Source organism: Perna viridis, chromosome 3 (genome assembly GCF_037379345.1).
Source record: "Perna viridis isolate PV_CMFRI_1.1 ecotype Kerala chromosome 3, ASM3737934v1, whole genome shotgun sequence".
Lineage (NCBI taxonomy): Eukaryota > Metazoa > Mollusca > Bivalvia > Mytilida > Mytilidae > Perna > Perna viridis.
This window is the reverse complement of record NC_142447.1, coordinates 13,661,594-13,949,951: the sequence shown is the minus strand read 5'-3', so window position 1 is coordinate 13,949,951 and position 288,358 is coordinate 13,661,594. Positions and strand designations below refer to the sequence as shown.

Genomic DNA, 288,358 nt, shown 5'->3' with positions numbered 1-288,358 from the left:
GATCTTCATCGACGGCTTATTGTTATGTGGTCTATTTGGTTTTCAGTGTCTCCAGATGGTGAAATCCAGGTGGTTTTATGACAAGATTTATGTGGAAACCAAGTACCGCCAATTACTAGACTGTTTATAGCGCAAAAGTCAGCAAACATCTCCGTTCTCATTCATTTGCCCTATTCCATGTGGTCCTATCTCCCTTTCTCTACCTCCTCTGTCATCACCTACTTTGGCATTCAGATCTCCTAAGATGATAAGGATGTCTCTTTTATGAACGGCATCAACAACTGATTGTAATATGTTGTAGAAGTCATTTTTATCATCTTCGTCTGCGGTGTTTGTTGGTGCATACACCTGTATAAATGTTGTTTTCTGGAATCGAGTGTCAAATCTAGCTGATATCACTCTTGCAGATATTGGATTCCACTCCAAAAGCGATTTCTTGGCTTTCTTTCTAAGCATAAATCCCACGCCTTTGTCATGTATGTCGTCTTCATTTGGATTTCCTGAGAATATGACCGTATGACCTGAAGATAGTGTTGTCATTCCAGCTGTATTCCATCTTACTTCGCTGAGTCCTAGAATTTCGATATTGTATCTATCCATTTCGTTCGCAATTTGCAAGCTTTTGCCACTTTGATACATTGTTCTAACATTCCAAGTGCCTATGGTTGTTGGTTGTTTTGGTGAGAACAACTTCATCGGCTTTCGCGTCATTTGCTGTCCTCGATGTTTGGTTTGGTCCTCTTTCTCTAGTCGTTGACGAGTCCGAGGAATGACTTTTACTGTAATCGTTTCTGTAACCATTTGTATCCACTAGTGGGGGGTTGGCCCTCTAGCTTCAGCTTTATTTTAGTGTGGTGGTCAGCAAGTCCCTCACATGCTTTTGTATCAGAGTTTGCTCTCCTAGATAGGTTCCCTACCATGGGTGACTACTCCTTTCTAGCCGGGTTTTACATCAGAGTTTCCTCTCCTAGACAGGTTCCCTTCCAAAGGTTTGATCCCAGTCTGACCATCGTTTTCTGTCTGGGTTGTCTCCCGTAGCCTTTGACTCAACAGTCCATCACACGGCAGCGATCTATTTAACCCATAGGTGGGGCAAGGTTGGTGAGAGCCAGGGCATGTTCCATGCGCCGGTGGGCCTGCACTCTGCACCTCTAGGGTCCTTGTTACTCCGAGATCCCCTTCATGTTAGCCTTGAGTACTAGACCCAAGTTACCGTGTGTTACCTCGGGGAGGCAAATTGAAGGAGTCTTGGTAGTGTAGAGGCTATGTACTGGCAGAGGAAGGCTTCTGCTTACGCTGCTCCCCTTTTCTTCTACAAGTAGACTAGCCAGCGTCAGTAGCGATCTAGAGACGTTCGATCACTACTGCACTAGACGCATATCACTACAAAGGACACAAGGACAGTAGGGTCGACAAATTTTTATTGCCACTGGAAATAGGGAGAGGTTGGTAGGATCGGGCAATTTAGCGGAGCCCTATGGTTCCCACTCCTAGACAATACGACAAGCTTAGCGCTGCTGCAGGCCTATTCTTTTAACACCCGGACCTGCACGGGGCCTCTGTGGGCAAAGCGCCCTAGACCCCGGCTAGGGTTCTGCGCACTATTTAGTCGCTGTTTACGACAGGGCCCTTTGCAGGTCCGGGTGTTAAAAGAATAGGCCTGTATGAGCGCTAAGCTTGTAAAAGGCGACTAAATAGTGCTCAGAAACCTAGCCGGGGGCTAGGCGCTCTGCCCACAGAGCAACTGGGATGTGAGCCCCAGGTGGTGGAATGGGGTACCCCTGGCGTGTTACATGCTGGGGTTGTCAGGCTATAATACGGAAAACCTGACCGCAAACCATAGTGGTGCACCGTGTTGGGAAAGATGCCACGATCCTTGCACGTTAAAGAACCCTGCTGTTGTATTCGATAGGAGTAGGAACCTTTGCGCCCCGTCACAGGCGGCTAAATTGCCCGACCTTACCCACCCCCCTTTTTCCAGTGGCAATCAAAATTTGTCGACCCTCTAATCCTTGTGACCCTTCCTTTTTTTCATTTCATGTTCATTTTATCATCCATTTCATGTTCATTGTCTGAATATAGCTGAAATATTGCTGCTCGGACGTTAAACCCCAACAAACAAACGACAGGCTTAGCGCTGCTGCAGGCCTATTCTTTTGTAAATGAGTAAATGGTCGACATTGCTGATTAGTAGATTTGATAGACAACGATATGACAAAATGCGTCATTTGCAAGTTATAATATCAAGAAATTATATATTATGACAGTAAATTCACAATAGAGAAAAAAAAATCGAAGTTCTCACTATAAATTGTTGTATATTTTTTCTGTGTATTACGCCAATAAGATAGGAACATTTTTATTTAACTGAAAAGACGCTATTTAAGATATAAAGTTAACTTTTTCCATTTTTCTATAAATACTAAAGTTAAACATTTAAATTTGCCTCGAAGTTCAAAAGTAAAATTTGACGAAGTACTACAATACAAACTGTACGAACAGTAAAATTCTCGGGCAATTGAATGAGTATTTCATATGAGAGCATTTGACTTTCGACAACGATGTCCAACTCCATTGTGGCATGAAACTGACAAGTGCTAAATGATCTACCATTGCTGCTCTGGAACGTACCAATTTACAAAATCTGGCATTCGTGATGAGAAGGTTACTATAGTCAAGGTCGAAAGCTAATTTAACAACATAATTTGACCAATGACTGATTGCTTTAAAGACAGACGAATATTGACATAATATGCTTTAACACATGTTTTAAAGATTTTACAGGATATGTAATACAAGTGAATTATAGACAAAAACGTATTTAGTTAGATAAAATGCACCAATGATAAAATTTGTGAATGCCGAATGCTTATAAAACGCTATCATATGGGTCAAAGACCAAAAAGTTTAAAATCAAAACATTTTACAGGCATGACAGTTTACTTTTTTAGGCTAGAACACTTAAACTGCGGTTATGTGGTTGATATTGTTTTCAGTTGATTAATTATTCTACTTAAGTATTGCCTTTTTACTCTATTTAGCAATGTTTACATAATTAGCATAAATTAAATTTATAATATAAACACTTTTAATGCATATTTGTTTTTCTTGAAATTGGTCATCATAAAGTAGTTTATGATGCTAATGGTCATATGACAATATATAGACTTGTTAGTCGCTTTGAAACATTTTGTAGAATGAATCGCACCCGGGGATTTGTAAATATTCGACTCTCAAATGGTCCATATACAAGTATAGCTGTTTGACCCGAAGTATCATGAACAATTAGCTATATCATATTTTTTCAAATGAAGACCATCTAAATTTATAATATTTTTACAATATGACATGAAATTCTGAATTCAAAGGGGAAATTGTCCATATAACTTGCTATGAAACTTTACCGTATTTTTACAGATGAAGGAGAAGCGAAGGTCGACATCATTCGAATCTTACAGTTGCCACAGAAAGACAATATTAAAACGAGAAATGAAAGTAACGAAGACGATCCTTAGCATGATAGGTAACATTTGATATTGTCACGCATGTAATTCAATATAATAGTAAGTTAAGGTGGTCATTTTGATTACATTTACAAAAAAACAAAACAAAAAACAAAACAGAACAAAAAAAAAAAACAATGACGGTCAACGGTTTTCTATTTATATAGAATTATTTCCTCGACAGAATGTACCAGTCTAATTAAAACTATATCAATCACCTGTTCAATGCAGTCACGGCATGTAGGATCTAACAACAATCTATTCTACTTTCTGTTCAAATGACCTTTTCGCCCCGTGCAGGTTCGGGTGAGAAAAGAATAGGCCTGCAACAGCGCTAAGCTTGTCGTATAAGGCGACAAAACAGTGCTCAGAAACCTAGCCGGGGGCTAGGCGCTCTTCCCACAGAGCAACTCGGATGTGTGCCCAAGGTGGTAGAATGGGGTACCCCTGGCGTGTTACATGCTGGGGTTGTCAGGCTATAAAACGGAAAACCTGACCGCAAACCATAGTGGTGCACCATGTTGGGAAAGATGCCACGTTCATCAATTTCATGTTCATCGTCTGAATATAGCTGAAATATTGCTGCTCGGACGTTAAACCCCAACAAACAAACTCACACGTTAAAGAACCCTGCTGTGGTATTCGATAGGAGTAGGAACCTTTGCGCTCCGCCACAGGAGGCTAAATTCCCCAACCTTACCCATCCCTCCCCTTTTTCTATTGTTTTTGTTTTGTTTGTTTGTTGGGGTTTAACGTCCGAGCAGCAAAATTTTAGCTATATTCAGACGATGAACATATTGGTGATAAAATGAACATGAAATGATGATGAAATGAAAAAGGGGTGGGACACAAAATGGGGTCGACAAATTTTGATTACTATGGTTTGCGGTCAGGTTTTACGTATTATAGCCTGACGACCCCAGCATGTAACACGCCAGGGGTACCCCATTCCACCACCTGGGGCACACATCCCAGTTGCTCTGTGGGCAGAGCGCCTTAGCCCACGGCTAGGGTTCTGAGGGCTATTTAGTTGCCTTTTACGACAAGCTTAGCGCTGCTGCAGGCCTATTCTTTTAACACCCGGACCTGCACGGGGTTGAAAAATTATAGGTTTTAATGCTATTATATTTAGATAATAGTCTTGAACTGATTGTCTCAAAAAGATCTTCCGAATTTTTCAGGATCCACATTGAATTAATACCACTACGAGAGTAACAAGTGTTGCGGTAGGACTGCTGACCTTCTTTGACAGTTGTGAGTATAGAAGTTAAAAGTTTTGAAAGTGGTTTGCTGTGGAACATTTGTATGTATGAATTCTTGTGGAGTTTCGGAATCCAGTACATAGACGGTAAATCACAATCATCGTCCTTGATAGAGAGACAAAAACATAAGGAAACATTTACATTTACAGGAAAATTATATTTTGGAGCTTTTATAATTACACGAAATCATATGTTTTCAAAATAATACAAAAACCGTACTCTTTTTTTTATATGAAATCCTATTGAAAATATTAATACGCAGCAAATAATTTTATTTCATCGTTTTTCATAAATTGATTAAATAGTAAAAATTATATGTTTTTCATCGAGGTTCTAAACATATTAGAATATATAATCAAGAAGTTTTTCAGCTGTTTTCAAAACAGCAGAAAACAAATTGCAATTTCTTCTGAGGGGATATGCACTACGTTGAATTTCTTTGCTTTATTGTTGCATTGTTTTTGTCAAAAATTTTATGTTACCGAGTTTTTACGTATTCTCCGTTTGAAACAAGGATGGCGTACATATAAGTTTGGTGTTTTACAAATTCACGTAGATAGTAGTACACGTTCCTCGCACGTTAAAGAACCCTGCTGTGGTATTCGATAGGAGTAGGAACCTTTGCGCTCCGCCACAGGAGGCTAAATTGCCCGACCTTACCCATCTTCCCTTTTTCTAGTGGCAATCAAAATTTGTCGACCCTGTTGTCCTTGTGACCCATCCTTTTTTTTTATCATTTCATGCTCATTTTATCATCCATTTCATGTTCATTGTCTGAATATAGCTGAAATATTGCTGCTCGGACGTTAAACCCCAACAAACAAAGATAGTAGTACAAGGGACTTTTTCACTCTATGCAGCACTTATATTACAGTTTTCATACATGCAAATGTAATCATTGAACCTACTCTGCAAATACAAAACTGATTGTATAGTAAACCATTTCATTTGACTTATCCCGATTTTTTGAGACATCTAAAACAGCTGTATGTTTTGAATAATCGTGGAAGCTGTTTTGTACAGTACACGATTATTGATAAGGCGTAAATTGAACAATCTTCATCAAATGTGTATAATTAATTTGATATCAAAGGCTTTTAGCCGTAAACAAACAAAGAAGTAATATCCTCCAAATTTTCTATCGCCTGTTTTACTGTGAGGTCAAAACTAGGCCAATCGACTTAAAGAAAAAGAAAAACAAAATACACTTGGTACGAAAATAGTTGCTTAATTTTTACCAGACAATTTCCCGATCAACTGAATATTGTTTTGAGTGTTATTGCTATGTTTGTTCGGCATCAATTAACTTAAATGTTAGTTATACAGAAAGTTTGTTTCGTCGTTCAAATAAAAAATAACTGCCTCTAAGTTATACCATTGAAATAAAAATACCATTAGTCAGTTTTTTTTTTAAACTTAACGTATTTTTTCCGAACAGGGCATCGTTTCACAAAGCTTATGTAAGACTTACGTGCGCCTAACATCCATTAACTTTGTCATGGATTTGCGTGTACATACGTCTTAAGAGTGCTTTGAGACACGATACCCAGAACATTAGATTTTTCTTGTTAGATATTAAATCTTTTGATGTATCTTACCTTATACTAATTTTTATCATTTTTTTCTATTCTACAGGAGCGTTCGCTTTAGCCTGGTCACCGTATGCCATGCACTGTGTCGTATCAATGCTCGGACTAACGAAGGGAATGTCACCGTTTGTGGCTACTATCCCTGCACTTATTGCTAAATCTTCTGTGATTTATCATCCTTTGATTTATGTCTGTAAAAATCGACCTTTGAAAAGTGTCATTTTCAAGACATTTTTGTGTAGATATACACGGAAACGATGCTCTCGTGGTGCATTTGTGTCTCTTCCACTCAAAGAAGTTAACGGCTCAAATAAAAAAGGAAATAAAAGTACTATGACGATTACAATGGACGAAGATGCAGATTTCTCCCAGTTAGCATTTAGTAATACTCTTCAACATTGTTGTGAAATTTCTGAACGTAAAAAATCGGCGTCGAGCTTATGAATCAATATATCATTTGTCGTTATTGGTAATTCATTCGCAATGCCAATTTGTGAAATATCTGATATAACAATACAAGCAGAAAAGGGTCGAAGTTGCTGTAGATATTACACGATTTTTTCATTCACATCGCGGTCACATTCTGAAGCGAAAAAAAATCTTAAACAAGTTAAAGACGGGAGTATGGTAGTGCTGCATGATCGTGAAAGAATGTTAGTGATTGTGAACAACAAACAATATTTCATTGTTTCCAAAATTTCAGGAAACAAATTTATCAAGACAATCTATAAAATGATTAATATTTGGAAAAGATTGGAAATTTTTCGTCATTTTTATAAATAAACCATTTTCAGAAATGCGCATGGAACACTTGTCTGCGGTCGATGTTTGTTTGTTTGTTGGGGTTTAACGTCCGAGCAGCAATATTTCAGCTATATTCAGACAATGAACATGAAATGGATGATAAAATGAACATGAAATGAAAAAAAGAAAGGATGGGTCACAAGGATAATAGGGTCGACAAATTTCGATTGCCCCTGGAAAAAGGGGGGATGGGTAAGGTCGGGCAATTAAGCCTCCTGTGGCGGAGCGCAAAGGTTCCTACTCCTATCGAATACCACAGCAGGGTTCTTTAACGTGCGAGGAACGTGGCATCTTTCCCAACACGGTGCACCACTATGGTTTGCGGTCAGGTTTTCCGTATTATAGCCTGACAACCCCAGCATGTAACACGCCAGGGGTACCCCATTCCACCACCTGGGGCACACATCCCAGTTGCTCTGTGGGCAGAGCGCCTAGCCCCCGGCTAGGTTTCTGAGCACTATTTAGTCGCCTTATACGACAAGCTTAGCGCTGCTGCAAGCCTATTCTTTTAACACCCGGACCTGCACGGGGCGAACAAGTTAGTGATGAACAGGAAATGAACGGATGGTTGCTACATTGTATATATTTGTATTATGTATAACGTGAACCATTGTTTATTCGCATATCGTTTTAGAATAAAGGTACAATTGCAAACTGCACTGCATTTAATTGATTGATATTCATAAGAGTCTTTTCATAGTATGCTATACTAGAAAAAGTGTAAATGTATCTTTGAGAACCATTAATAGGTGTTAATATACGATGTTGATCCTAACAGAACATTATACATGAAATTCTATAACACTGTTTAGGAGCTGCATTTAAGTAACATGTGCCTTGAATATTGTAAAATTCAAAAAAGTCAACAAAAAAAAAACAAAAACAAAAAAAGACATAACTCCTACAAAATTTCAATGATCGAAATTTCCAGGTAGTATCCAAATATGGTGTGCTTGTTTCATGAAGTTTCATTAAATTCTATACCAAGACTCAGTCATCCCAAAATTCCGGATCATCTTCAAAATCATCTCCATCACCACAACAGTCATCGTCTTCCAAATCTCAACAGAAGAATGTCCAACCCCCAAAAAAGTTGGGGAATTTCCGTGTGGAGGACTTGGAGAAATCCAAGTCTAGGCGACAGATTGTGTCGCCTGTGGTGTCGGACTCGGATTCCGAGTCTGACATGGAAACAACAGATCATGGACTTTTGTCCAGGTGAAAACTGGCTGGGTCCCGACCTTGATCAGATTGACCAAACAGATCCTGTTGCCATGAAAAAATACAAGGAGCAGCGCGCTCAGTCAATTCGAATTGATCTTAATGGTGGCACTCGTACTAGAAGGTCATCGAGTCGTGGTCGCGGATCCAAGTCAGAGAAAATATCCCCCATTCGTCACCCATAAAACTGGCCAAATTACTTCAATGGAATTGTCGAGGTTTAAAGGCTAATATTTTGGAATTAACTCTTCTTGTTCAGTCTATTTTACCAGTTGCATTATGTCTCCAGGAGACTCATTTAAAAGAAACGGATCAAATTTCCGTAAAAGGATATACAATGTATAGTACATTTGCTGAGGCAAATGAACGAGCTGCTGGTGGATCTACCATTTTTATTAGGGACAGAGTAATACATAGTTCAGTTCCTTTAACTACCGATCTACAAGCAGTGGCCGTTCGGTTATCCCTTGATAAAACCATAACCGTTTGTTCCATTTACATTCCCCCAAATTCAATTTTGTGCAGAAATCAATTAGTTGATTTGGTTAAACAGTTGCCCAAACCATTTATTATTTTTGGTGACTTTAATGCTCATTATCCTTTATGGGGAAGTAATCATACGAATGATAAAGGTAAAAAAGTTGAGGAGCTCCTTCAGCAAGAAGACTTGTGCATATTTAATGACGGATCTTCAACGTTCCTTCATTCAGGCAATGGATCGTATTCTATTGATTTAAGCATTTGTGATCCTCTCGTACTTTCAGAGTTTACATGGCGAGTTCATGATGACTTGTGCGGGAGTGATCATTTTCTAATTATTTTGGAGCATTTATCCTCCAAAACGGAGGAACGTCAACCTCGTTTTAAACTTGAGAAAGCAGATTGGGCTTCATTTGAAGCCCACTGTCTTGAAGAATTACGATTAGAAGCGATGAAGGATGTTGAGGATCCCATTTTATTATTTAATGAAAGACTGACATCAGTTGCTAATAAAACAATACCTAAAACCTCGACAAATCCAAAAAGGCCTAGTAAACCATGGTTTACTGATGAGTGCGACAAAGCGATCGAAGAACGCAACAAGGCACATCGCCGGTTTGACAAAACTCCTACACCAGCAAATCTGTCAAACTTCCGAATATTTCGAGCAAAAGCTCGACGTACATGTAAACAAGCCAGACGAACCTCTTGGAAAAATTGTTTCTAGTATTAAATCTCACACTCCCCTCAATAAAGTATGGAATTTTATTAGAAAAGTAAAAGGAAAAAATTCGAATTCTTCAGTGAAACACCTCAAAATTGGTAATACCACTCTAACCACCGAAAAAGATATCGCCAATAAGCTAGCTGAAACATTCGCTAAACATTCATCCTCAACTAACTACAAACCGGATTTTCAAAAAATTTAATCATCTGCAGAAAAGACAAAATTAAACTTCAAGTCAAGTAATGCTGAATCCTACAACTCTCAATTTTCTATAGAGGAACTAAAATCGTCACTGGCTAAAGCCCACGATACACTAGTGGGCTAGATAATATTCACTATCAACTTTTGAAACATCTTCCTGATCCATCTCTACATACACCTCTTGCGTTAATGAACGAGATATGGACTTCTGGTAACGTTCCGTCCATCTGGAAAACGGCTTCAGTAGTCCCTATTCCAAAACCAGAAAAAGATCATACGGATCCTTCAAATTATCGCCCGATCGCATTGACAAGCTGCGTCTGCAAGACAATGGAACGAATGGTCAATGATCGCCTTGTGTGGTTCCTTGAGAAGCACAACTTACTCACTAATATTCAGTGTGGTTTTAGGCAAGGCAGAAGTACTCTTGACCATTTAGTCCGGTTTGAAACGCTCATCAGAAATGCATTTGCTAAAAATGAACATGTTTTGTCGGTCTTTTTCGATTTAGAAAAAGTCTATGACACGACGTGGAAATACGGTATTTTAAAAGATATATTTGATATGGTGTTGAAAGGAAGACTTCCTCTGTTCTTGTCTAATTTTTTGTCAGATCGTCATTTTAATGTGAGGGTAAATTCGACTTTTTCTGAGAAGGAACAGGAAATGGGAGTTCCTCAGGGAAGTATTCTTTCCGTCACTCTCTTCAGTATTTAAATTAATAGTTTAGCCCAAGTTTTGAAGGACAATATTGACGGTTCCTTGTATGTAGACGACTTTTTGATCTGCTACAGGGGACAAAATATGAGTAATATTGAAAGGCAGTTACAACTTTGCCTCAAAAGAATGGGCTTTGGAGAATGGGTTTAAGTTTTCTACATCTAAAACTGTTGGTATGCATTTTTGTCGAAAGCGAAAGCTGCATCCGGACCCAGATCTCTTTCTTTATGGAAATAAAATCAAAATAGTAGAAGAAACAAAATTTCTTGGATTACTTTTTGATAGTAAACTTTCTTTTCTTCCCCATATCAAATTACTTAAATCTAGGTGTCTTAAGGCACTAGATATTTTAAAAATGGTGTCCAGTACCGATTGGGGTGCTGATACTTCAATTTTATTAAATTTATATAGATCTTTGGTTAGGTCTAAACTTGATTATGGATCTATTGTTTATGGTTCCGCCAAAAAATCTTACCTTAAAATTTTAGACGCTGTTCACCACCAGGGGTTGCGACTTTGCCTTGGTGCCTTCAGAACCTCTCCTATTGAGAGCCTTTATGCCGAGGCAAATGAACCATCCCTTGGAGACAGACGTTTGAAATTAGGTCTTCAATATGTAAGTAAACTTATAGCCTACCCAGATAGCCCTGCCTACGACTGTGTCATTAATCCTATTTATGTCGACATTTATCTAAAACATGAAAGCAAAACCCCTCCTTTTGGAATTCGAATAAAACCTCATTTGGAAGCAATTCATCTGGAGACCATTGCAGTGACACCTGTTGATACTTCGAAATGCCCTCCATGGGAGCTTCCACATCCTTCTATCTTTTTTGATCTGCGTGAATATAAAAAGTCCGATACCAATCCTTTATTTTTACAACAAAAATTTTCTGAAATTAAAGCAAATTATCCGGATTTTTCGACGGTGTATACAGATGGCTCAAAAGATGGCGATAGCGTTGCATGTGCTGCTGTCCATGGTGACAGAACTGTAACTGAACGGTTGCCATCGAGCGCTTCCATATTCACAGCTGAAGCTCGAGCCATATTGTTAGCACTTAAATTGATTACTCAATCTAATCTGTCACAGTTTATTATTTGTTCTGACTCTTTGAGCTGTTTTTCGGCAATTAAGAATCACAAACTGAAAAACACTCTTATTTTACAAATTTTGTATTTTATTCATCGACTTCGGGAATTTGATAAAGAGATTGTTTTTCTCTGGGTACCCAGTCATGTTGGTATTCAGGGGAATTCAGTTGTAGACAGGGTTGCCAAAAAGGCATTAAATGAAATAATAAAGGACGTTAGTTTGCCATATTCCGATTTTAAACCTTTAATAAGGAAATATATTTTAAAGATGTGGCAGGACCGATGGGACGGTCTTGAACACAACAAACTCAATTCCATAAAACCCGATCTAGGCGTTCATCAATCCGGGTGGGGCAATCGCAAAGAGCAAGTGGTCATGACTAGATGCCGCATTGGACATTCTAGATTTACACATGGCCATTTGCTTGTTGGTGATCTTCCACCTGAGTGTATCCCATGTGATTGCCCTTTCTCTATCAAACATGTTCTTCTAGATTGTGTGGATTTTGCCAACACCAGGCAAAATTATTTTGACTGCGCCAATATGTTTGATTTGTTCATCGATTTCTTGCGGGACATCGGTTTATTTAATAAAATCTAAATTGGATACCTTCCTTAGTTTTTCAATATTTTAAATGTTTTATCGAATATATGTTTCTATAAGTATTTTATGTCTTAGGTTCACCTTTTATGTACCTTTTTATATGTAAATAGCTGCTTGTTTTAATTTCATTATTTTATGAAGAGACTTTGATCTTGCTTTTAATATTTCCATTTCATTCAATGTTCTTGCCGTGATATGGCTCTAGTCGCCGAAACGGCATTAAAAGATAACAATCAATCAATCAATCAATATACCAAGCGCTTTAGGAGAAATTGTGTTTACAAACATATCCTTTGAATAATGTAGAAACAGTTGACTGATCAGTTTGCGCCCCGTGCAGGTCCGGGTGTTATAAGAATAGGCCTGCAGTAGCGCTAAGCTTGTCGTAAAAGGCGACTAAATAGTGCTCAGAACACTAGCCGGGGGCTAGGGCGCTTTGCCCACAGAGCAAATGGGATGTGTGCCCCAGGTGGTTGAATGGGGTACCCCTGGCGCGTTACATGCTGGGGTTGTCATGCTATAATACGGAAAACCTGACCGCAAACCATAGTGGTGCACCGTGTTGGGAAAGATGCCACGTTCCTCGCACGTTAAAGAACCCTGTGGTATTCTCCCGGAGTTGGAATCATATGGCTCCGCTACAGGCTAAATTGCCCGACCCTACCCACCTCTCCCTATTTGCAGTGGCAATCAAAATTTGTCAACACATTGTCCTTGTGTCCCATCCCTTTTTCATTTCATCATTTCATGTTCATTTTATCATCAATTTCATGTTCATCGTCAGAATATAGCTGCAATATTGCTGCTCGGACGTTAAACCCCATCAAACAAACAAACAAAAATCAGTTTGCCCTTTTATTCCAATACTCCATCCATCTTGCCATCTGGAAGAAGGAGTACATTATGCAGTGGGTCATACTTTGGATGATTTTGCATTGATATGGATTATTTTATGACCATTTGGGTGCTTTGAAGAATTTTTGTACAGTACAATGTCTCTATGGGATGGTTGTTTTGTTGTGGTTCCAGGTATAATAACAGAAACGTCTGAAGAAGTTGGTAAATTATATCTATGCATGTCTTTTGTTGTATCCGTATGCGAAACTAATTTTATGCAGTCATCTGATTCCTTGCTCTTTTCCATTACCTTAACAGCGCTTTTAAAAATGTCAATGAATGGATTACAATCATGTAGCATATCCTGGAGAGATTGAAATACCTTAATATTCAGACTTTTAGTCCAGTTTATTCTATTTGCAAGTTCATTGTCAGTGTCGTGGATATAAATTTGTCAACTGGAAATAAATGCCCTATTCTGTGATTCACGGAGCCTGAGATTCGGAAGACATAAGGACCTCTTCCGGGTAGGATATCCTCATGAGACAGAGTTTTTAACACTTGTGGTGGATCTTTGATTAAAGGTAAAGTTATTTTTCCTTGCAAGCAACATGTTGAGAACTTGGAAGTCACATGTAGACAACCGACATGGGTTTCATGTTTAAACATCCTGGCATCGCAATGTGAACATTCATATTGTAATTTTCCAATGTTACTATATTCAGGCAGAACTGTATTTTCATTGTAATAATCACTCAAAGAACCTAAAGCTTTACACAAATGTGTTTTTCTTCTTTTAGGTGCTGCTTGTAATGATTGTTCAAGGTTTCTTTTACTTGATTTCTCTTTTCTTTCTCGTAGAACTTGTTCCTTAGATTTGCGTTTTGTTCTTGGCATGTTACTGGAAGAGAAAAAGAAAAAATGCATGCATGTCAGTGGTATTTTTTTAGTAATTAGTATGTACAATTATTGACATATGTATTGTATGTAATCTGTAATATAAAAAAAACAATGAAATATAGGTCATAATGACCCCAATTGTTTGTTGGGGTTTAACATCCGAGCAGCAATATTTCAGCTATATTCAGACGATGAACATGAAATTGATGACAAAATGAACATGAAATGAAATGATGAAATGAAAAAGGGGTAGGACACAAGGACAATGGGGGTCGACAAATGTTGATCGCCACTGGAAATTGGGAGAGGTGGGTAGGGCCGGGCAATTTAGCTTCCTGTTGCGGAGCCCTATGGTTCCTACTCCGGGAGAATACCACAGTAGGGTTCTTTAACGTGCGAGTAACTTGGCATTTTTCCCAACACGGTGCACCACTACGGTTTGCGGTCAGATTTTCCGTATTATAGCCTGACAATCCCAGCATGTAACACGCCAGGGGTACCCCATTCCATCACCTGGGGCACACATCCCAGTTGCTCTGTGGGCAGATCGACCTAGCGCCCGGCTAGGGTTCTGAGCACTATTTAGTCGCCTTTTACGACAAGCTTAGCGCTGCTGCAGGCACGGGGACACACACAATATCTAAAATAACCTCAACAAATTTGGACATTTCCAATAAGCTGATTCAGGGGAGATGATTGTTACTGGGAATTTGACAATAGCTTACGTGAGGCGTCGGCACAGAAGAGCTAAAAAAGAAAGAAAAAAAAGAATATTCATCTGTTGTAGACAGAGCTTTCCATTCAGTATTTAAACCATACAAATAACTTCTTACAATCAGTTACCGTAGGAGTTGTGTAATGTACACGTAGGGGGTCGATTCACAAGAAATGGCATAAGCGAACTTTTACAATTATGTCTACTAACGTCGTTTAAAGAAATACTAAATACTACTTTTAACGAGATTAAACGACAAAATGTAACGCATTGAGCATTGTTTGTTAGTTTGTTGGGGTTTCACGTCCGAGCAGCAATATTTCAGCTATATTCAGACGATGAACATGAAATTGATGATGAAATGAACATGAAATGATGAAAGAAAAACGGATGGGACACAAGGACAATGGGGTCAACAAATTTTGATTGCCACTGGAAATAGGGAGAGGTGGGTAGGGTCGGGCAATTTAGCCTCCTGTGGCGGAGCCCTATGGATACTACTCCGGGAGAATACCACAGTAGCGTTCTTTAACGTGCGAGGAACGTGGCATCTTTCCCAACACGGTGCACCACTACGGTTTGCGGTCAGATTTTCCGTATTATAGCCTGACATTCCCAGCAGTACCCCATTCCACCACCTGGGGCACACATCTCAGTTGCTCTGTGGGCAGAGCGCCCTAGCCCCCGACTAGGGTTCTGAGCACTATTTAGTCGGTTTTTACGACAAGCTTAGCGCTGCTGCAGGCCTATTCTTTTAACACCCGGACCTGCACGGGGCCGCATTTAGCATTAGATTCTCAACCATCCCAAAACCTCTATTTATCATAACCAAAAATGTCAAGAGGATTTTGTTTTATTTTGAGACATATTGGTGATCCGATTCTTTAATTTATTTTGATCTTGTCAGGAAATATATTTTTATGAATCCAAAAATAATTCGTTAGACGTACCTAAATAGACTTAAGTCGGAAATAATTATCATCAAATAATTCTTTATAATTTCTTTACATAACTCTTGTTAGATAACGGTTTCATAACATTCATGATTTAAGAGGTGTATATTTAGCACATTTAACATTCTGTGTGCTCTACATTAACGAAGATACATTTATAAAACAACAGTCAATTACGACGCGATATGACATACAATGCAATCTAATAAGAGTATATTTCAGGACAAATAAGACGAAATAAAAACAAAAGCAATGTAATACTCCGAATGTGTAAACAACACTCTGAAAGAAAAATATCCGACAAGAAATAGTACGCATATTGACACAGTAACCCTCATCCTACATGTTTGTTTGTTTGTTTGTTTGTTTGTTGGGGTTTAACGTCCGAGCAGCAATATTTCAGCTATATTCAGACAATGAACATGAAATGATGAAATGAAAAAGGGATGGGACACAAGGGCAATGGGGTCGACAAATTTTAATTCCACTGGAAATAGGGAGAGGTGGGTAGGGTCGGGCAATTTTGCCTCCTGTGGCGGAACCCTAAGGTTCCTACTCTGGGAGAATACCACAGTACATCCTACATATGTGCTGCAACATATCTATTATACAATGTTGTAGTCATAAGACATTTAAATATTTTACTAACAGCAAACAATGAAAAAAATTAAGATTGAGTGATTATTTGGGTTTGACGCCCGAGCAGCAATATTTCAGCTATGAACATTAAGTGGATGATAAAATGAACATGAAATGATGATGAAATGAAAAGGTATGGGACACAAGGACAGTGGGGTCGACAAATTTTGATTGCCACTTAAAATAGGGAGAGGTGGGTAAGGTCGGGCAATTTAGCTTCCTGTGGCGGAGCCCTGTGGTTCCTACTCCAGGAGAATACCACAGTAGGGTTCTTTAACGTGCGAGGAACGTGGCATCTTTCCCAACACGGTGCACCACTATGGTTTGCAGTCAGGTTTTCCGTATTATAGCCCGATAACCCCAGCATGTAACACGCCAGGGGTACCCCATTCCACCACCTGGGGCACACATCCCAGTTGCTCTGTGGGCAGAGCGCCCTAGCTCCCGGCTAGGGTTCTGAGCACTATTTAATCGCCTTTTACGACAAGCTTAGCGCTGCTGCAGGCCTGCACGGGGCTACAAGAGTTTGCATAAAATGCAGATATAAAAAAGTAATCAATGGAACCAAGATTTTAGCGGAAATCAAAAGAATGTAATCCAGGGACAAAGACCAGACATGGAAAACAGACATACACAACAAAGAACATAAAGTAACTAAAATCAAACATACACAGTAATAAAAGTAAATGAGCAACTCAATAAAAATTCAACAGGGAAACCAATTCGTCGATTACACACTTAGAAATCTATAGAACAAATCAACTAAGGGTTTCACGAAGAACATAAATATTTATTTTTGTTGAAATAAAACGAAAAAAGTATTGACAGTTACTTGCAGATTACTAGAATACTAGTTTGAGTAAATGCAAATACTTTGTTACCTGTCTACACCAAACAATTTTTTGACTTATTTTAAAAAGGTAGACCTAGGGTAAGGGACACAACTCTTATAAATCATTGGAACGTTCATATTCAGCATTTGACACCAATCTTAGGTAAGCATCAAATTGACTATGACTGATTTCATTCTGTTTTAAATGAAAGCTTGATATTCTTTGGTGATATTGAATACAACACAAATATATCACAGATTTCAAGAATTATTTATCTTACCATAAGGTCTACCTCCTCAATGGGCGTTCTATTTATCAAAATTGAATAATAAACATTTAAACTGATATATTAAAACTTCAAAAACCGCCTGGTTAAGACATGCTTTCTGGGTACCGTTTAGACAGATTTCGTTGTACGTCTTTAATCAATTGCAATCTATAATAACGTATTCTTTCATTTAACTCGCTTTGTAAATAGATCAAGATTTCTGATAACTGTCATTAAATTATGCTGTACCTTTAGTAGGCAATTATTTCAGGTTATTTTTAGGTCAGGCTAATTGTTAAACAGTTCATATAATGGTCGCATAAAATTCAAATGACTTCATATTAACAATCGTAAAAGTACAAATTTAATTGCTGAATTAATTATGTTATATTGAGCGATTATACATAAACTATTAAGATATAATGGTTTTTTATTCCTGGGGCTCCGGGTGTCAAAAGAATAGGCCTGCAGCAGCGCTAAGCTTGTCGTAAAAGAAAACGGGGAGGGAAGGGCAAGGTCTGGCAATTTAGCCTCCTGTGGCGGAGGTTCCTCCTCCTATCGAGTACCACAGCAGGGTTCTTTAACGTGCAAGGAACGTGGCCTATTTCCCTACACGGTGCACCACTATGGTTTGCGGTTAGGCTTTTCATATTCTAGCCGGACAACCCCAGCATGTTACACGCCAGGGGTACCCCATTCCAGTTGCCCTGTGGGCAGAGCGCCCTAGCCCCCGGCTAGGGTTCTGAGCACTATTTAGTCGCCTTTTACGACAAGCTATTCTTTTAACACCCGGATCTGTACGGGGATACTGTTGAACGAAATAAGCACTTAACTGAACATGTACTACTCATACCAGTTAATGCATACTAAATAATTAAGTAAAAACATGTTAAAATAGTTATAAAACTCAATTTCAGTTAAATCTGTATTTTCTGAAAATGAGGAGATTTAGCCGTTGTCAAAGCATTGATTCTACAAGGCGACCAAATAAAATAGCTTTGTAAACACCATTGTATATTTTTACCCCTAAACGAATCAATCAATTTCAATTTCTGACGGACCTTTGCAGTGTTGACCGTACATTGACACAAACAGAATGTTATACAAGATGTCTGGGAATGTTGATGACGTTGCATTATGTTACTAAACGTTTCAGTTTTGTTTAATAAATAACGCGATTCAAGAATTATGTAACATCCTGTTTTGAATGATACTCTTGATTTTTTTGTCTTCCTTTTTTGTTTGCCGACGAGACAATCTTGAGTGTTTATCAGTGTGCAACCCTAATAGCATGAATAAGGAATTTTCATGGAACAGCGGATGGAGTGTCAATAAAGAATAATGTTTGATTAGAAAGAGGAAGGACGGAAGAAAATTATTTTAGAAGATGATGCAACGAACACTTTTCAAATGTTAGCTTGTTTGTTTGTTTGTTTGTTGAGGTTCAACGTCCGAGCAGCAATATTTCAGCTATATTCAAACGATGAACATGAAATGGATGATAAAAATTTTGATTGCCACTGGAAAAAGGGGGGATGGGTAAGGCCGGGCAATTTAGCCTCCTGTGGCGGAGCGCAAAGGTTTCTACTCCTATCGAATACCACAGCAGTGTTCTTTAACGTGCGAGGAATGTGGCATCTTTCCCAACACGGTGCACCACTATGGTTTGCGGTCAGGTTTCCGTATTATAGCCAGACAACCCCAGCATGTAACACACCAGGGGTACCCCATTCCACCATATGGGGCAGAGTGTCTAGCCCCCGGCTAGATTTCTGAGCACGTTTTAATCGCCTTATACGACAAGCTTAGCGCTGCTGCTGGCCTATTCTGTAACACCCGGACCTGCACGGGGCAATTGTTCGACCTTACCCATCCCCCTTTTTCTAGTGGCAATCAAAATTTGTCGACCCCATTGTCCTTGTGTCCCATCCCTTTTTCATTTTATCATCATTTTATGTTCATTTGATCATCCTTTTCACGTTCATCGTCTGAATATAGCTGAAATATTGCTGCTGGGACGTTAAACCCCAACAAACAAACATATTTTTAGAAAGATCATTTGTAACATATACCCAGCAAATTCTTTGGTGTCTGTTTTCCATGTGTGGTCTTTGTCACTCGGATTACATTCTATTAATTTCCGCTATAATCTTGGTTCCCTTAATTACTCTTGCATTACAAACTAAAACTAATTGTTTCTCCGGTTTAACCTGGAAATCTTGTCTTGTTTTGGTTCAAAACCTGCAGGTTCAAGATGTTGCCCACATCAACATGATTAACGTGATGGTCAATAAATAGTATACTCAGTCTGACCCCCCGTGCAGGTCCGGGTGTTAAAAGAATAGGCCTGCAGCAGCGCTAAGCTGGTCGTATAAGGCGACTAAATAGTGCTCAGAAACCTAGCCGGGGGCTAGGCGCTCTGCCCACAGAGCAACTGGGATGTGTGCCCCAGGTGGTGGAATGGGGTACCCCTGGCGTGTTGCATGCTGGGGCTGTCAGGCCATAATACGGAAAACCTGACCGCAAACCACAGTGGTGCACCGTGTTGGGAAAGATGCCACGTTCCTCGCACGTTATAGAACCCTGCTGTGGTATTCGATAGGAGTAGGAACCTTTGCACTCCGCCACAGGAGGCTAAATTGCCTAATCTTACCCATCCCCCCTTTTTCCTGTGGCAATCAAAATTTGTCGACCCTGTTGTCCTTGTGACCCATCCTTTTTCTTTTCATTTTATGTTCATTTTATTATCCATTTCATATTCATCGTCTGAATATAGCAGAAATATTGCTGCTCGGACGTTAAACCCCAACAAACAACAAACAAACTCAGTCTGACAGAGTCAGATATTTTTTAGCTGACAAAAAATGCTTATGTCGGTAAAAGAAAGTGATATTATATGTCAATTTCAACGACATTAAGAAAGTGGAATACTATGTTTTAAGCAATTTGATATCCAACTTAACTCAACACACTTTAGTTAGAGGTAAGCGCGTGATTCTGGTTTACTTTTGAAATTGAAATCTTGGATCTCAAACAAGTATAATCAATACTATTAAAATTTCAACATCGAGATAGCTTAAGATGTGGTTTCTCGTTACAGTTAGTTGGATTGGCATTATATGAGTTATTTGTTCTAAACAATCTAGGCTTCCAGCATATACCAAGGGACTAGATCATCAATATATAAACCACTGAAATGGCTCAGAGATATTGTTCAGTTCAGTAGCTTAAATGATTGATTGATTGATTGTTGGGGTTTAACGTCCGAGCAGCAATATTTCAGCTATATTCAGACGATGAACATGAAATGGATGACAAATGAACATGGAAAAATGAAATTAAAAAAAAAGGATGGGGCACAAGCATAATAGGGTCGAAAAATTTTCATTGCCACAAGATGAAAGGGAGGAATGGGCAGGATCGGGCATTTTAGCCTCCTGTGGCGGAACGCAAAGGTTTCTACTCCTATCGAATACCACAACAGGCTTCTATAACGTGCGAGCAGCAATATTTCAGCTATATTCAGAGGATGAACATGAATGATGATGAAATGAAAAAGGGATGGGACACAAGGACAACGGGGTCGCCATATTTTTGATTGCCACTGGAAATAGGGAGATATGAATCATACTAAAAAATTCAAATTTAAAAAGAATAGGCAATATTTCAGCTATATTCAGACGATGAACATGAAAGGAATGATGAAATGAAAACTAGAGGCTCAAGAGAGCCTGAATCGCTCACCTGGTTGACCATTTGCTTATTTGAAAAAACTTGAGGAACGAGACAGGCTAAGTTAAAATCAACTAAAATTATTCATAGCATATTCATGACCTGAATCAGAATTTTGTTCAAGGCAACTATTTTGATTTTTTTTTCAAAAACCTGTCTTGTGTTTGTTTGTTTATTTTTGGGGTTTAACGTCCGAGCAGCAATATTTCAGCTATATTCAGACGATGAACATGAAATTGATGATCACATGAAAAAGGGATGTTTGTTTGTTTGTTGTTTGTTTGTTGGGGTTTAACGTCCGAGCAGCAATATTTCAGCTATATTCAGACAATGAACATGAAATGGATGATAAAATGAACATGAAATGAAAAAAAAAGGATGGGTCACAAGGACAATGGGGCCGACAAATTTTGATTGCCGCTGGAAATAGGGAGAGGTGGGTAGGGTCGGAGGGCTCCGGCACAGGAGGCTAAATTGTCCGACCCTACCCACCTCTCCCTATTTCCAGCGGCAATCAAAATTTGTCGACACCGTTATCCTTGTGTCCAATCCCTTTTTCATTTCATCATTATTTCATGTTCATTTTTCATCAATTTCATCGTCTGGATATAGCTGAAATATTGCTGCCCGGACGTTAAACCCCAACAAACAAACTAACACATCCCAGTTGCGCCTTTTACGACAATCTTAGCGCTGCTGCAGGCCTATTATTTTAACACCCGGACCTGCACGGGGCACCTGTCTTGTGACCCTAAGTTCCATTTTCAGTATAAGCAGCCATATCCCCGGATTGAAAATTACAAGTCATTTTGAGCACAATGAACTATTATGCTTATTTTCATTCAATGATCTTAAATGGTTTTAGAGAAGATTTTCAAAACATTTTTATTGCCACTAGAAAAGGGGAGAGATGGGTAAGGTCAGGCAATTTAGACCCCTCTGGCGGAGCGCAAAGGTACCTACTCCTATCGAATACCACAGCAGGGTTCTTTAACGTGCGAGGAACGTGGCATCTTTCCCAACACGGTGCACCACTATGGTTTGTGGTGAGGTTTTCCGTATTATAGCCTGACAACCCCGGCATGTTACAAGCCAGGGGTACCCCATTCCACCACCTGAGGCACACAACCCAGTTGCTCTGTGGGCAGAGCGCCTGGCCCCCGGCTAGGTTTCTGAGGATTATATAGTCGCCTTTAACGACAAGCTTAGCGTTGCTTAAGGCCCCTTCTTTTAATACCCGGACCTGCACGGGGCGACCCGAATCGGTACCTTCAGATTCAACAAACTGAATCGGCAATTTGGTTTACAGTCGCATGCAAAGATGTAAATTTCCTATGAACTACATAAATTGGTCATATTAGAAAAAGAAAGAAACTGTAGACTAAATATACATCACTTAAGTGACATTTACTATCCTAGGAGCTTGTCAAGAAAACAATAAACTTATCCCAGGATGATGAAGGCACATTTTCTAAATACGCAAAACATTAAAACGGCTAGACGTTAGTCAAGCTTTTAAGTATCAATCCCATATGTGCCGCAATTCAAACGTTCGATAATTTGTCAGGATATTTAACCTCTGTAGGGCTAATTTTTTTGAAAAACGGCAAATTTGCACTTGATAAGACTCGACATGATGGATTTCCAATTTCGAATTTTCAAACTTTCAGGATTTAGTCACTGACCAGGCTCGCATCATAGGAGAGGATACATAAATCTTCTACTAAGCACGCATTATAGACGTTGGTACATAAATCATTTACATTGTACACAAACGTAAGTGTTTAAAAACTGGTTATTTAGCATGACTCCAGAATCAGTACAGTTAGTAAAACAACTACATAGATATTGTGTCTATGATATACACGTTATGCAGTAAAATCCTCTATGATTAAACAAATATTAAAAATAAATTAAATAGCATTTTAGCTTAAGTAAATTGATAAACTTTTGATATATTTGTAAATTCAGCTGAAAGAAAGAAATATTTATAATATTGGATAATACATAATATGTGACAAGAGACTAACTAGGTCTGAATTCTTGTACTTGCTTAATTGTCTTGCTAACAGTTTACTGACACTTTATAGAGATTGGTAAAATGTATTAATTGCTTTAGATAATAGTTTTCATTGCTTAAAGATAAATAAATTAAAACCGTATTGGACAGAAAAGATAGTAATTTTGAGTAAACGTAATCTTTCACAACCAAACGTCTCATATACTAAGGCGTTATGAATATTCATCTTTGGTAATTAAATAAAAGTAAGATTTCCTTGGTAAATAAAGACAGGCCTAACAGCGCGTGATACTGGGTTTTTCGAGAGCTCAGCCCAGCATGCGTACATTGTATCACTGTGAATGTTTTGGACAATAAAGCGTAAAACTTAAAAATCTTTATTTACCAGGTGCCCCGTGCAGGTCCGGATGTTAAAAGAATAGGCCTGCAGCAGTGCTAAGCTTGTCGTAAAAGGCAACTAAATAGTGCTCAGGCCCCGTTTAGGTCCGGGTGTCAAAAGAATAGACCTGCAGCAGCGCTAAGCTTGTCGTAAAAGGCGACTAAATAGTGCTCAGAACCCTAACTGGCTACGCCGCTCTGCCCACAGAGCAACTGGAATGGGGTACCCCTGGCGTGTTACATGCTGGGGTTGTTAGGCTATAATACGGAAAACCTGACCGCAAACCATAGTGGTGCACCGTGTTAGGAAAGATGCCACGTTCCTTGCACGTTAAAGAACCCTACTGTGGTATTCTCCGGGGTTAGGAACCATGGGGCCCCGCCACAGGAGGCTAAATTGCCCGACCCTACCCACCTCTCCCTATTTCCATTGGCAATAAAATTTGTCGACCCCATTGTCCTTGTGTCCCATCCCTTTTTCATTTCATTATCATTTCCATGTTCGCCGTCTGAAGTTAAACCCAAACAAACATAAATAGTGCTCAGAAACCTAGCCGGGGACTGGGCGCTCTGCCCAGAGCAACTTGGATGTGTGCCCCAGGTGGTGGAATGGGGTACCCCTGGCGTGTTACATGCTGGGGTTGTTAGGCTATAATACGGAAAACCTGACCGCAAACCATAGTAATGCACCGTGTTGGGAAAGATGTCACGTTCCTCCCACGTTAAAGAACCTTGTTGTGGTATTCGATAGGAGTAGGAACCTTTGCGCTTCCCCACAGGAGGTTAAATTGCCCGACCTTACCCAACCCTCCCTTTTTCTAGTGGCAATGAAAATTTTTCGACCCTATTATCCTCGTGTCCCATTCCTTTTTTTCATGTTCATTTTATCATCCAATTCATGTTCATCGTCTGAAATATTACTACTTGGACGTTAAATCCCAACAATCAATCAATCGTATTTACCAGGTACAATGTACGTGAACAATTTGATACTTGATTTCTAACTTTTATAATTAGAATTTTAGAAGTAAAGTTTTTAGTTGAAGTTCGTTTAAAGCAAGTAAGTAAATAATTAAATTCTTATTTATTAGAATAAATAAACGAAAAAAGTACATTCATCTGTGGCAACATCCATTCGGCTCCTGCGTATGGACTGTTCATATCACAGCTCATACGTTATGCCAGAGCTTGCCGAAACCACGGAGACTTTTTGTATCGCGCTAGAACAAGTAGGCTTCTGGAACAAGGTTATGTTGCTACAAGATTGAAGTCATCACTACAGAAGTTTTATGGTCGTCATCATGAGCTCGTGGATCTTTGTGATGTATCCATCAGCACCATGAAAACTGATTTATTCAACGGGTCATAATTTTCCTTTCCTCGTTTGTCTACCCCGGACTTGACTTTTTATGAGCAACTCGGCGGGTGTTTCTAGAAAAGCAGAGGAGGCTTACCCTACCGATGCACCTTGTCCATGCTCCCAGTTTTTAGTGGCGTCCGAGTTGCTCATTTGCTTTTGTTACTTTGTTTGTTTGTTTGTTTGTTGGGGTTTAACGTCCGAGCAGCAATATTTCAGCTATATTCAGACAATGAACATGAAATGGATGACAAAATGAACATGAAATGAAAAAAAAGGATGGGTCACAAGGATAATAGGGTCGACAAATTTTGATTGCCATTGGAAAAAGGGGCATGGGTAAGGTCGGGCAATTTAGCCTCCTGTGGCGGAGCGCAAAGGTTCCTACTCCTATCGAATACCACAGCAGGGTTCTTTAACGTGCGAGGAACGTGGCATCGTTCCCAACACGGTGCACCACTATGGTTTGCGGTCAGGTTTTCCGTATTATAGCCTGACAACCCCAGCATGTAACACGCCAGGGGTACCCCATTCCACCAGCTGGGGCACACATCCCAGTTGCTCTGTGGGCAGAGCGCCTAGCCCCCGGCTAGGTTTCTGAGCACAATTTAGTCGCCTCTTACGACAAGCTTAGCGCTGCTGCAAGCCTATTCTTTTATCACCCGGACCTGCACGGGGGTTGTTACTTTGTATATATGATTGTAGTTACTTTATGTTATTTGTTGTGTATGTCTGTGTCTGTTTTCCCTGGATTACATTCTTTTGATTACCGCTATAACCTTGGTTCCCTTGATTACTCTTTGAATAAATATAAATAAAAGTATAAATATTACCTTAAATTATAATAAAAATATATTTTGATCACAGTGTCCGTTTTGGACAATAAAGCGTGAAACTTAATAACCTTTATTTACCAGGCCAGCCTCGAAAGCACACGATGACACAAAACAAAAACTACATGTATGCCAGACTAAACAAGAAATCACCACCACTCCACCAAGACTACATTGAGCGAGCTTTTCCCAAACCAAAACAAATTACATTCGAAAAGTGTCTTTCATATAAAAACATGTCGGACGGGGAAGGCAGTCGACATTTTACGTTTGTTTGTTGGGGTTTAACGTCCGAGCAGCAATATTTCAGCTATATTCAGACGATGAACATGAAATGAGAAAGGGATGGGACACAAGGACAATGCGGTCGACAAATTTTGATTGCCACTGGAAATAGGGAGAGGTGGGTAGGGTCGGGCAATTTAGCCTCCTGTGGCGGAGCCCTATGGTTCCTACTCCGGGAGAATACCACAGTAGGGTTCTTTAACGTGCGAGGAATCCATAAAATATATTAACCGCTTAGTGCTGCACTTATACCTGATGTGTAAACCTATTTCACGGATCGGCTTGACGGCTAAATGATCGATCGGAAGCTGATCGATGACTGATCGCAATTACAGTTGCTCTGATCGGTCAGGTAACATTATTGACGATGAACTAAAATCAAACAATCCATTAACCAAGCTCAGTCACGTGATTTCTTTTCATCAATTACATTATATTTGCACACATCCCAGTTGTTCGTGCCCCAGGTGGTGGAATGGGGTAGCCCTGGCGTGTTACATGCTGGGGTTGTCAGCCTCTAATACGGAAAACCTGACCGCAAACCATAGTGGTGCACTGTGTTGGGAAAGATACCACGTTCCTTGCACGTTAAAGAACCCTGCTGTGGTATTCGATAGGAGTAGGAACCTTTGCGCTCCGCCACAGGAGGCTAAATTGCCCGACCTTACCCATCTCCCCTTTTTCCAGTGGCAATCAAAATTTGTCGACCCTATTGTCCTTGTGACCCATCCTTTCTTTTTTTCATTTCATGTTCATTTTATCATCCATTTCATCTTCATTGTCTGAATATAGCTGAAATATTGCTGCTCGGACGTTAAACCCCAACAAACAAAGTTGCTCTGTGGGCAAAGCGCCCTAGCCCCCGGCTAGGGTTCTGAGCACTATTTAGTCGCCTTTTACGACAAGCTTAACGCTGCTACAGGCCTATTCTTTTAACACCCGGACCTGCACGGGGCGATTAACCTTAATACAATATAGAAACATTAATTTGGAAGATAAACATTCCTCAAATCAACTTACTGACCCGTCATTGCGATATTATACCATGAAATAAGCGAAATTGATGGTAAGCATTTCATTTTCCATATTTAGCACAATTTTTAATATTATTATGGACTTCTGCACCGATGATCACTGAAAAGCAAACTTTGTTTTGAATAGTTTATTATTTCATCAAACAGGAAAGATAAAACAAATGAAATCTCATATTTACTTTTTAAATGATGCAACGTTGTTGCAAGTTATAAATATGAAACTATTAACTTACATACTGTTTGTTGTAGCGAAGAAAATTAATGGTATGTCAATGCATGACGCCCTTTTCAAACCTAGAATTGATTCTGACTACTGGGGCATAAAATTCAAGGTTACCGTGACCATCCTATTTGGTTCACGTAATATATATACATGATCAATCTATGTTCTTGAAGTCTTGAATGAAAAAGAGACGTCAAGACTTATGAATTGATATCTAGAACATTTCAATATTCAAAATAGATGTCAAATACCAATTTAACAATCCTATTATTTTTGAAATATAAGTGTTGTACAGGGTTCCAGGAGTAACTTCTCATCAGCAGAATTAGAATCAAATACATTGGAAGACTAATTGTATATAAGAAATTGTTTAAACTAAAACCATTTAAATAGGAAGCGAAATGCATCACCAACAACATTTTACCATTAGTAATTCAAGGAATAAATCTTTTGCCTTTTCTTTTAAGCATTTTGATATTTGTTATAAAATTGATAATGAATCGGGATGTTTTTAAAAGTGATTGAATAATTTAAGGAGGTAGACCTAGGGTAAGAGACATCACTCATGAAGTCCGTGATGTGTTTGTATTACATTCAATTTCACTAAATAATTTTAAGCTTTCATTTATTGAATGAAATCAGACCACGTTACTTTGATGCTTACATGAGATATATGAAAAGTGCTGGATGCAAACGTTCCCATGATTTGTATGAGTTGTGCCCCTTACACTAAGTCTACCTCCTTAAATTATTAGGTGCCCCGTGCCGGTCCGGGTGTTAAAAGAATAGGCCTGCAGCAGCGCCAAGCTTGTCGTAAAAGGCGACGAAATAGTGCTCAGAACCCTAACCGGGGGCTAGGTCGCTTTGCCCATAGAGTAATTGGGATGTGTGCCCCAGGTGAGTCCTTGTGTCCCATCCCTTTTTCATTTCATCATCATTTCATGTGCATCGTCTGAATATAGCTGAAATATTGCTGCTTAGACGTTAAACCCCAACAAACAAATAAATTATTAGGACACATTGAATTATTATGATTGATTGATTGCCACGTTCCTCGCACTTTAAAGAACCATACTGTGGTATTCTCCTGGAGTAGAAACCATAGGGCTCCGCCACAGACGGCTAAATTACCCGACTCCACCCACCTCTCCCAATTTCCAGTGGCAATCAAAATTTGTCGTCCCCATTATCCTTGTGTCCAATCCCATTTTTCATGTTCATTGCTTGAATACAGCTGAAACATTGCTGCTCGAGCGTTAAACCCCAACAAACAAATGAATTCCCCGACCCTACCTAATCTTCCCTTTTTCATGTGGAATTTAAACCCTATTGTCGACCCTATTATCCTTGTGTCTTATCCATTTTAAGTTCATCGCCTGAATATAGCTGAAACATTGCTGCTCGGGCGTTAAACCCAAACAATCAATCTATCATGGTAAACTGTAACGTACGTATGGTATATAATTATGCTAAGTACAAACAAAAATAACTCTGACGCTGTTTTTTTATAAAGCGATCTGAACACGGCAGATAAAGATTATATAGATTGTTGATGATGTCAATACAAGTACCTGATGCCCTGTGCAGGTCCGGGTGTCAAAAGAATAGGCCTGCAACACCACTAAACTTATCGTAAAAGGCGACTACATAGTGCTCAGAATCCTAGCAGGGGGCTAGGCGCTCTGTCCACAGAGCAACTGGGATGTGTGCCACAGGAGGCTAAATTTCCCGATCCTACCCACCTATCTCTATTTCCAGTGGCAATCAAAATTTGTCGACCCCATTGTCCTTGTATCCCATCCTTTTTTTTTCCATTTCATCATCATTTCATGTGCCCCGTGCAGGTCCGGGTGTGATAAGAATAGGTCTGCAGCAGCGTTAAGCTTGTCGTAAAAGGCGACTAAATAGTGCTCAGAACCCTAGCCGGGGGCTAGGGCGCTCTGCCCACAGCAACTGAGATGTGTGCCACAGGTGGTTGAATGGGGCATCCGTGGCGTGTTGCATGCTGGGGTTGTCAGGCTATAATACGGAAAACCTGACCACAAACTATAGTGGTGCACCGTGTTGGGAAAGATGCCCCACGTTCCTCGCACGTTAAAAAACCCTACTGTGGTATTCTCCCAGGGTGGGAACCATGGGGCTCCGCCACAGGAGGCTGAATTGCCCGACCCTACCCACCTCTCCCTGTTTCCAGTGGCAATCAAAATTTCTCGACCCCATTGTCCTTGTTTCCCATCCCTTTTTCATTATCATCAATTTCATGTTCATCGTCTGTTTGTTTTGTTTGTTTGTTGGGGTTTAACGTCCGAGCAGCAATATTTCAGCTATATTCAGACAATGAACATGAAATGGATGATAAAATGAACATGAAATGAAAATAAGGATGGGTCAAAAGGATAATAGGGTCGACAAATTTTGATTGCCACTGGAAAAAGGGGGATGGGTAAGGTCGGGCAATTTAGCCTCCTGTGGCGGAGCGCAAAGGTTCCTACTCCTATCGAATACCACAGCAGGGTTCTTTAACGTGGAGGAACGTGCCATCTTTCCCAACACGGTGCACCACTATGGTTTGCGGTCAGGTTTTCCGTATTATAGCCTGACAACCCCAGCAAGTAACACGCCAGGGGTACCCCATTCCACCACCTGCGGCACACATCCCAGTTGCTCTGTGGGCAGAGCGCCTAGCCCTCGGCTAGGTTTCTGAGAACTATTTAGTTGCCTTTTACGACAAGCTTAGCGCTGCTGCAGGCCTATTCTTTTAACACCCGGACCTGCACGGGGCTGTTCAACGTCTGAATATAGCTGAAACTGCTGCTCGGACGTTAAACCCCAACAAACAATTACCTGATTGATTGATTGTTGTTTGTTAATGCCGTTTCGGCGACCAGGACCATACCACGGCAAGAGGTAATACCACATTTTTTGTATGAGATATAGTAACACTATGTCATTTTAAAATGTTTATGTTATTACAAAAGTTTCATATTGTAAGGCAATATTAATAGACTTATGCCCCATACATGCCTGATAATATAATAAAGAAAATGGCCAAGAGATTCTACCAGTAATTAGTTTTTCTGATTAGAGATTGTGACAATGGGAATGCTATATCGTGAATATGGGAAATTTTTAACCTTCAAAAGTTTCAAATGCATATTGTACACACCCTAAAATACTGGTTTTTTTTCCTTTCTAATGAAGCAAATAACTGCAATTATTGCTTGCGCTGGCGGTATTTCGATTTTTCCCGCAAACTTTTCTTCATCATAAGATTTATGAGTAATTAACTTCTGAGAACGAAACCAACACAAACGTTTTGAAGAGTTAAAAACTGTTCTAGTTTATTACTTAAATTGCTTCAACATCAAAAAGTTGTTTGCAATAAAGATGCAAAAATAAAGAAACGAACTGTTATTACACATTTAAATGGAACGTTTGTTTTGTTTGTTGGGGTTTAACGTCCGAGCAGCAATATTTCAGCTATATTCAGACGATGAACATAAAATTGATGACAAAATGAACATGAAATGAAAAAGGTATGGGACACAAGGACGATGAGGTCGACAAATTTTGATTGCCACTGGAAATAGGGAGAGGTGGGTAGGGTCGGGCAATTTAGCCTCCTGTGGAGGAACCTATGGTTCCTACTCCGGGAGAATACCACAGTAGGGATCTGTAACGTGTGAAGAACGTGGCATCTTTCCCAACACGGTGCACCACTATGGTTTGCGGTCAGGTTTTCCGTATTATAGCCTGACAACCCCAGCATGCAACACGCCAGGCGTACTCCATTCCACCATCTGGGGCACACATCCCAGATGCTCTGTGGGCAAAGCGCCCTAGCTCCCGACTAGGGTTCTGAGCACTATTTAATCGCCTTTTATGACAAGCTTAGCGCTGCTGCAGGCATATTCTTTTAACACCCGGAAATGCACGCGGCGTTTCTAATTATGGTTGATAATTGATTGATTTTGGAGTTTAATGCCCGATCAGCAATGTTTCAGCTATTTTCAGGCGATGAACATGAAATGGATTGATTGTTGGCGTGTAATGTCCGAGCAGCAATATTTCACCTATATTCAGGCGATGAACATGAGGTGGATGGTAAATGAACATGAAATGATGATGAAATGAAAAATGGGATGGGACACAAAGATAATGGGGTCGACAAATTTTGATTGCCACTGGTAATAGGGAGAGGTGGGTAGGGTCGGGCAATTTAGCCTACTGCGGCAGAGCGCAAAGGTTCCCACTCCTCTCGAATACCACAGCAGGGTTCTTTAACTTGCGAGGAACGTGGCATCTTTCCCAACACGGATCACCACTATGGTTTGCGGTCAGATGTCAGATTTTCCGTATTAAAGCCTGACAACCTCAGCATGTAACACACCAGGGGTATCCCATTGCACCACCTGTGGCACACATCCCAGTTGCTCTGTGTGCAGAGCGCCGTAGCCCCCAGCTAGGGTTTTGAGCACTATTTAGTCGCCTTTTACGACAACCTTAGCGCTGCTGCAGGCCTATTCTTTTAACATCCGTACCTGCTCGGGGCCATATTTGGCGGAAGCTACTTTGGCATTTTGAAAGAGATCGCTAAAATGCGCCAAAACTACATTGATATCTTAGCAAAATTTCCCGCTTATAGTATAATCATCATTACTTTTGCACAGTTTGGAATCGGACATAAAATAGCCATGTCTGATATCGTTTAACAGTGAGTTCTGGGAAAATTGGTTCATAACTTCGCACATTCTTCTAATGAAATGGACAATAATGTTAAATGATTTCAGGACATAGAATTTACTACAAAAATAATATTACTATACAATTCAGAAATGAAGCACATTTTTTACAGCCCCGTGCAGGTCCGGGTGTCAAAAGAATAGGCCTACAGCAGCGCTAAGCTTGTCGTAAAAGGCGACTAAATTGTGCTCAGAAACCTAGCCGAGGGCTAGGCGCTCTGCCCACAGAGCAACTGGGATGTGTGCCCCAGGTGGTGGAATGGGGTACCCCTGGCATGTTACATGCTGGGGTTGTCAGGCTATAATACGGAAAACCTGACCGCAAACCATAGTGGTGCACCGTGTTGGGAAAGATGCCACGTTCCTCGCACGGTAAAGAACCCTGCTGTGGTATTCGATAGGAGTAGGAACCTTTGCGCTCCGCCACAGGAGGCTAAATTGCCCGACCTTACCCACCCCCCCTTTTTCTAGTGGCAATCAAAATTTGTCGACCCTGTTGTCCTTGTGACCCATTCTTTTTTTTTATCATTTCATGTTCATTTTATCATCCATTTCATGTTCATTGTCTGAATATAGCTGAAATATTGCTGCTCGGACGTTAAACCCCAACAAACAAACAAACATTTTTTACACGTGTATAGCACTATCTGTGATTGATAGTTTTCTATTCAACAATTTTCTTTGAATTTACATAAAAATTATGTGGTTGGTTTTACACTGACATTTCCTTCCAAGGTTACTGAAAAAAATGTTTTGAATAATCAAAAGTAAAACAGTGTCCGTAAAGCAATGGCAACATTTTTTTAGTTCTTTGTAAATGGCACTAACCCTGTATCACATATAATGAAATTCATTGGCCACGGGATACGTTGAATCGGCAGACATGTGCTCTTGACAGTCGATAAATATATATATATATATAATTAATTTGTTTGAAATTGTTAACCAATTTACTTAATGGTGCTTCCAAATCATTACAATTCGATTAATGTAATAAATAGTTTTGATGTATACTTTACTGAATATTGATATAGTGTTACAGTATGGATGAAGATATTAAAATACATTATTACTTAGATATTAAAATACATTATTACTTATATTTGAAAACATGCCCCGTGCAGGTCCGTGTGTTAAAAGAATAAGCCTGCAGCAGCGCTAAGCATGTCGTAAAATGCGACAAAAATAGTGCTCAGAACCCTAGCCCTCACAGAGCAACTGGGATGTGTGCCCCAGGTGGTGGAATGGGGTACCCCTGTCGTGTTACATGCTGGTGTTGTCAGGCTATAATACGGAAAACCTTACCGCAAACCATAGTGGTGCACCGTGTTGAGAAAGATGCCACGTTCCTTGCACGTTAAAGAACCCTGCTGTGGTATTCGATAAGAGTAGGAACCTTTGTGCTCCGCCACAGGAGGCTAAATTGCCCGACCTTACCCATCCCCCCTTTTTCCAGTGGCAATCAAAATTTGTCTACCCTATTATCCTTGTGACCCATCCTTTTTTTTTCATTTCATGTTCATTTTATCATCCATTTCATGTTTATTGTCTGAATATAGCTGAAATATTACTGCTCGGACGTTAAACCCTAACAAACAAACAAACAATATTTGAAAACAACAATATAAGAGCAATGTCGAAAATATCTTAGCTGTATATTACATGGTTAAGCACAATTCTTCGTGTAGTGAAAACGAAAAATGATTTATTTATTTATATTTGCATCATCTTTACTAATATTGCAGGTAAGTTGTACTGAAATGTTTGGTCGTTTGCAGTGCACACAGAGTACAAATTTAGTTTCAGTACGATCTTAGTAACTGTGTCATAAAATTTCCCATCAGGTATGGGTAATTGTTTGTTCTTGAAAGGAATATCATATTATTTTCTTTGATGAATGCTTTACTAGGTTATCTTCGACTTCATCCGATACAATTGCATGAAATTGTATTATTGAATGCGTAAATTGGGAATACTTAACATTATCGTTAAATTACTTTCGTTTCAAGTATGACGTTCTAATTACAGTAAATACATTATCAAAATTGATTAATTGATTGTATTATGGCCTGATGACCCCAGCATATAGCATGCCAGGGGTTCCCAATTCCACCACCTGGGCCATACAACTCAGTTGTTCTAGATCTGTGGGGCCCCGTGCGGGTCCGGATGTTAAAAGAATAGGCCTGCAGCAGCGCTAAGCTCGTCGTGAAAGGCGATTAAATTGTGCTCAGAACCCTAGCCGGGGGCTAGGGCGCTTTGCCCACAGAGCAACTGGGATGTATGCCCCGGGTGGTGGAATGGGATACCCCTGGCGTGTTACATGCTGGGGTTGTCAGGCTATAATACGGAAAACCTGACCGCAAACCATAGTGCTGCACCGTGTTGGGAAAGATGCCACGTTCCTCGCACGTTAAAGGACCCTACTGTAGTATTCTCCCGGAGTAGGAACCATAGGTTCCTTCACAGGAGGCTAAATTGCCCGACCCCACCCACCTCTCCCTATTTCCAGTGGCAATTAAGATTTGTCGACCCCATTGTCCTTGTGTCCCATCCCTTTTTCTTTTCATCATCATTTCATGATCAATTTCATGTTGACCGTCTGAATATAGCTGAAATATTGCTGCTCGGACGTTAAACCCCATCAAACAAAAACAAATGAGCAACTCGGACTCCACTAAAAACTGGGAGCATGGAAAAGCTGCACCGGTAGGGTTGATTGATTGTTGGGGTTTAACACCCGAGCAGCAAAGTAAGCGTCGTCTATTTAAACTATCCCTATTATCAAAATATTGTAGCCCGTGCAGGTCCGGGTGTTAAAAGAATAGGCCTGCAGCAGCGCTATGCTTGTCGTAAAAGGCGACTAAATAGTGCTCAGAAACCTAGCCGGGGGCTAGGCGCTCTGCCCACAGAGCAACTGGGATGTGTGCCCCAGGTGGTGGAATCGTTTTGTTTGTTGGGGTTTAACGTCCTAGCAGCAATATTTCAGCTATATTCAGACAATGAACATGAAATGGATGATAAAATGAACATGAAATGAAAAAAAAAGGATGGGTCACAAGGATAATAGGGTCGACAAATTTTGATTGCCACTGGAAAAATGGGGGATGGGTAAGGTCGGGCAATTTAGCCTCCTGTGGCGGCGCGCAAATGTTTCTACTCCTATCGAATACCACAGCAGGGTTCTTTAACGTGCGAGGAACGTGGCATTTTTCTCAACACGGGGCACCACTATGGTTTGCGGTTAGGTTTTCCGTATTATAGCCTGATAACCCCAGCATGTAACACGCCAGGGGTACCCCATTCCACCACCTGGGGCACACATCCCAGTTGCTCTGTTGGCAGAGCGCCTAGCCCCCGGCTAGGTTTCTGAGCACTATTTAGTCGCCTTATACGACAAGCTTAGCGCTGCTGCAGGCCTATTCTTTTAACACCCGGACCTGCCCGGGGCGTTTGTCAAAAATTTGTCAATTTTTTTTTCATTTCATGTTCATATTATCATCAATTTCATGTTCATTGTCTGAATATTGCTGAAATATTGCTGCTCGGACGTTAAATCCCAATAAACAAATCAAACTATTGTAGATTTAGCTTATTTTGCAGTTATTTCTTCTTCATTTGTCTTAGACAGGCGAATGGGATGTATACCAAAGTTCAAAATACATCATGACATTATTTTAACTATAATCATTTCTTTTTGATTAAACATTTGAATAAAGTAAAAATAGGATTTTAACAATCTACTTCAGGATTTGAGTTGTTAACTGAAATTCTATTTCATATTAAATAAACTAACGAAATGGCAGAAAATCGAATGACAAAATTCGATTGATGTAAAATTACATCTCACATTTTGAAACAGGATATTTATTATATCTTCAGATTTAACGACTTGTGTCTCAGTCATAGAAAGTAGTATCACTGGAAGGAACTTTAGTCACGCTAACGGTTACAGTGGAACCTGTCTAAACCAAACCTTGAATAAAATAATGATTTGTCCAAATAAGATTTCTTTTTCTGTCCCGTTATATCATTGATAATACACTTTGAACCACTTTGAATAGGGTCGACAAAGTTCGATTGCCACTAGAAAAAGGCAGGGATGGGTAAGATCAGGCAATTTAGCCTCCTGTGGCGGAGCGCAAAGGTTCCTACTTCTATCGAGTACAACAGCAGAGTTCTTTAACGTGCGAGGAACGTGACATCTTTCCCAACACTATGCACCACTATGGTTTGCGGTCAGGTTTTCCCTATTATAGCCTGACAACCCCAGCATGTAACATGCCATGGGTACCCCATTCCACCACCTGGGGCACACAACCCAGATCCTAGGATATAGAGTTTTCCTTGCACATGTCTAGGTGATATTAATTTAAAGTAAAAGCAGATTGCATGCGTTTAATAGAAACTATGTAATGAAAAGTTTCATTAAAAGCATCCGAGGTCTTTTCTTTTTCTCAAGTCTAGCATTTAAATGATCTGGCCTTGTTTCATAAAAAGAAATTCAATTGAAAATTTCCGCAAATACTCAAGTGATATGATTTGACGGAAGAGTTGGCGTAAATTTTGAGGAAAAATTCAATTTGAGATTACAGTATGCTTCCTTGGTTAACTTGAGTAAACTCTGAGTAAAGCTTACAACCTTGAAATAATATGGCTTTAAACATATTCTAAAATGACCGATCTGGCTTTTTCATAAAACAACTATTTTCAGGACTTGTGCATACGACCAATACACAGCTAGTAGCATTTTCATGAAAAAAATTAGAATATAAGTTTGCCATTGAGATGTGTTCCAACGTAGTGTATATACAAAATAGAATTTAACAAATAAGAAATGCGTTACATTCTGATGTTAAAAAAAAATCAGAACACTGTCAATAGTCGCATACCCTTTCATAGTATGTTTCTTTGTAATTTCGTAACATTAAATCTAATATAAACCGATGAACCTTTTTGATATGCTTCCCCATTTACATGTCAAGGTTTTTTTGTTTTTTTACATTAGAATCTCCTGCACCAATTAAAAAGCTGAATATCCGTCCGTTCATCATACATTGGAAGCGCACTTATTTGCCATTCCCTAACAGACTTTAAGAAAATGTTATTGTCATACTCTAGCGAACAAGTCTGAAAATCAACGACGACTGGCTTATATATCTGAAAATAATATTTTAGATGGGATACCCAAAACATTGATTTTTAATTTCCTTCGGAAAAAATCATACATTTAACTGAGAAATATACAAACATATTGCATACCTACCCTACAATAAGAAGCGCAATTTGAGTTATCTATAATTGGAAATTGGCATATATGAACCCACGTGCCCCGTGCAGATCCGGGTGTTAAATAGGCCTGCAGCAGCGCTAAGCTTGTCGTAAAAGGCGACTAAATAGTGCTCAGAACCCAAGCCGGGGGCTAGGGCGCTGTGCCCACAGAGCGACTGGTTTGTGTGCTTCAGGTGGTGGAATGGGGTACCCCTGGCGTGTTACATGCTGGGGTTGTCAGGCTATAATACGGAAAACCTGACCGCAAACTATAGTGGTGCACCGTGTTGGGAAAGATGCCACGTTCCTCGCACGTGGAAATTTTGATTGCCACTGGAAAAAAAGGGGGGGCAATTTACCCTCCTGTGGCGGAGTGCAAAGGTTCCTACTCCTATCGAATACCACAGCAGGGTTCTTTAACGTGCGAGGAACGTGGCATCTTTCCCAACACGGTGCACCACTATGGTTTGCGGTCAGGTTTTCCGTATTGTAGCCTGACAACCCCAGCATGCAATACGCCAGGGGTACCCCATTCCACCACCTGGGACACACATCTCAGTTGCTCTGTGGGCAGAGCGCCTAGCCCCCGGCTAGGTTTCTAAGCACTATTTAGTCGCCTTATACGACAAGCTTAGCGCTGCTGCAAGCCTATTCTTTTAACACCCGGTCCTGCACAGGGGTGAATGAAAGAGGTCAAATTGTTGAAATAGAAATGTCATTTACGATATTTTTATGTAGGCACTGAAAATTCCATAATTATTGATTGATTGATTGTTGTTGGGATTTCACGTCCGAGCAGCAATATTTCAGCTATATTTAGACGATGAACATAAAATAAAACAAAAAGGATGGGACACAAGGACAATAGGGTCGACAAATTTTGTTTGTGTGTTTGTTTGTTGGGGTTTAACGTCCAAGCAGCAATATTTCAGCTATATTCAGACAAAGAACATGAAATTGATGATAAAATGAACATGACATGATGATGAAATCAAAAAGGGATGGGACACAAGTACAATGGGGTCGACAAATTTTGATTACCACTTGAAATATGGAGAGGTGGGGAGGGTCGGGCAATTAATACCACAGTAGGGTTCTTTAACGTGCGAGGAAGTGGCATCTTTCCCAACACGGCGCACAACTATGGTTTGCGGTCAGGTTTTCCGTATTATAGCCTGACAACCCCAGCTTGTAACACGCCAGGGGTACCCCATTCCACCACCTAGGGTACACATCTCAGTTGCTTTGTGAGCGCCCTAGCCCCCGGATAGGGTTCTGAGCACTATTTAGTCGCCTTTTATGACAAGCTTAGCGCTGCTGCAGGCCTATTCTTTTAAAACACGGACCTGCATGGGGCGCTGCTCGGGCATTAAACCCCAACAAACAAACAAAAAAGTATGTTGCATATAACGTCCCCGCTGTTTTTCAATTTACTACGTATTTTTCTTGTTCATCAAGTTGTCTATGTGTCGTTTTATTGCTTTTTAGTTTGATTTTGAAGAATCTATCTCTTTTCTAATAGAAAATTATTAGTTTTGTTGTCGGGATCTTTCAGCGCAAAATTAAATGCATGTCTGTACGTATTTACTACATTGAATTAAGGTTATACACTTTGTTGCGTTTCGCCATATCTGTTATTTTTTGTCCCATTATTACATAAATCTTGACTTCAGTTTGTTTGTTTGTTGGGGTTTAACGTCCGAGCAGCAATATTTCAGCTATATTCAGAAAATGAACATGAAATGATGATGAAATGACAAAAAAAGGATGGGACACAAGGATAATATTTGTTTGTTTGTTTGTTGGAGTTTAACGTCCGAGCAGCAATATTTCAGCTATATTCAGACGATGAACATGAAATTGATGATAAAATGAACATGAAATGATGATGAAATGAAAAAGGGATAGGACACAAGGACAATTGGGTCGACAAATTTTGATTGCCACTGGAAATAGGGAGAGGTGGGTAGGGTCGGGCAGTATAGCCTCCTATGGCGGAGCCCTATGGTTCCTACTCCGGGAGAATATCTTAGTAGGGTTCTTTAACGTGCAATGAACGTGGCATCTTCCCAAACACGATGCACCACTATGGTTTGCGGTCAGATTTTCCGTATTATAGCCAGACAACCCCAGCAAGTAACACGCCAGGGGTACCCCATTCCACCACCTGCGGCACACATCCCAGTTGCTCTGTGGGCAGAGCGCCTAGCCCTCGGCTAGGTTTCTGAGCACTATTTAGTTGCCTTTTACGACAAGCTTAGCGCTGCTGCAGGCCTATTCTTTTAACACCCGGACCTGCACGGGGCTGTTCAACGTCTGAATATAGCTAAAACTGCTGCTCGGACGTTAAACCCCAACAAACAATTACCTGATTGATTGATTGTTGTTTGTTAATGCCGTTTCGGCAACCAGGACCATACCACGGCAAGAGGTAATACCACAATTTTTGTATGAGATATAGTAACACTATGTCATTTAAAATGTTTATGTTATTACAAAAGTTTCATATTGTAAGGCAATATTAATAGACTTATGCCCCATACATGCCTGATAATATAATAAAGAAAATGGCCAAGAGATTCTACCAGTAATTAGTTTTTCTGATTAGAGATTGTGACAATGGGAATGCTATATCGTGAATATGGGAAATTTTTAACCTTCAAAAGTTTCAAATGCATATTGTACACACCCTAAAATACTGGTTTTTTTTCCTTTCTAATGAAGCAAATAACTGCAATTATTGCTTGCGCTGGCGGTATTTCGATTTTTCCCGCAAACTTTTCTTCATCATAAGATTTATGAGTAATTAACTTCTGAGAACGAAACCAACACAAACGTTTTGAAGAGTTAAAAACTGTTCTAGTTTATTACTTAAATTGCTTCAACATCAAAAAGTTGTTTGCAATAAAGATGCAAAAATAAAGAAACGAACTGTTATTACACATTTAAATGGAACGTTTGTTTTGTTTGTTGGGGTTTAACGTCCGAGCAGCAATATTTCAGCTATATTCAGACGATGAACATAAAATTGATGACAAAATGAACATGAAATGAAAAAGGTATGGGACACAAGGACGATGAGGTCGACAAATTTTGATTGCCACTGGAAATAGGGAGAGGTGGGTAGGGTCGGGCAATTTAGCCTCCTGTGGAGGAACCTATGGTTCCTACTCCGGGAGAATACCACAGTAGGGATCTGTAACGTGTGAAGAACGTGGCATCTTTCCCAACACGGTGCACCACTATGGTTTGCGGTCAGGTTTTCCGTATTATAGCCTGACAACCCCAGCATGCAACACGCCAGGCGTACTCCATTCCACCATCTGGGGCACACATCCCAGATGCTCTGTGGGCAAAGCGCCCTAGCTCCCGACTAGGGTTCTGAGCACTATTTAATCGCCTTTTATGACAAGCTTAGCGCTGCTGCAGGCATATTCTTTTAACACCCGGAAATGCACGCGGCGTTTCTAATTATGGTTGATAATTGATTGATTTTGGAGTTTAATGCCCGATCAGCAATGTTTCAGCTATTTTCAGGCGATGAACATGAAATGGATTGATTGTTGGCGTGTAATGTCCGAGCAGCAATATTTCACCTATATTCAGGCGATGAACATGAGGTGGATGGTAAATGAACATGAAATGATGATGAAATGAAAAATGGGATGGGACACAAAGATAATGGGGTCGACAAATTTTGATTGCCACTGGTAATAGGGAGAGGTGGGTAGGGTCGGGCAATTTAGCCTACTGCGGCAGAGCGCAAAGGTTCCCACTCCTCTCGAATACCACAGCAGGGTTCTTTAACTTGCGAGGAACGTGGCATCTTTCCCAACACGGATCACCACTATGGTTTGCGGTCAGATGTCAGATCTTCCGTATTATAGCCTGACAACCTCAGCATGTAACACACCAGGGGTACCCCATTGCACCACCTGTGGCACACATCCCAGTTGCTCTGTGTGCAGAGCGCCGTAGCCCCCAGCTAGGGTTTTGAGCACTATTTAGTCGCCTTTTACGACAACCTTAGCGCTGCTGCAGGCCTATTCTTTTAACATCCGTACCTGCTCGGGGCCATATTTGGCGGAAGCTACTTTGGCATTTTGAAAGAGATCGCTAAAATGCGCCAAAACTACATTGATATCTTAGCAAAATTTCCCGCTTATAGTATAATCATCATTACTTTTGCACAGTTTGGAATCGGACATAAAATAGCCATGTCTGATATCGTTTAACAGTGAGTTCTGGGAAAATTGGTTCATAACTTCGCACATTCTTCTAATGAAATGGACAATAATGTTAAATGATTTCAGGACATAGAATTTACTACAAAAATAATATTACTATACAATTCAGAAATGAAGCACATTTTTTACAGCCCCGTGCAGGTCCGGGTGTCAAAAGAATAGGCCTACAGCAGCGCTAAGCTTGTCGTAAAAGGCGACTAAATTGTGCTCAGAAACCTAGCCGAGGGCTAGGCGCTCTGCCCACAGAGCAACTGGGATGTGTGCCCCAGGTGGTGGAATGGGGTACCCCTGGCATGTTACATGCTGGGGTTGTCAGGCTATAATACGGAAAACCTGACCGCAAACCATAGTGGTGCACCGTGTTGGGAAAGATGCCACGTTCCTCGCACGGTAAAGAACCCTGCTGTGGTATTCGATAGGAGTAGGAACCTTTGCGCTCCGCCACAGGAGGCTAAATTGCCCGACCTTACCCACCCCCCCTTTTTCTAGTGGCAATCAAAATTTGTCGACCCTGTTGTCCTTGTGACCCATTCTTTTTTTTTATCATTTCATGTTCATTTTATCATCCATTTCATGTTCATTGTCTGAATATAGCTGAAATATTGCTGCTCGGACGTTAAACCCCAACAAACAAACAAACATTTTTTACACGTGTATAGCACTATCTGTGATTGATAGTTTTCTATTCAACAATTTTCTTTGAATTTACATAAAAATTATGTGGTTGGTTTTACACTGACATTTCCTTCCAAGGTTACTGAAAAAAATGTTTTGAATAATCAAAAGTAAAACAGTGTCCGTAAAGCAATGGCAACATTTTTTTAGTTCTTTGTAAATGGCACTAACCCTGTATCACATATAATGAAATTCATTGGCCACGGGATACGTTGAATCGGCAGACATGTGCTCTTGACAGTCGATAAATATATATATATATATAATTAATTTGTTTGAAATTGTTAACCAATTTACTTAATGGTGCTTCCAAATCATTACAATTCGATTAATGTAATAAATAGTTTTGATGTATACTTTACTGAATATTGATATAGTGTTACAGTATGGATGAAGATATTAAAATACATTATTACTTAGATATTAAAATACATTATTACTTATATTTGAAAACATGCCCCGTGCAGGTCCGTGTGTTAAAAGAATAAGCCTGCAGCAGCGCTAAGCATGTCGTAAAATGCGACAAAAATAGTGCTCAGAACCCTAGCCCCCACAGAGCAACTGGGATGTGTGCCCCAGGTGGTGGAATGGGGTACCCCTGTCGTGTTACATGCTGGTGTTGTCAGGCTATAATACGGAAAACCTTACCGCAAACCATAGTGGTGCACCGTGTTGAGAAAGATGCCACGTTCCTTGCACGTTAAAGAACCCTGCTGTGGTATTCGATAAGAGTAGGAACCTTTGTGCTCCGCCACAGGAGGCTAAATTGCCCGACCTTACCCATCCCCCCTTTTTCCAGTGGCAATCAAAATTTGTCTACCCTATTATCCTTGTGACCCATCCTTTTTTTTTCATTTCATGTTCATTTTATCATCCATTTCATGTTTATTGTCTGAATATAGCTGAAATATTACTGCTCGGACGTTAAACCCTAACAAACAAACAAACAATATTTGAAAACAACAATATAAGAGCAATGTCGAAAATATCTTAGCTGTATATTACATGGTTAAGCACAATTCTTCGTGTAGTGAAAACGAAAAATGATTTATTTATTTATATTTGCATCATCTTTACTAATATTGCAGGTAAGTTGTACTGAAATGTTTGGTCGTTTGCAGTGCACACAGAGTACAAATTTAGTTTCAGTACGATCTTAGTAACTGTGTCATAAAATTTCCCATCAGGTATGGGTAATTGTTTGTTCTTGAAAGGAATATCATATTATTTTCTTTGATGAATGCTTTACTAGGTTATCTTCGACTTCATCCGATACAATTGCATGAAATTGTATTATTGAATGCGTAAATTGGGAATACTTAACATTATCGTTAAATTACTTTCGTTTCAAGTATGACGTTCTAATTACAGTAAATACATTATCAAAATTGATTAATTGATTGTATTATGGCCTGATGACCCCAGCATATAGCATGCCAGGGGTTCCCAATTCCACCACCTGGGCCATACAACTCAGTTGTTCTAGATCTGTGGGGCCCCGTGCGGGTCCGGATGTTAAAAGAATAGGCCTGCAGCAGCGCTAAGCTCGTCGTGAAAGGCGATTAAATTGTGCTCAGAACCCTAGCCGGGGGCTAGGGCGCTTTGCCCACAGAGCAACTGGGATGTATGCCCCGGGTGGTGGAATGGGATACCCCTGGCGTGTTACATGCTGGGGTTGTCAGGCTATAATACGGAAAACCTGACCGCAAACCATAGTGCTGCACCGTGTTGGGAAAGATGCCACGTTCCTCGCACGTTAAAGGACCCTACTGTAGTATTCTCCCGGAGTAGGAACCATAGGTTCCTTCACAGGAGGCTAAATTGCCCGACCCCACCCACCTCTCCCTATTTCCAGTGGCAATTAAGATTTGTCGACCCCATTGTCCTTGTGTCCCATCCCTTTTTCTTTTCATCATCATTTCATGATCAATTTCATGTTGACCGTCTGAATATAGCTGAAATATTGCTGCTCGGACGTTAAACCCCATCAAACAAAAACAAATGAGCAACTCGGACTCCACTAAAAACTGGGAGCATGGAAAAGCTGCACCGGTAGGGTTGATTGATTGTTGGGGTTTAACACCCGAGCAGCAAAGTAAGCGTCGTCTATTTAAACTATCCCTATTATCAAAATATTGTAGCCCGTGCAGGTCCGGGTGTTAAAAGAATAGGCCTGCAGCAGCGCTATGCTTGTCGTAAAAGGCGACTAAATAGTGCTCAGAAACCTAGCCGGGGGCTAGGCGCTCTGCCCACAGAGCAACTGGGATGTGTGCCCCAGGTGGTGGAATCGTTTTGTTTGTTGGGGTTTAACGTCCTAGCAGCAATATTTCAGCTATATTCAGACAATGAACATGAAATGGATGATAAAATGAACATGAAATGAAAAAAAAAGGATGGGTCACAAGGATAATAGGGTCGACAAATTTTGATTGCCACTGGAAAAATGGGGGATGGGTAAGGTCGGGCAATTTAGCCTCCTGTGGCGGCGCGCAAATGTTTCTACTCCTATCGAATACCACAGCAGGGTTCTTTAACGTGCGAGGAACGTGGCATTTTTCTCAACACGGGGCACCACTATGGTTTGCGGTTAGGTTTTCCGTATTATAGCCTGATAACCCCAGCATGTAACACGCCAGGGGTACCCCATTCCACCACCTGGGGCACACATCCCAGTTGCTCTGTTGGCAGAGCGCCTAGCCCCCGGCTAGGTTTCTGAGCACTATTTAGTCGCCTTATACGACAAGCTTAGCGCTGCTGCAGGCCTATTCTTTTAACACCCGGACCTGCCCGGGGCGTTTGTCAAAAATTTGTCAATTTTTTTTTCATTTCATGTTCATATTATCATCAATTTCATGTTCATTGTCTGAATATTGCTGAAATATTGCTGCTCGGACGTTAAATCCCAATAAACAAATCAAACTATTGTAGATTTAGCTTATTTTGCAGTTATTTCTTCTTCATTTGTCTTAGACAGGCGAATGGGATGTATACCAAAGTTCAAAATACATCATGACATTATTTTAACTATAATCATTTCTTTTTGATTAAACATTTGAATAAAGTAAAAATAGGATTTTAACAATCTACTTCAGGATTTGAGTTGTTAACTGAAATTCTATTTCATATTAAATAAACTAACGAAATGGCAGAAAATCGAATGACAAAATTCGATTGATGTAAAATTACATCTCACATTTTGAAACAGGATATTTATTATATCTTCAGATTTAACGACTTGTGTCTCAGTCATAGAAAGTAGTATCACTGGAAGGAACTTTAGTCACGCTAACGGTTACAGTGGAACCTGTCTAAACCAAACCTTGAATAAAATAATGATTTGTCCAAATAAGATTTCTTTTTCTGTCCCGTTATATCATTGATAATACACTTTGAACCACTTTGAATAGGGTCGACAAAGTTCGATTGCCACTAGAAAAAGGCAGGGATGGGTAAGATCAGGCAATTTAGCCTCCTGTGGCGGAGCGCAAAGGTTCCTACTTCTATCGAGTACAACAGCAGAGTTCTTTAACGTGCGAGGAACGTGACATCTTTCCCAACACTATGCACCACTATGGTTTGCGGTCAGGTTTTCCCTATTATAGCCTGACAACCCCAGCATGTAACATGCCATGGGTACCCCATTCCACCACCTGGGGCACACAACCCAGATCCTAGGATATAGAGTTTTCCTTGCACATGTCTAGGTGATATTAATTTAAAGTAAAAGCAGATTGCATGCGTTTAATAGAAACTATGTAATGAAAAGTTTCATTAAAAGCATCCGAGGTCTTTTCTTTTTCTCAAGTCTAGCATTTAAATGATCTGGCCTTGTTTCATAAAAAGAAATTCAATTGAAAATTTCCGCAAATACTCAAGTGATATGATTTGACGGAAGAGTTGGCGTAAATTTTGAGGAAAAATTCAATTTGAGATTACAGTATGCTTCCTTGGTTAACTTGAGTAAACTCTGAGTAAAGCTTACAACCTTGAAATAATATGGCTTTAAACATATTCTAAAATGACCGATCTGGCTTTTTCATAAAACAACTATTTTCAGGACTTGTGCATACGACCAATACACAGCTAGTAGCATTTTCATGAAAAAAATTAGAATATAAGTTTGCCATTGAGATGTGTTCCAACGTAGTGTATATACAAAATAGAATTTAACAAATAAGAAATGCGTTACATTCTGATGTTAAAAAAAAATCAGAACACTGTCAATAGTCGCATACCCTTTCATAGTATGTTTCTTTGTAATTTCGTAACATTAAATCTAATATAAACCGATGAACCTTTTTGATATGCTTCCCCATTTACATGTCAAGGTTTTTTTGTTTTTTTACATTAGAATCTCCTGCACCAATTAAAAAGCTGAATATCCGTCCGTTCATCATACATTGGAAGCGCACTTATTTGCCATTCCCTAACAGACTTTAAGAAAATGTTATTGTCATACTCTAGCGAACAAGTCTGAAAATCAACGACGACTGGCTTATATATCTGAAAATAATATTTTAGATGGGATACCCAAAACATTGATTTTTAATTTCCTTCGGAAAAAATCATACATTTAACTGAGAAATATACAAACATATTGCATACCTACCCTACAATAAGAAGCGCAATGTGAGTTATCTATAATTGGAAATTGGCATATATGAACCCACGTGCCCCGTGCAGATCCGGGTGTTAAAAGAATAGGCCTGCAGCAGCGCTAAGCTTGTCGTAAAAGGCGACTAAATAGTGCTCAGAACCCAAGCCGGGGGCTAGGGCGCTGTGCCCACAGAGCGACTGGTTTGTGTGCTTCAGATGGTGGAATGGGGTACCCCTGGTGTGTTACATGCTGGGGTTGTCAGGCTATAATACGGAAAACATGACCGCAAACCATAGTGGTGCACCGTGTTGGGAAAGATGCCACGTTCCTCGCACGTGGAAATTTTGATTGCCACTGGAAAAAAAGGGGGGGCAATTTACCCTCCTGTGGCGGAGTGCAAAGGTTCCTACTCCTATCGAATACCACAGCAGGGTTCTTTAACGTGCGAGGAACGTGGCATCTTTCCCAACACGGTGCACCACTATGGTTTGCGGTCAGGTTTTCCGTATTGTAGCCTGACAACCCCAGCATGCAATACGCCAGGGGTACCCCATTCCACCACCTGGGACACACATCTCAGTTGCTCTGTGGGCAGAGCGCCTAGCCCCCGGCTAGGTTTCTAAGCACTATTTAGTCGCCTTATACGACAAGCTTAGCGCTGCTGCAAGCCTATTCTTTTAACACCCGGTCCTGCACAGGGGTGAATGAAAGAGGTCAAATTGTTGAAATAGAAATGTCATTTACGATATTTTTATGTAGGCACTGAAAATTCCATAATTATTGATTGATTGATTGTTGTTGGGATTTCACGTCCGAGCAGCAATATTTCAGCTATATTTAGACGATGAACATAAAATAAAACAAAAAGGATGGGACACAAGGACAATAGGGTCGACAAATTTTGTTTGTGTGTTTGTTTGTTGGGGTTTAACGTCCAAGCAGCAATATTTCAGCTATATTCAGACAAAGAACATGAAATTGATGATAAAATGAACATGACATGATGATGAAATCAAAAAGGGATGGGACACAAGTACAATGGGGTCGACAAATTTTGATTACCACTTGAAATATGGAGAGGTGGGGAGGGTCGGGCAATTAATACCACAGTAGGGTTCTTTAACGTGCGAGGAAGTGGCATCTTTCCCAACACGGCGCACAACTATGGTTTGCGGTCAGGTTTTCCGTATTATAGCCTGACAACCCCAGCTTGTAACACGCCAGGGGTACCCCATTCCACCACCTAGGGTACACATCTCAGTTGCTTTGTGAGCGCCCTAGCCCCCGGATAGGGTTCTGAGCACTATTTAGTCGCCTTTTATGACAAGCTTAGCGCTGCTGCAGGCCTATTCTTTTAAAACACGGACCTGCATGGGGCGCTGCTCGGGCATTAAACCCCAACAAACAAACAAAAAAGTATGTTGCATATAACGTCCCCGCTGTTTTTCAATTTACTACGTATTTTTCTTGTTCATCAAGTTGTCTATGTGTCGTTTTATTGCTTTTTAGTTTGATTTTGAAGAATCTATCTCTTTTCTAATAGAAAATTATTAGTTTTGTTGTCGGGATCTTTCAGCGCAAAATTAAATGCATGTCTGTACGTATTTACTACATTGAATTAAGGTTATACACTTTGTTGCGTTTCGCCATATCTGTTATTTTTTGTCCCATTATTACATAAATCTTGACTTCAGTTTGTTTGTTTGTTGGGGTTTAACGTCCGAGCAGCAATATTTCAGCTATATTCAGAAAATGAACATGAAATGATGATGAAATGACAAAAAAAGGATGGGACACAAGGATAATATTTGTTTGTTTGTTTGTTGGAGTTTAACGTCCGAGCAGCAATATTTCAGCTATATTCAGACGATGAACATGAAATTGATGATAAAATGAACATGAAATGATGATGAAATGAAAAAGGGATAGGACACAAGGACAATTGGGTCGACAAATTTTGATTGCCACTGGAAATAGGGAGAGGTGGGTAGGGTCGGGCAGTATAGCCTCCTGTGGCGGAGCCCTATGGTTCCTACTCCGGGAGAATATCTTAGTAGGGTTCTTTAACGTGCGATGAACGTGGCATCTTCCCAAACACGATGCACCACTATGGTTTGCGGTCAGATTTTCCGTATTATAGCCAGACAACCCCAGCATGTAACACGCCAGGGGTACCCCATTCCACTACCTTGGGCACACATCCCAGTTGCTCTGTGGGCAGAGCGCCCTAGACCCCAGCTAGGGTTCTGAGCACTATTTAGTCGCCTTTTACGACAAGCTTAGCGCTGCTGCAGGCGTATTCTTTTAACATCCGGACCTGCACAGGGCCATATCACGGCAAGAACATTTAATGTAATGAAAATATTAAAATCAAGATCGAAGTCTCTTTATAAAATCATGACATTAAAACAAAATGCCATTTACATATAAAAAGGTACGTAAAAGGTAAATCTAAGACATAAAATACACTAAGAAACATTACTATGATAAAACATTTAAAATATTGAAAAATCAAGGAAGGTATCAATTTTAGATCTTATTAAATAAACCGATGTCCCGTAAGAAATCGATAATATTTTTAGATGAAACGGTGTTGAACAGATCAAGTATATTGTCGCAGTCAAAATAATTTTGCCTGGTGTTGGCAAAGTCCACACAATCTAGAAGAACATGTTTGATAGAGAAAGGGCAATCACATGGGATACACTCAGGTAGAGGATAACCAACAAGCAAATGGCCATGTGTAGATCTAGAATGTCCAATGCGCTTGCTCTTTGCGATTGCCCGATCCGGATTGATGAACGCCTAGATCGGGTTTTACGGAATAGATTTTGTTGTGTTCATGACCGTCCCATCGGTCCTCCCACATCTTAAAAACAAATTTCCTTACCAAAGTTTTAGAATCGGTGTAAGGCAAACTGACGTCCTTTATTATTTCATTTAATGCCTTCTTGGCAACCCTGTCTACAAGTGAATTCCCCTGAATACCAACATGACTGGGTATCCAGAGAAAAACAATCTCTTTATCGTTTTGTTTGTTGGGGTTTAACGTCCGAGCAGCAATATTTCAGCTATATACAGACAATGAACATGAAATGGATGATAAAATGAACATGAAATGAAAAAAAAGGATGGGTCACAAGGATAATAGGGTCGACAAATTTTGATTGCCACTGGAAAAAGGGGGATGGGTAAGGTCGGGCAATTTAGCCTCCTGTGGCGGAGCGCAAAGGTTCCTACTCCTATCGAATACCACAGCAGGATTCTTTAACGTTTGTTTGTTGGGGTTTAACGTCCGAGAAGCAATATTTCAGCTATATTCAGACAATGAACATGAAATGGATGATAAAATGAACATGAAATGAAAAAAAGGATGGGTCACAAGGACAATAGGGTCGACAAATTTTGATTGCCACTGGAAAAAGGGGGATGGGTAAGGTCGGGCAATTTAGCCTCCTGTGGCGGAGCGCAAAGGTTCCTACTCCTATCGAATACCACAGCAGGGTTCTTTAACGTGCGAGGAACGTGGAATCTTTCCCAACACGGTGCACCACTATGGTTTGCGGTCAGGTTTTCCGTATTATAGCCTGACAACCCCAGCATGTAACACGCCAGGGGTACCCCATTCCACCATCTGGGACACACATCCCAGTTGCTCTGTGGGCAAAGCGCCCTAGCCCCTGGCTAGGGTTCTGAGCACTATTTAGTCGCCTTTTACAAGCTTAGCGCTGCTGCAGGGCTATTCTTTTAACACCCGGACATGCACGGGGCCTGGGATTTGTGCCCCAGGTGGTGGAATGCGGTACTCCTGGCGTATGACATACTGGGGTTGTCAGGCTATAATACGGAAAACCTGACCGCAAACCATAGTGGTGCACCGTGTTGGGAAAGATGCCACGTTCCTCGCACATTAAAGAAAACTGCTGTGGTATTCTCCCGGAGTAGGAACCATAGGGCTCCTCCACAGGAGGCTAAATTACCCGACCCTACCCACCTCTCCCTATTTCCAATGGCAATCAAAATTTGTCGACCCTGTTGTCCTTGTGTCCCATCCCTTTTTCATTTCATGTTCATTTTATCATCAATTTCATGTTCATCGTCTGAATATAGCTGAAATATTGCTGCTCGGAGGTTAAACCCCAACAAACAGGTTCATCGTCTGAATATAGCTGAAATATTGCTGCTCGGAGGTTAAATCCCAACAAACAAACAAACAGGTTCATCGTCTAAATATAGCTGAAATATTGCTGCACGGACGTTAAACCCCAACAAACAAACAAACATGTTCATCGTCCGAATATAGCTGAAATGTTGCTGCTCGGACGAGCAAACAAACAAACCTAGTTGGTGAATGGGTTTGTTTTTGTTGGTTTGTGATTTCAGCTATTCATTACCAACACGTTTCTACAATTGGTACGCTGCTGTTGCCTTCAGTGAATGGTTTGATCTAAATCCTCTAGATCTGATTCTCTATATATCCTGTTAAAAGTTTGCAAAAATATGTGTGAAAAACGGTTAAAAAGTAGGGAAGTATCAATAAAGCTTTAAATAGTACATTTTTTCATCGCCTTTTTATATATTCTATTATTTATAGCATATATGGCCTTGTTTAAAATTCTTACCGTTTTTATGATACAAATACCTCCACAAGATATGACGTGTTTTCATTTTAACAATATTCATCATATTTTTATATAGACTAATGATGTATCCTTCGGATTTTTTCTTGTTTGATAAGCATGAACCTCTTTTTGTTGAATTTTTTGTTTAACCTGGTTTTACTGTTCTTGAATCTTCACTAGTCTTGCTAGTCGTAACTCTAAATTTTGTTTCAAAAACGTCTGTCACTCGTTTGATATAACGTTGGAAGATCATTATCACATGCGTTGTAAATCCATCGAAGTATAATGGCGCTTTGTTTATAGTGTTGTTAACCTTGGGCCACAAGATACAATCTTTAGTTTATCGGCACCAAGCTAATGTTCGGTGCCATTGTTCGTACCTTACATACCAGACAATTTTTCACCTGAAAAGTGACATTTTCTGTCCTTGTGGATTAAGAAAACAATAAACTTACTACTCGGTGTGAAACATTCTTTCAAAATATAGGGAATATATAAGAACGACTAGACAAATAATGAAGTATGCTTGTAAATTACAAGCCGTCTATCTGAAGACACATATTTTAATAGCGTCTGCAGTTCATTAAGTGTAAAAAGAACGAACAGAACTTCTCTTTATTTACTTTTCTCATATTAGACAGATTGTCAGAATACCCAAGATAATAGATTGCGTTCAAACTTTAGAAAAGGAAAACATATTTTCTCTGACAATTGCATTGATGGGACAGTGTCCTCTGTAATTCAATAGTGTAACATGTAACGTCTATCTTTTCCGGTGTACCTATTTTGTTTCAGTGGTTGCAATTTATAAGAATTAATAAATGAGTGGGGACACTATTCAGATGCATTTGATCACATGCAAATACTATTAAAAAGAGCAGGTTACCAATATTTACTAGGCTTTCTGTTTCTTTGTCTTGTTCACTTCGTGAAGACGGTTGGAGCAGTCTTAGTTTATATCTAGGATCTTTTGCTGGGTAGTTAGTGTTGGTATATAGATACGATATATTTGTTGTGTTTTATTGTGTTTTATTTTTTATTTTTTATTTATTTATTTTTTTTTATTTTTTTATTTTTATTTTTTATTTTTTTTTTTTTTTTTTTGGGGGGGGGTATTTTCCGCAACATGTTTTGTTTAGTTGTTTTAGCTGTGTAAAGTACTTTATCGGTTCGTGGTTTACAAAGCAGTTTTATGTTTCATTAAATTTGATACAATTAATGAACTTAATGGATCAGAAAAAATATAGTGAATAACTTGAAATTGGGCACACGGATTTTCTTTTCTACATCGTCCCGTGTAGTCCGGATGCCAAAGGAATAAGATGGCAGGAGCGCTGGGCTTGTCGTAAAAGGTGACTAAATAACACCAAGAACCCTGGCTAGGGCATATGTCACTCCGCCCACAGAGGAACTAGGTTATGTGCCATAGGTTTTTAAATGCGGTACCCCTGGCATGCTCAATTCTAAGGATGTCAGATCATACCACGAAAAACCAGACCGCAAACCATACTCTGGTGCACCGTGTTGGGGAAAAATGCCACGTTCTTCAAATGTTGAAGAGTCCCGTGCAGCTCCGGATGTTAGAAGAATAGACCTGCAGCAGCGCTAAGCTTGTAAAAGGCGACTAAATAGTGCTCAGAACCCTAGCCGGGGGCTAGGGCGCTCTGCCCACAGAGCAACTGGGATGTGTGCCCCAGGTGGTGAAATGGGGTACCCCTGGCGTGCTACATGCTGGGGTTGTCAGTCTATAATGCGGAAAACCTGACTGCAAACCACAGTGGTGCACAAAACAAACAAAATCGCACGTCGAAGAACCCTGCTGTGGTAATCGATAGGAGTAGGAACCTTTGCGCTGAATTGCCCGACCTTACCCATCCCTCCCTTTTATCTTGTGGCAATCAAAGTTTGTCGACCCTATTAGCCTTGTGTCCCATCCCATCATTATCATTTCATGTTCATTGCCTGAATATAGCTGAATATTTACTCTTTGTACCGTATGCTTATTACAGATTTCGTCAATTTCCGTTTTTTTGTTTTTTTTTTTTTATTAAAGTCGTAAATTAAATAAGGGAGAGCGAGTGAGTAAAGTTGTGTAAGCCGATCAAAATCAGTTCTTTTGACCCAAAGAGCTCCGTTTAGTTATGTTTCAATTCACAATGCTTACATATCGATCCAAATGGCAGTATAAAGTAAACGTTGCTATATTACACTTGTTTAAAGGTTACAAAAAACATACATTCTTAATTAAATATGTCTATGCATGTAATATTTTCTTAAATAAAATTAATGACGATAAATTCCGAAATTTCTTAATGTCAAGTGGCGATTTAAATGTCAAAGGAACGTGTAGAGAGAGAAAACATGTCTATGTGTCATTAACAGTAGATGCTTTGATGTTATTTATTTTTTTCTCATTCCGTACTTTTCGGTTGCAGAATGCACATTTTATATTAGTACAATGAATATGGCGAATATGTCAGACAACAACCCCACCGGGATGAAACATGTCAGCTGTTCATGCTGTTTGTGTTTTACAAAGGAGCTGTATTTGTGTATGCACTTGGGTAATGTCAGTTTTCAATACGACACATGACTTTCATGTGTAATAAATGATTTCAAGAAACTATTTATGCTTCCGGGGCATCTGAAGTAACCCCTCTTTAGAGGACCAAGCTCAAGCTAGAGAACAATAAGCCAGATCATGCTAACGAACAAGAAGAAAGCGCGGGAAAACTTCAATATACCTAAAAACCATGAAACATAACAAACCCACAACGGACTGTGTCATTCACATGTATCATTTGACTATACTATTTTAATACACGTACTTCAAATGCATTTCAAATTGTTTCGTTGAAATTGAGATGAAAAACTTTTAAAATAAAACTTTGAATGCAATTTCTAGACTGACTGGATCTAAAGGCGACAAAATGTCGAGTCTACTAATAACTATTTTTGAATGTTTTATATGCCATGTAAAAACAGATTGAAAACTTGAACTCATTTGTTATTTAGCTTTTCCTAGATAGGCGTTAGAATGTTTGTTTGTTTGTTGGGGTTTAACGTCCGAGCAGCAATATTTCAGCTATATTCAGACAATGAACATGAAATTGATGATAAAATGAACATGAAATTATGAAATGAAAAAGGGATGGGACACAAGGACAATGGGGTCGACAAATTGTGATTGCCCCTGGAAATAGGGAGAGATGGGTAGGGTCGGGCAATTTAGCCTCCTGTGGCGGAGTCCTATGGTTCCTACTCCGGGAGAATACCATCGTAGGGTTCTTTAACGTGCGATGAACGTGGCATTTTTCCCAACACGGTGCACCACTATGGTTTGCGGTCAGGTTTTCCGTATTATAGCCTGCCAACCCCAGCATGCATATAACACGCCAGGGGTACCCCATTCAACCACCTGGGGCACACATCCCAGTTGCTCTTTGGGCAAAGCGCCCCAGCCCCCGGCTAGGGTTCTGAGCACTATTTAGTCGCCTTTTACGACAAGCTTAGCGCTTCTGCAGGCCTATTCTTTTAACACCCGGACCTGCACGGGGCGATAGGCGTTAGAAAGTAGTTTTCATACTGATATAATTTATTTTGGACACTGGGTTTGTGTCTTCATTCGTAGATCTGAGATTGATAACTCCGTTAACTTTTATTTTATAATACAAATCAGTTACACAAAGAAAGAATGATGTTGAAAATAATCAATTCCACTTCTATATAGATACAAAAATAAACTCCACCCCCTTTTTGTCAAAACACACTAACAAAAAACATATAAACGGGGGAAAGTTGAAAAAAATAAACGAAATAAAAACAAATAATCATCCGTCACTGTTAAATTTTACTCCTCAAAAAGCATTTCTATAAACATTTAATTCATGACTAGAATGAGAAAAAATAACGTGTGTGTTGGGTGGGTCCCGATTTTGGGGTTTCGATTTATATGCACATCCTAGAAATTGGGCGGTTAACTCCCCAAAAATATTGAAAACTCAGCTCTTAATTTGCCACAAAAGCTTAAAGCCACTTCAAAAGGGGTCCCCTGAGTAACATAAACTGACAAATTTTAAACGAGACTTCTTCAGACTGTTCATACATGGATCCTAGAAATTTAGAGGTGAACTAACCGTTAGTGAGACTACCTAACCCCAAATGGCATAATAGTTCACCATCAAATTTTCAGGGTGTGCATACGAACCGTTCTCCCAAACATGGAATTCAAATTTGGCAAAAAAGGTCAAATAGGGGACCCCTCTTCAAGGTGTCATAAGAAATTTCCTACGGCGAAGCTTTTACAGGCCATTCAGGGTTAGTTAGTCATCATACCGGTTAGTTCACCACTAAATTTCCAGGGTGTGCATATGAACCGTTCTCCCACAAATATTTCAAAAGTTTTCAATCTCAGTTTCAATGTAGCATTAGTATTACGTACATAAACACAATAGTGTCATAAATTTTTATTACGAAATAATCCAATGATGCATAAATAATATAAAATAAAAAGTCCGTCGTGGGTTTGTTGTGTTGTATGGTTTTTAGATATTGGAGTTTCCCCGCGCTTTGTATTGTTCGCTAGCTTGATCGGGTTCATTGTTCGCCAGCTTGAGCTTGGTTTTTATAGTTGTTCGTGTTGTCGGTGCTTTTTTTCCTTAATTATATAATTATAATTCGTTGTGGTGTGCTACTGTATGACTTTTTGGTGCGCCGTTTTTGTCTTGTCAATGCCCCGAGCTGGCCCGGGTGTCAAAAGAATAGGCCTGCAGCATCACGAAGCTTGTCGTAAAATAGTGCTCAGAACCCTGGCCGGGGTAACGTTGCTGTATATTAAAGCTTTTTTTAAAGGTATTTTGACAACGAATATATAACAACTTGAGTAGCGGAGAAATATTTTCAGTTCATCTGTTTTGATCATGCTATTTTTTAATATTGTCTCTGTTGTAAGGACAATTATACCTTAAAACGAACTCGTGACAATTAATCCTCACCGATCGCAGCATGATACGACTTTGGCCAGTTGAACTTTGTTCACTAGATGTTTATGTTTGTATGTTTGTTGGTCCCCGAGCAGGTCCGGGTGTTAAAAGAATAGGCCTGCAGCAGCGCTAAGCTTGTCGTATAAGGCGACTAAATAGTGCTCAGAAACCTAGCCGGGGGCTAGGCGCTCTGCCCACAGAGCAACTGGGATGTGTGCCCCAGGTGGTGGAATGGGGTACCCCTGGCGTGTTACATGCTGGAGTTGTCAGGCTATAATACGGAAAACCTGACCGCAAACCATAGTGGTGCACCGTGTTGGGAAAGATGCTACGTTCCTCGCACGTTAAAGAACCCTGCTGGGGTATTCGATAGGAGTAGGAACCTTTGCGCTCCGCCACAGGAGGCTAAATTGCCCGACCTTACCCACCCCCCTTTTTCCAATGGCAATCAAAATTTGTCGACCCTATTATCCTTGTGACCCATCCTTTTTTTTACATTTCATGTTCATTTTATCATCCATTTCATATTCATTGTCTGAAAATAGCTGAAATATTGCTGCTCGGACGTTAAACCCCAACAAACAAACAAACAAACATGTATGTTTGTTGGGGTTTAACGTCCGAGCAGCAATATTTCAGCTATATTCAGGCGATGAACATGAAATGATGATGAAATGAAAAATGGGATGGGACACAAGGACAATGGGATCGACAAATTTTGATTGCCACTGGAAATAGGGAGAGGTGGGTAGGGTCGGGCAATTTAGCCTCCTGTGGCGGAGCCCTATGGTTCCTACTCCGGGAGAATACCACAGAAGGGTTCTTTAACGTGCGAGGAACGTGGCATCTTTCCCAACACAGTGCACAACTATGGTTTGCAGTCAGGTTTTCCGTATTATAGCCGCCCCGTGCAGGTCCGGTTGTTAAAAGAATAGGCCTGCAGCAGCGCTAAGCTTGTCGTATAAGGCGACTAAATAGTGCTCAGAAACCTAGCCGGGGGCTAGGCGCTCTGCCCACAGAGCAACTGGGATGTGTGCCCCAGGTGGTGGAATGGGGTACCCCTGGCGTGTTGCATGCTGGGGTTGTCAGGCTATAATACGGAAAACTGACCGCAAACCATAGTGGTGCACCGTGTTGGGAAAGATGCCACGTTCCTCGCACGTTAAAGAACCCTGCTGTGGTATTCGATAGGAGTAGGAACCTTTGGGCTCCACAACAGAAGGCTAAATTGCCCAACCTTACCCACCCACCCCCTTTTTCCACTGGCAATCAAAATTTCTCGACCCTATTGTCCTTGTGACCCATCCTTTTTTTTTTTCATTTCATGTTCATTTTATCATCCATTTCATGTTCATCGTCTGAATATAGCTGAAATATTGCTGCTCGGACGTTAAACCCCAACAAACAAACATCCGTATTATAGCCTGACAACCCCAGCATGTAACATACCAGGGGTACCCCATTCCACCATCTGGGGCACACAAGCCAAGCCTATTCATTTAACACCCGGACCTGCACGGGGCTTCTATATTGTCATACATGTACTCTTTTTAGAGACAACATCGTCTTAATAAAAAGCCCCGTGCAGGTCTGGGTGTTAAATGAATAGGCCTGCAGCAGCGCTAAGCTTGTCGTAAAAGGCGACTAAATAGTGCTCAGAACCTTAGCCGGAGGCTAGGGCGCTCTTCCCATAGAGCGACTGGGTTGTGTGCCCCAGGTGGTGGAACGGGGTACCCCTGGCGTGTTACAGGCTGGGGTTGTCAGGCTATAATACGGAAAACCTGACCGCAAACCATAGTGGTGCACCGTGTTGGGAAAGATGCCACGTTCCTCGCACATTTAATAACCCTACTGTGGTATACTCCCGGAGTAGAAACCATAGGGCTCGGCCACAAGAGGCTAAATTGCCCGACTCTACCCACCTCTCCCTATTTCCAGTGTCAATCAAAATCTGTCGACCCCATTGTCCTTGTGTCCCATCCCTTTTTCATTTCATCATCATTATTTCATGTTCATTTCATCATCAATTTCATGTTCATCATCTGAATATAGCTGAAATATTGCTGCTCGGACGTTAAACCCTAACAAACAATCTTAATATAATGGTGAACAATTGTTGACAGCAAAATAAGATTAACGCTATGCCTCTTTGATGACAGTGTAAAGGTGTCAAAAGCGGGACATATGTACCCATAGTGTTCAAAAGAGTAATCAAGGGAACCAAGGTTATAGCGGTAATCAAAAGAATGCAATCCAGGAACAAAGACCAGACATGGAAAACAGACATACACAACAAAAAACAAATTTATGGGAAAAGTTTACGCCTACAAATGTAGCGGTGTACTGTATCACAATATATTCGTAATGTGAAATTCACAAAATGCACATAGACATTAACTAAGGAAAATTTGAGCGCCACAAAAATTAATTTGATTAAGATGGAGAATCGAACAAAAAGAAATGTATCACGTACTAGGATTACTATCACTCGTTTCGAAGTATTGGTTTTAATCTTGACGTTTGTGGCATAAGCGAGACAACTAAATTCATTTGTGACGCAATGGGTGTATGCAATACTCCATTTCGGAAGCTATCATCTTTGTATGTCTAGTTTTAGGTAGTACAATACAGTTAGGTCATTTCTGAAAGTTTGGTTTCATTTTGTTGAAATAAAGCTGTTTTGAGGCAGTCCGCACAGAAATTTCTAGTGTTTTGTCATAATAAAGTGTATACTTTTGAAATCCTTGGTGTGTGGAGGTTCAAGTCATTTATAAATAATTTAGTGATAATTCTTTTAAAATACAGTAGCCATGGTAACATACTGAAAAAAATTACTGAGTTTTAGTACAACTCAGGGGTGCCTTTCCAAAACTAACAGCCAATTATTATGTTTTATAAAATATCAGGCACTTAAACACATAGACACACTTAGACAACCCCAGCATGTAACACGTCAGGGGTACCCCATTCCACAACCTGGGGCACACATCCCAGTTGATCAGTGGGCAAAGCGCCCTAGCCCCCGGCTAGGGTTCTGAGCACTATTTAGTCGCCTTTTACGACAAGCTTAGTGCTGTTGTAGGCCTATTCTTTTAACACCCGGACCTGCACGGGGCAATCAAGAATAGAAGAAGTAAGGTGGGGACACCTATATTATGCATGTATTATCTCATAGGCTAGTTTTATGCTAAGTGGAATCGATACTAAAATACCTCATAATCAAATGGAAAGACACCGCCCCATTGCATCATGTGACAAAGATGCAAAGTCCCATAACTCCCGTAAAATTTGACGAAAAATTCAGTATGGCGATGCAGTATCATCAACCATGTATTTTGCCTAACATCCCTATACATTTTGGTCAGTCTAGCAGTCTCCAAAGTTGTCCACAAGGGCCATAAGAGCTAAAAATCTACATAAACAAAACTTGCAATAAATATTTTATAGAATTATATCCCTAGAGATGATGTAGGGATTTTTTAACCGTCGACAAACATGACCGCTGTCACTAAACTGATTGAAGGGGGTGGGAAGACCAGGTTTTTTGCTAATATCTCCAAAACATTTTTTTTTTCGTCTTGTTACTTCAAAGAATTACAGATTCTTACCAAATTTTGACTTGTTTCATAGGGTATTGGATAAAGCCCCAGGTGGTGGAATGGGTACCCCTGGCGTGTTACATGCTGGGGTTGTCAGGCTATAATACGGAAAACCTGACCGCAAACCATAGTGGTGCACCGTGTTGGGAAAGATGCCACGTTCCTCGCACGTTAAAGAACCCTGCTGTGGTATTCGATAGGGGTAGGAACCTTTGGGCTCCGCCACAGGAGGCTAAATTGCCCGACCTTACCCATGCCCCTTTTTCCAATGGCAATCAAAATTAGTCGACCCCACTGTCCTTGTGTCCCATCCCATTTTCATTTCATCATCATTTCATTATCATTTTATCATCCACTTGATGTTTATCGCATGAATATAGCTGAAATTTCTCTCTGGAAATAAAAAAAATGTTTGTCTGGACGAAAATATCCTCAGTCTGTCTGTCACTACGGACATAAGAAAAATGCATACATTAATATTCTCCAAACATGAAATTGAAGTTATCATTTTTATTTTCTTCTTTGAGAAAGCGATATGTAGTAAATGAACACAGGCATCTTTATCATTACCACCCCTCCATGTAAATACAGAAATTGTTCGTTATAAAAATTAGTTTCGATTAAAAAAAAAAAAAAAAAAACTTTCCTCGATATTTGTCTCTCCTTGTTTCCATAATATTATCGCAATTGTCCTACGGAGAACAACTCCATATCCCCATGAATTATTCTGAATGTTACTCTCGAATAGTTGTTAAGCCTGTCCAAAACGTCTGGTAATCCGAAGTCTTATATTCATATAAGTTCATATTTGTTATCGTTTTTTTAATATATTGACAGAGAAATTTCAGTACTTTGGTTAAAACCAACAGTTTGCAGTGGTGGGTGGGGCGGATGCAGGGGTATACACCCCTCCTTTTTATAGGAAAATCGACAAAAAAAATGGTTAATAATGTCCAAGCACCCCCTTTCCTAAAAAACCGCCGCTGGCACCCCTCCTTTTCAAAGTGCCAGAATCCGTCGTTAGTTTGAGTCTGTCCACTTAGTTTGTACTTAAGAATTGATTAAATGTTTCATTTTTGACCGGCGTGTTGCATATGTAAAGCGTTGACCTTAGCTAATTTTCAAGGTGGTGCGCTAGCGCTTCATGTCCAAAATGTGCGACCGGTCAACGCTTTTACATGCCGAAAAAACACCAAAAAGAAACATTCGATTCTTATAATTCCATTGAATTGTTACTCTTCTTTCATTTCTACTACGTTTCAGATGAATCTAGAAAATATATGTAGGAAATACACAGTGGTCTACTTATAAAAAGTGTGGGCTTGGCCTATATAAATACAATGTAGTTCGAAGATTAGTTTCATGGACTCATGAAACATCACTTGTAAAGCCGAATATTCAATGAGATTAGCGTATTTTAATGAAATGTTTAACGTAATTATGCAAAAATACATGACACCATACAACGAGGGATGTCTCTTGTTATGAAATGATAAAACCCTACTGGTATATCATGAAAACTGGTATTCAATGGGCATGCTTTCTGATAAAAAGAAGTTTCGATTATTTCGTAAGGATCAAAGTATGGTTTAATATGATGCACTGAATACGACAAGTACAATTAATCTTTAATGAAAATTTACATGATGTATACAAACACATGATGTTACAGAATTAATATCATAAGTACTTAAAATTAATATATATATAAGTCTAAAGGATTGTACTAGCACACTCAGTTTCTGAATCACTTGAAAAATCGAATCTGCAGTTGTCGGGATAAGTAAATCTCTTCTGTCTGTCACTATCAACTTTGGTAATGCGTCCATTTTTTTCTAAAATCTTCAGGCATTTTTTTCTCCAAACATGAATTGTTTCGTGAAGAATGAAATCATGAACACTATTGATAGGTACATTCGTCTTTCCTTTAAACCTCTCGAAGATTGTGACTGCCACATCTGCATCAACTTGACCATTTTTTAAATTCAATTTCTGGTCTTTTTTTAGAATGTTATAATCTGAAAGACTAAACTTGTCTTTACTTTGGGTTCCGTTGTTCATTGCTTCCTTCATAGCTTCAAAACCTTTTTTATGGTTCGAAGCAAAAATCAAGTGATACAAAGGTACGTTTCCTTTATTGCACATTTCAAACGACAAACTAAATCTAGCACCAGCTTTTTCTTTCAATACATCTTCAAATAAGTTAGCAACGTTCTGAATGTTCTCATCAGAGTAGCTTTTCAGTTTATCCATAACATCTTGATGCCTTAACCCAAAAAGCTCCTCCACTCCATTTTTTACTTTATCTTGAGATTTAAACCTGTTGAAAAACTGTGACATCAAAGTAATGTACACTTCCTTATTGTTTCCAACAAATAATTTGACTGTGTCCAGTGGTATCTGGGTGAATCCGTATGGGTCAAGACATGATGCCATACAGCGATTTGGAGTAATACTAGGAGGTTTTACAACCTGAAAACTTGCGTTAAATAGTTCGCAACCAACAGGAATTTTATCGTCCAAACTGACCAGAGTCATTTGTTTAGTATCGGACCAAAATATGGCTACTGGTATTCCATATTTATCAAATATGGCCGCGGCATTTCGCACTAGTTTTTCAAAATTGTTCCTTTTTTTCTCAACGAGATAAAGTTTAATTGTGCTACACCTAAATTGTTTCCTTATTTCATCTTCTGCTTTTTCTCTTAGTTCAGTAATTGGAACTGAAGGATCGAATTTTAATTGCAGTTTCTTTTTTAAAATATGAAAATCAATAGCTGCTCTCAAGGAAATTAATGAAGATCCATATCTTTCTCTTTCAATCGGCCATTCGTCTTCCTCCCCGTATCGCCCGGGTCCGGAAAATCCATCAAACACTACGGTCTCATACCCAGAATTCTGTGTTTTAGCTATAAATGCATCTATGTGTTGTTTCCAAATGAATCTTTTTACAAGTCCATGTGGAGTGTCTTTCTTGAAAAAATCAACTTCCTGGGTCGCCATTCCTGAAAAATAATGAACTTTATTTTGACTACGATGTATATGATTTCAAAACTTTTAGTGAAATTTTATCAAGTATTTAAGGTGAACTGCGATGGACAAGATTCTTCAGTAGAAATTCAGTTCAAAAGGGTGTCAAAAAAATATTCCACAAAATCACGAAAATAAAGAGCTTATTGTTAATATACACAACTCATATTATTCCTTACTACATACCATGCTAGACAGCACCCATTTCATTTTCGGGGACGGGAACTTTGTATTCTTATGGGGAAAAAAATGTTTTGGAACTTTCCAAATTTTAGAAAAAAGTGATCCGCTATGAAAAACCATAATCTCCTTACCTGGAAAATCGAATGATTGCTGCTTTACGTACGTGTTTTATTATGTTCAATAGTTAAAGAGGTATTGCGATAACACCATGACGCATAGACGTCTGGACCTGTGTCATCGTTATATATTTGTTGGCACATATCAAGTATAGCTTAACAAAAAAATATCACGGTGTAGGTTACGAATTTTGTAGACATTACTCAGGCCGATTCTGCATTAGCAAAGTTAGGTCTGTTTTGATTTAATTCCATATTATAATCTAAGGGATAAATTTTAGATACACAAGTTTGTACCTAAAGGGAAATTTGTGGTAAAAATTAGCGAGCCGAATTTTGTAGGAGAGTTAGGATGAAACTTAAATTTTTGCCATATTCCGTACTAATTATATTTTTTACAATAAACACTTACCAAAATAAGGTTGCGTTATGTTGCATCCAGTGTATATGAATAATATATAGTTGGCGAATTCGAGTTATTATATAAACTAAGTAATACATGTTTAGACATGTTTGTATCGATAATTAGATATAGCCTAAGAATTTATTAATAGTTCTGGGAAATCCCAGTAATATTGAGTTGTTAAAATTAAATACATGTACTTAAAGTAAATTCAAAATTACATTTCAAGAACAAAGGTATATTAAGGTTCATCATCACTTTCCGACAAACATGGCCTCAATTTCACCACTAATGTCCGTCTGACTACAGACAAGCCTGTGTATCTAGAAGAATAAGGCATAGCATCCCCTAGACATGAGGAAGATGCATTCATTTTATGTAACAGTTTATCAAAAACAGGTCTGACTTTTGCTGTTTTAATTTTATCAATTCTGCAGAGAGTCCTAAAATGAACTGTGTTTTGATGTTTTGAGCTGCTCCCTGTGTATTTAAGGTAAACTCAATTCACAGTCAGGGGCTGATCCAGGATTTTAGATTAGGTGGGTGCGCACAGTTAAAACATTATTTGAGGTTAATTTTTTTAAATATTCTTCTAGAGTGGGTGCAATGTAGATATCTTTTGTCGTAAAATTAGCGAGAAATTAATTTAAAAGTTTCAATCTGTAACATAACAGCCTAAATCTACCCCTGACAAAACATGCTTTCCAAATTTTAACGGTGGCGCACGCCTGAATCCTCCCCTGACAGTGACTTGCTGGTCAATAGGAGGACAGTAGCCACCTATACGCAATAGGTGGATTTAAACTAGTGTGTAACTTAGTGGACCATATCGGGTAAATCTCATGTGTTTATTTTTTGATTTTTGATTTTTTTTGCACTCTATGCATAATTGAAAAAAATTAACCCTGCAAAAGTCAGATCAGTTATTTATATAATTTTACATGTAACTTTTTCATATCTAGGGGATGCTATGTTTTAAAAATTTTCTAAATACAATGATGCGTCTGTAGTCAGATGGGAATTAGTGTTGAAATAGGGATCATATGTGTCGAAAGATAATGATGAACCTTAAAGCAGATCTATGTTGAACATAGTTATTTTTCAGCAGTTTATGCTATAATAATCATTTATTACATTACATGTACTTTAATGGAAATACGTAAACTACAATGTAGTTTTCTTAACTTGCTTATAGTTACATATACATGTACATGTGTATTGAAAAGGCTTGTGTGCTACCAAATATTTGTAGTGACGGAGTTGCAATCCTATGTGTTGGTCTTTTTAAAAATTATACCTATTTATAAAACACGCATACTGCAGAGCGGTCGGCCACTACGCATTGAAAGAAAAATAACAATATAAAAAAAAACGATATTTCATTCTTTCGTCTGGCTTTAATATGAACTAGAAATGCAAACAACATCCATTTATCAATTAATATTAAATCTTACATTCTATAACAAAATATTACAGTTATCCAACACTTTACATTTATTTTGGTGTTTACAAAGTTTTTCATAGAAGGCAATCATGTTTTGTCAAGCGCCCCGGTGTCCCTGTTAAAGTGAGATTAATTTGCAATTATTTAATTTGTTTAGTTTATGTATTTATTTATGTATTTATTTATTTATTTTATTTATTTATTTATTTATTTATTTATTTGCTTTTAGCTTTAAAAATGTTCGTATTACCCGCATGTATTTAGTTACAGTATATCACATATTTAGGTAAATATACGTTGTATATATTTTTGTATATATTAATTATAATTAATAATTGTTTAAATCCTATGGTTTATCATTTACCCCTGTGATATATATCGTGTATTATATCACATCCCTACTCGAAATACACTAGAAATGTAGTTCAAAATGTCCAAAAACGACCCGGAGCGGGTGGCAGTTGGAGTGATATATAGGTGACCTGTAATATTCAGTATGTAAAATTTTCTGCCGAATTCATAAACACTTACCGTAAATGAGTTGCTTCCAGTGTATTTATACAAACTAGCAGGGCTACACGTATATATATATAGGTAATATGTATCTATTATTAGAAATATAACGCAATCAATCTAAAGATATCTAACGCGCGTAATAATTTATTTATAGCTCTGGGAATTCCCATAATTTAGGAAGATTTTCTAGAAATTGATTTTTGGAAATTGGAAATTCCTAATGAAGCGATAAAAGGCATTTTTCAAAAAATCGTATTGTTTTCACAACGTCATAAGTACATTTAAACGGTAAAAAACAACATTGTCTTGAACATCACACTTTATCTATGAATATCTTAGGGCAAAATACACATCAGTCGATGGATCACGAAGCGAAAACCAAGACTTTGTAGGAAGTGTCCTACATGTATGATAACATGCTTTCCACAAGGGGTATACGATTTGTCGGGAAAAAGCTACTATAAAACCATTTCCATAGAGCGATACGGAGATTGTTATACTTTTGTAATATTTGCACATCTGTTCCATAATATCGAGCATTTTGAGGTAGAGAAGTGTATTTGTTTTTAATTCTTCTCAGTCTAATTAAAATTATAGCCCCCCACAAACACCTCCCCCCCCCCCGATTTTTATTTATTTTCCCGAAGGAAAATATGCGAACATAATTTGTTTTAAAAAAAAAACGCAAGGTATAATTTTAATTAGACTGCCTTGCCAACATAAAAAAATACGCAACGTCTAATTTTAAAAAGACTGATTCTTTCTTTTTTCTCGAACAAAAAAAAAAAAAACAAACAAAAACGCAGAATCTTTCGTCTGGCACAATACCAATGAAAATTTCAAACATAAAATATGCCCTTGACAATTTATGCAACAAAAATAGGACAATCCAATTATAAATTTGCTTATGTTCTCCCTCACTACGTTCGTCCGGACATAAATCATTTCCATTTTATAAGGGCAAGTAAAAAGACTAATATAGGAGGAGAGGCACACCAAAGCAATTTATTTAAAAAGAAAAATCAAAGCTGCAAGTTTGTCAGTGGCGACCATCATCCTGTCATGTCGTAGTAGTCTAGAAAATATAAATTGTATGAACATCATTAGAATTGATTCATACAAATTAACTTACAAAACAACATTATTAAATAAACTTGTCGGACCGGTTTGGTGTGAACTCGATAACTTTAAATGATACAAACAGACATTAAATACCCAAACTATAACCGAATTACTCATAATACTCCGCCCGCATACCCAATAAAACAAAAGGAAATATAATCATGTTCTTCCTCACTACGTTCGTCCGAACATAAATCATTTCCATTTTATAAGGGCAAGTTAAAAGACTAATATAGGAGGAGAGGCACGCCAAAGCAATTCGACAATACAAAGGCACCCTACAATAAACAGAGCTGAACAAAAATAATTCAAAAATTTAAACTTTTTGAAATCGATAACCGATTATCTAAACTGTCCTTAATATACCCGTCTTTTGATAAATCAGACTTCCATCTACCATGAGTTTTTAATAATCTCTCAGATATTCAATTCTGGGCTGCTTGAGTAACACCTCCACTTCGTAAACTATGCAAACCAAATTTTTTAGTGTCAATTCCGATTTTCGACAAAGCCTCTAACATAATTTCCCTCGCTCTAGTATAAGATATAGGCTTATTAATTCTACTCAAAACGTACAGATTTTTTGACTTGAGGAAAGTAATTGGTCTGACAATAAACGTATCTTAATTCGTTGTAATATTTGCAACTTCCATATATTTCTCGAGCATGTTCACTGGACATAATTTAGTGTTAGTTCTTGCTATTGCAACTTTGTTCCCTTGTCTATAAACATCAGTTTTACTACTTTCAATCTGAATTTCAATATGTGAATCCAACATTTGTAAGTTTGAAGTTTTAAGGTTAGAAATTTCGTTGAAACGTAAAAAACCAGCATAACCAATCAACATCAAAGCACAAATTCTCAGGTCAGGAAGTCTTTGTAAATCACCAAAATGATCAACCAGTCTTTGCAAAATGTCTGGAGTTATAGGATCTTTTTTATTACTTGGTCTGCATAAAATACGCAAACCTCCTTCTAAAACTAAAGTCAAAAATTTATCGTCAAAAACAGAATTATATAAATTAAAATTATGTTCCCATTTGATAGCGTAAAAAGCAGTCTGAAAAACTGAAGCGGATACTTCTTGTTGAATCAGGTACGACAAATACACTGCTATAGTTGTTACGTTCGCTGGTAAAGGGCAAAGTTGATGACCTTGACACCAATTCGAAAATTTCTTAAATGCATAATTATAAGATTTAATAGTATTTTTGCTTTTGCTAGACTGTACAATTTCAGGGAGTTTTTCTGCGAGACTAAGTAGGTCAGAATTATCAAAGGACTTTAAATCTTTCCAGTGAGAAAATTGTAACTTTTTCTGTAATGAGATTAAAAATAAACAAATTCAAAGATATGTAAAAACGAAATTTAACATGGATTTATAAACATATACACAAAAAATATATATACATATATATGAATACACAAGCATATAAAATATATTATGAATATCAGCACATGTCGTGAAATATTTTCACTCCCATAACAGGACTGATTTCTATACCCAAAACAGGTTTTGTTATTGATATTGTCATCGCAAACCCATCACAGGTCTAAATCGTTTACCTATCACAGGTCTAAATTGTTTAACCATCACAGGTCTTAATCATTTGCCCATCACAGGTCTTAATCATTTGCCCATCACAGGTTTAATATCATTCTGACTACTAAATGACAAAGTAAAACTAACACATTAAATGTAAGCGGCTCTGATAAGAAAATGCTATTCAAGTCCGATCCTTTCTGAAAAAATCCCGTAGGTTTCTCGTACTCATAAAACTGCTTAACGAAATCTTTAAATTTAGAACTTTTATGAGACCAAATTAAAGGCCAAAAACATGCTGAAGTCCATTTTGGTATAACCATTGTACCTTGACCTTTACATACTTGTAAATGTTTAATACACCTGGTTACTAGTTTAACAGGTGGGACAATCCAATTATTAAACTCTGACCAATCAAAAGCAAAGGCATCTACGCCTTTCGTTCCAGGACACCAATGAGGCGAAAAGATATTGGATAACTTTTTATTGTTAACGTCAGCAAATAAATCACAAGTAAGGGGTCCCCATAATTTATTGAAGAAATCAAAATATAGATCTGAAACGGACCAATCATCGTAATCAAAAATTTCACTGTAAAAATCAGCTAACGTGTTCTCGGATCTCGGAATCCATTCTACTTCTAAAGAAATCTTATGATGAATACAAATATTAAAAATATCAATCGCTATGTCTTGTAATTCACCCTTCATGCTGCCAGCTTTAATAATTTTGACTACATTTTGATTGTCTGTATAAATCTTAACTAAACGATTATTCAAACTATGAATTAAAGACAATATTGTAATATGCACCGCTTTTAACTCTCGAAAAGTTGAACTTTTAGAACCTTCTTCAGAAGACCACATTTTATGAACGATTTTCCTGGTAGTTTCTACCGTATAACCAGCGCAAGCAAAGCCACTTGTATCTGTATAAATAATTCTTTCAGGCAAACGTATTTTATCAGTCATGCACTTTTTAGGCAAAGCGTCACAATTTTCTAACCAGAAATCAATTTCTATCTGCGCATTTGGAGTTGAATAAATTTTTTCTTCCCAGTTATTACTAGATGCGATTATCATCATCATATTTCTGCTCATAATTCTACAAATGTTACCTAAACTAGGCATAAAAGAAATAATTTTGCCTGTGATTTTAGCTAAACGCCTAGGAGTTGAAGTGTGCTTTTTCAAAGCTAAAATATCTTCCTTAAAACGAATGATCTTGTCAACAGTAATTTCTAAAGTACATTTATTCAGGTTCGATACAAAACCTAACCAAGATAAACATTTAGTAGGCTGCCAGACACTTTTTTCCTCATTAACGAAGAATCCAGCCGCTTTGAGATCATGCTTTGAAGTAAAAGATAAATTCTCGCATGCCTTTTGATCAGCTTCTATTCCCAAACCATCATCGAGGTAAAGAACAACCCGTAAACCTTGTGAACGCCAATACTTAACCAATGGTCGTAACACCTTAGAAAAAACGTGGTACAGTAGAAAGGCCAAAGGGCAAGACAGAAAAACAAAAATACCTTATAATGTCTTGAAATTTCCATGAAAATCCGAGAAAAGATTGATGATCCTTATGAATGGTAATGTGATGATATGCACTAGAAATATCGAATTTAATCATCAATCCATCTTCATAAATATATTGTAATGCTTCAGTTACTCCTTAAAATTGAAATTTTCGCTTATCTAAATACTGATTAACCCATCGTAAATCCAAAATAAGGCGTCCTTTACCTGATTGATTAACTGACACCGATAAAGGATTAACGATAAATGGAATTTCACCTTGACACTCGATTACCGCGCCAGTTTTTAAAAGTTTATTGATAGCTTGCTCTACAAATAAAGAGTGTTTATAAGCGGAAGCACTGTTATTCAAATTAGCAGGTAAAGGATTTGTAAATAACGGTAAAAGATAACCACTTGAGATGACGTTTAAAACAAATTGATTAGCTTGTAAAGTATCTTTCCAAAAACAAATAATGGTCGTTCAGACTGCCCACATAAAAAGTTTTTTTTAAAGATGAATCAGTATTATTTTCAAAATCATAATATTTTTTATTAAAGTAACTAGGTAAATTATACTTAACTGATTCAGTGCTGCTGCTTTCCTGCTGGGAACTTTGACGATTTTCTAGGACAGTGTCCAACTGCGTTGCAATAAAAACATCTGGTGTCTCCTTTCTTGTCACCGTAATATTCTGACTGTGAGTAGACGTTCTTGCCTGAAGTGGCAGTTGTGCTCCTGTTAGATACTTGTCCTGAATATGTTGTGCTAGACCTACGAAAAAGATCAGACTGAGAGTGAAAGGGTACTTGATCTTTAAGCGATTCATTGCGGAAATATGGGGTGTTAGCCTGGCGTGCCTGACTTACTGCCTTTTCCTTCCTTTTTATCTTGGCCCTATATTCTGCCTGTTTCAACCGTGTAGCATCCTCCGAGTTATCAGTAAGAGGATCATCGACATATTCCTCTACTACATCCCATCCGTATTTGTCAGCAATGCTAATAATCTTATTTCTTTCCTTCAGTGCTTTCTCTGAGTCACCTAAGATATTCGAAGCTGAATTTATCGAACCGCGCTCTAATAAGGACTTACACTTCTCAATCTCCTCAAGACGTGCCGAATTAAAATCATGCTGTCTTCCGTTTCCTTCAAACTTAAATTTAGCAGCCGGTGGAAACAGACGTTCGGAATTCTCGGACTTTTACATGACTTTTTAACTAAAATCAGACTTCCGAACGGTATTTTGTGAAAAACCATGCTGTCACATTGGAGGGGTCGTTTGAATTTGAGTTTCGTGTACTCACATATGGACATATATTCCACCAAAAGGTAAGTGACACATTAAGGTGAATACAAATGAACCTGAAAATCGTAGTTTGAGACAATTCCAAACCTTCTACAAAAAACACAAGACAAATTAAAATTTTCTCCATTGTGTTTTTTTAACAGCAGCTTGCTTATGAACTTCGGCATATTTGTCGCTAGTAATTTGTTATATTTGAATTTTGTTTTCATTTTAAGCGTTACAATATGTTTTTATTACAATTTTTGGCGATATTTTTTGTTTTTATGTTTTTAAAGTCAATATTTGGATTGTCAAAACAAACGAACATTAATGATATGCATTCAATGTTTACAGAACCGCCATGAGCAATTCATAATCGTTGTGAGTATGTGTGTCTGTCTCCTCTATCATATAATCGTTTTTTCATGAATAGTGTAAGTCTTTAATTTACAGTCTTGTCATTTTTTCAAGCCTTAATGAGTATAGTTCATTTAAACGAGACGGACACACAGTAACCTTGCAAAAGCCGTACACCATGAGCAAATACATGTTCAACATGAAAAGATTTATGTTGAGGGATGATTTTCATTTAAATGAAATAGGTTACGTTACAAACTTGTTGAAAATAATGCCCAACTAGACAAAAAGAATTATACTGATTATGACATACCATGTGTAGCAAAGCAACTTGTTATTTTTAAAAATACAATTGCATCTATATTTTTCCAGAAATCAAGTTATGTTCTTGAACATCAAGTGGGACAGCAGAAAAATGTGTGGATATTTTAAAACTTGATTTGATGTGACCACACATGAACAATATGTACATCATACTACATGTATATCACAAAAGTAAGTACCATGAAGTAATCTATATTACATGTATGCACTTTGTGTTTTATCAAGGAACTACTTATGTGCTTAAGTATATTAATTCCAACTGAATTTTAAAAAATTTTTTTTTAAATCTTTTATTTATTTTTCAGTAATCAGAATTTTACAATTCTCTCACAACCACCTTCTGACTGGGGTGTTAGGTGATATATCAGAAAAAAATTATCCAATACTACACAATACATTACAGATTACAGTTCAATTAATGGTACAATGTAAATAATTACAATAATAATCATTGAAAAGAAGACCATACAAGCATAGACACACACACACACACACACACACACACACACACACACACACGCACAGTTTCCCTTTGAATGCACATACAAAGTAAATTCACGACAATAAGTGATTTATACATATAGTTCACAAAGCTTTATGTTAAATCATAATCGATTCTTGTAATTTATATCAGTCTTTGTCACTTCTGTTTTCTAAACAGTAAATGATGTTTCTTTCGTTGTATTGTCTGTTAATCACAATTCAACAGTTTGACACACATTTCAATTCGTTATTCCATTTTCTTGCTAATATTTCCACCTAAAATTGTACAAAGTTTTGCTTGTTGATATATGGAAAAATAGAAATACTAAGGGCACACTCCAAAATAGAAAATCCTATGCTTTAAATGAACTAAAATATACATGTACAACCTGCAGGTTAAATTATCTCCCTTTCAAGTCTCTAACATAAACTATGTTGCAGTAAGATTTTAAATTGTAAAAACCTTGTGTTGGATTATCTCACATGAAAGTCCTACAATAATTTATACACATCTACATTGATGTTCAACATTCCTAAAAAAAACTTCAATTATCGCTTTTAATATGAGTTGCACATTTTGACATAAAATACCCTTATGTTGGATTATCTCCCTTTGAAGTCCTCAAAAAAGTTCACTATCATTCATGCAATTCTACATTGATGCCCAATCTTCCTATAAATTTTCAATAAATTCCATGGATCAGGTTAGGATGAGTTTTGCTTAAATGAAATGTGTACAGATGGACAAACTTTGTTTTTGGTGGGTATAAAAATATATTTGAGTGAAGCTTACCTGCATAATCGATTGACTTAAATAGCATGCACAGTTGTTGCTACTGGTAAAGGGATAAATAAATACATTTAAAGAAAAAGCCAATATCTTGTTTCAAGAAAATATATAATACAAATGTAAAGTTGTGCATTTGAATATTGAATGTAAATACAAATATTAGATGAGACATCCACATCACACAGATGTACATAATTAAGCGGCATTACACAATCTATAAGTCAAAGTAAATATCAAACAACAATATTTTATATTTACAAATTTGTTAAAATTAATTGGATTGTACATGTAGGTGTTCAACATCTGGATTGCCAAAACCGAGGAACATAACCGCATAATCACATACATAGATTCCATTCAAGCAATCAAGTCCAAGTTAAAACTAGAGGCCATTTTTAACAAGTGCTCACTGTTAGGTCTTTCACAACTTGCCAAGATACACCACTTCAGCTAAATTCAAACTCGATAGCTTGGTGGAGCTCCAAGTAAGTACATGATGATATTCAGTGACAGTTTAGTAATGATAAACATTGCTAATATATTTTTTGTAAAATTAAATTGGTTGTAAATTCTTTCCAGGGACATGTATTACGGAAAGGCTATATATGAAAATGCACTATTGGACATAAGTATATGCAAATGAAGTGGAAATGCTATTATGGAGGGTGACTGGAACTTTTTCTAGAGGATTTTAAAGGATAAACTAAAATGCTGACTTATCATTAACAATAGTTTGGTGAGTTTTTTTGTTTGTTGGGGTTTAACGTCCGAGCAGCAATATTTCAGCTATATTCAGACAATGAACATGAAATGGATGATAAAATGAACATGAAATGAAAAAAAAGGATGGGTCACAAGGACAATAGGGTCGACAAATTTTGATTGCCACTGGAAAAAAGGGGGATGGGTAAGGTCGGGCAATTTAGCCTCCTGTGGCGGAGCGCAAAGGTTCCTACTCCTATCGAATACCACAGCAGGGTTCTTTACCGTGCGAGGAACGTGGCATCTTTCCCAACACGGTGCACCACTATGGTTTGCGGTCAGGTTTTCCGTATTATAGCCTGACAACCCCAGCATGTAACACGCCAGGGGTACCCCATTCCACCACCTGGGGCACACATCCCAGTTGCTCTGTAGGCAGAGCGCCCTAGCCCCCGGCTAGGGTTCTGAGCACTATTTAGTCGCCTTTTACGACAAGCTTAGCGCTGCTGCAGAGCTATTCTTTTAACACCCGGACCTGCACGGGGCAGTTTGGTGAGTCATCATACTATAGAATGATTATATCAAATATGTAATGTACCTCTCTGTACTTACATTGTACTGCTTAAAGTATTTTATTTCTTTGGTGATTTTAGTTGCATCATGTAAGCATACTACATATTTCACTGTTACCTGCAAATTTAAGAGAGAGAAAAAAAAACATTAAGAGCTATTAATTTGTAATCCACATTTGCAAATTAATGAATGTTGTTATAGTATTTATTTCAAATTAAGCAGAGAAAAACCCTTCCAAAGCACATTACAACATTTGTTAAAGGTTCATTTACATAACAAATAACACTTGAATTATAAGTTAAAATAAACAGCACATGAATACATACATACATACGCATGTAATTTCACAAAATTTGAAATGATTTACAAGTAAGATAAATTTGTTAATGTTTGCCATGTACTTTTTGTACAAGTTTTTAATGTTAAGTATACAAAACTATTGATACTTGCAAGTTTCTTGTGTACACTTGCAGATTCAGAAATATCATTGGTGGTCTTCTGTATGGTTAGTGTATACTGGATACTTTCTCCTTATTAGCGTCGGGGGTAACTTTGTTGAAAATCAAAGAAACATCATTAACATTAGAATCAGAATATGATTACCACTTATATTGAAAATTTACATTATTTTAACAAAAAATCAAACAATATTTCCAATATTATGTCTCCATCATTATATTACATTACAAGTAAATAATAAAAAACACATACTTAAAATATATAAACAAATGACATATATAATGCAACCAGTAAATAAATTTAAGGAACCTTTAAATGTATGTAAAAATCATGTTCCATTTGGTGTCTTCAAAGATAACTTGAAATTTAAAAAATAGAAATATTATTACTTAAATAAATTCAATAATTGTTTGCCATCTTCCATAACAGAAAAAAATAATTGTTGGTAAAGTTTATTTCAATAATGATAAGATTTTTTGAAATATTTTGAAATTTACAAAAAATATCAATACTGAACAATGAAATTGTTAGCATTTATAGTTTTCAAAAATTGGAAAGTAGCAAAAACATCTTTCAAATTCATAAATTGCGTTTTATTCTTGAATAACAGAACTTATGCTCAAGAGTCTTAAATTTATAGGCTTTTGAAAGTTCATTAATAATTGTTGAAAATATAAAATCTATGAAAATATTTGTAACAAAAATTACAAAAGTTAAAAATTATGCATCATATAGATTGATAACTAGGCTAAATCAAAATTGCTATAGAAGTGCTTTATTTGTTATCAAATGTTTTATATTTTTCTTCAAATTCTAACATCAAAAGGATATACCAAATATTAGTTCATGTTTTCTACCTACAATAAGGGTGACACAAAAATGGAATTAAAGAAACACAATACTTGTCATAAAACAACTGACTTATATAACGTCTCTCAAAAAGCACAATGTAAATTTTATGATACTCAACTGGCTTCTAAGGTAATAAATAGTCCTGTTATTTTTTTGTTCCACCTTTTCATTATCTCTTTTTTTCCAACAGTCATCTTAATACACAATAAATTCAATTTACAACATCATATGAAATGTCATCAAAATATTATTTCACAAACAAGATATGCATTTAAAAACAGTAACTGTTCTAAGTTGTATATAAAGCACAACTTTCAAATAACATGCATATTGAACACAAATAATAACTGGTATATTTGCAGCAAAATATATATTGTAAGCATACATTGTTTGCATGCTAATTTCTAACATTACTTGCCAAATATAACATTTACTATAATTATAAATTTACAGGCCATGTATGCTACATCTTTTTGACTATTGAAAGTTTCATTGGTTCTCTTTGTTCTAAAATTTCATCAATACTTCCATTACTATAATTTGATACAGACGAATCAGTTTTTGCTCTTTTTAATGATAACAGTTTAGAATTGTTGTTACTATATTGAAAGACAGTAGGGTCCCTGTTGTCACCACACATACTTCTTTGGTGTGAAAACCAGGCTTCCACAATGTCTTGATTTAGTTTCTAGAGAGTAATGTAAGGTTTATCTACATATAATAATTGAAAACTTTCACTTGTTACGTAGCTACACAGTGCAACAAATAACGAAATGGTTAAAATGACATCATCAAAGGTTTGCCAGGATATAAAGTGTTTATTTATTTCACGCCCCGTGCAGGTCCGGGTGTTAAAAGAATAGGCCTGCAGCAGCGCTAAGCTTGTCGTATAAGGCGACTAAATGGTGCTCAGAAACCTAGCCGGGGACTAGGCGCTCTGCCCACAGAGCAACTGGGATGTGTGCCCCAGGTGGTGGAATGGGGTACCCCTGGCGTGTTACATGCTGGGGTTGTCAGGCTATAATACGGAAAACCTGACCGCAAACCATAGTGGTGCACCGTGTTGGGAAAGATGCCACGTTCCTCGCACGTTAAAGAACCCTGCTGTGGTATTCGATAGGAGTAGGAACCTTTGCGCTCCGCCACAGGAGGCTAAATTGCCCGACCTTACCCATCCCCCTTTTTCCAGTGGCAATCAAAATTTGTCGACCCTATTATCCTTGTGTCCCATCCTTTTTTATTCATTTCATGTTCATTTTATCATGCATTTCATGTTCATTGTCTGAATATAGCTGAAATATTGCTGCTCGGACGTTAAACCCCAACAAACAAACAAACAAACAAACATTTATTTCACTAGGTAAATGAAATTGTGCTTTCAATTGATTATTCCAATTACTAAACCAATTTTTTATATCATTCAACTCTCTTAATCTATTATCATTACCGTCTTTAATAGGTTGTTCACTATTTAAAATCTCAAAAAGTTTAATACATTTAATTATATAAATTTGTGTTGATGTTGTAGCATTATGGAGGGGGGTGGAGGGGGTGGCGAAATGGAGGCGAAGTGAGTGGACGGACGAGTTAGAGCTCCGTCAATATGTTTTATATATCAGACTTTTTTGGTTAGATATCTATTATCTTATAACATCATGTGCTTTTGTTATCAATATGAATATCAAATGAGACATTTTTGTGGATTTATTCTATGGCACGTAAGAGAAAAAGGAAATCAAAAAGTACTCAGACCCCAACCGATAGCAATATGGCGGCCCCCATACCGAATGTAAACATTAGTTCACCCGAGCTATCTCAAGTCATTGCGAATGCAAATGAGTCTATTTACGGTGTTAGAAGTACCAATCCAACCATGTTTCATCCCTCCATTCAACAACAGCAACATAGCACACCTATAAGCAATTTTTCTACTACACCCATGTTCAACATGACTCAACATCTGCCAGGCCCAAGTGTACCAAATTTGCCTATACATAACTCTCTTCAAGTTCCACAACCTACTCATCAGCAACCCATATCTACATGTGATAGTTCCACACTACAAACAATTCTAGAAACCATAAACTTCATGAATACAAGGTTGAATAAACTTGATAAGCTAGATGAACTTATTGCCAGAGTGTCAGCTATGGAATCACATTTTACCAAAATAAACTGTGAAATAAAAGATATAAAGCATGATTTAAAACAGCAATCAGATAGATTAACTAATGAGGAATTCCACTATAATTTAGTTGAAAACAGGGTGTCTGGCTTAGAAACTGAAAGAGATAAACTTGTGTTTGAAAATGGTATGCTACAGGAAAAACTTCTTGAAATGCAGGCTCACTCGATGAAATATAACCTCATTTTTAATGGCATTGAGGAGTCCCGAGATCCTGAAAATGAAAATGCAGAAGAGGTTGTTAAAAACTTTATACATACTGAACTTGGTATTGACAATGCTCAAAATATTGAATTCTGTAATGTTCATAGGCTTAGACAAAGGGTTGACAGAAAGCCCAGGAACATTATTGCCAAGTTTGCTAAGTATAGTGACCATGAACGGGTAAGGTCAGCTGCCATTGATAAACTCAAAGGGAGAAGGGGCGTTGCAGTTTTCCAACAATACCCCACTGAAATAAGCAACAGGAGAAAAGAACTTATCCCGAAAATGATTGAGCTTAAGCAGCAGGGTAATCGTAATGTACGACTAGTATTGGATAAACTGTACGTTGGGAACCAGTTATTCAACAACCCCCTTAATGAACAGGCATTTCCTATGGACAATCAACGTCCATCTACTAGTAGACAACCTACTATACCTCCTCCAACTCAAGTGTCCAGGGAACCACCTCCGCAATTCTTTGGTAAGCCCGGAAACCAACGTGGTGACTTTTGCATCCCCCCCTCCCGCTGGGGGTAGCTAGGAACTCGCTAACAGGAGTCGAACTGTGAACGTTGGTAGTGATGTGTTAAAAAACATACACGTATCGTGTTTAAATGTCTGTGGGATCAAGTCCAAATTGTTGTGTCCAGAATTTTGTAATTTAATAAAGACAAATGACATTTTAATTTTTGTAGAAACAAAAACTGATAGTTATGATGATATTGAAGGCAATTTGCCAAAAGGTTATTTATGTTTTTCAAAATATAGGTCGAAATTTGTAAAGAAATCAGGTGGAATTGTAATTGTTTATCGAGAAGGGCTAAAAGATTTTTTAAAATTTCATATTACAAATTGTGATTTTGTTCAGTGGGTGGAAATCCAATCAGAAATTTTGAGTAGTGACAAAAATTTATTATTGGGTGGAATTTATATACCTCCTGAAAATACTAAGTATGCTTCTAATGGAGCATTTACAGATATAGAAAATGAAATGTTGGTGTTAAACAGTAAAACAGATTGTAATGTCTGTCTTGTTGGTGATTTTAATGCTAAAACTAAGCTTCTGAATGATGTGGTTATACCAGAAGACTCTCTCTTTGAAATATTAGATGAAATTGTAGATGATGATGACCTATTGTCTTATGTATATGATTATCAGGTGTTAGTACAAAATAATATTCCTTTACAAAGGTATTCTACAGATCAGTCAGCTCCAAATAATTTTGGGTATAAATTGATTGAGTTTTGTAAAAGAAATAATTTGTATATAGGTAATGGTAGATTACCAGGAAATGACTACCAAGTCGGTATTAAAACTTGTAAAAATGTTTCATTAATTGACTATGTATTATTGTCTTCGCATTGTTTTGAATTGTTCAGTTTATTTAATGTGAATGACTTTGATCCGTTATTTTCTGACGTACATAATTGTATTACGTTTTGTCTCAATGCTTCAGTGCGCACAGTTACTATAAATCCCACGCCTCCACCTTATAACTCACCTACGCATGTCCCTAGATGGGTGAGTAATAAGGAGAACCGGTTTATTGAATCGATTAATAATGACGTCACATGTCTGAGTTACAAACAAAATTGGAAGAAATTCGGTCACAGGGTCAAGGTGAAGTGTCTGTTGATAGTTTAAACGAAGTTGTCCGTCAAATTGCTGCTTTGTTTAAAAAATCGGCATTGTCTTCATTTGGCAAACCAAAGCGCCGTAGTACCGAAAAAGAAAATCATAAAGTTTGGTTCGATAAAAAGTGTGCCGAATCACGTGCAAAATTTCATAAGGCACGGAATCGGTATAGTTTTATTAAGAATAGAGAAAACCGGGAGGCTCTTAAAAATGCGAGTAAACAGTACAAATCGCAAATGAATACGAGTTACAAAAATTATCAGCACAGATTCGAACAAGATTTACGTCTAACCTCCAAGAAAGATTCAAAAAAACTTTGGAAAATTTTGAATCGAGTAAGAAAAGGAGGAACAAATGCTCATAATAAAATCACTATTGAGCAATTGTACGAATACTTTAAATCGTTAAATAAAAATGACGATGATACGGAGTTTGATCCTGATGCTGATAGTTTTAATGTTGATGAAGATGTGATTGCCATTTTGGATTGTCCTATTACTGAAGATGAAATCAAGTTGGCAATTAAATCTTTAAAAAATGGTAAAGCGTCAGGTGACGATGAAATTGTCAATGAATTTCTAAAAAGTTCTATTGCCAATATGTTGCCAATATATGTAAAATTGTTCAATATTGTTTTAGATACGGGCTTGATACCTGATACTTGGTTGTCTGGAATTATTAAACCCATATACAAAAACAAAGGTGATCGGGATGATTTAGATAATTATAGAGCAATTTGTCTTGCATCCAACTTGGGTAAAGTGTTTACCTCTGTGATAAACACTAGACTCAATAAGATGTCTGATGAATTTCGACTTATATCTGACTCTCAAGGTGGTTTCAGGAAAGGTTATAGTGCACAGGACAATATATTTATTCTTCACTCCCTCATTTCTCTATATCTTTCATCAGGTAAAAAATTGTACTGTGCTTTCATTGATTTCAGGAAAGCTTTTGACACAGTTTGGAGAGTTGGATTATTTCAAAAATTATTAAAAAATAATATTAGTGGGAAAGTGTTTAATGTCATTTTGAACATGTACACTAATATTAAATCATGTGTTAAAATGGGAGAACTTACAACAGAATATTTCCCATGTGAAATAGGGGTCCGTCAAGGGGAAAAACTCTCTCCATTTCTGTTTGCCTTGTATCTAAACGATCTGGAAGAGTTTTTTACCGAAAACTCTATTTCAAGTTTACAATATCTAGATACAAAAAGTTTAGAAAATATAGGATTTTATATTAAATTGTTTATACTTCTATATGCAGATGACACTGTAATTTTTGCGGATACACCTGAGGAATTACAAACTGCTTTAGATGTATTTGAACAATATTGTGCAACTTGGAAGCTGACTGTGAACGTTTCAAAAACAAAAATTATAATTTTTTTCTAAGCGGAAATCTACTAGAAGGGTACATTTTAATATTTTTGAGCAGAATATAGAAATATGTGATTCGTATACATATCTGGGTCTTATATTCAATTATAATGGTAATTTTTTTAAGTCCAGAAACAAACTCGTAGAGCAGGCACAAAAAGCTCTTTATGCTCTTTATTACAAGGTAAATAACATAAGTATTCCCATAGATTTGCAATTGAAATTATTTGACTCATTAGTAGCCCCTATTTTAACCTATTCTTCAGAAATATGGGGCTTTGAAAATAAGTCAAATATAGAAAAAATTCAACTTCAATTTTGCAAGAAAATCCTAAATCTCCGTTCATCTACTCCAAATTTTATGGTGTATGGAGAGTTAGGACGATATCCTATTGAAATCAGCATCAAGCTTAAAATGATATGTTTCTGGTTTAAACTTGTAAATAACACAGATAAATTATCTGGTAAATTGTATAATCTTATGTTCAATATGTATGAAAACGGTGATCGATCTTTCAAATGGATATGTTACATAAAATCAATTTTTGATGATATTGGATATAGTGAAATTTGGAATATACAAGGGAATGTTAATATCAATTTTCTTAAACTTCTTGTGAAACAGATCTTGCAAGACCAGTTCATACAGAAATGGTATTCTGATATTGATGTTTCGTCCAGAGGAAATTTTTATTCGAAGTTTAAAATTGAGTTTCGTCTCGAGCCATACTTACTGAGACTCAAAAAATATCACAGAACAGTTATATGTAAACTTCGAACATGCAATATAAAATTTCCTATGGAAACAGGAAGATGGTACGGAACACCACAACATGAACGGGTCTGCACTTTATGTCGAACAGGTCTGGGGGATGAGTTTCATTATGTTGCAATGAATTAGTGTATTTTGTTTTTTGTGTATTTAAAAATATTGTCTGTTGTCTACTCATTTCGTTTCCATTGTAAACTGTATATATATATTCGCTCCTGTTCCGTAGCATGAACTACGGCTGAGTGTTTTTTCTAAATAAAAGTAAAAGTAAAGTAAAATTATTTTCATTTTGGCTCATTTCTTCTGCCACTGTTTGACTTAAGGCACGTACAGCATAATTAACCCTCATTTTTGAAAAATTATTCAAAAAAACACAATCAGCAGACAGTTTAGTAACTGGTATTTGGCGTTTTGTATTACGTTTATATGCTGATACAACATGATCTCATATTAATTCCTTACCAAATAAACACAAACACCTAGTATTAAATTCACCATGCCCACTTGAATGAAGGTTATTGCGTAATTTTTTTATCAAATGTGGTGGGTCAGACAAAAAATATAAAGGACCATTTGTATATGGATTAATTCTATAAAAAGCATTTTCGAGATATTCTGGATTTGTTTTAATATTTGTAGTGATAAATTTTCTATTTTCAGATGCACCATCACAAATAGAGACTAAAGTTGTGAAGCCAAACATATGTAATAATTCAACACCTTCCCAAAAGGAATGATTAACTTCGATGCTGTTCAAATTTCTAACTGGAATGAAAGCTGCTGGGAAGCTGAAGTTAGAAAATACAGACTTGAAAAAAAAACTGAAGTATATTGGTTGCAACTACTTCATCAGTACAAGAAGAAAAATTCAAATCCGTAAATCCTATTAATTCATTTGATTCAGCTGTCCAAACTAAACCCTCATTGATTTTAATTTCATCAAAAATAAGTGCACCAACCTTGCTCTGATTTGAATAATTATTTTGAGTGAAAATATTTGACATTTTTTCTATGTTTTCCAATAACCAACCTGAGTTTTGTTTGTCAAATTGTCTATAACTTCTTAAAAGACGACCAGAAGGTAATTTTAAAAAAACCTGAATTAATTGATTATATGAAGTTTCTGATTTATAGTTAGCTAAACAAAATTTTAAAACCATTGGATGCCATCTCATCCTTTTTGAGGGTGTTAAAAGTGCCTTTGCTTGGTCAGCTATAAGAAGTTTGATAAAAACATCTGACTCTTTACCAGTATGTACAAGTATGTGTTTTTTAAGATCTTCTTGTTTTTTAAATGGGTTTTCCACACAATGTTCCCAGTGGCACTTGTAACATTTATCTGATGGAACCACATAACTCTGATTTTGAGAAATAATATGTTGAGTAAAAATATGTTGCTGTAAGTTATTTACGGTTTCAAAATGACTTTTATTACAATTAGTCCAGTAACAAATTGGATCAGTTAATTTTCTATTAATTTCCGAAAATGAACTATTTAAAGATGAAAATATTATTCTTAAATCACTATCATCATTTTCAGATATTTCTGAAGATTCATCAAATTTAGCCTGTAATGAATTATAGTTCTTTTCTTGTTCTTTGAATTGTTTCTTTAATTCAATCAATTCTTCACTTGACTTTTGTTTTGTTCTAAATTTGTACTTTGATTTATTAGCATTATCATTGTTTGTACTTTATTTTTCAGTTTCCTGCGGCAGTGGTACAAATAGATTTTTAACTCACAGCAACCTATACAAATAGATGGAGACATAATAGATATACATTGCTGGCAGTTCATATTTTTAAAACCTCTGGCTTCTCTAAAATGCCCATTGGTTTATCATATTTTATAAAACACTATTAACAATATCGTTTGCAACAATATCTTCAAATTTTTCATAAGTAATGCCTGTACATATACACATTTGATTAATTTTTTCTAAAAATGATTTAAATTCATTTATTGACAAAATAAGTTGGGGCAATTCTAACCAATCAACATTACAACATTTACCATTTACTCTTATAGACCATTTGAAGTCAGAATTAATTTTAACATTAACTAGATTATTTCCCTGAGTGTCATCTGTTAGTTTCCATAGATGTATAACATCTTCTTGTAATTTAAAATTCCATGACTGAAAATAGCTTTCAACAGATAAACAATAATATTTCAAAGCCTCAAAATTGAAATTATTAAATGGCTTGGAACTACTACAAAATTTAGATGCTTTCTCAAAAATAGTAGACACATTACATTCTCTGTTTATTACTTGTATTAACAAATTTGAATTTAAATGACAAAAAGCTTTAAGCATGTCCATGTACAAGCAAAATCGACATTTAAGAAGATTAATTTAATTTGTCACATATTTAATTAAATCATTATTAAGGCTATATTCTATGTCATCTGATTTGAAAATAATAGAAACTAATTCTTTAAGTTGCTGAATATTAATATTATCTAAATTAAAACCACTAACTCTGAATAAGGAAAATAAAACAAGTTCAGTTTCTGCCATTGGAGAGTTATTTGATAAATTGGAAAGGAATAATTTGTGTGATGATTTTATTTTTTCTTTAGAAGTAACATCTCCATTCTCTAAAATAGACAGAATTTCTTGAAATGAATGACCTTGCCTTCCAAGTTTATCGAAAAAGTCTCTATTGCATTGTGGTGGATCAAAATGTTCTTTTTTTTGCAGTAATGGTTTCATTTCATTAGTAAACCATTCATTTAAAGTGTCATATTTGCTGCCATTTGTTGCTATAAGCATACCACTTTTACATATTTTTATTGGAACACTAAGACTAATATATTGGGGGATACAACAAAAAAGTAATAAGTTCTCCAGATCTGGAAATGTCTTTATCTTTTGACAAAAAAGATTTTTCTTTCCGCTTGGCATGGTAAACTAAAACATTTTTTTTTTTGTTTTAAATGAAAAACAACATTGCTACATAGTGTAAGATACTAAGATTTGCTGCAAATATAACATGTATAGGTAAACATGCATATTCTTAAAATTATAATTAATTCTTAAGCACTAATAATTCAAAGCATAAATAAATGTCAGACAATTGATATAGACAATAAAGTAATTGGTTATTGATCATCATTATTTACAATGATAAGATCACCATTTAAAATGTCAGGTAAAATTCTGTAGTGATACATTGTATTGCCATGTTTTTTGTATTTTAAATCAAAACATGTTTCATTGGTTCTTTCTTCTGTGTCAGAATCTTGTGGGCTAGTAGTGTCCGCACTTAAACCAACAACTTTTCCCTTCAAAAATGAAGTTCTTTTTTTGTACTTCCATTTATGCTTTATTTCTTTTCCAACTAACAGATGAGGGTTTTTTTTCAAATTTTCATAAGAATAGTCTATTTTTGTTTTTTTTTTTTAAAGTTGTAACATTTTCTGAATGTGTATGTGAAATTATGCTACTGACAAAATTTGTTTCTGATATAGTTTCAAATTGTTTTGTGGATTTTTGTTGTGATTTGTTTGTATGTTTTTCATGCTCTTTTTTTTTTTTTTTTTTTTATGTAGTACTATTTTGATTCGATTGAATTTCTTTTGTACATTTAATTTTGACTGCTGATCTAGTTGCTGAACTACTGAAAGTTCAATTTTTTGTCTTGAATGCAAATGTCTTTCTACTAAACGTGATAAGATAAAAATTCTTTCAGCCTTTGAAGTAACCATAAAACTTTTTAAGTGTCTTGTTGCATTGTGAAATTTGTTTCTCAGTATTGGACATAAGCTTAATTGTTTACTTGCTAATTTCACAGAGTTTTTTCTATGTGTTTTTATAGATGTTTCATCCAGTAATTTCATTGTACATGCGACCAAATAGAAAAAGAATGATATTAATTTGTCTGAAATAACTAATTGGTGGGTAGGTGCTCCACTTTTCAATTTTCCATTGATTTCATCCCTACCCATTTCATTCATCAATGCTAATATGTTTGTTTTGTTAAATAACACTTTTTGTTCATGGTCACCAAAATGTTCTGGAAGGTACAAATTATTTTTTGACATATGTACTATTTCTTTCCTAGTTTTAAGCACAACCCAACCAAAATAATATTTGTAATGGTGTTGTTCTTGTTGTGTAAGTGTTGAAAATTGTGGAATACGTACATTTTCTATATTGATTTCTGGTACTTCTACTGATGATTTTTGTTTGATAGGCCATTTATTAACATTCCAAAAGTGTGCACTAATTGATAAAACCAAGAAATAACAATCTCTGCTGCTGATAGGAAGGTTGTCAAATTCAATCAGGGGAATTTTATTGGTACTGATTGGTGGTATTGCAGGTGCATGTAGTGGTAACAATGTAGAAATTTTGTTTTTACCAAAATATTGATGATCTGCAGATGTACTAGGAGAATTATCTAAATTTTGGTTTTCTATTTTCAAACTCTGCATGGACTGTATAAATTTTTCATGAAGCTTGATATTTGTTTGTAAATAACTAAAATTCTTTTCTATGTATGCATATATGTTTTGACTTTCATTTTTATGCATTTTATTAGCTTCTGAAATGATAGCATCCATAAGTTCTTTCAGAAATATAATAAAATTATTTACATCAGATTTAAGGGGTTCTGAATAAATGTTGGACAAAACAGTTGAAACCCCATTAATTCTAGTGTTCCTTTCAAAACTTAAAAAAGATACAAAGTTTTCAAAGCTGACATGAGAAAATGTTCTATCCCATATTTTGATATGCTGATGAAGGTCTTTATTTTCTTCGTCTTCATCAATAATTTCTTTTAGATGACTACTTGTACTTGTATTACATTTACTTTGGTCCATATTCATATCTGAAAGGTTTCATTAGAATTATTGAATAAAATTTAGATTTTGTGTTTTTGATTCTTAAAATTAAATTTAAAAAATGTAATGCAGTGAATCATCACTAAAACAAAATCCTTCTATACTGATGTACATGTATTCATTTTTTTAAGCGCAAATTAAAAACGTATAAAAAAAATTGGTATGTAGTAATATAAGCAAACATACAGAGTATACAGGTATTCACATTATCAAATCTTTGCTTTAGATCTAAGGCTTCACTGTATTTTAATGATGAAATAGATAGCACTAGCTAGAACCCCCAGTATCCATAGTGCTTGGATGAACTGGTTAGTGACCCATACCCATATGCACTAAGTGCACATCATACAGTTATGTTACGATGCTAGCTAGCATACTGCATAGGATGTTTAAGAGTCAGAGGGTACATATACCACATGCATACCAAGGAGTGTATGTTAGTTATTAATGCAAATAGAGTGTTAGAAAGTTGACATATTTATCTGTTATTCATACTTATTTCATATGGCATAATAAAACAAATATTGACCTTTGTCAATGACCCAGGTCAGTATTCATTGTGAAAGTTAGTGTGATGAAATGTGTTAGGTTTAAGCTTGGGTAGTGAAATAGAATTAATATATGATTTTCATAGTTCTATTACAATTTATATAATTCTTAGATACTCAATATTATCTTTATTTACTCTCAGGTGAACCATGTATGTATCATATGGGACAACTGTTTAGCAAAAAGCATGAATTGTCCAATTATTGTTATTAGAGCTTTACTTATTTTATCTTTGAAATTATGATTTGTATTAGATGTAAATCAAATTTAAAATGTCTCCTTGATTCAATTTTTGTATTCTTTAAAAAATTGCCTCTTGATAAATGTATATTTTGTGAAATTATGATCTTTATGTAATTATTTTTTTGCATTGTATTTAAATTATTATTTATATTAAATAAAATACCAAAAATAAATTTTATGTTTCATTTTTCAGTTTTATAATTTTTATACTTTTGTTGTGATATCCCATAAAAAAAAAACTGGAATTTAAAAATGCAATTCATGTGAAATTTATTAGTAAGATAATTGATTACTTACATAGCTGGCACAGTGGAGTAGAGTTGTAATAAGTAAAATCTTGAAAGTATATTGGTTAACGCTCATTTTCAGATATATGACATCCTCTGTAAAAGCCGAATTATATATTTGAAAAAACACTTAATTTATATGACATAAAATTCCAAGACTTAGTTCGAAGTTTACCCGGAAGTCAAGAAATTGTTCAAACCTAACAACTTTTAATGTGGTTTCATACCTAGTCCTGCTATGGTAACCAGATCTAAACAAATCAGATTGCTTTGTACTATATTGTAAATTGTTTCTCCTAAGACATACTTCATTAATATAATTATTGTAGTTTGACAAATTTCCACCATTAAATATAAAAAAATACATTCAAATTTTGATGTTTTTGTGTTTTTAGGTCCAAAATTGGGGGTTGCTAAGGAATGATCTTGCTATGGTTACGGTGAAAACATTTTTCATTTCTTTTATATTCTTGTTTTTCCATTAAATCCTACATATTGCAAGTCAATTTAGTTCAAATGTCTGACATGGATAAATCACCCACTGCATGATTCTTAGGTGGACTGCTACTTAATTACATTAAAAATGATGCAAAACATTTGTTGTGGTACTGTTTTTGTTGTTGTGGTCTTTGTCGGTAGACACATTGATAACTTGAGTATTAGTATATTGGGGGAAACTAAAGTACATTGTTTCAAACCATAAAAATACAACTGTTATTAAATGATGGTGTTAAGGTCCAAACTGGGTTTAAAGATGGGATGAAAATCATGTATTTACAAGTAATATCATTTACTTACATAACTCAAATATAAGCATATTGAATTTGTTACAAAATGCTCTTTCAAATGGAGCATAGAGGTTAAAATATTTTTTTTTCATTTAAAAACGATGCTAGGGAAGCAATACCAAAAAGCTTTCTAAAGTTTAATTTCAAAACTCAACTTATTTATCTTCACGATTTTGTTCTAATTACAAATTAAAATGGAACCTGCGTATTTCATACAAATAGGTACTATCCATAAGCGTCATAATGATTAAAAATATATAAATTTTTATCTTTAGCCTTAATTGTTTCATATTTTTCTTATACATTACGAAATCTAATGTGTGTTTGATATTTTAATAAGATGTACATGTATGCTAGGACTAATAAAAGAACAGATATCCCATTGATTTAAAGAACAATTGATGTTCATTGATGATGGTAATAAATATGGAAGAAGTACTTTTATTATTCATATGAATGCGTCCGTGAGGGCATGGTACATTAATATAGTAAACATATAACATCACATTACATAGAATTATAAACATAGCAAAGAATTGATCTAATTTACCACACAGTATGATATAATATGAAAATGTGAGCTCCAAGGATCGAATTGTAACAAGTGACGACGCTTTATACATAAAATCGGAAATTTGACCACTTCAAAAACATTAATATTATATACGAATTCGTTGGATGAGATGACCACCTCTGTAATTTCTGGTTAGGGGCTCCAAGACCTGGAATGCCACTCTTATATCCTATACAGATTAGTTAGCTATCAGGTAAACAATATGCAAAAGGGCACAAAGGGACGGTGCTCTATGGCAACTTCCAGATATAATAACTTATATATAAAACATTTAACTTAAAGTTCCTAAACGGAATTGAAATTGAAGAATCCCCTTAGAATTATGGTAACGTTTACTTACTATGTACGCAATTTGAGCAGCTTTGACATGTCACAAATGTAAATGGTAAATGAAAAGAAAAGGTGATGAAATTTAATTTTATATACATGTTTGCTCATAAACCTGTAACATTAGGTGAAAAGCATGAAAAGCGTGCAGGAATTTATGGACACAATCCGTCTACAAATGAATGGCCAACACGTGGCATTGTGTATAATTTAAGCACATGGCTAATTTAAATATTCGGAAACCGAATGAAACAGCATTACTTTGTATATTTTCGGATTATTTCATTGAACTCCGAGTGTATTCCGAACGGAGAAAAATCACCATTTTCTTGCAGCATATTTTCCTCTTTCCTTCCCCTTTCCCTATGATATCCCCTGAATTTAGTAGTTTTGACGGAAGCTTTCACTTGCTTGTTTGACAATCCAATTCTTAGCTCTATTTCATCAAAGATATCCTTCTTGTGTTTATCCAGCATAGTGTCCATCCTTGTGGTGAATAAGCTTAAGGCGTCAGCAGGAGAAAACCCATCATTCGAAGCAACAGGCCTCTGACTTTCATGTTCATCTTCTTGGCGCGAACCTTCCAAAACTATATAAATAAACTTGTCGGACTGGTTTGGTGTGAACTCGATAACTTTAAATGATACAAACAGACCTTAAATACCCAAACTATAACCGAATTACTCATAATACTCCGCCCGCATACCCAATAAAACAAAAGGAAATATAATTCTGATCACATTTGTTTCATCGATAATATTTTTCCCAAACGAGGCATGTGTATACATGCCAAACAAAATATATTGTGTAAGTAACAAACTACGATTAGTATGATGTTACATGGTGCCCATTTTCAGGTCAATTTAATTAAGGTATCTTTCTAAAGATGCTAAACATCTTCTAATTTTGCATTAAGAGTTCGTTTCGTTATCGTACACATTAATGTCACAATAAAATGAAGAGTGTAATATACAGGGCAATTAGAGGGTAAGCTCTCGAACAAATCAGTTGTATAGAAATTGTCTTGCATGTAATTTGGATTTTATAAAGATATGGATTTTGATAACCTGTATGTATTCTAGTGACTACTAAAGATGTAAACCTATACTGAATTGAAAATATCACTCATACAATAATTTACCATGTGTTTGTTCTTTTGTTTTTGTTTTTTTTTTCCTGATGCATTTCAACATATTACTTCTATTTTACCTATATGTCTATCTACCTTTCCACATATTTTTTTTTCTATTCTACTAAGCATTAATATACGTACAACGAACGTATTAGAGCATATGCTAATTCAATGTGCAAATATTTTGTCATATGGTAGGAAACGGATTAACATAAATCAAGTATGATACTGTAAAGTTGTATTTTAGCATTATTTTCTTATTTCTGTACTTTAAAAAATGATTTCTCGTGTTGAGCCTCAGTATTGTTAGCAGGTCATCATCTAGGTTGACTTTTGCTATAAGGTCTCTGATTGGTCGAATTCATATTTCTATAACTTTTCTTCTTTTTCACTTGCATGAGTTTTTGGAGAGACATAAATCATAATGAAATTGATATTGAATTTAGTCTTGTATTTCGGACAGAGTCCTGCTTATCAGTTTATAGTTAAATTGCACATATTATATATTAGGTTAATTGTATTTTTGTACCTTTGAGGTTCCTGAGTTTTCATATTTTCCCATTTTCAAAACATGTATTTTATGAACGAAAGCACACAGTATGAAAGTGTTGACTGAAAGTGGATATTAACCACTGGAGGAATAAATCCTTCAGTTGCTTCGTCTGTTCAGAGTTTTCTAATTTCATGGAAAGGAATTTTCATTTTAGTCTCGATTTAATTACCTATTGAATAGCGCTTGCCCCTGTATTTATTATTGGTAATTCTATTTTCAGGTTGATACTACATGACACCAAAGGGAATAAGATAATTCATGAGCCCTTAGTAACTTATATTTTGGTAGGCTTCATTTGTTTCGTTTTATTTCTTTAATTTCTATTGTTTAGTTCTGTATTCTAGTCCAGAGTTGTTGCCATAAATTGGTAAATCAGGCGCGTAACTGAGGCCAAATTGAAGTGTAGGCAAAATTACTGGTAGGGGATCCAGGGCCTCTCCTGGATGTATTTTGTCTCAAAAAAAATGGCAAAATTAAGTGCAGGCAAAAGCTTTTTTGCCCAACGGCAGTAACGAGCCTGTAAATAGTTATTATTATTGACTGGACATGAAGCCCCGTGCAGGTCCGGGTGTTAAAAGAATAGGCCTGCAGCAGCGCTAAGCTTGTCGTAAAAGGCGACTAAATAGTGCTCAGAACCCTAGCCGGGGGCTAGGGCGCTTTGCTCACTGAGCAACTGGGATGTGTGCCCCAGGTGGTGGAATTGGGTACCCCCTGGCGTGTTACATGCTGGGGTTGTCAGGCTATAATACGGAAAACCTGACCGCAAACCATAGTGGTGCACCGTGTTGGTAAAGATGCCACGTTCCTCGCACGTTAAAGAATCCTACTGTGGTATTCTCCCGGAGTAGGAACCATAGGGCTCCGCCACAGGAGGCTAAATTTCCCGACCCTACCCACCTCCCCCTATTTCCAGTGGCAATCAAAATTTGTCGACCCCATTGTCCTTGTGTCCCATCCCTTTTTCATTTCATCATCATTTCATGTTCATTTTATCATCCATTTCATGTTCATCCGTCTGAATATAGCTGAAATATTGCTGCTTGGACGTTAAACCCCAACAAACAAAAAAACTGGACATGAAATATCAATCTAGAAAGTATACATTTAAGGCAATTTATATATATGTAACCATGAATAAGTTACAGGGTTTGACATTAACTTTAATTTTTAACTAGGTAGCCAGCACGACTGTTTGATAGATAAATTAGGTAGTCCTCAAAATAATTATGTGGTCCTGTCCTTTGGACCAATGAAATTTTAAGAATAAATTTAAGTAGCCCAAAGGACTACCAATTAAAATTTCAAGATAGTCCTCTCTCAGCAATCAATTTAGTCTAGTGAAATGGTCGCATTGGCGACTTAAATAACGTTTTTGCGACTGAAAACAATATTAAAGTCGCCAATTGGCGACTTGAAATAATATTGACTGGCGACCGAAAAATCCGGAAAAAATCATGTCCGAGCCTATATTTTTCGTATGTTACTCATTTGTCACCAGTACGTTTGAAAGTAACGAGATTTTGAAAACTATTTCAAGCATGTCATCGATTGTTTCTAATTCCCCGTAATGGCGGAGAAAGTAAAACAAACACTTTTGACAAGTTTTTTAACGAACAAGGACACCAGACAACATGTACAACTAAAACCAAAAACCACGCATTTTATGTTTATCTTTCATGTTTTCATAGGATATTTTCATTTTTTGTTTATATTCAAAATGCGAGGTTTTATCATTGGACGCTATTTTGCGGGAGTAACGTTCCGGCGAATTGACCTGCGGGATGTTTTTGTCTAGAAATAACGTAATATCAAATAAAAATATTTTAGAATGATTGAAGTACAAAGTTAAAAGACGTGGCTGTACAATAAATATCTTACCAGATGCAGAAATTCCATTAAAAACATCCAAATTTGCTTTTAAATCAGCACATGTAAGATTCCATAAACAGCAGAATCGATAAGTCCCGAGAAGCACATTTCCGAATAGCGATCAGCAAATATTTAGGATTTTTAATGGCGCAACGAAATTTATTCAAATATCATTTTGTCAAAGATAAAATATATGAAAGTAGTATAATAAAATTAAAAAAATGAATGTTTTCATAATTTTTTGTGATCATTGCCTTTGGAATGAAAAAAAATATAAATTCGCTCCACCATATGAATCCGACAAGATGTCAGCTTCTAGGTCCGATCACTTCGTGTTTTAATTCGGGAATATTATCTTCCAAACAAGGTTTGTTGGGATATATTTTACTTCATTTTCTTGTAATTATATAGTTTTGTTGAAAAAAATATTCTTAAAATGTCTGAATTTAAATTTGATTTTTAGACCTTGAAATTAAGGTCCAATGATAAAACCTCGCATTTTGACTTTAAACAAAAAATGAAAATATCCGATGAAAACATCAAAGATAAACATAAAATGCGTGGTTTAATGTTATAGAACTATTAAAACGTGTTAAGAATGGTTTGCGAGCTCTTCAGGAATAAAATAATCAATAAGGATACCTGGACATTCGTGTAAAAAATTATGACATGTCAAAAAAAAATCATCTTCTTTTGCGAGTCGATAGGAATGTCTGCGAATATCTACGAGTTGTTGAGTTCTAGAATGTCATTTGCTCATATTTGACAAAATTTTGCCAAAAATCTTTCTTTTAAAGTTTGCCAACAATTATCATCGACATATGGTCTTAAACATTCAAATGTTGATACTTTGTGTGGGAATTGCAAGCCTCCACCCCCGTACTTGCAGATCTACTCCTGTATCCGCATCTAAATGCTTAAGAACTTATTGTCGACAATAATGTATATCCAAAAAGAGTCATTTCCATTTGGGAATACTGACGAGCATACAGAAAATCAGGTTTGCAGCATGCTTAATTTCCTCATTAACAACATATTTGTCACATTTTGCAAAAGTTGGCACTCCAATGAGCATTAATTGTGCTCCTCTCCTAGCCGACTTGTTTTTGTATTTATACGGGACTGAATTTCTTTAAAATCTCGTAAAGAATAAAAATATAAAAGGTGCTAAATCCTTTTATTTCACATACAGATATATTGATGATGTATTGTCCATGAACAAACTTTCTTTTGGTAAATGGTTACCTTCAATATATCCACCAGAGCTCGAAATAAAGGAGACTACAGACACAGCTTTTTGGCCTACATCTCAAATTTGATAACAATAGCTATCTCTGTACTAAGATTTAGGATAAAATAGACTACTTATGAAATGTGCAGCAATATACCTTCATCTCGTGCATATGGTGCTTATATTTCACAACCGATTCGCTAAGCTAGAGCTAGTTATAACTACTCTGATTTTCTTGAATGCCATAAATATCATCCTGCATAACTGAATCAGGAGTATGAGGAAAGAAATGCGTCTCAAAAGGTATCTTACCAAATTCTATTTTCAGATATCAGTCCTTGGTTGAAAAATATTCAGTTTCTTCTAAAACAATAAGTAATGATAGTTTTTTTTTCTAAATTGTTCTTTGTGGTGATGTAACCACCAATTTACCGATTATGACAATATAGTTAAAATAACTATCATGGCGGCAGACATGTAGTGGGCCTGTAAGGCTCGACAGAAAAGGGGATTAGTTTGTGTTCCACATGTAGTAAACCAAATTAAAAGTTTAGATGAACATTTAATATAGTTTATAGATTTATCGAAGGAGAAATTTGTGACCTAATCGAAAGATTTATTCTGTATTGTCGGAAAATTGTGTTGGATATAAAAACAACTCACAAAGGTAAACAAACATGTCAGCCATATACGAAAATAAAACTGAACTTTCTCCAAAAACACCTGGCCCTGTTACAACTGGTATCAAGAGAAACCAACCTGATAGCCCACATGATTTGTCACCTAACTTGAGACAAACTGAGCACCAAGCGGCAAGATGACACAGCGTTTTCTGACAAATCCGTAATAGAACAAAATTCCGTTTCAAACATGGTTAGATCTGATTCCACAGCCATTCAAATATCAGACATTGTCGTCTCTGTTCTGAACAGTCCTGATGTTGTTGACTTGCTCATTCCCAGCATTGTAAAAAAAGGTGATAGAATCACTAGAAACAAAAATAACAAAAAGAGTTGATGAAAAACCATCACAATATACGGCAATTATCCAAAAGCAAGAACATCTTATTAAAGCCCAAGCTTCAGATATCTGAGATTTGAACACTGAGCTACGTAAAATGAAAGATCTTGAAAATCGAATAGAAGAGCAAGAGCAATACTGGCGACGGACATCTCTTCGCTTCAACAATGTGCCTATACCAGTTGACGAAGAAGGCAATATCGTACAACCCGTCGACTCTGATAAACTAGTTCTAGACATCATCAAAAACGACCTGAAGGTACAAAACATCACTATCAATGACATCGGAAGAACACATCCCATAGGGCAGATAAAAGATGGCAAATGTTCCATTATTGTTCGTTTTATCAGCTACAGAAAACGTGCAATGTTTTTTTCCAGCAAGCGGCTTCTGAGAAGTAATGTCAACAAAATCTTCATAACAGAAAATCTGACCAAATAGCGTTATGGAATTCTTAAAAAACTGAACGATTTACGAAATAGTGATAAAATCCACACTTTCTGGACCCATGATGGAACAATTTTATACAAATGAACTGAACGTGGGAGAATTGAGAAGATTCGCAATGACCGGGATGTCCATGATTTAGAAGATTTCTAACAATCATTTCATTATCATGACTTTAATTTTTGTACTAAAAAATGAGAATAACGCAATTATATCTCATGTCCATTTAATTCTTATCTATGGTTGTATACACTTTACATTAAGGTTGTAGTATCGTAAAATTGACCTCTATAGTCAGGTCATCCAACTATTATGTCTAAGCAAGCAAACCGGTTTGACAATATTTCACTTCATTTTGAAACTTTGACAATTACCCTTGACTTCTAAACTTATATAACCGTTACAATTAATCCCCCAGACTGTCAACGAAATAACGTTGATGTTTTGGTTTTTGATTTCTCATTCATTTCGAAACATTTTTTCTTGTCTCTATTTTTTGTTTCATTAACTTCTATGTATTATGTGAATATCTATTATGTGCTCATGCTTATATTTTTTATATTATTGTCAGGTGATCTACATGAAAATCCTGGTCCCCTCACTCATAGTCTTAACAGTAATGAATCTTTGAATAATAACTCCATATCTATTTTTCATCATAACTTAAGGAGTTTGCGTAATAAAATAACCGATATTGTTCATTTTGTTGATGAGCATGACATAGTTTTCTTTACTGAATCACATTTAGATATTTCCGTCAGTTCAGATAATATTCTTATTCCCAGATTTGATAATCCGATTAGAAAAGATAGGAATTATGCGGGTGGTGGACTTGTTGTATATTTTAAAAATCACTTAGACTTTCAACGGCGTGTTGACCTTGAACTTCCTAATTTAGAATCGATGTGGTTTGAGTTGAAAACTAAACGAATGGTCACTCTAATAAATATAGTCTGTAGATCAGAAAGACACTCTGATCCAAACTGTTGGTGTCTATTTGATCAGTCAATTAAGGCAGCTCTTGACAAGTGCACGAATGTTATTGTACTTGGAGACTTGAATAAAAATTTCTTGATTAATTTACCAACTGTAGTTAGAGATATTATTACAGTAAATGGGCTTTCAAATATTATTGTTAAACCTACAAACTTTTTCGGTAATACTGAGTCTCTGTTGGAACCTATTTTAGTAACAGACAGCATACCAGTCATTGATTGTGATACTGTCCAGATTGATCGCCGAATAAGTGATCATGATGGCACTTACATTACTATTGATTCTGGGCATGACAGTAAGAAGACCCATATGAGGCAAGTGTGGAACTATAAAAGAGCAAATTATGAGCTCTTACGTAGAAAGGTCGCTGATACTGATTGGTTTAACTTAATTGAAAGGCAACCTAATGTATATATAGCACGTCAGTTATTTACGGACATATTTTTACAACTATGTACTGAATGTATACCATCACAGAAGGTGATGATTAGAGAAAACGATAAAGTTTGGTTCAACTCAAACCTCAGACGTGCGATCAGAATTAGAGATCGATTACGAAAACATTATTTAAAACAAAAGACGCCAGGTAATCAACTAAAGTATAAGGCGCAACGTAACAAGGTAAACAATATAAAAAAAAGCACGCAGTTGAACAGTTTTATCTGAGTATTAACGAGACATTGTCAGATTTAAAAACTTCCAATAGTAAATTATATTGGAAGACTATAAAATGTTATTGAAGGGTGATAACCCAAGCAACAATATACCACCACTCCGAGACCCTAATTATAACTCAAAACTTGTTTTTGACAATTCAGACAAATGTAATATATTGAACCAATATTTTTGTTCTGTTACAGATATAAAGAGATACAGAGATAAAAATCGTCCTGATTTTGATGACAGGGGAAGGGAGGTCATCTCTGATATTATAATTTTCGAACAAGATGTTATTAACGTGTTATCAAATTTATATCCTAACAAAGCAGTTGGCCCAGATTCTATAAGTAACAGAATGCTTATTGCTGTTAAAAATGAAATAGCAAGACCCCTATGCATACTCTTCAACAAATCATTAAGATTTCATACGTTTCCATCATACTGGAAATTAGCACATGTTATTGCCTTGTATAAAAAGGGAGACAAATCAAAGGTATCAAATTATAGACCAGTTGCTTTGTTGAGTTGCACAAGTGAAATTTTTGAAAAGATAGTTTATAAACCTATTTTTAACCATTTATTTTTCAATAATCTTATCTATAAATTTCAGTCGGGATTCTTACCTGGTTTTTGTACAGTACATCAATTGATTGAACTTTATCATGAAATTTTGGTGTCTTTAGATTCTGGTAAAACAACTTGCATTACGTTTTGCGATGTTAGCAAGGCTTTTGGCCGTGTTTGGATTAAGGGATTGATTTTTAAATTAGAACGATATGGTATCAAGGGTAATTTATTAAAGTGGCTTTATAGTTATTTAGAATCTAGAAGACAAAGGGTTGTTCTCATGGATGGAAAATCAACCATAGGCTCATTGTATGCTGGTGTACCACAAGGATCTGTATTAGGACCTCTTCTTTTTCTTGTATGTGTCAATGACATATCTGATAGTATGATTGGGCTTTGTATATTATTTGCAGATGACACTTCTATTGGTCATGTAGCCAATGATGAGGAGACACTTGTCAATATGACTAATATGGACTTAAAAAATATTTCTATTTGGTCTAGTGAATGGCTGGTAAAGCTAAATCCTGATAAAACTGACATTATGGTATTTAGTACTTGCAACAGAGCTACTAATATTGTTTTTTACATTTGACAATTCTATCATACAACCAGTCGAATCACATAAACATCTCGGCTTGGTATTTAGCTCTGATTGCAAATGGACAAATTATATAAATATTCTAATTGAGAGAGCTTCTAAGCAACTCAGTGTATTACGTTAATTGAAATTTAAGATGGATCGAGAATTCCTCGAGGATCTACTTTACATTCATAAGACCGATTCTAGAATACTCTAGCGAAGTTTGGGATAATTGTGGATTAGTCAATTCAGATAGAATTGAGAAAATCCAACTTGAAGCAGCCAGAATAGTTACGGGTTTAACATCATATGCTAGTAGAGATTCACTTTATCGAGAGACTGGTTGGGAAACATTAGAAGATAGAAGAGAACAAAAGAAGCTTCTTTTGTTGTATAATATGATTAATGGACATTGTCCTGAATATTTATCAAGTTTACTTCCCCCATTAGTATCTGAGATATCAGTGTATAACGTACGCAATAACCGAAATTATAGCGTCCCTCCAACTAGATTTTCATTGTATCAACAGTCATTTTTGCCAGCTACATTGAGCCTATGGAGCAATTTGGATATCTCCTAACGAGAATCACCTTCTTCTGATATGTTTAAATTACGTTTAAAATTAAAATATCGTAATAACAATGCTATTAATAGGCCACTACCGTTTGACCTCATTGGTAAACGATTCATGACTTTGACTCATGCACGAATTAGAAATAAATGTAGTGCTTTGCAAAACGACTTATTTAGAGCACATATTATTTTTGATAAAAGCTGTTCTTGTGGAGCTTTGACAAAAGACGCAGAACATTTTTTCCTCGTCTGTCCAAATTTTACTGTGCAACGAAACATGTTTTTTTTTTAATTTGACTGGTCTAGGAACAAATATTTGTCTCAACACTCTGCTTTTTGGAGATGATAATTTGAGTTACGAGTTTAACTCATTGATTTTTAGTTATGTTCAAACGTTCATTGAAGCTACTAGGCGGTTTTTACGTGAGTAATATAATATCGTTACATTCAGCTCGTAGGGTATATCGTGAACACTACTTGTGTTTATTTTTATCATGTTCCACTGCAACATTGATGCATGTGTGTCTTGAAAAATTCAACTTTTAACTTATTTAAGCATAATACAATCAATTTGAGTAAATATTTTTCGATATCCCTGTCTAATTTTATTCATGCTTAATCCCCAGTGCATGCATCTGTATATGGGTCACTACATATTTGTCTGTCTATAGTAACTTCGTAAATAATACTATTTATTGTAAATGTCATTAGTATGTATCAATCAAATGTATATATTAGGAGAAGGCATCGATAAGTTTTACAACTTGTGTCTAATCCAATTGTCTTTGACAATAAAATATGTTTAAATTCAAATATAGTTAATGCGCCACACTGAAAGAGGGAGGCCTGGCGCGCTATAAAACCAAGATTCAACCCACCATATCGAGTGAAATGCCTGCACTAATTCAGGACCATCGCGGAACCAGCTATTCGGGTGGTGTGATATCTATTTTGTCCGATTTAATTTGGACTTCACTTGATTATGGATTGGATTAGAGTTCAGTAGTTTTGTAGTTACCCTTATTTAATAAACAAGGTTAATAACTGGAAACTATTGTTTTAGTACAAGCAAGATCTGTATATTTATGACTTTAGAAGATCCCATTAAAGTATCTCAAGAAACTGACAGTATATTATATGAAATGCACAGTTTCGATCCGTTTTTTTTTTATCTCTGGTTGTGGTCAAGGGCACAAACTAATTCCATTTTCTCCCCATGCCAACGAACATGTAATTTTTTTCTTTAGATCTACCTGTAAGCACTCAAGTTAGCGTACGAAAACCAAAAGCTATGAACGACAACGAGGATGTGGACGAGTACATCGTTCTTTGAGTTTCCGGCATAAACACAGTGCATCGAATTAAAAAAGCACTGATCTGTCTATGTTACGTAACTGTTAAAGTTTGACACCGAGTATTTTGGAGATAGTGTCATAACATTACACCCATCATCGTTAACTTTCAAAAATTCATTCTCCGAAACATTTGAATAAATTTAAAGTATATTTGGCACTCGATTAATGAAATAATCTTTCACTGTCGATTTTTTAACATCAATAAATAGAACCCCTCTGGTTCACTATTCTCGGGCGAAAGAACAATCAGGTATGCTCGGAGTGTAGTCAGTCGAGTTTTCACAACTTTAAGATGTCTGTCATTACAGGACTGGAAAATAGATATGACAGAGAGTCGGCGACGTCTTTATATGTACATGTAGAATGTAAAACCAGAATTATAACTATGAATGGCTAAACAGATATTCTAACGGAAGTGAAGAAATTTGTCGACACGGAAGTAGACGATTGCGCTACCACAGAGGCGCTGGTTTGACTAAAATACGACATTGAGCCCCGTCCTTCATAGCCATAGCCTAAAATCATATTTTACTTCTACAATGCCATTCTACAAACGAAGTAAGATCAATAACAATACTTGAAAGATCGGTCGTCCAATTTACAGAGGGAAAGTAAAAAAAAAACACGGGAAAATCATTTACACTTAGTAGAGAACAACTGGAGCACACATGAGAAACACCACATTTGCAAGTCGTGAATTCTACTCGTAAAATCCGAATTGCGAAAGGTGTCGTTTGAAGGTTGATATAGAGTACTTTACAGGTTTTCTTTCTATTTGTTCAGACAGATATATACAGATACATTTGTATTAAAAAAAAGCAATTCTAGACCATTCTAGTACACAGGGGGTACGGATAAGCATATTGTCCGAACCCGCCCTGTTACAATAGGGAGGATAATGTTATACATACCAGGCTAAGAAGCATGTGCAGTTCCCTAAATGCCGATTTATTTCGTATAAATGTAGTGCATCCCCTTCTTGTACAGTAGCTGTGTACATCCATTTGTAGTTCGCATCCACTAGTTTATGGAATGCAATTTGTGTAATGAGCGTAGAAATTCCCTGCTGGCACGGTTAGGCGGTTTTAACGTAACAATCGAATTTCTGTTGGCTGGTGACGAAAGTCTTGCATTTGATGAGAACAGATATTTTTTTTGCTTCTGTTCATCATTTTATCAAACGAACTAAAAGGTTTGAATAATACTACATGTATATGTGAAATGGCTATTTCTCCCCTTACCCCCACCCGCCCTTTTTGTCTGAACCCACCCCCTTTAATTATTCCATTTCCTTGTTATAGTTTCATATGGTTCATGTTAATTTGCATTGCCTTTTCCTATTTTCTATTATTGTTAATTTTTAGTTATAACATTTAATTGACATCATTTTGCATTCTTGATAATCATTGTTTGTATGGGATAGGACCTCCATTGTTTTAACTTGAGTCCAATCTCCTTGCTTGTATTCTTGGGCAAATAATTATCTTTTAACCAGTAATATCGAGGACATTGATGGTTTGAACATTTAAGAATCCTATATAGAGAATTGTACCTGTAATGACGAAATATCAGGAAACAAAGAAACAAACATTACCAGTGGGGAACATTTGAGTCTGATGCGATATGTTTCAAATGATCACGCAAAGCACAACATTGTACCTGGAATGGAGTGTTGTGGTAGCAGTTGGTTGTAACAAGCCCCATGAGTCATTGAGGCCGAATGGAATGCATACAGAATATTGGTACCACACATGACAATTATATAATTCTTTTTTTACGCATGTGCATGTTTATTGAAAAAAGATTCAATTATGTGTGAAACACATGATTCTCCCATGATTTAATAATACGATTTTTTTCTTACTTGTAATTTATGCATACCTGTACATACATGTATATTATAATATCGAAAATGATTTACGCATGAATATTTCATTTCTTTTTTTTTGCCAGGCACTTTTCTTGTTACTTATAGAACGTATTTTCTTCCCATTTAAGATCCAATCAATCTAAAAAGGAACAAAGTCTCTTTTTTTCAAAGTCGTCTTTGAATACTCAGTAGTTAATATTTTATTCATAACTCAGGTAGTTTACCTTAATTTAATGTTTCCTTCATTATATTTCCGCTAACAACAGCACACTTTATATGTAATGTAGCATCAATTTAAACTAATAAGATATTTTCCGATAATGCAAGTTTAATTATTTGACGTACAAACCCATTAAAATGATTTCATAATACATAATATGGTATTGATTTGCTCTTTAAAATGTTTTTCGAACGCTGAAACTGTATTCAATATTTGTTAAAACTGAAACGCTATAATCAATAACATATTCGCTTAAACTTTTAAAACATAACATTTGACTATTTACTTATACAACATGTATTTGTAATCGCTTTTAAATTACCAATTCACATTCTTGTAAAACGAGTAAGTGTAACGGCCCTTGTGGTCTCCAATTAGTATCGCACATGATTTTAGTACTGAATCTCTTGTTTTTAGGATTGAATTCCATTATTCTGTAACTCAGACAAACACACAATATATGGACCTTGTAGGGAGAAATTGAACTATTCACTTCAATTGCTAAACGCAAAATTTTAAAAAGGTTTTAAAAAAAATTGAGAACATCTCACACATGTGAATCTATAACTATATGTATAAGCCCTAAACAACTTTAAATTTGCTATCTATCTACTGTATATTCACTCTTAAAAGATTTTAAATCACGAAATCAACGACTTGACACAAATTGAAACGTATTAGAACTAAATTTAGTCTGTCGGTCCCGTACCACCTCCGACGACCTGTTGTTGTAACTGCTGAACTTGTCTCGATAATTGTTGTATTTGTTGGTCAAGTTTACTATTTTCTTTCTTGATTTGTTCAGTGATCACCTGATACCGTCCTTCAACAACAGATCTTAGAGATTCTATGCTAGTCTCAAAACCTTGAGCTTTATTGCTATACTCCTCTTTTAAAGAAGTCATGTCCACTGTGAGTCGTTCTGATTGTGATTTACTGGAGTCCATGTAGTTTTTCACAACCTGCGAATAATTTTAAAAAACCACAATGAAACCTTTCTTAACCTTGGCTAATACCCCATACATACTGAAATCATGTATAATCTATACATGCAGCATGCTAAAACCTGTCTAAATCAAACACAAACATAGTTAAACCTGTCTTAACTACAAATGAGTCCCAAACACATAATACTATTTAAAGAATTTGAAATTTGCTCGTTTCATGTGTAATTCCGGATAAAATACGACGTATGTGTGGAGCATGCGCAATACACTTCCGCGATGTAGGGCTTGGGAGGAACAAAATAGTTTTCCTCGCGGAAGTATATTTTGAGCATGCCCCACAAATGCTTATTGACTATTATACAGTTAGCACAAAAGGGACTTATTGTCCATAATTTCAACAATGTATATGCCTCACAGGTACATGTATATTAATATCACGTAAGTACAAGATGACAGTATATTGTATGCACATTTCTATATACTATGGGTTTTCTTCAAAATAGGTGTGAAGGAGTCATTCCTGCTTTTACACATATCAATTTAAAGCTATTGAGCGAACTGAATATAATAATTATATGCTCCATATACTCATTCAATAAGTCATGCTATCTTCATCGATGTAGGAGTATCGTGTTCATAGTGTCTAATGCAAAATATGTCGTATTAGTTGAAATGCTACATCTCTGTGCACAGAAGTTAGATTCAGTAAGAGAATGCCACCAGGGGGTTTAACACCCCCATTTTCAGGGGGAAAATGGTGAAAAATTAGGGCTTAAAGAACAAATTATAAGCTGGAACTCCCTTTTAAAAGTGTCTAAGTCCGTCTCAGTATAGTTTGGAGTCTAACATGTAAGACTGTAAACTGAACTAGAAAAAATGAAGATACGAATGTCAAAACTAGACCCCCCTTTTATGATTTTTAATTATTTTTTTCTAAATTCCGGTATTTCTACAAGATTCATATGGTCAATGACTGAAAAATATAAATTCGAAAATAATTGCGAGCAGTGTTTATCGGTATTTTGTCCTTTTTCGATTTTTACGATTACAAAGGGATCCCATGAAAAAAAACTCCTACATTTAGTTTTAAAACCACTGCAATTATTTTCGGATTTATAATATGTAGTTGCGTCACCTTTCGAAATTCTTCATTAGTACTCTTCTCTGTCGTGATGACATCTTGTACATTTTCTAATTTTTTTACAACAGCATCGATTAATCGTTTGGCTTCCTCTTCAATAATACTGATACTTTGGTCTAATCTCTCCATCTGTTCTCGGTCATGTTTTTGTGTGGATTCCTGAAATTCAATCGATCCATCAATCAATCTATCTATCTATCTATCTTTTTTTACCAATATAACTACCTAAATCGGCTACCCATTCGGGTCATACAGGGACGAATTTATCCATCTGCTTTCGCTCGAGCTTTTATGTTGATTTCTGAAATTCAATCACTTTTTTTTGACGCAGTCGGTATTAGTTTCACTTTTTACCCTTTGACCTTAAAGACGCTCTTCCATGGAAATGCAAGTCACCCGATCGCAATTCTGTTTCTCGATTGGCCAAATATTAACTTAGTGGCGTTCGAAAATACTGCATCGAAAATTGAAGTTATTGAAATGAAATGTAGAAAATTATAAGTAAAAAGAACAAAATTTAAATTACTGCGTTGGCTAATCTTTTTTTAAAGATAATACTTGTAAAAGAACAAATTTTACTGTGTCGGCTAACCTTTTTTAAAGATAATTTAAATACTTGTTTTTCTATCAATAGATTATCAATCTACCAACCAATCAATCAATCTGCTCTCAATCATGTCTTATGTCGATTCCTTAAATTTCAGGTTATTCTAGAGCACGTGTCATTTCAATACTGAGTTTCTTTTCAACCATCTTAACTTTGCATCCGTTAAAATCGTTATACTTCCTGTTCGCTTAGTCTTTTGCAGTGAAACCTATCTTAACCCAACCATTGTTAAACTAGCATATCCAAAGTCGCTTCATAGGAGTTTCAATACATTTTCAATCTGCGTAAACCGAAAACCTGCCTTATCCAGACAAATCTCAGAGTGTCCAAATGGAATTTGGTTAAGACAGAATAGTACTATAGTAATGAATGGTGCTGTCTTTGGTGCCGTCTTTTACATAAATAAAAATAAATTATTTTGCCTTATCCCGTCAATATGTAATCAGAGCTAGTGGATTTCTTTCAAGAAGCGAGGGGTTACTAAGTCGTTTGAGATTTACCTGGTTCATGGTTAAAAGACGTATTTGTCATAAGAAATAAGGTTATTGAATAACAAATCGAAAATGTGGTACCGAATAACTTTGAAAATAAATCACATTTTCTTTTTTGTTTCAACTAAAATAATAAAATTTAACATACCATACTTTGTCGCCAGACCATTCGCTCTTCTTTCAGTCCATCAGCAATTTTATTTTCTGTTCTACCAAGTGCCTCTTGTACAGCATTTTTTAATGTATGTAAAGCATTTTTTGTATAAGAATCTAATGTCTGTATCCTTGACCGCGCGTCATCCATTTCAATTCGTCGCCTCTCGTCTGCAACAGTTATATCCTTTTTGTAGCTCGTCCTCAAACCCTCAATCTCGGCCCTGACCTTGCTTAACTCGAGCACATACTGCAAGAAACATATTGTTTTTTGTTAAAGTATTGTTAAAGTATGTCATGAAATGAAAAAGGTTTAAAATAAATTTGAATTGTTTTTTTCCATATTGAACTTTAAAGGACGATTTACTATTAAAAAGACATACATGTAGTCTACACATACATGGACGACTGAACTCAAAATTGCTTCGAATTGGTTTCTAAGTTTCTGGCAAAATGCTTGTCACGGTGAAACAAAGTGCTTTTTCGTTCCGTTTCGTTTTGTTTATTGTTAATTTTTCGCTTTAAAGTCATTTGAATTTCTTGGGGAACAGGCATATTATGTATTTGATCACTTGTTTGTTTGTTTTGTTTTGACTTTGTTGTTGTATTTTTTGTTTTTTTGTTTTGTTTTGTTTGTTTTTTTGTTTTGTTTTGTTTTCTTTTGTTTTGTTTTGTTTTGTTTTGTTTTTTTTTTTTTTGGGGGGGGGGGGCTTTTTGTTGGCATGCAAGTACTCCGAAGTTGCTTGCAATTCAGAGACTGTCCGGGTGGACAAAATTCATGAAAAGTATAAAACTTACAAATATGAATGATTAACACCTGTTGATGTACACGCAAATAAAATAAAAAAAAACCTTAATATTTAAAACCTTGCATGTATAATATTTAGATAGGGATCAAGACCTCACCTGGAATTGTAACACAGTTTACCTCGTTTCCCGACTTGAAACGGACCACCAGAGCTTGACAAACATAAAAATATCCTCATACTTTACCCACCCCTACCCGTTTCAAAAGCGTGGGTATATAGCGATCATGTTGTGTATCCGTTCGTCCGTCCGTCCTCACCTTTTTTTGTTATTTCTTCTAACTATTTATCACAGTCATTGGATATTTAGACCTATTTCATATAGGTTTGGCATAACATTGGAGTCAATGTTCAGACTGAAGATCGAAGTCCTGTTTGAAAGCTTTGTTTAAATGTGACCATGTGGTTTTGCTTTTAAGAAGGGGGTACTCTGTAGCAAGCTAACTTATAGTTTTGCTCAATGTTTCAATCATATATTAAACTACAATGAAACCTGTCTAAACTGAACACTGAATTAACCGAAAACATGTCTAAACCGAACACCGAATTAACCGAAAACCTGTCTAAACCAAGCACTGAATTAGCCAAAAACCTGTCTACACCAGACAACTTTTGAAGTTCCGTTGTACAACTGTCCAAACCGACTGAATTATACAGTCCGAAAAGGGTTCGGTTTAAAGAGGTTTTACATTAATAACACTAAAACTCTACAGTTGTTACTCTGATTTGTACCTCTGCATTGTTTTTCATAATATGGTCTTCGACCTCCTTCTTGTTATGACTTGCTAGCTGCATTGTCTTTTCTATGTTATCTTTGTTTTGTTTTATGTCATCGTAGATCTCTTTTATTCGTTTATCACAGTTAGTTGTCTTTGAAGTAAGATCTTGCACTACGGCACCATAATATTTATCCAACTTTGTGTAAGAGGAGTTCAATTCGTGTAGCAGTGAGTCATGCCTTCGAACGGCATTAGAAGTTCGCTGAAAATGACAAAGTATAAGTGTTACAAAGGATCTGAAGTTCATGAAATTACATATGTACAAAGCATTCTGTCCAAGTTTGCCAAATCTTTAGAAACTGAAATAGCGAAAACAAAATGAATCAAAATTAGGCAGCATGATTTTGTCTTTCCACACCTCCTCCGTGCAGCCATTTTTTTTTCTGTGGCGGTTGTGGTTCTTTTATTGCTTGATGTTTTATTAAGTAGTACTCCACCTAAGAATTATGAAAAATGTGATTCATGGTGGAAATCCTACATATTTTTATTTTTGATATATTGTTTAAAATGTTATAGTAAACAGAAATTTACATGTGGTTTTTCATATAACCCATGCTCTTAGAAGATAAAAATTATATAGAATGTACTGTGGAATTCATACCGAAGGGAGATAACTCTGTAAATGGCAGTAAAATACAATAGAAACTGTTGTATTTTCAATGTGGATTATCTCCTAAGAGCAGACAGATTGGTATGAATAATTATACATTTCATCATATAGATTTATAAAGCAAAAATAATATCAAAAATAAAAATATGTAACCTTTTTTTAGGTGTATCACATTTTGCAGAATTTGCATGATTCTTACAAAGACTGCTACTTAAGCAGTATCAGTTTGTTTTGGAAAGGTATCTCAAATTTATACTAATCCTCGGTATTACTTTCCGATATATTTCCATATGGCTACTGATTAAGTGGTTTTATAAATATTCACTAGTGCACTAAATTGTTCAATTCAACATTAATCTGATAAAACACTCAGAAATGACGACCCTTTTGTACTATCTGAGTTTTTTTAATGCAACCCTGAGAATCATTTTAAAATTAAAGTTTTTTAAATTTTCATTTTTTAGTGTGACATGCTTGGCAGATATGTTATTTATATCTTAAAGTTGATAGAAAAATGGGGCATTAACGGAAAATTAATTTCTAGTGATAGCCCGCATCGGAATGGACAAAAAAGTGTGATAGTCAAATGTTCAAAATGGCTTTACTAAGAATACGTTTATGATTTTGCTAAATATTGAACTTAACCCGTATTTTATGCTACTAAACAACTATGCACAGTTTCATAATAAAGTCAATGATCAATTCTAATCATCTGGAAACCGTCGTGGACGGGCATATAGACGGACACGCAAATTTTGGGGTATCACATAATACCACGCTACTTCGTATGGCATGATAAAAAATATATAGCAAATGTCGGATTTTTGCAAAAATATTCTGAACTTATTACCCAGGATTTTAAGTAACAGACTTTGCAAATTCTGTAAAATGTGATCCCCCCCCAAAAAAAAGGCTACACATTTTTATTTTTTGTAAATAAGTTGTTTTATATGTCTATATGATGAAATATATATTTATTCCATCCAATCTGTTTGCTCTTGGGAACTAATCAACATGGAAAATCCAATAGTTTCTACTGTATTTTAGTGTCATTTACAGAGTTATCTCCCCTCATTTTGAATTTCTACAGTACATTCTATATATGTTTTTTATCTGCTATGAACAAGAGTTATATGAAAAGCCACATCTTACTTTCTGTTTACTATGATATTTTAAACAAAAAATTAGAAAAATGTGTTGGCTTTACAACCATAAATCACATTTTGCATGATTCTTATCTGGAGTGTTACTTAAGATGTAGAACTAGAACTTTTAAACAACAATCAAAACATGTCAAAAACTTTAATGAGAAGAAAAGAACCAGACATGTGATTATGCTATAAAAAATAATGGTCGTAAGGGAATGGGGAGTTACTTAAGTGTAAGTCCCTGTAAGAATCAGGCAGTAGGTGAAACATGGTATGAAAAAAACCATCATTTTGATAGTGTAATTTGACTATTTGCATCATAGGAATCATGGAAAACAGACAAGATTTTCCATATCATGCTGGACCATTGAGTTACAATTTCATTGAAGTGCGCTGAAAATGAACATTTCGAGGGCAGATACACAGGCAAATATTTTTCACGTGAAATTCATGTTAATCGAGCTTCACATGAAATTCATGTGAAATTCACATGAAATTAACATGATTTTCATGTGAAATTCACTAAACACGAATTTCACTGGTACATTTCGTGTGAATTTCACGTGAAGGCTCCATTCACCCGAATTTCACGTGAACTCTGTCACTTAGTTATTTGCTCAATTCAGGTGAAAATCATGTGAAATAATTTTGCCTGTTTAACCCTGTCAAAAACCTCATTTTTTTCTAGGATTCTGTAGGAATGTTTCTGAGCAGATCCAATGATGCAGAGATCAAATAATGGTCATTTCAAGTAGAGAAAGCATCCTTGAGTGATATTTTATTGTCAGATCTGGAGTTGTGACGTGCATGTTTCTGATTTTTTGCCATTTTGCCTGATTCTTACAAATACTTACACTTAAATACAATGTCATGAAAAGGGGAATGGCTAATATCTCCAGCACCCACACCTATCAAATACTTGGAATATTGGAAATATACATCAGGATTTGAAATTAGCAGGAGGCACTCGCCAATGTCCCATAAAATTTGGTATGGGCTACTAAAATTTCTAAATTCCAGGGACAAAGACCAGACATGGAAAACAAACATAACAAAGAACATGAAAAACGTGCAAAGAAATAAAAGTAAATTAGCAACTCGGACTCTACCAAAAAACTGGGAGCATGGACAAGGTGCACCGGTACAGTAGCATCCTATATATTTAGTAAGTGCCAACCACATGCAGCACTTAACTGATCCATATTTCTTTCATTAAAATGAAGAGATACATGTTAATCATCCTTTGTATTCAAAATGCTCATAATACGGAGCAGCAGTTTCCAATCGCCGACTTTAAAGGTCTTGAAAGTGGAGATATCTCCCTTAAAATGATCGCCAATGGTATCGGCCACTCGCAGTGCGAGCCCCGTAAAAGCAGACAAGGACTTTCCTACTTATATATAGAGTTGATCGATGCAATAACAAAACTGAGGAAAGCTCACTTGGTGATACATGTACCCCCTGCTCTCCTCCCAAGTAAACCATATTGGATTCCCCAGAAGTGATTTAAGCATTCAAATGGACAAACAGAATAGGAGGTGCACAATTGGATAATGTAATAAAGAATATGTAAATGTTTCACCAAATTCCAATCAGCGGTTTCAGATGAGTTGCGGATTAGAAAAGAGGACGGGCGGACACCATGATAATTATATACTTCCCGCGTTTCAAGCGTGGGTATAAAAATAAGATGGTAAAATCTGTGAAGGGGTTACATAATATTACTTCCACCTAATTTCAATACATAGAAATGCACAAATGCCGATCATTATTTTAAAAGTAGAATTACATGTAGCTAAGTATGCGTGAAATACATGTAATATCCTAAATTTCGTATTGTCAACATACCATTATATCATCCGAAATCCTTCGAAACGAACTCTCCATAACACCCATAACCCAACGCTGCTGTCGTCGCATTAGTTCCTCGAAAAATAATTTATCACCATTCTGCGGTGGAAACTCCGACGACAATCGCTGTTCTGAATTCCTGCTCATTCTTTCCGATGACTGAAAATACTGCTGGTTACTCACACTTTGTAGAGGCTGGACACTTCCTCTTCCGGTGTAATTAAAATCTGTATCGTACGGTGCTCTTAGAGGAGGAAGATACGATCTCCTGTCCATACCAAAATCCGCATCAACACTACTCCGACTCATATCATAATAGCAATCATCTGGGAATAACATAGATAATAGCAGCTGACAGTTGTTCACATGATTGTCTTCGAGGTGGTTACTTTCTCTCTGGTCGCTATTAACACCTTTTGAATGAACGGATTACTGATACCATTCAGTTTCTCGAATTATGACTCTGGAAAATCGAATTTTAGCTTCAATGCAGTTTTGAAATTTAAAGGATCATACTAAAAGTGCATTCGTCTCAGTGATTCCGGGTTCAGAAATGGTACAGCTTCAACATAATAGGATTTGATCGATCTCAGTTAAAGTTCTTTAACATGATCAGCGTATTTACCTAGCGATCATTTCTGGGTTCTTACAACTAATGACACTTTGGCAAAAAGGTTACAATGTTCATAGTTTCCAATAAGAATTTTTAACACTTTGAATGATAAGCACCACAAAACAAACTCCGGGTGGAAAATTGCCCAATATACAGTTCTAGATGCTCTTTACGTATAAATCAATTTATCCATGCAGTAATCAAAACATTAATCCACTAATTGAAATACATTTTTGTATTTATTCATTTATTAAGATATTAGCTTCTATTCGAGAAACTACCTGAAGTCAACACCTTTGGGATTTCCCATGTATGTTCCTATAGCGGTTCCAGTAATATTGTACCAACATAACGATGCAATCAATAATTAAATAACTAACCATGAATACCAGTATTAGCCTTTGTTTAAAATGAAAAATGTCAACAGTTGAAGAACGTTCAGTTACTATTAGATATATTGATCAATCCTAATTAGAATTCCAGTACTTGATTTTTCCAATATTCTGTTTTGAAAGAGGATTAATAGAACTAAATTGTGCAAAATGACATCTAAGCTATTTATTTATATCAATAGCCAGGAAATTTGTTTTACTGCAAACATTGTGTAGACCGAGCACTTGTCTAAACAGGACACATCCCTAAAACGCAAAAACAAAATGGCACTGACAATTTTATTTCCTTTGAAGAGGGTTTAAAGGGCATGAATTATTTAAGCCATGATTTTTTTTGCAACCGAAAAAATAGTTTGGCATGCAATCGGTGTTTGTACAAGGAATTGGTTAATTCTAATAAGTGCGGATTGATTCTGAATCCAAGGACGTGAAAGGGAATTAATTGTCTAACGGTTCATCTATTTTTATTGTATATAATTCAAGCAAATTCAAGATTTCATGATTTGTTACGTTATTTAAGAGCGCACGATATTTCTCCATGAATCTGAGCATAGCTAGTTTACAGTGCAAAGTAAGGTAACTCGACTCGGCTCATTTTTACTTCGATTCGTGTACCAGCGTAGTGAGCGGGAGAGTAATGGTTACCACTGTATTAAATAGGTTTCTCTGTGAATAGAAATAGAGTAAAAAGCGGACTCGTGTTATCGCAAATAAAATTTGCACATCGAGGCAGTTGCTCTACCTATAAATGCTTGCAATGCCGAGTTCTAATCATTTCTAGTAATACCGAAGATGCTTACCCTATCGGTACACCTGGATTATGCTCCCAGTTTTTAAACGAAATCCGAGTTGCTCATTAAATTTTGTTTCTGTGCATGTTAATTATTTTAATATGTACTTTCTTGTATGTGCCTTTTTTCTTTGTCTGGTAGTTGTGCCTGGATTGTCTTCTTTTTTGTTGACGTTTTAATTCTGGCATCCTCTTGATTTCCTTTTTAATCCTAGTATTCCAACAACGTATTTTTTTTGTTTTACTGTTGTAATTTTTATCCAGCATAAAACCCTGAAAACCCTTTTTTACACATTTGTACGTGCATTCTTAACAAGAATTATCCATTACTTTAATCTAACTTATGCTCCCTCAAAAGTTTACAAGTAAAGTGTATTAAATTGGGGGGGGCAGAAATAATACACTTTTGTCGTACAACTTGTGGCAGCTGGAAGCTCCTTGGTGTCTAAATACTACAAACTAAAAAGCAGCATTCACTACAATACATTGTATATATACACAAAGTTGTCTGACTGTACCGTGCTACATGTACCTATATGTTGGACTATGCCTCTGGTGTCTCGGGCTTCAAATTTTGTATGAACAGATGGATTATACACACTACAAAATAGAGCCATAAGATCGTTTTTAGAAGATGGGAAATTCGCGTCAATACCAGCTATTTCCGGAGTGTTTATAATTACAAAATCCAATCGAAACATTCGTAATCATTGCAATTGTCAAATGACGAAGTTGATGTGCCGAATAAGACAGTATGCCGTTAAGAATACTGTTACGGAAGTACAATTTTACCGTGAATCATAGTGATACATGATCTTATAAAATAAAGACGATTATGGATAGCAGCGGTTTACATTAACTGTTCGCATCCATGACTTCCGAAGGATTATTAATAAATAATTCGATGTTGCGCGAGCATCAGACTAAACGGTGTGAAAGCCTGGTTATCATGCCAGAGTTTACAACAATTTGAATACTACGTACATTGTACGGTCGTCATTATCGTGGTGTTCCAGCTGACAAACGCATTTGTAAAGTATGCAATTCGCGAGTTGAAGAAGACGATACCCATTTCATGCTGAAGTGAAAGGCTTATTCAATAACAAGGGATGCTCTGTTCACCGACTTTCCGTTATTTATATCCTAACCTTTTATGGGTTTATTGAAACTGAACACTTAAGACATTGCTTAATGTTGATTTAAAGAAAATTTATTATTGACATTTCGAAAATTCGCCCTCTTACTCTATCTCAAATTATCTTGCTTATTTTACTTACTTTTGCACATGACAACAATAGTACCATAAAAGTTCTTCGGAAGCCTGTGAAGACTGGCTGAAATTAATAGTACACTCTAAATGTAAATTAGATTGCACTATAATATTAAATATTATATATGGTGTAACATTCTTCTTTTTTTCATTGGTTATCATGATCACATGATTCAAAGGATATTCAACGTACCTGAAGCCTTGTTTCTATTTTTAAATATATTGACGCTATACTTCTATCAATAGATTCGGTATAAACCGTTCCGTTAGGTAATTACTCTCCGTCAATCATGGCGTAAGACAGAAAGAAAATACATTATCTACACGTGTAATATATACATTAAGGACTTTCACTCAGTCAATACGTTATATATGGACCTGTTAGATTATATTCACCTCGGACTTCGTCCTTGGTCAATATAATTAATCTGAACAGGTTCATATATCAGGTATTGACTTCGTTAAAAGTCCATAATTGATAAGTATATACAGTGCATATATAGGAAGTCCGCGATTCTTGTGGAGTTTAGGAATCCAATGCCCAGACGGTAGATCACAGCCATCGTCTTCGGAAGAAATACCAACAGAGAATAGTACAGATTTATGGTTTTCCACTTTTTGAGGAGTGTGCTAGCAGTATACGTCTTATTACTGCTATTATTTTATAGGTAAACCTTGATAGTAAACATGGATGTATTGTGTTTTGCAGACAAAACAATGTTGTTTTGAGCTTTGCTTGCTGGTACGACAAAATATTTGTTACGTAGAGTAGACAATATTTTTCTATATCAGGGTCTTTGAAAACTGATGTACAAATGTAGCATTGACACTCATTGACCTACTCAAAACTTTTATACGTTTAAAAACCAAAGACCTCACAGCCTTTACCCACTCTATCAGTTAATCAATATCTTGTTTTATCCATTTTGTTGCATAGTCCTCCACGGCATCCAAAAGAATTTTAGTTATAATTCAATCATGAAGCGTGATTTACGGTACTTGTCACCCATAGAAAGGACCTCACGGAGAGATTCGTTGGTGTGAAAATCTCCCGTAATGACGTGAAAAGGATCATTTTTGAATGGAGAGATTTGGCAACATCGACTGGTGTGAGATTGAAAATTATCGTATAGCATGATCAAAGGGATTTTAAACAAATAGCGATAAAATATTTTTCTGCATACCCCTAAATGATACGTTTCCGTATCCAAACAAAAAAACTGAATTCCAATAGGGAGTCTATTGAAAAAATAAGGAAAAGACATACCTCAAATATATACAATGCATCTAGAAGAAAACCACAAAGCTTTTTTCATATTTATTCTTAAGCATTCTTGTGACGTATATATTCTTTGGATGCTTATACATGAATAAAGTGCGGGAACTTTTTTCCATTGTGCATTTCAACTAATTTTGACTTATCAAAAAAGGCAAACTATACAAACACTTTGATGGTCATTTCTGAAAGTTATGAGATACAAACTCTTGGATAATACAATAAAAGCTTGGAAATTTGCAAATTTTCTTTTTCTTCATGTGCCACACTTCATGCACATTTGTCTGATTCTTAGAAAGAGATGTACTTAAATCTGCATGACTTTAATGTAACCGTAATGCAACTGCATGCGTAATCTTGCTTTGAAAATGAATACCAGAAACAGTGGCGGATCCAGGGGGCCCGGTCCCACCCTCCTACTTAGAAAAAAAATTGTTGAAAAATTGTGTGTGTAAATACTCACTTCGTGATCCTCACCGGTGATCCTGTCATGAATTTTTTTTTGACACTCTCCTCTTACCTAAAACGATTCACTTTTGGTTCTGCCGCCTGAGGCTTTCTGTTTTGCCAACCATTCAAAGATCAACTTCTTTGAAAACCACCGACGCCATGATTTTAAAATTTATAGGGGTTTTGAGGTCAATGCTATTTACAAACCATTCACGTTTATTGGGACTCATATACATGTAGCTAAGCAGGTACAGTCTGTACCTCCAATTACTTAAAGTTGCCAAACCCGATACGGAAAATAGTTAGGTATATACCTATCCAAAGTTAAACAAGCTGATGATCTTGCAAGAAAGAATCATTATAAATAATGTACTTTCTGTTGATTATATAGATACTAGATAAATTGTAATTTTTTTTTTTCAGTTGAGGGATTCATATTCTTAAACAACCCTATAACGAGAATAGGAATGGTGTATATGAGTTATTCGTTCAGATATCTCGGAGGCTGGGCTTCGCTTCCTCCTACTACTAACTGGCATTACTAACATAATCACCGTAGAGGGCGGCCGTGCGAGATCCGTAAGGACAGTCAAGACCGTAAAAAAAAACAATCATCATGTAGGGAAAACCTGATCATAGAGTCATACGTATGATGACTTTTTTTTTTGCCCTGTGAAGAATGTTTGCATTTGTACCTTTACTTCTACCTTTCATAAATCATTAGGCAATTAATCATGTTTGTGTCCCCTTCCGTAAAATAGCATTTTACTTGACTCAAACTTGTATAAAATTCGGTGATAATTGAGTCTCCGAGTATGTTCCGCTGAAAACAGAATCAACAGAAATAGGGCAAATATACAAATCACGTTTTACCCTTTCTTCCTATATATATATATATATAAAGGGCATGATTACAATACATTTTTTTTTACATACAACAGTTTTGATTGAACATATATAATAACATATAATATCAACAGTTAATTTACAAACTAAATAATTGTCACATTTTTTTTTTAGATTTTACTTGCATTATGAGTAATACATCATAGTAATCAGCACATAGTGTTTAGTTGTTTAGTTGGCACACCTCAGTTTCATTTACAAAATTGGATTATGATAATAAAGATTATAATTATGATCATCAAATTATTATATGAATAAAGAATGTAAATGTATATTCACTTAAGGGCATATCTATTTGCAATAGTGATAATAATGCATTAAAAAAATAAAATAAAATAAATGCAGTGGACATAATTCTCACTAGAAGCCTCCTTGTGCCCAGCGCAGAGAAGCAAGTCTTTTGAGTTGCTTCAAGACAAAGGACACCAAGGGACGGTGCTCTAGGCTTCAAGTATGAAAATTAAGGATCAAATTTGCATATACTGGGCTTTTAGTTACCCAAAATTCTTACATTACATATTACAATATAAGCAGAAAAAGATATGGGAAGATATTAATGATAGATAAAAATAATAATAATAATAATAATAACAATAATAATAATGATAAATAACATATACAAAAAGAAAAAGGAAAAATTATAATTTAAACACCACTTGATATAACAAGATCACTTAAACCAGATAAAATAATAGAGTTTTCACAATTTAAGATCCATATCAATTTGTTTTCATCACTGAGGTTAAAAAATGTGGACATGTAGATATTATTAACTCATGTAGTATAATTTATTTGATGAGCATGAAAAAATAAAATGTACTTCATTGTCTACTTCTCCTGAGGTGTACCTGCGACATAATCTATTTCTATCTCTAGTCTATGAGATGAGATGCGCAGCTTTGTAAATTTTCTCCTTTGCTCAAAATTTACTAGAGATAAGTATTTCTCTAGCCCAAAATTGTTTTTAATTTTAGCATATACACATTAAGTTTGCCTTCACTGTTCTTTCTCAAATTTCTTACCCATGTCTCTCTATAGTGCTGAGAAAGATAGACAAACAAACAGATCCCTGGGCAATGTATTTAAAGTTTTCTGAGTACAATAGCTGAAACATAAAAAGCACGTACATGCACAAATCATTGTTGATAAATTTGTCATTCGTCTGGAACCTCCCGACATTTTGTCATACATTCAGTAATCTCCAACAGTTTTGTCCGTCTCCCGATGGGAGCTTAAATCCTGCCGCTTTCGAAATTTTCGCTATTCATCAGTCATAATAATGGGGATGAAATTGGGAAGTTATGAAGCCCAGAAGTGACGCACTTCAACTTTGGATAAAAATAACAGGGGGTCTCCTTTTGTAAAGTTTCCGAAGATTAACATCAATGCTACCCGTATCTCTGCTAAAATGCATGAAAACTTGGCATATGTTAAATTCAGGTTCGAAAACTAATTTCAATAAATGTCACGTGGATATTCATATATACCACTAAACCTCAGATGGTTCACGGTAAGACCATGCTTATTTAACCTGCCAACTTACATGTACAAGGCATTGTCGCACCCCATCAAATCCACTACCCGGGTCGCGCCTGTTTTTGTTTTCAATATTTTCAAAAGGCGGATAAAAATATTCTAGACATGGATTGAACACAAACGTTACACAGGATGCAGCTGACTGAAATAAAAGACAACTTCGTTCACATAAAATATAGACGCTACAATTTGCATTAAATATTCAAAAAGACGAAAAAAAGCTGAACTGCAGACAATTAGCACGACAGGACCGCTTGGCACGAATATTGTATTAGATCTGGCTGTCGTTACAAATACTTAAACTACAAGTAAGCTATTAAGCACAGATATTTACACAAGACCGTGAAGAATTTACATGTCCATGCATCCATGATCCTTCTGAGCGGTGTATCATAGTACTTCCCTAGGTAACGGTTTTGATATAAATACGGGTATTTTAAGTGTCTACATGTTTTTTGGCGTGTATGTAGGTGTACAGTAAATACGAAAGAAATGTTGGAAAATTTACTTTATATACAATAAACTTAAGCAACAGGATTTTATACACCCAAAATTGCGTACAAATTGTGCACATTGTAAATGTATATGTATTGAAGAATTTTTTCCGGATAAAGAAAGCATTGTTGGAAGAACTTTGTTTACAGAACTGTACTTAATCATTGCAATAGATAAATACCCAGAGCCTGGATTTTTTTTACAGGCAAATAAAGCAAACGGCTTTTAATTTTTCTACTTTCACAATAAAAACAGGAGCGAGTAAAATGCTTTATTTGCGCTTGATCTTATAACAATGTTTCAAACTTGCCGGATCGCATAAGGGAATAAAATGCAAAATTTATTACAAACAAAATTGTCTTTAGACAGCATGCTACAGGTTTCTATACACTAATGCTTTAACGAGCTTATTCAGAGCCTCTGATTTTTGTACTACACGTACGTTCCACGCAAAAGTATATCATAATGCTGAACAATCTTTTATCGAGGAGATTTATACGGATATTAGAGCAAACAAATATTGAAAACTATAAGATTCAAATATTTAACCCAAGTAAATGACAGTAAAGCGGTTCAAAGTAAGTGCATTCACGTACATGGAAACATGTTCATAGCAGTGGCTATATCAAAATCGGCGTCTGATCAATGATTATTTCGAACTTTATTTCTTTCTTTGGCATAAAGATGAGATAAAAGCTCTTTAGTTATTATATCTACTGCACTTGCTACAGTGTAATTAGGGTTTCAGTGTATATTACACGGATGGCCAGGTGCTTAATCACGTGACAGTAGCTAGGTCACATGATACATGTACCGGTAAAGTACGACTAATTTTTGAAGCGATTTTAAGCGTGATTTTTGAAGGTTTTTGGTTTTATGCACATAGAGATCCAGCGTTAACCAAAAAAAAACCCTTTTTTTCTGTAGAAAGAATTTATAAATGCACACTTTCAGTTTCAATCTTTTTTTTTTGGTTAACGCTGGATCTCACTATAAAATAAGTGGCATAAGTGTGAAAAAATGCCATTTTTTTACCGAATAGCCTTCCAGGCGGTTTTTGTGCATTCGTTTCTGTATTGTAATTTTTTAAATCACAAACTAGATGCATAAAATTGAAAATTTACAATATGAATTACATTATTATTTAGTTTTCTTCCGAATTGATGATAATTTTTTTAACAATTATTTCAATAGGCACAATAAGGCCTTATGGACCCTCATCCTTTGTTTCTAAGGTGGCTAGCATGTTTTCCGGGACTTTCAGGTATACCTTGATTAGTAATTTGGCATTAATGGCTCTTTAGCAGCTGTTCTGTTCTGGTAAGGTAGTAATACCATTGTTATTTTTGGAACTCGTATACGACAAAAATCGTTTACGGTATTGGGCTTAACTTTTCAGGAAGAGGTTGAAAAATATATAACTAACTTTTTCAAAATATAATATTATTTAATAAATGCAATATGCTAGCAACAGAAAAACTAAATAAAATAAGATGAAATAAAAATAAAATTGATAACAAAAGTTTATTTCGTTGTTGAAATGGGGGGCAACTTTGCATATCCAGCAGCTGAAACTGGACGACTGATGATTGGAAGAAGTGGCCTTTTATTTGCAGCTGACATCAGTCGTGGCTTACTAACGCCACCTATCGGAGGAAGTATTGTGTAACCAGTCACTGATGCTGGATGGCTAGTAGATTCGATGCTGCTTTCGAATGTGGTGTCAGTCGGCGAACGTGGCGAGCGAGTGTGGACTAATGGCAGTGTTGCAAGTGGTGACGGGGGTGGCGAAAATGTAACATTTTCTTGTTTAAACGGCTTTTTGTATGAGCTGGTCTTTCCTATTGGGGGTATTGGTGCACGTTTTTGAAAAACTGTTTTGAGGTTCAAAACATTCTTTGACTTGATATGATTTTCATTGTGGATTCGTTTACGTTTCTTGTTATTTTGTTGAGTTATTGCGTTTCGTTCGACTTTTTTTGCAATTGGCTATTCATATAAAAATCCACATCATTGACGCTGGAAACGACAGTCCTCTTACCACTTTGTTCAGGACTGATTCTTTGAAATTTTGGAATTTTGTTTTGTTCAGGTTGGACATTTTTGTTACGACTAAAAGCATTTCTCGGGTACACTCCTTGAAGTGTTGTTTTCCTTACAGGAATCAAACTTCCAGTAAATGACTGGATTGGTGCTGTCATTGTTTTCCACATGTAACCTTTGATGCGTATTGGTATGCGACTGACTCTGGAACGTAAATTTTCCGTTCTATTTTCATATGGATTGGCAATCATTATTGGAATTCTGCTTGGTCGTTCAGAAAATCGGTAAAGACTTGAAAATCTAAATCTTCCTGGTTCATATTTTATCCTTGTTCTGTGGAGAACCTGGTAAGCCTCTTGTTTGTTCCTTTCAAGTGATAGAAATGTATTCATTTCGATATTTCTTGCGGAGACTAGGCCCAACTCAACTGGTGCTGGTGCCTCGAGAATGGGCAACAGAGCACGGACTGCCAACTGTGGATAGCCGTAATCATCTTCTGGGTTTATGACAGATTCCATTTCAGTGCCAGCCTGTTGGTACTGTTTTTCACTTTCGAATTGTTTAGTATTGTTCTCACGTTGAACTGAAGTCTGGTAGTCTTCTCCTTGCTCCGCATCATCGTAAAAATCTTCATGTTTTGCTTTCCTCTTTCCAGATGAAAGCTCAGGTTTTGCAGCCAAATTCTTTGGTTCTTCAAATATAATATCGAAGGAAACGTTCTCTTTGTCCAAAAGTGCATCGGTTTGAGTTGCTGGGCTTTCTACATCTTTCACTTTTTCTTCGGGAATCGGCTTCCGGTGTACCCTGTGACAAGATGACATTTTTGGTATGGCGCTCGGATTCTTTGCAGGTGCAAGGAGTATATCAAAACTTTCATACTTTCTCCTGGTGATATCTCCATCAATGTTAAAGGTTTGTTCTGGTGTAGTTTTGTCATGATCTAAATAATCCTTAATGGTTTCTATGTAATGTAAGGTTTCACTTATGTTGAAGATTTCCGTTTGTTGTATTTGCCCAATTATATCATTGTTTTGCCTGCTACAACTTTCATATCTGAAACAAGGAGTTAAATAAAATGAAGGAAAGAGTTACTTATGAATGTAGAGTAACCGCCCCACATTTCGTTAAGGTACAATTATATATTTGGCATATATTCCGTTTGAGACTACTGGGTAAATATCTGCGGTCAAATGGCTTGTCGTTTTTAATCAGTTAACATTACTATTTTGTTTTGGGGTTAAGGCAAAATTTTAAAGTGTCCGCCAGCTAAAGATAAATATGTTTTTTCAAAGTTTTCAATTAACGATCAATAAAAAGCCTCGCCGGGAGCAGCATGATACGACCACAGTGGACGAACCCTAAACAGTTGGGACAAATGCGGACTCAATATTTTAGTTCTTGACACACACATGCAAAACGACTGACAAAAAGAAAAAAAAATTGAAATCGGGACTAAAAATAAAAGAGACTTTTTTTTCGGGTGTGCCTCTTTGACCCCTTATAATTCGACAACCGTAAGGGATATCTGAAATCTGATTAAAAACTCAGGCAGGGATTTTTATGAGGTATCCAATAAAAAAAAATTTCGAAATACGACCAAAAAGAAAAAAAAATGGAATTTTTTGGGGTGTTGCCCAACATTGACCCCTTGGAGATTGAAAACCGTTCAAAGCACATAAAATCTACTGATACATTTGTTTACAAGAATTTAATGAGGAACACAATAAAAACAGAATTATTAAAATTGGGTGGAAAACATTCTACATGGGTTTTTACATTTTGGCACCCTTTTTTCTAAAACGGTACGGGCCACAAAGTCCAAGTTAAGTAAAAACTTTTCTTTAGTGGTAAATAAAATCATATCAAAATTTTAGAACAATTTGTTAAATGCAACTCAAGATATCGCACAGAAACGAAGTGTTCCCAGACGACGACTGCGCCATAACATTATACGACCGCATTTTTTGCGGTGTTATAAATGACTTTTTAACCTGCGTGAGTAAGTCAGAAACAAAGCTAGATACTTGTTTTGAACACATTTTGATAGGTATATAATTGCGTTACTGTCTGTTAACGGTCCAGCAACGATTTCTAATGACTTCAAGCACAACGTAACTTACTCCTTTTAAATTATATGAATATCAAGTATAAAGTATAAACAGGGCTTGGATCCGTCTATACAGTAGTTCAATGTACTTACTTGTCTAACTGATCATGAGGCTGATTTCCGAGTGTTGTTTCCGCGATGTCAGGAACAAGCTGAAATTTAGTTCTTGCTTTTATCTTCTCATGATCCCAAATCTTTGAAGTTTTTATGGCGTACCGGATTAGTCCTGAAATTATTATGTCGACTATTTTATTTTAAATCAAAGACACATTACAATGTAGACGCACAGCATCGGAAGTCATTTGATATTGAGATGAACGATAGCTAGCTTTAACACAGATAACGTAAGAACTTTTTTCTTCTCTTTTTCTTTTTTCGTTTCCTATTTGTATAAATTCATTATACAGAGTATCTTATCACTTCTATTGTTCCATGCATATGAATGGCTAAACTAAAACTAACCTTTGTCATTGTTTTTATTCCAATCCAAGCATTGGCGTAACAAAGCATCACATCTTTTGTACAGCTCTCTGTAATATGGCATTAATGGAACATTAATAGTGAAAAAGGGGGGAGCAAGATATTAAAAATGCTACATTTTGGATTTTTCTGAAAGTTGAAATCAATCTGTATTCTATGGTACTAAACAATTGTGCAAAGTTAAAATAAAAACATTGAAAGGTTCTCAAGATATCATCTGGAAACCGTCGGCAAAAATATTTCTAGCATCAACATGATGTATATGTGTGAAATGGTGTAGTCTCGTGGGAAATAGGGCAGTAGAGCTGTTACCCCAAATGTATGTAAAACTTACTCTTGGTAGAGCTTTTCTTTGCAATTCATCAAATCCAATGGAGTCAATAACCCATCACTGTGTTTCAAGTTGTACTTTACAAAAGAAATGGCGTCAACTTCTGGATGAGGTATGGGAATATTTTGGTCCAGGACCACCTTATGGATTCTACAGAAGCCATTGGTGGGTCTTATAAATGAGCCACTCCACTGATCCGGGGTCCTGATCATAAATTCTACTTTTTCTGAAATGAAAATGAAAAGTGTACGTTTCTTTCAAAATCTTTTTTTTTTTTGTTGTTATATTTTACATTTATTCATAAACATGTAATTATAAATATATTCTTTTCTGCTAGAACCAATACTAGAAAAATGGATAATCATTTAAAATAATGTATAAAAAAAAAAAACAAACCTTCCGGATTTTTCTGATTCCAATCGAGACAATCCAGAACTGTTTCTTCACAGCTCATATAATTGCTGTCGCTGCTCTTGTAATGACTGAAATAAAGTTGGTACCAGTTAAGTTACACGCCGAAATAGTCATTCACTCTGTGTCAGTTGCAAGACTGATACACCATTATTTGAATATGATTGCAGTAATTCGTTGTCTGAGTTCAATTTGGTTCAATTTGTAACCTTACTTTGTAGCTTCAAAAGTTTCAAGGTTAGTGTTTAATTTAAGGGAATTGGATAAAAGGAGTCATAAATTTAATGCTTGTTTATTCATAGTTGTAGAATTACTCAAAAAAGTGATTTATGAGCTAATAACCTTACCTTTCAAAACGTTCTTGCTCTCTTCCCCGATACAGTTCATGATTTCGCTTTAATACTAGATTTAACATCGTCGTAGATGACTCGTGTCTTCTTGCGACTTCGACAAACATAGTATCTATAGCAGAACTGTGACGTTACGTTACGTTGCTGTGCTCGAAACGTCACTGACGTCATTGAATTTCACCCGTTCTTTTTTTACCATGTACCTGGGCTGTGTTGGACTTGTAATACGGCTGATGGAACTTGAAACTACGTTGTGACAGGGGTGTAGCCCCGTGCAGGTCCGGGTGTCAAAAGAATAGGCCTGCAGCAGCGCTAAGCTTGTCGTAAAAGGCGACTAAATAGTGCACAGGAACGAAGCCGGGGGCTAGGCGCTCTGCCCACAGAGCAACTGGGATGTGTACCCCTGGCGTTTTACATGCTGAGGTTGTCAGGCTATAATACGGAACACCTGACCGCAAACCATAGTGGTGCACCGTGTTGGGAAAGATGTCACGTTCCTCGCACGTTAAAGAACCCTGCTGTGGTATTCGATAGGAGGCGGAACCTTTGCGCTCCGCCACAGGAGGCTAAATTGTCCGACCTTACCGATCCCCCCTTTTTCCAGTGGCAATCAAAATTTGTCGACCCTATTATCCTTGTGTCCCATCCTTTTTTTCATTCCATGTTCATTTTATCATCCATTTCATGTTCATCGTCTGAATATAGCTGAAATATTGCTGCTCGGACGTTAAACCCCAACAAACAAAACAAAGTGACAGGGGTATATATTTAAAGTCCCTGGTTGTGAATAAAAGATAGTCAGAGGGGTTGTTCGCATGGACCTCTTGTTAAAAAATACGGTCAGGTGTTATGCAGTCAGATGTAAAATTTCCCAGGGACCACTTCCCCGGCTTAAGCCAACTTATTTAGCTCTGTGTCGATGGCCGCAGTTGATGTCTAGTATAGATGAACGATAGTCTCAATTTTGACTGTTTTCTTTTTTTCTCTCTCTCTCTCTTCTGGGTCACTTTTCAAAATGATAAACATCAATTAAATATCCAGTTTTGTTTCCATTGTTTATAAGTCATTCCTTCTTTTTATCCAACACAAACGCTACAGAGGTCTCTTTTTGTAATACCGATAGAAGTTATTTTTACTCATTACATAACCTGAAAAACTCTTTGCAGTCGAATTGCGATGAATTTGTAGGATCTCGAGCGTCGTTTCGTTTTCTGTAAAAGTCTTCACAATTTCTTCCATGTAATCCAAATATAGTATGACTGAAAGTTTCTCCATCTTTTTTCAGCATTCATGGCCCAACTATTCACGCTATAGTGCAAAGTAAGATTCTACACCTTACAACAGTTCACCATAGTACTTTGGTATTTTTGAGACCTTACACAGTGGCGCTTCAATGTCAATGGCGTCACATTGTGCACGTGAACATTGACGCAATAAAAAATGACGTTGTTTCCCGCGGAGTTTGAAGCTATGTTTACCGTGGGACAGACTTCTTATAACCCTTTCAAATACACGAATCTTTATTACGAAGAACGAGGAATTAGCTCGTGTGCGAAACAAGCTTAAGTACCGCAAACTCGTTAAATTTAGTCGTTCTTCGGCACTCGTGATAATATTTTGGTTATTCTCTGTATCCAATTAAGTATCATATTATTATTACATAGAAAGCAGTGTTTTATCGAATGTTCCCAATGTATTAAATTTCAATAATTCACACTGTGAATTAAATTCAATTATTTCACTCTCGGACTTCCTCCCGCCGAAATGTCACAACTTTGATATCAATTCGCCAATCACAAAATTTAAATACATGTTGAAAATATCGATATTCAGTCGTTCCAATTAACTATCCTGTTAGTCCTACTTTATCCATCAAAATTTGCAGAAATTAACTTAAAGATGTAAAGTTTACCCGCAGTCCATCTAAATGCTCTAATTTTTCTGGTTATTTCATTATCCACAGTAGAACATACGTATAATTTCTGGTTGATAGTGAGTTTTCTTATCTGCTCTTCCATTTTTTGTTTTAAGACATTCATTTCACAACTTATTTTGTTCTGTATATTTTGCTGTTTCACTTTCAGATCATGAAGAGCTTGTAAACTGTAAAACAATTTTTTCACCTCTCAAGGGCTCTACCCTTACGTTGAATCGTCTGACAACTTTGATCCCTAAAGAGACTTTGTAGGCCTTATAATAAGGATCATTTCAGCAATTGAAAGATATTGGCTAAACCTAACAGTTTTGGAGATATATGCAAAAAACTCCTGAGTTTCTGAGAAGGTTTTTTTTTTAATAAAAACGTCCAAACAGAGCAATAATTCTAACATTGATCAAAAGATTTTCACAAAAATTTGATCACAGATAGATCTCATCTTGCTGAATACTTTTACCCTCATGTCAGAATTTAGTTAAACCTTAGGGTCTTGGAAATATATGCTATGCAAAAATGCTGCCTGACCCCTATGTTCTATTTAAAGTAACAACGGCGATGTTTATAACCAATCAAAAAACCGAACGGCCATTTTGTGCAGGATACTCTAAGGAATAACCATCTTAAGTTTCATCCAAATCCATTCCGTAGTTTCAGAGAAGATGTTTGAAGAAATTGTTAACGACGACGGACGCCAAGTAATGGCAATACCTCACATGGGCTAAAAAGAGAGAAATTTGAATCGCGACTGTTCATGGCACTTTCTTTTTCACAATCGTGATATAGTCTTACATTCATTTTTTGTTACTTTCCTGGTTTTTCTTTTTTATCATTAAATTAGTTATCAATGAATAATGCTACATGTATGTTCTTGATTTATTGGGAGACAAAAAAAAAGTATTCAGGCACTTAAAAATATCTGAGCCATTTCAAATGACGATTTATAACACTGAGGCTAAATCTCGACAGTTTTTTGTCGTGATTAATATATAATTGATTGATTGTTGGGGTTTAACGCCCGAGCAGCAATATTTCTGCTATATTCAGGCGAAGAACATGAAATGGATAATAAAATGAACATGAAATGATGATGATGAAACGGAAAAAAGGGATGGGACACAAACATAAAAAGGTCGACAAATTTTGATAGCCAGAAGACAAAGGGGGTCGGGCAATTTAGTCTCCTGTGGCGGATCGCAAAGGTTCCTACTCCTATCGAATACCACAGTAGGGTTCAAGGAACGTGGCATTTTCCCCAACACGGTGCACCACTATGGTTTGCGATCAGGTTTTCCGTATTATAGCCTGACAACCCCAGCATGTAACACACCAGGGGTACACATCCCAGTTGCTCTGTGGGCAGAGCGCCTAGCCCCCGGCTAGGTTTCTGAGCACTATTTAGTCGCCTTTTACGATAAGCTTAGCGCTGCAGTGGGCTTATTCTTTTGACACCCATACCTGCACGGGGTTCGTGATTAATATAAAAATATCTGAACTTTGGCGGCTATTTTTCTATGTTCAAGCATTAATCGCATCCAGGCCTAGTATGCACTAATGTTACTATCCATTGAAAAGAGTAGCCTGAAAAAAACACATTTTATTTAAACGATGCTTTCGGTGTAAGGCACCGTCCATTTTCTATACCGAGGAGGTGGGTGGGATGTGTTTATGGCATGGGATAATAAAAAAAATAATTAAAATCATTCGAATTTGAGCAAAACAATTCTTAAATCAGCTATTGACAGAAAAAAATTATGATTTAGTATTTCCCCCATCACCTAAAAATGTAGATTGTAACTCCGGCTGCGTTGGAAAAAAAAACATTATTTACGGGGTAGGCTAGGTCTACTTTAAAATCAGAGTTCAATGTGAAAGCATATCTGCCCGTACTGTATATTCTGTTTGAGTTTACACATCAATAAATTTCTTCAAAATAGCAATTGTTACTATAATATTCCAAAGCATATCCAATCCATAGTATTTTTATTTTTACACTCAAATTTTACATCACCTGAATCTTTAATCATTTTGTTCATCTAGAAGTTATGCATTTCTATGTGATATATATATTTTTTTATTTAGCTTTTTATATTTTATTTTTATTTTGTTAGATGCAATTCACTTTTATTTCATCAATTTTATTTTGTTATTATTTACATGAGTATTATATGAATGGAGTAAACTAGTATAAAATAAAGCTCAACATAGACATGATTAAAAATCAAAGTAATTCTCATTTTCTTACCATGTATATCTTATTTATTTACTTACTTGTTTTAATCATGGTATTTTACTGTTTGATTAAGCCTTGCTATAAAACATGTGCTTAAATCATGAAAATTACCTTGGAAAAAATAGTGAAGAAATGCATATTTTATGTTAATTGTTATTAAAAGAAGAACCAGGTACATGTAAAATATGTAAAAGCAGTGATTTTTTTTCTTAGGATCATTCATATTATTAATGCAATTCAGTTATCCTCCTTTCAATGTATCATCATTACACAGTTATGAAAGTTGTATTAAAGTCACTATGTTTGTACATGTGGTATGCATTTTTTTATCTACATTAATGTATTTGAAAATATTATATTAACACATGCAGTGTATTGAAGATCTTACAAATGAGGTATTACCCCGTGCAGGTCCGGGTGTTAAACAAACAAATGAGGTATTGATATAAAGCTATTTCTATTTTCCTTTCATATATTATGACGGAAGCAGGGTTCTCCGCCATATATTATGACGAAGAATATTGTAGATAGTGTTTTATTTTGTTTCCGTGAGAGTGTAGGGGAAAGCTCACGCCGTCACAATATGGACTGGTACCTGTTAATCCTAGGCAACTAAAATAATAAGTCAGTGCAGTTGGTAGCAGACTTTATCTTTAAATTCGTAAATACATGTGAAATTCAATAGTAATTATTTGAAAGAATTCATATTTAAACGTAACAATTATTAAACTAAAAATATAATAATTTATAGATATAAGATATAAAATCAATATCATAATATCATATAATAAATCAAGTATTTAAATAGAATTAAATTAACAAGTATTTCTCAAAATAAACTATCTTAATACAAAATTAATAACAAAAATAATACTTTACCTAAAATAACAATATATTACTGTAGTTGGTACCAGACGCCCGAAACGGCCAACGTCGTCCATTATATAGGGGCTTGATGTTGAACCAGCCGTTCCGATTCGCACAGTAAGACTAACCCACTGTTCCTACATAATTGATTGATTGTTGGGGTTTAACGTCCGAGCAGCAACATTTCAGCTATATCCAGACGATGAACATGAAATGGATAATAAAATGAACATGAATTGAAAAATGGGATGGGACATAAGGATGATAGGGTCGAGCAATTTAGCCTCCTGTGGCGGAGCGCAAAGTTTCCTACTCCTATCGAATACCACAGAAGGGTTCTTTAACGTGTGAGGAACGTGACAACTTTCCCAACACGGTGCACCACTATGGTTTGCGGTCAGGTTTTCCGTATTATAGCCTGACAACCCCAGCATGTAACACGCCAGGGGTACCCCATTCAACCACCTGGGGCACACAACCCAGTTGCTCTGTGGGCAGAGCGCCTAGCCCCGGCTAGGTTTCTGAGCTCTATTTTGTCGTCTTTTACGACAAGCTTAGCGCTGTTGCAGGCCTATTCTTTTGACACCCGGACCTGCACGGGGCCTGTTCATACATAATGAGCAGCACAAAAGAAAGAGGTCCACATAAATAATAAAGAGTTCAATAAAAGAAAAAAATTCACATATATCTTATCCTCGTTCGAAACGTAAACATAAATATTTGCCAAAATACAAAGCATGTAATCCATTTATTTAGTTTTCAATTCCGAAACAAGTAATATTAAATCATCTTTATTAATCAATTTTCTTATGCAATCCTTAATTCTACCGTACAAACGTATTGATAAAACTATGGCATAGTTACGCCTTAATTCGGTCGTTGACCTATCTAGGTCGTGGTTGTTTTATTTATTTAATATTGTATCATGGAGCTTAGAATGACGACATTAAGTTAGAATCAATTAAGAGCGATAATATATTTCAACTAAGTTGTGGAAATTTATTCCATCAGGGTATTGTTATGTTTGCAATTATACAGAAAAAACATTTTTCTCCTGACTCTCAAAATAAGTGGTATTAATTCAGCTTGAGATGTATTTATTGCATTCAAATAAATTATTAACCAATCCTCATCTTGATTATAATACGGAAAACCTGACTGCAAAGCCATAGTGGTGCACCGTGTTGGGAAAGATGCCACGTTCCTCCCACGTTAAAGAACCCTGCTGTGGCATTCGATAGAAGTAGGAATCTTTGCGCTCCGGGCACAGGATGCTAAATTGCCTGACCCAACCCATCCCTTTCTTTTTCTTGTGGCAATCAAAATTTGTCGACCCTATTATCCTTGTGTCCCATCCCATTTTGTTTCATCATCATCATTTCATGTTCATTTTGTCATCTATTTCATGTTCATTGTCAGAATACAGCTGAAATATTACTGCTCGGACGTTAAACCCCAACAATCAATCAATCATTATTTAATTGATATCACTGCGGGAGTAACACTTGTCCTGGTAGGACTGGAGACCCTCTTTGACAGTTGTAAGTATAAAGGTTGATAGTTTTCATAGAGGTTTGGTGATACATTTTGCAGTTCCAGCTATGCAGCGTTGTTTGTATGGATTCTTGCGGAGTTTAGGAATTAATTTTCTAGACGGTGGATCACAATCATTGTCTTTGGTAGAGAGATCAAAAGAGGATAGACCAAATGTATGGTCTCCACTATCTCTTCTTTAGAGAGTGGCCCCATGCAGGTCCGGGTGTCAAACGAATAGGCCTGCAGCAGCGCTAAGCTGGTTGTAAAAGGCGACTAAATAGTGCTCAAAACCCTAGCCGGCGGTTAGGGCGCTTTGTCCACAATATTAATGAGTCCGAGTTGCTCATTTGGTTATGTTACTTTGTATGTATGATTTTATTTACTCTATGTTTCTTTGTTGTGTAGACCCGTGGAGGTCCGGGTGTCAAAAGAATAGGCCTGCAGCAGCACTAAGCTTGTCGTAAAAGGCGACTAAATAGTGCTCAGAACCTTAGCCGGTGGCTAGGGCGCTCTGCCCACAGAGCAACTGGGTTGTGTGCCCCAGGTGGTTGAATGGGGTACCCCTGGCGTGTTACATGCTGGGGTTGTCAGGCTATAATACGGAAAACCTGACCGCAAACCATAGTGGTGCACCGTTTTGGGAAATATGCCACGTTCCTCACACGTTAAAAACCCTACTGTGTTATTCTTCCGGAGTAGGAACCATAGGGCTCCGCTACAGGAGGCTATATTGACCGATCTTACCCACATCTCCCTATTTCCAGTGGCAATCAAAATTTGTCGACCCCATTATCCTTGTCTCCCATCCCATTTTTCTTTTCATCATCAATTCATGTTCATTTTATCATCCACTTCATCGCCTGAATATAGCTGAAAAAAATTGCTGCTCGGGTGTTAAACCCCAACAAACAAACATCAAAATCAAGACAACCACCTTTATCAAATTATGGGTATGACTACCGTAAATATTGAATTTCACTCTTACCGTGCACAATCAGGGATTGAAACTCCTTACTACCAGAAATTGTGACATCGGACACGCTTTAAGCCTTAAATTTCCACGCTCGTCTTTAATTGTTATGTTGCCAACTATTTATCATGCCAGTATGTCGGTTTAAAAAAAACACTTGCTTATTACATGCGTATACGTACTTCAATGGTTGTAAAATCAACCTATCTATTGTGAGCATTAACGACCGTTAACTGTTTCTCGTCTCAGTGGAAAAATTTTCAATCAGTTACCATACGTTTGAAGTTTGTGTAACACACCTTATCTTTCATTGCATTGAACTTAATTTTTCTAATGCAGCATTGTTTACACTCATTAATTGCTTGCCGAAGGGTGATGTGAATTCTATGTTCCGTTTTATAACATATAATCCCATATAATAAATCTAGAAATTACAGTTTATATGTACACACTTTAACAACTTTTTAGTGGAACAGAATTACTTTTAAATTCTTATTTCATCAGCACACAATCTGACAGATCAGCAATTTTCCTATCGTGACCTAGGAAAATTTATTAAAAAAAATTAAAATGCCGAGCCGAAAATCGAGTGAAAATTTGCTTTTGTCCCTTATTTTCCTGTTTTTGGCCCTTGTTACTGCATAGCTAATTCTGAAAATGTGTATCGTTCCATGTTCTTGTTTGATTATCTCTAGATACAGCAATACCAGGATATAGTGGGACCTGTGATACAATGGGAAAGCAGATGACAGAAGGGCATGATTGCAATAAAATGGGGATGGGGCGTATAGATCATGTGGCGAATCGTCTGGATTTGTTCACAATTTACACACGTTGCAATCGCCAGTATCAAAGGAACCCTGAAAAATGAAATCGGTAAGTTTCACGTGTTCAATGTTTTGGTTAAAAAATAATGTAAACAAAAATGTTTCGTTTAAAATGACCCCCGAAAAAGTGTAAAACGATCTTTCTTTTAAGGATATTATTGCCGTTCTTCTCATTGTATAAACTCCACAGTATAGAGTTATCTGAGAACGAACGTTTCTATCGCTACTGACGCTAGCCGGCTAGACAATGGGGACCTCGGAAAAATCAAAAGGGGAATTATAAAGTTGCTTGCCGCCTTTTATGGTCTACAGTATGTAATGTTTTGATGAAATTTCATTTTTACAGTATGTTAAGAACTGAATATTGCAAGATATGTGGAAAAGTATGTTTTGATTCATTTCTAGACTAGAAACATACCGTAAGAATGGCAGGGATCGTGCTAGGCTTGGCTTATGTCGCAATATGCGATTTTTTATTTGATCTGGTGACAAAAATAACCAGTTGGCGATTTTCTTGGCGCCTAGGTTTTGTGTATTAAAATTGCATGAAGTTTGTCAGCAACGGATATTCTCTCCAATTAAACAGTTGTGTTGACACCTAGTCAAAGTAAATTGATCAAGACCAATTTACGACTAAAGCCAATCAAAAGTAATTAGACCAGGTGACCGTGACTCGCAATATGCTCCTGGGAGGTGTCAATTAGATGTCAATATATTATCGAGCCAATCAAAACTCTTATCATCTGGTCAAAGGTAAACACAATCATGGCCAGGTGCACGTGGCTACATACAAGCTTCACAGTCCGGTTAAACCATATGATACATTCAGAAACAGATTTACCTTACAACAGAATAAATTAAATCCAATTAACGATGATTATCCTATCAGGAAGTGTCTGAAACACTTTGAAAAGCAAGAATTTGATAAAAGAAAATGGATGACATTTGTTTACACTTTTGTCATGTGCCTATTTTGGCGGGACAGTCGGTAAATAAATTGATGGGGATTCCCAAATTCTAATTATATTCAGATAAACAGAATTCGAGATAATTGAAAAGGGACAAAATTGTCAATGATTGTTTGCTAGAAATTTTATTACTTGAAAAAAAGAATTAAGTTTGTTGAAAATTTATAAATGAAAAACAAAATTATATTTTAAGATAAACTTACATGTAATTAGACCACAAAGGACAAAGGTCAACAATGAACATGTTTTAAAATTAGGAACTATATGAGCATAGTAATATAAAGTCCTTGGTAGAAATAAAACACCTTTTTTCTGGAGTAGTACTTTATTATTTTGCCTATAAAAAGTGACTAATGGTTTTATATCCTGACTGAGACTAGAGCTAAAAACCTGCTTTATAGATGCATCAAGAGTGAATCTTGGATACATGTATGTCATGAATGAAGGGGCTATTTTGATGAATTGATAACTCATCACTGTACTTAATACATGTACTGTCATATTTAAAAAATTAGAATAAAAAGATTTTGGCACCCATTTTGGCTCTAATTTCTGAAAATTTGCGACAAAACTTGGCAGCTGGCGATTTTTCTGGCGACAGAATTTTGAAAGCAAGAGCAGCCCCAGTATGGGAATAGGTTACACATTTTAGACCATACTGAGTGCTAATACTTTCACTTCCAGTCATAGTAGTTGTCCGTTGTTTGGTATCTGGTGAAAAAAACTGGGTAAAATCAATGTTTAAAGAGAAGTTTCGAGTGTAGGATAGGCTTATTACAGAAATAGAACGTGCCAACTAGATTTTGGCATCCAAAAATTAGAGAGCAGTCTCAGGCGAGAAAAACCCAATTTGAAAAAGGCGGCGAGCAACTGGGAAATTCCCTTTTGATTTTTTCCGAGGTTCCCATTTCCTCACGAGTATACATTGTATATGCTACTAAATATACTTTTCACTAAGCCCCTGTGGTATTACTAATGGATTTTGTAATTAATCTTTTTTCCACAAAGGCACTTCTATAAAGATTTCTTTTTTACAGTAGTTGATGTACAATGCAAGTGATATAAACCTTAAACATGTTAAACAGACACATTTTTTCTTGGCCTGATCATTAAAACAGGATTGACTGTAGTTACATTTGCCTATTGACTGTAGTTATCTTTTTTTGCTATTCAGACAAACCAGAAAATGTCGAGATCTAAAGGGTCAAAGGCAAGCCATTCTAAATTGGCCAATAAAAAGTTTAATCGTTTGGCAAAACAAGGAAAGTTAAAAAAGAAGAAAAAGAAGAAGGATAAAGAGAAGCCAGCACAGCCTGAGCCAAGTGTTATCTCCCCTTATCAAAGCAGTGAAGAAGGGGAAAGTGACCTTGACCCTGATGATATGGGATTTTACAGCACACCAGGTCCAGGAGAAGACAGTTTCATTCAAACTGCTCAAAGAAGGTTAGAATTTTATTTTAAAGCAATGGCAAAATGTGTCTTCCACTTTTGAAGGGAGCCTTCTGGTATTTCATAAAAAAATCTCTAATCTGATACCTTACATGCGTGTGTCAAAGTGAGAGATTTAGCGGCATTTAAAATTGCTCCTGTCTTTTATTAATTTTCGGCTTAAATTGTAATAAATTACAATAAATTCTTGCCCAAACAAATTAATCCCATACATGTACCTGTGATAAAGACCATTACTATCATTGTGATATAGGGAAATATTAAGGGTCATAATTCAGGGGAAAGGGATATCACACAAAAATGTTAGTGAAATTGGATTAAGTCCGAATAAGATCTTTGGCTAAACAGATCTTGAAAACAAAACCTCAGCAAATCTCCCACTTTGAGAAATTTTTCTGTAGAATTTTCCTAAATTAACACCTATGCAACATTTTTTATGAAAGCTTTGGTGTATAAATGTCATTATATCATTTTTGTTACATTTACATGGATATAGATGTAAATATTAAACTATTGATGTCATATATATATGCACATGTACTTCAAAATATTGGCTTCACTATCATGAAATATTTGAAATGGATTTATGTACATGTAACTATTAATTTAGTCTAAGGTGGAGGTATGAAGAAAGATCTGAGTAGAAGATTCAGCGAAGTCTGACAATTTACATTTAGGTCTGTCAAATTTAGTATTATTTCAAATTTTAATCCCAGTTTTCAGCAAATCAACTTCTCAAATACATTTTATACTACACTGGAATTTTGTGACTCCCATGTTTCATAAAAAAGTTGTTCATTGAGAATTTTCTCTATCTTCTGTTTCAAGTGTTCCCTGCCAGTTCTCAAATTAAGATTTCCCTCAATTACGTCCTCAACTCAAATTATGACTATTAATCAGATCACTTGAAATTGAAGATTTGAAGAAAAACTAAGGATTTGAGGAAATTCTCAACTTCAGATTTTGTTTAATTGATTAGTCAGAGTTTAAGTTGAGCATGGATTTGGGGGAAATCTCAATTTAAGATTTTCATATGAAATTGAGTACTAATGTCCTCCATTTTACAGGCTGCTGAATGGAGAGAAACCAGTAGTTAACAGAAAAAGGTCACATGCAGAGACAGAAGAAATGTATGAACAAATCCCAAGGAAATTATTTGCCAGGGATGACAATGTTAAAGATTTACTCCCTATCAAAACAAAGAAAGGTGTTATACCACAGTCAATAGTTGAAGGTTTGTATGAAATTAATCAATGTACTGCTCCATGTAAGAATCATATTGGATCTATAGTTGTAAATAAAACAAGTTTTGGAACTTTCAATTACAAAAATGAATTCACTGTTCCTTAGAAACAACCCCTTTATACTTTACAATTCAGATAGTGGCAAAGAAAATATATACAGTGATCTAAAATTTGGTTAAAATACTCTGCAGAATTTTCCCACCATTTTTCTCTTTTTTCATCATATTATTATCTCTGCTTTATTTTTTTTGTTCCAATTTATACATGTAATTCAGGGTTTGACAACCGGCTGTCCAATAGTCATGTGCCCACTAGATATTTAGAGGGACTGCCTAGTACTTGAAAATTTTTATGAAATAGTCCGTTCTTGTTGTATTGATAATATGCCAAAAAGAAACTCAAATAAGAACAGGGTGTCAAGTCCCTATAAATTCCTATATTTTCCTATATTTTCCTATAAATTTGAAGGTCCCTATATTTTCCCTATAATTCATTAAAATCCGTATAAAACCCTATATATTCAGAAAAATCTGTGATAATTTTTCCGAAATAATAAAAAACACAGATATATGAAGCCTGGTATGAATCATTAATATGTGATGTATCTCTTTACTATTTTATATGCAATTAAGATACTCATAAATATGTATTAAATAGCCATTTCTGGGAAAGTACCTTATAGGTGTGATATTCTATCTGATGGACCCAGGGCAGCAAAATTTAAGCCATGCTTATTAATCATCATATACTCATGTTTGCAGAAAAAACTTTACAAAGATATTTATTGTCTTTGATATGGCATATCCTTGTTGAAAAGTTAGTTTTTAAGTCATTGAATCCTTTTGAAGAATTTAACTTGATCTTTAAGAATGGATTGCTTTTAAGACTTTAAAGTGGGAAATAAATAAATTTATGTCAATATTTAACATGCTATAGATTATAATATATTAACATTTTGCCTTTTGGTTGATGGTAAAAGTTTGTTGTATACATGTATTTTTCATATTTTCATATTCCTACGTATTGATTCCAGACAGATCACAATGGGCATGAGATAAAAAAAATATCTGCAAGTCCTCAAACTTTGATCATTCTTGAATCAACATCGAAATATAAACTTGAAATGGGAAAGTGTGAAAAATGACAAAAATCCAATCAGAAACCGAAAAAAAAAGATTATGATCAAATCGCCTTGTACAGGTGGATGTTTGTATGGTTCGGCACTACAGGCCAAAAAGCAAAAATATGTGTGGTTAGGTTTCATACTTGTAAAAATTTTTAATTGATTTCTATATTGGGGATAATTTGTTTTTTAGCGAAGCCTTAAAAAAACCTTAGGGAGGGCATTGTAAAGCACAAAAATGGGATAGGTAGAGAAATCCTGAACATACATAGAATTGACCAACACTGGAGAGAAGTATTTGACTTGGAGGTGATGATGACAAAACTAAGTACAAACTATTGTAGAAAGTAATTAAAACAACTCGGGTATTGCCACATGGAAATGCAGATGTAGGAGGGAGTTTGTCAGTGAATATTAATGTGGTCACTGATGATAGGACTTTGCTTTCAGAGCAAGCCATTTATGGCATATGAATGGTGAAGGATGCAGTTGCATTTTATGGTCCTCAACATAAACAGAAAAGAAACATACCTTTCACAAAGGAATTGATCAAAGCTTTGAAAACTGCACATGCTTGTTACCAAGCAAGGCTTGAAGGAGAAAGAAACAAAAAAGAACTGGAATTTTCCAAAGCAAGGGAGAAAAGGGAAAATGAAGAAAGTTTAATGAGAAAATGAGAAGAAGAACTAGCAGCTACCAAAAAAAAATTGAACAAAGAGAGGTAGAACTGTCAGAAAGAGAAACACAAGTTAAGATTGATATAGATGCAGGTAATGCCCTTCTTAAAGAAGGAAAAATGAAACTAGAAAAGATAATGAAGGAAAAGGACATAGATAGATCATCTCTTCAGGTTGCCCAAATGATGATTGGTACAGGTGCAACAGAGAAACAAAAGGTGTTGGAGAAAGAGAAAAGCTCGGTGTTACAAAAGGCCACGTCTCTTTGGGAAAAAGATGACACAATGTAAGCGAAGCATGGTACAAAACATCATGAACATTGTCATCTATTAAGTTCAAAAATGCAGGATGACAAGGAAAGCAGTTCTAAAAGCAAGGGAGAGATGTCAATTAAGAGGAAGAGTAAAACAACTGCAGCACATGAAGAAGATAGAAAGAAATAAGAGTATTAATGACATTTTCCTGTTCTCATTAGACATTTTCAATATTTGTTTCTTAAATTTTAATGCGATATAAAGAGTAACTTTTTAATAGCTGAATGTAAATTAGGAAAAATAATAAATGAAAGAAAAGGAAATGGCAGGAGGGGGCAGGCCATAATACATATACTTAGAATTGAGGGTTATATATATATAGGTTTTGTATCAGAGATGTAAGAGCTGGACAGGTAACTTATAAAGTTTAAATGTCTTTTCAGTTTACAATGTGTGTTGTCATATTATTCCAGATTTGATTAAATACCAAATTTGCTAGGTTTCTAGGCTGAAACAATAGACTTTTAACACAAATTCTTCCATAAAAACCCTATACATCCCTATAAATTTATTTAAAAATCCCTATATTTGCCCTATAAATTGAAAAAAAATCCCTATAATCCTATATTTTTAGGCCAAAAAATGGCTTGACACCCAGTAAGAATAAAAAAGTTGTTTATTTGATTAACAGATGAATTTTTGCTTCCTTTTCATTATTCTAGCAAAAATAGTCTATTAAAAAAGGTATTGCCTTCCAAAGTGTCCAAATTGAAGGATTTTGCAGCTAATTTGAAAAATTTTCTTTGTGGGAAGGAGGGCTTACCCAGCCCCTTTAAAATTTGGGCCACTTTGTAGCCATTGGGACTACTACTCCACATTAACGACTACCATTTATTCTTAGCTTATCTTTTGCACTTCTCGTGTCAAACCCTGATTAATGGGTATTTTCTAGGTATGTTTAATGTGCTTCAGTAAAAAATTAAGAGAATCAATCCTGTCTGCCTATTTCTAGCTGGGGCTTGTACTTTTTATGACTTGATGAGTGATTGGGGTGGTTATACAATATGTATTTGATTATATCAAACCACACATTTGATTCACAAAACTTATCAGAGTTATGGGACTTAGATATGTTTTATGCTTCAATCTCATTCAAACAGTGTTTATACATACATGTATGTACATGTATATAATCTTTTTTATTACATGTAACTGCAAGCCCTTGTAAGAATCAGGGAAATGGGAAAAATCTGTCGTTAAAAATAACACGTTTATTAAGTGTTGTTCAAATATTTTAATGAAAAATTCTGCCTGAAGTTGTCATTAAATTTAATCAACATAAAAAAGTCGATTAAAAATCAACGCTTGGTTAAAATGGCTGCATTTATGGAAGTACCTTTTCCTGGTCAAAGACGTGAAAGACATTTTAGAGAGAGCTTATACTGGTTACTTTTATACAAAAGAACTCAACAATTTGACAATACAGTTTCACTCTAAGGAGTGAAGTGACCACTATTTTATATTTACATCACTAGATATGTTAAGAAATTTTTCATTAGAATGTTAGGAAATTGACATGTATGACAGAGTTATCTTTCCATGGGTTATTTCATACTGTGTTATATCTGAGGAACCTGACACTAGATTATTTATTTTAATTACTACTTTAGAACCTGATCCTGAAGAAGAAGAAGAAGAAGTGCCTGTAAAGGAAGAAATTAAAACAGAAATCAAGGAAGAACCTATACCGGAGTTGTCCAACATCCAAATACTTGTCAATAGACAACATAAGCTCCAGGAGAGAAAAACACAGATTGCCTTGGTGGCTAGTTCTTTGATAGAAAACCCAGAAGAAAATGTAAGTGTTGATAGGAGCAGGATAATTAAGTCTTAATTTTGCTTTTTATCAATTTAAATCGAAGATCAGAATTGATGTAGCAGTTGCCAGAGCCTTTAATTTGTAAAGCCTGATAGCATCTGCAATTATCTTACACTAACACAGGAAAGTAGTCCCTTTAGCATAACCCATTGAGGTTCAAATGCAGAAAGTTGGGTCAACTTTTTAGGTATTTCTACTGTATCAAATCCATTTCTATGTTATTTAGGCTAATATTCAAACCCAATAAATAACTTTTACTGTGCAGTAAATATACTGATTAATTTGGTTTGTGTTAACAACAATCCAATTAAAGATAATTACCCTCCAACCTCTTATCATTACATGTTTATGTCTATGCATTTGCCCGAATAAACCAGTCGCTCATTGTGGATGGATTAAAGTTGCCTATTTATTTTTGGATGTATAATAAACCATTTGATGTTTAGCTAGAAACAAATCCCTGCAAGATTATAAATAGTCATCAATCATAGAATTGAAATACGAGGAGGAATGCTGAGTACCAATTTGAATAGCTGTCCTCAGATATTTCATGCAGGCCCTGGCAGATAAAAGGGGAATTGGTTCCAATCAAGAAACTTGTATAAAGAAAAGGGGTTCATGGTTTTATTTACTGCTCATATTTTGGCAATTTTTACAAAGGGGTAACATACATGTAACCTCCGAAACCATCCTCACGTATCACCCATGCACTGTATCATGTATTTTTATTACGGTTACAGCCTCGTGACATAGGAACTTTGCATGAATGATATCAAAGGAATTTCGATAATGCATTTCTCAGGGATTTGTGTCATTTTTGTTTTTGTTTGGTGTTATTGCTTTTTTTTCCCTAATCATTGTTAATCTATTTAACTATTTTGACCATGTATGTGTTGTTATTATAGAGCTGTACTTACTTACTTTATGTATCTAAGGATATGAATTTCTATGATTGTGGCTTTAACAGACAGTTTCGACCTGGATTTGAATTTAAAAAACTGAGAATGACTAGTAGTTTGTAGTTCATTGATGCACTATGTTGGAGAGTTTTGTATACAATCATGTATGTGTTGCATGTGAAATATCGAACCTGATTATTACGCACACTGATGCACTATCATGATACTCATGAATTTTGGTGTGCATGTTTTTTAAATGTCCTTTGTAATCACAATGGTGAGTTTAAAAATAAAAACAGAGTGTTCAATATAAACCATTTATAACAATAAGCTTGAGTTGCGATAATAATGTTTTAGTTTGATCCCTGTACTTTCCTTTTATTCCATATTTTTGCACTTCCACGATTATTTGAGACTTAAAAATTCAAACGATCGATATAAATTGAATCAGTACATGAGTACTTTGATTTTTATTTTGCATAATGCTGATGCATTCAGATGTACAAGCATGTATGGAACTTTGGTCAGCATCATATGTAAACTTGGTAAAACCATATACATGTACATGTATCTGACATGTATCTGTTGAAATTAAGATAAACACTATTAGTGTAAATTTGATTGCTTTTAAAGAATTTGACTCAATCAAAGTAAAAAACGGGATAAAATTACTCCATTTCAATAGTTTTCAATATCTTTTTCTGTCCTTTACTGAAATGTTATTAAACTGCTAGAATCATTAAATATACCTTGGTTTAAAGACTGAAGAAGTTAATTACAGACGATTTTTGAAATGGTGACTCCACTCAAAATGTCTCCACTGTGAAGAGTGGAGAAATTAAAATTTGTGTTGACAGTAGTGTAGAATTGTGTCTGTGGTACATATATAAGCTATGCAGGCAATGTGTTTTGAGTATTATGACATCATACTTAAAAAAAGAGTAAATACAATGAAATTACATGTATATCACAATCTTTGCAGGTTCAGTTTTAAATTATTTTCATGCTCAACTGACTGAATCTTTGAAATAGGCCCTAAAACGGGGTTAGTTCATCTCTGTCCCTTATTTGGCATGACAGCCTCATATACATGTAACTTGTTGCATGGATTTTAGATCTTATATTTTCTAAATATTGCATATATATATTATATTTCTTCTGTCAATCATTGACTCTAGAACACTCAGAATAAACATTAGCTGTTTCCTTTTAGATAGCATTTTGAAAATGAACTGTGAATGAAATAATGTTGGTAGAGATACCTTTTTGTGGGTTTTGTTGATGAAATCCAAACCACAATTTCAAATTCCCATTTATTGTAATTCTTTAATACAAGAAATACAATTTATGGATGATAAAGTGAAATTCCATGAACTTACAAAATTTTAACACCCATGAAAATTGATGTCCATAAATGAAAACTACCTTCACTGACAATGAAGTGAAAGTTGCTCAAGTTGAAAATAAATATTTCTTTTCAGTTCAAGAAATTGAAAGAGCTTCGACTGATGTTAGATGAAAGTGATCCTGATGTTTATATTACCGTTAGAAAACTTGTCATGCTGTCGATGATGGAAATCTTCAAGGATATTGTACCTGGATACAGAATACGTCTTCTGACGCAGACAGAACAACAGCAAAAGGTGCTTATAATGCGAAAAGTTTATTTTTAAGGATTTTGTGAAGTACATGTATGGAAAGATATTTAAGTACATTTACTTGTATGATTGGTTACTTGTAAGAATTGTATTTTTTCTGACATAGGCAGAATTCTAGCTCTTTGTCCTGACTGTTGAGTTTTCCATCTTTTCTATTCATTATATTGGAACTTTTATATCAAATAATTTCTCTTTTTGTTTGTCTTTTTTTTATTTCTTAATTTTCTGGTTTTATTTCCTTTTAAAATTTATACGACTTTTTAACAAAATGAGAAAGGGGACATTACTCTGCCATTTGTTTATTATATATTTATTTCAGGTTCCACTTAACCTTTTCTTGTGAAATTACATTTGCATTGTGGATATTGTAAAACTTTAAAGAATATCTTAATTTGTAGTGAAATGTCAATCTTATTGGTTATGGAGGCATGAATATTTGATTTGAATGGACAAAAGCAAAATAGGATAGAAATTATTTTGTTAGTTTTTGATGACTTTTGGGTTTTGATTTAATGCAAACTGTTAGAATGGGCCTGGGTTTCTATGGAAATCCACCAAACTGGGGGCAGTAGCTGAGGAACCATATCACAAGTCTCATTACTTATACTGGGTTTTGACCAGTTTATTTTGAAGTGGTTCTAGTATATATTTGAACTGCTGTGATCATATCTTTTTAATTTGCCAAAGGCAATACATTGATTCTAGGAACTTTGTTACTCATAGTTGCTGTTACTTTTAAAATCAAGACCTTCAGTTAAGTCCTGTTAGTCAGGCATTTTCCAATAGTTCATCAGACGTAAACCACTTGGACAACAAGGGTCGTAGCTAATATACAATTCACTGTGTGTCATGATAACCTTTTTCGAATTGTTGTCATGGTAACCTTTTTAAGTTGTTGTCTTGGTTATTACAGATGAAGAAAGAGACAAAAACACTGTATGACTATGAACAGTCTTTGTTGATGAACTACAAGAGTTATTTAGAAACTTTGGAGAGGTATTGCACAGGTATGTGAGAAAATTGCATTGGAGAAGTATTGTACAGATATGGAAGAAAATTTTATGTACTATTAATACTGTTTTTCTGTTCATCTGTCTACATGTGGTATAAGAATTAAAAAAAATAAAGATTTCAAAGTAAATTATTTTTATTTTTTTGAGCTCCATGTATGTATGACATATTTTACCACTCCTTTTTAGTATGATTTGATTCTTACATGTACATGTTGGTGTATCTAGCTGTAACAATGTTTATCATGTTAAGCATCTTCAGTTAAGTTATTCATTTATTTTTGCAGGGAAATCAAATGAGAAAAAGAAATGGAAAAAGAATGGAGTGAAAACACAAGCGATTCCTAGTGAAGTTTCAGAGGTAACTTAAAAAAATGTGTACTTTATTTATTTATTTATAGTACAATTTCAGTTGAAACTCTTCAGCCTTTCTCATCACACAAAAGAAAAACCTGGGAGGCTCTAGATGGAAGATTCTCTCCAGAATTTGACCAATCTGATTCTAAAATTATAGTTAATCTGGTTAAATTTTGTACCATTACTTTTTTTCTTTGCTCCTCACTTTGCACCAAAATTCTTGAGAGAGTTGTTGTTCTTTATATCTAGTGATATCTAATTTTTTTAGCGTCACCTAGTGGATAGAATTACTTCGATTTGTGAAAAGACTACGATTCCGGGAATTTTTTCAAGAAGGAATTCCTATCTGCATCAAAGTACAAAAATGTAGTGGAAATAGCAGAGTAGTTTCAATTGTGTACAATTTGTCATCAAAACTTTTGATTTATTATAATTGCTATATGCAGTAGTTTACACTTTATATTCAATCAGATACAAATGGACTGGTAACGAAAAAGTTATACAAGTAATTTTTCATGGATGCTAAACTCAGTGGGTTCCTCTGAAATTAAGGTGTTAAGGTTATTTATTTTTGTATTTCAGTTTTTTAAAATTGGAGAAGTAATAGCCTTCTCTTATGCTTCACAAAACAAGCAAAAAATACAAAATTATTAATTTAGACGTCATGAAAATGTCCTGCTTTTTGGAGAGAAACTTTTGTGAAAAAAAATTTTGTTAAAAGGTGTTGAGCCATAGCCTAATCTTAATGGACCCTGATTGGAAAAAATCTGAAAAAGTTCCATGCACATATTTTTGAGACACCTCATTTGAATATCTAATGTGTTTCTTTTGATAAAAAGTAAACAATTCGAAATTATTCATAAGTTCAGTGTCAAAATACATTGTAGCAAAAAGAAAATCTTTTAAAAACTGAAGAGCATGAGTTTGGCTTAGAAACATTGTTTTTGGGAATGATTATCTACGGAAACCAAGTGTGGCTAATCCTTATCCATTTTTTCTGCTTTATAGAAAGGAACAAGCCACTTTATCTATTTACACTATTTTCACTTGTATTAAAGGGAGATAACACAAAATAAAGATTGACATTTTCGAGACAAAGAATTTGATTTTATAGACTAAATTCCCTGTCTCAGTTTCCAAGAACATGTACAGTTAACTATAAAATGACTGATGATAAACAAGATTAATAGATATTTAGAAAAATTTTAGATAATCAGGACTGGATCAGGGTCTTCTTGGCTCATATCCTTTCAGGGGTTCAAATTTGCTATGAAGAAACAAGGGTTCTAGACTTCTCAAAGTTTCAAATTAAAAGTTGACTGAAGTCAAACCAAAAGTCATCAATAAAGTGTCAATGAAAAGAGCACCCAGGAGAATGTAATATCAAAGGACAAGTTCAAAATAATGCTATATATGTCAGTTTCAGTACAGTGAAGCCTGACTACACCAAACACTGACAAAACAAAAAGCCTGTCTAAATAAACACTGAATAATCTGAAAACCTGTCTAAACTAAGCACTAAATGATCCAATAAATTGTCTAAAACAAACACTGAATAAGCTGTTAAAACCTGTCTAAACCAAGCAATGAATAATCCAAAAACCTGTCAAAATAAACACTGAATATTCTGAAAACCTGTCTAAACTAAATTCTGAATAACCTGAAGACCTGTCTAAACCACTGACTGAAAAATCTGAAAACCTGTCTAAACTAAGCAATGAAAAATCAGAAAAAAAACTGTTTAAACAGACACTTTTAAAGTAATTTTATATCAGTTTAAATGTATTTTGAACCCTTGTTAAACCAAACACCTGTCTTATCAGAACCAATTTTGAAGTCCAAAAAAGGTTTGATTTAGATGGGTTTCACTGTATATCACTCGTAGATAAACTGTCAATTCATTCAGACTTCTCAAATACAATGGTTGCAATATCAACATCCTCATATAATCTTCGTCAGTAGCAAGTATTGCACTTGTTAAAATGCAAATTAAAGTTACATGTTTTAAACTGTATTAAACTATGAAAAGTCAATTACACAAGTATTCAAAAGTTATTAGCTCTTTCATCCACAAAGTACCTGAAATATTCACTGTTCCAATTTAGCACTGTAAGGAGTCTAGTGGTAGTGTCATAATGTAGGGCATTAGGTTTTTCCAAGCCATCCACATCACTAAGCAGTTGTTTACATAAATTGCCATCTTTGCTTATAACCACAACATATTGTGACCATTGACCCGTGACATGTACATGTTGGCTTAGGTCAATGACAATTCCTGTGGGATATTTCAATACATGTACTTGGTTGTTGCATTTGAAAAGAAGTTTGAAGTTTGAGTCCAAAACAGTCACAGTGCTTTCTAGGCAGCATGTGAAGCAAATGCAACTGGTATTTGCAGTTATATGGGAATCCATGCTCACTGATTTTTCACGGTAACAAGTAATTATCTTAGTGTTTTCAAGATTTAGGCTCAGTATCCCGGTATCTGGTGTGCAGAATAGGATTCCATTTTGAAATGTTATGCCACATACTTCATATAATTTTGGCAAAATTTTTAGTACTTTGAATTTTTTTACATATATGACTGATACCCGCTTTAAACCTGGATCAGCTGCAGTGATATGTGATTCATCAAGGATGGTGACCTTCCGAACTATGGCATCATTCTCATACATAATTTTTGTTTCAATAAAGCCTCTTGAGTTGTGAACAATTACTTTGTGTTTGTAAAAGTTGCAAAGGATTCTCTGATCATTTGGTAAAACAGTGATTCCACTGTAGTCTCCATCAGACAAAGAAGTTTTTTCCTGAATCTCCAGTCTGACTGTAGTTGGCTGTGCTATCCATGATTGTGCTTGTGATAATTTCATTTTTGGAACTGGTAGCTTCATTAAACTATTGGAAATCATAATCTGACCAAATTTCTCGATTTTCAAGAGTGTTTCATCAATGTTTAAATGGAGTTTTAAGCTCATTCTATTCAACGAAGCATTGTCTGATAATGCATGAAGACTATCCTTTGTTTCCTGAATGATATCTGTCATTTCCGTCATGTTGAATATTGAGTTTTGGTTGGATGGTCCTAAAACGGAACCTTTCATCTCCAGAATTTTTCTACGTCTCGAATTGAGGAAATCATTGACATCTCTTGTCTCCTTTTCATATTTTTCACTGACAGAATCTACATCTGATATCATATTTTGTTTTAGAATTGTAAGGTGGTTAATGAATTTCTCTGTTTTAGTTTCTATGTATGATGCAATGTTCTTCTTTGTGTCAACCAGGTTTTGTAGACTCTCTTCACAAAAACTAATGGCCTTAGAAAAAGATTTATTTGTTTCATCTATGTTGGAACTAATCTCTTCTAGTGTTGCCATACTTGATCTAAAAGTAGAAAAGTGGTTTTTTAATGTCAACTTCTTAATTGCTTTGGCCAGGTTAGATATTGCCATCAGTTGGCATCCATTGTCATCTGTTGTTTCTGTTAACAATTTTTCAAAACTCTTCTCCTCTTGACCAATTAGAACCAAACTTGGTATGAATGTTCCTTAAGGTATTCTGCATAGAAATGGTGTGGGGATTTTTGATCTGTCGAAAAACATGATAGACTTCTCATTACAATTGCCCTTGAAAGGTGAAAAATATTGTTTTCTCTACAGGTTTCAGCCAATATCTTGAAAACTATGATTGATAGAAAGAAATTTTCAATTGCTGAAATGATCCTTATGATAAGGGCTACAAAAGTCTGCAGGGATCAAAGTTGTCGTATGACTACTTGTCTGAGTTAATTTCCTTGAAAGACAAAAAAAAAATATGTTTTTAGCAGCTTACAGCTAGTATCTTGAAAGCTATAATAGATAAAAAGAAACTTTCTATTGATGAAATGATTCTTATGATAATCCTTCCAAAGTCTTTTTTTAAGCAAAATTGTCATACAACTTTTTGGAGTTATTGCCCTTGAAAGGAGAAAATTTAACCAGGTGAGCTAATCAGGCCCCTGGGAGCCTTCTGTTTTAAAGTGGTCATGTCTTCCAGGTCTTCAGTATGTAACAAGTATTATTTTTTAAAAAAAAGATAGCGGACACAGTGAAATTTTGTTCTTTTAACTAATAATTTTCTACATTTCATTCAAGAAAATAACACGTCACGCAATTTCAATTTTCGGTACAGTTTTTTGAATGCCACTGAGTCATCAGTATTTGCCCAATCGGGAAAAAGAATTGCGATCAGGTGACTTGCATTTCCATAGAAGAGCGTTTTCAAGGTCAAAGGGTAAAATGCACAGGAAAAAATTATCGTAGAATGAATGTATTGTTACATATGTAGGGCCAGCTTCACAGATGCCATGGGTGGATCAATGGGGGGAATCTGTGGGGCCTACCCCTTTTTGGTTGAAAACACTGATACTCACTAGATCAATCCTGTTATACTGAATTGTGGATGTGGGCATCCTATAGCATATAGTTTTCACTTTGTCTGCTTGTTTGAAAGTTCATCAGCATTTTTGATAAGCACAAAATCTTTTTAAGTTATTCAAAATGGTTAACTGTAGATTTGCACATTTGTAAGTTACATGTACCATATATAGATTTGGTCATAATTAGATAAAGATTTTTGTTATAGCTTTTTAAGATAAATTACAGATTTTGAGAAAACATCATTTTTCCAAAGTTTTCCAATAAAACAAAACAATATATAACTTCCTGCATTAAATGAATAGGGTAATTTTTAAAAAAGGCCAATATCAGACGTTTGAGATCAGTATTCTAGTTTCTATTGTTACTGAATAAATTCAACTTGATTCAAGTAAACAGTACTTACCTTTTAATGACCGACAACCCCTGTTCTGTTAAAAAAATGTTTTTGAAGATAAATTTGTGTTGGCCTTGTTTTTGTATAATGCCTCCCATTTTTCAAGGAAATATATGTGTTGCTTTATGTCCTCTTGTCTCTATCCAACACAAGAAATTCACTAATCCATTAGCCCAGGCTGTAGGTTAGTGGCTTAAGGCAAGCACTGATAAATTGGATTATGAAATGAAGCCTTGGCCAGATATTTTTGTCCCCTGCCCCTATGCAGAAGAAGACATAGAAAAACTGTGCATTCCCTGTCACAATTGACTTTATAGACACAACTTTTTAGAAACTGCTCAACAGACTTTGTTCAAATTTTGCACAACTCATTAGAATTCAGTGACGCTGTTTCAGGTTTACTCTACTAATTTGCATAGAGGGATCGGGTTTAACACTTGAGTGTGGCAGAGGTATAAAGCTTTGAATTAGTGAACTTACTCGCTCTGGGTCTGCACATAATTGTACCTACAGACATGTATCAGAATCATTTGAAAAAAAACTTGTTTTCAGGGTTTTCATATGATTTTGAGATATCCAATCAATCGCCTGAATATAGCTGAAATATTGCTGCTCGGGTGCTAAACTCCAATAATCAATCAATCAATCAATCAATCCAATCCATCAAAACATGGAAATAAAACTCCCCATATTGGATGCTAATATTTTTTTATTAATTCTTTATCACAGGTATTCATGGAGGTAGCAGTAAAGTGTATGTGTGAAATGTTATCAAGTCACCCTCATTTTAACTATAGAAACAATATCATCATGGTTTTAGTACCTCTAATGAATAAACATACACCAGTGGTAAGTTTTAGTCTATGTACTGTATGAGTGAACATTATGAAATATTCTACAATGTAAAACTTACAGAAAGCAAACATTTTTTTTAATGATTTAGTATCAGAACATGTCATTTTTACAGAAAATTTAGTCCTTAATGTCATGTCAACATGACATTATGATCCACACAATAAGAACAATGTCAAATGATATTTCTATTTTTCAATCATTCTGATGTCTGTAAAAGTACTGTAAACTAATTTGATATTGTGGATTCTTATTTTCATTATTTAGAATGTCAATCCACTTTCGAGGCTAATAAATTTTGTGTAGCCTATCCAAAAGCCCTGTTTCAATGATTTTTAATATACCAGTAGATTTGAAGGAACTTTTTCCCAATTTCTACTAGTCTTCATGAATTTTGCTGTTCTTAGACATTATTAATTCTATTAATGTTAAGGCAGATTTAAATACAAAAAAAAGTATTTTGTCTAATTAGAGTAGAAATAATTCATATTAGGTATGGTGTACTCATTTTCACACTGTTTGGCTTTTATATTTGTGCTTTATACCTCACTAAAGCTAATTATTAAATAAAAGAATGTAGAAACCTAGCCGATGTGTAAATGAGTACAACATCATACCCCAAGATTTTTTTTCTTCATTATTATTATTATTATTATTATTTAAATAGATATCAGATATGGTGTGCCAGACAGTGTCTAGAGTATTTGCTGCTGATAAATCTGGAGAAGTATCACTTGAGGTTTGTTAACAGTTACTTGTATAAAAAAGGGAAATTTTTTTTCTGGATTTGTTTTCTTTATATTGTATACCATTGTTTGTAAGAATCAGGCAATGGGTGGCATATCATTTTTCTCAATTTGGTCTTCTCTGCCTCAAATATATTCAATACATCTAGAAATCAACCAAACTAATATTTGAATTAATCCTGAAGTATCTGTGACATTGATACTTTTGACTGCTTGTATAAGGATAAAAGTGTGGGAAAATTTTCCTGCTATTTTTCAAAAGTGCATTTCAACTAAATTAGACCTTTCATTATCTTTCAAACTTTACAAACACTTTGATGGTTAATTCTGGATGTTATGAGGTAAAAATACTTTGATAATACAACAAAATCTCGGCATTTTTTTCATCATGTGCCACACCTGATTCACATTTTGCCTGATTCTTAGACAGAGAAGTACATAACTATAAAAATCATGTAAACTTACAGGATTATAACCATGGCATAATTCATCTCAGGAGTCCTGAATTGTGTTCATACTTGTGCCAACTGATCAAGAACTGATTTCTGCTTTGTATCAAGCTGCACAATGCAAAGCTTTTTATTCAGTATCTTATATGTCTGGATCCGCCCCTGTCATTGTACCAGTAATATAAATCCACATTTTCAAAGCTTCGAACTTGTATGCACCTTTATGATTGTTTGTTACCTGCTGCTATGGGGAAGGGGACAAAGAAATATCAGTGTCTTTCCATCCATCCGTCCATTAGTCTAGTCATATTTGTGGACACAACTTCTCTGAAACAGCCTGATGGATTTTGTTCAAATCTTGTAGGATGGTTAGTCACCATTTTTAGTTGATAATATTTTGCCGCCATTTTGATTTGACAAACTTTACAGGAGTATTGGGTCCTTTGCACTTCAACTATTTTTGCAGTGGGGGGTGGGGTATATGGCTATGAGTTGCTTGTTAATCCTAGAATTCAGTGAAACTTAGGAAAAGCATTGCCTAATGATTAGATATACTGGTACACAGAGTTTATTTGTTACATAAAATTGTAGAAAGATAGCATATAAAACCTTTCATAATTACAATTGATAAAACTAATTAGATATGAGGTGTTTATCTTTTGATTGCTATTTTGTTTAATATTTTGCAATTTTTGAGTTATTTTGCCCCCCCTTTTTTTTTTTGGGGGGGGGGGGTGAGGGTGATGTATTTTGTTTTCAGCATGTCATTATGTCTAATTGCTAAAATCTCAGGTATATCAATAATGAGTTGTTGAAGACTTGTGTGATGTATGATTGTACAGGATAGTGTTGAGCAGAAGGCAGTCAAGAGATTTTCCAACCCTTGATTTTGATCTGAATTTCGGTCCTATTCCCGAAGAGGAATTTTCTCCTAATTTCTCATAGTTCAACTTAGAAATTCCTAGTTGTCTCTAGAGACATTGTACATGTATCCCCACAGAATAAGTGTTGGTATATTGGAATCACCTTGTCCATCCATCTTAGTGAGTTTTGTCGCTGTTATCTCATTTCCTTTAGAATGGTTTGATTTTTGTGTTGTTTTTTTTATAGATGGGGCATTTGTTGTAAAATATCAATCTTCCTGTCTTGTGGTACTGAGCCCTTTTTCACCATGTATACATAGAAATAGATGGGGTATACTTAGCACAACAACATACGCAATATTATGTTTTTAGTTTTTATGTCCATGGTCTTTTCTATTTAGATTTAGATGTACCAGACTATGATCAAGGCATAATTCATTCACAGCCTTAAGCTTAGGAATTCTGAATTTGAGCATTATAATGATATATTATTTTCTCATGCTACAAAATATGTATACAGCAAAACCTACCTAAACCAAATCTAGAAGAATTTTTAAAAAAATTTAAAAAAGAGCTTAGTGCTTTAAACATACACATCATGCATGCTTGTAACATTTTTATTTCTTTCATTGTTTTAGATTGTCAGAATGATTGGTAAGATGGTTAAAGCAAGAGAGTTTCGAGTCCAAAGAAAGGTAATAGAAGAGAAGATAAGTGTCAATTTTATATGTTAAGTACAGGTACTTGTAAGAAATCAGGCAAAAAATGGAAAATCTAAAATGTTCATGTCATTAACCTGCCAATCCATCATTATAATTCCACTCAAAGAAGTATTCTCTGGATATGTATTAAAATTTTTGCCCTTGAAATGTTCATATGCAGTGCATTTCAATGAAATGGTAAATCCTTTAATTAAAATAATATGGATAATTTTGTCTTTATTCCGTGATTCTGATGGTAAGAATAGTCAAACTACACTCTCAAAGTGGTAGGTTATTTCATACCATGTTTCACCCTCTGCCTGATTCTTACTGAGACTACCACTCAAAGTGGTAGGTTCACTAATGCAAGTTTATGACTTGGTTGGTTCAACATCCTATATAATTGATCATACTGCCATTTTGATTTACACATTTTGCATGAGTTATGGAACTTTGATACTAGTTACATAATGATAACCTGTACCAATCCTGTAGGGCTGTAACACAAAAAACAAACTTGGTGGAGAAAATGTAAAATTTTAAAAATGATGTCTTCCAGGTGCTGGATACTTTTCTCTCACTTAAGATTAAAGAAATTGATATGACAGGAGAAACAGATGAAACAAAGAAGAAGAAAAGAGAAATGATGTCAAGGAGAGAAAGAAAGGTTTGTTCACTGTGATTTACTTGTTTGTGACCTGAATTTTACACCTGGTTGTGACATATCTCTGGCCTGATATGTCACTATCAGCAGTTAAATGAAAGTCATTTGATTGGAAAACTAACTTGAAGTGAGAAAAGAAAATGTGTGAGCATTGGATATTGTGAGTGTGCTCATTAAGGTTCTTTGATATTGTTAATTTTTTTTTCAGAAAAGAAAGAAGATGGCTACATTGGAAAATGAACTCTTAGAAACAAAAGCAACAGAAGACAAGAAGAAAAAGTTAAAATTAGTAAGTTTTGAATCCCTCTCTTTTTACACCTTCCTGAAAAATGAAGCTAATCAATGTGTACCAGTAGATGTCTTATTTTGGCATTTAAGTATCACTCTACCTAAGAATCATGCAAAATGTGATTCATGGGTTAAAGGCTACATAATTTTATTTTTGATATTTTGTTTGAATTGTCATAGTAAACAGAAATTAACATTCAGTTTTTCATATAACCTGTGTTCTTAGGAGATAAAATTTATATAGAATGCACTTTAGATTTCAAAATTAAAGGAGATAACTCTGTAAATGATTCTCAAATACACTGAATCTATTGGATTTTCAATGTTGATTATCTCCTAAAAGCAGACAGATTTGGATGAATAATTACACTTTTTATAATATAGACCCATAAAATAACTTAATTACAAAAATAAAAATATGTAGCCTTTTTTGGGGGGTGTATCACATTTTTCAGATTTTGCATGATTCCTTCAAAGACTTCTACTTAAGTACAAGTCACCTCAAGAATTATGAAAGTAAAGAAAAGCGTCATTATTTAAAAATTATTTGTCAACTTTCTGAACTATATAATAGCTTTTTGGGAGGCAAGTATCAATAAGAGTTTGATCAGAGGTTTTGAAGGTAGTGATAATAGTCAAAACAGTTTTGTTTAATTTTGTAAAATGGAAAAGTTTTTTTAATAAGATTATTCCCAAGGAAGGTCACTGCATATTTTAAAACCATTAGTAATACTAGTCCCAAAAAAACATAGCAACCTAACAGTCTTTCTGTGATTTTTTTTGTCTTGACCTCAACCATGCCACTATTCTGTAACTATTATATCAAGGCCACACAAAAGCAATGTTTGTAGATTATTAATACTGTGAAAGTACTTTAATTCTTGGATACCTATTTTGGTGGATTAAGGAAGAAATACAAGTTTGTGGAATCTTGAATTGATGGTTTTGAAGTTTTCAGTATACAGATCAATGGAAATCTCCTTTTTGTTGGGAATGAAATTTCGTGGTTTGGCATACCCACGAAAACCATGAAAATTGGTACCCCATGAACAATAGTATTTCCACAGTACTATGAGGAGTGAAATATGATTTTAACTACTATACTTGTTTCTTTTGATTTGTGATGTAGTTGCCTTTAGCCCTAATCGTGAATAATATTTTTCAGCACACAGATATAATAGGATCAATATTCCTGATTTACTTTAGAATTTTGAAAGGTTATAGAACTTCTAAACTTCTACCATCAGTACTTGAGGGATTAGCTAAGTAAGTACATGTATGTTGCATGATTGTAGAACCAGAAGTTGGTGGTCAGTTTCCTAAATGATATATCTATGTGTATTTTCAGCTCCCTTCACAATTTATCATTCACTTGGAATCACTAATCAGTTTCCACATCAAATGTCTCTTAATATTTATCCCTTTTAAATGAACAGATAAGCTCTCAGATCAGTTTGAAACTTTTATTAACTTCCATATATTTGACAGGGTTTCAGATTTCACCTGTTTTATCTTACAGGAATATAAATTTAAGAAGAAATATTTTTGTTTCACATTACCTTTTTTTTTCTAAAAAAATGATAGAAGTTTTTACGTAGTAATCTTAGTCCAAATTTGTAACGAACCACTATAGTTATATTACAGAGTACACATGTTTTACTGTGATGAAATAAATTCATTGAAACTTTTGTAAAATCCTTAATTCCAAAAGGATTTGTTTATGGGTAGTTTCATTGCACTGAATATATCCATCAATGGACTGTATACTGATATCATATACTTCTTCATTGTCCTTTTCAGATTTGCACATTTGATAAACATAGACTTTTTTGATGATCTGTACAAAGTGTTCAATGAGCTGATAGAATCTGAGGTAATATTTAATTTGATGGGTAATTGTGGTAGGCGTAAAGTTTGGCAATGTTCAGGCAAAAACGTATACTAAAATTTTGGTGTTTTTAATTTTGGCAGATGTTAAGGTGTGCATTAAGTAGTAGTCTTTGTAAGAATCATGCAAATTATGTAATCTGTGATACACCTAAAAAAAGGCTACACATTTTTATTTTTGTTGATAAGATGTTTTGTGGGTGTACATGGTGAAATGTATTATCTTTCATTCCCATATGTCTGCTCAAAGGAGATAATCTACATAGAAATTCCAATAGTTTCTGTTGTAATTTAGTGTAATTTACAGAATTACCTCCCTTAATTTTGAATTCTCCAGTACATTCTACATATTTTTTATCTCTTAAGAGCATGACTTATTTGAAAAGCCACACGTCAATTTCTGTCATCTATAACATTTTAAACAAAATATCAAAAATAAAAACATGTAGGTTTTCCAACCATGAATCACATTTTGCGTGATTCTTATGTAGGGTAGTACTTAAAAGTACTTTAGTCCAGAGTAAATGCTTTGTGGAATTTATTTTGGCCTTTTCAAAGTACACTAAAACTAACACCCTACGAAATCCACTTTACAGTGTTTTTTTTGCCCTTTTCCTGTATATTGTACCTTCAAAGGATTTCATTTATGTTTCTAAAACATATTTCAATACTAACCAAAACTAAGAATGATTGGTTCTTACACTATTGGAAGATCTGAGATTTCTTGCATGAGTACTGAGAAAACCGTCATGTGCACAAGTGAAGCACAGCAGAATGAGTGAAAAGATGATGATTTTCCCTCAAAAGTGTAAAAATAATTTAATGAGGTACAAGTCGTAAGTGCCTGTTTCTTTCTTAAAATGCTGCATTTTATAGGCGAAATACCTATAGTCAAGTAGAATACCATCTCTCACTAAAGAGAAGGCTTTTCCTATTTTTAGCCATGTAAGATTTCCTTATCTCATCCACGGGTAAGATAAAATATGTGATGGTTGTGATGTCACCATAAAATGTTTTATGACATCTTGTAAATTCCAAGGAATATTGGCAAGCAGGGTGTTCTGATTTAGCATATTAAGAACAAATCAGTCTTAAAATTGAGATGAAGAATCAAACACTGCAAGTAAATGCAAAACAGAGAAATATCAGACACCATTTGGGTGAGATTTCAATGTTCTCTATCCCCGTGCAGGTCCAGGTGTTGAAAGAATAGGCCTGCAGCGGCACTAAGCTTGTCATAAAAGGTGACTAAATAGTGCTCAGAACCCTAGCCAGGGGCTAGGGCGCTCTGCCCACAGAGCAACTGGGATGTGTGCCCCAAGTGGTTGAATGGGGTACCCCTGGCGTGTTACATGCTGGGATTGTCAGGCTCTGATCGCAAACCATAGTGGTGCACCGTGTTGGGAAAGATGCCACGTTCCTCACACGTTAAAGAACCCTACTGTGGTATTCTCCTGGAGTAGGAACCATAGGGCTCCGCCACAGGAGGCTAAATTGCCTGACCCTACCCACCTCTCCCTGTTTCCAGTGGCAATCAAAATTTGTCGACCCCATTGTCCTTGTGTCCCATCCCTTTTTCATTTCATCATCATTTCATGTTCATTTTATCATCAATTTCATGTTTTATCGTCTGAATATAGCTGAAATATTGCTGCTCGGACGTTAAACCCCAACAAACAAACAAACAAACAAACAATGTTCTCTAACTAGACAGAGCCTTCTTAGAGAACTAGAAATCTTACACTTTGGGGTCTGATATTTCTTTGTTTTGCACGGTCAGTGGTTATACATTCTTAATTTCCCACATCTGTCATTGTGACATTAGTAGAAACCAGAGTGTTTGACCTTATTTTAAAATGGGTCATCTTTAATGGAAAACACCCATTTACAAAGAATAAACATATTTTATGTTGCGCTGGAAAATCAGGTCAATATTGAAGAGTCATCTTATCATTGTATTGTGTTAGATATAAGCTCCAAACTCATTTAACTTTATACTTTTTTACAGGAGTTGTCATACAAGGAGTCTCTTCATGTCATTCTTACAGCATTTACCATACTCAGTGGACAGGGTAGTGCTCTAAACATAGATCCAATGAAGTTCTATACACACATGTATGGTACACTGTTACAGATTCATGCAGGTATTCACTTAGTTCAAAAATTGATGTCATTAAATGAAATATTTTGCCTGGATTATTTTTTTCATCCAGTTGTTTCAATTCTGAAAATAGCTTAATGTATTTTTGCCATTTGTATGATATTTGGGGAAAATGACTGGTGGGGCCTTAATGGCCAATGGTATCTGGCAATTTGGAGAACTTTGACTCTATAGCATTGTCAGTGGCCATATCTATAGACAATTGTGCATTAGAGAATCATTTTTTAAAACTTTTAACACAGATGTTGACTCAACACAAGAGGTAGTCTTCTGGCTTACAGTATCAGAATTGTTATTAAATAATTATGCCCTACTAATTAGAGTGGGGCTATATTGCAATCACTTTGTCCTTTCGTCAATCCAATCATCCATCTGTCACATTGTTTTAAAACAGATTTCTCATCTTCCACTAGAGGGAATGGTTATATATTTTGTATATTGGTTTTGCATGATGGACTTGTACCATGTTTCCCCTTTCCAGGTACCTTGATTATCTACTGCATTGTATCTGTTTATTGTAGGAATTAGTCGTATGAACCAGAAGTAGTTGAATGGCATAAGCATGCAACATCATGATTATGTTTTATATTTACAGGTAGTTCATCAGGAGATATGCCACTTGTGATTGACTGTATACATTGTATGATGAATAGAAGAAAGAGACTGGTAAGTTCCATAAGTATCGGCAAAAAAGGTACCAAACCATCAGCAGCGGGATGATTCAAATACATCAAAATCCAAAAACATGGTCTAAACATGAACACATGAAACAAAGACAATATATATATAAATAATGTAGCAAACTGAAAAAAATAGATTACACATAAAAACTGAAGATAAGAGAAACAAGATGTCATAGAGAAAAAGTAAAGCATTAACAATATGAACTCCCACAAAGTGTCGAAATATTTCAATTGCAAAATATCTGGGCCTGGTTTTATAGTGGTAGAAATACTGAGGGTACAAACAAGGGCCAATGCCAAGAATAAACAAGGCCAAATCCCATGACTAAACAAGGGCAAATCCCTAGACAAAACAAGGGCAAATCCCTTGACCAAACAAGGGCAAATCCCTTAACCAAACAATGGCAAATCCCTGGACAAAACACAGACAAATCCCTGGACTAAACATGGGCAAATCCCTGGACTAAACAATGGCAAATCACTGGACAAAACACAGGCAAATCCCTGGACTAAACAAGGGCAAATCCCTGGACCAAACAATGGCAAATCCCTGGACCAAACAAGGGCAAATCACTGGACAAAACACAGGCAAATCCCTGGACTAAACAAGGGCAAATCCCTGGACCAAACAAGGGCAAATCACTGGACAAAGTGATACCAGGGACATATATCATGAGGACAATGGATAAAAAAACAGATAATAAAACACAATATAAGTAAAAATCTAAAATATGTTCTCACAGGAAATTGAACAGCATAAACCAACTGGACTCAAGACTCAAGTGATAGAACAAATTTGAGTTGAGTAAGATTTTAGCAAATTATCAAGGTTTAAATTTTTATATAACCAGCATGCTTATGTTTTATCTTGAAAACAACACTTTCTTGTCAGTTAATAATCAGTTGCAGTATTTAAAATTACTGGGATGAATAAATTACAAGTAAACTACATATAATTTTTTCTGGTTGATATTACTGTTGACCTCATGTAATGTGTAGGTGGGAGATCTCATAAATAATTCAATGTGACTCCTTTTTTGCTTTTGCTTGGGGTAAAATAAGATGACATAAATGACCAGCCCATGTAAAACAACGATAAAATGAAATCTGTGTACATTATTTCTTAATTTCACATTGAAAAATGTATGCATTACAATTCAAGGTCAAAAATATAGGTTTAAGGACATGGTCAGTCCTTTGACATGGTTTTGATCTCCATGTCATGTTTATTGTATGACATTTGAGTAACCATCCTTAATGCATATATTTTACCAGGTTTCACAGCAAAGGATATTGGCATACACTAAGAGATTAACTAGTCTGTCACTACAACAGTTACCCAGCGGAACCATAGCTTTTTTAGCTTTAGTTCGGAACTTTATGCTTGTAAGTATGTTTACATTCATATCTTGTAAGTATGTTTACACTCATATCTTGAACTCTAATGAAAGACACTTCAGCAAAGCATTGAACTTAAATGCCAATCTTTGTAAGTAAGGCCTGTTCTCACCATACATTTATAACTGGAATGAATATGTGATATCACTTAACTGATGTATTAGTGTTTTCTTTAGTTTAATATCTGTAACCTTTTTTCCGTTCAGATTTTTTGTTTAATTGTATCCAATTTGCTATAGATAATGCATGACATGGAATTGTAAAAATATCATATGGCAAAAATACTACAGAACTAAATAAACTGCTTTTAGCTCCTTGGTCTGTGCTTCATGCTATTACAGCTGGTACTATAGTAAACTATAGGGAATAAAGTTGCTCTTTCATTAACTGATGAACTGATGAGATTTAAATATTCTATTAGACACAGATTTAAATAAATATGGAATCGATGTTGAAATTACCTTGTCAATTGTCCACTTAACTACTGGAGGAAGTTAATCAGATAATTGTCAGTCAATCAAGGGAAATCTATCTCTATTACCTCAAGTTTACTATTTTACTCACTGTAATGACCACACGTAAAAAAACTTTCCTTTTTTATTTTGTAGACTTATAAATATACTGAGATGTTGTTTGACAATGAGAGCCAAGGAAGTGGTGTGTATCTACCAGAACTATCAGAACCAGAACACTGTCATGCACAGAATACAATGTTGTGGGAACTCTCTTTTCTGAAGGTGAATGTCTTGTAAAATCATTTGAACAAAGCATTTGTATTAGGTTTATGTGTATAATAATAGTATTCAATTTTGGAAGTGCACATGAATTAAGAATATCAAACAAATGTGTATCTCATAAAAAATACCAAACATATTGTGAAGAGATAGTTGTAGTGATCTTGTAATATTTTTTTGTTATTACTGGTAAATGGAATATACAATTTTAGTAAAACTGCAGAAGTAAGCTTATGACCCTTAATGGATGTCTTTTTTATTTTACCAAAACTCAAGTTGCGTCATTCAGTTATACTGTGAAAGTACTATTGTTTGTGGGGTACCAATTTTCATGGATTTCGTGGGTAGGCCAAACCACAAATTTTGGTCCCTAACGCAAAGGAAACTTCCATTGATGTGTATACTGAAAATCTAGAATCCACAAACTTGTGTTTCTTCCCTAATCCACAAAAATTGGTATCCACGAATTAAAATGCTTTCACAGTACCATTATTCCTCTTTTGTATATAGTGATCATGGTGTTGATGGATTCACAATTTTTGTCTTAATGAATGCAAATAGCGGCTGTTGGTTACGGTAATAATTTAACTGAACTATATGAATGGGTAGATTATTTTTTCTTAATACTGTTTACTTCTTTTGGTAACTTATTCTTTGTTTTTTAGAAACATTTCCACCCTTCAGTACAGCGATACGGGGTTCACCTTGGTAGAATGGCCCCTGTATCAGGTGAAGGCCAGTTACCTCCAGGTTTCAAAAGGTATAACATTGTATATATGGTTAATATAAAGTATCAAAATTTCAAAAAAAAGTTGTTGATTTATTTTTAATTTTTGTGGTTGCTAATTTTCACGGATTCTGTCAAGTGAAAATATTCTTGGGTATCAATTTTCACAGTTTCAAAAAATGATTAGCGTTATATAGTGTTAAAAATCAATTTCGCGTGTACTATTTTTCACAGTTTTCTGTTCACCACGAAAACAGCGAAAAATTAGTACATTAAGAAAATTATTATGTTTACAGTGTCCTTTTGTTTATGTTTCCAACACACTTTTGGCTTCAATTATTTTTAAACTAAGCAAGAAATTAGTGACCATGAATTATGGTATATTAAAAGTTTTGCACTTTTCAAACTTGGATTTCTGGTACTTTTATCAGATACACTTCCTATAGTTTTAAAGTCATAGGACAAATGTTTACTTGTCCCAATTTTCATGGCAGTTCAAATTTTCCTATAAGAGTTAATACTAAGCTCAGAAGAAAGAGGTACAGTTTAATACCAGTGTATTAGACATTTTATACAAGGAGTGGATATCCTTTTTTACCCTTGTGTGTCCATCTGCAGTCTTCCAAACTAAGTTTCAGGTCAACGTAGACCTATCTTCATTTTACATAGACCACACATTGTACTCTTAGTGAAAAAAATCAAAGTCCAACTTAGACCTGCAAAGTATTATATACTAGTAGACAATGTCCATAGGCCTACTGCTAATTTCTTTCACTGCATCTGTCCATTACACTTCCTTTAATAACAGTTTCCTCTGAAACTCCTTGTCAATATCACTTGATATTTTAATACAAGCTTTATGTAGCTGTTGAGGTTTTACTTTTGGGCACTTCCTGTTTGAAAACTTAGCTTGTATCATGACCAGATACATATGTTGGAGCTACAGATATCAATAGTGGATATCTTGTTTGTTCACAGAACATCTAAAACTTAGAAAGTATGTTTTTAATGAAACTTGAATAGATTAATAATTTACTAGTTTAAGACGAAGTTAATGATGACATGCCTTTTTGTTTTGCAGTAAAAGTCCAATGGACCTTTATGATGAATTGTCAAAAGTGGACATATCTAATCTAGAGGTCAATGCAAAACCAACCAAGAAAAACAAACACAAAAAGGTACACTAGATTTTATTTCAAGGGTATTCATTATACTGTAAAACCTATTTATACTGAACCCTTGTGGACTACAATTGGTTTAGATAGGTGTTTGGTTTAGACAAGTGTTTGGTTTATCAAGGTTCAAAATACATTTAAACAGGTAGAAAAGGACTTTAGAAATTGTCTGTTTTAGACAGATTCTTAGATTGTTCAGGGTTCAGCTTAAGACAGATTTTACTGTACTTATGTTTACCTACATATATATCCAATGGAGTTTCATCAGTTATTGAAGTCATCCATTTATTGCTCATTTCCTGAACCATAATTAAATCCTTGATTTTTAATTTTGACTTATGTTATAGAAAACTTTAAAAAGCAAATAAATGAATTAAAATTAAAAAAATTAAAAATTAAAAAAACTTTGAATAATTCTTGTTTTTGATGTCAGTTACATGTATATTTAAAAATCCAGATCTTTTTATGAAACAGTTTTCAACATTTTTTTTAAAGCCAGTTTTGGGATCTTTTGTTATGTAAAATAATAAAACAGATTTCTTCCCAGACATGTCTTTTTCATACTGAAGTACCTATAAAATTCCTTTTTTTCTACAATTAAGCCATGTTCGGCCATCAGTCTCAAGTCAATGTACCTTACCAATTCATATTACTGATATCCAATCCTATGAAAATGATATGGTGCTACACTTGTTCTGTTAAGAACATGTACCGGTATTATACTTGGTATTAGATAAATTTCAGTATTCATTAAACATGATTTTTCTCAAAACTTGTCTTTTTTCTCTTTTTGTATACCAAAATTGTCTATCAATATGGTTTTTATCCATTCCAAAACAGCTCATCATGTAAATCAAACTAAAAGCAATAATTCTCAAAAACATTAGGATTGTAAAATGTTTTAATATATAACAAAAAAACTTATTGCAACAGTAAATGAGTGCAATAATGTCTTGATTTTCTGTGTGCAATTTTAGATTTATTTGTTTTATGTTTGTAGATGAAGACATTCATACAAGAGGATTTCAGCGATCAAGTGGAAACCATACTGAGGAACATACCAGACAAGTCTTTTAATATTCATTAAAAATATTTTACATTAACATTGGTTTTTTATATATTGCCGGTTTTTCTTGCCTTCCTTTTGTAGTACAATATTTCATAAAATTTATACATATATTCAAGTAACTGTGTAGACAAGAAATGTCTATTGATGATGGCATCAGCATGACACAAGAGGCTCCATGGAACCTGAAATCACTCACCTGCTTCATTTTTCACCTTTCAAGGGCAATAACTTTAACATAGTCATGTGAACTATCATAAGGATCATTTCATCATGTAAAAGTTTTTTTTCTATCTATTGTGGTTTTCAAGATATTGGCGAAAAAACTTTTAAATAGATTTTTTGCCTTTTAAGGGCAGTAACTCTTACAACGAGTCATTCTACAATCTAAGGAGACTTAAGTACTAAAGAAAAATATATCCTAGTTGATGTAAAACTGTAAAAGGCATTATTATTCTGACAGTCAGTATAGTTTTGCTTTTTACCCTTTGACCTTAAAGACGCTCTTCCATGGAAATGCAAGTCACCTGATCACAGTTCTGTTTCCCAATTTTACTGCGTTGGCTATCTTTATTTTTAAAGATCGTACTTGTTTTTTTTAAATATCAATACATTCAACACTGTCCTCTTACAGGTTACACTTGCCTCATATTAGGCCTTATCAACAGGATCATTTCATCAATTGAAAGTTAAACTTCTTTATATTTTGGATTTCAAGATATTGGCTAAAAACTGCAAAAAATTTCATTATGCTCCTGTCAAGTGAGTCTGGAATCAAAACTGACTTAATAATTACACATCTTGTAATTTTGCATATGGAGTAAAGACATTGACAAAGCAAAACAGGGCCTCCCCCCTTCAACGAACATGTTGTGTACAATTTTGAAACTAAATACTTTTAAGGAGGATGGTGACCAAAAATCATCTTAGTCAGAATTGTGGTTTAAGAAGATATATTTTTAAAGTTTTCAAACGACAGACACCAAGTGATGAAATCAGCTCAGATGGGCCTTTGGTCTAGGTGAGCTTAAAATATAGAACATTGGTTGTTTCAAATGGGTGCATTGAAAAATAGATCTTTTTTTTTAGGTAGGGAAATCATTAAAAAGGTGTATTAGAATAACAAACCTGGATGTATTTAAAATAAATTACAAACCCAGATTTCTTTTCAATAATTATAGAAATTGAGAAAAAAATAATCTCTGCAGTAAGGTTACAGACAGTAGTTCATAGATCACTAAAATAACAAACTCTTTTATTAACCAAAAGCTATTAAAATTTCCAACCCTTAAAAAAAACATTCACTAAAAATCCTCACAATATATAATTGCAAGACTTCAAAAAAGATCAACACTTTCATGGTAAAATTGTTTTATTCGGTATAGACAATGTATTAAATAAAATCTGAACATCACAAAGATTTCACATTCCATACACTTAGCACTATATGTCATAACTTTCTGTTCTTAAAATAATCATCAGTTTGAAGGCCTGAAAGGGTCAAATAATTTTGGATCTTTTTGGTAGTCACTTAACTTGTAGGTATACGGCATAAAACCTGAAAATAAAAAAAAAGTAAACTTTAGAACAAGACCAAGTCTATTTCTGGTCCACCCTCGTGTTATATTATCTACATGTACCGTACATTGTATGGGTTTATCATTTTAATGGTACAAATTTGGTATTATTTAACATAGTATAGATTATAAATTGCCAACAAAAAACAAAAACAGAAAAATAAGATTTCAAGTTTGCCCATAGTAAAAGATTTTGATAACCAATGTTAACGATTGGTTTAAAAAAAATTGTGATACAGCTTTCCCAAAAGTTTATGTGGGATAGATTAACTGAGCCCAATTGCCCTCAGATCAGCTTTCACTGATGATTATGACAGGGATAGAAATTAAAACATTTATCTAGATGGTGAAGCTGAGCTGAACTGCTTCAGAGTAAAGTTTACTTGCCATTATGATATGTTGAAAAGAAAAAACATAAAAAATTAGGTGGCAAAGCTAGCATGTTTTTTTTTACTTGGAATTGCCCGTCATGAAAATTTGTTTGCTGCAGGCCACCAGGAGAGTGCTTAATTTCAACCTGTCAGATGCATGTCAGTGTTCCAGGATTCCTATTTCCCGTTACCCGGGGCAAGTGAAATTTGGGTCAGGGAAAGTTAGGTACTTAGTTACACTTTCCTGTGGCAAGTTGAAAAATTCATATGCTGTAAGGATTTGTTTTGTTTGGAAAGCAGTCACTGACTGTGGGAAAGTTGATTTTATATTAATTTTTCCCGTGAAAACCTCAATTTCTAAAAATCCTAGAACACTGCATGTATAAAAAATATATATTATCATGAAAATGAGTGGCATGCTCCTTTCTCAGTACATGTTTGATTTAATGAATTTTTTTTTCTTTTTAATTATGTTTTGGTGACCAAGGCCAAATAATTAAGAAGTAAATTATAAGTGAATTTTGTGATTTACAGTCTTTTACAGTGTATATATTAAAAAAGAATTAATCTAAAAAATCTATTTTTTCAATCATGGTCTTTCAAGTAAATCCACCAAACCTAAAAGTTATGTTTTCTCTTTTTTTAAATTGGAGCTCATGTCTTGAACACCTGTATTATTGTATTATAAAGTTGAGTGGCAGAAAATTTACGTTCAGACATACAAATAGGAAATTCTAAAAATCCCTGCTTTTATCTCAGTCTGCGAGACTTCATTCTATACCTACCAAATGTTCGTGATTGTTTTATTAATCGTGAAATCTCTTTTTGCATAGGTATACAGAGGCCTGTTAGTTTTCTGCCATATATTCTTCCTGTGTATGGTGAAACAAACTGACTAAGTAGTCTGACATTCTGAAAAGGAAGAATTGAAAAATTTAATTATTTTGTGATACTGTCAACAGAGAAATATCATGCCATTTGTTTCACAATTTCTGTGATCAATTTATTTTCACACAAACTTTAAATTTGCAATCATGTTTAAATCATATTATAATGATCTTCTAAGAAAATATTCACAACAGTTTAATTTTCTTATTACAGGTCTTACAGTAAAAATGAAACTGCCACGAAAAATTTCATGGTTTAATTAAAAAAAATTAAGGATATGATCTAAATTGTTAAAACCAATAAAATTGGGATAAGTGTATCATGTGCTTTAGTGTAACTGGATGTTAAAAGAAAGGTAGTTGTATAAGTATTCTATTTCCGAACAAAGCATTTTGTTTCTTTGATTGGTTTAGTAGTCATATTGCAGATATTCATGCATTCAAGGAAGAGAATGTTTTGACTAACTGAACAGACCAGACATGCTCAATCAAATTTTATGCAATAGCTCATAGGAAGGTGTGTCACCCACATGTTCTGAGTCCAAAACTACCATTCAGCCCTCTTTCTCCAATATGCTACATGCTTGGTGAGAAGCTAAGACTACCAATTTTAAAGTCTATGGCAAGACAAGGCCATGTCTCCATATGCATATCAAGGCAGTTCCGACTATTTTGACAAGTATTACTGTATCATGAATATTGTAAATGTTTCGTGCATAAAAGACCTACCTTATAATCTAATTTTACATTATACTGGCATAGCACACATCTCTTTTGTTTTGGGGTATAAGGGTTGATCATATTTGGGTTTGGCTGTAAAATAAGAGAAAACAAGCATTCTGACAGTATTGCTGATGCAATCCAGTGTCCCCTTTCGGCCTTTGAACTCATTGCCTTTACGAGATTTTTTTTATATATGTGAACTAACAAAGGATGGTGTTATTTTTTAACAATCAAGAGAAAATAACTCTTAATCAGCAAAAGCAAATTCCATCAAAATCAAACCTGAGCTTCATTTTACAGTAGATAATAACATTTTTGCATTACAGAAAGCTGCATAAAGACATTCTCTTTCTATCACTTGGAAAGTTGAAAAAAACTTCGTTATTATGAATTAAAGGGCAAATAACTCTAGAATGACAGCAGCAATTTGCATCAAAATGATGAAACATAAAATTTTATGTAATTTTCTATGTCAAAGGGCCATAAGTTCCATATAAACCATTTTGCTGCAATAATATTTAAATTTAATTTGTAACTTGTCATGATAAGACTATTTAACAAATATGAAATCAATTGGATGAGGCATTACAAAGAAAAGTCGGGAAAACAAAATTTTATGAAATTTTCTGTGTCCAAGGGACACAACTTATGTAAAAATCATTCAACCGTAACATCATTCGAACTTAACTTGTAACTTGTCATGATAAGACTATATACCAAATATGAAATCAATTAGATGAGGCATTACAAAAAAAAAGTCCAGAAAACATAAAATTTCATGAAATTTTCTATGTCCATGGGCCATAACTTCCGTAAAAATCATTCAACCATAAGTCATTCAAACTCAACTTGTAATTTGTCATGATAAAACTATGTCCCAAATATGAAAGCAATTGGATGAGGCATTACAAAAAAACGTCCGGAAAACATAAAATTTCATGAAATTTTCTATGTCCAAGGGCCATAACTTCTGAAAAAAAAAAATCGTTCAATCATAATGTCATTCGAACTTTTCTTGTAACTTGTCATGATAAGACAATATCTCAAAAATGAAATCAATTGGATGAAGAATTACAAAAAAAGTCCGAAAAACATAAAATTTCATGAAATTTTCTATGTCCAAGGGCCATAACTTCTGTAAAAATCGTTCAACCATAATGTCATTCGATCTTAACTTGTAACTTGTCATGATAGGACTATATACAAAATATGAAATCAATTGGATGAGGCATTACATAAAAAAGTCCGGAAAACATAAAATTTCATGAAATTTTCTATGTCCAAGGGCCGTAACATCTGTAAAAATCGTTCAACCATAACGTCATTCGAATAGAACTTGTAACTTGTCATGATAAGACTATATACCAAATATGAAATCAATTGGATGAGGCATTACAAAAAAAAGTCCAGAAAATCAAGTGTGACTGACGGACTGACAGACTGAATGACAGACTGACGGATGGATGCAGTGCAAACCTAAGTCCCCTTCGGCATTTGCCGAAAGGGCACGATAAAAGGAAGTTATACAGTTATACCTAAAATAAGATATGTAACTGAATACTTATAAGTTTATACACAATGGTAGACTTTGAAAAAAGAAAACAAAAAATAATGGACTGGACTGATTTTTTCTCTTGCTTGTTGTAGATAATTTGTATCAGATAATTTATAATATAGTAAGTAAGTAATTATTTTATTATAGTGACCTGTTGTAACATAAATGATAACTATGGACCTATAAGTCACCTTATATTTCAACCATTTTATATAGAAATAATAAAATAGTCACGGATTGTCAATAGAGCATCTTTTTTTACATAATGACAAAAAAAAAAGGAATTTGAAAATGGAAGTATAAAAAAAAAAACATTATCAATTGATCAATTACTTGTATATGTGAGAATGTCTTAAATTGGAAGCTCAGACAATAAAATTTGCTAACTTCGATGCATGTTCAGATATTAAAAGATTCATCTTAGCAATAGTGTTCAAGAATGTATATTCATTAAAATTACATATATTATGAAACGTGTCATTTCAAATGTTATTATAAAGATCACATTCTAATAGAAAATGGGTCTCTGACTGCACGGTCTGTTGTTAACACAGCCTATCCTCGACTTGTTTGCCAATTCGGGTCAATTATTGTATGTCAAAGATACAATACCCTTACACAGTCTACATAGCCTACCCTCGACCTGATCGCCAATAAACCATTATTATTAATTTGATCCATTTTAATCATAATAATTCTATATAAAATAATTATGGTGTCTTTTCCTCAAAACTCATGGTTATAACACAGGCCAAATAAAGTTAAATGGTAGATTCTCATCCAAACATCACAAAAAAATGGGTTTGTTGGGAGGATATTTACTTTTTTAATTCTTACCAGGTATTTGCTAACCTAATTTTAGCTATCTGAAGTAAACATATGTTCTATATTCATAGCCACGTCAGTTTCAGAGAAGAAACATAATTTTAGTCACCAAGAAATGAAATATTTGTCTGTTGTAGTATTTCATTCTAGAAAATGATGCGATAAAAATCCTGATTTTGAAATTTTCACCCCAATTTTTTTAATTTCTGTCAGTAGGCAGGAGGAGATGAGAATCTAATAATCAATATTATTTGGCCTTACTGTATCTATTATGAACTGCACATGCTGACCTTTTAAAATGTTTCTCGTGTGACAAATATTTTGCTTTAAACCCTGTCAATGCATTTTGTCATTTGAATGGCATAAGTTCTTTTTTTTCAAAAATTGTTGATTCTCATCTCAATTTGCAATAGTTTTATGAGTTATGTAGCTTACATTAGGCCAAAAAGAAATGTCTGTTGAGGGTTACATTCCTCCCAATGGAATAGGGTAGGTAGGTAGGCATTTTCATTTTTTTTTTCATTTTATTTTTTCTGGACTAAAGTTGAGCCTATATTTGTAAAATAGCATCATGTTTAAGTCATGAAAGTGTATGGTTTTAAGTAGAAAGTTTAATTTTTAACATACACACCTATAAATCATGTCTTTTATTACAATACACTTATTTTTTGTAGGAATTTTGAACAAAATATAAGCATATATACTGTATTTTAAAATGTTACCTACAAATATATTTTAAAATGTTACCTACAAATATATTTTAAAAAGTTACAAATTTCTCTGTTCATTGATGTATTTTTTGAAAGACAAAGTGAAAAATGCATATTTATATGAATAAAGTGTTATCAAAATTTTCATTAATTTGTTTTATTAAACCTTGAGTATGAAGAATGTCGGACCTGTATGTTATAGATGTACAAATGTATGTCTGGTACTATAAAAAAGTGGCAACAAGCAGAAACCGCTACCCTATCTTCAGCAGCTGAGTTCACCCTAGAACTTATGCAAGAGTAACAAGGGAACCAAGGTTATAGTGGTAATCAAAAGAATGTAATCCAGGGACAAAGACCAGACATGGAGAACAGAAATACACAACAAAGAACATAAAGTAACTGAAATCATACATACAAAGTAACAAAAGCAAATGAGCAACTCAGACTCTACTAAAAACTGGGAGCATGGACCAGGTGCACGGGTAGGGTAAGCATCCTCACTTTTCTAGAAACACCTGCCAAGTTGCTCATGAAAAGTCAAGTCCGGGGTAGACGAAAGAAAAAGTATGACACGTTGATCAAATCAATTTTCATTGTGCAGATGGATACACCATAACGATCCACGAGTTCATGATGACGACCATAAAACTTCTGTAGTGATGACTTCAATCTTGTAGCAACATAACCCTGTTCCAGAAGCCTATTTGTTAGAGTTCTAGCGCGATACAAAAAGTCTGCGTAGTTTCAGCAAGCTCTGGCATAATGTATGAGTTGTGATATGAACACCCCATACGCAGGTGCCGAAGGGATGTTGCCACAGATGAAAGGAAAGTTGACAATTCTGAATGAAAAGTCATCATGTTTGACGTAAAGTTCATGTTGCTGATTGTAATATGTTTCTTCATAGTGTTGTTCTATGTGTCTTCTATGTCTAATAATTTTGTCTGGTTTTGTGTTTTGGACTTCAAAATTCAAACCTCCTTAAGGCTTTTAATGTTTAGTTGTTAAAAACTATCAGTCTAAAACTATCAGTCTGGCACTGGACAAAGACTGGGGGATAAAAGGCTCTTGAATATGATCTGTTTAAGTTATAATTGAACCTGCACAAGAAAAATCTAATTATTCAATCTGTCTATTTGAAAGCGCTGACACGAGAGATTTGCTTTCTTGGTGACAGCATTTATTATATTTTAGTGCCACGATACTGGTTGCTTCCATTGTGCTCATCATTATCAGTAATACGCCTGGATTTATGTGATATAAATCAGTCTCCTATTCAAATGCTAATGTGACCTGGAAATCGGCAGAAATTACCGATTTTGTTAATTTTGGAGAAAAAATGTATTAGGGTCGGGACAAAAAATTAGGGTCGGTTGGGAAACCCGAAACAGACATATTTTTTTTTTGGCCTAACAAAAAATGTTGTAACCTGTGCTTAAAATATACAAAGTACATGTACACATATTGAAAAGTAATCAACACAAATGCATTATTTACCATGTCATCATTATAATCAATTTCATCTTCAAGATCCTGGAGTATAGACTCAACTCTCTCCATTGAAAATCCTGCCTTCTCTTCCTTTACTAAAGATGGATCTGGCCATCGTCCAAGATAAGATCCTTCCTCAGGAATGGGATGACTTTCTGGTTCAATAGGAGCTTGAATAACTTTAGGGTTCTTAAAGGATGCAGAACTAGTTGATATTCTCTTATGTTGAAGATGTGTTGTACCTTTGAATAAGACAAAAGAAAAAAATCATATTTAAGCAAATGAAATGTAACAAGAGTAATAATTAGTGGTTTGATGACAAAACACCTGTAATAGATCATCTGATCAAAGTTAAAAAATATAACTGTAAGCTAATACAATAATTTTAAGAAGGTAGACATATGAGGCCAACATTACTTTCTGACCCTTAACTGAGATTTTATCTTGGGGACCCATACACAAGAACAAGAAATACAAATTTATCTATGGTTTGGAATGAAATGGTTCTTTCAAAGCAAGGAATTTTAAAGTCTACTATAGAAATCAACAGTAAAAGTTGGTATTTCTGTTCATTGCCAAGTTGTTGTTTGCAAGCAAAAGTACAAACATCAAATTTAGGATGAATCTGCAGTGGTTTAATATTTTTTTACAGTGACTCTCAAATCTTGACCTACATTTAGAAATCATTGGTAAAAGAAAACTATTGACCAAACTTTACGACAAATGTGATGATATTTCAATCAGAATTGTCAACTTTCCTTTCATCTGTGGCACATCCCTTCAGCACCTGCATATGGAGTGTTCATATCACAACTCATACCTTGTGCCAGAGCTTGCCGAAACTACGCAGACTTTTTATATCACATCAGAACTCTAACAAATAGACTTCTGGAACAGGGTTATGTTGCTACAAAATTGAAGTAATCACTACAGAAGTTTTATGGTCGTCATCATGAACTGATTTATTCAAACGGTCATAGTTTTCCTTTCCTCGTTTGTCTACCCCGGGCAACTCAGAGGGTGTTTCTAGAAAAGCAGAGGATGCTTACACTACCAGTGCACCTGTTCTATACTCCCAGTTTTTAGTGGAGTCAGAGTTGCTCATTTGCTTTTGTTACTTTGTATGTATGATTTTAGTTACTTTATGTTCTTTGTTGTGTATTTCTGTTCTCCATGTCTGGTCTTTGTCCCTGGATTACATTCTTTTGATTATTCTTTGAACAGATGAGCTTCCTTCGACTTCTGCTAAATTCGAAAACTGTGACTTCTTTCAGCTAAAATACTAACACATCCTTTTCTAACTTGCTTTTGGAACCTTCATTATCTAAACATATTTGTCTAGAGGTTGTTATGACATTCAAATGCCAGCAGGGGTAAAGATTAGGAAATACAAGTGGTAGCCCTGACCATATTTTCGTTTAATATTCTCTGTATGTTCAACTTAATTTTACCCAAACGTTTGGTAGCCCAGATCAAAATCTAGTAGCCATGGGCTACTGAGCAACTGCTAATTTTTTTCCCTGACCAGGTAAACATATTGATCACTATACTGCCATTAAAAATTTTACACCTCGGGATTTAATTTGCATTCCAATCAAGTAATAATATGAAAGGTTAATTAAATAATTCCCAGTGTATTATGGAAAAACTTGAAAAATGTTCGGTCTAACAAGAGTTAGTTGGTTGCACTGTGGGACGAATCCAAGTTGTTTCACCCTAATTTCGGGTTTGCACCTGAGTGGTTTCACCCTAATACCGGTTCGCCCTAAATCTTGTTCGCCCTGGGTGGTCTCGCCATGATTGTTGTATGTCAAAATAAAATAGTGAATTTAAGGATTTAGCGATCTCAGATGCTTTATTAATAAAAATGAATGCATGTCAGTATCCATATCAAAAAATATTCTTGATTTTTTTTCGTTGAATCTATTCACTATAATTATACTATGTCTCTTGTGAAAAAGCATGTAAGCCTATGCAATTTGTGTGTAAATAAACTAAGTCAAATGTAAAACTGCACAACAATTAATATCTATCAAATAATGTAAGACTAGAAATGTAAGCATGTCCTGCTCTGGGAGTGTCTTGTTTTTTTTTTCTTTTGCTGTTTTTCTTTCTTTCTTATATATATATATATATATATATATATTTGCTGTCTTCAGTTGACTTGTACTTGGTAATTAATTGCATGCAAATGACAAAACAGAAGCTTTGATTTATTTATTTATTAAGTATATTTATCAATATGTATTATACAACATAAATCAGGCAAATACATCAGATAAGCATGATAAAACTGATTATAATCAAAATAAAGTTTTAATGAATAAAAACATAAGAAAAAAAATAACAACAATAACAATTGCCCTGTCACATTAGCCAACATCGAATTCATAAAAAATGAATGTGGTTAACATCGAAGCTGGCATCTATAGGGTTGTCGACCTGCATGGGTTCTGGTTCTGGCTGGCCAGTTGTTGTCTTCACATGGTCTGCAGATGAAGTGTAACTCCTGCTGGTTGTTATGGGCCTGGTGGTACTGCCTGGATGAAATGCCCAAAAAAAAGAGAGAGACAATAAATATAAGACTGTTAATGTAACTTTGTTACAAGAATTTTACATAAATACTTGAAATAAGTGAATAAGTAAAAAATAAATGAAAAACTATTATATTTTTTTTATACTTTTATATAAGAAAGAAAAAAGAAATATTTAAAATAAATGTAATTACTTTTATAAATGCAACTTTTCTATAATAATTTTAAAATAAATACTTTAAATGAATAAGTAAAAAGAAAATGATAAAATTTGAATATGACTTTTATACTTTAATATAAGAAATAAAGAAATACTTTAAATAAATGTAATTACTTTTAACAATGTACATTTTCTATATCAATTACTAAATAAATAATTCAATTGAATAAGTCAAAAAATAAATGAAAAAATATGAATGAAATTTTTGTACTTTTATATATACATGTATCAGAAATTCAAATAAAAATTTTAAACTAAATGTAACTTTTCTATAAGAATTTTAAATAAATACTTTAACTAAATGATTAAAAGAAAATTATTGAAAGACCATGAAAGAACTTTGATGTAAGAATTTTAGATTTTTTTAAAATAAAAAAATGATATTCTAAATTAGATAAAACATTCCCTACCTGTATCACATGTACGGTGCTGCCATCTGTTACATGCATCACAAGTGATGGCATGTTGACGAGGTCGGACTGTCTGGTTTCAAGAAATACACAAGTTTTTTGCCATAAGGACATGTCAAGATACAAATTCAAGAATGAATATGCCAGTTCGAACTTATGTCTTTTATACATTTTCGGCAATTGTTTGAAGATCAAAAGGTTGCAAGCTGAGTTAAGGCTGAAAATAACATCTATTGTCAATTACTGTTTGAAGAATATTTCTGTAATAACAATGTCCGTTATATTAATTTTCCTAACAATTGAAAAACCAATCAAAATTTCAATAAAACACCTAATTGCTTCTTAATTAGGATTAATTACTTCTTTTCTGCAAACATGTTTTCTTAACGATTTCTTTTATTTTTCTTTAGAGTACTAATTAGTTTATCATGAATAACAATACCTTTTATTTATTAAAACATCAATCATTTACCTGTTAATTGATAATGGCGAAACCACTTACCAATCACTGAATCAGGGCGAACATGTAACTAGGGCGAAACAACCCGATACCCTGTGTTTGGGTTTTGGCCATGGAGATATATATATATATATTTTTTTTTTACCTTTCACTTGTGTACATCTTATAGCTCTTTAGAACAGAGAATCATGATACAAATTAATTTAATTATGTGAAGTTGTGGAGATTGATTTCAGTATATAATTTCAATTTGTCAAGTGATTTTCAACATCATAATGCAAAATAATTTACCAAATCTTGAACTTGAATCAGACGCTGTCAAACGACATAGACTTCTATTCGACAATTCAAAGAGTTTTACACATTCGACAGAAATTCGTTTCCACATGTTTCACCAACTTTTTGACTTTTTCTTTTATCTGCGTCATCTTGTTTCGTACATTATGTGAGCCTTTTTATTGTTTTCGGAAGCGCAGAAGTGATTAAGAACAAGTTCTATCCTTCGGAGCTTCAAGCCTTTTCATATGTCGATTCGGCAAGGTTAGAGAATTACGATTAATTATTTACAAATGGCCGAAAATACTTGACAACTTTGGAGTTTCCAGAAATTCATTACGTTATAAGTAAGGTACAGCAGGATAAGTGATATATTTGTATTCAATAATGCTATGACAATAACTGTAGTTTATTCATTCAGTCATTAATGGAAGTCGTGCACAACAGGGGCAGATTTGACCGGATAGTAAAATTTTTATAAATTTCTCTTTCCGGATATCCTTGTTCTATTATGATTTTTTCCTAAGGTATATTTATGTATTTTTTTCTTAACCGACTAAGAGTTGTGACAACTTCAGTCAAAATTTGGGCTAAAGTTGTTGGGCTGATGTCATACTTTCAGCTGTGGGAATCAAACCTTGGACCTCTTGGTTAGTGCTCTTACCGATTGAGCCAAAGAGTCAACTCCCTAGCGCAGCTGATGAAGGCTGACTACATTTCTTAACTATTTCACCACAAATGGCAAACCCAAAGAGTCTCTACTCAGAACGCTTTTGTTGACACCACCAGAACTCCTTTCACCCTTTACTTTTATATTGTTTTTTTAAAATTAATATTAATAGGAAGCCCAAAATTCATACAAAGAAACAAGTGATCATGTCTAATGTGCTAATACTATTGAAATTCTTTATTTGATCTCTATCATTTTTTTTTCAGACCTTAAATATGGATCCAATATCTCTCGACAGTATTGTATTTACTGAAGATAAAAAAAGTGATGGCTTTGATCTCAGCCTAGTAGATCCCCCTGAAGAATTTAAGTCTGATAACATTTTTAATGATGGAGGAGATGGCTTAGGAATAGTCCAAACTGAATCTGTCAGTGAGGATACTGACAATCATGAAAATAGTATAGTAGAAGGGTTTCGAATCAAACCTGAAGGTGTCTTTAGTAATGTATCAGATGGAAATGGAGATGTTAGTATTGATAATGTAAATGAAATCAACAGTAAAATTTTGAAGGTAGAAGGGTTAGAAACAGTAAATCTAAATTTTGGTGACTCTGATAATATTGTGGTCAATGAAACTTCAAATGGGATTCTTAATGACACAAACAAGGAACAATTAAATGATGATCTCAAATTAGAAGCACATGCAAACAATGGCAGTCCACAAGAAATAGGGAATGATGATATTCAAATAACATTAGATGATGGGGGTTTGACAGGGAAGAAGCATATTGATTTGTTTGGAGCTTTTAAAGAAGACACTTTAGAAAACTCAAAGGAAAACAATGTACCGGTAAATTTATTTGCTCCAATTGAAGATAACTTTGTAGAAGATACTGAAAATATAGAAGGAAATGACATGAGGATTGAAAAAAGAGAAGAAAATGTGTTTATTGGGGAAATTCCGACACCAAAATTAGCAGAACCTGATTTGATAGAAAGTACCAGAAAGAAAATACAACCAGGTGAAGATCTGGTCAGGATTAATTCAGAGCCAGATGACAGTACTATACATAAGGTAATAATCAAATGGTTTAAAGCCCTTGATATTCAAGTCCCATGCATTTTTTATCACTTTAGTCACATGATAAACAAACAATGGCATAGCGAGATATTTTAAGTGTGGGTCGTATACATTAATGTTATTTCAAAGAGGCAGTTAACAAATTTTAATTAATACTTATAATTTAATTTGTAATTCCAAATTTAATGGGTAAATCATCAAAGAGTCATCAAGGGAACCAAGGTTATAGTGGTAATCAAAGCAATGCAATCCACGGACAAAGACCATGCAGACATGGAAAACAGACACACACAACAAAGAACACAAAGCAACAAAAGCAAATGAGCAACTTGGACACCACTAAAAACGGGGAGCACAGACCAGGTGCACCAGTAGGGTAAGCGTCCTCTGTTTTTTCTAGAAACACCTGCCGAGTTGCTCATAAAACGTCAAGTCCGGGGTAGACGAAAGAGGAAAGGAAAACTATGACACATTGAACAAACAATGTTTATATGTATATGATGCAGTCTTTGCTGTATAAATTTCCCAAGCTAAAAAATATATAATGAAATATTATAGTAATCATGAGCATGTTAACCAAATTCTGCAAGCCCACCAGCATTTTCCAGCCATGGCTGTCAAGCTGGTGATCAATTTCATCGACTATTGATGTCACATTCACATGTACATGTACATCTAGTCCATAATAAACAAAAAAATGTTGGCCATCAAAAGAGACTTTACATCCAAAATTAAATTATATACATGTAGAACAATTCAGTTAATAATGTAAATTGTAATAAGATAAAAATGAAAATGCAATTTTGATTCATTGTGAATGAATCTTGGATAGTACACATACATGTATAAGGTATTAATGGGAACATTTGGAAGTTTATACTATTCAAGAGCTTCATTGTCTGAATATAGCTGAGATATTGCTGCTTGGACGTTAAACCCCAACAAACAAACAAACAAACTATTCAAGAGCTATAATAGATTACATTTTACATATACATTCAAAGAAATCCTAATCTTCATTAGGAATTCTTCTTAAAATCTCTATAGTAAGACTTGCTCACCTTCTATATGTATTTTGTATGCATGTACATGTGTGTGTTTTTATGAAGGCGGAAGATTTTGGTGATGACACATCTTTCCCAGACATGGCGATACAGAGACTGAGAAAGGACAGCTCATCAGGCTCAGAGTTTGAGTTTGAGTTACCTCAAGTAAAAAAGAAAACACAGGACTCTAATTTGGAAAATGACAGTGCGCAACCTAGTAAACCTGAACCTACAACAGAACAAAAGACTGTACTACAAGATTCTGCAGAGCAGAAGTCTGTTTCTATAGAAACATCACAGGAAACAGTGAAAGATGGAAACATGGCAAACATCACAACAACCACAAAGAAAATAATACAGTATGAGGTACAGATCCTGGTGTTTATTGAAAAATTATTTAAATTTTTTTTACATTTTACCAAGTTATGTTTTGAATATATAATAACCTGGTTTGCTGTATTAACATTTTATGTACTGCAAAAATTGAAAACTATCCTTATACTGTTTTTAGTCTAAATTATGATATTTGAATTGATTGCAATCTTGCTATTCAGAACATGATTATAGTACATAAAATTAAAGAAAACATCTCTTTGTTTTAGCCCAGTGAAGAGCCAATACAGGAAAGATCACCTAGTGGGGCAACTAGTGAATGGGACAATGTGCAGACAATTGAAGCTGGTTTGTTTTATTGTTTTGTCATTCACTGCTTTATTGATATGTTGTGCAAAATTGTAACAGCATCATGGCTTAACAAAAAATATTTTTGACATTTCATACCTGCACTCAGTAAGTGGTGGTACATGTACATGTACATTGGAATCACCTGGTCTGCCCGTCTGAATTTCATGGCAATTATCTCAACTCCAGACTAATGGATTGATTTCAAATTTGGTAGGTAGCTTTATAAAGATGGGCCATAAATTGTAATCGAATTTTGTTTTAGTGGGATATCAACTTTGGGCTATCTCCGTTTTTAGTGTGTGGAATGACTGGAAATATACCTAGAATGACAACACATGCAACTTTTTGTTACTTGGCTTGTTAACTATCATATTCAAATATGTATAAATAATCTGCTATCAGTTAATGTATAAGTTGCAATTCAATCAGCCTTTGTAAAAGCCAGTAGAGGAAATAGAAATGCCTAATAATGATCTCTATTACACCAACTGTTTAAAAAAGGATTTTTTTTTTGCATGAATGAAATGAATCTAAAGGATATGTAACTGGCTTTGCAAAATGCACCACAAATGAATGGCATGACATGAATAAAATTGAAATGCATAAATTTAGTAAGACATGTGATAAACAGAATATAATATTCTTTTTCAAAGATTATGCACCAAAGCATGAATTTGTAAGAAACCCCTTCTCCGGTATAAACAAACCACTTATACATGTTCTTTTGTATTCAGTCTTATAATGTGTACCAAAAATGTACTAAGGAATAATATTCCTTCCCTTTTTTGTTCCATTGTAGGATTTGTTAAAGAGGGAGAAACTGTCAAACGTAAGTTTATAATTTGTAGGGAAAAACTGTCAAACAAGTTTTTAATTTGTTTCATGTCTAAAAGTGCTATGTATGCGGAGGGGGCGGGGAAGAAAGCATACTTCAAATAGTTATTGAGTCATATTGTCATAAAAGAAATAAGAAACTTTTGAACAAATAAATAAGCAGAGCAAATATAGGAAACATTTTCAAGAATTAAAAAAAAGATACTAACACAAAAACCAAGATACTAACACCAAAACCAAGTACAAAAACTGAAATGAAATACTGGTAATTTTCATCATTATTGCCATTGTCATGGTTCTTTCTACATGTTATTTTGTGTTCTTTGTTGTGTGTGTCTGTTTTCCCTGTTAAGTCTTTATCTTTGAAGTATATTATTTTGATTTTTCACTTGAATTTTTGTTCCCTTAACCATGTACATGTTTTATCTTTTCCAGCTTCATTACCAGAGTCAACTCCAGTTCTGTCATTTTTTGAAATGCAAGATCAGCTTATAAAAACAGATCACTCATCATTACGGGTAATTTAAAAAATATTTCAATTTTTCCCCAGTTTGCAAATTTCTTGCATTTTCTGAGAGTGCTGGCTGCAGCATCTAGAGTGACTTCTGAATGTCAGTCACTGTTCAGATCTTGTAAGATCTATTGCTCTCAATCTTTATTTGACAGTGAGGCATACCAATTAGCTCAAATCTCCAAATACAATGCTTTTTTTCATTACAAATCATATAGATGCAGTTTACAAAACTATAATTATGTTCAGGGAAAAATGAGACTGCACTTATAAAATGAAAGAGTGAAATTTGAAATTTCATACAGATTACAGCAATGTTGTAGAAACTTGTCAATATATATTGTAGTGTATCAGACAATAAAGCTTTATAGCTTAATAATCACAACAACTAGATATGAATACAATACTTGAGCAAGAAAATATAGAGCAGATATGAATACAAAACTTGAGCAAGAAAATATAAAGCAAACCGAAAGCATTTGTTTCTTTTTTTGTTTTTTGTTTTTGTTTTTTTTTGGGGGGGGGAGAGGAGGGGTGTTTGTTATTTTGTGTATCTTGTCTACACATTTGTGAATTTATGACTGCAAAAATACATTTATTTTGAAAAAAATAGACTCTGAAAGTTTCCTGGTTAACAGGTGCCATAAAACAAAGCCATATATTAACTTAAGACTTATAAAAATAAATTTTCATTGAGTGTGATTCATTCATGTATATCTTCAACATAATAATGTTTTTTTTTTCTTTTCCAGGCACAAATACATACATCAGTTGACAGAAGAGGATTTTCTGCATTAAAACATTTTATATTTGGTCCACCTAAAATGAACAGAAATTTACATGCCAGTAGAGAAAAGGTCTTTTGTATAGCTGCTTGTAAGTCAAATACTATTACTCCTTTGAACAGAAAATTTATTTTTTTCATCATCTCATAAGTGAATACTAGTACATGCAGTCAAGGGTGGTAACCTTTGAAAATTCTTTAGCAGGAGATCTCCCTCTCGAATATTTCTCAAAGCAGGCACTTTGCAGAGATTTTGTTTTTGCGACAGGTTTTGCCTTTAACGACAAACCTTATTTGAACTTAAATCCAATTTCACTGTGACATCCCCTCCCCTTAAATGACACTCAATGTTCCCCTATTTTACAATGATAATAAATAAATGGTCTTCATCACAGGTTCAAGATCATTATGTGATTTCTGAGATTGTCCGGAATAACTGTATCTGGACATGAATTAATTTACCAATCATGCAACTTCTGAGTTTTATTAGGCATAATGATGTGTCCCAGGTAATGCCAGTAATATTTTGTGAAAGAAAACAATGTTATAAAATGTTATCTTCAGAACTAAAAAAAAAACGATCTTGACACCCCTTCAAAGTTTTGGCGTGCTGTGCCAGATTGCACTGCAGATGGAAAGAAGAAGACAAATGTTAGAAAATACTATTTTTTGTTCTTATTAAGCCTAACAAAATGTTACTGGAAATGTCTTTTCCTCCTTTGGAAATCACATATTTGTTTTAACAAGAATTGAAAAAAACCGTTTGTACAATGAAAAGGCGTAAATTCAAATAAGACGAGAGAAGTTCTTGAATGCTGCTAAATTTCCTGCTTTGACATGGGCATGTAGGCGGCAGATTGTTGAATTTTTTTATAGAATATCTGGAGGCTCGTCTCAAAAGCACAGTCTCAACACCTATGAGTACTTGAAACTTTACATGACTTGAACAAAGCCATGCAAAGTTTTTAATTGACCTTACTTGATATTTTTTCTGATGCTCAATATCTAATTGTATTCTTTACATCATCTTTTTCACCTGAAAGTTTACTCAAATTACAAACAATCTCATGTTCAAGTTAATTTATATATTTTCTCAAATAGTTCTCTCCCCAAAAATAGAACTAAAACATTGATTAACATTACATGATGCCAGTAAGTTAATGTACATATATTTACCGGTATTTATAATTCTATTCAAGCACATTTCGATAATGCTGAAAAGATGCATACAAGAGCATTACAGACCATATATAAATGCCTGACTGGTTCCAGGTTTGATTGCAGGAGGTTTGGTAGTCACTGGGAAGAAATAGGATTCCAGGGTAATAATTGCAATAACAGTTGCGGGCCCAATTTTCTTCTTTTTTACGGTTAACATTCTTTTTAACTGTATGTTTACATTTTATTTTGCCAATTCTCTTTTCATACAATCGGGTATTTACTTGATTAAGAGTAATCAAGGGAACCAAGGTTATAGCGGTAATCAAAAGAATGTAATCCAGGGACAAAGACCCGACATGGAAAACAGACATACACAACAAAGAACATACAGTAACTAAAATCATATATACAAAGTAACAAAAGCAAATGAGCATTAAAATTTTAAACAAATTCAAAAAGATTTTGGACTTAATGGATAAATTGTGAAATTTGTTTTCAATTTTGTTCAGTTTTGTTGTACACTCAAAATGCCATTTTCTGGTACACAGTAAACACAAATATCTTTTTTAATATAAATATGAACACTGAAAATAAATCAATCTAACGTTTATTAGTATTTAAGGTAACATGTAGTTGACATAGACTAATAAATTAATTTACTCTTCTAGGTAATGACCCATCTACAGATCTTAGAGGAGGTGGATTGCTTGGGTTGATGAATCTCATCTATTTGTTAAGAGACCCAAAATGTCACATAATGGCTAAAGAGATCTACAAACTTTCACTCCATCCAACTCAGGTATATACATGACTGAATGTCTCTTCAAGGTGAAGAAGGCTCCAAACTAGTACTATTCCATTATAATTTACCAACGAAGCATGCATGTTATGGTTAAAACCTACAAAAAAAAATCCTGTATGTTGTTAGTAAAGCATTTAAGATGTGATTAACTTAAACTATATTTATAGTTCATATGCTTTTTGTGTTAATTATAAACATTCATTCTACTGACTTTATAAAAAAATGCTAGATCAAGGCTCTTTTTACTGGAAAGAAAATGTGACATTCTATTTGAGCAAGAGTTATTGCTCTTTGATATAACATTTAAGTTTTTGAGTAAATAGGTATACTGTTCTAGGTATTCACTACTTCATTCACCCTTCCATTTTTCTGTCACACTTTAGTATTGCAACTTTTCCTAAATTACTTGATGGATTTTTATGAAATTTATAGGAATCATTAACATTCTTCTTTAGAATTTTCCGTTTTGTTTGATGGGTATCAACATGTCAAGGATAACACTTCAATCTCTCAGAGAAGACTGTTTAAACAAGTAAGTACTGGATACAATATAAATATTTATATCAGTGTGAAACAGAAAGTGTTCTTTCATCTGTAAATTTTCAATTGACTAACTATTGGGAAATTTTAAACAGATTGAGAAGGAAGGCTAATTCCTCGAACTTTCAGAAATTGAAAGTCTCTCAAAGAGAATGTGCTATTACAGATTGATATATAATGTGTTTTAAACAATTTTAAATGGTATAAATTCTTTTTTTCTGCCTGAGATGAAAACAAATATGATATTGGATCAGCATCTTGATGATTCTTATTACTTTTAGTTGTCAGTAGATGTAAGAATCAGACAGTGGATGAAACATGGTATGCAAAAACCCATCATTTTGATAGTTTCATTTGACTATTTTCACCATCAGAATCAAGGAAAACAGACCAGATTTTCCATATTGTGCTGGACAATTTAGTTATAATTTCATTGAAATGCATTGAAAATGAACATTTCAAGGGCAGATAACTCTGTCAAAAACCTCATTTTTCTAAGATTCTTTTGAAAAAATTCTGAGCAAAGCCAGTGATGCAGAGATCAAATAATGGTCTTTTCAAATACAGAAAGTATCCTTGGGTAATATTACATTGTCAGATTGGTGGGTTTTTGACATGCTTGTTTCCTGTTTTTCCCATTTTGCCTGATTCTTACGAATACTTACACATAATATAGAAAACTTCATTTGCCTTTTAGTTGTATTTCCACATCAATTTTACTGCAAATTGCGAAAGGATTCCTTTATAAATAATTGTATACTCTGTAATTATCACATACATTTTTATTGCAATTTTGAATTTTTATTGCCTAAATGTCATTTGAATAATTACATTATTTAAAAAATCCTGCATCTTTTATTTTTGAAATTCCATTTGAGTTTTAATTTTTGCAATAACAATCCTGTTACCCTATTAATATTTCATAATGTATCTTAGAGCACATCAATCCTGTATTTAGGTTGTTTCATTTGCAGGTTGTACATGATTCCCTTCATTAAAGAAACTACTGTTTCTCATTTCTTCACCACTGTCTGAGAACATATAAGGGCTGTTCCATTTAAATCTACATGGGAAGGTTGATGTCGATTTTTTATTTTTCTCTACATGAGGGTAAATTGTTTTTTTATATGTTGGTAGTGGTATGTTTGATAAATTGAATTATGTTGTTAGGTGTGAAATTTCTTTTCTAAAATTCAATACACCTGGAGTTTGGGAGATATTGATGGGCTGATTCCCAAAATTTAGTACTACACATGCATTTTCCAACAGATTGATAATATTTTATATTTTTTATTTTTTTCTGGTGGTAGGGGTATCTAAAGAATCTATAATATGTTGGGAATGGGGGTTGGCAACATTTTTTATATTGGTTGGGGGGGGGTCTTTTACAAGTTGTGTCTCCCCTCCCCATAAAAATTTTAATGGAACAGCCCTAAGTTCAATGCTACAGTGTTGCACTATTAATCATCTCCATTCTAAATTCATTTTATGATTTATTTTTTTTCAGAGAGTGCAATAGAAGACAAGATGTTTTGGGTGTAGTGAATGACTTTTATGCAGGGATATATTTACAGATGTATCAGCTGTGGAAATCAAAAGGAAAAACCATATCTGACTCTGGATTTGTTATCAAATGTAAATTTATGTAAAGTTTAACTTAGTCTAACACATGATTTTTTCTTTCCATTTCAAATCAGAATTCTGTCTTTTTTCCTTCCGGATTTTACCATAATGACCCTTGTTTTTATAGTGTATTCTCCACACTGTTTGCTGATGTTGGTTTTTTTTTATTGTCAGCTAAGTGAAATCATGTCAGTTATCTGTGACCTTTAGGTTTTTGTGTTTCTGGAATCTGGGTTAAGATTTTCTGTTTAGTTTCCTGTTTAGTTCAGTTCGATATGAACCACTTATGCTAGGTCAGTCATACAAGAATTACTCAACCATATATCTGTAACCATTTTATGCATATACCCCCCCCCCCCCACATTCATGGTTCACTGACTTTGAGATTATCACTTAGTCACAGTTCCATACATGCAAACAATAAACTATACCTGAGGAATCTCTTTGATGGTGTCAAATGGTTGAATTGATATTATGTATAATAATAATAATATACTGAATTAGTAACACTATCACCATCAATAAAGTTTTGAATAACAGTGTACATGTGTACAATAATAAATTACTTTGTAATTTTTAGAAGTATGAGTTTTTCCCCTTTTTGCAGTGGACAAAAATGCATGAAAAGAACAGTACTTGCAAAAAACTATTTTTACACAATAAGTCATCTTGTCTATTCCTATTCAATTAAAGATATACCAAGGATGTTTACAATTTTTCACTAAGTTATGTGACTTTTGAGCAGTTAAGTTTTCTTGAACCACACATCAGTTTATTAAAAAATTGTAAATTGTCCCAAAGTTTGTTATGCAAGCATGACTTGTTTATGAATTGAAAACAATTCTGATTATATATTTTCATTACTTTAGAATAATTTTTATAAGTAATCATTTGTTTTTTTTTTCAGATATAGAAACAGAAGCAAAGAAAAATCCACACCATGTTTTTAAGAATTTAGAAGAATATCTAAGAAGTAAAAAGAGCACAGGTGGTGTCAATCTTGATAATATGGACTTAGGGGGAGATAACTTCTTAAGTGTTTGTGAAACTGAGGCTGGACAGTATTGATTGAGATTATCAAGACTAAACTGAAATGGACATTTTCCCATTCAGGGTTTTACTTTAACATGTACTTGTCCAAAATTGTCTTTCAATGGGCAGAATAACAGTATTAATATTTATTCAGACATGATTTTTTTTTCTGCTTGAGAACAGAATTCTACATTTTTGTCTGGTTTACTAATACATACAATTCTTTTTATGGTATTTTCTCTGATTTTGTTAATAATTTATTTTACCTCATTAAGTCATGTCTATTCATTGTCACAGTAATACAGGGATCTCTATTGATCAAAATGAACACATGGCTCACTCTCCAATTGGACAAATTTTCATCATGGTGCGTGTCCTTTCACACAGAAAATAATTTGCCAAAGAAAGTATGATAAGGTTGAAAAGAGACATATCTAATAGCACAAGCTTCAGCATAGCAATTTATAATCAACAATTATGGTAAATCTTTCTATCTATACTGTCTAACTCAGTTATATTAAGGTGAAGTTTTCCCATCCTTACAGGCTTGGCTATAGATCCACAGCTCTAGAGAAATGAAAATGACAAGTAGGTGTGGTCATTTTGTTAGTGCCATTAAAAAAGTTTGTTTTATAATTTAACCACAAGAACTTATAGACAGTCAAATGTCGTTTTTGTCCGAATCTGTATCATTTAACAAAATTTTGGAGCTTTTGGGAGTCGATTCATCACCCTTTCAAAAAAGTAAAGCAAATTGGATTGCTTTTACGTGTCACATAAATGCCGAGATATTTTTGCATAAATTCAAGATCGTCTTCCCTACTCTCCGTTCTTTCTCAAATCTAATTCAACTCTGGATGCTTTCTATATTTTATTAAATGAAAAGTTTTCAAATTTTATTCATTAAAAAACAGTAGAAATCATTCTGCATATTTTAATCTTATTGATATTGCCGACAGTGATAATCGTGAATTTGACCAAACTGAGATTTGTTTCACTCCCTGACACCCCCGGAAATTGCAAATCAAAACTTTGTATTACCGTTTTGATAACCATACGTGCCAATCATATTGATTTATGACAGGTATAGGTGATTAATAAGTAAGCATAATTGGGAAATACATTGCCGATATGTAATGTGTAACACAAATTTTAATACATGGCGCACATCAAATGAACATATGGTGCTCCTTTTGAATTCATGGCGTAAGGAAAGTAACACATAGCACAGCGCCATGCAAAAAGAGGTCATGGAGAACCCTGTAACAAATTTAAGCCATATGAAATTCCTTGATATTCACAAAATGCACAAAATTTTCAATTTTATTTTATGATTTTTTGTTTTTGTTTTTATGGTCAATATGTTTTGTTATGAAAAAAAACTTAGACATTATTTACATAATATGATTCATTTTCTTCCTTTATGCAAAAGTAGGTTCCGCATTATCCACTGCATGTGCAAGTACAATATTAATAATTTTAAAGCAAAAAATTTAAAAAATCATTAGTGCATCTTGTGTAGTCAAGAACATTCAACTACTCTTTAGTCATATATTTATACATACTTCGAAAAAATGAATTTAGTGTTGTATTATACTCATTAATACAAAATGATATCAAGTTTTATAAAGTTGTGATTCTATCTCATGATTGACTAATTGATTAAACCCATGATGTCATTACATAATCAATGATTAGACATCTGAAAGGAGAATTTGAATTTTACATCCACCATCACCTCTCACATGAATTATTGATTAACAGCCACCAAATGACGAGTTAAACTTTAACCTCCATATCACCATATGTATTCGCGTCATTATTACACTTTTATAAGGAGGTTGTGATCTTAAACCTTGAATGGATCTTCAATATTAGCATTTAGGAATTTTGTTCATTTTACTCTTTTGAGCTTCTACAGAGTAGACTCAGACTAAAGAAATGGACTAAAATACACTGTTTTAACAACAATCACTTGTATAATGTTATTTTCCAAATTTCATTGGTATGATAGTCAATCTCATTTTCAAGTTCCTTAAACAGAGTTTGGAGTTATATTGTTTTCGCTTAGCTTTTCTCATAATTTTTCCCCTGTTCTTTCTTTGCCTTTTATAAACAAAGCTTTGGAGACTGCTTTAACAATTTTGTTGAAATTTCATTTTAGGGTCACAAAGGGCAAATTTGATCCATTCAGTGACAAATGAGTTCTTTTGAATTTTTGATTATGTTCAAGTCCCCACATCTAATTCATATACATGTTGAATGGAGTCGTTGGAGATTGGCTAACTTCAACTGGGAGACATATAGTGTTGCTATTCCAGTTCACTGCCTTATATAAAATTTCTTGTGGTGCAATATATGTTTGTATATATTTTTGTAATTACCATACATTTAATCATATCTTTATATCAGACTTATTTTCTAAGCTTAACATGAAAATAATTTTCTTGAAATTGTTCCATTTTTCATTTTTCATCTGTTTCATCAATATGTGTATATAGTCAAACATGTCTCCTTAGTACCATTCTGTCTAAGAATCAGGCAATGGGCAGCACATCATTTTTCTCAAATTGGTCTTTTTTGCATCAACTACAATCAATACATCTAGTTAACAACCAAAAAGCTATTCAAATTATCCTGAAGCGTCTGTAACATAGATATTTTTTTATTGGTTAAGTAGGGAAATTGTGTGGAATTTTTATGTTACATTAGAGTTCACTATGTTTACAAGTGACATATCAAAGACCATGATTGAAATATCTCTATGTATTGCATTCAGTATGAAATTAACCTGTATATAAAGACTGCTTGTCTAATGTGCCTATGATTTTACTCTCCTTTGGAAGGTCACTAGAGATAGGTTTGACTGTAGTCTTAAAAATGTTGAGATCCATATTTTGTTTATTGGTAAGTAATTCACTTTTTGTATTATATCTGTGTTTTATTTGTTATAGATAGATTGTATATTCTAGAGAGGTATTTCCATTTAGGAAATCCCATATTTTTCATGAATAAAATTGTTCCTTTCATACAAAATTCTGAAAACTGCATTAAGCTACTGGGGTCCAAAAAAGCGTAGAAAAAATTGATTGGTTACAAAAAGTTTCTGGTATAAATTTTAATTTTGTTAATTAAGATTTTACTGTAGTACATTCTGTGTATTGTGGTACATAAGTATGTACAAGGAAACCTGTATTAATCCAAATCCAGATAAACCAATATCTTGTCTTAAGCAGACACTTTTTTTTTGGTTATCCAGTTCAAGAGTATTTAAGGAGGTAGACTTAGGGAAAGGGACACAACTCTTTCATATCATTGGAACATTTGTATTCAGCATTTTACATCAATCTCATGTAAGTGTCAAAGTAACTGACTATTTTCATTCTTTTTCAAATGAAAGCTTCATACACTTTGGTGAAATTGAATATGATACAAACAAATTACTGATTTCAATGGTTATGTCCCTTACACTAGGTCTACCTCCTTAAACTGGTATGGTTTGGACAGGTTATTGGTTTATTCAAGGTTCAATTTAAACAGGTTTTACTGTGTATTATTCAAGCACAGGAAGTGGAATATTATAAAAACCACCATAATGCTGTAAAATTGAAGAACTTGTCTCTTTCTACAAGAAAAGTTTGCATGAATTAACTTCACAACTACAAAAGGCAACTGCCAAAACTAAAACAAAGTTTTTTTTGTAATTTTCTCTCACAGAATACAGGTAATGATAATTCTAGAGCCCTGACTACATATGTATCTTTTTATTCAAGAATAATGTTTAAAACCAAGCAATTTTGTGTTGGTCTGTTTTGTTTTTGTTTATTTAAGTTCTGTCTTCTTTTTTCTTTTTTTTTTTTTTGGTTGGGGTGTATTGTCTGTTTTTATGTGGTATTGTCTATATTTTTTGTGGTTAGTTAATATGGTGTTACTAAGTGATTTAAAAGTATCATATTTCTTCTCATGTCATTTTTATTTATTGCATCAAAAACCTGAACTGGATGATTTTTGCATTGTATTTTTTTATTAATTTTGGGGAGAAACTTTTTTTTCCTTTTATTTTATTGATGTGACAATTAAAGCGGTGTAAAATGTGACACCCTTTACAGATGAGAGATGGCTTTGAGAACCTAGAATTTATTTTTAGTTGTCTTTTTATACAGTGCTACAAAGCAGCAGAGGCTCACTGTTATATTAGAAGTCCGTCCGTTAGGCCTTATTAAAAACTGAAGTTGTGATCTGTTTAATTTTCTACTTATGTTCATGATCTGTTGAAGTATTTTTGTTTACATTTATTTTCATGATTTTTGTTGTGTTGCTTGTGAAACCATAAATTCATATACCCCAAAATTTTATTACCCTACCCAAAAAGGGTTGGGGTACAAAGTCTATCTGTCTAATTTGTAGTCTTCAGTTAATGTTCAACCAAATCTGATCAAACTTGAACACAATGCTGTCGAAGATTATACACAGGTCAAGTCAAATAATAGTTAGAGTAATATTTCATTTAGGTCTTACTAACCACTTCTAACGTTTCCATTATTTTACATGTTAAAAAAGTAATTTTCAAAGTTTCACTGTGAATTCCCAGGACAAATGACATCTTAAAGTTGCATACCATTGCAAAGCTTAGAAGATAAGGCTTTCAAAATCATTATGCTAATGGCACGATGATTGTAGAAATTCTTCACAAAATTTACTTGAATAAATAATACTGAAAATCCACATTTTTACCTTGTCTGCTAACTGACAGCATGGAGACAAATTACTCACACATATAAACAATATTCATACATTTTTGTAGTAAATTAGAAATTTGATTTTAAAGTGCACATTCTCAGCTTTATTTTGACTACTTTTGATCAAAATACACACAAATAATGCACTTACAATCCATAGATATAGGTTCAGTGTGTTTTTTTGGTACTACATAGGGGGTGGCCATTTGACCTGGAATTGGTTAGTGAGACCTTAATATTTAGGAGTTGTGTCCCTTTCTTAATTCAAAAATAACAAATTTTGAATTTGGGATATCTGTAATCGACAGCTCATTATTTTTTTTTTCATTTTATATATTGACAGTAATATGACTGAAGTTTAAAATTCTTGAAGATTTGTAATCAAAATCATAAAAAATCAGACTCAAAGGTATAACCCTTTCACTGACCTTAAGAGGCAGTCTTTGTAAGAATGATGCAAATTCTGTAATATGTAATACACCTAAAAAACGGTTATACATTTTAATTTTTGTTATTAAGTTGTTTTGTGGATCTATATGATGAGATGTATTATTCATTCCAGTCTGTCTGCTTATAAGAGAGAATCAACTTTGAAAATCCAGTAGTTTCTATTGTATTTTAGTGTCATTTACAGAGTTATCTCCCTTAATTTTGAATTCTACAGTACATTCTATATAATTTTTATCTCCTAAGAACAAGGGTTGAATGGAAAAGCCACATGTTACTTTCTGTTTACTAGAACATTTTAAATAAAATATCAAAAATAAAAATATGTAGGCTTTCCAACCATGAATCACATTTTGCATGATTCTTAGCTGGAGTGCTACTTAACAACTTCGATTTTGTAATCCGTCCCAGTTATTGTACAAAAGAGATGGTGAGAGATGTTAATGTTTGTGTTCCAATGATTTATAAGAAATTACTATAATATATTTTGTTAATGCTTAATCTAAGTTTGACAACATAACTAGCTATTATATTGTCTTAAATTTGTTCTGTTGTTTTTGTTCAATGATGATATTTATATAAACTCCAAATATGAAAATAATCGATAATATTTACTCTCATGTCAAAGATGATTTACATATCTAACAGTCATGTTTGCTGACAGTGAATTTATTTCCACCGCTGGAAACTTGTGGTGGTAAAACTTAAGTATAGTGAAACCTGTCTAAACCAAACCCTGAGTGACCCAAAAACTTGCTATAAGCTGACACTATAGAAGTGCAATTTATATGCATTTTGAACATTGGTAAACTGAACACTTGTCTAAAACCAAACCAAACCAAGTTTAAAGTCCAGAAGGGATTTTTTCATTGTATATCTTTGAATTTCTTAAACACTGTATCAATCTAGTTCCATACTTTGTTAGATTGAGTTGGAGCATTGTCTTGGTTGCCTTAAAATCTAATGGACAATGCATTAGAAAAAAGTTTGTATGAAAAATATATGACAATTAATTATTTCCAGATTAGTAACATCTTGTGAAAATATTGTTTCAGCCCACTGGTATTTCCTTTATGTGTTTTTGTACCTTTTTTGTCCAGTTTAGACAGGTGTTTGGTTTATACAGGGTAAAAATACATTTTTGAGACTGATATGTTAGGATTTTAAGGAGGTAGGCCTAGGATAAGGGAAATAACTCTTTGAATCAGTGATATGTTTGTATCATATTCAGTTTCTCCAAAGACTTCAAGCTTTTCTTTGAAATCAGTCCAAGTTACTTTGATGTTACAAAAGATTGATGTAAAGTGGTGAATATAAACATTCTAATGTTGTATAACAGTTGTGTCCCTTACCCTAGGTCTACCTCCTTAAAAAAAGTCTGGTTTAGACAGGTCTTTAGTTTATTCAGGTTTGTTTTATACAGGATACGCTGTAAATGTATTCGACAAATTCTTTGTTATTTTGTAATGTTTTGGGGCTTTTTTTTTCCAGAATGAATTTTAAATTGTTGTTTCTATTATGTTATGATGTATTATTTATTGTTAGTGATCCTATTTGTATTACATGTATTTATTTTTGTAATTGAAGACAAATAAAATGATAATAAACTGGAGTTTTGTGTCATTTGCCATATGTCTGCTTTTTATCCAGTGAATCCTCTTGTACAAGTCATTATAATTGCTGGCCCTTCTCCTTGATTCTTTCCTATTTACCACTAATCCACTCACTTGTGCAAGTCCTCTTCACCACTGATCAACTTGCTTGTACAAGTCCTATTTACCACTAATCCACTCATTTGTACAAGTCCTCTTCACCACTAATCAACTTGCTTGTACAAGTCCTATTCACCACTAATCCACTCACTTGTACAAGTCCTCTTCACCACAAATCAACTTGCTTATATGTCCTATTTACCACCAAGCCACTCTTGTACAAGTATATTTGCCACTATTCAACTTGCTTGTACATGTCTTATTCACCACTAAGCCACTCTTGTACAAGTCCTATTCAATACTTATCCATTATTTTCATTATTGGTGTATTTTATGTACAACATGTACAAGCCCTTGATTTACATGAGAAGTGATTTTCTTTCTTGAACATAACATTTTCATAACATGGTCAGTACTGGCCAATCCTCTTACTTGTACTTGTACAAGTCCTTTCCAGTTTAGTGGTCAACGTAAATGAGTCTTTTTATAGTATTAACCTAACAGCTTAAACATTTCTTTTTTTCTGGTCCTCGTTGGAATCAGGTAATAAAGTAAGTAAAGATTCAAATATCCAAGATTTCAGACTATCTGGGTAAATGTGGATTAGAGGCTTTGTCATTAGTGATCCACATATATATTCTAAAAAATAATCTCATACTAGCCCGATGATTTTCTGGGCAATCTCGTTATCATTTGACATGGAGTTCAAGACTTATTTTGAAGTCGGTGTTCTTGGATTTACTTAAATTTAATTCCTTTTATTTTCACCTACTTTTTGCTCATATCTTCTGTTTTGTTTCGGCTACTGATTTTACCGACCGGTGTTATTTGTTTGCTGCGCATCTGTGTCAACTATACCAGAAATAATTAACCTAATCATGAGTTAATTTGCGCTATAGATGTGAAAATAAGGGATCCGGATGTGGTATGATTGCCAATGAGAAAGTCATCCACGAAATACCCAGCAACATGTCGCCCTACGGTTATCCAAGATAGACATAACCCAAGCTGTAAAAAGCCCCAAAAAAATAAAGTGATTTTTTTTTCATAAAAGACGAAAATCGACCTTATTTATATAGTAAAAACGCTAAACGAATAACTATGAACACAAAAACAACGACAACCACTGGATTACAGGTTTCTGTTCTATCAGCGGAAAAGACCATTGCGGTGATTTCTAACTTTCCGGTTTTTAGGATGACATTGCCATTTGCATTATCCTTTTAACTATTGCTTCGAGTTGATTTTGTTAGTACTCTTCACTGGCCCTTTAAAGTCACTCTTCTTTGGAATATAACTGATAATAAATGAAGCTCTATAAGCCTTAATCGAAAACTTCCCTGAGGATGGGGCCCAATGCTTTTCAAATAACTACAAACAAACTAGGGATATTTGACTTTATCACAGATACGGTGTACCCTATATATATGCCTAATTTTTGAATCCCAAAAAGGCCATTATTGCAATACACTCTATAATCTAAATTTGCCTGAATATTTTGATCCACTCTATTGTTTTAAAGTTTAAAAAAAATTATGGTATGAAATAAGTGCAATCACATTTGCGTTTTTTAGATTACGGCCCCGACCCTACCAAAAAAATCGCTTCAATTGACAATTATATATCAATGTCAAACCCGATGAGTATTTATCCTAAGCTTCCATAAATCAAACTGAAGTTAACTATGGATCAGTAATGAGGTCTGCATAGTTCTTAGATTGACGTATGTAGTTATAGTATTACATGTACAATAGCATCGTAATTACTTTAAACTACTCACGTATCTCATACTGGAACATCGCCAGTCTATCTCTTTTTTTACAAGGTATCCTATTCTGACCGATTTCTTTAGTGTATTGACTGACTATCCTGCATTAGAAGAATCACGGTTACCAGATTCTACGCACAGACAATTATAGTATGACAAATTTCCTCTCAGTTCACCAGTGTTCATTTCCACTGTCTACACTTTTTACCTTTAATTCGTAGACGATGCCTTTTCCCAAAATTTACAATAGAAATAAAGTTCTTTTTGGTAAACTATGAAAATTATATATTTGTCTAAACTAAATGCTAAACAGGAAGGAGGAATGCATGCATGAGATTGTCACGGAATTATGGACTGCAGAAATCAGATAAATACAAGACACAGTTAACTTTATAGTTTTGGCTAATTCAAGCTAAAGTTGACAAAAAAATACTTTAAGCGCTTAAAACTACGACTACGAGAGCGGTGGGGTTAATGAAATATTTAAAATTCTTGCAAAAGAAAATTATCCTAATGCAACTGATGCATTCAACACTTCTTTTTCTGCTAAAAAAACAAAAAACAAAACAAACAAAAAAAAAACCCCGAAATTGTTAGGCAAAATCTCGCTTCTGCACATTGACGTTGGAATGCCATTCGCATGTCATGCAATCTGTATGATAATTATATAGGAGGGTAACCAATTATGATAAACAGTAAAAATAGCCAGTGTTTGATATTGAACATTAAAAAAGAGCTGGGGTAGCTGAAAGGGTGAACAAAGTCCTCAAAGTATAACAAAAGTTATTCGGAACAAATGGATGACTCTGGGTTGTTGTTTTATGGATATATGAACTTCGTGGTCAACTTTTGTGCTATTCTTGTTATCTTGCTAATAATATTGTTATTTAGTATAGTTGTACACAAAATAATGGTGATAAAATCATTTTGTTCAAACTATTATACGATGTAGTTTGTTTCTCGTGCTTGAAATGTGTCCGTGCATCCATACAGAAGCTTTTGGCCTTTTTGGTGCATTAGTTAATTTTTAACTGTGAATTTACAATTGTCTCTGGACCTCCTACAAATTGACATTAAAAAAAACCTTAAAATTCATCACATTATATACATATCATGATATTATCATGTACTCAAGCGATCTGGAACTAAAGTTCACGAGTACACTTATGCAAAGTCTATACAGTGCGAACTTTACATATGCATATTTGTGCAAATTCCGAACTATACAACGCTTTTTCATTGATAGCAAGGTAATAAATAAACAAACAAAATCATCGTAATTTTTATTTATTTCTTATCTGGCAATCAAAATCGGGACTTTAATTATATCGAAACTCCTAGTTATTGATCCGCATGTATAGTTAAGTCCACGTGACGTCAATATTGTGACGTACTTCTAAATTGTTGTTTGTACGCGGACGTCGCCGAAAGCACTCATCGTTTCTGACAATCGGAATTACTCTGACTTTCTTGTTATTTTGCAGTGTAGCAGAATTGGCCGAGTAGTTCCGATTGACGTTTATGAATGAAGTTAGTCTATGATGCAATATCAATCACGTGTTATTTACATTATTTGCATACGTAACGATATCCAATCAGATTAAACAGACGGCTTAGTCGCGGATTACTACAACAGAAAAGAATGGCCGACCAAAACATACTCGTGTATTTTGCTGCTCTGCATGTTTTGTTAAATTTCTGTGGCCACAACTGTCAAGGAAAGATTTTTAGTAGAAAGTCGGATACAGCTGATCATACGGTTATTATTGACATAAAAGATAATAAAATTGACTGGGAATTAGCAAGGAAAAAGCGAAACGTTGGAGATGAAAAGTTTGGCTCCGATCCCACCAATATTTCTAATGCCAAAAATTCTTCTCTGTTATCTTCAACTGTTTTTGAGATTCCAGACAAGCATCATTCACGGGCAGTCGTGCACTGGTCAGGAAAAAATGGAAAAGTAAGTATTTGTATGCGTTATTTTTCAGTAAAATAAATAAATAAAACACGTGTTTTGGGGTTTGTGTTTTGGTATTTTTCCGATGTAAACACACCTTAGCAGATCCGTACACGAATGCATATTAAATTGATTTAAAATTATGGAAATTTTCCAAAAAGATAATTTATATATTAGTGTACCTGTCTGGGATTTAAATTTAATTGTTAATCCATGGCATGGTCTAAATAATGTCCTCAATTATGCAAAGTGATGATGCAACGTGGGGCATAAGGGTGCTATGATGCAATGACACAGTACATGTACTTGGACTGCCTTCCAACTCAAGATTGCTGGAGGTTTTATGCTATGAAGACATCCACCTGTCTTATTTTTAAAATCCAAACAACACAAATGTAATTAATGAAATAAATCCAAACTACATGTACATGTTTGTAAGTAAAAAATCCAAAGAGGACTTGCAACAGATTTTTCATTTTTGCTTGTAGAAATATTTGGGTTAAATTTTATTATTCTTACCTTCAAAATTATTATGATCCTAGCTTTTGAACTACATTTCAAATTTATCTAAACAGTATAAAAAACAATAATACTTTCAGCCATTAAATATTGTATGTATATGTACATGTAAATTTTGTTTGCTGAAAATCCTACACCTCCTGTGTAGTCTTCTATATTTTGCTTACTTCCCTATGCATGTTATATTCTACTGGAGTAAAATATGCTAGGCGAGGCAAAAAAAAAAAAAATCTTTTTCGTGCTAACAGCAAGAAAAAGGGTAGGTACATGTTATTGTACACAGTAAGTAGGTATTTTTTTTTTCATTTTACATTGAGTTAATGGGGAAATAATCTAGACTTTAACAGTGTCTGAGCCAAAATGGCCATTAAATGTTTTGGTAGACACAAAAATCTAGGGTAGGTAGGGTAGAAAGAAACAGACATATTTTTATTTGTTTGGCCTGATCAGATCCTGTGATTTGATAGTGTCAACTGGACCATATACCTGTGGTAGGCCTTGTGACATGGATGCAGATTTGAAAAACTGTACATACATGTACTTATAAAATTTTACATGCTGCCCCCCCCCCCCAAAAAAAAAACAAAAAAAAAACCAAAAATACCAAAAAACACGGGAATGCTAAATGTGAACAATTGAAGGCAAGAAAAAGCTGAAGACAATTTAAATTTACTGTTTATTTCTGGATTAGGGTAAAAAAGAAACACAAATAGTGGGGGGGGGGGCATTTTTTTTTACATAAAGATGTACATGTACTTTGAGTTGTGTATTGATGAACAATCTGTTCAATAATAATTGTAGTTGCTCAATGTACATTTCTACTTGATGATTTGTTATTGATGGAGACACTTAAGCAGGTTACATTTGTTATTTATGATTTCAGTAAGGAATATTATATGTAACCTTACATGTGCTTTGAACATTTATATTTACTACCTATGAAATTTTATATACATGTATAAATGTGTATACATGTTTATTTATTCAAATACATATGCATGCACATATACCAAATTAGGATTTTGATTTTTTACGGATATTATATTATAGGATAATTATGGAAGACAGGCGTCACCCCACAACTCCACAGCTGTTGTAATACTTTAAAGATTTCTTGTGAATTATACATAAAGATAATATAATTTATTGGATATGAATGCATTTTATGCATATGTTTTTATACCTGAAGACTGTCATGCAATATCGCAATTGACTTGAGTGTAAAATATCAGTGTTTGTTGATTTTCAAATTTACATTGTACAAACTATACAAGTACATTTTGTAAATGTTAACAATTGCATTTCAAGGTAAGAAGCAGTACATTGTAAACAATAAGAATTGAGAGTACATGTATCTCAACTACATTGTACAGCATCTAAGCAAGACTGTTAATATGAATCAGACAGTTACATGTATTTGCCTAAATTTGTGAAATATCTTCTGTGTATTGCACAGCCAAGAACCACAATGTATTCAGGAGCAAAAAGGCACAACTGAAAAAAGTGCTTTCTCCATTTCTGCAGATATTGAGTTTTTTTTTTGGTTTTGGGTAAACTTGGTAAGGGTCTCTTACTTCAGATCACCACTAAATGTCATGGTCTTTGTCTAATCAATGTCCTTGGATAGTGTTCTTATGGTTGCTATTTGGACCCTGGTTCCTTCGAACCCTTGCAGTGTGATACATACATGTATATGACATGAACATATGCAGATTTCTTAAAGTAAATTGATTTTCAGGTTTGTTATAAACATTTACATGTACATGTATATCAGATTAATGTGTCTACCTCAATACAATATGTATATATGTACAAATGAATACATGTGTGTTTTTACTCTTTTTTTGTAGGTATTATTTGTATTAACTCAGCAATTTGAACATGGTTATGTTATTGATAGTACACTCTGGAGGTAAGGTATTTATTCATTTATTTTTTATTAGCTGGTCTTTTACTACATGTTTGTGTTTTGGTGAAGCCAAATGTTGGTTTATACTAAGCATATTTTTCCTTAAAACAATTTATTTATCTCTGGTCTTTAAAAGTACAGTAATCCCTAATAAAATTCAATTACTGCACTTAAATGCATCATTACCTATAGTTGAAGAAAGTATCAGTTACACAATGAAATGAAGTTTTTAACCTAGTAATTGAGTTAAATTCTTTTATGTCAGAGATCTGAAGGATTTTTCCAATCTGTTGGGATTATTTATCTCATTTGTACTTAAATGACAGATATTTTGTTAGATTTGTTGTAGGGTTAAAGTGTTTACTGGTAATATCATTAAGTACTCATCTATGTGTAACTGTAAAATTAAGACACTGCCAATAGTAGAGGTGAAACAAGGTTTAGAAAACCTAAAACTGAAATGATGTTCTATATATATGCCATATTTTATCTTAACTAACATAAATAGTCCTATCTGTTTTGGAGAGAACTAGACATATGTTTCCTTTTTTAATTTTCAAAGTAAAGAATGATAACTCTTGCAAAGTGCCAATTTCATATACATGTACATGAACCACTACAAATGTGTATAAATTTCAAAAATGCAACAACTGAATGACAAACTAGGAGTAATTATGTGGTCTGTTCAGATGACCTTTTCAGAATCCTTGGGTTTTTCCCTTTGAATAATGCTTTCAAAATCATGATAGATGAATTCTGATTGGCTGATCAGAAAGGTCATCAGAACAGAGAGTAAAATGGAGTGATGTTAGATCCTACATGCAGTGACTGAGTGGAACAATTTATAGGACTAATTTTGATTAGCTGTTTAGGGTAAATATGTACATGTACATATAGAAGAAAAGGAGAAGATGATGACTTTATTTCCAAATTAAAGGACCTCGTGTTAGGCATGGTTGACAGTACAATCATGATTTAAACAAAATACACATACACAGTGACCAATGTAACTTTATGCAATACCCAAAGTTCAAGTCACTAAATTTTGTAATGACGATGAGAACAGATTTGCCATGAAAACAAGGACCATATCCTGGCCTCATTGCACAGACTTAATCCCTACATTTGCCTCATGTACATACTTTATCTCTACATTTGCCTCATGCATAGACGTAATCCTTACATTTGCCTCATGTACAGACTTAATCCTTACATTTGCCTCATGTACAGACTTAATCCTTACATTTGCCTCATGCATAGACTTAATCCTTACATTTGCCTCATGTACAGACTTAATCCTTACATTTGCCTCATGCATAGACTTAATCCTTACATTTGCCTCATGTACAGACTTAATCCTTACATTTGCCTCATGTACAGACTTAATCCTTACATTTGCCTCTTGTACAGACTTAATCCTTACATTTGCCTCATGTACAGACTTAATCCTTACATTTGCCTCATGTACAGACTTAATCCTTACATTTGGCTCTTGTACAGACTTAATCCCTACATTTGCCCTAAACTCAGAATACAGTTATTATAAATCTAATGTTTCTAAAGTACATGTGGTACTGAGGGATGATTTCAATGTTTGTTTTATATTATTTTATTGAATAAAAATTTACATGACATATACATGTACATGTATATGCTTTAAGTTGCATTGTTTTATTACCAAGCTCATTGATTTCCCTTTTTTTCCAGTCCACTCGTAGAATTGATTATTTTCATGATGGTACTATTTAATTACTGCTGAATGCGCTTAATCAAACATCTATTCAAGAATCTAATATAATTTAACAGCAATGTTGTTGGTATCACTTGCGAACTGCCTAATTATTGGTTTAGTGAAAATACATGTACTCTTTACCCAGTACATTTGTATAGTTGAATCCACCCACTTGAAAATAATGTACAGTACATGTAAGTATGAAAGTACAACTACAGTACATTCATGTATATGTGTAAGTACATGTATTTTTAATGAAATTCCCTAGAACTGTAGTGCATGGAATATTCTTGTAGAACAGTTGAGAAATGTCATATTTTAATGAATAATGTCACTAAAATTCTTAGATATGGTTAACCAAATTACTTAGTAAAAAATCAAATCTAATGGGTGCAGTATGTACCACTTGTACAAATGTACAACATATCCTTACATGTATCTTGTCATGTACAGTATACATGTTCTGTTACATGCACACCGAATGATAGCTTATATGAAATAGTTCAATGAATTAAACATCATTCTGGGTCAGTCTGGGACATATATACTGCCAAATATTCTATTTTGGGTTTCTCACACCTTTTCCTTTCGGAAACATCCTTGTTTTATGTTTTGGACAGGTGTTTTACTATGTCAATACATAGACATGACTCGTCAATTGTGTTTCCTTTTCAACCTCTATTTGCCCTTTATAGATATTTAGATTATTTTAGTAAGGATTAGGCAGTTGTGATTTGTATTTGACAATTTTATATGTACATTTTGTACATGTTCCCCTCTATAGTGTAGGTGTAGGTAAGAATTAGGCAATTGTGTTTTTGTATGGGACAAGTGCACATGTACTTGTTCCTCTCTAAAGTGTAGGTGTGTGTAGGCAAGAATTATGCAGTTGTGTTTTGTATGGTGTAAGTGTATCTCTATTGTTAGCTCTAAGCAAGAATTAAACAATTGTTAATGAGAACCTTTGTAAAGGGTAAGTGTACCTGTATCTTCTAATAGGATAGGTGTACGGAATTAGGCAAGTTTAATCCTTGTTATATCTATAGAGAGAGACATTGAGTTACATTAGCAAGGTTGTAGTGAGTGATTGGATCTACAAAAATGTACATGTACATGTATGTGCATGCTGAAATGTACATGCATTTTTGCAGAGCTGTTGGTAATAGTTGGATTAGTCACCTATTCTGAGTAGCTTATTTTGATAACAAATACAAATCCGACACACAAATTAAATACTTACAATGTGCATAGCCATGTATGTAAGATTAAAATGAGTAACTGCTAAAGAGCTAAAAAGAAAATAATATAATTTTATGTTCATCACTGTACCCTCTTGAACAGATATTGAAATTGTTGACTTTTTATCAAACACAAATTCAAATATTTAAACACATTACTTAATAAATGCTTTACAGTACAAGATGTCAGCTATTAGCTCCTCCCATATTTTGGATTAATGTTTGAAAATCATTCTGAACTCCTGATACTTAGTTAGATCAGTATTATTAAAATACTAGTCTGTGTGTGACACATTCATCTGACAAATTGGTATTCATTAGAATTAGATCATTGAATGATTTGTTTTAAGTACTTCTCTGTCTAAGAATCGGGCAAAATGTATATAAGGTGTGGCACATGAAGGGAAAAAACGCAGAAATTTTATTGCATTAACCAATAAATTATACCTGATAACCACCAGAAATAACCATCAAAGTGTTAGTAAAATTTGCCTTTTTAAGATATTGAAAGGTCAAATTTAGTTGAAATGTACTACGGAAATACTTCAAGAAAATTTTCCTGCACATTATTCCTATATAAACAGTAAAAAAATATCTAACAGATGTTTCAGGATAAATTTAAATTGCTTTTCAATTGTTTTCCAGATGTATTGAATATGTTTGAGATAAAGAAGACCTAATTGAGAAAAATGATGTGCCACTCATTGCCTGATTCTTACACAGAATGGTACTTCAGAGTTGATTAGGTTTTAATCAAATTGGATATGTCTGCACCTAATTCTTGATGAAATTTTCAGTTTTTAGCATGTACTTCTGAAGCAAGAACTTCTTTCTTAGGAGAGGGCTAAAATTGGGTGGCGAGAACTACATGCACTCTTTGACCAGTACATGAACAGTGTCAACATTTAGTTGGAATACCTATGAATACTTGTCTACTTTTTCATAAATCTAAGTTCAGGTGACATTTTATCTCTGTTTTAATTATCAGCAACAACAATTTAGATCATTTACCTACATATTTCACGCCAGAGAGATTGATAGGCCTTGAAAAATAAAAATGAATGATCTGGTTAAGAACTTAATTTTTATACATTGTACTTCAGAAAAGGTGAACAAAGTGTGCCATTATATTTCTGGTTTTTCTTTATACATGTACAATGTATAAATTATACTTAATTTTTATACTTCAGAATACTGAACATGAACAAAGTGTGCCATTATATTTCTGCTTTTTCTTTATACATGTATGTTTTTTGTTATGTACATTATATTCCATTGTACCTATACCACTGTATCTTTAATAGTCTCCTTTTTCATCTTCCACTTTATTTTACTTAATATTACCATGTGGTTAAAAGGCATTTTTGTGTACATGTATCTTGCAGTTTTTTTAAACTTTCCTCCATAAAGGTATGCATTCAATGAAAGAAAGTGCTACTTTGATCCTTCTAAATAAATTACCACTACTAACTGTTTTTACATGAAACAAAAATTATGTGTGTGTTTCTGGTTTCATGGGTTAAAAAAAATAGGGTGGGTAGATAGGGATTCTTTTTTTTTTTGCAAATTTTTTTTACCTTGAGTTAATGGGGCCAGAATTTCAAGATTATTTGTGTTCAGGCCAAAATGACAATATAAATGCTTGGGTTGGTACAAAAAAATAGGGTAGGTAGGGAAACTAAAAACACACATAATTTTTTTCATTTGGCCCTACCAAATTTCTTTGTTGTATATCTTTACAAGAGAATTAAGTACTTTGACATTAGCCTTTCTGCTTTGACAAATTGGTGACACACTTCATTCAATCATTTCCTTACCTCCATACCTTCTTTTTTCTTGTTGGTAGCAGGAAATAAGACTGTTTTTTGTTTTGGCCTAAGTACAAGAAAATAAAAGTACTTTGGCTTTGGTCTTTTTGCTTTGACAAATGGATGACATACTTCATTCAATCATAGTATTAGGCTCTGTATAGCCTGTGCTGTGTTTATAAGTATATACCTATTAACACTGTTCAAGGTAATATTAATCTCTCCAAAATTTAGTCCATTACAAGACTGGTTTTATAAGTAAATTTTAAGATGTGTTTTCACAATAATGTGTCTCCCTATCAAGGGGAGATTGACATACAACTTTTTTTTGTCCTGTCTGTCACAAAATTAATGTTCTTTAAGGTCTCCTACATGTATGTTACTAATTAGATCGGAGACAAAACCTCTCCAAGTTCAGGGCCTTATCTAGACATCAGTGACAAAGAGAAGTTGAAATGAAAATGAACAAAATTGACATTTTTTTCTTTGTAATCTATTACAAAAGCTTCAAATTGGAGAAGTGAGCATGAACAAGGTGAAGTTTTTATCTCATTTTTCCCTCTAGATTAATCGTTGTAAGTTCTTAAATGTACAGATTTCAGATTTCCAAGACCCATTTAGATTTTTCATCAATTGAATTTATAGGCATTAAAAGTACTTGACATTAATATACAGATACATGTACATGTAGTTTTGGATTAAACAGATTTTGATTCATATTATTAATGAACAAGTTACAGAAACAGTTTTATTTGTAATGGACATGTGTCTGACCTACATGTAACAGAGTAACTTAAATATATGTAAATGTGTTAATACCAATTCAAAGTGAAATAATATTTTGTTGTGGTATTTTAAGCTTCTATATGACAGCTGGTTGAAAACAGAAAGAACTTTATGTATTACAAAAGTCTCTTATTCAAAATTTTCATTTTCTCTGCATTTTCACCATTTTTTACCTTTGTCACCAATGGTGAAACCAGATCTAGTGACCGCTCTACTCTTTTCATCTGTCTGTCATGTTTAAGGACAGTACCTAGTTTGTGTACCAATAATCTACAACTGAAATAATGGTAAAGAGTATTATTCAAACTATGCACAGTGATTAAATACATTTTAATGATGTGCACATTCTACATGTATTTTGGAAAAATTTGATTTATTTTTTTCTACATTTTTAGTATGCTGTACCTAGCCATTTCATTCACTTGATATTTTGGATGGTACATGTACCTTACATTCATGTAATCTGCAACTCAAAAAGTATTAAAGCAATATTATTATAGTTTATAGAAAAAATTGAGTTATTTTTTCCTGTTTTTAGCATGTTGGACTTGTCATTTTTTTCAGCAGTATTTACTTTATCATTAGCACAAGACACTCTGTGCTGACTGTTTATATTCATCTTAAATATACTTAAGTCCTGACAAATATATGATGGTGACACTGACCCAGACATGAAATCGTTACCTGATGGTGTGATACTGATTTTACCAACATAATTTTAAACCAATGTACATTTTGTAGGTATAGGTTTTAGAATTTTTTTTGTAGCTCAGGTTTAGGTTGGATCAATGCTTTCAAAGCAGACCATCTAAACATTTGAAAATAAAAACAAAAAACAAAAAGTAAAAAAACCTGAAAACTGCCACTTAAATTTTAGAACTCAGAATATCAATAAAAAAATTCTAAAAATGGCTTTTGAAATGCACACAATGTTGTTCCCACCCCCTGCATTAAAATTGTTATACTCCCACTTTGGTTTCTAAAATTTACAGTACTGTAAATTCATTTATTTTGACAGATCAGAAGATTATGGGACAACTTTTGTCAAGAAAGAACTTACAGGTTATGCTGTGGTAGAATTTATATACTTATCGCCTGTAGATCATCATCAGGTTTGTTATTTGTATAGTACTGCTTGTGTGGAACTTACATTTTCCACTCTAATGATGGGAACTGGCACATATTTATGAACAAACCTTATAGGTCTAGATACATGTTTAAGTAGACTGTGTTCTAAAAAAAGTGATAGGAGTGTTCACTGACACAATTCATTCAACTCTTGAAGCTATTTTAAAAAGAAAATGCAGTTCCCGTAGAATGTGAAGAATTATTGTGCCGTTGGATCCCTCTACATTTTGTATATAGTTGGCACGGTGGCTTAAGAGTTATAAGATTTCTATTATTGTACTCTGGGACTCCTGTCCCATTTGTACATATATATTGTTGCCATGATGGCTTAAGGGTTATTAAGAATTGGCTATGATAAAAATTTTGTCTATTGAAAAATAACATAAATTTTCCATGTGCATATTGTTTATTGTGCGAAGTGTTATTTTTCAATAGACAAAATTTTTATCATAGCCAATTCTTATAAATTAATATTGAAACATATCTTTGTCTTTAAACATGAGAAAAGTAGCTCTGAATTTAACTGAATAGGGGCGTGTCAATATTTTTTTTATCCATTGAAATATAACAAAATTATTTTAACCAATTAGATAACAGTATTTATCTCAAATTAATTTATTAAGATTTAGATATAGACTTTTTCATTTTAAAATTTATGATCTGAAGTCATTTGCTCTCAATTTTGTCCACATTCAGCTGATGAAAATCAGAAAATCCCTCTGATAGTAAATGCTTGAGAACATTTTTGGTATAGAAGAGCTACTACAGATTGGAAATAAATCAACAATGCAGTAGTTACAACAAAACATATGATGTAATGCTCTAACAACCCTTAAAAAAAACATTGAAATTTTTCCAAATATCTGATAAATCTCAAGTTTGGCTTCCTTATAAATCTCTTTTTTATATTGGAATACAAGTACAAGAATGTGTTTGTTTATTTCTAAATCACGTTTACATTCTAAAAACTAGGAGTTTGACCTTGGAATTAAAGGAAATAAGTTAATGAGATAATGATTTATGAAGCTTGTATACAAGCATTAGAATACATGTAGTTCAGGTGTACTTTTTTATACATATACTGGTAACCATTATAAAGGGCAGGTGGCAAATATAGTTATTGATCTCATTTTGGGTTAAATTTCATAATGGATGTATGATGTATAATCTAACTGACTTTGAACATACATTTTTTTTTCCAAAGAGTGATTTATTTAAAAGGGTAATGATATTACAGTCTGTTTTGCCACCCCCTCATATAGGTCTTTAAAATGCATAACATCATAGTGAGCTACTCCCTTGAATCATTTTTCTTCAATTTTACAATTTAGCTGCATCTCTTACACAACCACACATGATACTTTATTTTACATTTTTTTCATGTATTTATGTGAAAGGAATGGAATATCTTAGCTGAACATTGACAGGTTGAATTTAGATTTGTTTTTGGTTTCAAAGGATTTTCACATGTACATGTTGTTAAAAATGGTTGTATTGTTAAAAATGTATACATTGTATATTGTACTTACGTAAACATACAGTGTCTTATTCCTTTGTATAGTTTTTGGGGGGATTGAATCATGTAGGATAAAGAATTTTTTAAATTCCTCCTTATAAATTTCAGTTTTTTTTTTTAAGAATTGAAGTCAGTTTAAAAAAGACATATTGAAAATGAGACTATACTTACTTATTCCAAAGCATGCTAGAATTTATTTTAACTTACAGGTATTAGAGATATATAACAGGCCATATGTTGCACAGTATAAAACAATTTGTTTTTGTTCATGTTTATATATATATAGCTGAGTATTATTTATAATTGAACCTGATATGAACTCTTCTTGTGTCATATTTACATATATAACGTGCCTTTCATACATTTGTAAATAAACAATACCAGTGAGAAAATAGACATTTGATACATGAATATTTTGTCTGATAAATGAATTGAAAAGATTTGTTTATATTGGTTCACATACAGATAATGAATGTATCTGCCAAAGAGTGGGTTAAAATTGATTCATCTGCAAGGGAGATAACTCAATAGAAAACATTGGCTAATGTTTAGGACCATGTTTTTGATTTTTCACAGATTTTATGTTGAATATAACAATTCAGATTTACATTTTAACCATTTGGAACAGTTCATGTGGGGATTCCCCCCCCCAGTGACACTGTCTTATGTGGGAGAATTTTATGTGAAAATTTAATGTAGTATTTCAAACAGAAAGTAAAAGTAACCTAAATACTCCCACAAATTTTTACATTTCGTTGATTTTGTGGGAGTCTCCCTCTAATATTGAAGGGTTAAAAAGTATGATTAAGTGTTTCATAAGACGATAAATCAGTGTAGTGGGTACTGTTTTTCCATCCTAATTTTTTGAATTGGAAAACAGCAAAAATTACTAGTGTTATAAGTAATAAACAAGTTTAATACAAAGTTGCCCTTTTAAACTTTAAAGCTGTGTCATTATCATTCTTTTTAAAAAGGGCCTATCTCCTAAAAAAATAATCCTAAAGACATCTCTTTGGGTGGTCATTGGTCAATGACAATGAGATAGTTAACTATTAAAAATGTCCTTAACCTCAGAGAGCCGTGAGTGGTTAAATGATTAAATTAATCTATGCGAAACTTACTCTGCCTTCATGTACATTTATAATACCCTAGGTACATGTAGGAAGTTGTGGAGGGTATGATTTTTTTTCTTTAGTATGTCATTTCAGTGTCTCTGTCCATTTGTCTGTCTGTATTTCTGTCTTTCAGTCCATCATCACTAGGATAATGCAGCCTTAATTTTTATCAGATTTTCTTCAATCTTAAATGAATTGTTAGTTTATATTGTGCTAAGATCTATGGTGATGGACTACATTTTTGTCCCTGCTGTATCTATGTGCAGGGACTTAGAAATGCAGATTGTCCATCCATCCGTCTCTCTAATGCCTTAATTTATACTTAAGATTGTAACTACCAATAGCTCAGACAATTAAGTTCCAAACAAGATACTGACCAATCTTTTTAAGAGTTGTTGGTCTTTGAACTTAAAAAAATCTCACTTATTTTCATTTGCTATATATTGTAGTCCATGCAGAATCTCTTAACTATATTTCTTTATTTGTTTTCTTGAGATTTTGTACAAAAGGATGACCTTACCAAAAGCCCAAGACAAGTTTGAAAGAATTGGCTGACTCTTTATTATTCATTTTCATCTATAGGATATTGTTTAAGTGCTCCCAAGCCTTCATGTGTTCATGAATTTCAAAGAATGTGGCAGAAATATTGGAATGTCACTGATATAAAATTGGGAGGGGACTTCAGTGAAATATTTTTCATGGTCTTGGTGCCCAATACTAAGGTGCAATGGGTATGTGAGCATGCTCACTAAGGCTCTAACATTTTGATCTTAATTCTTTATTAAAATATTAGTGTTAAAGGTCTTCAATACATGTATATATACCAACCACTTAGTTTTATTAGCTTTTTATGGGGGCGGCCCAACATACAACTCATGCGTTAAAAGGTAGAATGAAATTGTATATCTACTACAAAGTACATGTAGTTTTATTAGCTTTTTGTTTTCAACCTTTTTTCTTAATTCATGCTATTAGAGTTCACAACGTTAGCATAGATTCAAATTTACTTTCAATAGTCATTAGCAGGAAAGGTCCTGGACCATTCCAAGTTTTAAATCAATGGTCCGCTGGAGGCCAACCTAAAGCCCTAAATAAAGTTTGAAGGTCCAGGGCCCACGTAACTGTTAATGTATTTATAAAGTCATAGGTCAGATCTCAGACCACCTCTAATTAAAACTCCTGGTTAGGATATTAGGGGCCATTTAAAACATGTACTTTGTAATTGATAAACATTTTCTTTCTTACTTTTAAGGCATGAGTTGTGTGTTCGGCCACCCCCACAATAATAATAAAAGATCGACAGTTAAAATCAGTAGTGCAGTAAAATGTCACCTTCATTTGCTTGTACCTTTAACATATATTTTGTTATGTGATTCACAATATGCCATCATTATAATAGGGTATGTAAGTCTTGTCATGTGACCCCATGACCATAAGAATGGGTCCTAGTCTACCAATCAAAAGCTTGGAGATAAATCATTTAGAGAGCGTTGAGTTCAGTGTTAAGGGCAAAACATCTTTTTGTGTAAAAAGATATCGATAAAAATGACAATATCTGTTTCTACATGATAATTGTATTAAGAAAAAACATAGAAGATTTTGCATTGTTATACAGCGTTACGAGTACCCGAAAGTAAACAATTATATGCAGACTGGTCTTCGGTTTTCAATACGTTCTACGTCGGAAATTCCAGTAAAGAAAACCAGAACGAGACTTACATATCCTATTAGTACAGACAGTTTAGTAATTATGTTTGTTCAAATGTCATTGGTTAACACTCTGTGGTAAATAAAAGGCATGTTTTTATGACATCTCAATGCAGTTAAATATTCTGTGCATTACCAGATGGACATTGCTGTATTAAATTAACCTTAAGTGTGCTGTATACAATGTAGAATTAGGTAGGATAAAATTGACTGACTTATAATGAGAGAAGAATTTTATGCAAACATTTCTCTGTCTTAGAATGTTTTTTTGTTAAATCCATAAAAATCAAACAGGCATGGATCCAAAGAAAGATGTGCTGGATATACACCCTCTTAAAACTTATTTTTTGTTTGTTTTTTGTTTGTTTTTGTTTTTGTTACTTTTTTCACAAATTCAAGGCCCCCCCCCAAAAAAAAAAAAAAAAAATCAGAAAATTCTTGCCATGCTTCACTCAACCTTCAATTCTGTTTACATCTCCAACCTTAAATCCTGGGCCCTGCCTAAATCATTTTTAAGTCTACAAAGGTTAATGCTTTATTATCACCCCTTTCTCAGTTTGAATTGTCGGTGTGATTAAGGTGTTAGAGAACCTCTTTAAAAACTAATGATTTAACTTGGAAAAAATTTGCATTTACAGTGATAAAAAAATTCTTAATAGAAGTTCCTCAGCTTTGTGGGACCACACAATTTCAAGCTGATAGTAAATTGGTGCAGAGTTATGTACATTTTGAACATTCATAATTACTTAAATGCAACCACAGATCATACACAAATGTACAAAATGTATATTAATTTCAGTTGATATTAACAGACATAGCTAATAAGAAGGTGTATTATACAGAGGATGAAGGTATTACATGGACGGCATCGAGTACACCGTTTGAACCAGATAGTCTACTCTTACACCCTACTGACAGCCAATGGATTCTGGGATTTACTGTTATTGATTTATCGGTAAACAGTCTAAATATATATCTATAACAGTGACTTGGATATAAGTTCTGAGAGGTGTCAGTTTTAATGAAATTTAGATTTTCAGGGGGCCATTTCGTCAGAATTCTTTGTAAAAGTATACTTTTATGTGACATTTCAGCTTTAATACATTGAATAGCTCATGAGCAATCTAATCCCAATCATTGATACTTATGTCAGTTGTCAAATTATTTGTTCCATACAGTCAGTGCATGCTGAAACTAACCACACTCCATTGTACTTTCAGTTAAGATGACATTACTTATCAGGCAATTAGATTTCAGCTTTCTTGATTCTGAAAGTAATATTAAAACAAAAACCCAAGATTTTTGAAATAGTCATCTGTCAAATTTTTGTCACATAGCAGCTATTGCAAAAACTTGCATTACCATCTTTTAAAGTTATTTTCATGTTACCTTTACCATGTAATAATGTTAAATTTGGGCCTAAATAGCATTTAATTATAAGGTACCTGTACTTTGATGCATGAAAAAATGTATTTAAAAGATATTTCCCCTCCCCCTCCCCCAGTTTTAGTTTAAACAAAAAACAAATTTTAGAAAGTGATATATGACAATCACTTTATTTTAAACTAAAAATTTTAACGACACTCTCATGTTTTTGATACAGTTACAGTAAGGAACTCATATATGACTGCTTTTCAATAAAGTTTCAAACTGTACAAAATCAGGATACTGAGGTATGGTGGCATATATATAATACATTTTCTAATCAGTTCAAAATTACATAAATAAATAATAATTTTTTAAATATTTTTGGTAAGAGAGAAATTAATCTAGACAAGGTTACCTTCATGAGGCATACTTGTCATCTGAACATGTACCTTTTCAGTGGTCGGTAATAAATTGCCTGCACTTCATGACTTGACAGAAATTTCAAAACAGTTGTTGAATTTGGCATTCAAGTTGACATTACATAAATCAGGTGTTTAAGCCAAGAAAAAAATAAGTTAGAAGTATATTTTCACTTTATATTCATAAGCAAAGTTTGAACCTCCCAACCAAAGGGGAAAGAAATAACCTGTATCTAGGGATTATTCTAGCCTCAACAAAGCGTTCTTGTGAAGTATTCCTGAATATATATTAAAGTTATTCTATATAAGGGTGAAGGATGAACATCCTAATTACCTTTTTAAGCCAGCTAATGGTTTCAGTCAACTTATTCAAGGACATAGTCTATTTTGAAACCTTGTCTAAGTATATGACAGCAGAGTTTCATAGGAGTAACTTTGTCCACTCACATGTGTGTCCTTCTGTCTGTCTGTCTGTCTGTCTGTTGATGTAGCTTATAACTGCAACTTCCTGTTTAAATAAAGCCTTTATAAAGATTAGGCAAGTTGAGATGCATATGTATATGAAATAAGATTTCCTAATTTTTTGGATGAAAAGGGAGATAATCCAACTGAAAGGAACTTTGATATTTTGAATTTTTAAGCCCTAGTCCTAATGTACATGTAACTATTTAATGGATTTGATGAAACTTTGTATGAAGCTTTAATGTCATACAGTGTATATAGATATGTGTTAAGGGAGACTGATATTGGCTTATACTTTCAAGGGGAAGTAATCTAACTGTTAGTATGGCTAGGTTCACATGTTCCAGTTCACAGTCCAAGTTGAAGGGGGAATGTTCTTTGTTCTATAGACTATAGACATAGATATTGAAAAGAATACACCCATACTTCTAGCTGGAACATGAAATTCACTGAAACTGGTTAGGTCAGGGTATGATAGAAACCAGGTCTGAGGCTTTGCCAGTATTTGGCATGTCATTTTGGAACCAGAATGAGTCACCTCAAACTTGCTTCATCGGGTGATGATATACATGTAAGTAGTATGCTTTCAGCACTGGTTGTTCTATTGATAGATACATGTATATCATATAAAGAATTATTATTACTTTCCTTTTTTGGAGCGGGTGTACTGCTTTTCCTTTGTCTGTCTGTCTGTTCATCTATCTGCCCACCACACTTTTGTTTAAAACCATTTTCTATGCAACTACATGTCACAGGCACTTTATATTTTGACATAATCTCTATAAAAGTGTGCTGTATTTTGGGGTTTGAATTTTTGGCTTGGGCAACAACTACATGTTTGAGGATTCAGTTTGTATCAAATACTGAAGTTGAGTTGAAGCTGGGTCATTAATGGGCATTGGCTGAGTTATTGATATGGACTTCTCCTTCAAATGCAAAACTGCCTAAGATTTAACTGGCATGTATTTCTTGCTTTGTTTCAGTTGTATTCCAGTGGCGATTTTGGGAAAACATGGACTTTGTTACATGAAGCTGTTTCTCACAGATACTACTGGTAATATGTCATATTGAAAATGATGTAGTTGCAACACAATGTTACAGCACATAAAACGAAGATGTTCATAGAACAATTAATTCTACCTAGATTAGATAACAATCACTGGATGAACTGTCTTATGTTGTTTATTGGACAAATTGAATAAGGAGATTTTAAATTTTCTTCCTGACATAGATTTAAATTAATTTAGTTAATTTAAATTAACACCTGCATTGTCTAAAAAAAAGTTTAAATCTACTAGTTCGATTTCATATCATGTCATTTAAACAAGGATAAGATGAAATCTATCCCATGAATATCATCATTGTAAGTGCTGTAAGAAGATACCATGTAACATGTTTGCATTCAAGCATTCAAACGATCTATCAAAATCATATAATTCCATCATTGTCTAATGTCAAGTCTCTTCTAGAGTGTAAATAATGCTTGGTTTGAGTGAGAGTTACAAAATACAATTATTCATCTGTTCAGCTGTTTCCTTCACCCCCAGCTTGTTAAAATTTCTGTCTACTGATATATGTCAAAATTATATTCATCTATCCATCATGTATCTGGGTCAGATATGTATGGAAGCTATTTTTTTGTCCACTGTCAACATCATATTTTTTTTTTATTTTCATTTTAATGAAAATTTCACGGTTGAATTCAAAGCACCACAAACGAAGAAAATGACAAGTAAGCTCAGTTTCAACTTTAATACATGTATTACTTGATACATAATGTAAAATTAAATCTAACTCTCATGGGCTAGCTCTCATGAGTTCAGTTTTCACATAATTACAATGTATACCTGTAGGTAAACTCAATTTTGATTATATTGTTTGATTTGTTAAATATACAATATGTTATTTATTTTTATACAGGGCTGTTGAAAATGTAGATAAACATAATTTGACTGTACACATGGAAGTACAAGATCGTCATAGTAAGTTAGCGAATTATTCTCATGGTTTAATAAAATTTGATTTTTGCCACAATTTCATAATCAGAACTATTTATAAAGTTCTGTTTTCAAAAGAATAACCAACACACATAAATAAAATACATAATATTACTTATTTGCAGGATTAGGGAGAAAGCATGGCAATATTCATATAGGCATGTGACTTAGACATGAGTTTTTACATGTCTTTTTGATGTGTTATGTTACTCAGCTGTCTGTCTGCCCACACAACAGCTCATGATTGCTTTGATGAAATTTCTTTTTTAATTGAATAAGATGAATTTTTTTTTGAAAGGATACTTCTTTTCAATTTTCAGTTTTTTCAACTTTTCACAGTAAAACCATGGGACATGGGACTCCTTAATACTGAAATTTAAAGACTTGAGCATTATGTACTTTACAGGTATTTTTACTCTTCCATGCGTCATTTAAAACTTTATACAACTTATTTCAAGAATAATAATTCTAAAAAAGTATTCATATACATGTATATATACATGTAGGTGTATTTGATGTTTGATAATAAAACAAGAAAAAAATTTTCATATTAAGAGATTTTCTTTTCGTCTCAGTGGTTGGTCCCAGCAAATACCTAGCCTGCGTTGCTCCCAGTTGTGATGACATAACATCTGATGATATTGGTGACATTGACCCGCTTTCAATGATTGTGAGGGATGAATATGTCTTTGTACAAGTATGTAAAAACCTATTCCACTGAAAATTGATACTGTTTTTATTCAAAAACTCATCTGAAATACATCCTTTGATTGAATAATACACACAAAAAAATATTAGGTTTAAAACTTAATTTAATAATATAAAGATGATCTTTTCTAACCACAAAAAAAGGATTGTGTGTTTATTAAAAAGTTGTGATTCTTGATCTCTTTAAAATTCATGTATCCCTCCTACAAAGTGTAAATGAAACAAATATGAGATTATGTGTGTGTTCATGCATCAAATTTAAGCAGATTTTGACTTCTAAAAGAATTCTTGCTTTCTTTCATTAGAGTTTATTGAAATTGCTTGGATGAATGTACTTAATGTTTTACTGATTTAACACATGAATTGTTTTTTATAGAAGTCTACCCTTAGATCGAGTGACTTATTTGTCTCCCACAACAGAGGACCATTCAGAAAAGCTTATTTTCCTATGAATTTGCATCCAACAGTAAGTTCAGACATCAAACTGTAGCCCCTTGTAGGTAAATCCATTATAAATTATTGTCACAGTAGATAAAAAATGTTATTATCATCAGGAAGCTTAGTACACATATTCATCATTAGTAAAAGTAAAATGAAGTAAAATTTGGTAAAATACATGTACCATATTCTTCCATGTATTACACGCATCTGCGTATTCCGCGCACCCCCTTCTTGGCAAGGGAGATTGGCAAAAAAAGTTAGTTTCTGTGTAAAACGTGCACTGGGAAGCGAGGAAAAATCACCAGCAGAAGACCACATTGAGATGAGAAGATTCCGGTAAATTCCCTGAAATGTGTATCTTTTCATCATTAATCTTTTAAATAAATGTATTTTCTATATTTCTCTGCATTTGCAAGCCATTTATTAATTAAAATAGTTTATATATAGCGATGTATTAGATCTGAGCCGGGTCAAATGTTTACATTTCCTGTTCGAATACAAATCAGATATTTCACTAAAACAATGGCGTCAAGTCCAACCGTTTATAAAAAAAGGTGTTTTAATTTTCCAAGTTAAGTATTGATATCTGACATCTGGAAACAGCGGATTAAAGGATTAGTAATAATTGTTTCACCTTTTAAATTGGTCTTTTGTTATTTGATAATTAAATGACAGTGGGCCCAAGGGCAGATTGGCACTCCCTGATTGTGTATTTAATGCTCCACTGCACACAGGTGAAGAAGTTACAATTAGACGACATGATTTGAGAGAACAATAAGAAGTTAGACGTGGTTTTTCATCAAACTATGAGATGCAAGGAAACAGCATTGATGGATAAAACAACTATTAAATAGCAGTAAAACTTTACTTGTTTATTTCACATAAAACTGTTCTCAAAAATACAATGGCTCAATGTTGTCTTTAGTTGATGACTTTGATTCCCAAAAATTACGGACCTGAAAATTATTTCTCCAGAAAAAAATCAAGAAACTCATTGTTTTGGTGTATACTGCGCATCTCCCTTCTGGAGCAAAGAAAAGTTGAAAGTAGTATACACGGAAGAATACGGTATGTGCCATTTTTATTGAATAAGAAATGTTTCACACTTTTTTCAATTACTGTGATCATTTCATTTCCCTTAAAAACTGCAATTTTATCGTATCATAATATTCTTCAAAGAAAATATGCTTCATTTTTTACAAAAGGGTTTTCCATTTTTTCCAATTTTTGTGTGCATGAAATCTTGATTTTTCACAAATTCTATCTCCCCTCCAACTTCTCTTGCTTCCCTTGGCATTTTAATCTGTTTATGTCCCCATCCTTACTTGAAGTCCTGGACCAGTCCCTGTATAGCCCAAACCGTCTAAAGTTTCCCATTTACAGTACTGCCAAGATCAGCATCAGTATCATATTGACTCAGTTTGTTACTAAGAATTTTTTCCTACTAAATTTTCCAGGATTTCCACATAGTTGACACAAGTGAACATCAAGTCTTTATAGCTGCAGACCATAAAGAAATGGTGGTCAACCTGTACCTATCTGATACCAAGGGCCAGTTCTATGTTCCTGCACTACAGAATGTTGTCAGTATGATAGAGGATCCATGGTTAGATGTAGATTTATATCAGGTATTTCTATACAGTGAAAACTGTTAAGTAGCACTCCAGCTAAGAGTCATGCAAAATGTAATACATGGTTGGAAAGCCTACATATTTTTATTTTTGATGTCTTGTTTAAAATGCTTTAGTAAACAGAATTTAACATTTGGTTTTTCATATAACTCGTGCTCATAGGAGATAAAAATTGTATAGAATGCATTGTAGAATTCAAAAGTAAGGGAGGTAACTCTTTAAATGACACTCAAATACAATAGAATCTATTTGAATTTCAGTGTTTATAATCGCCTAAGAGCAGGCAGATTTGAATGAATAATTACACATTTGATAATATAGACCCATAAAACAACTTAATTACAAAAATAAAAATATGTAGCCTTTTTTCAGGTGTATCACATTTTGCAGATTTTGCATGATTCTTACAAAGACAGCTACTTAAACTGAATCCTATTCAGTTTTAAGTATTTGTACAGCTTAGGCAAGTGTTTCACTGGTTTAGAATGGAGGGTTTTGCTAAGATTCCTATTTAAGTATGGTTTGGTTAAGTCAGGTTTCTGTTTTATTCTGAGTTTAGTTTTGACAGTCACAGGCATGACACAGGCTTTGGTTTAGACAGTCACTGACTTACACAGGCTTTGGTTTAGACAGGTCACTGACTGACAAAGGCTTTGGTTTAGACAGGTCGCTGTCTTGCACAGTCTTTTACTTAGACAGGCTTTTGTTTTATTCCGAGCTTGGCTTAGACATATCACTGACTTACACAAGCTTTGATTTAGACAGGTCACTGTCTTACACAGGCTTTAGTTTAGACAGGTCACTGTCTTGCACAGTCTTTTGTTCAGACAGTTGTCTGTTTTACACAGTCTTTTACTTAGACAGGTTTTTGTTTAATTCTGAGCTTGGCTTAGAAAGATCACTGACTTACACAGGCTTTGGTTTAGACAGGTCACGGTCTTACACAAACTTTGGTTTAAAACGGTTTCTGGTTTACTCAGAGTTTTGCTTTGATTTTCACTGTGTAATAGCTTTAATAACACTCAGCATTCTAGATGGCATTTTTCTGGATTTAGAAAATATACACAAGATGTTTATAAATCAGAATTAAAGGATACATTTTTGATGTTGGTAAACTATTATTAAACCTATAGAGAAAACTGATATCTGAATGTTTACTCAAACACCTGCAAAAATGTTAGTACTCTTATTTGTACTGACACCTGTTTTTGTTTATATGTGATGTAATATAATCTATTTATAAAAATTGACCGACTATCTATAAGTGCACCTCAACCAGAAAAAAAAAGTATGCGTAGTATTTGTTCTATTTGAATGGAAATTTAGCTTGTATTTAAGGTTTTTGCTTATCAAAGTTGAGGTAGGAATATGATGACACTATTGATTGGTAGTCTTTCATTTGCTTATATTCTTGTGATTACTTAAGATTTGATTCTTCATTAGAACATTATTACAGAGTAATTGAATCTCATGCTTTTGGGTCTTGAGACCTCCCTATTGCACACAAACTAATTTAATTTTTTAAACTCAGTCACTGACTCAAATTTGCATGTAACAGATATGGAATGATAGATAACTGACTATTAATCTCAGCAGCAAAATTTCAATGAAAACAAAATATGATTTCACCATATCCTTTTAAAACAGAGTAGCAGGTGATTAAGAGAATGTAGCTCTGTAATAAAGTATAAAATCCCTCAACAATTCAAAAAACACATTTGAACAAATAATAACAAGCACACTTTTAATAAAAAAGTCATTGGCTTTTTTAATTCTATAATTTTACTATAATTTATAGGTTAAAGGAGTACAAGGTACATTCATAGCCAACCAATATGTAGATCGTGAAGATGGCCAAGTTCTAGAGAAAACTTATATATCATTTGACAAAGGAGGGTCATGGTCTCGCATTGACGTTCCTGCTGAATCTACATTTTTATGCAACGATTCTACAGTAAGAATAGATTTAAGGAACAGTAGAGAATAGAATGGATATTTAAGGAATGACTGTTATATTTTGTCGGTCTATGAAGCAATAACATCAGTCATGTGGTACACACTAAATAACTGACGTAGCAATCACATGGTAAACACTAGACCACTGGTAACAATCACATGGTACACACTAGACCACTGGTAACAATCACATGGTACACACTAGACAATCTGCTTAGCAGGTTATTTTTCAAGCGTGCACCATGGGCATTGAGGTTATTTCGAATAGACCAAAAATTTAAAGGCTAGAAACCACTAATTCCACTTCCCATAGGCTTCTATGCTAATTTCACAATATTCAATGGCTTCTCTGGACTTTACCTTAACTTTAACCTGCAGAAGACTATATATCAGCATAATTCTACATATGTCAATTCACAATCCTCAGAATGGGATGTGGGGTTAGCAGACTTGCAGTGCAGTACTGGCCACCGGAAGTGAAGTGTCTATGAATAGCATGGGAAATCCCAGTGTTTTCACAAGATAGGGGTATATTTAGAAATCATTATGGAGATTAGGCTTCACATCACAAGAAGCAAAATGCACCTATAAAATGTACAGAAATGTTTTTCCTTTCAGAAACTGTTTAATTTTTTTAAATAAGATGAGAACTTTTTTCACAGCACTATGAGGAACAGGGGTAATTTCTGTGTAGGACTATTTTTGCATACGTTCCAAATGCTCATTGGTTGAATTGGTGGTCTTTAACCTAAAGAGTCACTTTCTGTCTTAGAAAAAATAAATAACTATACAAGTATTTTCCTATACACATACTGAATGCATTTGCAAAGTTTCAGTGAAATGTGACAAGCACTTTTTTAAATATTTGATTTTTAAATATAGGGTAACCAAGTTGTGTGAGCAAAAAAGTGACAATATTCTACCATACTTAAATGCATTAAATATTTGCAAAGAACTTTTTCTGACTTTTCAAATAAAAAAAATCAATCACAACTTGTTTTTTAACAATATTAATAAAGAGATAGCCTTTAAAAGTAATCATTTTCTGAAAAATTGGTCTATTTTTTAAACTTTATGTCTGACATGCATCCCCCTTTTTCTTGATCACATATCAAAAACTCTAAAACTTTAAATTTTCACAAAAGGTGACATCTTTGGCTTTAAATTTGTAAATACAGTGTTTTCACAATATAACATGACAAGTAAAGGGCACCTAAAGCAAAAAAAGTACTCAAAAATGAATTTTCCATATTGCCATAGGAAAATGCTTATATGTCCTTAACTGCAGTAATGAAAGTGAGTTTTCCTCATTTCTAATCAAATTTTTGCTCAAATTTACACAAAACTTGATTTCAAGTGCTGATTACCACCATATTTAGGTAAATATAGCCCTCAAAGTTAAATATTTGATATTTTTACTAAATTTTCTACACTTTTCACAAGATAAGACATAAAATTCAGCCAAAAAGACCAATTTTCCATAATTTGGACCAATAACTTAAAAAAAAATGCATATTTTGAAGGATTTTTGTAGTGTATTCCTCTCATAGCAAAGTTTACAAGATCTTCAAGTAGTTTAAAGCTATTCCAAGATACTTTTCATTTTGCCATGGCCTCAGCTTAAGGCTAGAAACCACTAATTCTACTTCCCATAGGCTTCTATGCTAATTTCACAATATTCAATGGCTTCTCTGGACTTTACCTTAACTTTAACCTGCAGAAGACTATATATCAGCATAATTCTACATATGTCAGCTCACAATCCTCAGAATGGGATGTGGGGTTAGCAGACTTGCAGTGCAGTACTGGTCACCAGAAGTGAAGTGTCTATAAATAGCATGGGAAATCCCAGTGTTTTCACAAGATAGGGGTATATTTAGAAATCATTATGGAGATTAGGCTTCACATCACAAGAAGCAAAATCACCTATAAAATGTACAGAGATGTTTTTCCTTTCAGAAACTGTTTAAACTTTTTAAATAAGATGAGCACTTTTTTCACAGCACTATGAGGAACAGGGGTAATTTCTGTGTAGGACTATTTTTGCATACGTTCCAAATGCTCATTGGTTGAATTGGTGGTCTGTAACATAAATAACAGTCATTCTGTATTATTTAAGTATCAAGTTTCAACGGATAAATCATTAAAAAAAATTTGATTACATCACAGTCATTACAAAATGACGGATGAAATTTGTTATCCAATCAGAATCAATGATACTTCTGATACATGTATTAAATTATAATGAAATATTGGAAATATTGAAACTTTGGAATAGCGTTAATTCATTGTATTGTTTCAAGTAGACTGGTATTTTCTTTAAGTATAATTGATATTCTACCAGGGGTCAATCTCCGACAAAAATATGGCTATTTTTCTTGTGTCATAACACATTTTCTATTTCTCCAAAAAGAATAATGTTGCAATATCATGGCAACATTTGATGTATTCTACAGGAAAAGGTAATAAATTGAATAACAAAATGTTTAATCTCAATGAAAATCGTAGGGTTTTGTCCAGTGAAGATATTATTTATTTTGATTTTTTTTTTGTAGAATTGTCATCTACATTTACACATGAGGTACAGTAACCTAATGTTTGGTATACCAATATTATTTATTTTGATTTTTTTTTTTTGTAGAATTGTCATCTACATTTACACATGAGGTACAGTAACCTAATGTTTGGTATACCAGATATAGTGTCGGAAACTGAAGCCCCAGGGTTGATTATTGCCCATGGGTATATTGGAGAAAAAGTTTCCAAGGAAGCACATGTGTTTATAAGCAGAGATGGTGGTCTCAGCTGGAAACAGGTATTACAGCAGTAAATTATTCTTTTTTTTTTAGTTTTGACTTTGGTAAAAATTCAATATTTTTTCTTGTTACCTTGATAATCCCTTCAACGTTTTGGGAATAAAGTGTTGATAACCATGAACCATGACTGCTTGGATAAAACTCATGGAAAGAGGGAATAAAAATTTTGCATCCGTTGGTATTTATAGAAGTTATTCATAAAGCTCTTTCCTTTTAAAAAAAAATTCTTGGTGTTGATACATCTATGTGGAGACTAGCAACTTATAGTTAGATATATTCAGTATTAAAAATGATCTTATTTTGAGTTTCTATAATTTTTAGGCACCTTTTGATGGATGGTATAAAGTAAATATACTGGACCAAGGTGGAGCGATTATTGCCATTGAACACAACAGAACTCAAGTTACCAATGTTGTTCAGTGAGTTACTGGTAATTTTACTCATAGAAGATCTAAATGTTGTTCAGTGAGTTACTGGTAATTTTACTCATAGAAGATCTAAATGTTGTTCAGTGAGTTACTGGTAATTTTACTCATTGAAAATCTAAGCGTTGTTCAGTGAGTTACTGGTAATTTTACTCACAGAAGATCTAAATGTTGTCAAAAATTAAATTAAAATACAAACATTGTTCATTCATTCATTTCTTTATTCACTCTAAACAGGGATTATAAAAGATGTAAATTTTGTCAAAATTGAAGTTACCAATTCTATGTTGAAAATAGCAACGAATAATGGAGGAAATCTATATAATAAATAGGATAATCAATTGGTTATTGTGAATAACCAAAATATGATCACTTGTGCCAAGAACGTATTAAGACTTAAATTTTGCGTGGAAAAATTTTGTGCGCACTTGCTAAATAAAGTTTAGGCTTTCTTTGGCACTCATGATCATATTTTGATTATTTACGTCTTTCCAATTATTTTACAGTCCATATAAAATTCAGACACGCCTATGGTAAAGTGATTCATGGTGTAGAAAAACCCACCAAACAATGTTTTTTTTCAGGCTACATATGCTATACATTCACATAACAAAAATCATTTCTGCATTCAGTCTTGCACTTTTTAGAAAATCATACATTTATTTCCCTCTAAAATCAAGAACGATAACTCTTGCAAAATGCCAATTTCAAGTACAATCTATATTAATTTTATCTCAAAAGCGCAACAACCAAATGAAAAACTAAGATTTGTTATGTGATCAGTAACTGTTTCTGAACAAGAAATTTAACTGAATTTAGTGGGATTTTGACTTCCATGAATCACCTCCTGTCTGATTTTTAGACTGGTACTTAATTATTCTATTAATGTTTGCTTCATAGTGTATTTCGTACTATTTGTTAGATGATTACGAATTTAAAAGGGCACAAAAGTACATTAATTGGAAAACAAATTGGATGAAAATTTCCTGGTTTACATTATGAATTGCACTTTGGTCTTAAAAAATGAAATTGCACATAGTAATATATTGTCGTGGTTCACAGTTATGAAGTGTAAAAAGAGTTTTTATAGTTATTTTTTTGGTTCCTATGACAAGTTTTTTCAAAACTGTTAAATGTTCAGTGTATACATTTTAGTTTTTCCTGTGATGAAGGAGCTTCTTGGCAGTCACACACATTCTCTCCAAATAAGATGTATGTAGGTGGAGTACTTATAGAACCTGGTATATCTACACTCATTGTCAGGTAGGAGTCTTGATGAATGTCTTTGACTAAGATAGTCATGGGTACACCCTGTGCCCCTTTCTGTATGTAGGTGGAGTACTTTCAGAACCTGGTATATCTACATTCATTGTCATGTAGGAGTCTTGATAAATGTCTTTCACAGGGATGGTCATGGATACACCCGTGCCCCCTTTCTGTATGTAGGTGGAGTCCTTATGGAACCTGGTATAACTACACTCATTGTCATGTAGGAATCTTAGTGAATGTCTTTCACTGGGATAGTCATGAATACACAATGTGCACCTTCCTTTATGTAGGTGGAGTCCTTATAGAATCTTGCATATCTACACTCATTGTCAGATAGTCTTGATGAATGTCTTTGTTTTGGACATCTATGGGTACACCATTTGCTCCCTTTCTGTATGTAGTTGGAGGTCTCTTTAAAACCTGGTATATCAACCCTCATTCTCAGATAGGACTTGATGAGTGTCTGACTGAGACATCTGTGGGTACACCTACACCCCTTCCTGAAAATTGGCAAGAAAGACTCATATGTGACACATAAAGAACAGTATACATTTTTTTTCAAATATACAAACATAATTATGTTGAACATTTTTCAACAAAAAAATTAATCTTGGTGATTTTTTTTTTTTATTGAATGATGAATTTATTAACAGTAACTAATTTTTGAACAAGTAATACAAGTGGTACATATCTCTGTAAATTTAAAATGTGTGGAGTGTGGCATATTTGTTTGTTTCTGTCAGTTTGTCCTCCTCAAAGTATGTGCTTTCTATACCTCATATGTTTAAACATCAGATTAAAATGCAGTTATCCAATACAATGCATAGATATTTTTCAGACATTTAACACTAAGACCTTTGAGTTTCACTCAGAATAAATAAGCAGCTTAGGTACTTGCTTTAACACATGCAGTTATACTGAGCATCACATTCAAGGCTAATAATATACATTTTTGTACCAATATACCTCAAGTCAACCAGAGTAGGTATCAGATAGGTGTGCAGAAATGGGTCAGGGAAGTGAATTGAAAGTGAAAGTAGATTTTAAATTGAACTGAAATTAAAATATGCAGTTCCTAAACAAAGAAGGGATAGATAAAATTATTTACAGTATTTTCATCTGTTGTGCTTTGTTATTATTTTTAAATAGACAACCGTTTACCTGTCCTATCTTGCTCCTTTCAGCTATTGACCTTTTTTTCAATGACTACAAATGTAGGAAAATGTATAAGTGTGATGCTTCATTGTAGTCTGTGCCTAAGTCTCATTAATTAAGACATACATGTATATTTTAAAAAATCCCTTGAGTTGATGTTTCTGTAATCCATCTTTAAAACCTGGTTGTATGTAGTGGTCAGGGTGCCTGTTTTTCAACACAAATGATATGTGTTCTTTATGTTTTCAGTGTGTATGGAAGGTTTGCTGACAAATCAGGGAGACAGATGGTTAAACTAGATTTCTCCTCTATTCTCTCCAGAAAGTGTGACCACAATGATTATATTACCTGGATACCTGTCAATAAGGTTATTTTTTTTTTTTAAGAAACGGACGGGGTACTCTACAGGTCCTGTAACCACAAATTATTTTAAAGGGGGTTATATGAACAACATATTTATTGTACTTTAATAGTGCAAAAGTTCAAGAATAACAGTTTGCCTCTTGCTTCTTGGAGCACATTATAACCCCTGGCTATATTCCTGCGTGTGTCTGACATTTTGTCATTCAATTCAATTTTTGCGCAAAAATCTCAACTCCTACTAGACAGATTGATTTCAAATTTGGTATGTGGCTTTGTAAAGATTGGGCATATGTTGTAATCACAAAGGTTCTTGGTTGCTGTTATCAATTTCCTGTTTGAGTAGGGATACTGTGAAAGTACTTTTATTAGTAGGTATCAATTTTCATGGATTGCAGAAAAATTGTTGGTCCGTGCATTCTTAATTTCTTAGTTTGATATTTCCCACAGTATAAATGAACAGAAATATATGTTTTGGTTGGGAATAATTTTGTGGTTTAAGTCAACCACAAAATCCATGAAAATTGGTACCCCATGAATATAAGTATTTTCACAGTATAGCTAGCACATGCAACTTCTTGTTGGTTTTTGTGTCAAATCTAGAAATTGAATACACAAATGGAATGCATAAATTAGTGTAAAAACTATACGTGTTGATTAGTTGAAATTTAAGGCAAGTTTTCATAAAGGGATTTTTTCCATAAAACTCTTACACATTCACCATATCCATTCTCCTATTATATCTTGCAATCGGAACAAATTTGCCATTTTCGCTACACTAAAAAATAATCTTGAATGCAGAAAGGAGAATTTCTTCCTTAAAAATTTAAAAAGTAGTTCTATTCCACCAGGTGGCACTAATAAATTAGTTAGATAACACTAGAAATAAAGAACAATAACTCTTTCAACAATTTTTGCATATAGTGAGGAACTAAGAAAATAAGTAATGGTAAAAAATTCAACAAGTTCAACCACAATTTTATAATCGGATTGGTCAAATTCCGTATAGATTTTTCCCCTAGTGCTTCCGACGTTTTACTTTTGTGTAACAAGAAAGACTGAAGAGTTCTGACTGATAGCTTCTGTAAAAAAAAAACCAAAAAAACGAAAAAATAAAATGGGGAAATCAGAAAAAAAGCCATTGAAGTTACAGTTGGAGTACAATTTGTGCACAATCATACATTAGTAAATACTTTATTAACAATTTTTTTTGGGGTGTCAATCAAAATCTATTTCACAACATAGTTAAATACTCTACTTGCAGGCAAATAACAAAAACTGTATTTTAGGACAGACAATTGAATACCAAAGAAGGAAACAAAATGCCAGATGTTATAATGGCCCAGGTTTCAAAAGACTACAGCCAACATCATTGTGTCTTTGTGCAGCTGATGATTATGAATGGTGAGACTGTAAAGAAATGTGTTAAATTAAAAATGACATTGTGAGCTCTGAATTGATATGAAACTATAAAAGATTGCATTGTGAACATTAAATTATCATAGACTTGTAGAACTGAGATAAATATGTTGAAAAACTTGTTTGGAACTATGAAAACTGACTATCCCTTAAATTTAGAAAAAAATGAGAAATCTATATTTTGGTGTTGTTTATTTATTTCATTTTTAAATTCAAATTAAATACAAAGGTTCAAGGCATTTTTTTCTACAGAACTTTAACCAGTCTCTTTTTGAGCATTGTTAATGGATTTTTTAGTATTTCACAATTTCTTACCAAGCATGTTTCTATAATAAAACATTTTAATTGGTGTATTTTCTTGAGTTAATGTAAGTTTTTGTTGTATTGCTTAATCCTTCAAAGAAAGTACTTAACAGCATCACATTTTGTAGTAAAAAAGACTACTAGTGCATACAAAATTTTGCTCAGCTTTCAATTTCTCACTTTCTTATAATTACCTGTATATTACATACTTTCTGTAGTGATTATGGATATGAGCAGGAAGATATCAACAAGAGTGTGTGTGTAAAGGCTGCTTGGTATGATGAGTCTAAAATTAACCATAGATGTGTGGAAGGAGAATTCTACATTAGAAGTCAAGGGTAAGTAAAAGCTTAGAAACAGTTTATTTTAAGGGGGTACACTACACCTAAGGGAAATAAATCAGTAAAAATCAGCAAAACATTTTATATTGTGATATTCTGATATCAAACTCAAAGCATCTTAGTGATTATAAGTTTCATTGTTGAAGTTACTGTATGTCCATTGAAATTATTCCCATGAAGCATGTGCTTAAAATTTCTTGTGATTTATATATTTGGCTTCTCTTATCAAAGTAAAACACTGAATAGAATTTCAAGAAATTTAAACAAGCCAAATAAATTTTGGAGAAGATGTTAGGTACCCCCTTAAAAACACTTTTTATGTCCTCATCTTCCTAGGCATTAAGTCTTTTATTAGTCCAATATCTGTCCAGCATTTACACTTTTCACAAAAAATCAAAATGCTTCCACTAATTTTGACGAAACTTTTGTGAATTGTTTCTTTCTTTTAAGTAGTAGTCTTTGTAAGAATCATGCAAAATCTGTAAACATGTGATATACCTCAGAAAAAGGCTACATATTTTTATTTTTGATATTAAGTTGTTTTATGGGTCTATATCATGAAATGTGTAAATATTTATTTGAATCTGCCTGCTCTTAGGAGATAATCAACATTGAAAATCTAATAGATTCTATTGTATTTGGGTGTCATTTACAGAGTTATCTCCCTTAATTTTGAAATCTTCAGTGCATTCTATATAATTTTTATCTCCTTAGAGCATGTGGTATATAAAAAACTGACTGTTAATTTCTGTTTACTATGGCATTTCAAACAAAATATCAAAAATAAAAATATGTAGGCTTTTCACCCAGGTATCACATTTTGCATGATTCTTAGCCGGAGTACTACTTAATGTAATTTTGCCTTTGATTTTTATATTTGGAGTAAATGACAAAAATGTGATATGCATTGTTCAGTGGATGATTATATTTATACCCCACACAACAAATTTGCGAAGGGTATAATGATTTTTGGTATATAAGTTCACCATGAGAAGTTACAGGTCAAGTTTAACTTGTTTCCCTCCGATGATTTTTACTGAAATTGGGGACCTTGAACAGCAAAATTCACAAAAATAACAGTTTTCCGGATTTTCTTTCTAAACACTTGCAGATATTGACATGATTTTTAGTATTTAAATTCACAGTGATAAGTTAAAGGACAAGGCTATTGTTAGTTTTGCTGCAATGATTTTTACCAAAATTACAGGCCTTGAACTTAGCAAAATTCACAGAAATAACAGTTTTCCAGACTTTTTTTCTAAATGCTTGTAGATATTGACATGATTTTTGGTATATAAATTCACCATGATAAGTTACAGGTCAAGTTTATGTTTTGTTCCGCTCTAATGATTTTTACCAAAATTACAGGCCTTAGCAAATGTTCTAAAGGCTTGCAAATTATGACATGATTTGCGGTATATAAATTCGCCATGATAAGTTATAGGTCAAGTGTATGTTTTGTTCTGCTGCAATGCTATTTACTTTGGATTAACTAAAACTCAAAGAAATCACAGTCTGGAGTTTTAAACTTCCATTCTGAGTAACAGAAGTTTGTTAGCAGATAAAGGTCTAAAGCCTAAAAAACACTCTTATTCCTTTTTTTTTTGGTGTCCTTCTACATGTATTTCAAATTTGGGTGTAATGGAAGCAGAAAATCTGCCAAAAACAGTAAAGTTAGGAAAAATGCCCGTTTTCAATGATAAATTTGTTTTTTTCAAAGGTCTCTGCCAACATGATCCAGGGATACTTTAATTGGACTCCTTATAAAGTCTCATTTAGAAATCATTAACATTAATGATTTTCAGAGACGCCCAATTTCGGAAAATTTGGGGGTCAGTTCAGAGATCATAGAAAGATGATATGCTTATAATTGTGGTTTTTCCTTACTAAAACATTCATTTGCATTCTAAAAAGCGGAAAATAATTCTCCACATCAAATCATGCAGGGGCCAAAGATAAGATTAGCAAAATTAACTGAAGTTGAAATAGAACAATTATTTTCAGATGCTTACAACAGGTGTTGTCACTTTCAGGTATAGAAAAAAAGCCTCCAACAAATGTGTAAGTGGTGTAGAGAACTCTGGGAAATATGGAATGCTGAATGTTAGTTGCCCAGTATACCAACCAGAAGGTCTCACATTACGTGTTGAACACAGCGTTGTTCCTTCAAAGTCAGAGATAATCTTTACATTATCACAAACTAAGGTAATGTCATAGTAAATAATTGTTTTTTGTTTTCATATTATGACATTGTTGGGTTATTATCAGTCTATTGAGAATATCATGAACTGTAAACATGGAAAATATTCAACAAGTGGGTGGTGTATATTGGAATCATTTTGTTTGTCTGTCCTAATTTCGTCATAATTATCTCGGCTCCAAATGGATGGATTGATTTCAAGTTTGGTGCATGGCTTCATATAGATAGGGCATACATGTACATTGTAAGAATTTTTAGGTGCTGTCCAATATCAACTTCCTGTTTTGTCGGACATTTTTCATTATGTGGAATGACAGGAAATTTAGGTGTTTTTTAGGGATCTGTCATCTCAGATATGTTGATTTGTTGCATGCATCAAAGGATTTAATTGTTAGGAAACAGCTTTTTTATTAATCCTCTCTGAAAATATGATACAAATTGAGTATTTATGTATTGCATAAAATGCTTACAATCAATTCTTTCTATTCACAGTAGTAATACATACTGGTTCATCTTTGTACTTGGATCTTAAATTTTGACTTTAGAAACCTACTCTTTTTCACAAATTCATGAGAGATTGGCCCCTCTAAGTGGCTCTAAGTTTTGTACACAGAGGCTGTTCTGGATTTTTGCCATTTTCAATCATCTATCCTTGTAAAAAAAGACACTGTTGAATTGATTTTTTTTTTTTTAATTTCAAAAGGCTTGAAAAGTCGACAAAATGACCAAAAAAAACTTACGTCATTTTGTCCTTTACAAGTGTAAAGACGGAAATTATTGGGATGGGTTTATCATTGCAAAAATGTGATTGACATGCAAAATTAATAATTGAAAACTTATGTTATTGAAGATTTTTTACATGTCCAAAGCAGGATTTTTATCAATATTACAAAAAATAGTACCATAGTTTTGTTTAAATGCCAAAATCACAGTAATTAATGCATTTAAAAATGTCTTCTGTAAGAATTTGATGTTTTATCTGGGTTATTAAATAACATGCTCACCACATGCCATGTGCCACTTAAGAATGCAAAAATAATGAATCCAACAAAGATGTACTGAAAATTTTTGGTATTAGGATCTTATTTGAATGACAAAGCATGTTTTAATACCTTATTTTGAAATGTACAATGTATTACAGCGATCTGATATGGTTGGACTCAGGTAGACTCTTCTGTCTGTACCTCTCTCTCTCTTTTTCTTTGCCTCTTTTTGCCTCTCTCTGCCTTATCATGATTCTTGCATGTTCTTATAAATGATTTAGCATGTTATGAAATTCTCTAGAAAAGAACTTTATATCAATTAATGGGTATTGATTTTTCGTGGTTTTTAAAAAATGCTGTAGTTTCTGGATTTATATAAAATACAAAAGTACAAATCATATAATATTGCAAATTTCAATATGCTGTGCATGTGTATCTCATCAAGGAGTAACCTCTCATCAGCAGCAATGTGCTGTACATGTGTATCAAGGAGTAACCTCTCATCAGCAGCAATGTGCTGTACATGTGTATCAAGGAGTAACCTCTCATCAGCAGCAATGTGCTGTACATGTGTATCAAGGAGTAACCTCTCATCAGCAGCTATATGCTGTGCATGTATTTCAAGGAGTAACCTCTCATCAGCAGCAATATGCTGTGCATTTGTATCAAGGAGTAACCTCTCATCAGCAGCTATATGCTGTGCATGTATTTCAAGGAGTAACCTCTCATCAGCAGCAATATGCTGTGCATGTATTTCAAGGAGTAACCTCTCATCAGCAGCAATATGCTGTGCATGTGTATCAAGGAGTAACCTCTCATCAGCAACAATATGCTGTGCATGTGTATCAAGGAGTAACCTCTCATCAGCAGCAATATGCTGTGCACATGTTTCAAGGAGTAACCTCTCGTCAGCAGCATTAGGGTAAAATACAAAGGAAGATCTAAATCCTATAGTAATTGTATACTAGAAGTTCTCCAAACCAAAAATATAAAAATGGAATAGCAATTCCAGCATCAAGAAGTTCTACCATGTGCAATACAAGGAATGATTGTGGATCATTACAGATTTTAAAGATTTTGTTTGAAATTTAATAAAGCATTAAAAGCCATGAAAGTTGGTACCCTGATTTAAAAAAAAAAATAGCTTTCGCTGGCCATTCTGAGACGTTGTATAATATTGATTTGTTGTGACATGCATCATTAATTTGATCCTCTATCCTACATAATAACACCTAGATGAACTGTCCCGTACTACCATACATCGTGTACTAAGTTACAGCCCTAGATTAATCCCACGAGGAGGAATCACACGGCCAGCGAAAGCTATTTTTATATATAGCCTAGCTGGTCGAGTGGTCTAGGGCACTGGACTTAGTGCAGGCGGTGTTGCCATAGATGTCACAGCGGTACAAGTTCGAGTCCCACGGAGGGAACGACAAAAATTTGCTGTGCAAATTTGACAGTTCTAACATCTTTGGAATTTTTCAGACCCTTCTATAAGTTTACGTTATCTTCCCTGTATCAGTTTGATCCGATGGAGCAGTGTAGTGAATAGAGTTGTCACATTCTGAGACGTATATATATATACTCAGTTTAAGTCAATTTTTATAATGAATGCATATATTTTAGACAGATTGCTTTATTTTGAGTGACAATATGTGGCACCAAATGGAGAGTGAGACCTGTCATAAATGAACTTCTGTTTTCTCTATACTGTAAACCTTGAAATTTTTGTGCAGTTTTATTTTTGCTATTTTCGCACCAACAGCCAATATGCGAAATTTAAACTGTTACGAACATCTCCTTCAAGGAACATTACAGTTCAATTTAATGAACGATCGTTAATTTAAAACTGTGAAAGCAGATTTATAGCAGAAACTGTGGAAAAAAGACCGTGCAAAAATTTCCCGGTTTACAGTTTGTGAATTTAGTTAACCTAGGGTAAAAGTTGCATGAAAAAGACTTAAAAAAATATGAATTAAATGTATTATGGTTTGTTCAAAGGTTTGGAAATGACAGTTTTCTCTCTGCAGTGTTGCACATAACTCAATTGTACATTTTTATTTCGTTCTTTAAATGTTGTTCTTCATAAATTATGCTTTTCAGTGTTTCATAGGTAGTGCTTTCCTAATGCCAAGAAATTATGAATTCTTAGGGAATTTTCTAAATTGTTATGATATTAGAATGACCATATCCCTTGGGAACTCTGGAATTGAAGAATTTCTCTGTCAGTTTTGTGGCATTAAAATGATATAGAGCCATTTTAAGTTAATTTCTTGATTCTCAGGCCAGTTTTCATGACAAAAACAATAAGGTAGAGATGGGATACTGGTTATGGTTTTATTGCCCCCTATTTTGATAAGGGAGGTACTTTCTTATTTTTGGCTGGGTTGCACTCATGCTAATCCACTTTTAGAATGGTGAATGTTGGACAGGCAGGTGGGGAAAAGTTTTCTGTAATTATAAATCACAGGCACTAGATATTTGGTATACAACTTCCGTATTGGGTTCCATATATTGGTATGTGATATCAAGTTTGTTGCAGTTTTACTTCCTGTTTAACAAATTTACAGCAACCTGGCCTTTTCTGTCTTTGACCCATTTTTATTTAATTTGGTTATAAAAATGGATGCTGGGACACTGTGGAAGGATATTAGAGAGGGGGGAGGGTATAGCAGTCTAGAATATGTTTCACTATTTGCTATATAATTACCTTGGTAATAATGCAGGAAAAAACAAAGGATTTAGTGCATGAAAAAATTATGTCTTACAACAAAAAAATGTGTAGTGTAGGAATTAAATGCACATATTTTAAGGAAAAAAACTTGTGTGTTCATTATCTGAGATACTTGAAAAACCAGTACCAAAATAACATTAGTTGAAATATATTGAAAATAGTAAAGAAATATCTATTTTCATAACTTTTTGATCAAAAAAGCAAATAATGAACCTGTCCAGTCAAAATGAAAGTATCAACTTTTCATTTTTGCTGAAGCCTTAAAAATTCAAGGTTTTCTTTTTTACTTTCATGCTTTTATTGGTTTTTGTTCTTAGTATATCCAAATTAGTTAGTGAGGTTGTAAGCTGTTTATCAATTGGTAAATTTTTTTCTCCCTTGGCCCACAAATTATTTTGGTCTCATCTTCACTCAATTTCTATTTAGCTGAATGATTTTACATTTGTATCAGAACCCTGGCATGATGAGTGGGAAATTGTCGTGAAATTGCTGTGAAAACTATAATGTGTTACTAAGAGAATTATATTCAGCTTTCAAGAGGTTCATTTTTCATTCATTTTTAAAAACATTCCATATCAATCTATCATTATATGTACCAACTCATGTTAAAAAATGTAAAAATGTGTGCCATGTCAAAAGTGTAATTTGTCTTACAGGGTTCTACACATAGCACTATTTATACCTGGGACTTTGGAGACAAGCAGTCACCGTTGATTGTGATGGGAATAGATAAATCAAAGACCATGTCCCATGTGTTCACTAAGGCAGGGACTTACAAAATTACTGTTGTAGCCAAGAATAGTGTAGGAGTTGCAACTTGTACCAATACTATTACAGTCGAAGGTAGACTAAACATAGAATAGATTATAAGAATGCCTGCTTTATGATATTTTGTATACCCAGCTTTGTGGAAGATTTATAGTGATCATGGTATCTGTCTATCCCTAAGTCTACGACATTTTCATTACAGTTTTCTCTGTAACTACCCATCTCATTTCCTTGATTTTTTATAGGCATGCCATATGGTGGGATTCTATTTTAGACCAAAACAAAAATAACTACCTGATTAACTAGCACTCCAGCTAAGAATCATGCAAAATGTGATTCATAGGTAAAAATGCCTACATATTTTTATTTTTGATATTATGTTTAAATTGCCATAGTAAACAGAAATTAATATTCATTTTTTTCATATAACCCCGTGTTCGTAGGAGATAAAAATTATATAGAATGAACTGTAGATTTCAAAATTAAGGGAGATAACTCTGTAAATGACACTCAAATACAACAGAACCTTTTGGATTTTCATTGTTGATTATCTCCTAAGAGCAGGCTGATTTGAATGAATAATTACACATTTCATAGTATAGACCCATAAAACAACTTAATTACAAAAATGAAAATATGTAGCCTTTTTGGGGGTGTATCACATTTTTCAGATTTAGCATGATTCTTACAAAGACAGCTACTTAATGACTTTGTTTATATTTGTTTATCGTATGGTTACTGGGGTATGGAGCAGGGGTATTCTTTAAAACAGTTATCTGGTTTGTAGTTGCATTGTCACATTGATTTCAAGTATATTTTATGGTTTGAGTGGCATGTGAAAAACATGGAACAATAAATTAATCAGTTTATCTATATGTAAATTCCATATAGATCAGTTAAATATAACTCTTTTAATAAAATCCACTAATTCAATAATTGTAGGTTTTAAAATGAGTAAAAGTTGAATATCGCAAAAAACATGTTTATCAACTCCAGTTATTTTATTTCAACATCATAATGAACAAGCCTTGTATATCTTAAGGAGGTGGACCTAAGGTAAGGGACACAACTCTTAAAAATCATTGGAACATTTGTATTCAGTATTTTACATCAATATTATGTAAGCATCTAATTAACTTGGATTCATTTTATTCTGTTTCAAACGAAAGCTTGAGAGGCTTTGGTGAAATTGAATGTAACACAAACATATCACTGATTTCATGAGTTATGCCCCTTACCATAGGTCTACCTCCTTAAATAAAAAGAGTTGTTATTTTGTGATATTCAACTTTCACTAGTTATTATTCCTTTTTCTCTATGATTACTTTGGAATATTTTGGTTGCTTCACAATCAGCATCTGTCTATGACATCTGTAGAACAGCATTAGAAATGCCACAATCAGGTTTTATAGAAAATGGTATGCAATCACACAACAACCAAATATCGTGTCGTCCAAGAAGTAGATAAATGACCAAATCATAGAGAATAGAAAAATAAATGATGAACCATAAACATTTTTACACATAGGTAAAAGTAAACTTACTGTTTTTTAGTAATTATTATAGGATTGAACAGGTATATAATTCTATCTGATATTCAAAGTTACCCTCTGAGAGCCTCAGTCGGTTATATTTACATACTGTGTGTATGTTTGCGCTTCAATACACACACATTCCTTTGCACACATAATCGACTGCACAACAACAGTGAAGGCGGTATGGATGATATGATAGTTGGCAATGAAAATTTGAGATGAAAACAATTCAACAGGAATAAAATTTTTAAGGAATTACAACAAGGAAGAAGGAAAATTACAATATAAGGTGTTTTCAAGGGTTCAGTCAAGACTCAGTTGTAAGTTTCTTTCCCCGAGCTGAAAATTAATCTCTGTAAACAAACTTGACCGGTAAAATCAATGTGCATGTAATAAATTATTCTTACGGCTATATCATGCCATTCAGTTCGTTGCAACACTCTTTCAAACTACACGGCCGCCATATTGGTTTCAAGTTGACTGGCGTTCATGCATGTATGAATGATCTGGCAGAGTTCATGCATATATGAACTCTCTTGCAATGACATTCTCAGCCAATCAAAAACGGCTATAAGCATGAAGAATCTCATGATTAGAATTATTACAGAATAAGTACAGTTTTGAAGTTGAGACATAAAATATCTTGGTGAGCTTGATAAGTTGTGGCATTTTTAACTGACATTCGGTTTATCTGCAATATCAGTTGATTTGAAGGAACATTGGAACTCACTGATAGTATAATAGCAGAAATGCAAAATTTCAGGCTGTAAAAACAATGGTAGAAAAAAGAAGTTGCCTATCAATAAATTCTCTGATTTCAGATCAGATTACAGACATCAACGTACAGATTCCAAGGGGAGCACAAGTTGGTCTTCCTACCATGGTTATTGTTAATGTACTGAGTAAAAACCATGAACCCAACTTTGGACTGGTTCATTATGTATGGAATTTTGGGGATACAGTAAGTTTGTTTTAGTATTGTGAAAGTACTATTGGTGTGTGGGGTACCAATTTTCGTGGATTTTGTGGGTAAGCCAAACCATGAATTTTGGTTCCCAACGAAAAGGAGATTTTCATTGATGTGTGCAATGAAAACCGCAAAACCATGAATTCAAGGATCCACGAACTTGTGTTTCTTCCCTAATCCATGAAAATTGGTATCCACGAATTAAAGTCCTTTTAATGTACTATGTTTTCCTGTATGCTGTTTTGAAAGAGTCAACACAGTTTGTTTATACTTTTGTAAGTTCATGATTGTTGAATGAACAATTTTGTTCAAAAGTTTGCATTATATAAGTTTGATTAATACCAGTATACAGAATTAGTGTCTTTAAGATTTGCCCTAAGGCAAACTGAAACAATTTCTTTGTTTCTGTGCTTTATGTTGTCCTTTTTTTGTGTTACCTTATTATTTAAATAATTGTTATATTTATATGATAAAAGCAAAATGTACTACATGTACTTAAATAATAATTTTTGCTATAAACAAAGAAAAAACTCTTATCTGTTCTTGGTCTGAAAAATATGAAACGAAATGCCTCCCTTCCTCCCACATTGGCTTTCATAATGAATGTCCTGAAAACCAAGAAATGAACTTTGAGTGGCCTAAACATTCCAAAATGCTGATGAATTTTAAAATTATTACAGTATAATCAAAATGGTACTAAATCCAGGCTCACATGGACTAATGCAGAGGCCTACACTTACCCTCGAGTGGGGAAATACAACCTTACAATCATGGCAGTAAATAGTATTAGTTCTTATGCTGAAAATTATATCCTGGAGGTTCACAGTAAGTATTGCTGTCAAGATATGATTTTTTTTTATTGTTTTATGACTGAATTTCCACCCTTCTCATTCAAGATTTATTGTTGTTTATAATAATTAATTGGTCTGTTTCCATTAAAAGATAATTATATGTATTTGTTGATTTTTTCCATTTGAAATACACTTATCAGTAAGATGGCTGAAACAGTTATTTGCAATTTTAATACAGAATCTAATGCAAAATTGCAAAATCTAGTAACAAATATATAATAGACGTTGGACAAAGACCATAAATAGAATTAACAAAAAATGTACCAAGAGAAAGTTTTTTTTTTTTTATCTTTGCAGAAAATGTTACGACATTGAGGCTGATATTTTCTACAAATATAGACCATTTTAACAATCAGGCTTTATTATGGAGGATATCCTTCGGAAGTATAGTGTGCTTGAATTTAGCTGAGGTATGTCGCATTAGTGTAGGCTTTTATATACAGAGGTGTTTACCTTAAAGGATTATTTGAGGTTCTTATGAATTTTTACTGCAAATTACATTCAACAGATTGTGAGCAATGGTCTAAGTTTTGTGATACTATAGCAATTTGAAATAGAGTGGTACCAAAATTCATGACAAATCCAGCTAGGTTTCTGAGGGATTTAATAGCGCTCTTGGTAGAAATTTGTCCTATACTATTCCAATGTATCACAACTTTTGGACCCTGTCTCCAAAAATCAAGTGTTCAGTGGTAATTAAATAGGACTTGCTGGTATAATGTAGGGCAGAACTATTTAAATCATTCAGCTGGATTTGTATTGAAATCGGTACCACTCTGATTTCAATTGCTATGATAAGTACCAGTCTCCAGTATTGTGAAATTTTTATTACAAACGTGATTCAAACGGGGATTATTCAACTTATATGGTTTATTAATCACAGAAACAATGCCGAAGTAAAATAACATAAATCAAACATTTTTAGCTTTAAAATATAAGTGAGAGTAACCATTATCTCTTCTTTCTCGCATTTTAGCTTTTATATGTAGAAAGAAATAGATTGATAGTTTTTATACCAAAGCAGAAGCCAACAGTTGCTGAAGTGACCATAGTTCCATCTTATACAGGTGGAATTACAATAAGCCAGGTAGTGTTTCAGTAAACTTGTAGCAAATTCTGTGTCAAAGTATTTGAGTTCACAAAAGGTAGTTGTTGTTGTTTTAAGTGTACGTTTTGTAGGAATTAGGCAAAATGGGCAATATCAGAAATATGTATGTCAAAAAACCCATCGATCTGACAATATAGTTTCACTGAAGAAATGTTTCCTCTATTTGAAAAGGCCAATATTTGACCTCTGCATCTCTTGATTTGCTCAAAACTTTTTCAATAGAAAGACAGAAAAATTAAGTTTTTTACAGTTACCTGCCCCTTGAAATGTTGATTTTCAGTGTATTTCAATGACATTAAAACTCAATTTACCAAAATGATATGGAAAATCTTGTCTTTTTTCCTTGATTCTGATGGTGCAAATAGTCAAATCAAACTATCATAATGGTCGGTTGTTCCAAACCATGTTTCACCCACTGCCCGATTCTTACAGAGACGACACTCAAATTCCCACAAAATAAAGTGTGTTTGATTGCTATGCTTGCAGTACATTTTGTTCCTTGGAGTTTTGTAACTTCACTAGTACATAACTTATAGAGTACAAGATGTGATTTAAAATCTTCAAGGCAACTTATGATAAGTTTAATGCTTATCCTTATATGGAACCACTGGAGATTAAGATTTTAAAGATATACAGGTATATATGTGTCTTTTTATAGCAGGAATGAATAGGGATGTTGAAAAGTTTTTAAAGCAATAGATTGGAACGCTAAAATATAACGATTCAATAATTTTCACCTGAAAGTTAATGTCCGAGGAAAGAAATGGCTAATTGCACACTAGCTAATTACACTTCATACATATTCCAGATTGTATTAGAATTACAAGACAAAGTCCAAACAGGACAGATGAAATTTTCCTGGATGCCCAACGAAGATCCTGTTACTGTTACCAATATAGAAGTTGTATCTCCAGGTATTATTTATTTAGGAATAAATTAACATTAGGTAGATGTAACCTTGTAAGCCAGAGAAGCCCTCTCAAAAGTAGTTTACTTTTCTAATGCCCAGAATAGACCACTTGAACATTCACTTACATTCCAGAAAAAATCAGTCAACTTGGGTCAGCAGGTGTAAGATCGGGTGCCAAGCATGCCAAGGGAACAGAAACTCAATTTAATTACTACAAAGAATTTTTAAATGATACATATGTCATAGAAGCATTTCATATATCAGATATTTTGATGTTTGAAGACATATATCCATTTAAACTATTTCTTTTCTTGTAGCTTTCAGTTCTGTTATGCTTTCTTTGTCTAGTATAAAACTATAAATCAGTTTCCATCTGATTTGACATAAATGGTAAATGTGGAAGTCATCCCATTGTTTGTTTGTTTTCAAAGATATCATAATGTGAAACAAGTCATGAACTTTAATGCTGAAGTAGAAAATGTACTTAATTCCTATGTGTAGGATAATATGACATATTTACCATTTTACAGAAATTCATGACGATATTATACCAGTGATTGATGAAACAACAACAGCTACAACACAGACAGTGAATACTACTACTGTAGGGCCAGAAAAACATGTACAACAGAGTCGACAGACGTCACCCATACTGATAGCTGTCCCTTGTTCTATTGTTGTTTTCATCATAATTGTCATCATTGTTTACTGTATTAGAAAATATAAAAGGTGAGTTTTTGGATCTTTTATACTGATAGTTGGGATCTAATTTTGTCACGTTGTAGTGGTCTGTCTTAACATGCCAAAATAAATTCTGCATTGTTTACCCTGAGCTTAAATACTTTGTGCACTACAAAGCATCTGTGAAATAAGAAATGCCAAAATGTGTCGTTAACATTTTTGCTGAAAAGTCCCAAAATTTTACACCCTCCGTATTGTGTTGTCTTGTTACTGCAAGATATATAAATTTCAAGGAAGTTTAATTCTTGCTATTTTCATGGTAAGATATGTAGAAACAGTATTGATGGCAAAGTCAAAACTGTTCACAAATCGTTTGATTGCATTGGAGCTTAGTCCGACTGAAGAAAAATAAAAATACATGTACACTGGCAAATCTGTACCACACAGCATGTGACACACAAAAACTCATTGAAAGTTTTAATAAGTACAGTCTTAAAAAAAAGATGGACGATGCAGTAAAATTTTCTCTCTAAGTTTCTTATTTTGTTGAAGAAAATAACACATGGCACACAATTACAAATTTATCAGTATTTGGCCAATCAGGAAACAAAATTACGATCAGTTGACTTGTGTTTCCATAGAAGAGCTTCCTTAAAGTCATAGGGTAGAAATCGAAATTATACCAACTGCGTTGGAGAAACTGGCAGGTTGATATTCATTTGAAAGTTCATTTAACATAAAAATATCTTGTGAACATTGCAATTTGTTCCAGTGAACGTCATATGAATTTGATGTGAAAATATTTTCTTGTCAACTTTGATTGATTGATTGATCTCAAATATAGTAACTAGTCTTATATAGATTGGGAATTACCTTATAAGCAAGTTTTGTTGCTTTGGATATCAGCTTCCTGTAAGAGTGGGTGTATATCTTGTATAACAATGCATTCAACTTCATGTTGCCAATTTCTTGTTGTAAACATCAAATTTATTTTTGTTTTAAGGAATGGGAATTTAAAGCCATTTACTCGACAATACTCAATTATGAACAGAAATTATCACAGACAATCATCAAATACATCGTGTGTTGAGGATGATGATGAAGACTTAAACATAGAAGATTATGATATACATGATGGAGATTCTAATATAGTGATAAATGCAGGTAAGAATTCCATTCAGTTCAAGATCATGATTTGTTTTCTATCTCGATGTCAGTTGGGTTTTCTGATCTGGTAAAAAAGGGGGGGTTCTCCTCTTTAGTCATCTGTGATTCTCATTCTTTTATCAACACATATATATCTGTATTTCATTTGTATTTAGTTTTTGACTTACCTTTCAAAGTGGCTATTTTTTTCTTAACTATTATTCTCATAAAATTAAATGAAAAGATACTTAGATTGTTAAGGGAACAGAAAGAAATTAATATTAATAAAGCTACTGATTGAAAAATAATTATAATGTTAATACATGTTAGTAGCTTAAACTTTAAAAAAAAAATGTTTAAACACTACAAACATTTGTGCACTAGTTCTCATGATGAAGCCAAAACCACAGTGTTATTGAATATTAATATTTTTTTACAATGAAATTGTATTTCACCTGTGAATATTTTTTTTCAGCCTTTCAGCCATCATTACAATTTATGAGCTTAGGAACAACAAGTTCGACCAATTCTAACGATAATTTAGTGAACTGTTGATGGTTGGTGATGTTAGTGTTTCATCTGTGATTATTTGGTGCCTTACTAAGTCTAATGCTTCCGTAGCTTTATGAATACAAGTGTTTTGAGTGTGTGGATGTATGTATCAGAAGTAGTAGCTATATGTTCAGGTTTTGGAGTGGATCTGATCTTGAACTGGATGTAAAATTTGATCTTGAACTGGACATAAAATTTCACAGAATGGGAATTATGTATTCTACTGTTAACAAACCCAAGTCACATTTAACAACTAGAATTCTTGGTATGGACAGAATCATACATGGTAAACTGACTTAATTCCGTGACTAAGTTATTTTTCACTAATTTTTTAAGAAAGAAAAAGTGGAGAATAAGTTCATTTGATGTAGATTACATGTTAAAACTAAGTGTTAAGCATGAAAATGAATTCTATCGAACACAAATTGATATGAAATTTGAAAAAAAAGTCTTGGTGAAAGTAAATTGGTTTGCAATTTACGAAGAAGTCTTTCAAGACAATGTGGTTTTGTGATTGTTTAACTCTTGTTTAATAGCAAAAAATGATTGCTTTTGAAATTTAGCGGATGGACAGTTTTTGTTGCTTTTTACAAATAATTATTCTACAATGTTAAAACTTTCTTCTTTCAATCTTTTGCAAGTATTGGGGCTAAAGCATAAAACTATGAGGTTGTGGCCCCTACTAGAGATGATTTATTTTGTTTGGATATGAACATTTGAATGCCTAATGAAAGTTTGGAAATTTATCCAAAGGGAGATAAATGTTGACAAAATGTTGGTCCGCAAGTTGGGAATAAAGGAACTTTTAATATATACATACATGAAAGAAATAACAGTCTTGTAAATCATTTTCTGTACAATGACACATTTATCAGAATTTCAAAACTGCAAAAATGAATACCGGCAACTATGATGATGTGACATATTTATAAAAAAGAACCTGTACTCTACAGTACTGTTATAGGTTGTGATTAACTACAGTATAGAACTGTTCATAATACTACAACTGTGGCCCTTTTCACAAAAAATCGTAAGTGTAAAATTAGTCGTAGGTTATGATGTCATAATAGAGTTAAGTATTGTGACATCACAACTTACGACTAATTTTACTCTTATGATTTTTTGTGAAAAGGGCTGCTGGTATGTTGGAACAGTCAACATTGTTAAGATGCATTGATTATATATTTGTGTGTGATTCTCTGACACTTACTGTACTTGATTTTTCATTGTGAATTCTAAAACATTACTTTGTCTTGTAAGATGCCAGGATATCCTTCACTTGAAGTAAAAAAATGTTTTCTGCTTTATTTTCTGTATTTTCTCTTGTACATATGATATGAAAATAAGAAAAGTGTACAGACTTGACAGAATCTGTGATATCCTTGTAATTTGACCTGAATTTGTAAAAATGCTTGGCAGTGTTTTGCAAAATATTGGTTCTATATCAAATTAGTGACATGTTATTGTCTATTACATGTAAAATTAAGTACATCTTGGTAATAATAATGTTACACTGAGCATCACATGTGAGGCTTACCTTAGACATTTAGTCAAACAGGAATGAAATTCTGATTGAAAGTTGGCTTTAAATTGATTAAAAATTGATGTATGCTTTTCAAAAATAAAGAAAAAAAAGAGAATTATAAGCAGTATCTAGATCTGGTATGCTGAATTATTTTTTTTAAACAGAAAACTGTTTACCTATCCAATCTTCCCCTTTCAGCTATCACCATTTTTTTCAACGATTTGATAAACGTAAGAAAAATGTATAAATGTGATGCTCGGTTGTAGGTTGTGCCTTACTCATATTATTTTAATATATGTATAATATTTTGTTGTATACACTCTTGATCAAAAGTTAAAGATATATGTGTGCAGTCTAACCTCTCTCAGTCACTACCTGTATTCAGCAATAATCTGTCATAAGACTATGATGAAAATACTCCAATGTATTGCATTCTGTGTAAAATAACCTGTATATAAAGAACACTTGTCTTAGGTGATCATGATTTTACAATCTCCTTGGACGGTCACTTAAGACAAGTTTGATAGCAATCATAATTTTGCAATCTCCTCGGACGGTCACTTAAGACAAGTTCAATAGTGATCATGATTTTGCAGTCTCTTTTGACTTCAGTCTTGTAGCAACATAACCTATTTCCAGAAGCCTATTTGTTAGAATTCTAGCCAGATACAAAAAGTCTGCATAGTTTCGACAAACTCTGGCATAACGTATAAGTTGTGATGTGAACACTCCATACCCAGGTGCTGAAGGGATGTTGAGTAGTGGATTATATCATACATGTGTCATGTTTCGCCCAAATGCTTGATTACTGCCGGGACTGACACTAATCTAACTCTGATAGTTGGAGTGGACCAAGTTAAGGAGAGCACCAAAAGTTGGAGTGGACCAAGTTAAGGAGAGCACTGATAGTTGGAGTGGACCAAGTTAAGGAGAGCACCTATAGTTATTAATATTAAGTTTATATCATTGTTGAATTCCAGATTTAATTTTTGTTTTGTTGCTTTTTAATTTCAGTGCTATGCAAAATATTTGCAATCTGATTTTTTGTTTTACCATTTTGTTAACAGGGTGTCTATATTATGCTTTATTTTGCTGTGTAGTTCATGTTATTATGGTTGAATAGAATGACAAAATTGTTGTCCATTTAAAAAAAAAACTTTTGTGCACTTCTTATTATAATTCCATAGCTTTATTTAGGACCAAATTTTTGTTTAAGGCCACAATTGAAAAATTATCTAAGATTCTCATTCCCTCCTGACTATTTTTTCACCCTCCCCAGAAACTCTGATTTTGATTTTTTCCCAATTTTAGGTCAGTTTATTTCAAATTGATAGCATTTTTTTTGGTTAAAATGATGAAAATTAAATAATAAAATTTCCCTGCCTGCCCTTAATTTTGAAAAATGTTGGATGAGAATCTAGGAATTTTTTAATGATGGTCTAATGTTGACCAAACAATCTTGCTTCTGTAATGGTAGAAATTCATTACTGCAATTGATTGGATTATATTAGAAAATACATAGCCAAAATTGCCACACATGTCAATTGTACAAAATATAACATATGTTAATCGTATGTAACAAGCATGATATGACTGACAAATGTTTCAGTTTACATATGATTATCACAAGATAAGCATTTTCATTATCATTATACATATGATAATCATAGATGTTTGTGCAGGTCAATAATTAGGTATAAGAATCATGTGGTAATCACTTAATTATCCTATGTAAATTATCATACATGTATGATTTTCATATGAATTGACCAACATGTGGTTATTTTATGTGGCACCTTTGGTTGTGTATAACAAAGGGACAGTTTCTGTTACATGTATGGTAAAAACTTTCTAAAATGTCCTATATTAAAAATAGTTATTAAGGAACTTAAAGCTTTGTATAGAATTTAAATTGCCAATACTAATTTTGGGCTTAACCCCAGGGTTGAATTAAATTTATTTTCTGTAAAGGGAGTTAATCCATTACCCTAAAAAATAACTGATGACTGTATTAAAAATGGAATAAATGTGACCGTTAAAGTAAAATGAATTGTTTATATATAGTAATAGCTTTTATTGAGCCATTGCTTCCAGGGTTGATCTAGAATTTCATAAAAGGGATAGGTTCCGGGCTATCATTTATTCATTTCTGTCAAGAGTTTGCACAAAATTAGCAAAATTGAAAGGTTTGGGTAAAACCCCTGAAACCCTCCTCCATCCAGGATCAGTCTTTTGACTTATTATAATGTTCACAAGCCAAACATTGATTGGTCAATATTCATGTACATTTTTGCTTTAGAAAGTTGTCTCACTTTAATAACAGGGTTTAGGTGTCTGTCTTTGTAAGTATCAGGCAGTGGATGAAACATGCAATCAAAAAACCCACCATTTTGAAAATTTAATTTGACTATTTGCACCATAAGAATCAAGGAAAAAAACAAAAGTATTTTCGATATCACTCGTAAATTGAGCTATAATTTCATTGAAATGCACTGAAAATGAACACTTCAAGGGCAAATAATTTTGCCAAGAACATGAATTTTCTAACATTCTGATGAAAAATTTCTGACCAAATCCAGTGATGCAGATATCAGATAATGTTCTTTTTAAGTAGAGAAAGCATCCATGAGTGAAATTATATAGTCAGATCAATGTGATTTTGACATGCATGCTTCTGATTTTTCCATTTTGCCTGATTCTTACAAAATCTTACACTTAATATATACCTGGAAAAAAATATTTTATATGCTTTTTATATCATTTTTTTAGGATTGAATCTCAAGATGTAATGTTGATCTCATTATTGACATGAAAATGTAGTTATAATACTTGTATATAATTATGGTCATTTTTGACATGGAATAAATTGGTCATTTTTTGACGTGAATGATTTTTTAAAACATAATCCCAACACTATTAGAATGTTTTGCTGTTATGTTTGAAATTTTCATATCTTCTAATGTTTTGTTTGATCTTGATTGACTTGACTTGAAGGAGGTAGACCTAAAGTAAGGGACACACTTCTTACAAATCATTGGAATGTTTGTATTCGGCACTTTACATCAATCTCATTTAAGCATCAAGTAACTTGGATAGATTTCATTCTGTTTCAAATGAAAGTTTGACATGCTTTGATGAAGTTGAATATGATACAAACATATCACTGATTTCATGTTATGTCCAGTACCCTTGGTCTACCTCCTTAAATGCTCCAATAAAATAGCTATAACCCCTCCCCCTTTTTGAGAATACAATGACAATAGTGCCTGTCTGTCTGTTTTTCTGTATACAGCCTTTTTAGATGCAATTTTCTCTGCAATTTTTTTTCGCAACTACGTGGTTTTAATATCCTATCGACTTTATATAGACATGCCTTATCATTGGAGTTGGTCAGAAGAAAGTGACATCAACTACCTGCGTTTATATGTTGTCCATATGGTTGGCAGTAGGTGGCATTCGATAGTGAGCTTAGCTTACAGTTTTTATGGTTAAATATATTATCAAATTAATAAAGCATTATGTTCTGTCAACAGTTGCTTGTATTTGATTTCAACAGTTTGTTATAAATTTAGAAAAAAAATCGTTTTTTTCAAGATTAAGATTTGAGGTATATTATTTGATATAGTAAGTATAGTTTTCTGAAAAAACAGCCAATTTGTTGAAACTGCAAGAAAGATGAAAAATTAAATTTAATTTGTTATAAGCCTTTTTGATTTGTTTGTTTTCTTTGGAAAAGCCAGGTTATAATGTATAACCTAAAGTTGGTACTGTGATGTCATAAACTTCTAGTGGTCTACAGTTTACTATTCAATAAATCCAATACATGATATAGTTTAGGCTAAAAAAAATAGTAGGAATTGAAATTGTAAGGATTGTTTTTTTTTCACATGGTATTGTTGCCATTTCCTCTGGCATAAACGATAACAAGACAATGCCCTCTTGTATTTGTGGCTCATGAAGCTGAAACAGCATTAACTTCGTTATTTTGCACAACGTGGTTAAAAATGATCAATGATCCTATGATCGTAAAATTTTGCACATTGTTGTTACATTCAGATCATACAAAAGTTGAATAAAACTCATATGGGCATTCACATTCTGAATATACTCATTTTATACATGAATGAATGAGTGGTCATTGCAAATGCTGCAAACAGGGAACCAGTTAAATAGTTCCCGTTTTTTACAAGACAGTCTCTCAGGGAACCGGAAATTGATTCCTGTTTTCAACCATTGCTTTTCAACAAGCCAGTCTGTCTCCTCATGGGTTTCTAAATATAGAGATGTGTAGTACTTAAATTGTGTATAATGATTAAGTACATCTTATATGCTTTAATCATGTTGAACTAACAATAAAATATGAATTTCAATTAGGTTTGCATTCTTTTTATTGTATAAAGATGTTACACCATTACAATGAAAAATTAGTATAATTCATTATAAGTCGCAAAAAGAAGTCATCATTTGCCTTATGTAGGGAATCTATGATTAAATCTGATCAAGGTAAATTACGATTTAAGTTATCGAAGGAGTCTATGATTAAATCTGATCAAGGTAAATTACGATTTAAGTTATCTAAGGAGTCTATGATTAATATGATTAGGATAAATCACATCCTCCCAAGTCAGGGCTTTAAGTCCACCCTCGCTTCCTCAAACCCCTGACATCACTCGATTTAGTGGGTATCGTCCAGCGCCATCTAATGAGTTACCTGAATTTAAAACCCAAAAAAATCACTCGTAATAGAAACTCTTCGATATAACTTACAAAATGGCTATATATACATAACGTCATATTTTTTTTCGCTAAAGACTCTAAACAGAATCTACAGTTATCATTTTTTGGTCATATTGAATCATTTGTGACATCTTACAACTATCAGTTACTCGTATCATTGTTTACCTTTCCACGGACATTTTATGTTCAAATCAATTTTCATTGGTGCTTCGCACCCGGAGAAGTAACCAATCGGAATTGGCTGGGCGATACTTGCTAAATATGAATGAGTGATGTCAGGGGTTTGAGGGAACGAGGGTGGACTCAAAACCCAGACTTGGGAGGATGGGTAAATCATGGTTTAATCTGATTTAGGGAATCTACAGTTGAAATTAAGGGAAAACAGGATTCCTTGTTGAAGGAATATGTGATTGTAACTGATTCAGGGAAATCATGATTGTGCAATTTGAAAATAAAACAAGGAGATAAAATCGAATATCCACACCACATGACCATTAAAAAAACAAGCAAATAAATAATAAGTATACGTAACATTTTTTTTCTAAAACGGATCTTCGAATTTAGAAAACCAAACAATTTCCCTGTAATAGCAGGTTTTAAGACATAATACTACTGTATAATACAGGAACTGTAAGTTAATAAGTGCAGCATATAGCTTCAAACTAGGGGTTCACTAACAGAACGAGATTCTCTCTGTTTTAAGCTCCTATGCACCTAAATGTATATATAAATTAAACATTCATATGCGTTTAATTCGTTTCATGAAAGTCAAACCAATGACCAATTTTGTGTTACTTCCCACCCAAAGATTACCATCGTCGCCAAATGCCACGGTAACGGGGTAGGGAACTGCATTCTCTGTAATCAAAGCTTCAAAACATGTAACTAGTTGTCCTTCTTGATTTAAAACATGAATAGCATGCATATGATTGTCGGAGATTAAAATTTGACCTTCGTTAGTCTATGTAAAATCTTTCGGCGAAAAGCCGAACTCTATCAACGTTAAATCCCTTACAAATCCACTGTACTTCCCCTGCATGGTTAAGAGCTATAACTCTACTTTCAAGGTAACCATGGAATTCATCCACAACAAAAAACTTTTTCTTGCTAGTTATTATTCTGTTTGGCCATGTAAACAGACGCTGTTTATTTGTTGTATACTAATGAATGATCTGTGAATGTCACCTGATTCAGCACAACAATTTTTCTAACACTTCCCGTGTTTACGTTTTGTGGTGACGAGGTCGGCTCGTGAAGCTCTACCAATTTTTCGTCGTTCTCATTAACGTATACCATATGGTCTGAGCGTTGTAGATTTTTAACTCTGTACCCGTGGTTATTATAACATCCCCATTTTTGTTCTTGGCTAAGGCAAAAATTTAAATACCTTTTTCGACCACTTTTGTCAATTGGTTGTTCACTATTTTTAGTGATTTAATTTTGCATACTAAATAAACTTCCGAATAGCATATGTAGTGTTTTTCAACACGACCGCTGCTGTAATATTCAGTAAATCTGTTTTATAAGCAGTAACTACTTCCATAACTGGGATCTTATGTAACTTACCAACTACTTCATTTTTAGGCAAATCCAATAGTGTAGATGATATAAATTTAGCTTTTCTATTAATAGTTTCTTCGATCGGAATGTCAGGGAGCAGTGGTATCAAAGAGTCATTTGAGGCCAATATATTTATAGCAGAGTGCGACGAAAGTAATTCATTCACTTTCTTTTTCATTGAACATATTTTCTCAATATTTGAATAGCAGTCATTTGTGCCTCTAACTTTGTTATACTTAGTAAAGATATGTAACCCGATTCCCCAAGAAGGTCTTCAGTGTATTTAGTGACAACGTCGATTATATCATTTGGCTGTCGTACAGTTTTCTTTTTCATATCTTCATACTCGAGTTTTGAGTCACCGATATCTTTTTGAAGATTTTCGACTTTGTCGTTTAATTGTGTCAAAGTTTTGTCAACTTCCGCTTTATACTCTTTAATTCTTTCGATGCAATCTTTATAAATGTCTTGAACGCATTTCGTAATGTGTTCATTGTGGATCCATTTAGAACAATTAAAACAAATCGTCACATTACATTCGTTGCAAAAGGAAACACACTTTTAATATTCATGAACTACACATGTCAAATTATCAAGTTCAACTAATCGATGATTTTCAGCAGCTTCTTCGCTCCCACATTGTTTAATGTTTAAGATGTAGTGATTTTTAGAAGATTTCACCTTTGTGTGAAGGTTCACACAAATATAGTTCACAATTTACACATTTCTTGTTTGCGCCTAGTTGATAACAAAATTGACTCTTCAGTTCTTCGTTGCTTTCCATCACACCAATCGTTAAATATTGACTGTGTCCCTTATTCTATATACTTCCTGAATCTTGAAAAGAAGACAGGTAACTTAGGACAATGCGTTACCTTTTTTGGGTAGCTTAGAAACCATGCAGCAAATGCATATCGATTTTGAAAGTGATTAATACATCGTAATTGACCAAAAGAGCATAATTAAGCTGTTATTACCATGGTAACATTGCTTCCTTTTCGCTCATATTCAATTATAATTAAAATTTTGCGTAAGACATGCGTACTTTACCATGTGTACAACCCTATGTCACAGTCGAGTAGCTGGTAATTTAATATTTGTTTACGTTTGCATGACCTGAATCCGAGAAAAGATTAATTTATATATATTTAAATATAAACAATACTTCAAATATACCAAAAGCAGTGTGGAAGCATCACTGATAACGAGAACCAATATGAGTAATTACAGGTAAGCAATAACCAAAAAAATTGCTTATACTCTTATAGTGTAGGAACGAAAATGTACAGTACTTTAACAGTTCATTCGCAATTTGGTTCATATATATGTATATTTTGTACAGCCGCCATGCATGAGATCACTCACCACTCTACAGATAGAATAGACACATCATAAATTTAGACGATGTAAACAAAGTTGACTGGACGACCAGGAAGTCTCATTAAAAGTTGAACAACATAAACATTTCCAAATTTTCGACAAAGTCGAGTGGCAAGAGCAATGTTTTAGTTATTAAACCTCACACATTTAATAAGTTGGCATATTCTGGTATAAAATCCGCTGGAAAGTAAGTACGTCCAAACCTCAAATCATGGCACTGCCCATCGCTTAGATTTTGTTTAAAGTTCCGCTAAAGCCAAAATCTAGGACATTACTACACATATTATTTTCATTTTCCATTTCACTAATGTGTCGAGTAAATACTTCTTAATACAGTAATTTACCTATAGGCATGGTCCATTACTTAATAAAACGTGTTACTTATATCATATTTTGCAAACAACATAAGTGTGACATAACATTATTAAATAAATCAATACATATATTTGTTAGGAGGTGCACATATTCTGTAACCGAAACATCTAGTGCAAGGCAAGCAGGCACTTATTATAAAAATAGCCGGATTTTAATGTAAACTTTAATATTTTATGATTATTGATGTTGGTATTTAACTGGACCACAGCATTAACTATCATAATTTATCAAAATTTGAAGAAATGACATCTATTTTACGGAAATCAATATCCGCTAACACTGCATGATATATTCTGGATAAGAGATATATGAATTTCAGTCTTTAAATCTGAATTTTGAAAGCTGTAGATTTATTTAAAAATATGTTGTTAACACTTTTGTTTTTGCGAAATATGGAAGAGTATTTAAGGGAACCTAGATTCTAGATTTGAATAAAAATATTTTCTACGACTTTATTGACACCAACCGTCGTTTAAATTGTCTTAAATGACTTGCTCATTCGTTTAGCCAAACAGCTTCTCAAAAACAAGTCGCTTATTAGCTTTAATCATGCGTAACAAATCCTTACGGGAAAATCCCATACTAATATCCGCCATGTTGGTTTTTACGGGACGATTTGTTTACAAACGAAGTTCGTAAGTTCCCGTCGAACTCCGGTGACAATCGTCTGCTTGATCAACTTCTCGGTATTGTACGTTGTTCGCGTAAAATAAATCCGAGATATCCGAAATAACGCCGAAGTGCATTCTGGGTTCTTCGGTTTTTGGACAAACCATTTAAACGTAAACAACATCTCCTAACAACCCGATCACTGTAAACATGGCCGACTTTTTACAATGTAAATATTGGCACCTAGAATTAAAATCTGACCGGAATTTAACGATTCAATGTTTAGGGAGAAGCCGTTTGGCTAAACGAATGAGCAAGTCATTTAAGACAATTTAAACGACGGTAGGTGTCAATAAAGTCGTAGAAAATATTTTTATTCAAATTTTAACAGTATGTTATTTATGTGACGCCGACTATGGACAAAGACCAGACAGGGAAAACACACGCATACAACAAATAACATAAAAAAACCAAAATAGTACGTACAAAACAGAAGTAAATGAGCAACGCGGACTCCACTAAAAACTGGGAGCATGGACCAGTTGCACTGGTGTGGTAAGCGTTCTCTGCTTTTCTAGAGGAAATTTTAGCATACTTTTCCAAAAATTTCTACATGCTTTTATGAGGAATAAAAAATCAAGATATTAGTATATATGGAAAAGTTTCAGAGATATGATTAATGCCTACTGTAAATTAAGAATGAAAACAATTGAAAAAGGAATGTCCTAGATATTGACATTAGTTAAACTTTAATATCAATATTATTTAATTAATTATTAATGTTTTTTTATTTCATTATACGAATTGCTGCATTACATTTTTACTTTAAGAAGCCACAATTTCTGCTTAAAAAGTAGCATAATTGCAGGACAATATTATATCATTCACGCTTTACCAAAATGTCCATGCTTTATATATGTAATGTACTGTGGATTTTTTTTTGCACTGAAATCTTTTAATGCTGACTTCCGCTACACTATATGTACAACATTTTGTTATCGAGGAAGCCTTTATAAAAATAGTGTATTTGCTATTTTATTTTATTTTGTCTTCCCACAATGTTAATTGAGCTCTAAACAATTTTCTGTTGTTGAATTCAAGCTTTTTCTTGCGTGTCGCTAATTTGACACATGAAACAGATACTAGAGTGGCATTCCCCCAGTCCTACTAAGGCCTTAGTGGCGACGTACTGATTAAACAATATTCACTTGCATCCTTTTTACTAGAAAAAAACACGCTTAAAATACTTTGTTTTTATTTTCAGTAAGCTTTTTCAAGTTTTGCAAAACATTTTTTCTCCATTTCTATACTTATCACTTCTTTTTTAATCACTTATAGGGAGTATACAGTGATATTTTTGTTGTCCGTAGAGGGAGAAACAAGACGGAAAAGATAAGAAAATATGGCACTTGAAACATTTCTTAATGATGTATATGAAAGAAAATGTATCATTAAAAACTCATTCCCTGATGAAGTTGTGCTTGATATAGAAAAATCCGTGCGACAACTTTTGTGGAAAATCATTCGTAAGGCCAATACACTGAGAATAAAAGATATCTTAAAGGTTCCTGAGTCACACGAAGACTTTAGTTAATAGAGAGATGAAATGGGGGGGGGGAGGAGAGTTGGGTGTGTGGTTGGGGTAATGTTTATGAAGGGACAAGAGTTGGCGATCCGTTCGAGTTTGACTTCATGTTATTAATTGACTTTCCTGATTTAGAAATAGTTCAGGGTTGTGGACCTGGACTCGTTAGAATAAAACGCCCTTCCGATACACCGTGGGAAAACTTTACATCTGACGAATACTTACAAGTTAACAATGCGAATTGTGAATATCCAAGCATAACTGGAATTTTTAACGAAATAATATGGAAATTAACAAACGCCGACTCCTCTATATTGACGGATGACGATCGTGTGGTTGAATCACCATCAGGATATTTAAAATGTATGCCTAGTGGGATTTTGCATTTGGCTTTCCTCTGGAGCCCCAAAGATGATGATGTAAACGGAGATCAAATCATAAGTGTTGACACAATGCCTTCAATTGTATGCCCATTAGAACCAATTTCTAATTTGCATGAAAAATTTATAGATTTAGTAAAGGAGCACAAGTGTTACATAATTCCGAAACAATGCATCAAAGCCGATTGTATCTATTGTTTCCATGTGACATTTGCAACATCAGAAAATAAACTCATGAGAGATATGGATTGTTATCATAAACGCTGCTATTCGATCTTGAAGCATCTTGTGTCACTAAAATCTGAGTTTGAGGATGCCCTAACCGATGTGTCAAGCTACAAATTAAAAACCTGTCTTCTTTATCATGTTTATGATTCAGATGTAGTTTGTACAAAAAGTGATATTGGTAACTGTGCCTTGGATATTCTTCAGAGGTTGATTGAATGCTATCAAAATATGAAAATGCCAAAATTCTTTCAAAGAGATTCTTCTTTGTTTGACAAAGCTCAGTATTCATGCAGTGTTTTAGACATCCTCATACTAGGGGACAGTGAAGTAGGTAAACTTATATCACAAAACAAGAATGAAGAGACTGCCGTGATGGAGGCTGCAAATAGTATTGCATGGTTTGAGCTGACCAGATCAATTTTGATGATTTTCAACGAATATTTAAAGACAGTTAAATCAGTGTCCATTGACAAGTATAATTTTGTTAATGTGTTCTTGCCATTTGAAAACATAGCACTCTCTCTTAATCAACATCTTGGTACATCGAAAGAAATGACCGTACAAAGAGACAAATGGACCGAAAAACTAAATGGTTTGGGCAATCAAATTTATAGTCCTCTGTATTCTGTCCTTGTTGGTTATATTTCTGATCATCTCCTTAAGCAACTTCAATGTAAAATATGTCCAATACTGCCTGTCAAGATGATTATGTCAAACGAACTTAAGATTGCAAAAGATGAAAACCTATTGAAACAGTTGAAAAGTTTAGGCAATGAAAACTCTTGTACTTCGAGATATTTCGTTCGCATGTCAACTGGATGGTTTTCTATTTATGATGGCCAGAAAATAATTTCGAAGAACTATGATGCCGAGCTTTTGCCATGTGAGTCGATAATTCATCATTTATTCTGCCAAGAGTTTGAGATTTGATTTAACCACAGGCAATCCTGATGAGGCTACATTTTTGCGTATCGTATCGTTTGCTTTAGTAAGGTACGTGAGACCAATGTTTCCAGCAAAACATTATTAATTATGAAAATTAAATTATCATAAGTATAGGTTGCAACTTTATTACCACCAATCTGCGTTGCAACATTCTCTGAAAACCATACTATTTGATATGAAAGATTTACTTTAAAAAATCCAAATGGAACTGTTTTGGGTATTTTTCCAACTTTTGAATTAACATTTACCTTAAAATATTTGGAGTGTACTTTCAATAGACGTAGGTTCGGGATAAAAGAGAACAAAGCAAAATATTATTTTATAAAAAAAAAAGGAAACCCCAATCACTTGCGAATATCAAAATGAACGCCGGTACAAAGTTCTAAAAGTTCTAGGAGTAGATTCATTTTCAATTTTACACTTTCCCCAAGTTTTTGAGACATTAAGAGGTAAAAAATGCATGTGTGTACATTTTTTCTATCTAGAAAGCAATGCCGTATTTTGTCATAACCACAACTACAATATTAACGCCTAGATTTAACGAGTGTGCGGTACTTGTTCACAATAACCATTTGATTATTTTATCATATAGATTTCTCCATTATTGGTTGTGAACGGCGGATTGATATGACGTTTTTGCGGGAGAAAGTCTGAGAGTGAAATTACCGAATGTATTCAAAATTTTTACACAGGATGAGGTTTAGTAAATCACTGCTATCTATATAATATTTACATGAAACTCACCAAACGAACAATTAAACGGTACTTAAAAGTTATTTGAATAATTGTACTGATAATTCGAACAGGAGTATGTCCACAAACTAATTTAGGAGGGTCGGTCATTTTAGGCCGTTGAAAACGATTGAGCCATTTTAAGCATTATTTTGGTTATTTTATTTTCCTTATTGTGTGTGTCCGTTTTCCATGTCTGGTCTTTGTCCCTGGATTACATTCTTTTGAGTTCCGGTAGAATCTTGGTTCCCTTGATTACTCTTTCACACCAAAGAGAATGCCATATTGTGGGGTTCCATTTTAGAAGGAAGCGATATCACACTCATGTTTGACGACTCTGTTTATATTTTGATCATATGATTACTAGGTGGGAAGTAGGGATATTTTCTTAAATGAACTTTCTTCACAGTTTTCCTAGCAAAATTTATTATCAGTTATAAACACTGTGTTTTGTTAGAAGTTGCTTGTGTTTGATTTCAAAATGTTATATCAAAATCGGACGAGATATTTTCTTGAAGCTTAGATAAATTATGCTTAAATAAAATAACAAAGAAAAAGGAGAATAAAACATTTAAAGAATCTTTCGCCAACCAAAGTTATAACAAATTTTACAAGTGAAAGCTCATAGCGTGTTGTCAATTCTTCATATATGCTTATCTTTTGGCATGTGCAAAAACGGTATGAGATGTAATATTGGATATTTTAGGCTTTGAAATTTTTGCATTTGACAAACAAAAGTGTGAATAAGTAATCATCTTTTATGTTTTGTTTATCATTTGATTTTTTACTTGTTGATGTATATTTGTCTGAAATACAGCAATTTTGTCCAATTTGTGCATGAGAAATGAGTAATTGATTTTGATTTGTAGCAAGCCTTTTGATTGGTTGGTTCTCTTTAGGAAAGCAAAGGTATGATGTAGAAGAGTAATCAAGGGAACCAAGTTATAACGATAATCAAAAGAATGTAATCCAGGGACAAAAACGAGACATGGAAAACAGACACACACAACAAAGAACATAAAGTAACTAAAATCATACATACAAAGTAACAAAAGCAAACGAGCAACTTGGACTCCACTAGAAACTGGGAGTATGGACCAGGTGCACCAGTAGGGTAAGCGTCCTCTGTTTTTCTAGAACACCCATAAAAAGTCAAGTCCGGGGTAGACAAACGAGGAAAGGAAAACTATGACCCGTTGAATAAATCAGTTTTCATGGTGCAGAAATTTAGTTATGGTTCTATGATGTCAAAAATACAGGACAAAATCAATTTTTAGGCTGGAAACTATGTTTTCCCAAGTTTTGCTGACATAAACAATAACGGGAAAATTTTATCTTGATCGAAATTTTGGATTTTTTTCATCACATTTCTGTACAACGATTCATATAACTTGTATGTTTAAACGATGTTTAACTAACAATAAAAGAATTAATTCTTATTATGTTTTTATTCTTCTATAGTAATTATTTTACGAGGATGTAACACATTACAAAAGTATATAAAAAAATACACTACTTAGAATAATTCATAGACGTTAACAAGACAATGTGATGATGTACATTATTTTACGGAATCCATGATAAAAACTGATTTAAAGAAACCAAATTATTTCCTCATTTAAGGAACTAATGGTTAGGGAAGTCTATGATTCAGCTTATCAAGGGTAATCTACTGATATTGAACAAGCGTTTCATGTTACTTTAATAAGCATTTTTGAATGGTAAAACAAGGAAACAAATATCTATATACAAAGAAACTAATGCAAAAAAAAAAAATACAAATGAAGTGACTTTTATTCGAAGATATGAATCTACAAGTTCAGGAGACAACAGTTTATTTACCATAGACATTTAAAAAAAACAAGAGGGGTCCAGGCCATTATTTGCACATTTTTTCCCAAACGTTACGCGAAATTGACCAAATGTTGCTACAAATGGAGAGGTTCCAAGCCCGGAACCCCTTTCCCTAGATCCGTAACCCTGCATAGAGATATTGATTCCTATCACAGAGGTTTGATATCTAAAACAAATGATGCTGAATATAGCTACATGTAGTATAGTATAGGGTTCTCAAAATTAAGAGCTTATCTGTTTCAAGTTCTTGCGCAGCCATTTTCAAACTAAATATGGGTATGAATTTATGTCACGTTTTCTTCTGTTTCATAATTGACAAACCTAATCCTGTAGATTATGATTTTCAGCAGTATATTTTAAATGATCAGAATAAAGATTTGTAACATCTATGACCAGTGTTGTGTTACTGCCTACCCAAAGCTTACCATCTTCGTCAAATGTCATTGTAACGGGATATGGACTCGAACTGTCAATCGAAGCATCAAAACATGTGATTAATTGTCCATCTTGACTTAAAACACAAATAGCATGTATTTAATCATCAGAGATTAAAATTTGACCTTTATTAGTAAGAAATTGGGATACTTTTTTTCTCCATCACTTTTGTCAATTGATTGTTCGCTATTTTAAAAATTTGCATACTTTGTGTATTACTAATCAACATTGTGTTTTTCAACCAAATATAGAATCCAAATCCCGGAGTCTTCAGTGTATTTTATGACGGTGTCAATTATGTCCTTTTGCTGTTGTTCTATCTTCTATTTTAAATCTTCATATTCGTGTTTTGTGTCCGCTATTTTTTAAATTTTTTTCGGCTTTGTTGTTTAATTGTATCAAAGTTATGGTTAACTTCAGCTCTCAACTCTTTGATTTTTTCGATGTAATTTATATAACTGTCTCAAATGCACTTTGTATTGTGTTCCTTGTGGATCTCTTTATTTCACTGAAAACAAATTGTCACTTCACAGTTATTGCAAAACGAAACGCCATTTTCACATGCATGAACTGTACATGTAAAATTATGAAGTTAAAGTAATCGATGAGTTTCAGCAGCTGCTTCATTTCCAAATTGATTAATGTCTATGGTCATGTGACTTCTAGACGATTTGATTTTGGTGTGAGTTTTGTTTGAACATATTTCACATAGATATAGTTCGCAATTCATATATTTCTTTCTGACGTCTGGTTGATCACAAAACTGACATATTTCGTGAGTTTGATCAACGATTGTGAACGTTACAAAGTTGAGTAATCAGTAACAACTGCGCTATCTACTTTATCATATACCAAATTATTGTTCATATGATAGAAAATTCTTAACAACGGTGACATATTTTCTTTTATTGTGCACTTTGTAAGCCTATTTGAAATATTTAACCTGATGATTAAGTAACTGTAAATAGACCCTTTTGTGCTAAATGCGTGGTTGTCGATGAGCATGCTTTATATATGGTCACAGCCCTTCAATCCATAAGGTGCCATAAATATTCTAACACTGACGTTTTTGGCTGTAGCTTATACCACATCATACATTTGGATATAAAAGACCTCTAAATCGACCGGTATACACCTTAGACACTCCACTTCAAATATCGCGGGACGAAGTGTGATTCATTTTCCCACTAACCTCATAACCCCGAGGTAATACCAAATTGTCCCCTGGAACATTAAAATAAGCCTTGAAACTGGCACTTGATTTGCATCTAAAATAGTTCTTGTTAATATGTAATATTTTTTTATCCCTCTTTTTGCCAAACATTCCAAAGAGTTTATAGCCTCTAATACACTTCATTCTGAGTAATTAATAAAACCTATATACTTGAACGACATCTAAATATCGGTTGCCTGTCCAGTACTACTTTTTTGATGATTCAAGTCAAAGTTCATGAGAGGTATTGACTTTGTGTGTGAATTTTGTTTGAACAAGTTTCACATAAATATAGTTCACCTGGTCCATGATCCCAGTTTTAGTGGAATCTGGGTTGCACATTTTCTTTTGTTTCTTTGTACGTGCTATTTTGGTTTGTTTTACGTTCTTTGTTGTTTGTGTCTATTTTCCCTGTCTAGTCTTTATCATTTGGAATGTTTTCTTTTGATTATCATTCGAATCTTTGTTCTTATATTTTGTCCCTATGATTGGCAGTAGGTGGTATTCGATAGTGAACTTAGCTTACAGTTTTTATGGTTAAACCTGTTATCAAATTAATAAAGCATTGTATTCTGTCAACAGTTGCTTGTATTTGATTTTGAAACAAGATTCTCTTTAAGATTAAGGTATGAAGTTTAATGTTTGATATGTTTTGGCTTGAAAACATTTGCATATAACAAATTTACATGTGTAAGTTTTCATCTTTTATATTTTGTTTTCCTTAAGTTTGTTTCTCCTTGTACAATATGTAGTTGTCTGAGAAACCGTCATTTTGTCAAAATTGTACAAGAAAGATGAATAATTAAATTCAATTTGTAACAAACCTTTTGATTGGTTGGTTCTTTTTGGAACAGCCAAGTTATTATGTATAACCTAATGTTGGTCCTGTGACGTCATAAACTTCAAGTTCTTTACGGATGTATACTTCATATATTTAGGCTAAAAAATAGAAGGAATGAAATTGTAAGGATTGTGTTTTTACATAGTTTTGTTGGTATTTCCACTATCATAAACGACAATAGGACAATTTCCTTTTGTACTTCGTGGTTCATGAAGATTTTTGTTATTTCACACAACTTGGTCAAAAATGGGCTATGATCCTCTATAGTCATAAGATTTTGCACATTGCTGTTACATTCAGATCATACAAAAGTTGAATAAAATCCATATGGGCATTCACATTCTGGATATACTCATTTTTATACATGGATGATTGAGAGGTCACAATTAAAAAAAAATTTGAGTTTGTAAGGGCGTCCTGTTTTCCTGATTTTAAATATCTTTATTCATATTGAGAACAAAACAAATACAATTTAAGACAACAAAAATAGACACACACACACTAGTGAAATAAACGTTCATACAATATTCATATGCAAGGAAAAGAAAACAGACAGAGGGAGTGGGTGCTCAGCCATGAGCATCAATGCGAGAATTTATTAAATTACATAGTTTAAGAAGAAATTTAATTTTTGACATCAAGTTCGAAAACTTGAATGCATTGCAATGATTTAGATAATATCTTGGTAAAAATTGTTCCTAATTATTACATAATACACAGTGTCTGTTTTCTATTCCTATAAATTGGAATGCTTATCCGTCACAAGTCTTGCCTAATATGATACAATTCGTACTCTTACGTCAATTTCAATTGAGTATCTACCGATTTTACCATATATTATATAATTTGTACTAGCCGTTTTTGAGTTAAAAAGTATTTTATCAAATTCTAGTGGAGTAGTACAAACACTTCATGTAAATACACATACATGTTTCAAAGCCCGAATATACAGAGTTAAGTTCATTTATATTTTTGGACTGTAACAGAAGTTCATGCTATTATAAAATAAATTTTGCTAATATAAAGCCATTGATCTTCGTATCTTTCAAAGCAACCCTTCAAGATGGCATAAAGATGTAATTTTTGTATTAAATAATGCCAAACAGAAAATAAGAGTTTTGCCGAGTATACTTTTTTTGCACCAGAATTTACGCTGGTTTTCATCAATCGAATTTAACTCGTGCATGTTTATCGGTTTTAAGGAGGTAGACTAGGGTAAGGGAAATAGCTCTTGAAATCAGTGATATGTTTGTTTCATATTCAATTCACCAACACGAATCAAGCTTTCATTTGAAACAGAATGAAATTAATCCAAGTAATTTTGATGCTTACATGAGATTGATATAAACAGCCTGAATACAAACATTCCAGTGATTTGTAGGAGTTGTGTACCTTACCTTAGGTCTACATCCTTAAGTAAAAAGTCTTTATACCAATCAGACAGGAAGTGATTTATGCAAGTCAAAACCCACTAAATCCAATTTTATTTCTAATTCACATCAGATACAGTTTGTCATCGATTGTTGAAAAAAAAACAAGTACATTGTATATAAAATTTGCACTAGGAGTTATCGTTCTGTATTTAGTTGATATATGTATGATGAATGTATGGTTTTCTCGAAAGTACAGATCTGAATACAGATAGAACTATTGTTACATAAAAATGTAGCATAAAAGACTTAAAAAGCATCGTTTGTTCGTTGGGATATTCTACCCCATAATCACCAGTGCCTGAATTTTGTATGGACAAATATCTTTCGAATGAACTTCCATTATTATGTTATGGTCAGAAGGTTTCTGAATTAGTAAACAATAATTTCAATATCAATGGTACAAGCTACCTGGTATATGCAGAATTTAACAGAGATCCGTGTACTATCTAATATGAGTTAGGCACAGCCTATAACCGAGCATCGCACTTTTCTTACGTTTGCTAAGGCATTGTTAAAAAGTGGACGATGGCTGAAAGGGGCGAGAATGGATAGGTAAACGGTTGTCAATTTTTTTTTATAAATCATTCAGCGTACCGGATCTAATTACTATAAATAATTCTTTTTTTTTATTTTTTCTTGGTTTTTGAACAGCATGTATTAACTTTAAATCAATTTAAAGGCTACTTTAACTTTGAATTCACTTCCCTTTTTGCAGGCCTGTCTGATACCTATTCCGGTTTAATAGGTACGAGAACACAATTAATTCCCCTGGGTTTTCGTTGTATATAGTTCCAACTTTGGTAGTAGGTACTTCCACATTTTTTCATATTTTTACTGGAAACTTATTTGCTGAAGTTTTGCCTCTAATTGGTAGAAAATAGGTTAAAATTACATGGGATTTTTTTTCATTAATCAATTCTGACTAAAAGTTGTGATTTGGTTCAGTGGAAGAAGGTTAAAAGTTAGGACTTTTAACTCAGTTCATTTGTCATGTTTACCCCATCTCCGAATTATATGTATTAATTTCAGAAAATGATGGTAAAATTTTCTACAATTTATATATAAAATCCTGTTTGTACATATCTTTAGGCCAGAGAAGTTTTATTCAGTTTGTTGCGCCTGTGGAATTTTTTTAATGTGCTCAAATGTGTATATTGAAATGCACTTGAAAATTAATTGCGGTCTCGTGCCTGATACCTATTCCGGTTTGACTGAAGGGCTAAACGTCTATCGTTAGCCTCGCAAGTGATGCTCGGTGTAAAATTCTATATTGTGAATTAGTAAACAACTAGTACGCTTTGTCGAAAATCGCACTCTTATGTTGTGCTTTGTGTACAAATGTACAAATCTGCCCCCAGAATGAATTATTTCTTTTCTAATATGGCAAATACAATAATTTTTGTGACAAAAATTTCCATAGGCGTGGCCAAAATAACGGCTGTTCCGTTTTACCTCCCCCGTATGTTGGATTAAAAGAGTAATCAAGGGAACCAAGGTTATAGCGGTAATCAAAAGAATGTAATCCAGGGACAAAGACCAGACATGGAAAACAGACATACACAACAAAGAACATAAAGTAACTAAAATCATACATACAAAGTAACAAAAGTAAATGAGCAACTCGGACTCCACTAAAAACTGGGAGCATGGACCAGGTGCACCGGTAGGGTAAGCGTCCTCTGCTTTTCTAGAAACACCCGCCGAGTTGCTCATAAAAAGTCAAGTCCGGGGTAGACAAACGAGGAAAGCAAAACTATGACCCGTTGAATAAATCAGTTTTCATGGTGCTGATGGATACACCATAACGATCCACGAGTTCATGATGACGACCATAAAACTTCTGTAGTGATGACTTCAATCTTGTAGCAACATAACCCTGTTCCAGAAGCATATTTGTTAGAGTTCTAGCGCGATACAAAAAGTCTACGTAGTTTCGGCAAGCTCTGGCATAACGTATGAGTTGTGATATGAACACTCCATGCGCAGGAGCCGAAGGGATGTTGCCACAGATGAAAGGAAAGTTGACAATTCTGAATGAAAAGTCATCACGTTTGTCGTAAAGTTTGGTCAATAATTTTCCTTTACCATCGATTTCTAAGTTTAGGTCAAGATATGAGGCTGACTTCACAGTGTCTGTAGTATCTTTTATCTCAAGTTCTTTTGGGTAGATGCGATGTATCAAATCCCCGAAATTCGAATTGTTTAAAGATAACACGTCATCTATATAGCGGAAACTGATATTGAAGGATCTAGCTAAACAATATTCTTTCTTTCTGATCAGATCAACTATAAAGTCAGCCTCATAAGAGTGAAGGAATAGGTCAGCTAGAAAAGGGGCACAATTTGTTCCCATTGGAATGCCGACCGTTTGTTGAAAAACACGTCCACCACACTGGACAAATATGTTGTCGATTAAAAATTCCAGCATTTTGTAAACATCTTCCTCTGTATATTTGGAAGATGATTTGGAATTATTTCTTACAAAGTATGAGGAATTTCTACCAACAACTATATATTTGTATCTAGGTGTACCATCTTTTTTGGAAAAACAACGATGTATAATGTTTTTAAGTCGGGGTTTTAACTGAGTATGGGGAATAGAAGTATACAGTGTTGAAAAGCATAGGTTTTAATGCTATTATATTCAGATAGTAGTCTTGAAGTGATTGTCTCCAAAAGATCTTTCGAATTTTTCAGGATCCACATTGAATTAATACCACTACGGGAGTAACAATTGTTGTGGTAGGACTGTAGACCCTCTTTGACAGTTGTGAGTATAGAAGTTAAAAGTTTTGAAAGAGGTTTGGTGGTACATTTTGCAGATCCAGCTATGAAACGTTGTTTGTATGGATTCTTGTGAAGTTTAGGAATCCAGTACATAGACGGTAAATCACAATCATCGTCCTTGGTAGAGAGACCAAAAGAGGATAGTACAGATTTATGGTTTTCCACAATCTCTTCTTTGGAAAGAGTGGTAGCAGTATATGTCTTATCACTGCTATTATTTTCTACGTCTACCTCTGATAATAAACATTGGATATAAAACGTTTTGCAGACAAAAACAATGTTGTTTTCGGCTTTGTCTGCATCTATACCTTTGTTGACAAACGGTAGTGGAAGAAATGATCGTTTTTCTTCATCTTGACTTTTCACACAAACTGGTTTAAAGAGTCTGTGGAAACCAATATCCAAAATGATGGCAACAAGTCTGTATAATGATAAGGTGGGGTCAGAAACAGGAGTGTCAAGACTTGTTTTGTAAAGGGAGTGTAGTAGAGTGAGAGGTACATAATAAAGTTTGGTTCTAATGTGATGAAGTCCAAGAGGTTTTTGTATGAAAGGGAGACCATCTATGGAGACATCATGTAATTCAGGTGACGTATAGTGGCGATGGCCATGACTCCTTTCCCATCTTGGATTTTTGTCAAATAAATTCATCAGATTTATGTTATTGTTATATTGGCTTGAAAGGTGTCTTATACTTTTGATGTTGTCATTGCATCCGCAAGGTATTACAGTACCTAGTCTGCGTATCCAGTACTCCTCTCTTTCCCTACGATAGTTTTTACTTAGAACGGGACTGTTCGTAGGATGGTAATTTTTTTCTGGAGAGGATTGAATGACCTTGTTGATTAAAGTGTTTATAAATTGTCGGGAATTTGATGGTGTAAATTCCCGAACGATGACCGCACATTCTTTTATTTAATCGTTCTTGCGTTTCTCCAACATATATTAAACCACATAAGTTGCATTCTAATCCATATATTAAGTTTGTTGATTTGCAACTTAAGTCATCGTGACTTCTTGTATGGAAGGTTTTGTTTGTAAAGGGTCGGTTATAAGAATGTTGCATATTTTACAATTTTTTATACCACATTTTGATATGGTACGATGTGGTTCGTCATCGTTGTAGTCAAATATATCGTTTAAAGTGATGGAACATTAAAAAACATTTAAATTTGTATATTTATGTCATCGTATGTGTTAAATGTGTGTATTTATATAATGGATTTCAATTAGATAACCTCTCAGCCGTTAAATCGTCGTGTAAACGTTTTTAAATGATTGTTTTGTCTCGAATCGACAGCGGAAAAAAAGAGACAGTGCGCAGGTGCTAAGGTGGGGTTGCACCAACATACACTGTTAGACGATATGAAAACATCGTTCTTCCATAGAGAAAGTTACAATGATTGATCTTAAGTCCATAACGCTTATATATCTATATGATAATATATATATAGATAGGTAGAACGATAGGACAGTGTACCATAGTCTTGGTAACTTCTCCTTTCATTATATTAGAATGCCGATTTTCCAGTATTTTGTTGTCAGATATGTATTACTCTTCTTTGACCAGTTCTTTTTATCTCTACTAAAACATTTTACAAACCGTTTTTAATAATGGCATTGGAAAATCATACCTTATGCGTTTACAAACGTTATGCAAATGTGCTTAAAATAATTACTTTATGAAATGTTGTTGTTGATTTTTGTGGTGTGTGTTCTTGTTTTTGTTGTTGTTGTTATTGCACATGTTCATTTGAAATGAACATTTTGTTACAACGAAAAACGGAATTTACAGCACATTGTTTATTTTATCATGTATTTTGACACCAGAAATTTCTTCATACACTTTATATGTTAATTACACATCCATATATATTTTTTAAAATTTTATGGATACCGAACCACTATCATCCATATTAAAGAATTTTAACCAAAATGAAAGAAGTATCCAATTAACAAACCATGATGTTAACAGAAACGCCTTCCAGAAAAAGGTCCCATTTTTTAAAAATCGATCTAATCCATACTTTAATGGTTAACAACATTAAAATAATTAAGCAAGAGCAAAATTAGAAAAAAAAATGAAGGTTGTATCCAGGTGACACTATAGGACGGACAGTAAGACTAGTCAAAAGCATTCTAACCAGCGCAATTTCTTAAACTGCGGGGGATGGAGAGGGCGGTTATTTTAAATTTAAAGGATGCCTAAAAAACGGCAGTCGAACTAACTTTCAGTTGGGGATATGTCATATTTTTATAACAAAATAAAATACAATGAGATAGATGTAAGTTCTAGACATACATTTTACACATGTCATAAGTCAGTTCAGGTGGAACTGTAATAGTGGAAAATTAAATCAGATCAAAAGTCAACTCCTTCATTTTTCATTCTTATTTTGTTTCCAGGAAGCTGTAAGAGCGTCTTGGTCTTTTCCAGGAGTAGTTGGATAAGTAACAATTGGCTCACCAACTGGAGTACCTCTTGTAGAGTCGCGTGGCGTTTTCACCGAAACCGGAGTCCGAGGCAAATCTATTGAAGGTGACGGTGCGTTTGGATCGTTAGTTGGCGATCCCCATGGCGTACCCTTAAGGGCTGGGTTATTACTATCTGGTTGTCTTGTGCTATTTTTTGCAGGAAAAGATTGTGATGGGTTGGGCGTCTTCTGGCTGCGGAGAGATAAAGGTGAAATAGCACTGTCTAATGGCTGTGCGACACCTTTTACAACAACTGGGCCGTTTTCATGTAAAAGCAATGCTGGCCAAACAAGGTAGTCGTACTTATCTCCTGATTTCGTATATGGCCGAAATAAATCTGAATCATAATTTGATTTCCGGATAATTTTTGACGCAAGAAACATGGGCGGGTCTTGTAAAGTCATATACCACGTGACTGCTACACAGCGTTCAGCGTATCGTACCACAAACTCGTTTCTGTATTCGTTTCCATCAAAGAATGTCGGCAAAATGGCATCTGAAAAAGACTGAAGTAGGGTTTTCTTTTCAGTAGCTTTTATCTAAAACAAGAATTATTTCCTGTTAGAGAAGGAGGGTATGCCGTCAAGCTTTTTAAGGATTTGCGCATGTAGTTAATAATTAACATGAAACGTACAGAACAATCCTAATTGATGCTGAAACTCTTGCAAAAGAAATTAAAGTACATGTATTTTTCCTTCAAGAATTGTGCGAGTTTTTCAGTTTTCCTTAAAAAAAAATAAGTTAACGAGTTTTCAACTGATAATTATTATTGCATTTACCCGCTGGAGATTCGGAACACATTCTGTTGAAGACGTTTTTCGATACGTCTTCGTCAATTCAGCCAACTTCCCGGTAACAGTATCCCCATTTTCGAGCATTACCATTCTTTTTTCTTCTGTCCACTTTAATATAAAAGCATCTTAGTCGTAATTAACAGATACCAAAAGTACACGAATCAAATTTTAAACGCTTTCCAGTTAATTACGTTTTAAATGATGAGAATCGATTGGGGAAATTTGGAGAAATGCGCTTTGTAATTGCAAAAAATTACGCTGGTAATTTTATCTGTAATTCAAACGTTTTTCCTGTACATTTAGGTTTCTTGCCGATGATCTGATGTAATTTGATTCCATGTTTTAACAGTTTTCATTATGCCATCATAGAAGATTTCGAAAGTGGGTACATGTGTACGGAGCATGTAGAAGTTTACAAGTACTGTACGAATGTTTGTGTTCAACTGTTACAGTTTTGAACAGTTGTTACATTTGTTTTCTTTTTAATGCCTCTGAAACGAGTAATAGCAACAACTCCATGCACACAATATGCACAATACACAAAAACAATGGGAATTTCATGTATTTAAATTATGTTAGCTCCTACAATCATTCCTTTCAAGGTCCCTGTGGATATTCACCAACCTAGTGGTCAGACTTGTCTTGCCCCTAATTATATCAGGTTTTATTTATCATATTAATCAAATTTTGCAGCTTTTAGAATACCTAAAACACTGAGGCTTAATTCCTTGTGTTGCACATGGTAAAACGTCCTGGTGATAGGTTTAGCTTACTTTTTCGGAAGTTTTTGTTTTGAGTACTTTTTGTATACAAACATTTTTTTTAATTTAATATCTTCCCGTATGTTTGATTCTAATGCTGCTTATGAGGTTACTCATTGAAACGCGTGTAAAGCCTTTCGAAATTTGCAATATATGATATGATATTTCAACCAATCAAACGGTAGTTGTTATGCTGCTAACAATTGATTTCCTCGAATAGCTGACTGCTCAAGAAAATGAGGGTGTAGACTGAGTTGCGAACCTCTATTCAGGTATTTTTTCTCTTATATCTCTCCATAATTTTTGCCCCCACGCTCAGAACGTTGGATCTAAATAAATTTTAAGCGTAGATATCACTGTTTTTGCAAACACAATATCGGCATATATCGATAAACAATAGTACTGTCGATTGTTGAAAACATTTGTATGGCCAATGAGCCTACGAAATTTGTATGATTACAGAGACAAAATGGGGCATCTCTCTTGTATGGAGAGACTTACCACTAATTTTTCGTTTTCTGAACATTTTTAGCAATTATTGAACACATTGATGGTTGCATTAACTCCGCACGAAAATTGTGTAGTCATGTGTGAGCAGAGTTTTCCCATCGATAGTTTCCCACATCTTTCCCACATTATTCATAGAATTTATAAAACATGTTTTTTAGGCATTAATAGAAAGTAAACACTTTTAAGTATACGTATGAAAAAGATGGTTTTAAAAAAAAATGTCCCCTTTTCAGGAATATCTTATAAACAATGCTTTACTCTAATCGCAAATTGAATTTCTTCGTTTTGCAAAGTTCTGTACAAAATCTTTCATTTTTTCCGAGGTAAGTATAGTACTATTCTTGGAGTACAAACATCTTTATTTACATGTTTGTATTTCGTTTGACTTTCGTAGAAACAATTCCAAATTTTGGTCCATCTTACCGTTGAGAGTGGGCAGCTGATTTCTCCACCAAGGTTTGTTAACTGTGATTTTGCAATGTCTTCGCAAAATACGAAAGCTCCCTACAATAATAGAATAAAAAAACTTGGTTTCGTATACATCGGATAACGTATAATAGGCGGAGGCTGATGCTCGAAAAAGGTTTGGTTGATTATACAGAGAAAGATGGAAATCGCGGGAGTGCGCCCTAAGACCAGACAGAGGTCCCCCTTTTTGGCAATTTTTAAATCCGAAACTGCAAATGTTTCTTGTATATTTGGTTTTGCCATAAACAAAACAAAACAAAATACAAAACAAAACAAAACAAACACATTTCACATGAGCAACTTCTAAAATTGAAAATACTGATTTCAGAATTCTGAATCTACAAAGGTTTCAGTATTTGTGTTAATGTTTGTGGACAAGTACTATGAATTTATTAATTAATCGTTGAAGGACCTAAACTACATTTAGTTGTTTTGTCACCCAAAATAAGGACTTAATACTATACTAAATTATTTAACTTGTCTTTACACATCATTCAATCTCAGATGATAAATATTGACTATAATATATTATGCTACCCATTAAGTGCAATGACCCTTCTACACAAATAAATCAAATAACGGTCATTTACGAATATTTGATTTTTCAGCGACAATATCTACGATGTGTCTCCAGAAATCCATCTTCCTATTTGTGAATTAAGTACGTGTCTACCTCACATTTTGTTGAAATGCAATAACACACTTAAAACCACTCCAGACCTTCACTCTTGTTGTAAATGATTACGTTCTTGAAAAGCGCACGGTGAGGATATATGATTTTAGGCTTTGCCAATTTGGTATTCAAATTAAATTTGTCGATGATGCACCACGATGTTGTTATGGGTGATGTGTTCCAAGCGACTAAAGTAATTATGCGAGGCCTCTTGGACACACGCTATATGCAAGCGTTTACTTCTAAAATGCTTACATCATTTCCGACAGACAGATTTAAGCCATTCATGTTTCAAACCCTTTACATATATAGGATGTCGCTTAAGGATGTAGACCTATGGTAAGTGACACAACTCTTAAAAATCATTGGAACGTTTGTATTCAGCATTTTACATCAACCTCATGTAAGCATCAAAGTAACTTGGACTGATTTCATTCTGTTTCAAAGGAAAGCTTGAAAGGCTCTGATGAAATTGAATATGACACAAACACATCACTGATTTCAAGAGTTAGGTCCCCTACACTAGATCTACCTCCTTAAGACTCCCAGACGCGGATACATATATAGGGGCAGACGCGGCACACACCACTCTAAAAATGGACGGAAACATTTTCTTTGGCACGAAATCTGGGCACTTCACAAATCTTAAAAAAATAATTGGCAGAGCATGTATGAACCGTACTCCGTGTGCGTTTTATATGTATTTCGCTTTTTAAGGTATTCAAGAAATATCGGAAACACGCCAGGGAATTACAACCCCTTTATTCCATATTAGAGATTCTTATTAGTTAAAAATGGTCACGTGGTATTCATTAATGTGCGTTAAAATGTCAAGAAGGGCATTACCACCTGGTTATGTCCTTTTCGGATTCTTCGATGAAACGAACACAAAATAGTTTATATAAAGGGCATTTTCAATTAATTTACCGTGCTTGGGAAGTGATATTGCCTTCAACTTTTGTAATACCTCAGCCTGTAACTCGAAGCATTATCAAATTTTTAAACAATATCACTGTGTCACTATTCACTTTTTTATGATCATGCTTTCTACATAAGCAATTTTTTTAATATGGGGTAGGCATTGCCTAAATCAGCGAACACCATGAGCTTTACCATGCATGTACCGTCTGTGCGAGACTCGTAAAAATAATAAAGGACATTACAAAGAAGGGGGGGTCAACCCGGATGAAAATTTGTAATTCGCAAGTGCATTATATTTTATTTATATTCAAGCAGCAAGCTAAATCAATGTTTCTATTTGAAAATCTGTCTTGTTAATTAATGGGGGAGTTTCTTTTCAATAAATGAATAACTTGAACAATTTTTCCCATTACCCCCCCTCCCACACACACACACACACACCTTTCCCTTCGCTCTCAAAATGGGCAATAACTTTATAGCACTTCGCAATACTTGACATTTTTATCCATTAAGGGCATCTCTAGCAACATCCATTTCCTCAGTTTTGCCGGTCAGGTTAATCTGTACAGATACCGGAAATACTACAGTTCTCCACGGATGCTGGGAATATTTTACACACATCATGTGACGTAAACAAAAATTCAGACGACAGCTGCAAATTCCAAACAAGAAAATGATTGCCTTTCCTATCTTAGAAAGCTATGCTTCGATTTTGATAATATAATCGGAGTTGTATTTTTTCCGAGGCTGGTTAGGTTCTTGACAACAGCAGCAGTGGAACAGCGGAGATACACGTACGTACATCCACGTGTTTCCGGAAGTTTTTATAAACATAACATTCACTTCTTTAAATAAGTAAAACAAATTAGAAAAAGACTTGAAAACTATCAGAAAAGATGAATTTATTTTTACTAATATGTAATCTCAACCTATATTTTTCCATTTGTTTGATTGAAGGAAATGATGAATTTTCTCCGTGAGGACAGTCACTTTTTGTTACTTCCGGGACATGACTGTTTTTCGTTAGTATATGGGGAACCTTAAGGGAAATTTACAAAGTACACGTAATAACGGTAGAGCTCACACCGCTTCGCGGCGCTCGCTATAAATATGCTAATAACTATGCTCAGTCTGTGACTATCCCCGTATTATCTCCAGAATCAAATTATATTGTACATACAAAAGCCATAATTGCTATGAAATATTTATCAAGACTCATCACTGACGCCAAACATCTTATGTTAATTATAACTTCAATATACACATTTTTATGGCTGCCATCTTCCAAATATTTTGTTAACAACCTTGATTAGCCAATTATTGAACCTGTCAAGCCGATGGGATAAAGTAGCCCACTTTTGCTATAACCTCATATCAAATGATGATTGGAATCATTTATCACGAGCATGTATATTTCATTCCATTAAGTTCAGAAACTCTGTCGGACCAAGGTGTCATACAACGGTCAATGCGCCAATGTGATCGTTATATATGCATACGGTCAATTGCTTTGGGGAGGATAATTCATTTTTTTAAACCGAATTCGGATTTCATAATTAAAAATCCGAATAGGGAATTCTAAAACGAGCATTATCGTGCGAGAGTTCTTAAATCGGATATTTAATTCTACTAGGTACTTAAAAGTTTTGCTCAAATCACTTAGCAACTTAATATTCTATTTGTAAAGCGAGTTTCGTATTAAAATATTTTGCGGCTCATTTAAGTTCGCTCTTCGTCACTTGAAGTATATCTAAAGCTGCTTAACTGTTGCGTCACGTACATTTATAGCAAATTGAAAATATTAATGTCAAAAATCGCACGGAAGCAACCTTATTATCGTCATTTTTCAGTCTTATTTACACTGAAAAAAAAAAGCTTTTAAACTCTTCATACGTAATACACAAAGGATAATATAATATGCATATCATTCTAGAAAAAAATATGTGCATTTGGCAAAATTAACCAAAACGTAATGTTATAGATTCTTTGAATAATTGCTGTAAAATTCTATAATGAAAGGTTGGTTGGAATCATAAGTGCATTTTTAAATTTAATTATTTAAAGTATTATTTTGAGACATATCAATACGAAACCCATTTTAGCAATTGCTTAAAAACTTAAACTCGCAAATATTTTATGAAATTTGAGTTCAAAAACAATTTCGACACGCACACAAAGCAACACAAAAAAATCAAAGATTGAAGTCTACAAAGTCGCTAATCGTACAATAGTCATTGTCACTGATTTTGCCGGCTTACCTTCAACATCCGAAATGGTTTTGTTTGTTGTTTGTTGGGGTTTAACGTCCGAGCAGCAATATTTCAGCTATAAATCACGATGAACATGAAATGGATGATAAAATGAACATGAAATGATGATGAAACGAAAAAAAAAGGATGGGACATAAGGATAATAGGGTCGACAAATTTTGATTGCCACTAGAAAAAGGGGGGATGGATAAGGTGGGGCAATTTAGCCTCATGTGGCGGAATGCAAAGGTTCCTACTCCTATCGAATACCACAGCAGGGTTCTTTAACGTGCGAGGAACGTGACATCTTTCCCAACACGGTGCACCACTATGGTTTGCGGTCAGGTTTTCCGTATTATAGCCTAACAACCCCAGCATGTAACACGCCAGGGGTACCCCATTCCACCACCTGGGACACACATCCCAGTTTATCTGTGGGCATAGCGCCTAGCCCCCGGCTAGGTTTCTGAGCACTATTTAGTCGCCTTTTACGACAAGCTTAGCGCTGCAGCAGGCCTATTCTTTTAACACCCGGACCTGCACGGGGCAACTTCCGAAATGGTACAAATGCGATATGCTAAACTAAAATCGGGCGACTTCCGCTAAAATCTTGGTTCCCTTGATATTCTTGCATACTCTTTCGTAACCGTTATGACCCGAATGTTTTCAATCATTCGGAACAAGATGAAACAACTGGCAATGGCTATTTATAGATATCGGTGTCCTGATAATATATATGACCTTTATATAATCAATTGTAACGAACGCCTGTGTTTGAATCGGAAACTGGATATTACATAAATTCAATGCTAACCGATCATTTTATCTTTTAATGTAAACTTCCCGTTCTAATACAAGCCAAAAAAACAAAAAAAAAAACACGAATAGACATGTGTATGATATATTTAAAAAAAAAGGTACGTTATAGCAATCTTTGGGTCGCTTATGGCCCCGCGCAGGTCCGGGTGTCAAAAGCATAGGCCTGCAGCAGCGCTAAGCTTGTCGTAAAATGCGACTAAATATTGCCTAGAAACCTAGCCGGGGGCTAGGCGCTCTGCCAACAGAGCAACTTGGATGTGTGCCCCAGGTGGTGGAATGGGGTACCACTGGCGTGTTACATGCTGGGGTTGTTAGGCTATGATACGGAAAACCTGATCGCAAATCATAGTGGTGCACCGTGTTGGGATAGATGCCACGTTCCTCGCACATTTTAGAACCCTGCTGTGGTATTCGGTAGGAGTAGGAACCTTTGCGCTCCGCCACATGAGGCTAAATTGTCCGACCTTACCCATCCCTCCCTTTTTCTACTGGCAATCAAAATTTGTCGAACCTATTATCCTTGTGTCCCATCCCTTTGTCATTTCATCATCATTTTACGTTCATTTTATCATCCATTTCATGCTCATCGTCTGAATATAGCTGAAATATTGCTGCTCTGACGTTAAACCCCAACAATCAATCAATCATTGGGTCGCTTATGATATTGACCAGGGAACCAGTTTAGCAACCAGATTAAGCAACTGGCAATGAATATTCATAAATATCAGGGTGTGCTAATGTATATGACCTATATAGTCCTGTAACGAGCCCAGTGCCTGAATCGGAAACTGGAGAATGTTCAAAGCTAACTGATCATTTTATGTAAACTCCCCGCTCTCGTGCAAGCAAGAAACACACGTAGAACACACGCGTATGATACTTAAGAGGTACATTTTTATCTGGTATGAAGCTAGTACTGTGACGCTATGGCGGTAAACACGGTGAGGATCTGCAGCATTACGTGGCGGCGTATAACTACATCTTCATGCGAAACATATGCGAATATTAAGTACTGAAATTACGAGTGCAAGAAGTCGCTAACAATATTAGCGACTTAAAAAAAAATGAAAACATAAAAAAAAAAAGAAAAACAAGGATGAAGGATGCATATCCTAACAACACAAACACAAAGTAAACACAAGCAACCCTCATCCCAGTCAAAACATTATACCGGACTCGAACTTCCTAGTTTGAAGAAAAAAAAGTCTCCGGAAAATATTTTCAAGTACCTTAATTTTGTTTCCAAACTGTTGACTTTCATTGGTACAAATTCATGCTGTGTGCCATGGCGGATAGGATTATGTCTCGAAAGGCCCAGGTAACGCATGTGCGATTTACAACAGTCGAAATAAATGCGTTACCACTAGACTACAGGTAACAATTAAATTTGATTACTAAATAAAATATTAAACAGACTGTTACATGGAACAGCATAATACAAGAGAACGTTGGTCCTATTTAAATAATCTGAGCAATTTAAAGCTTCCTTCAAATTAGGGAATTGTGTAAGAAAAAAAGAAAATCTCTGTTAGTTGTTATCACTTTTAGAGTAACAACTCTCAACTACTTTTCTGGTATTTTGTTAAATTTTCTTTTAGAAGCATAATCGGCTTAAACGGTGATGAAACTTTTCGGCATATCAAAGATAATGATAAACAACTTGTTTAATTCACTATTCGATTTCTACGTATTCTGTATAATTGCACTTTTAGAGGTTTCTGTTTGCGAAGGTTTGTATTATTAAGTGCAATTAGGACTTACTAATTTATAAGATGTTACCAAGCAAAACACTACATAGGCTTGCAGCCCGAAAGAGTAAAGTGCGGAGAACTACCAAGGCCTGGAATCTTTTGGTGCTTTAATGTGGAAGCTGAACTAGTGACCAGCTTAGAATGTAAGTGCAGAAGCCTTAAGTATTGAAATCATTGATGCTCTGAAGCGCCAATTAAAATATTGACTAGCCTTGGTAAAAGACAAACAAGGCAACTATACGTTTCGAACTTCAACGGATCCAATTAGTTTGATTAACCAATTTTTTTTTCATTTAATGACCAATTCCCACGTCTACCTAACTTATGCTTCTTCTCATGTCATATTTTTTTTTATTAAAATAACCTTTTATTTTTACCTGCGGTGGTATTGTTTCAATTTAAAAAATTCCGTCAAACTAATTAAGACAAAACATTTACAAAAGTATATATATTAGATTGAAAAATAATTACAAATAGAATATCTTACGTACACTGTATATGTACGAATAAAACAAGAATCATATTTCATGCTCAGTCAGATTTATATACTCTTACCGGATTTAAATCACCTGCAGTAAGGCGGATACCGCTGGCTTACCAGAACATTCAATACATGCCTTTCCGAAGCACTTGATGTAACTCCCCCTTTTTTGTAAGAGTACATACTGCTAGTGCTTTAGTTTTTTTGTTTGATGTCTTGTTTTTCTTTGATCGTTATATTTCCTGTTTCTAAGTTTAGACAATATAATTGGATTTTGAAGTATCTGAATTTTCCCATCATTAGCGCTTCGAGTATGTTTTTATCGATTTATAAATCCAAACTCAGCTGCAGATTATTACCAATGTCGTATAATAATCATCTTCCCACTAACTTTTAATTTGCATTTTCAAAAGAAAGTATCCCGTAGTTCTATAAGTTCTATTGACCAATGCATTCCGAGGAGAGAAATTATCATTCGGTCGGGATCAAAATGAAATTTCCCATAGTTCCGGATAAACAGTATATTTCCGTGTCTAAATTCTCCATTGAAGTTCCTTTCATTCATTGAGGTCGATGTAACACGTATTTTCAGAAAGTACCATACTGTTTCATTTTGTTTTGACGAACCGATTATTAACACGTGACTCGTGACCATAAGCATCAGAAAACTCAAGAAACTTAACTAAGAATGACGGCTTATCGGGGCGTCTTTTTGAAAGAAAATTCTTAAATGTTTGCTCGTCTTTGTTTCGGTATATTTGTACATTGTAAGTGTTTCCCACTGACGCCTACCTTTAGATGATTCTTTAATTCTTTCATGTACGGCTTAAAATTTCTGTTATAAAACGTACTCGTATAAAGTACTATGCTCCGAACAATGGTGCGCCAATATAACATTGTTTTCAAATTCTGGCGTTCAGGAATTTAGCGCATTTCATTTTTGAAACCCAGCAAGCCCCCCCCCCCCCGAGCTACTACTGGCACCAAACATCCAATGGAATTGCCTTATAAAAAGCTAAGAAATAAGTTACCCTTATAATGCGTTGGAGAATTTCTAGAATTTTGTCCTCTCGTAGATTTGCAGTGTTGTCAAGATATTGGTAGGCTTCTGTCCATTGGTTATCATATAGTTGGCTATACATCTCTCCGACCTTCAGGGCTCTGTTCGGGTCATTTAGGTCTGTAAAATGGGCAAACTCACTGAAATAAAATTGCACGACTCATTTATAGAGGACGAAGTCCTCATTACGGTATATAATGCGAAATAAAGTGATAGTCTTGGAAACACCGAGAGTCTGATTTCTGTCTGACAGGAAGTTACATCCTGCGGAACCTTACATACAGAGCAAGATAGTTTCGCATCTACTTGACTAAAATACGTTTATTAAATGGTCTTCCATAAAACACTAGAAAAAACGAACATTACTTTTATGAGCAAAAAAGAAAAAAAAATATTCAGCCATAGACAGAACAAAAATATGATTCAATATTTCCCCAATAATTTATAATTAACAATGTAAATTTTCAAATAAAAAAATAACTTCGGTTGCTACCGAAAAAAAATTTCTAACTTGACACAAAATCCCAGGCCCCACCCTCGAAAAATAAAATGGTCATTTTAGCCAGAAACACTAAGTAATAGCGCTCCCACTAGTTAGCAACAAGAAGTGACAATAAGTAACGACAAGCATCAAGAAGTGACAAGAAGCATCAAGAAGCCTAGAAAAATGGGGGAAGCGAGGTGGTTTTCTTTTCAATTAAAGGCGAAATAAAGAAAACGTTAACAGATTAGAAGTTAAACAAGAAAAAGTAGGAAAAAGAACATTTCACATTAATAAAATTTTATATATTCAACTACATCCTCTTACATGTAACACCTGTCTAATATTATTATGTGTATAAGAAATAAGATATGGGATGAACTGCAATTTGTTAACAGTCAAATAACAATTTCATATTTATTGACACGAAACAATGAGGCTAAAACAAAACATTCAGATCGTTCTTTTTTTTTTGCCTTGAAAGCAATGAACTGTAAAAGGGTTACCATAAGCTTCACTTGCGGATCCAGAGGCGGGTTTCGGGTAAGGAATCCCTTTTTGAAAATTTTCGTACTTTCCTACTAAATTCGGGCAAAATTGAGCAAATAATAGCCTGGATCACAATGTGTATATCAAAACAAATGTATAATGATAGACAATACTTACTTATTTACACCGTGCTCAATCTGTTGGCGTCTGAGTTGATCTTGCAAATCGGTACACATTTGAGCTTTGAGGTTGAGCTCTGTTTGTAGTTGTCTGATTTCATTTATGAGATCTTGTTGAGTATCAATTGCAACGTTACAGTTCGGACATTTTACAACAGATGCTTCTTTTCTGCGAGCAGTGGTCTGTTTTGAACTTAATCGTTCCCCATTTTGAGCCGTTATCTGAAAGAATGAAAAAAGTATACATTTTTTGGAAAAAATATTGCATGTAATTAATTATTGCGATTTTGTCCTTTAGTAAAAAAATGCGGTTTTTAATTTTTTTATAAAAATCCTACATTATTTTTGTCCAAAATACCAGAGTGCGAATTTTAATAACTGCCAGTCGCATTTTTTTTGTTTTCAAACATCACGCAATACTTTTGAATTTACATTGCACCTAATTCTGAAAAAAAATAACGCATTACCTTGAATAATATATATACGAAATAAATAATATACATCACAAATTTAGATATGCTGTACACACGTTTCAAGGTGTAGTCTCTCATCCGCAGCATTAGAATCAAATACAATGTATGTAGGAAGATTTTGTTTGTTTTGTTTGTTGGGGTTTAACGTCCGAGCAGCAATATTTCAACTATATTCAGACGATGAACGTGAAGTGGATGATAAAATGAACATGAAATGATGATGAAATGAAAAAAGGGATGGGACACAAGGACAATGGGGGGTCGACAAATTTTAATTGCCACTGGAAATAGGGAGAGGTGGGTTGAGTCGGGCAATTTAGCCTTCTGTGGCGGAACCCTATGGTTCCTACTCCGGAATAATACCACAGCAGGGTTCTTTAACGTGCGAGGAACATGGCATATATCCCAACACGGTGCACCACTATGGTTTGCGGTCAGGTTTCCGTATTATAGCCTGACAACCCCAGCATGTAACACGCCAGGGGTACCCCATTCCACCACCTGGAGCACACATCCCAGTTGCTCTGTGGGCAGAGCGCCCTAGCCCCGGCTAGGGTTCTGAGCACTATTTAGTCGCCTTTTACGACAAGCTTAGCGCTGCTGCAGGCCTATTCTTTTGACACCGGACCTGCACTGGTGGTATGTAGGAAGATCTGAATTCAAAACTTAATAGTATAAAGAGTAATAAAAACCAAAACTTTCGAAATAGGAAGTAAAATCGATCACCAAGAGGTTCTATCATGTGCAATACAAGGAATGAAGCCTCAGTTACCAAAACAGTTATCCCCAAAAAACAGAATGCTTTTTTCGTGGGGTAGGTAAACTAATTCCTGCCAGATCAGTACTGCCAAGTGCATGGGTTTTCAGATTACAGCATATTAAGAGGACATTCTTGCACTTCCTGTCAAAGGCCACAGGCTACATCTTATCATGATTTGTTATACAATTTGTATCATTATAGTAGTACATTTTTTGTTGTGTAACAAAAACCAACCAAACTCGCAGTTTACAATAATTTGATTTACTCAATGGTCAGGAAACAACTCTTAAAAATAGCTGGAACTTTTTTTTTACATCAATCTCACATCAGCATCAAAGTCACTTGGATTTATTTTATTCTGTTTCAAATGAATGCTTGATAAGCTTTGGTGAAATTGAATATCACTGATTTCAAGAGTTATGTCCCTCACCCTATGTCTACCTCCTTTAATTACTGAATTCGCCAAATGTATTTGGTGAACACTCGTGGCATATTGCAAGGAATCTGGCGGAGTCATATGCAGTTTATTCTAAATCTAACTTTTGTTGTTTTCAATTTTTCAGCCTATTCGTGTACAAATGAAAGTTCAATTCACGTTTAATTGAATGCAGCAGAGTGTTTGCTCTATCCACGTTAAATGTTCTCAATAGTGTTTCAATGGAATTTTCAACAGCTTCGTTCTAAATGTACTTTTTCTAACCGAGAATTAACTGAGCTTACATAAAACTCGAGGAATATCACTTTGTAATAGGCTTTGACAATCAATTTAATGCGAATCCAAATGAATGTTTAAGCCATTACCAAAAGGGAAAGTACAAAAGTAAGCATTATATAATCAGTCATTTATTATAAGACGACATTCATTCTCTGTTATGATTAAATGGTATTTCTCCTTGTTCTAAACGCGACCAGTAATGGCCTTAAAACAATTTATACAAAAGGGGAATGCAGCTTTGAAATGTGTTATTGCCAATAGCGCCGAGTAAAATGTGTTTGAATAGGTTTTCTTTTATTAGACTACAGCCATACTGTAACCATCAAAGATTGAACTGAGTATCTATGGTGAATAGGTTCTGTTGAACTTCATTTGCAGGTGATGTCAAGAGTGGGATTCACTTTAAAGATATTGACAAAGTACATACTACATGATTATGTATATTAATTACAAATTTGTTTAATGCATGATTGCATTTACTTTTCGAAAAGCAAATGGAGAACTAAGTTGAAAGGGTGACTAAATGAAAAAAAGTTTTTTTTGTTTTTTGTTTTGTTTGTTTGTTTTTTTTTAAATACGGTTTGATACTGTGTGCGTGCATTAATCATTGCGACTTTTGCTACATTGAGCAAGAATAAAATTATATTCTTGCGATATTGAGAAATTACAATATTGAGTAAACACTAACGATTCAATAATGCAAGTTTCAATTTTCGCAATTACAACCCAATTTTCGTCGCAATAATTTCCTAAACCAAAACTACGAAAGTGAAGGGGCACAGACAGGGCAAAAATAAAAACGAAAAAAAAAAAAACAAAAACAAAAACAAAATAAAAACACAACAAAGAAAAGAACAATAAACAACAAAAACAATACAAATACAAAAAAATCGAACTCAAAGAACGGACACAAAAGCAAAAAAATAACATATAAATCGAAAGAACACGAACATAAATTATGTCTAAACGAGTCATCATTTTCAATCGAGTTTCCGCATACTTAAACCCATCTGTATCCCTGTAGGATAAGTGAACAAATGCTGGGCAACCCCAGAAAGAACGCCAAAGGGGAGTAAAACACGTTCATTGCGTGATAAGATTTTTAGAGAATTTTATTTTTCAGAATTAATTTTGAAAAAGTTATGCACGTTAAAAATGTTAGCTTTATGATAAGAGTAATTTTTAGTGATCATTGCAAAGTATAGCTTTAACGAAATACATTAACAAGACTACAGTGTATTAACCCAGTCATTATATTAAATTCACCGCATCGTATACCGGAACTAAAATAACGATTCAAAATGGACATTAATTAGAACAATTAAACCACTTTTTCTGTTCATAAGTGGCATAGCTTTCATGACTCCTTCCTGTTACCGGTTATACCGCCGAACATTAGAGTAAATAAAAATAATAACAATAATCATAAAAGTAAATTTCATCACAGACAAATCCGTCTTTTAAATGGTTCATTCTATTGTTTAGAAGTCCATTTATCATATATATTACGTATATAAAGAAAATTGTTTAGATATTCGTATCGCAAAGATATCTTTAATAGAAATTATTTTCGTACCGTAGGAATAAAGAGTAGTAGTTTATAAAAGCTTTGCAAGTCATCATTCGCAATTGAATTCAGTTTTTACATAATTCGATTGTTAGTTCAATCTATTTTGGTGTTGGTACAAATGTACTTGTCAGGCGACAGTATCCTGTAGAAAAAAACAAGCCATATAACTTCTTCGTTGTATCACATCAATCAGATAAAGAAAGCAGATTTCTATATACAAGTTACTATTTATATCTTTTCTGGACCAATTACTAGACAGACTTTCTTTATATCCTACCACACGAAGTGGATGCCTCCGTTTTTATTTTGTATTTCTGTCAGTCCGTCTGTCTATGTGATCACATGAAAGCAGATCGAAGAGTGATATTTTTAAACTTAGCAAAATGGTTTAATGATTTAAAATAATCTGGATTTCAGCACAATTCCACTTATCCTGAATGCTTTAAAATTGTCTTTCTTTTCCTATGGTATCCAGAAAGATGGAATAATTTTCTTCCCAATTTGTTAATTTGTTTAGCATTGGAGTCCAAATTTAAATTGATAGGTTGTAATACTTTTCATATCTCAGAAAACGGGCAAAAACGATCATAGACATTGAAATCAATAAATTTTATCTTTTCAAAGGTGCTATAGAATTTAAATGGTCCTTTATGGTCTTCACGATTATTTTTATATGTGCATTGATTTATTAGTCCAGGACGCGGCTTGGTATTATTTGACGTCCGATGAAGTGTCCTATTTTCAATCATTAACTTAAAGTGTAAGTTTTTGCAAGAATAAGACAAAATCAGAAAAATTTGAAGTTAAAACATGCATATCGAAAACCCACAGGTCTGACAATAATATTACACTCAAGGATTATTATCTATTTACCGCCCCGTGCAGGTCCGGGTGTCAAAAGAATAGGCCTTCAACAGCGCTAAGCTTGTCGTAAAAGGCAACTAAATAGTGCTCAGAAACCTAGCCGGGGGCTAGGCGCTCTGCCCAGAGCAACTGGGATGCGTGCTCCAGGTGGTGGAATGGGATACCCCTGGCGTGTTACATGCTGGGGTTGACAGGCTATAATACGGTTTGTTTGTTGGGGTTTAACGTCCGAGCAGCAATATTTCAGCTATATTCAGACAATGAACATGAAATGGATGATAAAATGAACATAAAATGAAAAAAAAAGGATGGGTCACAAGGATAATAGGGTCGACAAATTTTGAGTGCCACTGGAAAAAAGGGGGGATGGGTAAGGTCGGGCAATTTAGCCTCCTGTGGCGGAGTGCAAAGGTTCCTACTCCTATCGAATACCACAGCAGGGTTCTTTAACGTGCGAGGAACGTGGCATCTTTCCCAACACGGTGCACTACTATGGTTTGCGGTCAGGTTTTCCGTATTCTTCCGGAGTAGGAACCATTTGGCTCCGCCACAGGAGGCTAAATTGCCCATCCTTACCCATCCCTGCCTTTTTCTAGTGGTAATCAAATTTTGTCGATCTTATTATCGTTGTGTCTCATTCCTCTTTTCATTTCAACATCATCATCATTTCATGTTCATCGCCAGAATATAGCTGAAATACCGCTGCTTGGGCGTTAAACCCCAACAATCAATCATTATCTATTTACCAAAGTGATATAGAAAATCTTAAGTTTTTTTCATACATTGTTTCACCAACTGCCTGATTCTTGCAGAGACTGACACTTAACCGTTAAGACTGAAATATCAAATGATCTTGCAATAGAAAATGATTTGGAATATCTTGAAGATGCTTGATTGTGTGATAGTCATTGATTTTTACACAAATGAGACCAACCACTTTATAAGCATGCGTATATTAAAAGTCAATGTCATTAAAGGTGAAAATGTAGAATATCATCACTGGAATATACTTCATACCTAACACAAGTCATGGATACAATTTTTCTTCAATTACATACAATATCTTTAATCATTCATTGCATTGAAAATATTCTAATCGAATATTGAACGGAAAAGTATACGACTGAAATACAGACAAGACGAGATGTATACCGTTTACATCACAAAAAAGGGCATTTCCGGTCAAGAGGGAGATACATAGTGCATATCTTTATGGAATGATATATCGGGGTAATAAACCGTGATGATATATCGTAACTACAAATCATTTTAAACTACGAATGATTTTTTAGGGGGCGGATAGACCAAAATAGCACATAATGGTTATCCAATAGAAAAAACGTATAATATATCAGGATATGTACACAGGGAAAGAGTAACCCTGAGGTGAATATTATGTGTTTCACACGAACTGTACCAATTCAGCATGAAATCATCGTGAACCTCACGTGCAAATTCACCTTTAGTTACATGATATAAAGAGAAACCCAAAGAGACTCAATTCACTTGACTTTTGAACCAAAATATTTCAAATGTCAAGTGAAAATTTTTTGTTGTTCTTACATTTGTACATGTAATTCTTACCCGTAAATTGTTGTATTCTTTCTTCGCATCTACGATCAAATCTCTTGTGATGGGGCTATTTTCGGTCAAAGCCCTGAACAACAGGTCAAGTTTGTTGGTCATTAGTCCCGACATTATTTAGAAAGGCCTGAAGAAAAAACAAACAGGATTCTGTTATGTCGTTTTGTTTACTAAAATCAATATGCAATCTTCAATAGACCCTATAACGCTTCCAGATCTACTACGTATCTGTTGGCAAGCTTACATTTTGTATCAGCATGAGACAATTTTTGCAGGGCATGTCATGACGAATCTACGAAGCTTTTTCTGGTACATATTTCTTACTGGATAAGTACATTTGTATCTTCAAGATGTCATGTTCATTACATCATATATTTTAACCATACTTCAGGTATGGTCTGTGAAGGGATGCGATATAAGGTATGCGATATAGGTCTAGGGGTGTGATATAAAGTAGACGATATAGGGTTTAAATAAAATCTTATTTGCATATACAAGAAAGTTATATCTTAATCTAAATATATAATATAAATTTTTAGCAGGACATTGTGCGCAATGCTGATGACCCGCGTTGCACTAGTAGAAAGGAAAAAAAACTAAGTAACATTTGGTTAATAAATAGGTATAAGTATTGTGTATTTTTGGATGGCTTTTACGAAACCCTAAGCACGAGACAGGATGGACATATCAGAAATATTAATTTACTTAGAATAAGGAGACATAACAAGGTTTCATATGAGGTTAAATCCATTGACAAAAATGTGTTTATATTTCGACAACTGTTGTCCAAATTACAAATAAAGACTCCTAACATATACAATATTTACCACAGTCATAAAAACACGACCGTGAATAACAAACAGGGTGACCGACGGATGGGAAGAAACAAGAAACACGGAGGATTTAGGAGCTAAACGATTACACAGAAACGCCACTGAAATAAATGGAGAACGCAGGCGCTTCAGAAGGGCGAATATTTTTTTCCTCTTGTCAACACACATAGCTAAATATATCAAACCAATTTCAGCTCTAAAATTACCGGGTTACCAGTAAGTCTTAATATACACTAGGTCCTCCAAAAGAAAGCTGTTGTCGCAATAGTCTGAAATTTTATATGGCGTACTAATATAATAAAAGGTTCTACCAAATATCAAAGAGCTGTGATAAGAAGTGACAAAGAAATGTTTTTAACGGACGAACGGACGAATGAATGGATAAATGGAGGAATACCATACAACTCCCACAGCAAAACTTCATATACCGATAAAATGGGAAAAAAATGGTGCAAGCCGAGAATTTCAAGGACGAAAAAAGCTTTGTAAAAACAGATACACAATAAATAGAGTGCGCAAGCTTAAAATGAAACAGGAAACACTACTTACTGTCACTGATGGACCAATTTTCCTCCTGTCAAAGATACATTTTCCTATTACTCGTATCTTGTTTCAAGTGAAAAGCACATGACCTGATGAAAGAATGTATATTCAAAACCATATATTTAACAGAAGCATTTGTTCCTTTCATTTCGTAAAAGAAATTCTTTTCTTTATTATATTTGGTATACATTATGATATATTAAGTTTGAACATTTGCATGCTACGATTGGTAAGTTAAATAAACTAAAATTGATCGAATTTTGACACGGTTTGAAAACACCTCGATCGCATAAAAGAACTTTTGAAATTAAATTCAATGATCGAGCACGTAAAGTACAGGTGATTTGTTGGTTTTAACGTAAACAAGTTCTTTAGCCTCAATTTAAGTCTCGTTTCACTTTTTTGTTTATTTGGTTAAGAACAAATTATAGATATTATTATATTACGATTAGTTTCTGTCTTTTCAACTTCGAGTTAATTTTTAATAGTTTCAGAATGAAATAAAGCATTTTAAATTCCATCCCAAGAACCGGCTTACGTCTCAACTCAAGAAAATCGTCTGAATATCGATAATTGTAAAAAATGTTCACGAAATAAATTACATGCTGTGTCTGGAAAAAAATCTTTACATAAAAAGGTAATGATAAGTTCTTTCCCACAATATGAAGAGGAGTTTTCCGTATTATAGCCTGACAACCCCAGCATGTAACACGCCAGGGGTATCCCATTCCACCACCTGGGGCACACATCCCAGTTGCTCTGTGGACAGAGCGCCATAGCCCCCGGCTAGGGTTCTGAGCACTATTTAGTCGCCTTTTACGACAAGCTTAGCGCTGCTGCAGGCCTATTCTTTTGACACCCGGACCTGCACGGGGCCTTTACAAATACAGAGGTTGTAGTAAATATCTTTTTAGGTGCTACAATTATAAACCTGATACCTGATGACACAGAATTTGCCATCAAAATACTATGGTTATCTAAACAATCTCTGTTTTCCAAGCAACTCATACATATAGTACCACAATCACAATGAATTACACTACAGTTCAAAGGGGAGATAGTAAAGATAGTAAACATTTTAGTACAAAATATTTTTGTTTTGTTTAATAGGACTATCGCCTTTGATCATGGCTTTAGTCGAAATACCAATATGATGCTTATTTTGTTATTTGTATGAAAAAGAATATTGTAAAATCGTTCACAAAGTAGGTGTACAAAACATTCTGTTCATAATTTTTTTTTCAACTTCACAAACACGATAAATATTTTGTCCAAATTAAAGACGTTTCGTCTGATTTTTTTTTAATTTAAGAGAGAACACGTGTATTCTTACACTGATTCCATTATTTGAATGGTCAGGTCTAATAAAAACACAATGTTATGCTATAACACATGCTACTGAAATGACATTCTAATTTGGGCAATTAAGGACGAATATCTCAAAAACGAAAAACGATCAAACATGGAAGGAAGTTGTTAGTCTATATACATGTAACAAATGCTATAAAAAAACCTTTTTTTTTCAGTCATCGTACATGTACAAGGCTTTGATGGACGGGTGAACGTGCAGACGAACAGTGGTATGCCATTATACTTTACGTTCGTCATTAAGGAGGAAGATCTAGGGTAAGGGACACAACTCTCACAAATCATTGGAAATGTTTGTATTGACCATTTTACATCAATCTCATGTAAACATCATAATAACTTGGACTGATTTCATTCTGTTTCAAAGGAAAGCTTGAAAGGCTTTTGTGAAATTGAATAATATACATACATATATCACTGATTTTAATAGTAATGTCCCTTACCCTAGGTCTACCTAATTAAATCTTAAGCGAGACAGGAATATATACTAAGTAATATGAAACTAAAACTAGAACAACTCTTAACAAAGCTCACTACAGAATATCCCCGCTCCCCATTTGAGTAATTATCCATATGATCCAAATATGAACGAAGTCGTCAAACAGGAAGTTGACACGATATGACATGGCTATATAAAGTTGATGTCAAAATTTCATAAGTTGTTTTAGAAACAAAAACTGACGAAACTGTGAACGGACAAACGGAAGGACGGACACCATGATCACATTATACCACATGCACAGCATCATAATTTGACATAAAAAAGATACCCTAATTTGTTAGATAAGACCTTAACTTCCTGCTACCACGGATTTCTTGCTGCTAATAGCACAATATGTCACTTAAGATTAGAAACATCAACCAATTATTGTAGTTTTACTTCCTTGAATAATGACCAGAATTATTAGGACA

The 288,358-nt window shown here is 34.4% G+C and overlaps 10 protein-coding genes and 5 long non-coding RNA genes across 23 annotated transcripts in view; 6 read left to right on the top strand and 9 right to left on the bottom strand.

Moving 5' to 3' along the window:
* Positions 1–7,813, top strand: part of LOC148621099 (melanopsin-A-like) — a 15,502-nt gene extending 7,689 nt beyond the window's left edge. Inside the window, exons 2-3 of the mRNA XM_088575143.1 lie at positions 3,418–3,523; positions 6,401–7,813. Of these exons, the coding sequence (XP_088431269.1) occupies positions 3,418–3,523; positions 6,401–6,798 (504 nt within the window). The 3' untranslated portion in view covers positions 6,799–7,813. The remainder of the gene's footprint in view (positions 1–3,417; positions 3,524–6,400) is intronic.
* Positions 7,814–61,564: 53,751 nt separating this feature from the next.
* Positions 61,565–65,686, bottom strand: LOC148621098 (uncharacterized). Of its 5 annotated transcripts, none has more exons than XM_088575142.1 (2): positions 65,489–65,686; positions 61,565–62,953 (listed from the first exon to the last, which is right to left on the bottom strand). In XM_088575142.1, the coding sequence occupies exon 2, from the start codon at positions 62,949–62,951 to the stop codon at positions 61,662–61,664; it is 1,290 nt and encodes a 429-aa protein (XP_088431268.1). In that variant the 5' UTR covers positions 62,952–62,953; positions 65,489–65,686; the 3' UTR covers positions 61,565–61,661. The 5 variants fall into 5 exon arrangements, with proteins under 5 accessions (XP_088431268.1, XP_088431263.1, XP_088431266.1 ...); XM_088575137.1 differs by having other exon boundaries at positions 65,656–65,686; XM_088575140.1 differs by lacking the exon at positions 65,489–65,686 and adding an exon at positions 63,902–64,444.
* A 931-nt stretch (positions 65,687–66,617) lies between these two features.
* On the bottom strand, positions 66,618–71,085 carry LOC148621097 (uncharacterized). Of its 2 annotated transcripts, none has more exons than XR_015921086.1 (2): positions 70,411–71,085; positions 66,618–66,715 (listed from the first exon to the last, which is right to left on the bottom strand). It is a non-coding gene; the product is annotated as an uncharacterized LOC148621097 (long non-coding RNA). The 2 variants fall into 2 exon arrangements; XR_015921087.1 differs by lacking the exon at positions 70,411–71,085 and adding an exon at positions 69,841–70,394.
* Positions 71,086–71,298: 213 nt separating this feature from the next.
* On the top strand, positions 71,299–87,574 carry LOC148621095 (uncharacterized). Of its 2 annotated transcripts, XR_015921090.1 has the most exons (4): positions 71,299–71,965; positions 73,647–73,803; positions 82,496–82,711; positions 83,541–87,574. It is a non-coding gene; the product is annotated as an uncharacterized LOC148621095 (long non-coding RNA). The 2 variants fall into 2 exon arrangements; XR_015921089.1 differs by lacking the exon at positions 83,541–87,574 and having other exon boundaries at positions 82,496–82,924.
* Positions 72,293–75,113, bottom strand: LOC148621096 (uncharacterized). The gene is made up of 3 exons (XR_015921088.1): positions 74,793–75,113; positions 74,382–74,459; positions 72,293–72,553 (listed from the first exon to the last, which is right to left on the bottom strand). It is a non-coding gene; the product is annotated as an uncharacterized LOC148621096 (long non-coding RNA).
* A 14,676-nt stretch (positions 87,575–102,250) lies between the features above and the next one.
* LOC148621094 (uncharacterized) lies at positions 102,251–114,197 on the bottom strand. The gene is made up of 7 exons (XM_088575136.1): positions 114,139–114,197; positions 113,394–113,461; positions 111,064–112,317; positions 107,411–107,659; positions 105,868–106,122; positions 104,616–104,780; positions 102,251–103,495 (listed from the first exon to the last, which is right to left on the bottom strand). Exons 3-7 carry the CDS (start codon positions 111,403–111,405, stop codon positions 103,223–103,225), a joined length of 1,284 nt encoding a protein of 427 aa, XP_088431262.1. The 5' UTR covers positions 111,406–112,317; positions 113,394–113,461; positions 114,139–114,197; the 3' UTR covers positions 102,251–103,222.
* Positions 114,198–120,233: 6,036 nt separating this feature from the next.
* Positions 120,234–127,610, bottom strand: LOC148621093 (uncharacterized). The gene is made up of 6 exons (XM_088575135.1): positions 124,514–127,610; positions 124,152–124,237; positions 123,759–123,981; positions 123,407–123,474; positions 123,038–123,170; positions 120,234–121,890 (listed from the first exon to the last, which is right to left on the bottom strand). Exons 1-6 carry the CDS (start codon positions 124,621–124,623, stop codon positions 120,750–120,752), a joined length of 1,761 nt encoding a protein of 586 aa, XP_088431261.1. The 5' UTR covers positions 124,624–127,610; the 3' UTR covers positions 120,234–120,749.
* Positions 127,611–132,821: 5,211 nt separating this feature from the next.
* LOC148621092 (nucleolar complex protein 3 homolog) lies at positions 132,822–163,643 on the top strand. 2 transcript variants are annotated; one of them, XM_088575133.1, is made up of 21 exons: positions 132,822–132,931; positions 135,025–135,293; positions 136,367–136,533; positions 140,268–140,455; positions 142,857–143,018; positions 143,947–144,040; positions 144,331–144,404; positions 149,942–150,061; positions 150,732–150,803; positions 152,761–152,817; positions 153,383–153,490; positions 153,696–153,776; positions 154,941–155,041; positions 155,576–155,648; positions 157,671–157,806; positions 158,419–158,489; positions 159,782–159,892; positions 160,513–160,641; positions 161,304–161,398; positions 162,447–162,543; positions 163,541–163,643. In XM_088575133.1, the coding sequence occupies exons 1-21, from the start codon at positions 132,923–132,925 to the stop codon at positions 163,625–163,627; spliced, it is 2,301 nt and encodes a 766-aa protein (XP_088431259.1). In that variant the 5' UTR covers positions 132,822–132,922; the 3' UTR covers positions 163,628–163,643. The 2 variants fall into 2 exon arrangements, with proteins under 2 accessions (XP_088431259.1, XP_088431260.1); XM_088575134.1 differs by lacking the exons at positions 132,822–132,931; positions 135,025–135,293; positions 136,367–136,533 and adding an exon at positions 138,676–138,788.
* Positions 163,644–164,960: 1,317 nt separating this feature from the next.
* Positions 164,961–175,818, bottom strand: LOC148621091 (uncharacterized). The gene is made up of 5 exons (XM_088575131.1): positions 175,664–175,818; positions 171,755–171,990; positions 167,171–167,254; positions 166,340–166,466; positions 164,961–165,164 (listed from the first exon to the last, which is right to left on the bottom strand). Exons 1-5 carry the CDS (start codon positions 175,758–175,760, stop codon positions 165,085–165,087), a joined length of 624 nt encoding a protein of 207 aa, XP_088431257.1. The 5' UTR covers positions 175,761–175,818; the 3' UTR covers positions 164,961–165,084.
* A 79-nt stretch (positions 175,819–175,897) lies between these two features.
* On the top strand, positions 175,898–193,210 carry LOC148621090 (uncharacterized). 2 transcript variants are annotated; one of them, XM_088575129.1, is made up of 12 exons: positions 175,898–175,995; positions 176,585–177,394; positions 178,510–178,812; positions 179,049–179,127; positions 179,930–179,959; positions 180,400–180,482; positions 181,228–181,351; positions 182,459–182,581; positions 183,089–183,219; positions 183,678–183,754; positions 185,270–185,397; positions 186,293–193,210. In XM_088575129.1, the coding sequence occupies exons 2-12, from the start codon at positions 176,594–176,596 to the stop codon at positions 186,451–186,453; spliced, it is 2,040 nt and encodes a 679-aa protein (XP_088431255.1). In that variant the 5' UTR covers positions 175,898–175,995; positions 176,585–176,593; the 3' UTR covers positions 186,454–193,210. The 2 variants fall into 2 exon arrangements, with proteins under 2 accessions (XP_088431255.1, XP_088431256.1); XM_088575130.1 differs by having other exon boundaries at positions 175,945–176,000.
* A 3,333-nt stretch (positions 193,211–196,543) lies between these two features.
* Positions 196,544–247,901, top strand: LOC148621088 (VPS10 domain-containing receptor SorCS3-like). Its single transcript, XM_088575128.1, has 26 exons — positions 196,544–197,043; positions 199,410–199,471; positions 206,051–206,144; positions 211,298–211,453; positions 213,731–213,801; positions 214,668–214,729; positions 215,320–215,441; positions 215,829–215,918; positions 217,351–217,521; positions 219,323–219,478; positions 222,122–222,295; positions 222,618–222,715; positions 223,877–223,984; positions 225,395–225,512; positions 226,770–226,909; positions 227,446–227,565; positions 229,602–229,773; positions 234,145–234,331; positions 236,613–236,752; positions 237,439–237,583; positions 237,907–238,019; positions 238,586–238,696; positions 239,526–239,631; positions 240,158–240,356; positions 241,312–241,472; positions 241,930–247,901. The coding sequence occupies exons 1-26, from the start codon at positions 196,726–196,728 to the stop codon at positions 242,007–242,009; spliced, it is 3,474 nt and encodes a 1,157-aa protein (XP_088431254.1). The 5' UTR covers positions 196,544–196,725; the 3' UTR covers positions 242,010–247,901.
* On the bottom strand, positions 196,998–207,929 carry LOC148621089 (uncharacterized). The gene is made up of 6 exons (XR_015921084.1): positions 207,884–207,929; positions 205,206–205,308; positions 204,256–204,313; positions 202,441–202,489; positions 197,560–197,607; positions 196,998–197,021 (listed from the first exon to the last, which is right to left on the bottom strand). It is a non-coding gene; the product is annotated as an uncharacterized LOC148621089 (long non-coding RNA).
* Positions 247,902–249,746: 1,845 nt separating the features above from the next.
* LOC148621087 (uncharacterized) lies at positions 249,747–251,524 on the bottom strand. Its single transcript, XR_015921085.1, has 2 exons — positions 251,194–251,524; positions 249,747–250,665 (listed from the first exon to the last, which is right to left on the bottom strand). It is a non-coding gene; the product is annotated as an uncharacterized LOC148621087 (long non-coding RNA).
* A 2,322-nt stretch (positions 251,525–253,846) lies between these two features.
* Positions 253,847–257,499, top strand: LOC148621086 (uncharacterized). The gene is made up of 2 exons (XM_088575127.1): positions 253,847–255,378; positions 255,923–257,499. The coding sequence occupies exon 1, from the start codon at positions 253,885–253,887 to the stop codon at positions 255,313–255,315; it is 1,431 nt and encodes a 476-aa protein (XP_088431253.1). The 5' UTR covers positions 253,847–253,884; the 3' UTR covers positions 255,316–255,378; positions 255,923–257,499.
* A 9,355-nt stretch (positions 257,500–266,854) lies between these two features.
* On the bottom strand, positions 266,855–286,262 carry LOC148621085 (uncharacterized). The gene is made up of 7 exons (XM_088575126.1): positions 286,085–286,262; positions 284,703–284,829; positions 278,735–278,958; positions 277,559–277,727; positions 269,589–269,669; positions 267,880–268,002; positions 266,855–267,606 (listed from the first exon to the last, which is right to left on the bottom strand). Exons 2-7 carry the CDS (start codon positions 284,814–284,816, stop codon positions 267,004–267,006), a joined length of 1,314 nt encoding a protein of 437 aa, XP_088431252.1. The 5' UTR covers positions 284,817–284,829; positions 286,085–286,262; the 3' UTR covers positions 266,855–267,003.
* Positions 286,263–288,358: the final 2,096 nt, after the last annotated feature.

Excerpts from the sequence above, each read along its gene's own strand:
- LOC148621092 (XM_088575133.1), top strand. Across the intron at positions 144,041-144,330 it reads TTTGGAGAGGTATTGCACAG|GGAAATCAAATGAGAAAAAG; the intron begins GTATGTGAGAAA and ends TTATTTTTGCAG. Across the intron at positions 144,405-149,941 it reads TTCCTAGTGAAGTTTCAGAG|GTATTCATGGAGGTAGCAGT; the intron begins GTAACTTAAAAA and ends TCTTTATCACAG.
- LOC148621098 (XM_088575142.1), bottom strand. The coding sequence starts at position 62,951 with ATGGCGACCCAGGAAGTTGATTTTTTCAAGAAAGACACTCCACATGGA.
- LOC148621093 (XM_088575135.1), bottom strand. The coding sequence starts at position 124,623 with ATGTTTGTCGAAGTCGCAAGAAGACACGAGTCATCTACGACGATGTTA. Across the intron at positions 123,982-124,151 it reads GAATCAGAAAAATCCGGAAG|AAAAAGTAGAATTTATGATC; the intron begins GTTTGTTTTTTT and ends TTTTCATTTCAG. Across the intron at positions 121,891-123,037 it reads CCTCATGATCAGTTAGACAA|ATATGAAAGTTGTAGCAGGC; the intron begins GTAAGTACATTG and ends TCCTTGTTTCAG.
- LOC148621091 (XM_088575131.1), bottom strand. The coding sequence starts at position 175,760 with ATGTGGAAACGAATTTCTGTCGAATGTGTAAAACTCTTTGAATTGTCG. Across the intron at positions 167,255-171,754 it reads TTGATTATAATGATGACATG|CCAAACCCAAATATGATCAA; the intron begins GTAAATAATGCA and ends CTTATTTTACAG. Across the intron at positions 165,165-166,339 it reads AAAACAATCACGAACATTTG|GTTTTATGCCGTATACCTAC; the intron begins GTAGGTATAGAA and ends TTTTATTTTCAG.
- LOC148621088 (XM_088575128.1), top strand. The coding sequence starts at position 196,726 with ATGGCCGACCAAAACATACTCGTGTATTTTGCTGCTCTGCATGTTTTG. Across the intron at positions 223,985-225,394 it reads ATATCTACACTCATTGTCAG|TGTGTATGGAAGGTTTGCTG; the intron begins GTAGGAGTCTTG and ends TTATGTTTTCAG. Across the intron at positions 236,753-237,438 it reads TATGGAATTTTGGGGATACA|TATAATCAAAATGGTACTAA; the intron begins GTAAGTTTGTTT and ends AAATTATTACAG.
- LOC148621094 (XM_088575136.1), bottom strand. The coding sequence starts at position 111,405 with ATGTTATTCCCAGATGATTGCTATTATGATATGAGTCGGAGTAGTGTT. Across the intron at positions 106,123-107,410 it reads TTATGAAAAACAATGCAGAG|TATGTGCTCGAGTTAAGCAA; the intron begins GTACAAATCAGA and ends TGTTTCTTGCAG. Across the intron at positions 103,496-104,615 it reads CTAATGAAGAATTTCGAAAG|GTTGTGAAAAACTACATGGA; the intron begins GTGACGCAACTA and ends AATTATTCGCAG.
- LOC148621086 (XM_088575127.1), top strand. The coding sequence starts at position 253,885 with ATGTTATTAATTGACTTTCCTGATTTAGAAATAGTTCAGGGTTGTGGA.
- LOC148621085 (XM_088575126.1), bottom strand. The coding sequence starts at position 284,816 with ATGTCGGGACTAATGACCAACAAACTTGACCTGTTGTTCAGGGCTTTG. Across the intron at positions 277,728-278,734 it reads ATTGAGCACGGTGTAAATAA|TGAGTTTGCCCATTTTACAG; the intron begins GTAAGTATTGTC and ends ATTTTATTTCAG. Across the intron at positions 267,607-267,879 it reads GTGTTCCGAATCTCCAGCGG|TCTTTTTCAGATGCCATTTT; the intron begins GTAAATGCAATA and ends ACCCTACTTCAG.
- LOC148621090 (XM_088575129.1), top strand. The coding sequence starts at position 176,594 with ATGGATCCAATATCTCTCGACAGTATTGTATTTACTGAAGATAAAAAA. Across the intron at positions 178,813-179,048 it reads AGAAAATAATACAGTATGAG|CCCAGTGAAGAGCCAATACA; the intron begins GTACAGATCCTG and ends TCTTTGTTTTAG. Across the intron at positions 183,755-185,269 it reads AGAGAAGACTGTTTAAACAA|AGAGTGCAATAGAAGACAAG; the intron begins GTAAGTACTGGA and ends ATTTTTTTTCAG.